The sequence below is a fragment of the Chrysemys picta genome, chromosome 1 (assembly GCF_011386835.1).
Source record: "Chrysemys picta bellii isolate R12L10 chromosome 1, ASM1138683v2, whole genome shotgun sequence".
In the NCBI taxonomy this organism is placed as follows: domain Eukaryota; kingdom Metazoa; phylum Chordata; order Testudines; family Emydidae; genus Chrysemys; species Chrysemys picta.
The window spans coordinates 49,195,415-49,483,772 of record NC_088791.1 but is presented as its reverse complement, the minus strand read 5'-3'; the positions used below and the strand labels follow the sequence as shown (position 1 = coordinate 49,483,772).

General features: G+C 41.1%; 1 protein-coding gene and 2 long non-coding RNA genes across 7 annotated transcripts; all 3 read left to right on the top strand.

Moving 5' to 3' along the window:
* Positions 1–14,888: 14,888 nt before the first annotated feature.
* LOC135973360 (uncharacterized) lies at positions 14,889–49,558 on the top strand. Its single transcript, XR_010590165.1, has 3 exons — positions 14,889–15,805; positions 47,919–48,057; positions 48,193–49,558. It is a non-coding gene; the product is annotated as an uncharacterized LOC135973360 (long non-coding RNA).
* A 45,891-nt stretch (positions 49,559–95,449) lies between these two features.
* On the top strand, positions 95,450–216,002 carry MDFIC (MyoD family inhibitor domain containing). Of its 5 annotated transcripts, XM_065556262.1 has the most exons (6): positions 95,505–95,663; positions 96,057–96,211; positions 106,177–106,308; positions 141,750–142,025; positions 213,849–213,929; positions 215,734–216,002. In XM_065556262.1, exons 2-6 carry the CDS (start codon positions 96,118–96,120, stop codon positions 215,736–215,738), a joined length of 588 nt encoding a protein of 195 aa, XP_065412334.1. In that variant the 5' UTR covers positions 95,505–95,663; positions 96,057–96,117; the 3' UTR covers positions 215,739–216,002. The 5 variants fall into 5 exon arrangements, with proteins under 5 accessions (XP_005312854.1, XP_065412334.1, XP_065412328.1 ...); XM_005312797.5 differs by lacking the exons at positions 213,849–213,929; positions 215,734–216,002 and adding an exon at positions 164,500–168,123 and having other exon boundaries at positions 95,450–95,663; XM_065556256.1 differs by lacking the exon at positions 215,734–216,002 and having other exon boundaries at positions 213,849–213,952.
* Positions 216,003–235,332: 19,330 nt separating this feature from the next.
* LOC135973355 (uncharacterized) lies at positions 235,333–246,726 on the top strand. Its single transcript, XR_010590159.1, has 2 exons — positions 235,333–243,355; positions 243,710–246,726. It is a non-coding gene; the product is annotated as an uncharacterized LOC135973355 (long non-coding RNA).
* Positions 246,727–288,358: the final 41,632 nt, after the last annotated feature.

The window sequence follows — 288,358 nt, the reverse complement described above, 5'->3', positions numbered from 1 at the left end:
ATAAAATGGGGTTTCAACTAGAAAAAAAAATGAGATAAACTAGTCTAGGAAATAAGTAAAAATTATACATGCAGGCAACCCACTGATCAAATATTTCTTAGGGCTATTGTGAGTCTATCAAGGATACTGAGCCAGTGATAAAGAAATTACTGAAGAGTGATTTACTGTGTTGTTTAAGAGTCATGTTAGAAAGATTGTTTTGCTCACAGCAATGTGCTGGGTCTGTTTTATTTTATGATTAGTTAAAAGCTGTGGGAGAACTTTGCATGTGTACTGGAAACTGAAACCTTAGTGGTTTATTTATATTATTGGCTATGCTTACTTTAAAACTGTCAACAGAAAGTATTAATCACACTAAAAGAAGCTTAGCTTTACAAATATTTCTTCTGCCAAGTGTCACAATCAATGCTGGATAACGTTACAGTGTAACCTGGCCAACACTACATTTTTAAAGAGGATGTCAGCACTGTCTCAGGATACGGCCATTTCAGTTGTGGGCTTTTGTCATTCAGGTTGAGTCTTCTGTCCATTGATTCATGGAATTGAGATAGTTATAGTTAATGTACAAAATGACTCTTATTTTCTGACACATAAGCACTGGGGTTTGCTAAACTTTTGGCCACTGTTTGGGATACTCTTGGATTGTTTTACTACATTTGAAAAGAAGAAATTAATAAAGTAGGTCCTTTGTTCCATCAGTGATTCATTGCTCACGACCAGATTTTTGGCCCTAAATAGGGGTTATTCCCGTATAGGGGACTGACACTTTCTCAACTACCAGTGCCCCTGAATCCTCCATGGGAGTGGTCAGGGAGGGACACAATTCAGCTTTGGGAGAACCCAACGCAAGTTAATTAGATTGTAAGAACCAGATCTCAAAGGTACATAGATGCCTAACTCCTATTGATGTTAATGGGAGTTAGGTGCATAAATACTGTTGGGGATCTGAGCTTAGGCTTTTTGGGGCAGGGACCATCTGTACTTTGAGTCTTTTACAGTGCTGAGCACAATATCAGTGCTATCACATAGTAAATAATGATGAGGATGATCATACTATGGACTAATTCAGTATTAACTTATATTGTGATTCTCCATAGGACTGAGGAGAAGATGATGCCACTGCAAGTGATCATGCCTGTTCATTCCCTGACCTACCCCATTCCTACAGATTACCTGCCTAGGGGATTTCACAGATTTGGGGGGTGAGGGTTGAAGAATAGCCTGCCTTAAAGCCAACCTCCCATCTATCTGCATTTCCCCTACACCAATCGATTACCCTTTGCTTCCTTCTGTTTCTAAAAGCAGAGAGGGGTCTTTGGCACTAATTAAGCACTAGATTCTTATAGATTCTAGGACTGGAAGGGACCTCGAGAGGTCATCGAGTCCAGTCCCCTGCCCACATGGCAGGACCAAATACTGTCTAGACCATCCGTGATAGACATTTATCTAACCTACTCTTAAATATCTCCAGAGATGGAGATTCCACAACCTCCCTAGACAATTTATTCCAGTGTTTAACCACCCTGACAGTTAGGAACCTTTTCCTAATGTCCATCCTAGACCTCCCTTGTTGCAGTTTAAGCCCATTGCTTCTTGTTCTATCCTTGGAGGCTAAGGTGAACAAGTTTTCTCCCTCCTCCTTATGACACCCTTTTAGATACCTGAAAACTGCTATCATGTCCCCTCTCAGTCTTCTCTTTTCCAAAGTAAACAAACCCAATTCTTTCAGCCTTCTTTCATAGGTCATGTTCTCAAGACCTTTAATCATTCTTGTTGCTCTTCTCTGGACCCTCTCCAATTTCTCCACATCTTTCATGAAATGCGGTGCCCAGAACTGGACACAATACTCCAGCTGAGGCCTAACCAGAGCAGAGTAGACTACTACTCCAGAAGAATTTAACGGGACTCTTTTCACACTTATACTTTCTTTTACTTGCATCATTCCGGCATGCAAAAGGACAAGTGGGAATTTTCCTGTGTGTCTATTTTTGGTATGGAAATCAGGTGATTTTTTTCCACCTTCTTGATTCAAACCCTTAAAATATTCCTAAATTTTGTAAAATGAATTCCCCACTGACTTCCTGAAATGAAAGGGAGTCTAAAAGTGATTGTCCTTCATCTTTAATGGAAATCATTTTTAATTCCTTCCCTTAGCACTGGTTGAGGACTGTGCTTCACTGAGATTACGTTAAAAAAACGTCAAACAAGCCACACACTTGAAAAAAAGAAAGAAAGAAAGAAAGAAAGAAAGAAAGAAAGAAAGAAAGAAAGAAAGAAAGAAAGTTTGGAGTTGCTCTTCAATAAGTGTAACTTCTAATTAAATAATAAATATTGGTAAGTTTGCTTCCTATAGTGCTTCCATTTAACTAAAAACAGTAAGTTACCAAAGGTTCCTGATGGGTTTCAAAAAAACTTTAATGAGTGGAGTTAGTCTGCGTTTGACATACTTTTTGCAAACTTCATTTTACTCTTCATGGTTTTAGCTTTTGCAGGATTATTGGTGAAGAGTTTAATCATGATACTAGAGCCACTTTTTTTTCTAGACTACTTCATTGTGGCTCAGGCTTTGCGTTTAATCTTTTGCTCTTGTCTACATTTGCAATATCAGTCTGTTAACCTCACTCAAATGAGCATGCGCAATACTGACAAAAACATAGGGAGGGCTCTCAGAGGCTAATTGACACCAGCATGGCAGCAAATCAGCATAAATGGCAAACAGACATAGCTTAAGCTTTGGACTGCTTGCCCTCTAATAACAGACATTTCCAGGCTTTGGAACATGATGGATGTACCCAGCAGGGATAAATTACTTCTCTCCACAGCATGACTGTGCCTAGGAGACACATGATCTGCCTTGTGTACTTTTATCTTTCACTATACCTTGCAGATTCGGAGCAGAACAAACATATAAATGTTCTTGTTTGTCTGCCGCACATAAAAGAACACACACTACCACCCCATTCTTCACAATTCAGGGCTATGCCCAGTGAACTGGATGCTTGTCTTTTCAGGCAAGTGCACAACTTGTTTCACTGATGCTGTCAGGTTTACTCTGCTATGCTTTAGTTATTCCTCTTGGGCCAGTATCTAACATGGGGCTGCCTGACAGCTAATGCATGATGTCAACTCCTGCTATATGAGTTTGACTATGCAGGGTCTCATTCTGCAAACACATACGTACGTGAGTAACTACAGTTTATAAATATTTTAGCTGTTTAAACACCAAGGAGGGATCTGAATAGTTTATGGTGTTGAAAAAAAATAGAGTTGTGATATTTATTTCCCTGAATGTATAATATATAACTTGGGTGTCCATCCTATGCCCTGCTGGCCTGTTCTAGTAGGAGAAATGAGACGAAATTAAGAAAAGAAAAATTTTGGCTAAAGATCACTGACAACCTTCTTACCTATTAGGCTGTGCATAGTCTCCACAGGGAAGTAATCCATGGTTACATTTAAATCTAGTCAGGAGAGAACACTAGAAAATGTACAAAAGGGAATAATCCTGAAGTGTCAGGGAGAAGGACAGGATGATCTAATAGCCTTCTTTATCTCTACGTTCTACGATTCTGAGGTTCTGGTCTGGATGATACTTTGATTTAAGGGCTGGTCTTCACTATGGGGAGATCAACGCTGCTGCAATCGATGCAACGAGTGTCAATTTAGCGGGTCTAATGAAGACCTGCTAAATCAACGGCAGAGTGCTCTCCAGTCAACCTCGGTATGCCACCTTTCCTGGAAGAGTAAGGAAAATGACCGGAGAGCATCTCCCATTGACGGAGTGCTGTGAAGATACCGGGGTAAGTCAATCTAAGCTACGTCGACTCCAACTATGTTATTCACATAGCTGAAGTAGTGTAACTTAAGTCGACTTACCCCAGTAGTGTAGACAAGCCCTTAGGCTAGAGCTACCAATGGCACCTTGAGAAAAAAATATTTTCTCAATACTCTATAGAAAAATGACAAATCAATAGTTTAAGACTCATTTTACACCCATCATTGCATGTACTATTGTAGTATGGTCCATTTATGAATGACGTTTTTATATAAAACCTTATACTTCAGGATTGAAGCCGATCAGTTTAATAGAGGTTTGTATTTCCATATTTTGTCCATTACAGTTGTTCCTGGCACTTGGGTTTTGAAACATTTTGTATTAGCCACTGTTAGTTAACAAAATATCAGACTAGATGGAGAACTGATCTGTTAGGTATGTCGGTTGCTCTGTTCCTATGAAAGTCATTGTCCAAGTACATTCTTGCACTGGCAATAAACAAAGCCAAAATATGAGATGTCTTTATCTAAAACTGAATCTTCTCTCCCAAATGCTATATGTCTCTTCATATCAGACAGAAGTCAACTGCTAAGGGCCAGACTCTATAGAGAAGTATATCAGCTCCTTTTCTGGGGCTGATTTTTCTTATTTTTTACAATAGAGTATTAAGGCTATGCTAGAATATGAAAAGGGAATATTTATGGAAGACAGAGTACTCCCCAAATTGATTTCTGTGGGCATTTATGGGCACATTTTACCAGACTGGAGTGTTCCATTATGACTACTTCAGGTATAAGAACAGCGAGTCAAAATTTGAGCACCGTTCCCATGAACCGAATAATCAAGGGGCTGTTCATTTTTAACATTTGGATCAGTGATTAAAGGTTTGATTAAGTTCTGATTAAACATCTTGGCGAGGCAAAGAAACATATTTTGTAGCCTTTTCTGGGGTTTTGTAGGTGTAAAGTGCTGTGTCTGCCATTTAATGGCCAGGTACTAGAACACTGAGTCCATTCATTTTGTATTACAAACCACTACCATAAGCAACACAGGAACTGGGACCTGACATGTGCTGATACCCGCAGCTCTATTAGGCGAGCCAAAAGAGTGCCGTTTTTGTCTGGCTTAACCAGTTTAAGATGTATGGAACGTCTCTCAATTGGAAAGGTCTCTGTATAACCCACAGAAAGGATACATGAGCTGTTGACAAAATGGCAACATCATTGATAATCTGGTTGGGTGACAGTTTAAAAAAAAGTTAGGCTACCAAAAGTCCAAAATTATGCTGACAAGGCCAGGATATTATTTATGAAAATATTTATTTCAGCATAGTCCAAAGAGTTCAGTAGTACACACAATATAAATGTGTCCCTCTCGGGGGGAAAAAACTCCCTAAAACAAAATACCAAGTGAACTCCTAAATCATAGATAATATATTTTACAGGGAAGAAAATAGCCTTAATTTAGGAGGGAAGTTTTTAGTTCTTTGTCTCCACTGAGCAATCTCAGAAGCTCACTCAGAACTCTGTGGGTTTCAAGCTGTCTGACTCTGTCTCTCATCTAATCCATCTAAATATTTTCTACTGTATTAATCATGTATTTATCTGAGTACTGTGAAACCAATCTTTAGGAGGAATAGAACCCCAGCATAAGACTCCCTGTCCCCAAATCCTCAAACAACAATTACTCATATCCCTCATAGTTTCCTGCCTCATTTCATCATAAAAACCTTTACCAGATGGCTTCTTCCAAGATCTCTTAAACTAAAGAGAGAGAGAGAGAGAGAGAGGGAGAGAGAGACTGCATTTGTCAAGTCTTCAGATAAAATAGTGACCTTGTATATACCCTCCTGTCAGCATAATGGCCTGCATCCATGAGAGGACCTAAGCAGTGTGACGCTAGGAATCATAACATCTAATTTTAGGTGCACAAAAAATCACTAGAGCAACAATGTGATCCACAAAGCCTGAGTTAGGTGCCCAGGCTCCCTATACAATGAATGGGGAAAGATAGGCACCATGGGTAGTGAGTATCATAGGCTGGGGAGGCTGTACCTCCCCAAACAGCCAAGCGTGACCCCGCCCATGCTCCACCTCCAGGTCCCCCTCTGTGGCTCCTCCCGCCCTCCATGCAGTGGCCCCGATTTGGGCTGGGGCCACGCAGCCTGCCTTCCTGGCACTCTGCAGATCAGGAGTCTGGGGCCACGCAGCCTGCCTTCCTGGCACTCCACAGCTTGGAAGTCTGGGTCCGTGCAGCCCACTCTCTCAGTGCTGGGGAGGCTGGGGCCGTGCAGCCTGCCCTCATGGAACTTTGGGGTTAGGGAGGCTGCGGCTGGTGCCGCCTGCCCTCTCAGTGCTCCGGGGTTGGGGGGGGGGGGCTAGCTTGAGGCAGGGGCTGGTGGTCACAGTGGGGGGGCTTTGGGCTTCAGCGGGAGAGTGGAAGAGATCTCTGGCGGAAGGGGCAGAACTTGGGGGCTAGCTTCCCCCAGCCAGCGGTTCACATGCTGCCCATGATAGGCACTTTAGAATGGGATCCACAAAAGCCAGCATGCTGGGCGGGAGCTAGAAAATGGGAGCTGCTGATGAGGGGGCTCTTTTAAATCACTGGTCCCGGTGCAGCTGCTTCTTTTGCCCTCCCCCGTCGGTGGCCTGGGGGGAGGGCAAAAGGGGCAGTGACATTAAAGTGCTGCCGTGGCAGGGCTTTAAGGAGGGTCCTTTGGCGTGCCAGGACTTTAACGTCGGCTGTATATGGGCCGGTACCAGCCCATACAGGCCTACTTTTACCCCTGAGAAAGAGCCTTCTCTTCCCATTTTGTGTGGAGGTAGCCAGCCTCTGAGTACACCTACCAGATTAGGTTCCAGAGGTGAGTTAGGTGGAGAGCACCTATCTTCCCTTGGCTCATGGATTACTCTGGGGCTTAGGTGGGAGCTAGGCGCCTGGATGTCTAGATTGAGGAAGCAGTGTGCATGCCCAGAGGCCAAATCATAAGCACCTAGAGAACTTTTACTGAAAAAACATAGGTGCTGAGTGAGTTTAGGCACCTACAGGGTTAGGGGCAGCCAGGCTGGGGTTTCATGGATTGCAGTGGTGCTTAAATACCTTTGTGGATCTGGGCCAACATATCTGCTACTCAGCTACCATCAATGATGGATCCTCCAAGACACCTGAGGATCTTAGTGTTCCAAAGCCAGTCCTGGACTTCTAGCAATAGGACAGGATAGGAGGACAAATAAACTGCTAGCAAGAGGAGAAAAGCCACATAAAACATACTCTTTCTACTGAAGCAGGCCTCTAATGGTAAAGGACTCACCATCAACTCCTAATAGATTGGCTCCATCATGGTACTAATCATTTGAGGCCACATTTTAAAATTTAGGGATACTTATGCTACCTACAAATCTCATGTTGGTGCAAATGGATAGTTCAGCAATTTCCTGATCAGGGGCAAGGCCACAGTAACCCAGCCCCTCCACAACTCGGGTGGCCACAACCACGATTTTCAAAACTGGGTATCTGAATTTCAAAAGCTTGTAGCACCCATTGACCTTAATGGGAGCTGCTGAGTGCTCAGCACTTGTGAAATTTGGGCTACTGGGTTAGGTGCCTAAATGTGGACTTCGGAGCATAACTGTAGGTATCAAATTTTGAAAAACTTGGCCTGAGTTTAACAGATATAAAATTGACATTTTTTGCCTCTAAACTTATGGATTTTGGTGGGTCTGCTATATCTTTGACCATTAATTTAAGACATGTCAGGACCCCCAAAACATGAGATAAAAAGCACCTCTGTAACTCCATCTGTAAAAAGATCTGTAAAAAATACACAATGTTGGGGGAAAACCCTATCATAAAACATCATCTTTTCAGACCATGTTGTTTGAATGCAATACAGAACTAACTAATGTTGTAAGAAAAGTGTGATCCATTAACCAATTTCATGTTATACTTATTAATGCACCAGTTAGACACAATGTTGCTTATTTTTCAGCAGATTCAATGAAATAAAATTCAATCTCATCATTAGGAAGACATGTTACTTTTTTAAGTAGACCATATGAAAAACAGTAGAGAAATGGTCATCTAGATCAGTATCCAAATTAATCAAGCAGAGTAATAGATTGCAGAAAAATCATGTTTTTGTTTAAATGTATTAACTGGAGAGGCCAATTGAGATTAGTATAGGAATGCCATCCCTGGACACTGTCTCATTTACAGCACTGCCTTGGAGAATAATGTGCTGGTGCATATTTCTGCGATGTTGACTAAGGTTCCACTCACTGTCCAGCTGGGAACATGTGTTCAATTCTTTATGGTAATGGGCATTTGCATGCTCCTGCTTTCTCTGTTTACCTGACTGTTTTCTTCATGTCGATCTAATGTATGGTTTGCAGATTGATTGTGCTCAGAGGAGATTTAAATACTTTTGGTGGAATCAGTAGTGTAATGTGTGAGTCATATTCCTTGGCAAAAAAATCTCTGTGCATTTGTATTTCACTCCTCACAGCGAATCCATTCCCTGCCTCCCCCTGACTGCCTTAAAATACTGGATACATCTTTACTTTTAAAAATCTGTATACTGGGAGCTAGTTTTATGGAATTTAGCTCCCTTCGCCAAAGCTCCAGAAAACCGATCTCCAGTCTTTGAACTACTATGTTCTTCTTTATTCAGGGAAAGAAATCCTTCCTTTATTTAAAAAATTGTATTTGAAGATAAAGGGCAGGGCTTGGTAGAAACCTTTTTAATTCACTTACTTGCTAGAGAATGCATCAGAGCCAGATTATGCTCTGACGGCTGGCGCTTTCTGAATAAATACTTGGCAAACAATTGGGAGGCCGAGATGTGAAACAATTATAGCCCTGGCTATTGCATTAGCCATAGCACATTTTAATGATTTTTTTTTCTTTTGGAGAGAAGCTCAGCAAAATTATAATTTCTTTGATAAATAATTAACAGTGTATTATTTCAATAAATAAATTAGTGTTTATATAGTAAAGAATACAAATGTTTTGTGAATACATTCTGACCTACTTCTCCAGTCCTTCTTGGCTGTTTCCCAAAGAATTATTTTTAAAAATTAATGATGAACATCAAAATATTTCTGTTTATAACATCATATCAATGGTGGTTAAATCTATAAAATAATTCAATCGTTTATCCTTCTTATCTTGGGAATGTTTAATCAAGCTTGATATTTGCTTTAAATTAGCACTGTCAAATGTACATTTGTATAAAATCTCCCAAATCATGAAAGATTTATAATTTGAAATGTATTTGGATTATTCTCTGGTTAATCAGATAGATGAAAATTAGTGGTACTGTAACTAGAACAATTAATTGGTTTTAAAAATTAAAAACTAACCCTCACATGTTACTTCATACATTACTTCACTTTGGAAACATAAATGAAAATCTTAACTACATCAGAAGAGATTTATACACTGTTCATCAAAGCCTGAATCCCTTACTTTGTCCTTACTAAGAAAAGCTACTGTTTATTTCAATGAGAGTTTTGCATTAGGAAGAAATGAATAAATGCTTCAGATTCTGGCCCAATAAAAATACGTATGTCCCGTAGGTGGGCCAAATCGACACACGTATGTATCAATTCACAGATGGCATTCAAAAGTGCACATGATTTCACGTTTAACTCATATTTGGGGGTGATGATTCCTTCATTGCTCATTATAATAGATGCCTCTCACACATATCATATGTATTGAATTCAGACCTGTACTTTACTATATTTTAAAGAAAGAAAATAAAACCATAGCGCAGATACCAATCAAAAGCAGCTTCTTAATGAAGCAATAGGCAATGGTTTAAAATACATAACTGAGATATTTAATACAACATGGCCAATAATTACGCAGGTTATATTCCAATTCTTCAGACTATACCTGCCAGCAGAGGGTGCACAAATTATTAATATACCCTATTTCCACCCTGTACTGGTCCTCTAAGGCTAGTAAGGGAAAGCTCCAGGGCCAGTATTACCCTATTCCAGGGTTTTCTAGATGAGTATCGGGGAACAGGGAACATGGCTGTTGAAGGAGATGGAATAGTTTTGGTAGTTGGGAGGAAAGCCCAGACTGTTGCTTCTGTTCACGGCCTTATGGTGTAAGGTGGACTGGAACTCCCGTCTCACCTTAGCACAGTGGGAGTGCTGGCATTTGTACTTCCCAGGGCTGCTGGGAACTGTGGTCCAGAGCTGTGAAGGGGGTGGAGGTTGAGTGGTCAAATGAAAAGGAATTAACAGAGTTGTATTGCGCTAGTAACCTGAGCCCTATTCGAGAGACTGGCTTCTTTCCTACCACACCCAGCCTGTACTGGTAGCAGACACTGAAAGCAAGTGGGTGGGTGTCTAGTCAGTCTTAATCTGTAAATACTAGAGTGGGGGCAATTAAGGAGCTTCCTTTCCTCACAAGAGGGGGGGATGGCTCTTTGGATGGCATCGGCAGAAATGCTGTTGCATAAAACAAAATAAAATCGAAAGTTTTCATATTAATTTCCGCTCCATTAAAAAAAAAATCTCTGTTTGCCAAATAGAAAAAGACAAAATTGTTAGGTTAAAAAAAATCATCAAGCTATTGTCCCACATTTTCTTGATGTGAAATTCATCCTAGTGCAGAGTCCTGCACAAAGCTCCATGCACCATTGTGCTCCTTGGTGGGCTTGCTTCAGGGAGCCATCAGTAAAGCTGCCATTTGGCTGGAGTGTGGCGGGGGTCTCAGCTCCCTTTGTGCACCTGTTATGTTGTTTCCCTACTGGCCCTCACAAAGGTAGGGGTGGAGTAAGGCATCAGGATATCCCAGGAGAGATACTATGAAACACATGGTTATGCATATCCTATAGTGTCACATGCTGAGAAAGGGGTACAAAGATGCTGTGACCATAATGACTTAACTGCAAATGGGATGGTCATGTGTTTGAAGTTAAGCACATGCCTAAGGCCCAGATCCTTAAAAGTAAGGATCCATTGAAATCAATTGGATTTAGACTACTAAATAGTTTAAAGATCTAGGCCTAAGTGCAGGCCCGCCAACAGGGGGTGACAAAGGGGACAATTGCCCAGGGGCCCGGGTGATTTAAAAGGGCCTGGGGGCCCCTGGCCACCACCGCTGCTGTGGTAGCGGTGGCAGCAGCTGGGAGCACCGTGCCCTTTTAAATTACCCAGGCAGGCCGCTGGGCTCCTAGACTCATGCGACCACTCTGGGCCCCGCAGGCCGGAGTGATTGGCCAGTGTGAGCGGTCCCGGAAGTGACAGATTAGTCACTTCTGCCCTGGGCCCCACATGCCCTAGGGATGGCCCTGGGGCCCGGAATTGCTGTTGGCGGGCCTGCCTAAGTGGTTTCATGTTTGGGGCCTTCCATTTTACCTATATTCTAAGTAAATTAGTGTTAGTTTGTTATATTGCAGATGCAGATGACAATACTTTCTTCTAGTCTGTTTAGGTTGTAACTTGAGGCAGGGCTATCTCGTTCTATGTGTTTATATAGCACCCTAGCACAATAGGGCTTCAATCTCAGTAGGGATGTCAAGGGACTACTATAATTACTGCTACCACATATGTCATGTTTCTGGTGCTCTTCAGCATTGTTACCTCTTGTTGCTGGTATGAGCAAGTAGTAATTTATGATCTGTCTATCTCACTGAACACCCCAGTCTCTTTCCTTGTAGTCCAGAAAGTTAACACTGATAAAATGTAGATCTGCCAATTCACAGTTGGATGTGTTTGCCAATCCTAGCAGGATAGTTATGCTTTGTGCTTTTAAATTATTTAGACCTGCCAGATAAGTCTGAATCTGTTTCATCTTAGCCTTGTCTTTTACCCTATTTTTTCATCTTATAATATTTCCATTAGTCATCACGGGCATGCTTATGGGATAATACAGCTCCCTAATTCACCTTCTGGCACTGGAAATTATGCCTTGGGCCTTCCAAATAATTGAAAACTCTTTAGGGACTCCCCAGCTCCTCTAGACCAGCTCAGATGATTCCCCAGATAGTTGGAAAAACAAGAACACGCCCTTTCAGTTATAATATACATAGAGTTTCCAACAATCAGTGAGTACACTGGGGCAGCTTTTCTGCAGTTAGATCTAAATTTCAGGTAGAAAAATGACAGAGTCTTGTGCTTGGGAAAATATTTGAAATGTTCACACTGTTTAATAAACATGGATTTTCTGAAAACAAAAGTAAATACAAAAGTAATGTATGTAATGTTGAAGATTCACCATTATATGAGGGGAAACTTTGAAATACAGTGCATCTTTCATGTGTCTTCCATCATTTGTATTGTCACTTGTGCTCAGTATGAAAGATATTTACACTGAAGATGAAAGTATCTTTCCCTACCCATTCTGGGAGTTGTGGTGGATCACAACATGAGTCAACAATACGATGCTGTTTCAAAAAAACAAATGCAATTTTGGGTTGCAGTAACAAAGGCATAGAATGCAAGCAGAGCCGCCGAGAGCGGGTTCAGACCCAAGTGAAAAAAATTTGGGGGACCCCCCAGCAAGGGCAGAGGGCTGACAAGGGCGGGGGGGTGGAAGCCGGGCCATGGGCCCCCTTCCGGACCGCCGGGCCCCGGTAATTTGTACCGGCTTCCCCCCTTCTCGTCGGCCCTGAATGCAAGTCATGGGAGGTGATAGCACCATTCTATTTGGTGCTGGTTAGGCCTCAGCTGAAGTCCTGCATCCAATTTTGGTCACCGCTGAATAGCTAGGATATAAAAAAATTGGAAAGGATCTATAGGCAAGCAACAAAGATGATCAAAGGGACAGAATGCAAGCCATATGACCAAAGTCTGAAGGAACTGGGTATGTTTAATTTGGAAAAGTGGAGATTAAGGGGGGACATGATAGTGATCTTCGGATACTTGAAAGGCTGCCATAAAAAAGGCAAGGCAAGAGGCAAGATGGATTCAATCTACAGCATAGCAGATTTAGATTAAATCTCAGGAAAAACTTCATAACTATAAGAACAGCAGGACAATGTAACAAACTGCCTAGGGAAGTCATGGAAGCTCCTTCACTGGAGGTTTTCAAAAAGTGGCTGTATAGTCATCTGTCCTGGGTGGTTTAGACACAACAAATCCTGAATCTAGGCTGGGGGTTAGAGCAGATGATCTTAGCGGTCCCTTCTAACCCTATGATCCTAGGATTCTCCCTCTGAAGCCATTGCTAAATCTGTGACATCATATCAACAGAATTCCATGGCACTATATTGTGAAGTCATAGAAACATGATTCTGACTTCACTGCAGCATCAAGGAGAAGGTGAAGCTAGCTGTATATAGAGATGCCATATTAAACCAACATCTCAAATGAAACCAGGGGAAGGCCAGATCCTAGACTTCATTAAGACCCCTATGTCCCACTCTTGTGGTGTAAGAGAACCATGAAGCTGCTTGAACTAGGTAGCTGGCAATTCCTTTGGCACATAGGGCATGTTGCAGGTGACAAGAGGCATGTCAGCAGAGCTCTGACTAGTGTGTAATGGGCTCTTGAAGCGACTCTGGACTGCACCAAGTGCCATAGTGGCCCATGGCTGATCTAAAGACTGGGGAGCCCAAAAGTGGCATAAAGTCATTTCTGTCTCCCCCCATGACCTACACCTAGAGCAGCTTGGCTTGTCCCATGGGCTGCTGCTGGAAAGAGGAAAGTGGTAATGGAATAAACTCTTTTATCATTAATGCTCTGTCTTAAAAACATTGCCCCATTGTGTTGTGAGAATGCCTGTTTAAGGCACAGGCTTAGAAAAGCAAGGGAAGTCAGAGTCAGGGTATACACTAAGTGTTGTTATAAGCATTCTCTGATCAGCCCAGAAGAGGAAATTAAAATTCCCTGAAAGCGTTTTTTAGATACTACAGGAAGGTGTTTTATGAGTTGTGTGAAGAACTAGCTTATGTTCAGATCTACATGAGGTTTTAGAAACTAGTAACAAATGGGGAAACCTTGCCCTCTCCTTCACAGGCTTTGAAGGCCCCTAACTGCAGGAAAACAGTGGGCAGTCCCTGCCTGGCCTGGAGCCCAGCTTCCTTTGTGCTGTTATTAGGGTGACCAGATGTCCCGATTTTATAGGGACAGTCCCGATTTTTGGGTCTTTTTCTTATATAGGCTTCTATTACCCCCCGCCCCCATCCCGATTTTTCACATTTGCTATCTGGTCACCCTAGCTGTTATTCAGGGGTGGATAGGTGAGTATGTGGTAGGAGGAGAGCAGGGCTGGGTGATGCATACTTCTGCTGATCCCCTAGTTTTCTTGTCCCCTATGATGGAGAACTAGCAACTACAGAGAGGCTTCACTCCTCCTGCCTTGCACCTGGGCACTTCACCAGTGCTCAGCCGAGTAAGTCAGGCTGCATGCTGGGCACAGGATTTGAGCTTAAGGGCTACATTTACATCCCAAGCTGATTTACCCCAATTTATACCCATAGATTTCAGTGGCACTGTGTAGGGTGTAAATCAGGACAGAATCTGATCCCCACTATGTTTTATTAATTACAGCAACGCCTCCATCTCTCATGATACCATATGTTCTAGTCTTGAAAAACAGAACACCCTCAGAAACTAAAGCTCAAAAAGCAAGCTGGATTGAGGGCTTTCTATTTACATGCCACTTGGGCAATCGAGATTTTTCAGCACAGACGCAGTGTTCTGATGTATTGTACTAACTTTAGAATAAAGCGTACTGGAGTTGCTTTATTTTTCCCTTTATATATTTTAGTGTTCTAAAATCCAGCGCATTTTTCAAAAGAAAGAAAAAAATGATGGGGAGGGTTAAATTTAGAAGCAGAGTGTTTCATGTGCCTGGGGTCAGCGTAGCAGTCAAGTGCTGAGTATTTTTCCTGGATGGGATCCACAAAGGGACTTAGGCATTGCAATGCTGAACGCTGCAGTGCCTAACTTTTAAGCACCTAAAAGAATTGCAGGAACACCACCGCAATCCACAAAATGAGGCACCTGGGCCTTTATACAATGAATGGGGTGAGGCGGGTGCCTTAGAACATGTTCCACAAAGCCAGCATGCTAGGTGGGGAGTTGCCTACTCTAGCCACTGGGAGATGCTGACCATACAGGTGTTCTAAGTCCTGCCCCTCTTTCACAGATAGGTGCTTGAGTCTGAGCTACCAAGGACGGGAGGGTCTTTCTCCGCTTGTGATTCACAAACTAGGGGAAGATAGGCCTACAGCATGTGGGGCCTGAAATGAAACAGCCAGAGGAGGAGGAGGATCTCCCTTATAACTTTTAGCTTGGCATACAGGGAACTGCCCCAGGATGTGGGAGACCTGCCCCCCAAGGCAGAAAAGTAGGAGCATAGGGAATTTTTTCTACAAAATTTTACTTAGGTGCCAAATGAGTTTAGGTGTCTACATGGTTAGCAGTAGTTGAGCGGGAGTTTGGGCACTGCAGTGGTGTCTGAAAACAAGGCTTAGGCACCTAAGCCCCTAGATGGATCACAATCCTTGTATTTTTTTCCCCCTGTAGTATTGTAGCCAATCCACCCCAACAACTTCCCGGCCCTGCCTCACCCCAAGTTTGCCAACTTGGATAACTTTACCCACCTGTACTGATGGGGAACAACTGGGGCTTCTGCCCCTTTTAGCTCAGTTTTGTGTTAGACTGTGTGATTGGACCTCTCTAGGACCCTTTGATTGTCCTCAAGGTTGGAATCTTCCCCACTTCTTTTTACAGGCTGGTGCCTGAGAGAATGCTGGAGTGTTTTTGCTTTTCCACCATGAGCAGCAGCAGCATTTCAGCAAGCACTTCCAGGCAGAGAAGCTTGCCAGAGTAAAGTTTTACAAGCACAGTCTCCTTTCCACAGCATTTTTTCAAGTCTTTGGAGAGCAATACGTGGGTCTGCTGGATTTTGGAAAGGTGTATCAGCAAGAAGGGCTGCAAGGAACAATTCAGCTGAGTCACTTATGCTGCTTTCCCCCATTGGGATCAAGGGATTGTGGATGAGGAGCTACAGCTGTCTCCCACCCTTCCTTCCTCTGCCCTAGAATGGTTTCATGGAGTGCTGGTGAGTCATTGGGGACTTGCTAAGGGCATTTGGGGATTAATGAGGGTTGAGAGTAGCAAAGGATACTATTTTTCTTGGGTGGGCCAAGGGCATCAGCTTTCCATAGCCTTGGGGTCTGGTTAAAGGGTAAGGGTGACTGGGTAGAGACATGCTTTGTCAGAAGGAGTATGTATTTCCCCTGTTATTGGTTTTTTCATGTGTTATCTATTATTAAAGCTGTGGCCTTTGTGCCAGAGCATTAATTACTTGTGATATGTTTTCCTAGGTGCTTCCCTGGGCAAGTGATCTCAGCTGTAACTTGAGAGAACTCAGTATAACAGTGCTTATTCTTGTTGTGCACATGGCATGATTGGTGTTTAAGAGTCACCTGTGTTGACCTTTTCTGATTTTTGTTTGCAGCTGCATTCTTGTTTCTTGAGCCCACCAACAGAGCTGTAAAGGGCTCAGCTGTTCCCTATATATTATTATTATTATTATTATTGGTAATTGGGGTAGGTGGCATTGTGATTTACAAATGTCAACACTATGATTACATGACAACTTGTAAATATTAATTTGCAGGAATTAGCCTCTTACTTTTACAAACAGTGCCATTGTTCCTGAAAGGTTGATAGGTAAGACATATTTGGTTCTCCACATTATAGAGTGTGTGCCATAGTCACTGAGTCAAGTTCATTTCTCAGATGATTTCGCTGAAGCAAGCAGAATCACGTGAGAGGTGAATTTGGCCAATATAATTGCACAGAGACAGGTCCAAGCTACAAAATTTGGGTCTGAATCTGGATCCAAATTTCAACCCCCTAAACCTCAGGGTATTTGTATCTAGAAGATTTGTTTGACCCATTGGAGAGAAAGGGAATCGCTTAGATATTCATATCCAGGTTAGGATTCTGGAATGTGTACCTTGTCTTTTCCCCAACTTTGGCAATAGTGAGTTTCAGATCTTGGATTTTATTTTTACCTCCTTCTAGATGTTAATTAATATTATTTACCAAAGCAGCTCTTCCTTTTCATATACTTTAATCTATTGGGTATCTCTGTAGTGTAAAAGAGAATGATTGGTGTCTGAAAGCCCTTATCCTATCTGGACCTATTTTCCACCCACACTTTCCAGATGGGACTTTGCTTGTGGTCAGAAGGACAAGTCATCTGATTAAACAGCCTATCCTTCTACACGGAGAAAGAGAACAAAAAGGTGTGTGACAGCAACAGTCTGTAACCTCAAGATACTTTTGGACAGTTGTGTCATAAGCTCTGAGCATTGATGGGATGTATTTATGGTTTATAATGGCATTTAAAGTGAGGGGCTAGGAGTAGAATTGGAACTCTTGTAGGAGCTGCTGCTGTTCAGGAGTGCTGCGAAAGTGAGCAGTTTGAGGAAAGCTGGCCAGAAAGCTGCAGGGCAGGGATCCCTGACACAATTATACAGCAAGCTCATAAATCAAACTTATCTCATACAGATCACACTAAGCATGCTTAGATCACAATTTTCAAGGTGAATTATTTCAGCTGTTTAATTTTGTTTTTGTTGTATCCAATCATTTTAAGCAGAGATTTTGGTCTGAGGATTATGTATTGCCAAATGAAAACAAAACATCACCTTACAGGCTTTAGATGAGACAGAAACTTTCCATTTTATAAAACTGTGCTGGAAGAAATGTGTGTTGTTGTTGTTTTTTAACACTGTTGCTCATAAGCTAACAGACACAACTACAGTATTTCAAAGTTTATTGCTCTGGAGGGGCTGGGATAAAAGGCCATATGTTTCTAGTGTGGTCTCTTTTGACCAATAAATGTGATATTGCTTTGCTCATTCATATCTGAGAGCTTCAGATATATATAACCATTTCAATTTACTATGGAAACCTTAACACACCTTTATCCATGGAGGTACTTGCTTTGTTTCTATAATGCTAAAGTCTTCTTCCCTTCTTGGAATATTTGAAGAGGATTACTGGAGCTGGATAGCACTTCCTTTGAATGCTAAAGTCTACTAAACCTTCTTAAATATTCTGCATTGGGTATTATTCATTTAGTTTTTAATTATTAGCATTTATCTGTTTTTATATCTTTTTGCATATCACTCAGCCGTTCAAAGGAAGTATTCCCACACTGCTGGTCTGAAGAGCTTCTGTTTGAAGGCACAAGCAGCACGGGGAATCCTTCCATGTGCTGTTTGTAGCCAATCCAAATAGTTGGTGATTGGCTACTGTCAGTGTACATTAAATTGATATTATTTTGGAGCCTTTGTATTTGTGATCTTAAAATAATGAGCTCAAAGAGATTACTTCAGTCTTCCTAACAAATTAAGCTCACTTTGCTCTCTGTCTGTTATTGTACACTGTTTCTTCCTCCTTTCATGATTTTTTTTCTTTACAGATTCACCCTTTGATAACTGATGTTCTGGCCACATCTTATTTCCACATGAGCCTAAGGCTTTTGTGAGTGCAGTGGCAGGGCTTGTCCTGTAGAGGCTGCTAAAGAAATGAAGTGCAAAGCACTTGAACAGCATTGGTTGAACAATAGTCATTGAATAACTTATTTGATGAATTTTTTTGCAATATTTTTCAAATAAATTGCTCAGAATTTTCTCTCCTCCTCTTCCCCCATCTCCATTTCCCCATCTTCTAGAGCAGGGTGAATATACATGAATTTGACCAAAACAAACAAATATTTGGGACTATTTTGTTTATTTAGCCAGTTCTAGGTTTGAGCTTCAGTTGTATTTTAGACATTGATCATATCATTTCTGCACTGTGCCCAGGCATTGTTAAATCACAGAAAACCAAACCTTTGCCCAGACTCTAAATCTCCCCTTTACCAGTTCAGGCCATGCCCCCATTCAGCTTTGTAAGGGGTCTCACTCTTTTAATGTGAACATTTCTTTTGCTCCTGTTTGGTTTCAATTTACTCTAGCACTTATCTTCTACCTAGAGGGCTCAATTGTATAATTTGTGCACAGGGCATTGTGGCATTTTTGTCCTACACAGAGAGCGGGGCTGAGCTGCACCTCTACCAGAGGAGGAGGAGCACTAGAGAGATTGTGACTCAAGCAGGCACAATCACTCCCAGGTTTGCTTCATGAACATGGGAGTATGCAGTCTGCTTCACTTCCACAGGCCTGTGTGGAGAGGGAGGTACGGAGAGCATAGTCCCCACCCCACTCTTTGGGTGAATTGTTCCCCAAGGCAGGGAGCAGAAGTGCGAGGCCCTGCGCTCCCCAGAGCAAAGGGAACATAGGGATGACTTTTGTGGGAGGCCCTTGTACAAACATGCAAAAACGGCAAAGTTTCTTGCATTCCTTTCTTCCCCATCAGCCTGACAGCTGCACGTGGGCCATTGCAGTCCACGGGATAGTAATTTAGCACTTATTGCAAAATGTATGCAAAAGGAAAATAAATGGAAACATGGTATCAGGAATGAAAGAAAAATGTAGAAAGGATATAGTAGCTTGGAAGGTTGTGTTGAAATTTGTACTGTCTCCCCTTTCTTTGATTTACCCTATAAAAGCTTAAATTTAACTATTGATTGTCAAAAAGAGAATTAGATATATTTTATGTACCAGTTGCTAATTTTTCATTGGAGGAAAAATATTATGGCTGAGTCAAAATTATTCCACCTTGAAAGTGTGAAGCTGATGAGCACAATACACCAGAGTCAATGCTCAGTGGTAAAAACTACACCTCTACCCCTATATAATGCTGTCCTCGGGAGCCAAAAAATCTTACCGCATTATAGGTGAAACTGCGTTATATCGAACTTGCTTTGATCCGCCGGAGTGCACAGCCCCACCCCACCCGGAGTGCTGCATTACCGTGTTATATCCGAATTCATGTTGTATCTTGTTGCGTTATATCGGGGTAGAGGTGTATGTGAAAAGAACATACAATTACCTGAAACCTTGAGGACTGTGTTGTAGATTGTCTAAAATCCCTTAAAAGCAATATACTTTATATACTGATGAATGCTATTTAGTAAAGAAATACTAATCTATAGTCTAACCATCCAACCCACACCAAAATAACACAGATTCTATGTGTAGAGAGAAAAATGTGGAAAGCATAAATGAAGTGCTTATCGTCTTGTTTTCAAAGCCTGTTAACATTTTTATTCTAATTTACTTTTGCCAATTGTTTGATATTTGAAGTTGTGCAAAGAGCAATGAGTATAAAATTATTTTAACACCGGTGACTCCCAGTATGGATTTTTTTTTTTAAACTACGGTAATTTGTTTTTAAGTGAAGTGGGTCGCCGTGGAGAACCAAATGGCTCAGGAGATTCATAATGGGATGAACAGGCTTACACTTCTATAGCTAATCTGGCCAAGATAATTAGTGACCAAAAGTTTATTAATGATACCTGTTCTGTGGCCTACTGAAAATAAGTTGTTGATCTCAGCGCAGTTCTTAGTTTAGTTGCCTCCCACCCCCACCCTTGCTTTCTGTCTCATTAGAAAGAACGGGCCAAGAGACTGGACTGTTCACTTAAAACAGGGGTGGCCAACCTGAGCCTGAGAAGGAGCCAGAATTTTCCAATATACATCGCCAAAGAACCACAGTAATATGTCAGCAGCACCCCCTCTCCCCCCGCTCCCAGCACCTCCCGCCCACCGGCAGTCCCCCCTATCAGTGCCTCCCCCTCTGCATAGCAGGCTCAGGGGAGAGGGCGGAGTGGGGGCAGGGTCTGCGGCAGAGCCAAGAGTTGAGCAGTGAGCACCCCCAGCACATTGGAAAGTTGGCCCCTGTAGCTCCAGCCCCAGAGTGGTGCCTATGCAAGGAGCCGCATATTAACTTCTGAAGAGCTGCATGTGGCTCCGGAGCCACAGGTTGGCCACCCCTGACTTAAAGGTATTATTTCAAAGACAGGGCTGAGTCATATTGTTAGTCCAGTGTGGGAAAACCTGTTCTGCTGTGTATAATTAGAGGACTTCTGTCTTCTAGTGCTGTCTGCCCAGCACATTACGGGGGTCCTGTAATTTCCCTTAGGGCGAATGTCACCTTCTCTCTTACACAAAGGCAGATTTTGACCAGTGAACTGATGGAGGATGCCCTCAAGTCATGAAGTGCTACAGCATAATATCTTCACAACTAATAGTCCAACGTATGGGCTGCAGTAGTAGCTACTTCCTTTCTGTAGCCTGTGTGAAGGTCTCAGATAGAGTGATATCAGGCCAACCTCAAAGTCCCTTCTATGCCCATCTATTGTGAATCAGTGTAGTCATGGGGCACACAGGATACATAGGCTGCTCCATCCATGCTTCAGTTCCTCCTCCCTCAGTGTCCGAAGGGAGGTACATTTTTGTATCAGCCCTCCATGGGTGAGTACATTTCACCATTAATCTTAGCTAGTTTTAGAGCTGGTGGAAACTTGGTGTTTCCATTCCAGGGGAAATTCTGACATTTCAAAACTTCCTGCAAAACAAAAATTCTGAAAAAAATGTCTTTGATAAGGTCATTTCGATCTTTCCAAAAGTGCTTCCTTTTGACTTTTGTATTCTAATAGATCTAAGCTGGAATAATAAAACCAAAACTCAACCTTTGACTATATCAACTGAAGAAGTTCAGCATTATTGAAATAAAATGTGCTAATAATTTTTTGTTGAAAATTTAGACAAAATTGATATGAACCTATGATATGTTTCCATTTTGTGGCATCGGCATTTTCAAGTGGAAAACAGTTTCAGAAAATTTTCAACCAGCTCTAGTTTTTTGTTCATTTGTTTAAATGACACTGTCTTGCCTTAATAATGTATGTTCTCTTGCTTTCTCATGGCCAAAGTTATCAAATGGAGCAGTGTTCTGTGTGACAGCACGGCAACCTGTGATTAAACTACTTCACTTTTTATTTTACTGTACTTTAAATGGACCAGTTTTTAAAAACGTAAGCCTGGCTATCCTAAACAGCCACTGTGTAAAATGGTTATGAGGATGCAGCTAATCTGCAAAGAAAACTGAAAAACGAGAAACCCCATTCATATCCACAAACAAGGGCACAACTCTAAAAAGAGGACTCACAAATCTTCATATTAGACTGTTGTCATTACCATTGGCTTTGATTTCACATTGTTTATCAAGTTCATGATTGGGTATTTTTAGTACATGATCTTAACATTTGTTTGAGTGGGATTAAAAGGTGCTGAAGTAAACTATTTGACATATGCCAATAGAAAGGGGTAAAAATGATCTGAAAAATAGTGGGTACTTCTTCTGACTTTTAGGTCAGTGACTTAGTACTTTTTGTTTTTTTTTGTCTTAGTAACATGTAGCTCAGATTCCTTGTTCATACTACTCGTAACCTATTTCCATTATTATTTTGATCTCCCTATGGTATCTCAGCAGCCATTTCAGTTGTTTTATAACTTTCAGATAAGACATCACTTCAGTGGCATTTCTTAAAAGAGAAAATTGAAAATCAAGTGAAACACAAAAATGGCGATATTGGGTCAGACCAATGGTCCATCTAGCTCAGTATCCTGTCTTCCAACAGTGGCCAATGCCAGGTGCTTCAGAGGGAATGAACAGAACAGGACAATCATAAAGTGATCCATCCCCCGTCACCCATTCCCAGCTTCTGGCTAACAATTCAGGAAATATGTTGTTTGTGTTATTTTTGTTAGCTGGGTACACAGAGTGAATATAGCTTTTGAAAAGGCCAGATACTGATACCCTATTTCCATGAAGATTTCCACTGACTTCAATGAGAACATTCCTATCAGATTTAAAATTAAGCACATTATTAAGTGCTTTTCTGGATCAAAGTTACTGTGAGTGAGTTCAGAATCAGGCCCTTTGTATTTGGTGGTGACAGCAAGACATGTCTCTCCCAAAGATGCAGATTTGGTTCAGTATTGGTTAAGTCCCTTATACCTCTGTGAATACTGTATGCAATGACTGAAAGCTACCAGCTTCTGTTAGTAAGGAAGTGGCTTAGCAGTAGATCTTAGGCCTGGTCTACACTGGGGTGGGGGAGAGGGTCGATGTAAGATACGCAACTTCAGCTACGGGAATAGCGTAGCTGAAGTCAACGTAGCTTATTTCGACTTACCTCCCGTCCTCACGGCGCGGGATCAACGGCCGTGGCTCCCCCGTTGACTCCGCTACCGCCGCTCGCCCTGGTGGAGTTCTGGAGTCGACGGGAGTGCGTTCGGGGATCGATATATCACGTCTAGACGAAACGCGATATATCGATCCCTGATGGATCGATCACGACCGGCCGATCCAACGGGTAGTCTGGACGTACCCTTAGTGAATGATGAAAGGGGGTGGGGAGCAGAATTGATTGTAAAACTATAATACAATTCAAAAATGATCATCTGACCAGCCAACCTTAGTGGTGGACCATAAGAATAAAAATATGGATCTCTGCTGAAACTGTCTATTTTCTCTTCACAACATTCAAAAGACTGGAATTTGTTTCTAAGGCATAATCCTTGATGCACTCCATTGCAGTATGGGCTAAAAGTCTGGGGGGAAAGCTGTCTCCATCACAAACTGAAGGAAGAAAGTAAAATCCCAGCAGGAAAAAAATGATAACAGCTCTTACTTTGTGTTTCACTTGGACAGGCTTTGCAGGTCCTTCTGGTTCATCAACCAAACCTGGGTTAAAAGGTGGCAGTACTATCATTGCTGCTGCAACTGCCACTGCTCTGTCCAGGGTAATGTTCTGTGAAATAACACCTTTTGAGGAACAACACAGTGACAGTGCTGGCTGTTAACCTAAGAACGTCAATGATCTTTTGACCAGAACACAAAGCCTAGTTTCCTTCTCTCCTCCACTAAAGTATTTCCAGCATTTTGTCATTAAATTCATGGATGTATCTGACATACCTTACTATGCTCTTTTTCTGTTAGTCTAAATACTCTTCTATACACAGTTGCACGATCTCAAGCAAGTGGAGGTTCCCATTACTTCACATGCATAATGACAGATGTGCATGGTGAAACTGTCAATTGCATGTCAGTTGTAGCATAGTCTAGGGAATCTCTGAGGGCCAGATGCTACACAGAGTGCCAATGACTTCACATGACATTCTAACCATTGAAATCCTGCAGCCTTTTGTCCTCTGGTTAGCAAGTTGTGTCTTGCTCATCCTCAAAGTGAACCTATTCAGGAAAAATGCAACATTTACCTAGCGTAGAAATTGGAGAATCCACAGAGCATTTCTGTCAACTTTCTGTATAAGCTGCACCAACTGTTGACAATATGGTGTTCACTGAGCCTCTGATCTCTTAACTGATTTAAGCAAAGCTGCCAATTCATGCCATTCACCAAAAAAACTGTGTCTATGCATGTATACCCCATGTTTTATCTCCTTTGTACTACTATATGGTTACTAAATACTGATGATCCAACAATCCCAATCCAACTCTGGGCAGGTAATTTTTAGGTAGTGGTTTGGATGCTGAAGGCCAAAGATACAGATTTTTAGATACCAGGTAAGATGGGATACTCAAGCACCCAAGGGCACTGGGAGATTAACTAAGATTTTGAATCCTGCCTACTTTAACCTGAAAAGGGGTTTAGTAACAGATGTGAGTTAAAACTAGTAGAAAGGTGAAAGATATCGACACATAGAAGAAAGAAAAATGGTTTCTAAAGGGAGCTGGTTCAGAAACACTTGATGTGCCTAGATAACAAACTAGTATTTGGAAATTCTGAAACATGTGTGGTGCACACCATCAAATAGGGGATTTCTTAAATACAGTTGTATGCTAATTGCTCATTTTAGGCAGTGATTTGTCTGAAGCAGTAAGTGATCCTAGACCTTTCTGTCTTAGTAAGAAAAAAATAACTTGCTACTAAGATGCTGAGGAGTGTTAGTCACCAATTAGGGATTTTTCTAAACCCTGAATAGAAATGAATTCAATAAAAAAAGACATAATGACGGATTTATAAAAGTAACATTCCTTTATGTAATGGGTTTTCTATTCTAATGTTTCTTTACTATAATCCTTTAAAATTATGCAAAAAGTTATTATTTAAGTAATAGTAAAGAACTCATTAAAAGATTAATAGTTCTAGTTTACCAATTGGCTTACCAGATCACTTAATTATTTAGTTTATTAATTCTGTAAAATTCAGACTTACTTATGAAAATCACTGGAGTTCATGGTAAGGTTATAGTTCTACTAGCAATCACAGTCAAACAACTTCAAATAGGAATTTTGCAGCATTTATACTCTTCAAATGAAATAAAATATTTTTATTGGGTGTGAACCAACAAAGGAAATCCAGCCACAGAGCAATTTTAACAGTTTAATCTAGCTATTCAGCCCCAACCTTGTCCATTTAAAAAGACTGTGGAGGGCAGCTGTAAGGGGGGAGGGGGGAGCTCCAAAGATGAGCAAGAAAATAGCTTCCAGATTAAGCAATATGAAGAACTATTCTTTGGGGATCCTCACTTTCCATTTAAAAAAAATTCCTCTCATTAGGTGAATATCAGGTCTTTTATAGCTGCATATTTTATTTTATTTATTAAAAATTGTTACTGCAATAGCTTTGAGAGAAGCAACATATCATTATCAAAGGGTCCAAGTGCACAGCTGACAGCTCACATAAAATGAATATAATTTACACCATGCTAATGCCCTCACATTACTGACACATTTAATATATATGAATCTATACAATACAACATAGATACGTGATTAGATCTTCCAGTAGAATTAGTCTAAATATCCATCAGCTATTATTTAATCTTCACTAGTACTTGCCAGGGCAAGATGCTGTACAATATGACAATATTAACCTTCTTTTTCATATGTGAAGTTTTCCATTTACTTAGTAAGCCTGAGTGGAGAGCATCAATAGCTGGTCATTATGTACCATGTAAAATAATTTGATGCCTATGATGCATACAGGCTAAGTAAGGTTGTCTTAAATAATTTTTATTGTGGAATGGTTTCTTCCATTACAGACTCTATGCACTGTAAAATGGCAGGGGGGTGTAACAGTCACAAAGCAATGTATCTTGCTGCAGAGAATGCTTCAGTGTGGAGATCAACCTCTTTTAGCAGCTGCTTCTCTTAGCCATCTGTTTGAGTGGCATCTGCTTAGATATATGAGTGAGGCCTTAGTCCTAGTGCATACATACCAAGCAATTATGGGTTTCTAGGTTTCTAAGCTGTTCAGGCCCAAGCAATCCTGAAACCTTTTGTGAATAGATCCATTAAGGACAATTAGCCATGTAAGTACCATAGGATCAGGACCTACCAGTATAATTTTTTTCATGACGTTCCTATACTTTGACTGCACAGAATCAGTCTCAGGATATATTCCCTTACACTTGATCACGGCTATTGATACATACATGGTACAAAGTATACCTAACAGTGGAGTGAAGGTAGAGTGAGAGCGATTTAAGAAGTGGTGTATGAGAAGCAGTTTAACTCAGAGTCCCTGACACGCACTCATTTACATCCTCTTCCTTACACCTCCTCTACCAGCGTGAGACACAAGCAAAGGAGCTGTCTAGAAATTTAAGAAGGTCTGAGTTAAATAAGGGTAGGAATGCCCTTTATGCACTTTAAATTGCTAATTGTTAAGTGGGGGTGGTCTAAGGGGGTATAACTAAGTGTAAAAGGAGTCTAGCTAGTAGGAGGTAGTTTAACTTAAACCACTTTACTACAGTTCTGAACTTGGCCCAGAGTTTATAGGTATTTAGCAACATTTGTTAGGAGTTCATTGAAGAGCCAAGGTCATTTGAGAAGGGGGCAATATGGTATGAATAGGTCCAATTTTACTGGCAGCTAACAGAAAGTTAGTTACTTCTCTAGCTGCCAATGCTCAATATTTTTCCAAACATTTTCAATGACAATAAACTTTTAGAAAAAATTAGAGGGTTTACATGGGAGCAATACAGACCTAACCATCTTGAAAAACATTTAGAAATATTGTAACTCTACTCATTTTTAAAATATTGTAGTCTAATTACTTAAGATTTTACTGCTATCTTTGTCCTATTCATTAGATACTTTTATAAGGTAGTTTTATTGGTTAATTAGACACTGGTTTTCAGAATTCTTGCTATTTTTTATTTTGTCAGTTTAATAAAAACAAACTAACTCACTTGAGACTAGGTGTTTATGCAGTTCTACATGACTGTTGGTCTCAGATCAATTTCTAGTGCTTGAGCTCTTTTCCTGTGTATTGTATCTCTCTGACCTAGAATGTAAGATTTTTGCATCAGGGACTTTGGGCTATATCCACACAGGGGATTTAGGTGTTGTAATGCTGAGTATTGCAATGCCAAACTCCCGGGTGCCCTGTCCTCCTGTGGAATATATAGCCCCAACTTAGTAGCTTACTTTCTCATTTTTAGCATATAATTATAAAATAAATCAATTGGAATATAAACATTGTACTTACATTTCAGTGTACAGTATATAGAGCAGTATAAAGAAGTCATTGTCCGTATAAAATTTTAGTTTGTATTGACTTTGCTAGTGCTTTTTATGTAGCCTGCTGTAAAACTAGGCAAATATCTAGATGACTTGATGTAACCCCTGGAAGACCTTGGCGTATCCCCAGGGGTACACGTATTCCTGGGTGAGAACCACTGGCCTAAGCCAGCCAATAGGAAATGCAGAGGAGAGGGGCAAGGCCAAAGCCCCACCCTCAAAAGTAATTAGGTGCCTAAATCCAGGCTTGAGGAAAGTGTCTCCCTCAGGTTGAGATTCTCAGCAATGAACCCTCTCCTGGAGTTGGGTGCCTAAGCTGGATCAGCCCTTTCTCCTGAAAAGAGATATTCATTCCATTAGATCCGATAACCCAGTGGTTAGGACATCCTCCTGGAATGGGGGATACCTGTTTTCAAATCCCTTCTCTGCCTGATTTGGAACAAGGACTTCAACCCAGTTCTTCCATATTGTGGGAGAGTGTCCTAACCACCAAGGTATTGGGTGTTCTGTCTCTCTTGTTTGATAGAGGTGGTTGGAGAGATTTGGTGGAAAATGCCAATTTGTCAAAGCTGGAATTTTTTGTGAAAATGGTTCAATGTCAATGAATTTTTGTCAAATCACAGGCAAGATTCCATTGGTGCTCACTTACTGGATGATGATCCTGCTAAGGCACTGAGCAATTTGGTGGCATTCAGGAATTAGGCAGTTTTGCACATACATACTGGTAGAAACTTAGGCCCCTCAGGGTCTTTTCTATAAGAAATTTAGGCACCTTCAGGATTAGGCTGAAGCTGAGTGGGGATTTTGATGTCCTCGGTGGTACCTAAATGTTGGATTTAGGCACTGAAAGTGGCAGTTAGACACTGAAGTACTTTTGTGGGTCTTCCCCTTTTACATTTCTTTTCTTTTTTACTGTTTGTAAAACGTCATGCATAGTACACTTATGGTACTAGTAATAATGATAGAGACTTGGTACTGGAATGACATGGGCATTGCAAGCCAGGGTTGGAGTGTGTAGCAGAGTATCAAATCTTGTGCAGTACAGAACTGACTCTCAGACTTGTGCTATTCCCTACCTGTTCTAAGCATTAGTCTCCTGACCCTGCAGTCCTTGCATACCCCAAAGCCCTAAAGACTTCAGTGGCCATAAGGATGCATAAATACTGTACAATCAGACCTTAAATGCTCACAAGTTTTTAAAGACCGTGGGAAGTGCGTGTCACTTTACCTTTCAGATTGGAATATTTCAGATACAGTTTGCAAAGGGACTTTTAAGTTGTTTGCAGTTGCAGCTGGAGTTGTTTGGAGACTGGAACTAGGAAGGAAGTGTGACTCAATGCAGCTTCTAAATATGGGGCCACAGCTAATGTAAACTGGCATAGCTCAGTTGAATTTAATGGAGCTACACCAGCTCAATAAACCTCCCTCTGTGCTAACTTGATTATTTTGTTGTGACTTTATTTTATTTATTTTATTGGTGTGCTGGACCAATTAAAGTAATTGGGGTTACATTAAAAGGACTGACTTGGTCTAATGGATGTAAGGTAGCTTTGTACCAGTGGAGCAATAAACAATTGCCGTAATGCAGGGAGAATCTGACCCTGGAGCTCAGGGTTGCATAGTCTAGTTGGAATAATTAGTGATTTTCTGAAAAGTGTTTGGAACATTCACTGTGTCGTAAAACATTAACATTATGACGATGATGATTATGCATGGCAATACTTTATTAACATAGACCAGCACATCTTCCTGAATATGTTTACGAAGCAGGTCATTAGTGAAACTTGAAAATATAAAGATCTTAAGCCTGCCTACCCTTGAGGTACCCTCATACTCTATTTAACATTTTCACCTCATATTTGTCATCATTAAACAAACCTACTTGTTGTTCACCACTTATTTTCCCATATAACTATTCTATTCTATTTCCATCTAGCTCAATGGAATACAGATATTTGTGGAAACACCACAATGATTATTAATACAGCTAATAAGTAAGTACAACTCATCATCATCTACTAATCAATAGACTGTTATGCTAATACTTTTCTACTGAGAAGTCTGTTTTAGGAACATAGAAACTGCCATTCCAGATCAGCTCAGGGTTTTCTCTTCTCTGCTATCCTGCCTTCAGCTGTAGCTGATAGCAGATGCTTCAGAGAAATGACTGTCCAAAGGGAAAGTTTCTTCCTGACTCAAAGTAGTTTGTAATTAGAAACATGAGGATTTATATCACACATACATTTTATTGGGCTTAAAATCTTCACAGATCCAAATCCAACTGCAGGATTGGTGCCTTTGTATCTTTAAAAATATCTGAATTTTGAACACTTGTGTTCTGGAATGCTTAAAACAAGGGGAAATTGTGATCATCGAAGGAATAATTGGGTTACTCAGAGTATTCTAGGTTGAAGTCATGCTCCACCCCCTCTTACTTCCGGTTTAGTTAGTGTGTGGATTCCCCCTCTCTGTTTGTATACAGGTGAATAAAGCAGCACGTTCCCAGACTGCAGTACTGTAAATACAGTGTGTTTTTGTTCACTGAATGGTTTCTTTACCAAAATAAATCCAGCAATAACTAAAACCTTAAAAAAGAAATAGATGTATTTTCTCAGGCATTTTCCAGGCAAAGCGATTTTGATACAAGGGGATTTAGAGAACATTTCTACTGGAAAAAATAACTCAAGCAAAAATGCCTGCTGTTTTTATCATTTGAAAAATATCTGAAATATTTCCATTAATTTTAAAAATCCAATGATTCAAAATTACAAAATAATTATCTTTTGGGATCAATTTGCAGCCAATCATAATTCAGAATATTGTTCAGATAACCTGACATAAAAGAACTGTGGAGCCCTATGAGAGAGCATGCAGTGTCTTGAAAATATTAAGTATAGTGGACATATTCTGTTGTATCTAGTTTCCATCTTTATGTGATTTAATCAAATACCATGTTACTAACTCTGATACTGTGAGACCTTTTACCAGCTTGCTTTGATGTTTTCCTGTCAAGGGTTGACTAATAGTTTCAGCTCTCCAAAGAACAACATAACAAAGATAAGGCAAATGCCAGGAAATGTATTCATTAAATGGTCAAGAGAATGCCAAGGATAAGCTCCCTGTACGGCATGTTAGGAGAACATCAATATTTGAAAAAAGGAAGATGCTGCTTGGGTATAACATATTTGTGAAATCTGGAATAAGCATGTTTTAAGCAAGGCTTCTCTTTAATTATTGTCTGAGTTTCACATAAAGTCTGCTTCATCAACTGGATAAATATTTGACTGCTGTTCAGTAAATTGTATTAGTTTACTTTAACTGTATGCTCAGCCTTATTCAGGCATCCTACATTAGGCAATGTAGTGTGTAATGCATCTCTGCAGGTGACCAGAGCTATTCTCTGTATGAGGTAAATTAAAACTCATATTTTAAAAATTAAACATTCTTGCACTTCATGATTTCAATATTTAATTATAACCTGTGTCAGGGCCTAATCTCTGACTGAGACAGGCACGAAATTAATCAAAATTGAGGCAAAAGCTTAGCAATCCTTCTGCACTGTGAAAATAATGTGATTTCTTCACTCTCTGATTCTCATAGCCATTTTGTGATGCCAGTGACCAGGTAGTCAGGACTATGGTTGAAAGCTTGGTAAGTCAGCAAAACAATGATATAGTATGATGGTTACTTTGATGGAGAATTTAGAGATTCGGATTGTGGGATTTGAATGCACTCGACACTTTGTATGATCAGGTCCATAAAGTTAGGACATGGAAAATCTTTGCATCTTTAAAGGTTTTGGGAAATCCACTATAGGAAGAGATTGAAAAGAAAGTAGCTAAAGATGCTTTCTATCAACTTCAATGAGAGAAAGATTAGGCTACTAATACAGAAGAAGGTGATCAGTATTATCATTTCATACAAAAGTGAATATGCTGCAAAATTCTTTTCCAGAAGATTGCAACTATATTTTACTTTTCAATCTATGTCCAACCTTCTGAAATTGTGAAAAATAATTTACAATACATAATTTAGTGTTAAAAGTTGTTTTATGAATTGCTGGGATAATGTCTTAAATGCCAAAGGCTTTGTCTACATTAGCACTTTTGTCAGCAAAACTTTTGTCAGTCAGGGGTGTGAAAGAAACACCTCCCTGACCAACAAAAGTTTCATCGACAAAAGCGTTGGTGTGGACAGCTACTGCTGCTCATTGGGGGTGGTTTAATTATGCCAGCTGGAGAGCTCTCTCCCACCGGCATAGAGCGGCTACACTGGAGACCTTACAGCGGCGCAGCTGCAGCGGTACAGCTGTGATGCTGTAAGGTCCATAGTGTAGACATAGCCTGAGTGCAGTGAGGCAGAGTGGCCTCCCTCTGAGTTTGACGGGGAGGGACAGCCAGGGATGACTACGCTGAGGAGTTGGAAAGCCGTGTTATAATGTTTCCATCTCTCTGCTAAACACAATTTCTTTTTATAAAATGTTTTGTTCCCTTGAAATGTTGTTGGGGGCTATAACCATTCTTTTTAGATCAAACATCCAGGCAGTAGATCTTTTTATCGCCCTGGCGCTCTTTATTTGCTTTTCAGAAGCAGGGAGCTGAAAGTGGGTCTTGAAATCTCACAAGAGCCCCAGCTTTCTTGTGGGTTTGCATGGGTTGGAAACCCTGTGAGAATGGTGTTTATGTGAAAAACATATGTGGATTCAGTAAAGTTCATTTTTGCAGCCCTTTGTACTTCCTGAAATGAGTCATCCTTTAAAATGGAAACTGCAATGACAGGCAACTTTGGTAGAACCTCCCCTAAGCCTCCACCTAAAAGTTCCCCTGGACTTTTTTGACATAAACATATTATGGAGATGACATGCTTGAGCGTTGCATGAAAATAATAACTGTCTTTTATTGGTGCCCAAACTGATCAATTCATGAAGGAAGTTAGACATGAGAGAAGAAGCATCAGCTGATAATAGGACTGGCTGCTAGGGACTCCTTTAGTTCTAATTCCTGGTCAGGAACTGACTTCCTGTGATCTTGGGTAAGTCACATAACCCAACTGCTTTTGTTTTGCCTGTGTAAAATGAAGAATTGTGAATGCATGTTGCAGAGGAGTCTTGTGAGGATTTGTTAGTAAATTGCTTTAAAGATGAGAAATGCTAAATATTACTAAAATAGATATTGGGCAGTGAAGAAGTCCTTCACCAACCTACCTACTGGAAGAATGTCCCTTTATTGGTGGCTAATAGGCAAGTCCTGAGAATTGCTGAGCAGCCACTGCCTTCATTGATGGTCAAAGGAATTATTGATGCACAGAACATCCCTCTGTTGGCTCTGATAGAGGAAGAGAGTTAAGGAAATATGAGAGAGAAAGCTATTTTCAGAATGGAATTCCCCAGGGAGGATAAGCAAATCTGGCTTGAGCGAGACATCATGAGGGAGAGCACATGCTTGGATTCACATGGAGAAAAAGACCTAAGTTCCCCATTTATGTGAATCCTGCTACATTCCATCTTTGCTAGTACCTATCTTTGCATTATCTAAGACTATTAACAGTGCACCAGACGCCAGCTGTTTTGAACTTACCCCCATAAAGGATGAGTGAGACTTCAAAAGTGCCAAGTAACTGTACAAAGAGACATGTTATGTAATCATAGAATCATAGCATCATAGGATTGGAAGGGACCTCAAGAGGTCATCTAATCCAGTCCCCTGCAGTCATGGCAGGACTAAATATTATCTAGACCATCCCTGACAGGTGTTTGTCTAACCTGCTCTTAAAAATCTCCAATGATGGAGATTCCACAACCTCCCTAGACAATTTATGACAGTGCTTAACCATCCTGGTAGGAAGTTTTTCCTTATGTCCAACCTAAACCTCCCTTGCTCCAATTTAAGCCCATTGCTTCTTGTTCTATCCTCAGAGGTTAAGGAAAACAATTTTTCTCCCTCCACCTCATGACAACATATTGTATATTTGAAAACTGTTATGTCCCCCCTCAGTCTTCTCTTTTCCAGACTAAACAAATCAATTGTTTTGAATTTTCCCTCATAGGCCATGTTTTCTAGACCTTTAGTCATTTTTGTTGCTCTTCTCTGGACTTCCTCCGATTTGTCCACATCTTTTCTGAAATGTGGTGCCCAGAACTGGACACAATCCTCCAGTTGAGGCCTAATCAGCACAGAGTAGAGTGGAAGAATTACTTCTCATGTCTTGCTTACAACATTCCTGCTAATACATCCCAGAATGTTGTTTTCCTTTTTTTTTTTTTTTTGCAATAGTGTTACACTGTTGACTCATATTTAGCTTGTGATTCACTATGACACCCAGATCCCTTTCTGCAGTACTCCTTCCTAGACAGTCATTTCTCATTTCTCCAGTTTGTCCATATCATTTTGAATTTTAATCCTATCTTCCAAAGCACTTGCAACCTCTCCCAGCTTGGTATCATCCACAAACTTTATAATTGTATTCTCTGTGCCATTATCTAAATAATTGATGAAGGTATTGAAAAGAATCAGACCCAGAAGTGATCCCTGTGGGACCCCATCAATATGCCCTTCCAGCATGTTACCAGATTTGCCCGTTACTTTGGGGTACGCTCATTTATTAGGGCTACTTTTCGGGGGGGGGGGGTGTCGGTAATTCTATCAATGTACTTGCTTGTGTCATGTATGTTTTCATATGGAGCTCTACTTTTCCCTTCTGCAAGTCCCCTCCCAATGGAGCTATCCTGCAGGACCTGGGTTCCCCAGGCCTGGGTTCCTCCAGTCCCAGAACCAGATGAAAACACACACACATTAACAGAGCAAGTCTGAGTGGACCGGGTCAATCAGCACTCTTAAGCTGGCCCCTTATATGTCCCTGGACTCAGTGGACTGGGTCAAGAAGGATTTCCAAGCTGACACCCTTATATGTCCCTGGACTCAGTGGGCTAGGCCAAGCAGCATTTCCAAGCTGCTATCCTTATGTGCCACAGGTACCGCACCGGAATAGAGTAAGCCTGAGCAGGATGGGTCGAACAGCACTTCCAGGCTGCCACCCTCATATGCCCCTGGACTCAGCAGACTGGGTCGAGCAGCACTTCCAAGATGCCACCCTCATATGTCACAGGTTCAGCACGTCCCTATCCGCAATTACAATTGTTCTGGTAGCAACCCACTTGATGCGCTACAGGGATCTTTAGCTTAGGTAAGAGGAGCGTTGCTGCAGAGTAAATAGGGAAGCCAAAAAACACGAAAGAGTAAAGTTCAGAGAGAGAGAGAGAGGGAAGCAACCAGCTTAATCATAAAAGTTATTTATTGAATAATAGTGATAACCACACACGGAGAGCCTAAACAGACATAACAGTTACATTATAAAAGATTACAAAAGTCATATATAGAAAACTATACCTGATCAAATAAGTCAGGGTTAAAAAGTTATACCTGAGGTAGAAAAGAAAACGGAGAGAGAGAGAGAGAAAGATTGAGAGAGAGCTGGGGTCTCACCACTCTACGAAGCTTGAACTGGTTGGGTTCCCAGGTGATGGTGGTAGCTCAGGGTCCTGAGTGCTGGAGACAGGCAGAGCCCCCAGCACGATCAGTCAGGAGAAGGTGCAATCCCAGTGGAACTGATGCAGAGTTTGGATCCAGGCATCAGAACACTTACTTGAGTGTGAGTAGGGTTTTTTTTTGTAGGGAAACAACAATGGTTCAAGGGAGAACACTAGATTTGTTTATGGATAAACTGATGACTCAAGGGTTTTCTTTAGGCTAGACAATAGGAACTGATCATTCCTGGCTATAGGTGGTGTTCCTTCAAGGGAGTTCACAATGCAATTAGGCAGCTTCAGTATTTTGGATATCAATCAAGGATTCATTATTAGAATTGGTCTGATAACTGCTGAGCTGGGTGTGTGCAGGCATAGATTCATTAACATCTGGAGCAGAGATCCCCCCGGATGCAGTGCCTCCCTGCTTTTCTGGTCCCAGAGGTCCATGCGGTTCTTGCCTTGGAATCTCTGTTCTCCATTCTGTATGCTAATAGAAATGCCTCCCTGTCCCATCGTTGTTGCAGATGAGGCTAGGGGAGTTGCCTTAATCCTATCACCCTTGTCAGGAAGGGTTTAGGTGTGTCTCCCACCGCCTTTCTATTGCTTTCTGTAAGTCTTTCCTCTGATTGGTTTTGGTTCAAGCAGAGGCTGGGGGGGTGGCGTGTCCTTCATGAGTCAGACAGGCTGGATATCGTACCCTGGTTCCACAAGAACACAGAGCTGACTGGTATCAGTGAACTACTGATAACTACTCTCTGGGAATGGTTTTCCAACCAGTTATGCACCCATCCTCTAGTAGCACCATCTAGGTTGTATTTCCCTAGTTTGTTTATGAGAAGGTCATGTAAGACAGTATCAAAAGCCTTACTAAAGAAGTCGAGAGACACCACATCTACCGCTTCCCCCTCCCCACATCCACGAGGCTTGTTACCCTGTCCTATACATTGGAAAAGTAAATGTCCATGTATATTTATTTTTAATAATATTGGCCAATTTCCATTATGAAACGAACAATATGTCAGGACAGTCAATTTCTGAGATAAATATTTTAGGAAAGTTTTATCCGATTTTTTTGGTAAGTATCAGTAAACAAGAGCAGATATTCACTTGTACATCATTTGATTATGAAACATTTTGTTTGAACTATTGCACACTTTCCTACTTTGTTCAAATTTAGTTTGGTTTACTTAAGAATTAGCATTTTTTTTTTTTGCACTTCTGGTCTCAGGCTAAAATCAGGATATGACAGTCCCATAATATGTAACAATACAGCTGATTAAAATAAATTTGGAAAGTAAAAAATCCACCAGTTGAATTAATACCACCATGTGTGCCTCCCGGGGTTTTCTTGCAGGTCTGTCAAGTACTGACCTAGCTCAGCACCAACGCTTCTTAATTTATAAGTAGAAATGGGCCAAACCAGAAGACTGGATTTGAATCGTACATTATTCCCACACCCGAACTTTGGGGAGAGTTTAGGTCGGATCCAGTTTTGATCCCAGAAATGCTGTCTTATCTCTCTAATTATGTTCAACAGGAATCCCAATTCAGAACGGACCTGAACTTTGAGTAAGTTTGGATTGTGATGCAAATTTTGTGGCTCAAGATCCTTTCTACTTTCTGAGAACAGGCAACATCAGTCAGAGGTGTTTTAGCTGCAGGATGCCCACTCTCATAGCTGATAAGCATTACATAATCGTATTTGTCAAAATAACTAAAAATAAGTCATCATAAATGATGCAAAATATAACATAATTAGAATGACAAGTTGATTTCCCATATTCATAAAAGCAGGCTTGGTAAATGGCAAGTAGGAATTGTTATAAGGTTGTATAAGTTATTGAAAAATTGAACATTTTTCCTCCTTCTTTTTTGTACATTTCAGTAATCAATACCTTTTTTTACCACCATATATATGGAGAAACTCATGTTCCCAATATTTTCATCTCTAATAATGAAGTAAGGCGATTACAGTTTTAGGACTTCTATAACCCTTATTGCTCTAATGGTTTTCTAAATATTTTCATTATGTGATAGGAAATGGCTTTCTGCTCAGTATACCATACAAATCTGACCATGAAGTTACTTACTAGGGTAAGTGAAAGGTGTTGGTCTATGCTTTTATTGCCCTACTTATGGAGTGATTGCTAAACCTAATACTACCTTATAACCTCATGAATAAATCATGGAATCAGTCACTGTACTTATTAAAATGTGTGATTTTCAGTTTCCAACATTTCAACTTCTTTTGGTGACTGAAATATATAATTAGTAAATGGCAAGCAAACAAAATAATCAGAGCTGGTCTTTTTGACCCACAAAGCCAACAACTAAGGGTTGTTCTGAATTATGGGGGAAAGCTAATCTTATATAAATATAAAAAAGAGGAAGTTTCTAACGCCTCTTCCTAAAGGTTACTCATGTTCCCTTTGGCTTTAGGATGCATGAAACTTCATCCTTCTTAAACCTCATGCTTTAAGAACCTCGGTGTAGGAGATGTCCTGCCCAATTCACAACCATGGTGTGTGTTTTGCTCTTGTTGCTGCTGATGGGCTCTTGAAAGCTCTCTCCCGTGCCTGTAGAGCTTAAATTAATATTGCTGGCTATTCTGTATTCCAGAGTTGAATAATTGGAGAAAATAACCAGAGCAACAAAACTCATCTGAATCTACATAAGAGGTGATATAGACCTAGTGTCCCACAGACCCAAAGCCTATTTGGAAATCCATCCTTAGACTTTTTTTAAAACTTCTGTCGCCTATTCACAAGCCGCAGCACAAACTGGTAGGCTCCACTGTTGTGCACTAGACAATTCTGGTGGTGACTGGAAGATCGCTCCTTCCCATCCTCACCCTGTGAAATATAAAATGAATCAATTGCTGTGGGGGAGCTCCAAAAAAAATCATCTTCCTGATTCTCCCTAAAATTCATCCATTGAGTGCACAGTCCAGGAGTATGAGGCTGGGGGGCACTCTGTTGATCCTGCACTGTTTAGGTGCTTGTCGGTCTCATGGTGTATATTACAGCAGTTGTGTTGTCTCTTTGCCACAAAAGGATCCCCCTACACAAGGGTTATCCTCCCATGGCTGGTTACGCTGGCTTTCGGGCTTCTTTGCACAGCTGGATCAGAATCCTAATGTCCGTTCCGGGCGTAGTGGTATGATTCCTGAGAAGCTGATTACATTTCTTGAAAGCAGGTCAATGGTTTGCTTTGCAAGCCCATCCCCAAAAAGATAAGGCCAGCTCTGCACATTATTTTTGATTGCAAAGCGGAGACAAATTCATATTGGTATGTACTGGGCGCTAGAAACTCTGCTAAGCACTCTAAATAGGGAAATGGCAAATTCCATTTTTAATCAGTTGAAAGTCAATTTATTTGATTTACCTTAAAGGATGTGTAAACATCTTCATGGAAATAGGACCATAATGGGTCTTGTTTTAAAAGAATATGGGAACATTCATTTCTTTGAACTTGGAAGACATGCAACCCAACAAAATCTAGACTCGGTGTTTTTGACAGATGCTACCTGTTCCTCACAGATGATTTCTCCCCATGTCTAACTTGCCAAGTACAATTCCTTATTCATGTCCCACACTTTCTGCATTGTTTCCACATCAAATCCAATTCTGCTTCGGATTGCTTTTTGGATCTTAATATGTTTTATTGGGCATTTGCTTTCAGGCTCTTGACAACACACACACACAGATTAATATCTGAGGAATCCTAATGGTGTATCTTCCTAACTGAAAGTGCTTAAGTCAGATATCACAGGCAAGAAACTCAAAGCTCTGATGCCAGTGTTTGATTTTTTTCCCTCCCCTTTGCTTTTATTTTCGCTAGGAAGAACATCTATATTGATAGAACAGAGATACATGAAATTAAATCTGCACTTTGTTGATTCACCTTTTTGTTTCTGAAACTTCATTGCAAATTATACCTGTGACCAGTTTTTCCCCCCTACTCGGGGTGCTGCCTTGAACTGTGGTACCACTGAGCCCAACTGACCCATCAGCCTGGGCTCCCTTTCAGCCTGTAATGCTGTGACAAGCTGCAGACATGCTCCTGGTCTCAGACTTTCACCAGTACACAGGTAGGGACACACCCAGCTGCAGAAACACACAGACACTGAAATTAGCGCTGCGTGGGAAGGTTCAGCTAAGGAACTGCCCAGTAACTCAAGTGCACACACCCCTCTGGAGTGTAAACCCAAAATCGTACCGTCTTGTGCTGCACAGAGAACTGTACAGTGTAAGCTCATGAAAGTCACCCCCTCCCTCAGTGTGGAGAGGGATATACAACAGCTTTCTGCCCTGAGTTATGACTCCCACACACTGGTATTAGACCACGCTAAAACAAGTTTATTAACTGCAAAAGTTAGACTTTAAGTGATTATAAGGGATAGCAAACAGATCAAAGCAGATAACCTAGCAAATAAAACACAAACACAGTCGAAGCTTAATATACTAATGAAATTGGATATGAGCAGCAAATTCTCACCCTAAATGTTGTTCCAGGCAGTTTGCAGAGTCTTGAGGGCAAGCTGAACTTGCTTACAGCTTAAAACTCCAGATATTCCATTTACAGGCTAGACAACCCTCTAGCCTGGGTTCAGCCCTTCTCTCCTAGTTCAGTCTTTTGTTTCTCCTGGTATTTCCAGCCATCATCTTTCTTGGGTGGGGAGTCAGTGAAGAACAAACCACAATGATGTCACTCCCCTACCTTAAATAGTTTTTGCATATGGTGGGAATCCTTTGTCTCCCAGTTTGATTCCCACACCTAGTCAGTGGAAAAACACTAGTATTATCATGGAGTCCAGTACCAGGTGACTTGGTCACATGCTTCTGTAGGCAGGGCTGCCTGGGGGAGGGGGAGCAAGTGGTGCAATTTGCCCCAAGCCCCGGGTCCCACAGGGGCCCCCATGAGAATATAGTATTCTATCGTATTGCAACTTTTTTTTATGGAAGGGGCCCCCGAAATTGCTTTGCCTCAGGCCCTCTGAATCCTCTGGGCGGCCCTGCCTTAGGGCCACTGCAGCCATGACTCAGAGGCTGTTTGCAGTGTCCCCAGGAAGGCTCCCTGGTGGCAGATTAGCATCTTCTAAGACCTATTGTTCTCCCTAATGGCCCTTCCCAACCAGCCATCTAGATTGATTGCATTCTGTCTAGTGAGCGTTCCCCAAGTGTAAACACATTTGTAATAGATTCATAGACAATATTCCTAACTTCAGATACAAAAACGATACATGCATACAAATTGGATAATCATATTCAATAAATCATAACCTTTTCAATGATACCTCATATGCCTTCTCTTGCATAAAATACATCATAGTTATGCCATAGTCGTATCATAACAATATCTCTCTGAAGAATATGGGGGTGTAGTGTCACAATACCTATAGACAGAGTTTGACTTCTGTTCCCTTTCAGTCATTGTTTCTGCTCTCTAAATGCCTTTAAAACTTGTCACTGAAGGGCTGCTGATACATGGACAGAGAATGTAGTCAAAGCTTACATAGTTTAATACAAATATTTTCAAATGGGGTTGTGCTTATATGTAATATACACTCGCCAGTAGGATTGGGGGCTTATAACTACCCCTTCTTGGGTAACTATAGTATGGTATATAGGGACAAGTATAATTTTCTGTATAAATGGAGAAAACAAACCTGCTGGCAGTCTCTAGCTATATTCAGGTAATTGGAAAACCTTTTTAATTTAGATCATTTCAATTAAATTTTAATATTACATTAATATTTGGAGGGGCAGAGCCAGCATGAGAAGAAGGGAAATACGTGTTTCTGCGGCTTCTTCAATGCTACTGAAATTTGTCTAATGTAAAATATCTGTTGACAAGGGGACTGGATGACTCAGGGACTGGTAATGGTTTGTACAGCATTTCATCTCCAGGTCAGTAACGTCTGAAAGTTATAGGGTGACCTATCTAAAATGAATTGTCAATCTCTGGGATCAGATTCCTAGTATGCACACGTCTACATCACAAACCCACCATGGTTACTACCATTTGTACTGACTGCCGCCCTTATTGGCAGTGTCATTTAATGCACTCAGAAACTGAACTATTCTTTCATTCCTATTGGAGGGCTCTCCAATACAGAGTTAATACACATTGGTGGGGTTGTGCAGAAAAACTTGCATAGTCATTGTCTCTGTTGTACCTGCCATATGGATAAATAAAAGATCTCCATTTTCAAAGAAGTAATTCAGCACCTTTCTTAGACATTATGCGTAAAATCCTTTTGGCCCAAATAAAAGCTTGAGAGATGCTGATAGAATCTATAGGATTCTGCATATAGGCTACATGACGTGTGAGTGAGTGAGGAACAGAGCAGGATGTGCACTGGGGTTGAGATGGAAATAGGAGACAGACTTGTTGAAAGCCTCTGGGTAAGGATAAAAGGGGTAAAAAACAAGGGTATGTCATGGTAAGGGTCTACTACAGAGGTGGATGAGGCTTTTTATGAACAACTAACAAAATTCTCCAAAACACAGGATTTGGTGGTGATGGAGAATTTCAACTACACAGGTTATTCAACAAGTTCTTGGGATGTTTTGGAGACAATTTTTTTTATTTCAGAAGGTGGAGAAAGCTACGAGGGGAGAGACTGTTCTAAATTTTATTTTGACAAATAGGGAAGAAATGGTTGAGAATTTGAAAGGGGAAGGTAGCTTGGGTGAAAGTGATTATAAAATGGTAGATTTCATGATTCTAGGGAATGGTAGGAGGGAAAACAGTACAATAAAGATAATGGATTTCAAGAAGGCAGACTTTAGCAAACTCAGGGAGTTGGTAGGTAAGGTTCCCTGGATAGCAAACCTAAGGGGAAAAACGGTTCAAGAGAGTTGGCAGTTTTTCAAAGAGACATTTTTAAGGGCACCAGAGCAAACTATCTCACTGTGTAGGAAAGATAGGAAGTATCGGCAAGAGATGGCTTAACCAGGTAAGCCAATTATGGCTTAACCAAGAGATCTTCAATGATCTGAAACATTTTTCAGTCCTACAAAAAGTGGAAACTAGGTGAAATTACAAAGGATGAATATAAACAAATAACACAAGTATGTATGGACAAAATTAGAATGGCCAAGGCAAAAAACAAGATTAAATTAGCTAGAGACATAAAGAGTAACAAGAAAACATTCTACAAATACATTAGAAGCAAGACAAAGACCAAGGACAGGGTAGGCCTGTTACTTAATTAGGGGAGAAAAACAATAACAGAAAATATGGAAATGGCAGAAGTGCTAAATGACATTTTTGTTTGTTTTCACCAAAAAGGTTAGTAGCGATTGGATGTCTAACATGGAGAATGCCAGTGAAAATGAGAGAGGATCAGAGGCTAAAATAGGGAAAGAACAAGTTAAAAATTACTTAGATAAGTTAGATGTCTTTAAGTCACCAGGACCTGATGAAATACATCCTAGAATACTTAAGGAGCTGACTGAGGAGATATCTGAGCCATTAGCAATTATCTTCAAAAAGTCATGGAAGATGAGAGAGATTCCAGAGGATTGAAAAAGGGCAAATATAGTGCCAATCTATAAGAAGGGAAATAAGAATACCCGGGGAATTACAGACCAGTACCTGGAACGATAATGGAGCAAATAATTAAACAATCAATTTGCAAACACCTACAAGATTATAAGGTGATAAGTAACAGTCAGCATGGATTTGTCAAGACCAAAACATGTGAAACCAAACTAATAGCTTTCTTTGACAGGGGAACAAGTCTTGTGGATGGGGGGAATTGGTAGATGTGGTATATCTTGACTTTATTAAGGCTTTTGATACTGTCTCGCATGACCTTCTCATAAACAAACTAGGGAAATACAACCTACATGGAGCTACTATAAGTTGGGTGCATAACTGGTTCTAAAACTGTTCCCAGAGAGTAGTTATTAGTGGTTCACAGTCAAGCTAGACGAGCATATTGATTGGGGTCCTGCAGGGATCAGTTCTGATTCTGGTTCTGTTCAATATCTTTATCAATTATTTAGATAATGGCATAGAGAGTACACTTATAGCATTTGCAGATGATACCAAACTGGGAGGATAGGTCCATCAATAGCTATTATCCAGCATGGGCAGGGATGGTGTCCCTAGCCTCTTGTTTGCCAGAAGCTGGGAATGGGCGACAAGGGATGGATTACTTGATGATTACCTGCTCTGTTCATTCCCTCTGAAGCACCTGGCTTGGCCACTGTCACAAGAGAGGAGAGTGGGCTTGATGGATCTTTGTTCTAACCAAGTATGGCCATTCTTATATTCTTAAGTGCTTTGGAGGATAGGATAAACAGTCAAAATGATCTGGACAAACTGGAGAAATGGTCTGAAGTAAAGAGGATGAAATTCAGTAAGGACAAATGCAAAGTACTCTACTTAGCAAGGAACAGTCAGTTGCAAACATACAAATTGGGAAATGACTGAGTAGGAAGGAGTATTGCAGAAAGGGATCTAGGGTCATAGTGGATGCAGGGCCGGCTCCAGGCACCAGCTTAACAAGCAGGTGCTTGGGGCGGCCAAGGGAGAGGTGCGGCACCTGCGGCAATTCGGGGGCGGCAGGTCCCTCACTCCCTCTAGGAGCGAAGGACCTGCCGCCGATCGCGGCTTTTTTTTTTTTGCTTGGGGCGGCAGAAATGCTGGAGCCGGCCCTGAGTGGATCACAAGCTAAATATGAGTGTGCAGTGTAACACTATTGCAAAAAAAGCCAACATCATTCTGGGATGTATTAGCAGGAGTGTTGTAAGCAATACACAAGAAGAAATTCTTACGGTACTTATTAGGCCTCAACTGGAGTATTGTGTCCAGTTCTGGGTGCCACATTTCAGAAAAGATGTGGATGAATTGGAGAGAGTCCAGAGAAGAGCAACAAAAATGACTAAAGGTCTAGGATACATGACCTATGAGGGAAGATTCAAAAAATTGGAGTGAATGGTATTTAATCTGGAGAGGAGAAGACTGAGTGGGGGGACATAACCGTTTTCAAGTACACAAAATGTTGTTACAAGGAGGAGGGAGAAAAATTATTCTCATTAACCTCTGAGGATAGGACAAGAAGCAATGGGCTTAAATTGCAGCAAGGGAGGTTTAGGTTGGACATAAGGAAAACCTTCCTAGCAGGATGGTTAAGCACTGGAATAAATTGCCTAGGGAGGTTGTGGAATCTCCTTCATTGGAGATTTTTATGAGCAGCTTAGATGAACACCTGTCAGGGATGGTCTAGATAATACTTAGTCCTGCCATGAGTGTGGGAATCTGGGCTAGAAGACCTCTCAAAGTTGCTTCAAGTCCTATGATTCTATGATCACGTAAAGAGAGGCTACGAAATATGGCAACCAGAGTTCAGGGAGAACTGTACTTAAAAAAAAAATTCTGATCTAAAAGACTAAAGGCCTGTTTCACCAGTGCATTACTCCCTGAAATCAGTGGAGTTAAATGGTGTAAAACCTGAGTAACATAGTGATGAGTCAGGCCCAAAGGACAGTAGCAGCCACAAGAAAAGCAAAGGCAATACATTACATAAAAACGACACTGCATGCTATCTTTTCCAGACTTCAGCCAATACACACAGGCCAAAAGAAAACCTTTTAATGAAGAAATTATTGAAACAGCCAAGACTTTTCTTAGGAACATTCATGGTCAGATATATAGTATTCACAAGTATAATGTATTCCGGGAGATTGCATCATGCCAAATGACTTTTACCAAGTCACATGCCTGACCGCAGCACAGTTCTTCTTTGCCCTTGGTTCCAAGCTTTATTGTTTAAAAGTCATACCTATCTGTATGAACTTAACCTGTAGTGCCTATATTTTAAATTCCTCTGCCTTTATCATAATGAGAAAAAAACGTGTCATCTCCAAGTTCAACTTTTTCTCATATTCCATGGTCAAAAGGGCCAGAAATACATTTATCACAACACATCTTTATAACTGTTGTTACTCTTCACCTTCTCTTAACACTTCAATTTACACTCATTTTAGATAATAAGTACTAAAAATATGAATAATTGTGACAGAAAAAAGAGTATAAGAAGCTGTGGCCCCCTCAATCTCTAGCTCAGGATAGATTGAAATTTACACGGCAGAGATACTATGGCATGGGACAGAATCAAATTTTTCCTCAAACTTCTTCATTGTGAGAGCCACATTTGTGTCATTTGGGCTATCTCCCTTTGCAACACAGATATTGAATAATATCTCTGCAGCAAGTGCACCAATTACATATATAGAAAAGTGATTTTTTGGGGAAGTATTTAATGTTTAGCTGTTTAAATGCAATACAGCTCCTGGAAAAAAGGAGAAGCCAGTATCATGTGGCCAGTATGATGTGACCAGCCAGCTCTTTATGGAGCCTAGCTTGAGAACCTTTGGCCTAGACACATTGCAGAAGATAGATAACACTTACAGCGCGCATCACTAAAATATCAACATTTGCTAGACTATGGTAATTATATTGTCTGCAATATAACCTATTCTTGGAATGGTAAATACCGTGATAAAGGTCAAGACTGCAACTCAGAGAGTGTTCATTTAGGTGTGACAGTCCCTGTATCTAGCACTTTATTCTAGTCAAGATTTCTCAGTGATAGTACAGGGAAGTGTAAATGAGACCCCCTTGTGCCAGCTTGCCAACCTGTATCCCAGCAGCTATTCACGCCTACCTTAGGATTTTCTGCTGTGGGAGGATGTGTTTACTTTGTTGTGTGGGAATCTGTACATCCTTTGTCAGCATTGTTCTTTTGAGTGTGTGTGTGTGTGTGTGAAATTGATTTCCTTGCCCTTCCACTACCAGTGAAGGGGAGGTTGTGGCTGCTTCCTGATGCTACAACTTCTCCTGGCAGATTTTCTGTTGTTAGGGCCTCCATCTGGGTCAATGTCAGAAAAAGCTGGCTTAGACACTGGCTGAACCTGACCCTACATGTAATAAAGTACTGTGCAAAATCTATTTATTTTATCTAGTGGTTACAGCAGGGACATCTGGGTCCTAATGGTTTCCCTGGATTGCTATGTTATCTTAGGCAAGTGACTTCTTCCCTCTGCGCCTTAATTACCTCATCTGTAAAAGAAGGCTCGCAATGCCTAAGTATAAATTGTTATTACATGATGTCTTCATTTAAATACCCATTTTGTATGTAAGGGATATTTTATAAGGAAAGTTACTTTTTTATTTGTGTTTTGCTACTCTCTGACCTGCAACCTCTCTCTTGAATCTGAATATGGTAGGTTGTCTCCTATCTCTTAAAAGGTTATGTTTCTGACGTAGTCAGGAAGAATTAGTTCAAAAATTGGTTCAGAACCTTCATCTTTCTCAACAGAACCATTGTGAAGGATAGAAAAAGTTGAGTGAGCCCCTCTGACCCAGAACCAACCATCCATCTGCCCCCACTCAATACTAACAAAAGCAGTTTTCTTCATAGTGGCTCATGTACCTTCTACCATCCTCTGGTAGGTTACCTTCAAGGGAAGACTCTGGCATATTTATTAGGGCTGTTGATTAATTGCAGTTAACTCATGTGATTGATTTTTTTAATTAATCGTGATTAAAGAAATTAATCACAATTAATTGCAGTTTTAATCGCACTGTTAAACAATAGAGTACCAATTGAAATTTATTACATATTTTTGGATTTTTTTCCTACATTTTCAAATATATGTATTCTGTGTTGTAACCGAAATCGAAAGTGTACAGTGCTCACTTTGTTATTATTTTTATTACAAATATTTGCACTGTAAAAATGATAAACAAAAGAAATACTATTTTTCAGTTCACTCATATAAGTACTGTAGTGCAATCTCTTTATCCTGAAAGTACAACTTACAAATGTAGATTTTTTTGTTGTTACATAACTGCACTCAAAAACAAAATAATGTAAAACTTTAGAGCCTACAAGTCCACTCAGTTCTACTTGTTTAGCCAATCACTAAGAAAAACAAGTTTGTTTACATTTACAGGAGATATGCTGCCCGCTTCTTATTTACAATGTCACCAGAAAGTGAGAACAGGCATTCACATGGCAGTTTTGTAGCCAGCCAAGGTATTTACATGCCAGATATGCTAAACATTCGTGTGCCCCTTCATCCTTAGGCCACCATTCCAGAGGACATGCTTCCATGCTGATGACACTCGTTAAAAAAATAATGTGTTAAATAATTTGCGACTGAACTCCTTGGGGGAGAATTGTATGTCTCCGGCTCTGTTTTACTCGCATTCTACTATATATTTCATGTTATAGCAATCTCGGATGATGACCCAGCACATGTTGTTCATTTTAAGAACACATTTTCACTGCAGATTTGACAAAATGCAAAGAAGGTACGAATGTCAGATTTCTAAAAATAGCGACAGCACACGACCCAAGGTTTAAGAATCTGAAGTGCCTTCCAAAATCTGAGAGGGACGAGGTGTGGAACATGCTTTCAGAAGTCTTAAAAGAGCAGTATTCCGATGTGGAAACTACAGAACCCAAACCACCAAAAAAGGAAATCAACTTTCTGCTGGTGGCATCTGACTCAGATTATGAAAATGAACATGCATCGGACCATACTGCTTTGAATCGTTATTGAGCAGAACTCGTCATCAGCATGGACGCATGTCCTCTGGAATGGTGGTTGAAGCATGAAGGGATATATGAATCTTTAGCACATCTGGCATGTAAATACCTTGCGACTCTGGCTACAACAGTTCCATGTGAACGCCTGTTCTGACCTTCAGGTGATATTGTAAATAAGAAGTGTGCAGCATTATATCCTGGAAATGTAAACAAACTTGTTTGTCTTAGCCATTGGCTGAACAAGAAGAAGGACTGAGTAGACTTGTAGGCTCTAAAGTTTTACATTGTTTTGTTTTTGAATGCCGTTATTATTTGTATATAATTCTACATTTGTAAGTTCAACTTTCAAGATAGCTTGCACTACAGTACTGGTATTAAGCGAATTGAAAAATATTATTTCTTTTGTTTTTTACAGTATAAATATTTGTAATAAAAATAAATATAAAATGAGTACTGTACACTTTGTATTCTATGTTGTAATTTAAATAAATATTTTTGAAAATGTAGAAAACATCCAAAAATATTTAAATAAATGGTATTCTATTATTATTTAATTTTTTAATCATGTGATTAATCGCTATTAATTTTTTAATTGCTTGACAGCCCTCTATACTCCAGTTTCAGGTCTCTTTCATTGGGTCCTGCTGATGTCTGCAGTCCTCCCTCCATTCCCTAAGAACCACACATTTAACTGGAAAAGATCTCATGGACCCAGGTTTTTACAATTCTGTGTTGCATTTTGAGAGGCAAACAACAGGTGCTCTTTCAATTTTATAAAATTACAAGATTGAGACCCAGCAATGGGGTTTGTACACCAGACTGGTGATGGGGTTTAAGGGAAGGCTTCTGACTGTTCCATTAACATAACGTAACAACATTTTTCGCATGGCAGTGGGTGACCAATTGTGAAGACCTAACCTTGGATGAAGGAAGTAGGCTCTAAGATATCCCCTGAAAGCAAGGAGAACCCACAAGACGGAAGAAGCAGGACTCTAGGTCCCCCCAATAAGACAGTTCTGTGGGTGGAAGACCTCAAAGTTTCACTTTATAACAGTCAAATAATCATCTAAACTTTTGGGTGACTGGATGAAAGATTTTATTTTTTATTTTCCTGTTGCAGTTTGATATGTCTGCTTCTTTGGTAAATAACATCAGAGCTGATAAAATAAGTGATGAAAAATAAGTCTTTTCTGACCACCTGTTATACTGAAAATTACTTTTCTCCCCTCTTGAAACAATGTGTAATGTTATCTTGATGTCACATGGAGGGGCAGCAGTAGGTGGAATATGATAAACATGGCTGAGAACATGGCTAATTTCATTCTTTAATTTAGGCTTAGTTGCGACCCCTTATTGCGGAAACTGGCACACCCAGTGAGTAATCAGGGAAAGATGGTTTACCGTTCAGTTTATATCAGTATGGCTTATGCTGAGTAAATGTTAGATGTGCAGAGTATCGTCTAATTTTCTAGTTTTCCCTACAGGGGACTATATCCCTGTTAGGCGAACTCTGTTCCAGCCTAGCAATGGCTTGAACCTAACCTAGGGAATAAGTACACGTGAAATTGAGTAATTCCACAGAACCCAGAGCTTTTGACAATCAAATGGTTAACCCTTTCACAGATCTGTTTCTGCGAAATTAAATGAATGAGGGTATTGTAATGTAAAGAATATATGTTGGCTGAAGGACACCATGAGAGAGATTAGTTGGGGGCTAATAGTGATGAAATTTTAAAGTCTGAGTTAAAGATATTCCGTTGAATTCAATGATAAATGACAGTGAATGGACGAGAGGGATATTTCCACGATGAACTGTATTTCCCTAAAGAAAAATACGTGAGATCAGATTTTTAAAGAAGGAATATTATTTTATTATTATTATTATTATTGAAAAGGTTAGATTATATCATTTTTGAGAGCTCTGTTCTACTTAATGTAATAAAAATTGACATGAAGTGTTTTAAATTTGTTGATAATTCCATAGTATTCTGACTCACTTTATCTGAATATCTTAACATTCAATTTCACTTGCAGAAGGTACTCAAATATTATCCTGCTATATGGGCTACAAAAGGCTGGTAAATCCATAGATGTTCACGACCACTCATGCAGAAATGAAATATTTAACTACAGGGGTATCTTGTATTTGGGAAGATATTTGCTGACATTTCATTCTTTGATCCTTGTAGTCCATACAAAATGATTTGCACACAGGAAATATAAGTAAATGCTTTACAAATTGACTTTTTGAATATTTTTTTAATACTACTAATAAATTTTATCAACTGCTTTCTTCTCTGAAATGTTTCAAATGTTTTTTTATCAAGTAAAAGCACATTGCATTTATTAATCCTCTTAAAGGATTCCTCAGTCTTCCTCAACAAAAACAATAAGATGATATGGGTGTACATTTTTATAACAAGACATTCAAAAGCTGATGAGTATTAATTATAGCTATTAATTTAACTTTTGTTAAAAGAAAGATTAATTATAATGCTGTTATTATGAAACACCCCCTCCATAACTTTTAACTAAGTATAAACATTCAGAGACTAGTCACTGATTTTTATTTAGTTTGAGTGGTTATTAATATAGAAATCTTACTAATCTTCCTGCTTTAACATTTAGAACAAACTATGTGGTACACATTTCATAGAGTAAAAATGCAGCCTCATGGCATGCTAAATCACATTAAGAATCCATTGAAGTTGGGGGGTGGATGTCGAACTGTCAGGTTTTAGAAAGAGTTGAAAAATTGATATCAGATTTTCAGCCTATAAATTCAGATGGAAGAATTTAATCAGCCACTTTCCGTGTGCTTCGTTGACTATCAGAAGTTCTGTCTGTCATACAGATGTGGATGTGGATGTTTGATGTGTGTTTCCCAGCTCTACCTAATTGGATAACTATGGAACCAGTATTACAATAGACAGTAGTCAGAACTGTACACTGGGCAACAACCAAATTTGTGACTGGAAGATGTATATTTTTTCAGCATATTTTCTATGTCAACATAAAGGTAAGTATAGTACTCAAATGGCCTTATGACTAGATTGCATTTTAATGGTAGGGTTTGTATCAATATGATTATCATGTGAGAGAGATGATCTGTGGTACAAACAATGCTTTTTTTGAAAGCCTATAATAATTATTCCATTTATCAAAGTAGCCATTGCTTTGATTACGTGAGCCCTGAAAGAATGACAAATAGAATGGCTCTCAGAAAACTTGTAAGAAGTTAGTCTGACAATCTGGAAAAAAAATGTTTATACTGAAGTGAGGACTACATTTTGTTTTCAGTTACACCCTGGTAATCCACAAAGGAGTATATTTAGTCACTTTCACAGATTGGGAATGAGATCATTGCAAATATTATCACCATAAAGCACCTTCTGAGCCTGCCCCATGTACAGTATATGGGCTATGACATCATCCAATTTGGCATCATACTGTCCTTTACTATACTTGCAATAGTATTAGCATCACGTGTTCATTTTCTTGCCATTCTCACTGAACAAGATGGTTCACGATTGGAGCAGACACTGCTCAGCAAGAGCCATAAGTTGACAGAGCAAGTTGAATTGTAACATGCATGTAGCACACACTATATTGGTAAAATGTCTGTAACATCCATGGTCAGTGATATTGCTAATATCTATAGTCTCATTCCACTGTGCACACCATTTTGCCTCAGTTGAGTTGTTCACATGAGAATAAAGCTCATGCAGAGTGGCTCTTAGTGGAAGAGCAATGAAATTTTGAATAATTTGCTGGAGGGCTTAAAATATCGTGGTAAACTAAAATGACTGGTTTTAAAGTCTCCTGATCATGTTCTCAGTGCTGTAGTTTCATGACTAATTTAAAGTGGAATAATTTTGGACACAGTAGGGAGTCATATGACTGGTATTGACCTAATGCACCCCCTCCTTATACAACTGTGACAGTGAGTTGAAAGGACTCCAGGAAGGGGCCTGGTCCTTAGTAATAAAAAGTGCTATGACAATTGTCCATAGGTTGGGATGATGCAGCTAAATTCATGTCAAGTCTCCAGAGAGGTCACTTGGCCTTGTTTCTTTCAGATGCTGAGTGTACTATCACAATCCATACCTCTGTTACCTCGTGTGCAGACTACTGCAATGTGCTCAATATGGTATTTACTTTAAGTCAACCTGGAAAATAAAGCAGGTGTAGAATGCAACAACTCACATAGGAAGTGGAGTATATCAATGCCCTATGGTCCGCACTGGGTGCTTATTGATTTCTGGGTGGAATTTAAGGGTTTTGGTTTTGATCTATAAAATCCTGCCTGTTTGTAAGGGTGTTTCTCTCCTCATGGCATAATGCCAAAGCTGCAATCAATAGAGGTGCTTAAGCTGGAGCTCCTTGGTATAAAAGTGGGAACTGGTTTGTAGGTGTTCTCCAGGAGGGCCTGAATTGGTTAACCATGAGGGCACACTGCAAGACTTATCTCTTTACTTGGGCTTGGGAGAATGTGAGATGCAATGTGGGATGATGCTTGTTAGTGTGGTGGAGTAGTGTCAAAGTATTGTTTGGATTTTTTATCATTGGTTGATTATTTTCTGGTGTGGGGGAAGCAGCTAAGGGGTTCTGTTTTGTTTTCTATGTTGTCCTGTAGATTTAAATATATGTCAAAGGCAGATAGAGACTCATGATAGACATTCCCCTTTCCCCTCTTTTAGTTGTAAATATAAAGGAATTCACTGGAAATCTATAACATTCTAGACTCTTAACTGTATTGTCAATTGATAAAAATTGGGTGTGCCACATCTAAGATCAGTGTCAATGGTACTGTGCAATATGTTTTCTCATAAGATGTTGGTATGCAGCCCTCCCAAAACACAGATATATTTAGGCTGCCTAATAACTGAAATATATTTCCCCCTCAATAGCTTTAAAATGCTTCTCTCTTTAGCAAACATATCCTCAACCTCCAACAGATTATAACAGTTTTAAGGTTTCTCACATCTGGGTGCCAAAGTTGGTTGAATGTATTTATTTAATATCTTACCCACCATGAGAATACAGCATGGCAGAGGTTTGGGTTGTATACCCAACATTTTTTAAAAAATTAAAAGAAGTGCTTAATGCCACTTTAATCATGCATGACAGTAGAGAAAGGTATGGAAGGGCCATATATAGTAATAATCTAGAAACACATCTACTTTATTAGGACAGAAATGTTTAAGCTTAGCTTGACAAGGGGAGTGAAGAAATCAAGTTGAAGCATAGTTAGAAAAGGAGATATTGTTGCACTGAAATTCTTCACCTAGAAAACATCTTTAGAAGTTTTTATTAAGAAATTAGCACAATATTAGAGTACTTGAGTCACTTTAGGTTTGCAGATGACATTGTCATTTCTGCTGAAAGCCTTAAAGATCTTGAAACCCTAAAAGGAGAACTGAGCATGAAAAAACAAAAATAGTAGATTCGAGATAAATATGCAGGAGGCAAAAGTTGGTTTAGTAGATAATGTAAATAAAAAAGGGAACAAAATAGAAATAATGTACAGTTACATATACATACGATATGCATCTAATTATTGGCAGGGTTAGTAGCATAGCTTATTATTAAAGTGGCTTGACATTTCCCACTAAAAGAAAAAATTTTCATTTGCTTATAACTTTGCCAAATTTTAAACATCTAGTCTTGAAATTTTCTGTGCTGGTTGTCAGCCTTGGGCTGAATTTTTGGGAAAATTTCAAAATGGTTCAACCATTTCTGAGAATGAGGCTAGAGAAAAATAGATTTTATTTGTCTATGTTAAAAAATTCTGGTGTCTTTTTTTTTTTTTAAAGCTCTAGCACCTCCATGTTTTAAAGGAGGGACTGGAAATTTGGTATAACCTTTGTGTCAAGGATGTGTCTTTCACTGTTCCTGTGAAGATGCATTCAAATGTGGCCAAATTATAAACCTTTGAAAAATAAGTGTGCTTATGCTCAGTAGAGAGATACTTGGTAGATCTATGTAGCAAAATTCCCTGAAGGTTCCATGCACACTGGGCGTGCTCCAGCTGGAGCTGAACAGGGCTTTCCCAGTTATTGCACCTCTGGGCTTCTTCAGGTGAGGCCAGTGCACTTGAACTCTGAATAGGGAGTCTGTCACTCCTGTGTTCTCATGCCCCCCCATTCTGGGCTTATGCTACCTGGAGGAAGAAGTTGCCTGGGGGGAGAAGCAGACTGGGAGCTGAAGTCAGGGGAGACCTGTGCAACCTTAATTTGACCCCTTTGTGCAATATATTATGACACAGTCTCTAATTTCATGCACAGGCAACCTTAATTCTGGCGGTTCCTAATTTATGAGTGTTTGACTTTGCAATCTTAATAATGTTATTTTAATGGCGGGTTTTTGTGTGTGCAATTTTGTAGGTTTTAAAAAATGCAACTCAAACAAGAAAAGCTCCAGCATGTGGCATCATATTGACATCCTCATGGGTCAGCGGGCTTTGATGCTTTAGATCCACTGCACGGACCTTTGACACTTGAGCCAACACAGTAACTGATAATAATAGCAGGTTGCCATTTCTATGTAGACCAGCATTACAAAGGGTTGTGACACATGCTTTGCCGTTGCTTGTCACAGAGAGTTGCTGACAGCAGAGGAATGGTGAGACACAGGAATGTTGGGTTCCATTTCAGACTGTGACAGGGAGCATGTTCTAGTGATCAGAGACCCTTCTGCCTCATTCCCTATAATCTGCCCCTGTTCCAGTCCCCATCCCTAGCTCCTCATCCTAATCCCATTCTTCTCACATAGCCAGTGTAGCGTCGGTAGCATGTGGGGTTCCCCGTAGGGTGACCAAATCACCCAAGTCAAATATCGGGACGCGGGGGGGGGCGTGGCGGGGGGGGGCAAAAAACAAAAAAAACACCCTTCCTCCACAAGCGCTGGAGGGAGGTCCGGGAGACGCAGGGGAAGCGCGGGGCCAGGGTGAGTGAGAGTCCAGCCTGGCCCCAGTGCAGGCAGGACTCAGTCGGGCGGTAGGGAGAGTAGAGGTGCGGCCCGCGGCTGTTCTCCCGCCCTGGGCAGTGGGACTCGGAAGCAGCCGCTGCTGCAGCTCCCACTGTCGTGGGGGGAGGAAGCGGCCGATGGCCAAGCTCAGTGGCTGAGGCTACAGCTCTGGCGCCCGGGCCTGAACCCCCCCAGCCCAGGCCTGCTGCGGGGACCCAGCAGCGCACGCTGCGCCCAGCCCCTGGCCAGTTGCGTCTGGGCTGCTGCTCAGCTGGTGCTATCCTGCGGCGGCCCCGGAGTGGGGGCAGCAGGCTCCAGCCCCCCCCCGCCCCCCCGTCCCTCTCAGGTCCCGCAGGGGAATGAAGGGGCCTGGGCTGCCGATGCCTCCGCCCCGGGGCCGCTGTGGGATTGCACCAGCTGGGCAGCAGCCCAGACACGACTGGCCAGGGGCTGGGCGCAGCGTGCACGCTGCTGGGTCTTCGGGGGGGATCCGGATCCTCGGGGGGGATCCGGCCCGGGCGCCAGAGCCTCCGCCGCCGAGCTTGGCCCCTGCGGCAGTGGGAGCTGCAGCAGTGGCTGCTCCCGAGTCCCGCTGCCCAGGGGGGGAGAACAGCCGCCGCCTGGCCCCGTGGGCCGCCCCCCTCCTCTCCCTACCACCCAACTGAGTCCTGCCTGCACTGGGGCCAGGCTGGACTCTCACTCACCCTGGCCCTGCGCTTCCCCTGCTTCTCCGGGGCCTCCCTCCAGCGCTTGTGGAGGGAGGAGGAATGGTGAGCCTGGGGAAGAGGCGGGGATTCGGGGAGGGAGCCAATGGGGGGAGGAGGGGGCGGAGTCGGGGCGGGCACTTCCGGGCTCTGGAGCATTTCCTTGTTTGTCCAGTGTCCCGACCACACATCGGTCGGGATGCGGGACAAACAAGGAAATATCGGGACAGTCCCAATAAAATCGGGACGTCTGGTCACCCTAGTTCCCTGGGCTAGCTGTCTGAGTACTTACCTGCCCAGAGCCCTTGGGTACTCACCTGGAGGACTAGCCTGAGCTGCTGCCCGTGCTACCCTGGCTACACTGCTATTTTTAGATGTTTCTAATTTCTCCTCTGTAACCTTTGGATTCCTCACCCGTTATTTTTAGGTACATCTATGTGAGCTGGGAATCATATCTCTCAGATCAAATGTAGACATACCCTTTTGCCTCCTAGGAGAGTGCCTAACCACTTGGATAGCTTGTCTCTTTCAGTCTCTCCTTCTGAAGCTGTTTAGTTTGTATAACTAATTAAATATTGATTGGGCCAGAGACCGAGTGAATAATTCTGTAGCCTAGTGGTTAGGGCACTCTCCTGGGAGGTGGGAGAGCTAAATTCACATCCCTGCTCTACAGAGAAGGATTTAAACCTGGCTGAGTGCTCTAACCATTGGGCTAACGGTTATATAGGGGCACCTACTTTGGATCCTGTTGGGGCTTAGGCATGACTTAGGTGCCAAGCTGCAGGGTAGTGTCAAGATTTAAGCGAGTGTGTGTACCCCCAACCAGTGAAATTGTAGGTGCTCTGGGGACTTTACCAGCAGAAGTGTAGATGCCTAGGATTTTTATGCACTACTGGATTAGGTGACATCTGAGAAGAGGTTTTGTGAATGTCGTCGATGCCTAAATAATGGATTTATGTGCTTAAAGTGGCAGTTAGGCACCTAAATCCCTCTTATGAATCACACCCATTGTAGAAGAGCCAGGAATTGAACCTTACACCTGGATCTTCCAAATTCTAATGTAGTGCCTTAATCACAAAGCCATCTATCCTTTTGTAAAGCAATGTGAGCGTGGATGCTGTAATTAAATGTGGTGCACTAAAAGGGTGGAAAACTCCATTATTCAAACTCCTAATAACTTCATATTCAGATACTGTGACAGACCCAGACCAGTGGGGTACAGGAGTCTGGTAGAGGGCAAATATACTGGTCACTGGATGAGTAGTTTTCTATTCCCTGAGTGACCAGAGCAGGGGCTGCACTAGAGTAATCAGGAACCTGCTAGAACCAGTTAAAGCAGGCAGGCTAATTAGGACACCTGGAGCCAATTAAGAAGAATCTGCTACAATCAATTAAGGCAGGCTAATCAGGGCACTTGGGTTTTAAAAGGAGTTCACTTCAGTTTGTGGTGTGAGTGTGAGGAGCTGGGAGCAAGAGGCACAAGGAGCTGAGAGTGAGAGGGTGTACTGCTGGAGGACTGAGGAGCACAAGAGTTATCAGACACCAGGAGGAAGGTCCTGTGGTGAGAATAAGGAAGGTGTTTGGAGGAGGCCATGGGGAAGTAGCCCAGGGAGCTGTAGCTGTCATGCAGCTGTTACAGCTGCAGTCCACAGGGCCCTGGGCTGGAACCCGGAATAGAGGACGGGCCTGGGTTCCCCCCAAACCTCCCAATTGACCTGGACTGTGGGTTCTTCCAGAGGGGAAGGTCTCTGGGCTATTCCCCAACCCACATGGTGAATCTCTGAGGCAAGAAAATCCGTCAATAAGCTCAGGAGCCACCAAGATAGAGGAGGAACTTTGTCACAATACCAATATACTTTTACCACTTTTTAGCATCCTGCTACTCAAATAAAGATAGAGGAGGGTAATAAACAGAAAATGTTAGTTGTAGTGGGTTACAAGTCATCAAGACTTGGTCATTTGTATCCTGTTAAGTAATGTAGGAGAGTTTGTATAATTTATTTCTTTGCACATATTTCATTATTATAACTAATCATAAATAAGTTGCATTTTAATGATACAGGGTTGGAGAAAAAGAGGCTGTTAGTGTATAACAGAGCTGTATAATCATCAGGCTCTTATTTTTGTGAAGAATAAGTTACAGTAAGAGACTGTAGTTCATTTATCAAGATCCATTTAGATTTTATTCTGCATAAAATTGGAGATAGGCCTGAGGTTAGAAAATAGGATCTGAACCTCCACAGCTTGGAGGAAATCGGTATCCTGAGCCCAACTTCACACTTTGGGCCCATCTCTGAATGCAGTTGTACATACACTGTTTAAGATGCTTGTAATTCAAACAGCTTTCTTTAGAGGATCTTTAGTGCATTCATCCTTGCACAACAAAGTTCTTCATAAAAGCTGTTTCTTTCAAGCTTGATAGTTAAAGCACAACATGAATAGCTTTCACCATAGGAACGCACTGAAGCAGCTAAATCTCAGCTTAGTATCTTAGAAATAGCAGTCTCTTGGAACAGGGTTCCCTTAGCTCCCTTCAGAAGCAATTAACTGGTTGCAATACACCTGGAGCTTATTAATTCTGGAGAGGCCTTAAAGCTACAGTTCACATTTCACTGCAGTCTGGTAAGAAATCAAATAAAAGAGTGATTTTAAAAGTCAGGTAATGCTTATTCCATATTTCTGGCAAGCAAAATATTCTATAGAAGTTGCTTGCTTCCTTTGGCTAGAAAAACCCAATTTCCAGGCTGAGAACCTTCGTATCATATGAATATTTCATTTCCTTCCATTTAACTGTGTAAAACTGAACAACATATGCAGTATGTGATATTTTTAAAGGTTCTTTCATTTTTGCATTATATGATCTATGCAGCCATGTAAAGATCCATGGTCTCTACTCACAGAAATGTCCTGGGTGTAGATCAGGTCACTCAGCTTAATAAGGATTCTGTGGTGGGTGAATTCTAGCACCACAGTATGATGATAGGTGATAATTATATCTGATGATTCACATTCATTAAAACTGAAAGACACTTATATCCTTCTGTAAATATTGTCTTTTGGCTGCCACATTTCAGTCTGTTCTCAGTCCAAGGATGATTTGGGGAAAAGAGTAATAAAATTCTGTTTAATAACTGGTATGTGAAAAATGGTGGTGCTGGTATGATATAAAATCTCATCTGCTTTTTTGGACCTGATTATACCCCTCATAAAAATATCAGAACGGACATACTGGGTCAGACCAAAGGTCTATCTAGCCCAGTATCCTGTCTTCTGATAGTGGCCAATGCCGGATGCCCCAGAGGGGATGAACAGAGCATGTAATCATCAAGTGGTCCAAGCCTTGTCACCCATTCCCAGCTTCTGGCAAACCGAGGCTAGGCACATCACCCCTGCCCATCCTGGCTAATAGCCATCGATGGACCTATACTCCATGAATTTATCTAGTTCTTTTTTGAACCCTGTTACACTCTTGGCCTTCACATCCTCTGGGAAAGAGTTTCACAAGTTGACTGTGCGTTGTGTGAAGAAATACTTCCTTTTGTTTGTTTTAAACCTGCTGCCTATTAATTTCATTTGGTGGCCCGTAGTTCTTGTGCTATGAGAAGGAGTAAATAACACTGTCTTATTTACTTTCTCCACACCAGTAATGATTTTATAGACCTCTATCATATCTCCCCCCCCTTAGTTGTCTCTTTTCCAAGCTGAAAAGTCCCAGTTTTATTAATCTCTCCTCATACAGCAGCCGTTCCATACCCCTAATCATTTTTGTTGCCCTTTTATGAAACCTTCCCAAGTCCAATATATCTTTTTTTTGAGATGGGGCGACCACATCTGCACACAGCATACCATAGATTTATATAGAGGCAATATGATATTTTCTGTCCTATTATCTATCCCTTCCTTAATGATTCCCAACATTCTGTTCGCTTTTTTGACTGCCGCTGCACATTGAATGGATGTTTGCAGAGAACTATCTACAGTGACTCCAAGGTCTTTCTTGAGTGGTCCACAAGTTGGGGGTTCTCTACATGTGGATCTCCCGTCCTTCATATTGAAAGGTGGCTCAGGTCCATCTGGGGCCCTCTTTCTCTTTGCAACCACCCTGAATGATAGGGGGAGATTTCTGAGGAGTCCAGGTCCGTGTGCACAAAGAGCAAGTAAGGGGAGGACTGCGTGCAGACATGCCAAGAGACAGAAAATCTCACATGACTCTCATATGCTTGGCAGCCCTGTCACTCCTGCTCACATCACAGGTTTAAAAAAAAATCTCAAAAAATATGAATATGAAAATATGTGAGAGACTCCAAATAACATTTGGCCTAGGATAAGGAACTGTGGAATGGGAGCCAGGAAACCAAGGGTTCTGGTTTCATCTCTTTTACTGGCTGCTGTTAATTTTTCTGTGCAGTTCATAACCTTATTATCCTTACTCAACCAGGCAGTGTCATTGACCCATTTCACAAATGAGGTGACTAAGAACTAGCAAAAACTCACTTCAGACAGAGCTGGAAATAGAACCCAGGTTTCTAATATGATAGAGCCAAGTCTCAGAAACTTAGCTAGTCTGCCTTTCAAAGTGAATGTGCCAGATCTATATACTTGGCTGCGCTGTCTGTAACCACTAGACACACTCCCTTCTCAGAGCATGTAACTGAACTTAGAATTCCTGATCCCCAACATTTCACTGCTGTCCCATAAATATTATTATTATTTGTATTAACCTAGAAGCCCTACCCAGGAAATTATCGTTCCGGGTGCTGTACAAATAGAATAAAAAGATGGTCCCTGTTTCAAGGAGCGTATAAGAGACGACAGAAGCATAAAGATGAATGAGGGAGTTACAAACAACGAGACAATATTGGATAGTCAGTGCTATCAGCAGCCTAGCTGTTGTCAAGTTTTTTGTAGGCATCATGGCAAACAAGAGTTTTGACAAAGGATTTGAAGGAGAACAATGGAGTGGCTTTATGGATATTTACAGGGAGTTCCTCCCTGGCATGGGGGCAGTCTGGCACAAAGCACAAAGGTGCTTGTTTGAAACTTTAAGAAGTGGACAACGGAAGCTGGCCTCACTGGTTGATTGGAGGTGGGTGTTGACAGTGAATGAGAGAGGATAGATAGGGTGGGGATTGACTGTGAAGGGCCTTGAAAGTGAATACAAGCAGCTTATTTTTGTAACCCAATGGCAAAGTATGTGACATGGCTCCTTCTAGGGATTGCTCTACAGTTTTCTTCTGCTAACATTTACCCCTTCAGCTCAAGTTGAAGACATTTGCTGCTATGTGTCTGAAAGGCCCTGTATTAAAACCCTGTTGATGACCATGGAGTGAAAAATTAGTATGTGATCTAGTAATTAAGGACTACACAGGCATACACACCAGGGCAAAAAGTTAAGGCTAGACAGATAGTCTTAATTCTGGCAGGTCCTAATTTTTGAGGACTTGACTTGGCAATGTTAATATTCTTTGAATGTATTTCTTTGAAAGCCATTATGTATGGGCCCCTCTTAAATTGGCACTAATTGGGAGACTGGATTGCTTCACTACATTGCTAAAGACTCACAGCAGCCCCCAGTTGCTGAAAAGAGAGGGAAGTGGGAACCAGGTACCAGAAAGTTGACCCTGGCCTCTTGCAGCAGTACTGCCAACCTCAAGACATCAAAAATCATGAGTTGGACTCCACAAAAATCATGAGATTGGCCAAAAAAAATTGTGTGGTTTTTGATTTTTGAACTTCCCATGTCCAGTGTGTGGGTGTGGGTGTGAGAGAGAGAGAGAATTAGTGTTGCCCACTCTTCCAAATATAGTGGATAAAGTGATTTTTGGTCACTGCTGCAGGAGCTCTCACCCCCACATCTATCCATCCCCTGCCCTGTCCCCCTAGCACCCCAGCGGTTCAATCCCTACTCCCGTCAGATCTGCCCTCCCCCAACTCCCATTAGCCTCACCTCTGTTCCTCCTGGGGTTCTTCCCTCCCCTCTCTTCAGGGCTGGGGGGCTGCAGTGGATCCCTTCTCCTTCCCATGCTTGAGGAGGGGCAGCTTCATGGACTCTTCACCCCCTGTGTCCCTTCTCAGGACAGGTGCTGCAGTGGGGTGGGGAGGAGGAACACAGGCACTATCCTATATTTTTCTCACAGGAGCTGCCCACCCTGCTTCCCCCCTTTAGAATGGCAAATGGAAGGGAGAGAGACTGCTGGCTTCTGGTGGGGTTGAACTTTGTCATGGGGCTGGAGCTTCTTACATTCATTTGTTTAGGTGTTTTGGACAAGGTGCAGCTTTAATAATGAGCAAGAGCTTGCACCCAGGGCCGGTACAACCATTTAGGCAAACTAGGCTGCTGCCTAGGGTGCCTAGTGGTTGGGGGCGCCTAAAAGCCCTCTCAGGTGAGGAGGTGGAGTGAAGGTGAGCTGGGGCGGGGGGAAGGGGTACGGGGAGGGCCACCCACAGTAATTGGGGGGGGGGGGGTGCACAGGGGAACCGCTCCCAGGGTTAGCTGCCACAGAGGGGGGGGTCTCCCCAGGCGGGGTGGGGGGCTGGGTTAGCTGCCGCGGGGGGACGGGGCTAGCTGGGGGCAGGGCGCAAGGTGGAAGTTTCGCCTAGGGCGCAAAACTTCCTTGCACCGGCCCTGCTTGCACCATTGGCATGTGGCTATATTTAGAGTATTGTGCAATGCAGCACCTACTGTAGTTAAAAGAAATATAAATACATCAGGTTTAATTAGATAATTTTAGGGCATTTTTTGTCTGAGGTCATACTTTGGCCTAGGTAGAAAAATTCTGAGGTGGAAGTAGGCCAGGATACAGTTATTATCAAGTCAAAAGGAAACACCCACCATTCATTACAGTACTGCAGTGTCTAATGATTTTAGACACAGTGCAGTTAAAAGGCGTGTTAGTATTTTTATATTTCTTTAGAATTTGACCCGAAGCACACTGAAATCAATGGGAGTCTTTCTGCTACATTCAGTGGGTCTGGATCAGGTCCTTATTGATTTTTTTTTTTTTTCAAAATGTAGAGATAGAAGGTACCGTGATATGAGAAGTTCCCAATCTGGACTGTAAAATGCAATCCATATGTCTATATCTATATATCATCTAATACACAGCTATATAAAGGCTTCAGTCTTGCAATCGGATCTGTGTGAGCAGACCCTGGTGCTGCTTGGAGGAGTCCTATTGACTAGAGGCCAAAGTTCTGAAAAGTTAGTGTACAAAACATATCAGATCAGGCGTTGTAGGGAAAAAATACTATTTTTTTTTTCAATTGTTTGGGGAAGCAGAGATGACCATTACAAGAGAAAACTGAATATATTTTAACTACTTTGAGTCTGCAAGCACCTTAACAATTATGTGGAAACTGTAACTTTCTACAAGGTTAAAAGGGAGATTTCCTCACATTATCTGTCAATGACAAATAAATAAGAAATAAAATAAGAGCTGCTATATTTCAGTTAATGTTATAAACAGTGTGTATGTGCATTTACAGCTTTGAAGTGTGCTTTATTTTTAAGAAATAATCAATTTCCATTCTTATAAATGCATTTTGAAAAAATGTAAGTTCAAGACTAGATCCTATTACAGATCTGTAACTAACTCCATATTTACTACTGTAGCATTTTATTTGCTTTGTTTATGAACTATTCTGGAGAGCATCTGTCTCCCTCCACCTCCCCCACCCCTTCCAAAAAAAGTATTTTCTCTATCCTTGTGTCTTATAAAGCCTTTGGCAGGATATAAGAGCAGCTCTGGCTCCAGTCTCTATGAAAGCTGTTTTATGCAGTAAGAAGTTCTCTTTTTGCTTGCATTTTAGGGCTCATATCAGGTGAGAAAAGGGTGTGGTGGTAGGCTTTGAAGATTACTGCTTTCATTTTGTGTTCTGAATCACTGCATGCAATGTTTTGTGGTGATCTTAGTATTTGATCAAGTAAAATTGTTTTAGCACTTTTTCCAGAAAGGTCATTATGGCCCTGATGCTGCAATCTGATCCACATGGGAGTAATCATGCAGAGCCCAATTCACTTCAACTGAACTAAACTACAACTGTATGAAAACATACATCCCATGAATCTGAATGACACAGTAGAGGAAACAGCCAGCTCCCAAGTTATTTACAGCTTCTCATTAAGGTCAGGAGATTTCTTGAAAATCGGAGAAAAGTGAATATGGCAATATTTATCAAAAGGCTGAAAAGAACAATCCCAAGAAACACTAATCAATATTTACTTCAGTATCAGGTAAAACGGAAGGACATATACTAAGGGAATTGATCTATAAACATGTAAGTGACAATAAATTGAGAAACACTGGGCAGTACATAATTTAATTTTGAAAGATAAGACCATCACATTAGGCTCACCACATACATGCAAATTATTCAAAAAACAACAAAGTAAGCCCTCCAAATCCTAAATGTATTGTTTGACAGGGGTCACTTCTGGGGATATACTCCAAGCTTTCTTTGATAATATTTTACCTCCTTTTTCCTGAAAATAAGACAAAACTAAGTTTCCAAGGTTTCTTCTCATTGACTATGTAGCCCATAGTCATCATTCTAAATCTCTACCAGCAGTTCCCAGAGCTTTTCTGTCATAAACACTGGAGTGGCAGGAATACCTGTACCGAGGTTCTCTTTTCACCTAGCAGTTCCAATTACTTTAGCCTTAGACTGCTGCTTTGACAGCATCAGTTCTGAGCAATCCAGTAATACGATAGAGATTCTTAGATTAAAAAAAAAAACAGTTTATTAATTTTGATTTGGTGATTTCCTCAAAAACATTTGCAATGCTCATTGGTCATAATCATGGATGGATTTCATGATTTATGTTTCTTTCATCTCTTGTCAAGGGTTTCTTCTTAGAGGCCTGTCATAATAATTGATGCAATTTCTCTGGGTCTTCATTGTGAGATGAAGTTCTGTTTTTGTACCTATTTTGGGATTGTAACCATCTATTTTATAACAAAGGTACTTGGATTTTTAAAGGAATAAATAACTGTTGTCTGATATGTCTTTTTGCAGTTGTGATAGACAGTGCTTACATTTTACATATCTAGGTAATATTGTCAAGTACCTTCGGCAAAATCTCTGACATTTAGAGTGTGTCTAAGACAAATCCAGCAGGAACAATAATTGCTGACACAAACATTACAATTTACCAGTGCTTTTATCAGCAATTAATACTATTTATTTCTGATGTATTCCACATACTAAGAATAGAAAACACCAACTAATTCCATGGTAACATTTATTTATTGCAAAGGCTTTCGCCCTGTAAACATTTTCATGACCACTATACTTGTATAGATAAATTCCTGGGGTGAAATCCTAACCCACTGAAGTCACTGGCAAAACTCGTATTCACATCAGTGGGGTCAGGATTTCACCTTTAGACTGTTCACTCCTTTCTTTAAGATATCAGAAAAGTACTGATTCAATAAACAAATAAATATTAGAGGTTACAGTTTCACCTTTTGACTTAATCAAACATGCTCTGTAATAGCAATTTTTTGTACACTTTCACTTTGAACTTTATTTAAATTCCAATGCCAACAGCAGTGGAAATGCCAAAGGATGTGACTGTCTTTTAAGCATTTAAATGTGACTCCACAGTTCTCCTTGACTTAACAAGTTCATGATATTGTCCATTTTTAAGCATATATTTGTATGTTTAAAGAAGTCTGTATCCGTAACAAATTGTATTCATTTCTCATGAGCTAGTATATTGTTGATTAACACTCTTACATTCTATAATATTTTGATTACCATGTATATACATGGCAAAGATTATGGGTTGGAACATGGTGTCACCTATGTAAAATTTTTAATGGACACTACTCCCTTCTTTTAGGCATTCATCATTACTATAGATAAGGGCTAAATTTTCTATTCTAGTCCCTAGTTACAATAAATATATTTCTTCCAGAGATTTTTTTATCTATGTCAGATTATAGATACAAAAATTCTTCAAGCAGTAAATACTCTTTCAGGTGATCAAGATTATTATTATTATTATTATTACTATTTTTGCATGTAAATAAACAGACAGAAAACTGGAGCTTCCACTTGCTATCTATTCTAGCTATGCTATGGAACATGGTGTTTTATCTACATTTGAAATCAGTACTATTTTTCCTATCATTCACCTTAGATCTTATTCAGGATTCCAGGAATGTGAAAGAATGTTAATGTTGATCAGTAGAATACATTCTGTTAGCCATACTTCCTCTTGTGTTTATTATGTAAATAATAAATAATTTACACTTCCATAGCACCATCCATCAGGGGATCTGGGTACTTTACAAAATATTTATTTAAAATAAAATCCTAGCATATCTGTATGACAGTAATAATGCCTCTCTATCTTATGTACAAGGAACCTGAGACATAACGTTCCCAGACACTCCGTGGACACAACTGAGTGTTAAGAAAAGTGTAAAGTCTTCACGCACAATGTTAAGGTGAAATTTAAAAATTGCAGGCCATTTCAGCCTGCCTGGGGGTGGGTGGGTTGTGGGGAGGATGGTGACACTTGTCGTGGTTTACAGCCTATGGCTTCTCAATCCTCTCAGGCATTCAACAGTCTGGAGGACTTAATGATTCTGAAGATTCCTAAATGGCAAAGGGACTTCTTATTCCAAGCTATCGGAGCAAGCAATCCGTGTATGCTAAAGGGCCCAGAAAGTACATCTTTACCTGAAATGTGACTACCTCTCTGGAGTTCCTACTCAGGGAAAAGTTTGCAGCTATCAGCACCCAGAATTGGATCAAAATTCATGGAGGAATCAACATGTTCCACTAGCTTCCATGTGGATTACTGCCTACTTGTAAGCTACTGAAAGCTCTCTGCATTTGTGCAATTACCCCGGTGCAACTACGGCTTATGATAAAGCCTGTTTGGACTACATCTATCCATGGACTACATGCAAACACACCCAACATTGCACACACTTAATCATGTAAACATGGACTATATACTTTCCACAGGGACTGCCAGGATCCATCATAGGGAATGCATTGCCAACACCCCATCCCACCCCCAGCATATGTTGGTAACAAAGAACTGCAAAGCCCTGCTCATCCCTGGCATGTTTGTGGACTGCATACAACCCAGGGAGTATTTTGGAGAGTTAATCTGTCACCTGTGCACTACATTCCCCCCACCTCCCAGCACAGTTTACAGGAGGCTTAGTAGGCTCTGGTGTGGCTGATTTGTACAGTGTGGTGCAGTGCAAGGGAAGGGAATATAAAGCTCTTGCTTTCAACACCCAGGCATATCTTTGTACCTATGTGCAAGTATCTGGTAAAAATTATAACTACTTGTTTAACTGTGTTTTGCACTTCCCTGTATTCATTTTGAATTCCATGTCATGGTAATGGTGGTGGTAGGTTAGAGAGGCCAAGGTGCTGGCGTGCATTCCACCATTAGCTGATACATGCTGCTGCCTGGGACTTGTAATAATAATCGCATTGGGTGATAACCCAGAAATCCCTCCCATTCATATATTAATAACAAAAAATAGGGAGACAGAAACTTACCAGGCTCCGGGACTACATCTGGCTTCTTTGTTTCTGCTGCCAGTTCTGCGGCTGGCTGCTGCTCTGTGGGGTCATCAAACAGCTCTTCTGACTATGGATCCAGGATGTCCTGTAGCTGCTCTGGTGACAAAGTCTCTTTAGGGACTAGCAAGAGCACCAGAGTCATTTCACTAGTCTGATCCTGCTGCTGCCAGCTCCCCTCTGGTGCTGTATTAGATTCGGGGCTCAGAAAGTCGCCATCCCAGTTGATCAGGTTATTGTGAACAGTTGGGCGCTCAGTACTCTGCACAATTCCCAGCACACTGTCAAAGTCCTTGTAAAAGAGCCAAGATGATGGGGAGTTCCCAGAGGTGTGGTTCTCATCCCTGGCTTTCTGATAGTTGCTCTTGAGCTGATTAAGCTGCTATCTGCATTGGTTGCCAGTCTGTTGAATCCCCAACACTGACAGCTTCTCTGCTATTTCTCAATACATGGTGTCATTTCTGATACTCTCACCAAAGTCGAACATCTTGCTCGCTTTGCGCCAGAGATTTACCAGAACCTGACTGTGGCCCTGTGACCAGGTAGCAGTGTGCTTGGCAAAGGATGACTTCTTGTTGCTGGCCATAGCTAATGCAGCAGACGTCTCACTCTGTTTGCAGTTCAGGGGTCAGAATAAAATGCAAGGGTTAAATGCCAAGCGGCTGTACATGACAAAGGGTTGCTTGTGTTTCCTGGGAGTTGACTGGCTAGACTTAGGACAGAAAGGCCAAGGAACACAGGGATTGTGGGATAGTGTTGGCAGACTCTCAGGACACAGGTCTGGGGACCCAGGCCTCAGCTGTTTCCACACTGAAAAATGATGGAATTTGGACCCAAGTCCCAGTGGCACTCAGCTTCAGACATATACCCTTGGCCAGATCCTGGGAGCCCGGTCCTGAGGGCTTAAAGGCCTGAGTCTGACAGATTTGTGTTTGGACAGAAGGGAGATTTGGGCTCGAATCTAAGTTTGAACCCAGGCTTACATTCCAATGTAGACGTATGCAAAGAAGCTAAATGTTTTGCCCAAGATCACAACAAACAAAGAATATAACCCAGATCTCCTGACTCCCCGTCCTGTTTTATAACTCCCAGGACTAGTCATCTCCTACAAAAGTACATATACTTTTATTCAACATAGAGATTTACAGGTCTGTTTGGGCCAGTCTTGCATCTTTAGGAACTAAATGAAAAATGCACCATCCAGGATTCAGTATTTGTATGCTTACAATCAGTGGGTCTTCAATGACTTGTTTATTAGTAAAATTACTATTTTTGCTTCTTTTAAAGCGAATAGTATGTTGTTTTGGTGTGTCTGTCTTCTATTTGTTGTTTATTTTGTTTCACTAGCTCATAGATTGAAGACTGCTGTGCTAGGCGCTGTATAAGCACATAGTAACTGGAGAGCTGGCAGTCTAAATAGACAAGACAGAGATTAGGTGAGAGGAAAAGAAGTAGAATATCCCAGTTCACAGATGTGGATCTGAGGCACAGAGAGGATAAAAAACTTCCCCAAGATCACACAGTAAGCCTATAACAGAGCTGAGACTTGAACCCAGATCTCTCCAAGCCCAGTCCAACACATTAACTACAAGAGACTCCTTTCCCCTATACTCTAGCTATTACTGATGTCCTATGAGAACTCTCAAAGGCTTTTTTCTTTTTCTGTGAAATCATGGCGAGGAAACACCACATCTATATGCATTGCTACCGACCTCTGACTGTTTGAATACCAGTGACTGTCTTTGATGGGAGATGAGAGCTATTAAATAAATAAGGAATAATAAAATAACATTAATCAGAGGATCCTAATTGTTTGATGCATTCTAGTGTTCAAAGACGATCATCTGCTGTCTACAAAGGGGGCTGGGAACTTACATCAGCACAGCTACATCAGCAGCGCTGCAGCTGTGCCTCTGTAGGGGTTTGTGTAGACATACCCAGGGACACTGAAAAGCATTTGAAATGGCAGTGAGGTTTAAGTGACATTTGTGCCTCATAGCCTGTGCTAGTTACAATTCTTTTGGAATCCTACCAGAGAAGCACAAGTAGCTGACTGAGACTACAAATGCTGCAGGTTACAGGAGCATGGATCAGCCACTGAGAATATCCTATTGCACGTCTGGCTAGGATCCTTCAGATTCTAAGCCAAATGTTAAACACACTCTAAATGACTGACTTAACACTAAATTGCTCTCTGGCAGTTCTCCTAATATGGAGAGCCATTACTCCTGAGAGTGCTTAAAGCCATCGTATTATCCAAACTTCCGTTTTCAGACTTTGTGTTACCCAATTAAATATATAACTGTGTGTCTCTACCTCTACACATGTTTCAGAGTAGCAGCCGTGTTCGACAGCTCCCACCTTTTCATGCTCTCTATATGTGTATATATATCTCCTCAATATACGTTCCATTCTATGCATCCGAAGAAGTGGGCTGTAGCTCACGAAAGCTTATGCTCAAATAAATTTGTTAGTCTCTAAGGTGCCACAAGTACTCCTGTTCTTTTTACCTCCACACAGTGTTACTACTATATTTGGATATGACCGTATTCCCAGCTATTGAACATACTGTAGTGTTGTAATTCCCCTCTTTTATCATTATACTTAACAGCTTTCTGAATATCTGCTATCCTATTTAACATAATGTTGTCCCATAGTGTTGTTCCAACTCTCTCTTTAATGTCCCATCCTACTTCATTGCCTGTGATGTTCTGTATCTTGTTCTGTGTGCGTTCCATACCTTATTTCTCTCTGGTAATGTGAAGCAAGAGATGTGAGGTTCAGAGAGCTTTTCATTCCTATTTAAGTCAATAGAGTTGAGAGTGCTCTAGCAACTAAAAGGCTCAGACCTCTACTCTGTTACTTTTCCTTCTTAACATTCCCCATTTTTCACTGTCTAATATACGGTAAGATCCTAACTGCTTCATTGTTTGTTGTGCTTCCGGGGTGAAGATCGGGTTCCTAGCAGTCACCTAGTCATGTATCCAAAGTCTTTTAGCTTTGCAAGCTAGTTACTTTTCACAACTCTCCTGTGACGTAGATAAGTATTATCTCCATTTTTTAAAAACAGTTCAGAGACAGAAGTGAGTGAATGATTTATTTGAGGTGGTGTCACAGGAGGAAGTAGAACTCAGTCATTCCTGGGTCCCAGTCTTTTTTGTGTAGGTCACCCCCCTCTCTGATTCAGTGTATGAAATGAGCTATTAACACCTACACAAACTTCCCCACTAGATTACAAACATCTAAGGCGAGTCCAGTGCTAAGCATAAAATCTTTGACAAGGTACCTTAAGTGTGGTAAAAGTCATAGGTTGGTCAGTAGGTTTGTTTCTAGTTCATTCTGGAGTTTTGTAATCTCTTGCCTGTCCTTTTCTGTTTAGCTTTCAGTTTACTTAGTTACATAATTATTGCATCTACTTAAAGATCAGTCAAAAATTAAAATTATATTTTGCTGGAGATGAGATGTAAACAAATGTTTGATCTTGCCCGGCCATTTTTCTTATATCTTTTGCCAAGATTCATAAAAGGAGATTATGTTTTAAAATCTGCATTGTATAATTCATAAATATTTCAAGGTGTCTGCAGACCTGGGTTAATGGCTATCATATCTGAGGAAACTAAAAAGGTGGCTGTCTACCCACTGGAATGTACAATCTAATCATGTTCAATGCATATGTAAGTTTTTAACTTATACTAGCCCTTTCCTTTCCCATTTTTTACTTATCTTGAAAATAAACTAAAATAAATAATAGAAGAAAGAAGAAAAAGAAAAATGGCATAGTCCTACCAGATGCTAAAATCTAAGCCAAATGCAAAATATAGATTTTGTTTTAATACCTCTTAACACATGCTCATTAAATTATTATTTTATGAAAGTATTGTAGATACAAATGTAGTCCTTATATATTTTTATAGGATCTGGTAATTGGGATTACTATGTGAGTAGATGTTAGTTGCCCATTAGAAGGTGAATCAGATAGTGTATTTTATGCTGAAGCAGTCTGATACATGTTTAGAAAAGCTGATACTTTTGATGTGAAGAAAATCAACCACATAATACACTTGCAGCATTCTTCTCAAGAGTCTCAATGCAAACGAACACGTACTGCCTCAAAGAAGCAATGTATGTCAAGAGGAATAAACACTCAGTAAACCAGACATGCATTTTATCAATACTCTAAATACTGAAAACACATTCAACAAAATACTGGTAAAAGGTATGACAGCAAACTTTGTAACAGTTACATTTTAGATAAGAGACTCTTCTATGAAGTTGTATCCACTGACTCTAGCATAAATATTAATAGCACCAACTACATCGTGCTATTGCTGAGACAAATACCATTCTTGGAAAAAGATGATCATTTTATAAAAACATGCCTGACTGTACCCACTCATTATAGCAATATTTTTAATTAAAATGTTTATCTCTTCATGCATATGCAAGAACATTGTTGTCCTGCATGTCTTATAATTGTGGATTTCTTACAGGTGTTTTATTATAGACTACAATAAAGCTGTTGCTATATAAATGCAAAGGGTTGTTATATTATTGCTGAGCTTAAAATATTGAGGCCATTAAGTGACCTTATTTTATAATAATATATTTGAGTTACCTAAAAATGTGTTTTCTCTTTTGCATTTGACAGGAACTCTGGCTAAATATTTTATTCATTTGTCCCCTTTCCCTCTTGGGAGGAACTGACCAATCTTCTGATTCTCCTCTATATATGCTGGAGGTCAGACATTTTAGCACTTCTACTTCATATTTCAATGCTCTTGCATTTCCTCCACATGGGGCAGTGAGCTGCTTTTGACCACACAAACTGACATGTACAGTATGAAAAGTGAACTGGCCATGGTCAAATGTGGGCAGCAGGTTTAGAAAATAATTCCTGGCTAGACGATACAATAGATACAATATCAGACACAATATTTTTAAGCATGCTGGAATTGTTCCACAGATGATCTGCCATAAATGAATAGATCTTTTGTTATGGGCCTTGATCTCTATCTCTTCTCCCTCCCCTTGTCAGGATGAGTCCATAGCTTTCTAATTGAGTGTTATTTTTTTAACTTCTTTTCAGGTTTTAGACTATAAGTAAGTTCAATTATTTAAATACATAGCCTTGGAGCTCTGAAACCAAATTTCCTTTAACCAGTTTATTGCTTCAACAGTTATTTGTTTCAGAAGGTGCAACAGCACTGCTATGTATTTTTATGTGGCACACAGAAAACATACAACACAGTTCCTTTTATATCTGTGAAATGGCATTACTTTCCAAAGAAGGGACAAACTGGTTTCCCATGTCCTTAACAGGAAGCCAGTTGATTTCTAAATAATATTGTAGAAGTGTTCTTTCTTTAAATATGGTTCAGTATACTTTCAGAGATAATTATCCTGCCCTCTCAGTGGTACAAGAACCTGCATTGTATGGAACCTTGCGCCATAGGGGTTCTGGGATGCTGACACCTCTACATCACCCACTTCAAGCTTAGGAAAGTCTCCTACAGGAGGGCCGTTGGAGCTGGCTCAGCAGAAGGTATTGCCCAACAGGACCTGAGAGGCAGCCCCTCATAGCCCAATGATTGCTTGGTACTAGAACTTAAACCAGAAAGCTAGGAAGGGGGGTTGTCAGAGCAACAACACAGACTGCCTGCCTGTCTCTGCACCAGACCCTGCTTGTGGTAGACTTTAGACTCTGGTTTCCAATGCTGGTTTGTCCTTTACTTTGCTCTTTGATAGTTATCTGTAACCTGGTTCCCAACTCTGATCTCCTAGTAACCTGACCCTGCCTGACCTCCTGATGCTTGACACTCAGTTTGACTTCAGACCTGTCTCAGACTCTGACCTCCTGGTACCTGATTTGGCCTGACTGATGACTCCTGCTCCAGTCACTAGGTCTGACTGCCCTCATCTCAGTCATGACAAGTGGTAGCTCTTATTTAGTTAACACATCTTCCCTTACTCTTTGTGACAGGTGAGTGTCTAAAGTCTGACCTCAGGTGAGTTAGACTAGACCTTAAATTGTTTTCATTTTCTTTTTTGACTGCCCATTCTAGTGACAGAGTCTTCTAACTTCTTCCCATTGGAGATGGCTGAGAGTTGCATTTGCAAATTTCCTGAATTCTCATCTTTGGATTTTTAACAAATAATTATACATTGCAGCTCAGTAGTGCCTGCTGTCCAGAGATCTCAGAGCATGTTGTAAATAGCAGTGCACACGACATTCCTGAGGGGTAGATATTATCGTTCTTTTATATATTAGATAAAGGAGGCACATAAAGATTAAGTGAATTACTTAGTTATTCAGGAAGCTTGTGATACAGTCAAGAATAGAACAGAGGCTTCCTGAATAAAAAACAAAACAAAACTCAATGGAGATGCATAGAAGAATTGCCTTAAAAAGAAAAGCATACTTGGAAATCAATCCTCAACTGTGCTGAATTTACACTTGGGTTGAGGATTGAGGGTGTGAGAGAGATTTTTATATGAGATACAGTGACTGAGCTGTGTAAGCCGTTTGTGCACTGGGGAGCCTAAAGTCATGGTGTGCGAGGCAAAGAAAGAGACACTCACTATTTCAGATTAGGGTGTGACCAAATGCGAGGGGCAGATTATCCCACATCTGCCTACTGTGAGGTTCTCAGACTTTCCCCTGGTGTTGGATGCTGTCTAAAACAGGATATTGAACTAGATAAACCTTTGGGCCTGATCTAGTCTGGCAATTCCTATGTTCCACCCACTCTGCAAGCTGGAACAGCAGAGCAACTACATTTAATGAGAAATGTCTGTAAATCAGCTCCATGTATACTAAACAGCACTACTTACTATTCCTTCCCCTTTCCCTCACCCATCTTGGGAGTAGGAATAACTACAGTCCTAGAGCTTTAGAAACCAAAAATAAAAATATTCAGGTTGTAGGGTGGGTTGCAGTCTCTGGTTCACATCTCTGGTAAGGAGCTGCTGAGACAGCTATTACCCATGATCAGCAGTTTTTGAAGTGGTGACAGCTCCCATTCCAAATCACTGTGGTAAAAAGGCAAAGCTAAATGTTGTCTCTTCTCTTCCCTTCACTCTCCTGTGATCACCATTTGTGGGTACAAAGAATGAAAAATATTGGGGCAAATGAGGACTGAGGCCTTTTTTCCCCTCTTCTCCTAAGCTGCCAGGAAAACACAGCTGTCATCTGGGAGGGGATCTTTTTAAATCTTTGTTCCAGATGGCTGACAGGTATTTGGGGAAGAACTAGCCTGTCACTAGGACGTTGCTGAGTGCTTTCCATAATGTCACTGTGTGGATGGAGTCACAGTTGCTTTTCTCCTGGCTTGCACTTGTGTTTTTGTTTACACCAAATCAGAATGGAAGCATTTACACCCATTTTGCACTGGTGTAAATGAGTGCACAAGATAGAAGGCCATGGAGAATCAGTCCCAATGACTCCACTACTTTGCGACTGGCATATAAATTGGTTACCTTGTGTGAGTTTTGATTTGCGCTTCTGAGCTGAAACATGCCCTCAAATTACAGAGCAGTCTACTTGGCTTTGGAAGCTAGAATGACTGTAAAAGCAGCAAAGAGTCCTGTGGCACCATATAGACTAACAGACATGTAGAATGATTGTGAGGCTGATGGGGATGAAATTTGGGTCTCGACAGAACCTTATTTAAAGTGCTTCTATGCTAATTCCTTACATTGTAGACTGAATGATGAGAGTTTTTCGCCAGTGGAAGTAATATAGAATGACTTGAACAACAGTGTGATAACTGTGTATCATCATGGAGGATGGCACATTAAACAGCTGGGCATAACTGTGCTGGTGTTACAGAGCCTGTACCACAGTACTGTCTTGCACAAAGGAACACCAATGTACCAGTGCTAAGCGGTGCTATCATGGGGGAGAGAGGAGTCTTCCACACAAGTGCAAGATGTCAACCAGGATTGCTCACACAGTTGTACCAAGATCTTGTATTTTATGCAATAAATATGAATATTCTCTATATCCTAAGTTACGGTGTATGCTCAGTGAGTGGGATGAGTTCTTTTCTGGTAGTCACAGAGCTGGTAGGGGCCTGAGTAGCGTCCCTGGCATTTGGCTATATTGGTATCTCAAAAATAATAACAGAGTATAAATCTTAGCCTAAGCTTCCTCTTTGGGCTTTTACTGGGGTTTCCCACCAGGACCTCCCTTCTAACTCCTTAATTTTCTCTTCCTAGAAGGCAGCTCCCTACCTCCTTTATATTCCTGAAGAAATTAAAGAGCTACATTTGCCACGAGACAGCAGAATTTCAACAACTTTATACAGGCTTCTAACACCTAACAGGATGGGCTGACAAAAGATCCCTACTACCCAATTACAGTGGCAATAGGAATATAAACCATACATTATATGCTGAAGTATGTGTGTTCACTCTTCAGTCTCATCACTCCAATTCTACACAGGTAATCCCCGCACGATTATTTGTTTTTTAGCCTAAGCCTTGGAGAGAATGACATTCACTTTTTGAATTACTACATGTACTTCACTTAAACCTTGCTCTCCATGTCATATCTTAGGTAGCAACTGCATTGCAGAACTTCAGATGTTCACATATCTGGAAAAATAATTTTTCCTCCTGTTATGTTGTTTGTTAAATCTACTTCTGCCTTATTGGTTCATAGGAATAATGTTTATGGGGTTGGAATATTCTAGCAATAAATAGCTCTTGCACTTACCAATGCCTCAGCTCTACTTCAGTATTTAATCACCCTCAAATTCCATAAATTGCCTCATATACACCACCACCATGAATGTTATCCCTTAATTAAACTGCATTAATAAGTTTTAGAGACATTACACATTTACATATGAACTTTGGTGGGTCATGAGAGAGATGAGCCAGATGTAGTGGTGATGTAAATTGTGGCATAAGTTAGAGATCAGTTAAGTTGCTGTAACTCTTATGAATGCTGAGAGGAAAGACAGACATGTCTGTAGCAGGAAAAACTATTAACAGGATTGTTCAAGCTATGTTTATCTTATACCACCATTTAAATTTGGCCCAATATATTTATTCTGATTCAAGAGTTGAGGTTATTTCTTTCCCCAAATAATAGCTATGGAAAAATTGAGTGTTTTAAAATTTGGACTTTATACTGTATCATAGTTATCTATACTTTACATTAAGTTGTGATGTCTATCAAAAATAGTATTTAGACTGACCAAAAGTTATAGCTTTAATGTAGGAATTAGCGGTGAAATGCTATGATCTGCGTTATGCAGTTGTTCAACTACATGATCATGTGGTCCCTTCTGGCCTTCACATTTATGAATCTATTAATTTAGTCAGTGTATTTTATTTATTCATGTAAATAAACTAAGACAAAAAGATGCCTATTATGGGCTGTAGGTGCCCTTGCTATTAATTAAAACAAATTACATTAAAAAATCATTACAACTCAAACAGAAGCACAAGCCTCTCCCCACTTCCCTGCTATACAACATAGCACCAGTCCTAAAATGTATTACAAATCAAAATTACCAACCCTCACCTTCCCCAAAGTACACCACCCTAAATGTCTGAGCCATCCCCAAATGCCTGCTGAGCAGATGAATTCTAAAGTGTGCCTGGAAGCTCACAGACTTTGGCAATTTAGAAACAACATGGGTGGGGAGCGGGGTTTGAATTCCAAAGCTGATGAGCCCATACAGAAGATGTCCTATGAGACTATCTCTCTCATACAGTCTGTCGCATCTTATGCGAATTTAACATGCGCGATTTCAGCTTTACACAGTCGGCAAAAAGAAAAAAAAGAGAAAAATAACAATTTTAATACTGCACCTGTAGTGCGGGCAATTCCGCCCGCCATTCAACTCAATGTAATTTTGACTATACGCGGTTTTCGCTTTACACGCTAACTCCGAAACGGAACCCCCGCGAAAGATGAGACTCGCCTGTATATGCACCCAGGTATATCAAGGGCTTCTGCTGATCACAGCTGTGTCAGTATGGCTCATGCCATACTAATTTACACTGATGACTGGTGCAACACTGCTCATAAACAGAAAACTAAAAGCTTTTTTCTGTAAGTGTGTTCAGTGTTTGTGAAAGGTGCTGGAGAGACAGTGCTGGGAACTGAAGTCTTCTCTTTTTGCACGGAATATAACAGAAGCAGCAGCAGTGTAACCATTACTACATGACCAAAGTTCCTTTACCTGAATCTGCCCGGTTATCAATCCCCTAAGTCACACATGCCCCACAAAAAAAAGCAATGGTTAAAAACATTAGTAATTTTATATCAGTTTATATTTGAATGTATAAATAATATGCAAATTTTTAAAATGTAACCAAAAACCAAAGAAGGGATAAGTCAACTTTTTTTTTTCATTGGTAGAGTGAAAAAAATCTGGTAGTAAATTATTTAATTTCATTATTTTCTACCTCATCAATAAAATTTTTTTGCAGCACTGAATAACAATCCACAATTCTTAGTGTACAGTGCCACCATGTTATTTTCATTCTGTCAACCTTAACTTGCCATTTTCACATGTTTACAGTGGTTCTAGATCCTGTCATCAGAACTGTCATCTGTCACATTGGTTAACTTAGATGACAATTATAGTTCTTTGATACTTCGATGCTACATTGGGGTTGAAATAAGTATCCTCTCACAGAACTCTCTTTAACTATTGCATAATAAGAACTTCTGCTCTTCAGCTACTTTCTTCCTTTCAAAGGCCTTTTCCTTTTTTAGTACTATAGGTTTGCCTTACTGTTACCCTGTCTCCCCTCATATTGATGAGGATAAAATACTGTACATTATCCTTTGCCACTTATGAGTTCTAGGCATTCACCTTCAAAAATGAAGATAAATGTAGAATCTTGTGGTCTACTGTAACATATCCTTCACACATGCAGAGTATGAGTATATCTAAAAATGGGTTCTAGACAGATACTTAGATAAACATTTATGTATATGTATGGTAGTCTATGGACTATTTCTAAAACCTTTGCTTTAATGTACCAGATTCCAAGAAATTACTCTGTGTGTGTGTGTGTGTGTGTGTGTGTGTGTGTGTGTGTGTGTGCGCACATAAAATTTTGCAAAACTGCAGTACAAAGGAATACAACATTTCAAATATTGCTATGCACATGGTTCAAGATTCTGATCTCATTTATACCACTGTAAAGCCAAATAACTCTGACTTCAGGACTGGTATAAATTAGATTAGAATTTGTTCTACTATAATTTAAAAAAAAAATCTACCTTCTGCAGATGACCATTGTTCAGATACGAATCAGCGGATGTCACAGGAAAGAGGAATTTAAGCCATTGCTTTCCTGGGGGAAGTCATATTTCTGGAATTTTTATGGGGAGGAGAGAGAGAGTGATGCAGGACAGAATCTGGGCCATCACCTTACTCCATTGTAAAATAAAAATACTTTACAATATATATTGTCTTATTATATTATAAGAATATTATAACTACCAGAAAATGCTAAAGAACTTAACTTGTGTAAGGTTTTTTCTTTAGTCTGTAAAAATATTGGGTCAGAAGTTTGAATGGTCCTTATGTGCTCTCAAGTGTTTTAGAACAACTTTTAAATCACTGACTCAGACCACTTCAGTTAACTCTCTCCAACTTTGTAGGACTCTTCTTATTTCCTTTGGTTGTGTGATTGATAAGAAAATATAATAAAGGTAACCTGGAGTCATAAAAGAGACTTTAGATATTTTGATACAGAAATTCACATTTTTCATGCTTACAAAATCTGTACAGAAAGAAACTTTTGACAGATGTACAATCAAAATGTTTTTCAGTTAATGTTGACAAATAATATGCTCATTCTTTTTCTTTTTAACAACAGAGGTACAAAAAGAAAATCTGATTAATGATAATTTAGATATTTCTGAAGATTAGATTTTTGTACTAATTCTTCCTAAATTTCATTGACTTTTTTTTTATAACCTATATGGGATAATTTTGCATGCCTTAAGCCAATATTTAAATTGGTTTTATTTTATCATTGTCTGATTTTTGTGTGGATGTTTTGTATCAATTACTCTTTTTATTTTAAATTGATGTACATTTCTGAAAATATAAATAAAATGAAAAAAAATATATAGCTTTTAGAGGCTGTCTTGATGGATTTATGTTTCTTTATCCCCTTTCCCCAGTTTCTTAGGGCAGTTTTTTCTTTGCTGTTCATTAAGGACATACACTATGAATATTTGTGTTGAAGAACAGGATGTTGATTAATTAGTCCATGTTTGTACAGTGCATTAAAAATTTAAACACTGTTTAAATACTTGGTATGATTTTTATTTCTGAAGTAGAAAATACATGATAAATCACAGATTGGGGAATGAGCCATCATAATGGTTGCTACCTACCACTCACTGTGACCAACATTTTGTGACCAATGTGCTCTACCTTTCCTCCCAGTAGTTCCTGATAGTTTCCCAAATTCTTTAGGACCAGAAGGATGAAAACAGAAGCTATTTTATGTGAGTGTGTTTTTTCTCTGTGAATTGATTAATAGTGGTTACTGCTGGTTAAGCACAGTAGTTACCGCATTCTTGCGTCAAAGTGTATCTCTTCTTTCCTACATAATTAGAGCCCAGTTTTGCTCCCATTTAAGTCAATGGTTAAACTCCCATTGGCTTCAATGGGAAGAAGATCATGCATTTATTTCTGGCCTGAACTCCGATTGTATCCTGGAACACCAGACTTTTGAATAGCTATGGAAACACTACTGCTGGAAGACACAATTCATAGATTTCTTATTGGTACACCTGCTTCACCAGGAGTGAAGTTTCTAGATACAAATGGGCTCTTTTGTTGCAGAACATACGATCCCAGCATGCTCTGCTTTTTGAGAGGACCTCCATCATCCTTTCCTAACTTTTAATCCAAAGGCTGATCTCCCTGATTCCAATGGGAGTAGGATTGAGCCACAAATGGTTTTAACAAAATGTAGGCTATATAATCCTGTAGCTCTTATACAGAAAAATCTCCAATTGATTTCCTTTCTATTATGTAAACTAATTAAATGTACCAAAATCTATTCTAATCTGACTCCATAACTGCTATCTGAGCACCTGCCAAGGTTAGGAAGTTAAACCAAAAGATTGTCTGTCTATAGGAATCCTGCTGTTACCCAAATTTCTGAATTGCCTGAGGCATGAGTGAGGGGATTTTCAGCTATCTGCTTTTTGGGCCAAGTGATCTTTTAAAACTCTTTGCCCCCACAGCTGTACAGTTGGGTAGGCTGTGCACAAAGTCAGGGCCTTTTTGAGTAGGGAAGACCAGGCCATAAACAATATATGACAGCATTTTTGGGGTCAGGCCATTTCCACTGGCATAATTAGGATGCACTGTAGTTGTCTGCTCTGTGCTTGGCTGTAGCCTGTGTTTATTTTTATTAACATCAAATAATCAATAATAATTCAAAATCAAAATAATCTTGCATGAATTTTGCATGTATTTTTAAAGACCAACCCTGCTAGGATCAATCCTGGAAGGCCACAGAGGAGTGTTTTATTTTGTTGGTTGCTGATAATTAAGGTAATTTGAAAACTATTGGAATTCTAAGCATATATGTTCTTCAAGAAAATGAGACACAACAGCTGTGGTTCTGGATTGTTACTAAGTAATCAAATACTATCTTTTTTTATTTGTAGTGTATTGCCTGTTTAAAAAAAGGCAACCTCAAACCGCCAAATAGCTGCTTGTATAAGTTTACATAAAGCTGTTTATAAGGCTTGATAACATAAAGTTAAATAAAATGATACTTTAACATTACAACTTTTACAGCATTTTCATTAATGCTTCAAAAATGGTAAGAATAAAATATATTAGAAATAGAGGAAGAGAGAAATGAATGAATTTGTACAATGTAATAACCTTATCCACTAAACTATAATGGTAACCATTTACTTTATAAAGGAGAAAACACTAAAATTTCAGTGGGGTTTTTTTCTCCGCTGTAACTTTGATAAATAATGATGTCATGACATTTACTTGATCATTGTACTATGCAGGATTACCCTCCCCCACAATAACTTAATTTCACTGTTCCTGCTGTATTTGGGGGCTTTCTTGGTTCTAGTTTCTATGTTATGACCTCTTAGTTTTCCAGCTGAGGCATTATTACATTTATGTTTGGTTTTATAAACATCTTGGGTTGTTGATATTTGATACTTGCAATCAATTACCTGAGAGAATATTAAAACATATTGGAGATACTGTCTCCAAAGTAATATTAAGATGATAAAATAGCTTATAGACTATGTATGAAATACTTGTTAATAATAATGCTTATTAAAGTAATACATCTGAACATACTTTGAAACTTCTGGCTGTCAGTGAGGTCACACTCATGTTAACATGCCCAGTAAATGTACAATTCTAATTGATTGATGTTATTGTTTGTTACCTTATTATTAAATTGCATTGCCTAATAATAATACTAATAAGGCAATCATCTCCTTTTTCCAACACTAGGTTTGGGCTGGACCAAGGTTATGAGCAGATTCCATTCACATCTGTTTTGATTCATCTGTTGAAATTGTTGGGGGGGTTGCCCAGATGGTTTTGTATACTGTATTATACCACTATCTTCTTGGACATCCATGGCCTCTCTCACCATGCACTCTTCCATAGAGAACAGTTTTTTTAGGCAGTTGGTGTGGGGACAGTCTGGCTACGTGGTTGAACCATTGTAGTTAGCGCCTTTTGATGACTGCAGGCATTCACTACACTTTCAGTCTTCCATGGATGTCATCATTCCTTAGTTTGTCTAGCCTTATGAAATCTAGGATATGATGCAAGCACTTCATTTCAAATGCTCCTTTTCTCCACACACTTTGTCAGAATGCATGTTTTGCATTGTATATAATCTGGTTTAAGGTTCCAAATGTTTTTATTCGGGCACAGGAATGTTCTGCTGGCAGCAAGTATCTGCTTGCCAATATCACCTTCATAGCAGTTGCTATGTGTTTATGATGGAGCAGAAGCTGTCTGCTTGTTCAAAATCTATACTGTTCATGACTACTTTAGCCTCTTTCTTGACATTTGATGTTACTATTAGTTTGGTGGTTTCTTTCATTCAATTTTAATCCCATTCTCTGGCTGTAGTGTACAGGTTAATTGCGGCTTCTTGGTTGTAGTGCTCCATAGGAATTATCATTAGGATATGATCTGCAAAGTCAAGGTGACTGATAAATTGCTCTGATATCATGCAGCCTCCATCAATATTCCTAACGAAGGTGGACAATATGCTGATTTCTAAATATAGAGCAAAAAGTACTGGACTGAGTATGTATCCCTGTTTGACTTCAGTTTTCACTTCAAATCACTCTGTCATCTGTCCATTGATTCTTACTGCATGCCACACTGTGCTACACAGACCACAGTATTTGAATCAGTTTGCTGCTAAAACCATACCACTTGAGGACTTGCCACAGATTTTCTCTGTTAATGGAGTCAAATGCTTTCCTCAAGTGAATGAATCTACAAAATAGGGGTTTGTTGAACTCTGTGTCACTATAAGATTTGACGAAAAGCATATTTCTGATCTACGCTGGAACATCCAGGTCTAAAACCAGTTTGTGATTCAGAAAGGATTTCCTCTGTTCTTAATACTTCAAAATTTGCTAAAAAACAATAAAAACACAAGAGAGTTTATAGTTTGAAGTTTCGAAAAATACAAACACTGTGGTGATATTTTTAGAATACAATTGGTGGACACTTTGCTCCTCTTTAGACCTAGAGGGCACAATAGTAGAACAATACTGGGCAAAGGTGAGAGGCATCATGCAGATCATGAGTAAGGAGGTTTTAGTGATAGGGTCGAATCCAAAAATAAAATACTGGGTGACACCAGAGATCGAAAATCTGTTAAGAAGGAAAAAGGAAGTGTATCAAGAACATGTGAAAGTTGAAGACTGTCCTGAGGTGAAAAACAAATAAATACAGCTCAAGAACTAAAAAGAAGAGTCAGACTAAGAAAGACAATTTCCAAAAAGCAATGCAGAAGGCTTTTTCAGAAAGCTTCATTACTATCAAATAAATTAACACCTGTATCAAGTCAGCTATGCGACACTCAGGAGAATAATATAACAGAAAAAGGATCAGAAGCTCAAAAGATGGAAAGAATATTTTCCTCGGCTATTGAACATGCATAGTCAATTTAACTCAGCTGTCCTTGAGACCATCAACTGCAAAGGCAACAATGAAGAACAACAACACATACTAGAAGTAGAAATTGAAACTGCAATCAAGTCCCTGAAAAACAACAATGCACTTGGTCCAGGTGGTACTGCCTGAAGTGTTAAAACATGGTGGAAGAGGAATGGTTATGCTCCTTTGGAAACTATTTAATCTCATTTAGATGAAGGATGAAGTACATGGAGAATGGCAATGCTACCACTCTTTTAGAAAGGTGATTCGACAGATTCCTATAACTACAAATGAATACATCTTATAAGCATTCCTAGCAAGGTATTCTGTAAAGTGATTCTCAGCTGAATGGAAATAGGATAATCCAGTCCACATATTTCTGATGATTACTGCACATATCATCTGCCCAGAGTCACTCAAGACTAGATACTGTCACACTTAGTTATCTTGAGGAGTATTTTCCTTGATCCCTCTGAAATCAAACAGTTGGAGTAAAAGCATCCAGTTCCCCAGCCTTGATATGAACCCTCCTGCAGTGCAAACCAGCATAAACCTAATAGAACAGCTGAGGATTCTTCTTGCATGGGGAAATTCCTGGGAAGCCAACTCATGCCATCACATCACAATCCTTGGTGTACTCAATGGGACTGCTTAAGGAGTACAGTAGTATTCAACATGAGTAAGAGTGGAAGAATAAAGCTATATCTTCTATGTCTTATTGCTTTAAAAGCAGGTCTGGTACCCTTTACTCCCATGACTAGTTACTCACATGAGCACTTGTGACCCTGGAATCCCTCAATGCCAGCTGGCAGAGGGCACAGCATACTACAACTCACATCAGGCCTGACAAACTCATTGCCCTAATTCACTGTTGTCACAGTCTGTATTGCAAGGGTGTTGTGTAAAGTATTATATACAAACAGCACTTTGTTACATTGTGTGATGTACGTAGAGTGTATAAAAAGAGATAAAAATGTGTGCTGAAAATATGTTCTAAAAATGTATTTGGCAGTCAGCACCTAAAGCTGCCTTAGACAAAGGAATGTGTATTTACCTCTCTGAACAGCTTGATTGCAGTGCACAGTGAAAAGGACATTTACATATAAGGTAAATAAAGTCATCAAGTTAGCAATTGGGGGAGATGACCACTAATGATCACAATGGGATGATAGAGTCTGCATCCCCAGGAAGTTTTCCTAGCTCTTGAAACAGACACAATTAACTCTGGGGAAATGTAAAGGGGGCAAAGAGACATTTTGCATCATCTATCACCTAGGGACAATGAGGAGCAGCACTCTCTGAGTTCATGGAGTCAGTAGCTGGAAACTGACTACAAGCAAGAAATCTGCTTAGACAAAGATTGTAACTTGCTGAAATTAAGTTTTAGTCGCTAGAAAGCATTTTGTTTTGTTTTACTTGTAACTATACCTGTTTCTTCAATTCTTATTTATTATCACTTAAATCTCTGTTCTTTGTGAATAAACTTATTCTTGTTTTATTATAAACTTATTTATCTCAGTGCTGTGTATTAAAGTGGAGAGTGAGTTCTCAGCTAAATGTACATACTGTCTCTCTGGAGGCAGTGAACTTAATCACTTCTGTGAGTGTGCAGTGAGAATTACAGGACACTGCAGAGACATATTTGCAATTGGGTTTCACTGGTTATTACCTGCAAGGCAAGGTTTGGACTGGCAGTAGTTTGCTGGCAAGGCAGACAAGCTGGTGTGTCAGAGAGTTGACACATAGTCTAGCAGCAGCAAAGCTCTCACTGGCTGAGGCTGAGAGAGGAAACAGTGACTCACAATTCTGAGTACCCCAAGAGAAGTGTCACTCACAGCACTCCAACTGGTTTCAGTGGCTCTTCTTGTGAAAGTAAATGCTCAACAATGGGAAAAGGAGTTCACATTCTGGCATTAAATGTACATACATTGCTCTGCCAGCTGAAAACCCTTGTATCTCTACAAGAAGCTAAAGATTTTGTGAGTTTTCTCTATAATTACATAGACACATTTATGGGAGTTAGGTTGAGCTTTTAGGCTCAACCCTGAGTAAGGGTGTGGTGCATAGCCATGCTGGGAAGGAACTGAGGCTCAGCAAGTGACAATTCCTCACCTGCTTCTCTTTTGTTTCTGGGGATTGGAGGGGCAGTGACTGACTGCTGTCTTTGAAAGGGTGCAGCTTACTTCCCCAGTCATCTCTGGCTTGTTACTCTGGCCAGTCATTGGCAGGAAGAACCAAGGCTCCCTGCCCTATCCACTTGCAAAATTGGGGGGAGTATCCAGAGAGCATGGGCTGTGCTTTGCACCAGATCTGGACCCAAGATCCAGGTAGGTCTTACTTAGCTGAGCAAGTGAATTAGGCAGAGCATAATTCTCCTTTATTCCTCTGCTTGGGCAAGTAAGACAAGGCACAATCTAATACCAATTTTTTTTTATGGAGACAGTGATGCAAATACTATGCATTATTTACACAAGTTCATCAGGCTCTTTATCTATCAGTATAGTAATATTGTCACCTTTATTGATCAAAATATTGTATTAGTGTCATACAATTTTGTGCTGTAAGAGATGAATTTCACCCTAATGGCAGAGCTGGGGTCGGAATGCCAGAAGAGAGAGAGAGAGAGAGAGTGTGTATATGTGTGTGTATAGAGAGAGAGGGTGGGAAAATGTTAACTATGTTTTGCAAATAATTTTGAAATAAACAATCATTACATTCAAAATTTTCCACAGAATTTTTTTATTCTGTTGAAAATCTGGTTGGTTGTGTTGGTTGGCTGTTTTTTTTTGTTTTATTTTTGACAAAAACATTTTGATTAGGTGTGTGTATATATATATATATATATATATATATATAAATATATATAAATATATATATAAATCATTAATGTGAGCTTCTGGCGGCTCTGCACTTTTGAGAATCAGAACACTTAGGTGCCGAAATGCAAATTCAGGAACACAATTGAGGCATCCATTTTTAAAATCTTGGTGATAGTTATCCCAGGGTGAGAGAGAGAGAGAGAGAGAGAAATGACTTTCTGAAATATATTGCAGTAAGAAAATAGTTCATTGAATTGTTACAATTCAGAACTGGTTTTCCTCAACAGTTGCACAGACATAAGTGAGAAACAACTCTACAAAATGGCAGAGGTGTTTGAGTGAGAAGCATGAGTGAACAGCTTCTGTGTGTATGTATAGTAACTACTTTTTATAAAAGATTTTACTATGCATTCAATATTATGGACTCATAATATGCAAATACATTCTACTGTTAATACGTATTCACAGCATAGCCATTAATGGTTCCAAAGGAGCTGTTACAAGATATGCTCTGAATATGTATTAGGAATAATACACAATATGTAACTAAGAGTATTCTATATTATGAATCCATAATACTGAATGCATAGTATTGTTAATATCCATTCATACCATACACTATAACAGCTCAGAAGGAGACATTATGGTGTATGTTATGAATGCATATTAAGAATTACATACAAAAAACTTGGCTAAATCTTTATGGGTCCCTTGATGTGATATCCTGATGTAACATAGTAATAAAACGTACAATATTCTGTTCCAATGCATTATTCATTCTATTTGTATAATAGGCATATTTTTGATATTTTTCATTTTAATATTTTGAAAGGGTTGTAGAGCCTTTTTTACATGGAAATCTTTTTGTGTGTGTGTAGGTGTGTGTGTAATTCTGTGTATTGTATTTTCACTAGCTTTACTTGATGGTGACAAATTATTAGTATGATACTGTTGTGAAACTGTAATGTAAGTACTTATTAAAATTACAATTGTATGTGTGTAAAATATAAATAGTGAGTGACACTGCATCCAAATATTTATTGAGTTACAAAAGAGAAAGGAGTACAGTCAACTTGAGAATCACATTATCTCAACTTTCTTTTACCTGTTATAGATACAAGTTACACCAAAGATTACTATAACTGGAAGATGTAGGTGAGGAAAAAATTGTTTATTCAGTTTGTTTACTTGGTGCATGTGACAGTGCTTTGTGTACAGTCAGCTGCACTGTTCTGAACTTCCTGTCCCATTCACTAGCAATTTTGTGTTGTTGCCCATTTGCTCTTCTTTCTGAGAAGATCCTTATAAACATCAGGGGAGCAGAAAAACCTTTAAAAATGTTCTGAAGGGATTTAATAAAAAATCATTATACAGTATTGGAAAGGGCTCTTTCAAAAACCTGAATGTTTATTGAAATTAAAGATTCTTATTGATAGGCTCTCTTTAAGGTTGTATTGTAGTGTGAAAAGTTGAATGCTGAGTATATGCTGCAAATAAATTAATTGTTGCAACCCAACGCCCTTACTTTTGCTTGATTCTTGAATAATTCTTCTTGACTTATTTGTGGGAATATAATGAATTGCTAGTTGACAATTTGTTGTGATGAAATGTCAGTTTGCATGCTTCAGTATGATTTATTCCTTTTTTACATGAGATCTATTACCTCCTTGAGTGAACTACCTGCTTGAGCTTGCTCAGAAATATCTGAAACTACCATAAACAATGCCATATGATCTACTTTGTTAGAAGTGGGATAAAGTTTCTTGAGCCAAATTCATCTCTGGTGTAAATTATTTGACTTCATTTGAATTACATCTGGAATGAATTTGTCTCATAATATTTTATTTTGCTTTACAGTGTATAATGTTGCTGACCATGTTAAAAGTATTTCTAACCTTCGCTGAAGACACAAAGATAATTTTATTAAATGCAGGAAAATTCCTTTTCAATACTCACTTCTTTTACCTTGCTTTTTCACTGTTGATCTCCACTTATGTGCTGTATACTCCCTATCTCATAGTAAATGTAAAAGAATACAACATCAGAAATTGTAAACTTCACTTGCAACGTCATATTCTTTTACAGAATAACATTCTTTGCTTTAACTTTCATCTGTCTCTCTCTCTCTCTCTCTCTCTCTCTTCCTTACCTCCCCTTTTTTATCTGTAATATTCTTTTGCTACATTTGGCTGTTGGTACATTATAAAGTTCCCAAGGTGGAGACTACATCTTTATTCTGTTTACATTTTGTTTTCTTATATACCTCTACCCCGATATAACGCGACCCGATATAACACAAATTCGGATATAATGCGGTAAAGCAGTGCTCCGGGGCGGGGCTGCACACTCCGGCAGATCAAAGTAAGTTCGATATAACACGGTTTCACCTATAACGCGGTAAGATTTTTTGGCTCCCGAGGACAGCGTTATATCGGGGTAGAGGTATATTTGAAATAGGGCTGTCGATTAATCACAGTTAATTTTTTGAGTTAATCGAGTGAGTTAAGTGTGATTAATCACAGTTTCAATCGCACTGTTAAACAATAGAATACTGATTTAAATGTATTAAATATTTTTGGATGTTTTTCTACATTTTCAAATATATTGATTTCAATTACAATACAGAATACAAAGTGTACACTGCTCATTTTATATTATTTTTATTACTAATATCTGCACTGCAAAAATGATAAAAGAAATAGTATTTTTCAATTCACCACATACAAGTACTGTAATGTAATCTCTTTATCCTGAAAATGCAATTTACAACTGTAGATTTTTTTGTTACATAACTGCACTCAGAAACAAAACAACGTAAAACTTTAGAGCCTATATGTCATATATTTTACGCTATAGTAGTCTTAGATGGTGGCTCAGCACATGTTCATTTTAAGAAAACCTTTGCTGCAGATTTGACAAAACACGAAGAAGGTATCAATATGAGATTTCTAAAGATAGCTACAGCACTCGACCCAAGGTTTAAGAATCTGAAGTGCCTTCCAAAATCTGAGTGGGATAAGGCATGGAGCATGCTTTCAGAAGTCTTAAAAGAGCAACACTCCGATGCAGAAACTACAGAACCTGAATCACCAAAAAAGAAAATCAACCTTCTGGTGGCATCTGAGTCAGATTATAAAAATGAACATGCGTCGGTCCGCACTGCTTTGAATTGTTATCAAGCAGAACCTGTCATCAGCATGGATGCATGTCCTCTTGAATGGTGGATGAAGCATGAAGGGACATATGAATCAGCGCATCTGGCATGTAAATATCTTGCGATGCTGGCTGCAACAGTGTCATGCGAACGCCTGTTCTCACTTTCAGGTGACATTGTGAACAAGAGGCAGGCAGCATTAGTTCCTGCAAATGCAAACAAACTTGTTTGTCTGAGTGATTGGCTGAACAAGAAATAGGACTGAGTGGACTTGTAGACTCTAAAGTTTTACATTGTTTTATTTTTGAATGCAGTTATTGTTTGTACATAATTCTACATTTGTAAGTTCTACTTGCGTGATAAAGAGATTGCACTACACTTGTATTAAGTGAATTGAAAAATACAATTTATTTTGTTTTTTACCATGCAAATATTTATAATAAAAAATAAATATAAAGTGATCAGTGTAGACTTTGTATTTTGTGTTGTAATTGAAATAATATAGATTTTAAAATGTAAAAAACATCCACAAATATTTATATAAATGGTATTCTATTATTGTTTAACAGTGCGATTAATCACGATTAATCTTTTTATCGTGCAATTATTTTTTTTCATCCCTTGAAAGCCCTAATTTGAAACCAACTAGGGTACGGTTATGCATAAACATCTTATGAGCACTGCAGTAAATGGTTTCACTGCTACCTAAATCTACCTTTCAAAAAACAAACAAACCAATATCCAGTAAGGTTCAGTGGCTAGAAGCTGAAGCTTGACAAAGTCAAACTAGGAATAAAGCATAATTTTTAACAGTGTGAACAATCAACTATTAGAACAACGGCTGTTCTCAGTGGTGGCTCGGCTGTTTTCAGTGGTGGCAGATGACAGAACAAGGAACAATGGTCTCAAGTTGCAGTGCGGGAGGTCTAGGTTGGATATTAGGAAACACTATTTCACTAGGAGGGTGGTGAAGCACTGGAATGCGTTACCTAGGGAGGTGGTGGAATCTCCTTCCTTAGAGGTTTTTAAGGCCCGGCTTGACAAAGCCCTGGCTGGGATGATTTAGTTGGGAATTGGTCCTGCTTTGAGCAGGGGGTTGGACTAGATGACCTCCTGAGGTCCCTTCCAACCCTGATATTCTATGATTCTATAATATGAGATATGGTGGATTTACTTGAAATCTTTAAATCAACACAGGATGTCTTTCTAAAAGATATGCTCTAGTTCAACCACACGTTTTTGGGCTTGATTCAATGGTGATTCTATAGCCTGTCTTCCATAGGAAGTCAGACTTGATTATCATAGTAGTCTACTCTAGCCTTAAAGTCATTGAATAACAAAAAGGAATTATATATTTTTTACAGTTTTCACAGAAAAAGGAAACTCATATAATGCCTCAAAAAATTGCCTCATTTCCCAAATTCATCATCTTGATATCAGTGGTAGACTACATCTTTTACACCAGCTCTGTATGAAACACAGGCCACTATCCTTGTAATAGTGTCTCCCCATTCCCACCCTCCAGCAGCTGTCTAGATCTGAACAATGATCATGCCCACCTTCCATCTAATCTCTTGAAAACATTTTAAACTCCCCTTCCTACCCATGTCATAGACTGTCATTATGGGCTGCAAGAGTATGCAGGGATTTTATTATCACATAATGAAAGAACATATTAAAATATATATGTGCAACAGCCCAGAGCTAAGGTTGCTGTGGTAACAGGAGTGGGATGGAGGACTTTGTCATATCTCTGTGTCCCATACCATATGTGAAGCGTGGTATGCACATTCTAGTAAATACCTCACTGAGCTGAACAGGAACTTTTTGTACCCTTGAATTTAAGTTATCTTTCTCACCAGGCAAATTTCTTAAAGCTATATCACAGGTCAATTAATTACAATATGCCAATCTCAACTGAGAATGTTTTTTGCTTTTATTCATTTGTTTCAAACTGTTGTAATGGATTCAATCTAAAATATGTAGATTCCCTGCACCTTGAAACTTGGCAGAATAAACTCATACTTTATCCATCAAGTTTATTGTAAGAGATTGATATGTCTGCTCCACATTGACATTTATGATCCAATGGCATGTTTTGAAGAAGTAGGAGTTTGCCACAGTGTACTTGGCTAAAATTTTGCAGTGTGTCTACTGGAAGAATTAGCATAAACTAGGAGTCAAGAAACTTTGAGTTCTAATCCCTGCTTTGCCACTGATTTGCTTTGTAGCCTTAGCGAAGTCATTTTACTTTTCTGTCTCAATTTCCTTGTCTGTGAAATGGGGATAACAATACTTTCACATCTACTTCACAGGAGTGTTCTGAGTAATATTTCTACATGATGCTGCACAGTATATAAAACTTCATATCTATACACCAGTTGGCTGGTATCCACTTTCTAGCAGCTGGAAGAAAGTATAAAAGAGGGGAAGTGACATCATCACTTGGACTTCTCCCTCCCCTCCCCATCTCACCTGGAAAAACATCTGTAAGAAAAAGGGTTTGAACTGGGGAAGTTTGGTCCCAGGCTGGAAAGTGGTCCAGTCTGTGTACTGAGGAACTGGAACCTGCTTGTACCATCTGTTAGGGTGAGACATTGCTTGATTCAAATCTTGCTTAGTCTGTTTAAGTAAGAATTTAGGCTGCATTTCTATTTTCGTTTCTTGGGTAACCAACTTTGATCTATGCCTGTTCCTTATAATCACTTAAAATCTATCTTTCTGTAGTTAATAAATCTGTTTTATATTTTACCTGAAACTGTGTGTTTTGGTGAAAGATCTTGGGAAATCTCAGCTCAGATTACAAAGGCTGATGAATATCCACTTTCCTATGAACAAGTGGCAAACTAGGTAATGAGTTTACATGGGCCACACCTCTGACCATTGCAAGACGCTACAGTTCTCGGGTGCAAGATTGGGAAGCTAGGGGGAATTGTCTGGATCATCTATATTGATGGTTCATGAGTGGCCAGGAGATCAACTCAATTGGGTGTGTCCCTGCCTGTGGATGGCTGTGTAAGTGCGGTGCCAGTCAGAGGCTTGTAGCTTGACATCAGCATCACAGTGTGAGAGGCAGCCCAGGTTGGTACGTTTAGAGGGCTCAGCGGTCCAACAGTCAAGGTTGCACCCTGGGAACCCCATCACACCCACCATTCCAAAGGTGACTTTATACATATAGTTTCTGGAGTGCTTTGGGATGCTTCAGGATAAAACATTCTTCCAAATAAATGTAAAACATTATCTGGATTGCTTTAATAAAGTTATACAAATAATTCCATAAAACGTTATGTAAGCAAATGATTATAGAATAGAACAAACTATAAATATCTTCGTAGGGGGGAAAAAAACATGTTAAGAACATCAAGTTCTTCAGAGAACTATCCACGATCACTCCAAGCTCTTTTTCCTGACTTGTTGTAGCTAAATTAGCCCCCATCATATTGTATGTATAGTTAGGGTTATTTTTATTCTTAACTATTGTTTCGACTAATTTGCCCGGTACCAACGTTAGACTTGCGTCTAATGTCAATAAATGTAAAGTAATGCACATTGGAAAAAATAACCATCACTATACATACAATATGATGGGGGGCTAATTTAGCTACAACAAGTCAGGAGAAAGATCTTGGAGTCATCATGGATAGTTCTCTGAAGACGTCCGTGCAATGTGCAGAGGCGGTCAAAAAAGCAAACAGGATATTAGGGATCATTAAAAAAGGGGATAGAGAATAAGACTGAGAATATATTATTGCCCTTATATAAATCGATGGTACGCCCATATCTCGAATACTGCGTACAGATGTGGTCTCCTCATCTAAAAAAGATATACTGGCACTAGAAAAGGTTCAGAAAAGGGCAACTAAAATGATTAGGGGTTTGGAACGGGTCCCATATGAGGAGAGATTAAAGAGGCTAGGACTCTTCAGCTTGGAAAAGAGGAGACTAAGGGGGGATATGATAGAGGTATATAAAATCATGAGTGATGTGGAGAAAGTGGATAAGGAAAAGTTATTTACTTATTCCCATAATACAAGAACTAGGGGTCACCAAATGAAATTAATAGGCAGCAGGTTTAAAACAAATACAAGGAAGTTCTTCTTCATGCAGCGCACAACTTGTGAAACTCCTTACCTGAGGAGGTTGTGAAGGCTAGGACTATAACAGCGTTTAAAAGAGAACTGGATAAATTAATGGTGGTTAAGTCCATTAATGGATATTAGCCAGGATGGGTAAGGAATGGTGTCCCTACCCTCTGTTTGTCAGAGGATGGAGATGGATGGCAGGAGAGAGATCACTTGATCATGGCCTGTTGGTACACTCCCTCTGCGGCACCTGGCATTGGCCACTGTCGGTAGACAGGATACTGGGCTAGATGGAACTTTGGTCTGAGCCGGTATGGCCGTTCTTATGTTATGTAAAAATGGCCATACTGGGTCAGACCAAAGATACATTTAGCCCAGTATACTGTCTTCTGACAGTGGCCACTGCCAGGTGCCCCAAAGGGAACGAACAGGTAATCATCAAGTGATCCGTTCCCTGTCGCTCATTCCGAGCTTCTGGCAACATACTTAACTTCTTACACATACATCTTTTAAGTTCAGTCATTTTGTTATGAAAAGCTTTAAACATATATTGTTGGGTTGTTAAACTTACTTTAAATTATTCAAATTGAAAAAATTGTATAACATCGAATTTAAATTTCACTAGCTGTATTTTTTTCCTTTTTATTTCTCATCCTGTCAATAAACAATAATGATCAATTTCTCTTTAGTAAGTTGCACTTTGAAGTTCTCATGCACCAGCACTATTAATTACTACTTATAGTGGTTGTCATTACATCTGTATTTTCCAGGAGATACTACAATTAAGTTAATTCCTATTCAAAGAGAGAGAGAGAGAAATTGTGTCTTGGATACCAGTGTGAGGCAACTGATTGCATGTGCTATCTTTTCAGTGATGACAATGATTATACAATAGCATCATACGAATGCAATCTTGTTCTAACTGAAATCAAATGCAAAACTTCCATGGGAATAAGGTTGGGCCCCAAAGCTGCATGGTGTTTTGCAGGCATATAAGGATGGCTTCTAACCCCAGGAATTTACAATCTACAATGGCTGGTTTGCAAACACTGCAGAGAAATGTTGCTTTAAAATGAAACTTCTGTCTAGAACACTTGAGCCATGTCTTTTAGTGCTTACAATATCAAAACTAGCATCCACCTCTCACCTGCTCTCAAAATTTTATTAATTAGGCTATTTTGTCCTTAGTCACATATTTCCTACTTAGTTGTGTTTTTTCAATTTCTCAGAGAGAGAGGTGAAAATATGCTTTGATGAAAGATAAGGTTCAAATATGGGGACTGAACCATGGTGTATGATCTGCTAGTGAGTTTAAAGGAAATTACAATTAAATCATACAAATTGCTTTTGTTTTAGAAGTTCGAATTGCTTTATAGGAGCATATTAAGGCCGCCAATCCTGCAAACACTTAATACGTGTGCTTTGTTTTACTATCAAGTATGGTCCTAATGCAGTCAATGGAATGCTCATGGTAATAAAGCTAAGCACATGCAGAATCAGGGCTAAGGGCTAGTCTACACTAGAAATGCTACAGCAGGGCAGCTGTACCGATGTAGCTGCGCCACTTTAGCGCTGCTAGTGCAGATACTCTATGCCAACAGGAGAGAGCTCTCCTATCAGCATAATTACTCCACCTGCCCAAGCAGCGGTAGCTACGTTGGTGGGACTGCTTCTCCTGCCGACATAGTGCTGTCCACACCAGGGGTTGTGGCTTTTCCACTTTTCCCTGAACGACTTATACCATAGTATCAAGTATCAAAGGGGTAGCCGTGTTAGTCTGGATCTGTAAAAAGCGACAGAGAGTTCTGTGGCACCTTTAAGACTAACAGATGTATTGGAGCATAAGCTTTCGTGGGTGAATACCCACTTCGTCAGATGCATTCCTTATACCATAGTAAGTGCTGGTGGGTACAAGCTCTAAGACTGACAAGAATTTCTTTTCTATATGGATAAAAACAGACCTGCAAGTGAGAGGTGCATACTGAAGAGGTGCTGGTGGAAGGAAGGAAGTGGTTTAGCTTTCTAGGTATCTGCTCTGTAAAATCTTTGCTCGTTCCTTCTTTATTGTGTGCAGACCTTTTAAATAGTTTTGTGTAAGTGTTTAAAATCATTAAAGATAATACATATCTTACCTGTGCATTAATATGTAAATGTTGCATTGATTTTTTTAAAGTAAATCTCTACTGTTGATGGAAGGCTTTGGGCTTTAGGGCCTACTGTGTCTCTGACTTTCGCAGAACAGTCACCTCAACCACGTTGCTACTTGCAAACTGGTTGAACCTGAAAAGTAGCCTAAGTTTTTCAAACCAAAGTGACTAATGTCCGAGTCCGAGGTTAGTCCTGTAAAGTGCTACTCTCCCCAGCCTTATGCTGCAGCTGCAAACACAGCTCAGGCATGAAAGCCTCCTTTTGGAAGTGGTGTCTCTCCCTCCCCCTCTGCTGCCACCCGGTTTGCTCAGGGCACTTGCAGGGTTACAAGCCCAGCATGGCCCATACCCAACCCCAGCCACATGGGTAGAAGGATGCTCCCAGTTTGGGCCTGGGGCCCATGCCCTCCTTCTGGTCCAGCGTCCCTGCCGCAGCCTCTGGAGAACCGGTCGGGCAGCGGGACCTGGGGAGCCGCCGCCCCCAAGCCTCGATCGCTGCCAGCCAGAGCTGGATGTGTTCAGTCTCCGGAAATGATGAAAAAGAAGAAGCGTTGGGGGGCGGGAGAAGGACGAAAAAAGTCCCCGTTTGGTGTGTGCAGCGCGGTGGCTGGAGAGGGCGAGAGCCCGCGCGGGAGCGGGGCGGGGTGCCAGGGGCTGCAGCGGTAGGAGCCCGGGGGCTGCACAGGAGGCAGCAGCCGCAGCTGGAGAGGGGAGGTGAAGAGGCGGCCGCACCGGCAGGGGAGATGCTGCTGCTGCTTTGGGAGCCTCGGTAAGTTTCCCCTGCCGGGGGGAGGAAAGGGACATCCCGCCACAGGAGGTGGCGGAGGGGAGTGTGCAGGGGCCGAGCAGAAGGCAATGCCAAGGCATGGCGGGTGGCTTCTGCTGGCTATAGGGCGTTGAGCACTCCCCATCCCTCGGGCGCCCCCGAGCCCCCCATAGCTCAGGAACCCCGGGGGCTCCGCTCCAAGCACTTTGCGCCTGTGCACCCAAAGGCACCCTCCGCATGCAGCGGGGAGGGCAGGGGCGGAGGGACGCGTCTGCCGCGGAGTTGCAAAGTTGTTGCTTCTTTGGGGCCGGCCCCTCCCCAAGCCCTCGCCCCGGAGCCGTGAGTGTGCGGCGGAGCAATGCACTCAAAAGGCCTCTCGTGTGTTTGTCCCTTCAGGGTGGCGTGTTAGGCTGGTTCGGGGGTGCAAGCTCCTAGGACGCGGGGAGAGAGCTGGCAGATGTCCCAAGCGAGGGAACCTCTTCCTCCGGGGCCTGACGGGCCGGCGCCTGCAGCTTCGACTGAACGCAGCCTTCTGGTCTTGCTGCCTCGCGGTGAGTTGCTTTAAAGTTTCTCTCCAATTGTTGCGCCTCTGATTGGAATGGTACATTCGCTGGTTCCTTCGGTGTGTGTAAGGAGGGGGGTGTTCAGCCCTGGTCTCTGCTGTTCCTCTGGACTCCGCTTGTTATTTAGAATGTGTCTCTGTGCAGCCAACAGAAAAAAAGTAGGTGGGTCTCACCCCCCACCACCCAAGTTGCTAAACGGTCACTTTCTTTCGCTTCTCAGTCTTGTGGTTTTGTTTGTAAGCACTTCTCTATAATGCCTCTCAAATTCCCAACGTGTCCTCCGAGCAGATTGAGGTAGGCAGCAGGTTTGTGACCATGACTTGTTCAGATTGGAGGTCACTTTGTTTTCCCTTTGAGGCTACCCTGAGATACTGCTGATAAACCCAGTTTGTGCTTTATTAATTTATTTTTAATCCACTATTCAAAGGGATGCATATCATTTGTTTTCATCTTAGTACCACACTCTCAGAATTAAATCTGATTTTATTTTTAGTTTGGCATCCAAATGAGTTGATTTCTGGAAAACCTTCATGTAAATTAGTTTGACGACTTATCTTCTGAAGATAACATACAGGAGGATGTGGTCATTTACTGTACATACTTATGGTCTGTGGCAATCAGGCTTTATCTTTTTCTTTTACAGCTGGCAGTTTTGATTTCAAGAATTCTGATAGCGATATAAAATAAGTCTCTGAAGAATAGAAAGGAAGAATCTAATTTAAAATTGCTTCACTTACCAGCTATGTATAAAGTTACACAGCATGATAACACAGTTGTACAACTGTATAATAAAGCCACCCTCTCTTCTTTGGCAACATCTTTAAATGAATAGCTACATGGAATCAAAGTTGAAGTCTCATTTGAGAAACCAGAAAGTATCCGAAGCTAAATAAAAATGTTCTGGCATGTAGAAATATTAAATTGGCTTATACTGATCTTATTGTTTTCTTGTCCTAGAGAGTGACTCATAACTGCTAAACAGCAAAAGTTTTTTTTTTTTAAATTAGATACAGAAGATCAACCATGCAGAACTGAACGGTTAGAACCATGTTTTTGCCAGAAGGACCAATGTCTGTAATACATATTTATTGTCAACATACTTTTTTGAGTATTAAGTGTCACCTTTATTGTGTCATATAATCAAATGTCCATACTGGTTAAACTTTACATGCAGGCCATACGCAGAAATTATTGAAGTTTGGTCAGTGAAATAATTGATTTAGGAACATGACTTTATTTTTAAGATTTGAGGCTTTGAATTGGGTTTTTGTATTTTATTAATATGAAATAAAATCATTTAGCTTCCAAATATTTTTTCCCAGGTCATTAAATAAAAAGCCTAATATGACACTGATTTGGCCATGGGCAAATTATGTGTAAGAAGAAATTTGAATGACATCTATTACATGTGTAACTATCATTTTAAAGGAGTATATGATCATATTCTGAAGAGCCAATGAATCACAAGCATTGTAAGTACTTTGATTTAGATTTGTTCACTGGTTGGGGTCTGTCACATACTTTGGAGCGTTCATGACTGTAAATGCCAGCCTCAGGGCATACACCTGTAACCGGTTGTATGTTCTATAATTAGATTTCACCAACCCAGTCCTGAAGCATTATACCAGTCTTACCAGGAAGTCACAGACAGTCCCCTTGGGCACTCCAGTCTATCGTGCCACCTAGGTGAGCTGGATTTAGTGATAAATGGTCACTTATACCAAAGATCACAAAATATTCAGGTTGTTCTCAGTCCCAAGAGATCAGTCACTCACCCCAAATCAGTTTGTACCTTAGATCTAACACCAAAGACAATGCCGGTAACCAATCCTACAGTGAACTAACTCAGGCTATATTAACTAAGAAAAGAAATGAGAGAGTTATTTACAGGTTAAAGCAAGCAGAAATATACACCAAAATGAGTCTATGGTTCCTAAAAAGTGACAGAGCTATAGTAATCTGTCAATTCAAAATGTCTTTCAGGGTGGACCCAGGGGTAACCCTGGGGATCTCTGCTTCAGTTTAGTTTCTATCACCTCGAGAGAGTCCAGACTCCAAAGATGAAAAATTTTGATGTTAGCTATCTTTATTTCCTTCTTTCAGATTTCAAAGTGATGGGACAAGGCCTTCTGCATGTAGCCTGTGTTGGCGTAATTAGCAAAAAGTCTTTGTATCGTGATGTCTTACAATGGTCCATTTAGTCTCATAGTCGTCCTTGGTGGGTGGGGGAACCACTCCTCCTGTCGGAGCTATCAAGTTCAGAGCAGGCATTTTTACAGTTATAAAGCAAAAGATAACCTTATAGCATGGGATACAGAGATTACAATAAGATTAATGCACGCAGCAATTTACAACCAATTTATAGAGTAGGGGTGGGCAAACTTTTTGGCCTGAGGGTCACATCGGGTTTCCAAAATTGTAGGGCTGGTTAGGGGAGGCTGTGTCTCCCCAAACAGCCAGGCATGGCCCGGTCCCTGCCTCCTATCCGAACCCCCCCCGCTTCTTGCCCCCTGACGGCTCCCCCGGGACTCCTGCCCCATCCAACCTCCCTGTACCCTGATGGCCCCCCTGGGATTCCAACCCCACCTGATCCCTGACCCCCCCCCCCCCGCCGGGACTCCTACCCCATCAATCCCCCCCCTTCCCTGTTGCCCCCCATCCACCACCCCCTGGTCCCTGTCCCCTGACCACCCCTGACTGCCCCCCGCTGCCCCATCCAAACCCCCCTCTCATTCCTGACTGCCCCCCGGGACCCCTGCCCCATCCAACCCCCCTGTTCCCTGCCCTCTGACCGCCCTGACCCCTATCCACAACCCCACCCCCATGAACTCCCCTGCCCTCTATCCAACCCCCCCTTCTCGCTGCCCCCTTACCGTGCAGCACAGAGCACCGGTGGCTGGTGCTCTGTGCTGGCACAGGGTCTACCAGTGTCACAGGCCCTGCAAACTCTTAAGGACATGCTCAACTTTAAGCATGTAAGAAGTTCCATTGATGGATTGGGGTCTTATTTGCTACAACTTTAAAATGTGATGTATTTTGATGATGAACCTAAACTTGAGTAGTATTTGTGGATATTTATTACTTTCTTTTAGCCTAAATCTGTTTTGGAGGGGAGGGGAGGGGAGAAGGAAAGAGGTGAGTTTATATCATTATCAATCATTATTCCGGCGCTTCAATCAGTTTAGCAGTATATGGTTACAAAGCCAGGGTAATTCAGGAATTACAGAATTGAAGGTTTAGGAAAAATATTTAGGACTTTCACCCTTATACATATTAATCTCCTGTTGCTTAGTAAGTTATTACTCAGTGTTAGGGTGAAAGAACTGAGTTCATAGTTTTAGATCAATGGTTTTCAACCTGTGGTCTGCAAACCCCTGGTGGTCCACAGACTATGTCTAAGGTTTCCAAAAGGGCCTGTACCTCCATTTAAAATTTTTTACTGGTCCGCAAATGAAAAAAAGGTTGAAAACTGCTGTTTTAGATGAATAAAATTGTTTTGGGGAAGCATAAATAAACTAATGTTATGCCTTTTATAAATGTGATCCCAGTACAGTATGTGCTCTAGTAAATATTTAAAAACTGAAGAAAAATGAAGTCTACAGACTAGCAGTGGAAGTATATCTTGTAGATTCAATTAAAGAGATTAGTTCTCTCATGTCTAAAGGTATGTTGTATATAATGTAAGGAAAACAGTATCCACCTCACCCTCAAAGTAAGACCCTTGTGAAATATTTACAGCATTTGTTTTAAATAGAGGAAGTTGCTGCTCTTTAAATCAGTTTTTAAGAAGAAATACCTCTAAAATACTCTTTTCTTTGTTAGGAAACAGATACAGGAATGCATGGAAGTGGATTGCCAGTTTTCCCAATAACTCTGAATATTAGCAAATCAATTTGTATGAATTTTATTTTGAGCAACAGGACTTGCAGGGAAATAGCAATGAACATGTGCAATATTCTGTAGAGCGATTTCCTTGTGGCCTGACCCTGTTAGGTGCTGCTGAACACCTATGAGTCCACTGACTTCGCTGGAAGTTGTAGGTTTCTTGAAAAGCTTTTGTTTAGTGTACTGAAAGACCAGAATGTTTTTTGGGGTAGGTCGGGGGGTTCATGGCAATAATCTGAGTAATTAATTACACAATTCTTGCTATCATATTGTTGAAAACGTCTTCATTTTAAAATTAGGACCCATACATTTGCAATAAAGAGTATTAACTGAATCTCTGTTTGCCTGGGAAAACTGACCAAGTTTCATCAATTAGATATAGCTGGCTTCTTGTGTAGAATAGAAAATATTAAGTACACTTCAGTCAGAAAATCTATAATACAATCTTCTAAAATGTTTTCCAACTATTTGCAAAGACTCACTTCTTGAGGACATCCATTTCTTCTTCTCTTCCATAATTCTGCACTGCGTTGCAAGGAAAACAGACTCTCCAATGGTGTTCTCCTCACTCAACTATTTATACTTTCAGTTGCACTGTCAGATAGAGAGCTGAAGCCTAAATGTGCTCTTCCTCTTAAAACAAGACTTTTTATAAGGAAGAACTATTTAAGGTTTAAATGTCTGAAAAATGCCACAGTTATGTGACTAAGAAAAAAGAAGTGGAAGAAAATAGCTTCAGCAGCTAGCTGGGTACACCCATGCAAGTTGTGGGGAAAGAAAGATGATGATGGCAGCAAAAGTTATCAAGTGTGTACTGGGCCACATCTAATTTTTTTTTACACCAGGCTCACCAACATGGCATCGGAGCATCTCTCCAATCACCTTTCTTATTAGACCATTTTAAAATTAATTGGTAAATATTTGTGTGATTAAGGTAATTGGAATTTGGCTCTTCATATTGCTGGGATTACCATCAGGAACAAATGAATTAGTAGTGTCGTCCCTTTTGAAATGGAGTCATTTTAATGCTTAGTTTTGAATCCTGAGAGCCTCATCGGCATAAGTGAGGTACCTCATTGGTACCAATGAGGTATACATGGCACTGAGGAGAGCCCTAAGAATGCACCTTTGATATACCTTTGAAGGTACTTGTGCATTTCCTCCCCCAATAAAGATTAGGTCAGCTTGGGTGGGGCCATGATCCTGTCTGGACAGGCCCCTTGTAGTTGTTGAACTAGCAGTACTAGCACCTCTCACCTCCTGTGCTCCCCAGCTGCCTGACTGCCCCCTGTATGAGTGTTCTGTGGGATGTAGATTGGACTGTGAAGGAGACCTAATGCACCTAAATAAGAAGTCTGACTCTCAGCATTTCTGAGCACCAGTAGCTCCCATTGGAGTAAAATATCTAAAATGTTAGCACTGACCTGGTGCTGTTTATTACTTGTACCCCTGGATAGACTTTTTATATTAAATCCTGTGCATTTAAATAAACTGCACACTATTAAAAGGTTGATCTTGCACAGAACTCCAGCTGAATAATCAGTCCATATCTTCAACTGTTTTGGAGTATCATCTAAGAGTACTGAGCAAGCTTTCACCTTGGCCGGTTCTTAACTAAAAATAATCTAGAATAACAATTAGTGAACATTGCCTAAGTGTTTGCAAAATAGAGAAACAAACAGTGTTAGTATGAAAGGAAGAATAATAACTGCACTTTAGAAAGTAACAGATATCTAAAGAAGATTTAGAGAGTTGAAACTGATTCAAACACTTCTGTTGAAAAAATAGAAGAAATAAAGAGACAAATTCTGAAAATGACATCCAGCAGCCTCCTCTTTCCCTGCAAAATATACTTCCATCCAAATTCAAAATATGAAATTAATTTAGTGTTTGAAAAAAGAAGAATTAATGTTCAGTGCCTCGGGAAAGCACTCAAGCACATTCTCAACTTCAAGCATGTGCTCAAAGTCCCATTGACTTTGCATGTTTTAGTTCTTATGTGAATAGGGATGCTATCCTGGGGCCATAAAAGAACACTATACCCAGATTGGACTGGACTGTAGTAATCCTGCTTCACTGGGACTCCTAGAATTTCTTAAGGTTACAGCTAGCTACTCCAGTTGCCGTAATAGTCACACTTTACCAGCAGTTTCTGAGTGTTATGAGTAATGGGGATTTTTTTTTTTCAACTGTTGGGCAATTATAGTTATTTTTTCCCAAACTAGTTAAGTACTTACTTTGTGTGTTTCCAGATATAACATTATCTGGCTTATTATTTTTGTGAAATTGGTTTACTTCATAGTTGTCAGTGTTGGTTCTAAAGTAGCACCAAATGAAAAGCAGAAACTCATAAATGAATAACTGTAGCTTTTCCTGTAAACCTACTTCAGCTTTCAGTTTCATATGCATAGTACCAGTGAAATGATTCATGTCCACAGGGCTGGGATACATCTGTAAAGGTTTGCGGACGATACCAATCTGGGCGGGGTTGCAAGTGCTTAGGAGGGACAGGATTAAAATTCAAAATGTTCTGGACAAACTGGAAAAATGGTCTGAAGTAAATAGGATGAAATTCAATAAGGACAAATGCAAAGTACTCCACTTAAGAAGGAACAATCAGGAAAGATATGGACAAATTGGGAAAAAGTCGAGAGAAGAGCAACAAAAATGATTAAAGGTCTAGCAAACATGAGCTATTAGGAAAGATTGAAAAAAATGGGTTTGTTTAGTCTGGAGAAGAGAAGACTGAGGGGGGACATGATAACAGTTTTCAAGTACATAAAAGGTTGTTACAAGGAGGAGGGAGAAAAAATTGTTCTCCTTAACTTCTGAGGATAGAACAAGAAGCGATGGGCTTAAATTGCAGCAAGGGTGGTTTGGGTGGGACATTAGAAGAAAATTCCTAACTGTCAGGGTGGTTAAACACTGGAATAACTTGCCTATGGAGGTTGTGGAATCTCCATCATTGGAGATTTTTAAGAGCAGGTTAGACAAACACCTGTCAGGGATGGTCTAGATCAGTGTTTCCCAAACTTGGGACGCCGCTTGTGTAGGGAAAGCCCCTGGCCGCCGCTTCCAGCAGCTCCCATTGGCTTGGAGCAGCGAACCGCGGCCACTGGAGGCCGCGATAAACAAACTGGCCTGGCCCACCAGGGTCTTTCCCTACACAAGTGGTGTCCCAAGTTTGGCAAACACTGGTGTAGATAATACTTAGTCCTGTCATGAGTGCAGGGGTCTGGACTAGATGACATCTCGAGGTCCCTTCTAGTCCTACGTTTCTATGATTCTGTCAGGGCCTTAGACTGTAGTTAGATCAACAAAGGGATTTAGGCACCTAATTGCCAGTTTTGCTGCCTAAATCCAAGGATTCTACTGAGAAGCAGGTCAGCTAAAAGTTGTAATGGATAAATACTTTTGTGGGTCTAGTTCTGAGCTCTTGGGGACTGTTTTATTTTTTAAAGCAGCAGTTCCTAGTACAAGAAGGACTTGATCTTGAGTCAGTAGTGTAATACAATTGAATAACAGTAATAACCATGGAAAGGGTATGATGCTTTTATTGTATCATTTGAAAAAACTTACAGAAGTTTTGAAGAGAGATTGTTTTTTTGGATGAACGCATTCTAATGAATATCAAACAAAATATCTAGGATGTTAGAGTTTGGAAATAAGCTGAATTGAAGAGCATCTCTTTTTCCTACTGGCTGTCAATTTTGGGGGTTAATTTCATATAGGCTGAAGGATGTAATGGAGAAGAGAAGGCTAGTATACAGAGAGAGAAATCTCAAGACCAAACTTTTTTCTGGTTCAAACGTGTTATAAGTTCCTACAGAAAACCCATGAAAAAGGAGTGCACCTGTTTACCGCCTGAGCATGCCATTGCTCTCATATCAGCTTTAGGCTCTGTTGGGAAAACTTTCTGAGTAGGTATGACACATCAACCAAGGTTTAAGCATTTGCTTGGATTGTTGGTAATAGTCATTGTAATGCTTTAATTTATTGACCTTGCTTTCAGGTATATTTCATAACAAAACACACTCATGGTAGGACTTATCTAGACCATTCCTGACAGGTGTTAGTCTAATATAGAATCCAAGATTTTTCTCCATTATTTGAAGCCTAATAATGCAATCCAAGAAGCCTAAGATCTCAATTATGGGGAAAATTCCCATTAAATAAATAAATTTAGATATTCTGCTGGTGTGGGGGGGTAGGAAGGAGAGGGAAACGAGAAGGTAAGCCAATGGTTATTACTTTCACTGTGAAATTTGAAAAAATGTTGGGATAGACTTTGTCTATGGACATTTGGGGGCAGACCCTCACTTGGTGAAGTTAATGGTGTTATGCTGCATCTGTCCTTTGATATCCCTTCAGCAATTTAAGATATTCATTTTTGGATAATCCTCAGATCAAGAGTTATTTTACTGATTAATTGCCACACTCCTTTCTTAAATGTTGTACCTTTGTTCTCCTGATGTTAACAATTTATTCACAATTTCAGGATTGGTTCACAGACTAGCCAATTAAGTAGTGCTGGCTAGCAGTGGTATACCGTATATACCATCATAGTTTTTCAAACAGAGGAAACAAAAATGAGAGAATTCAAGTATGGTTTAATCCTCAGCAATGAAAAGAAGTTGGGAAATGAGTATAAAACTAATAGAAAAGTAAAAGTAAAGGTAATGAATTATGAACTATTCCACTGACCATAGCAGACTTTTGATATTGGGAAGATGTCTACTTAAGACTGAATGAAAACTGCTGTAAGTGTGGTGACATCTAAGGAAATTTCACTCTTATGGTTGGTTCTACACTCAGAATTCCCGTTCACTTGACTAAAATTTAATTTGGAATTTTGACTGCCCCAAAATACAGTTATTCTTTCAGTAGGACTGTTGTTTAATATCATCTACTACATCAAGATTTTAAATAGGGTTGTGCACCATCACATCTTATACAAAACAGTTACCGCTGCACAGTGAATTGTTTTCCAGCAATTCATGATTGGTGTCATAATCTTCTTAATTTTGCTACTCTGGTTAGTTTAAGAGCAAAATCTTTTAAAATGATTTATATTGTTATCTGTGTGCTAGAGATACAGTAAATTAATAAAGGTAACAACATTAAGAATTTCATGCCATTTCCCCCCACTTATTTAACAAGTGGTAGTTCACTTTATTTTAAAATAGCTTTAAATAGCACACATTATAAAACACATTTAAAAAATGTTATGCAGTTTGAAATATTACTTCAACTTGAAATCTAAGTGCAGTATTTTATGAACCATTTTAACATGGAATATAGATTTTTAGACTGGTGATCTATCAGTGACTGATGTGTTGTGAATAAAATAATTGCCTATGGAAGATACCTATGAAAGCTTTCATTTATTTTGGTGAGTGAAAATATGGGTCAGTGCTTGTCAGCGGGAAGAAACTTCATATGGGAAGCTACATGTGAACATATTACTGTTGAATTCCATAGTACTTGTAAAGAAGGCTTAAAAGTCTCTTGGCCAACACCGTGAAGTAAGCTTCCTTACGGTTGGAGCATGTTTATTACAGAAAGAACAGCATTTTGTAAATTTGATTAGAAATTCATTTTAATTCAACAATGGCTTTTCATATCTTTAAAAAAACAACAACTGAAAGTTCTGTTACCATGGGATTTTTGTCTCCTTCAGTTTTGGCTATTAGTCAATAAAAGTCCTTAGTCATATGTTGAATCTCAGACCTTTGACACAGTTCCTGTAGCTTTTATGAAATTCAGACATAGCAAGTAGTTTGTACACCAGGTTTTATCTGAAAATGTTGTTTTGGAAGGTAAATAAACTTTGTTAAACTTGAAACACAGTTTGCCATTCAACTGTCTTCTTAAGGTATATTTGCATGTGAACATGTAAAATGCAAGCCCACTGAAAGACTTTCATTAAAGAACTAATCTGATGAGCAAAAATGATGGGAAAACTGGTTGAAAACTAACATTATTGTGAATTATTTAAAAGGGAGAATAACAATACTTACTACTGTTATCAATGATTTGAAATTAAAATATGTTTTTCTTTGATTTAGAAAAATGTGACAAAGTGAATACAGCTGCAGGAGAGAGAGACATAACACCACCTTCCAATAACCAAAGCATACAACCAGAGATACAAGACCAGTCTGTCTGGGGAAATCGCACTGATGGTGACCTCATCAGAAGTAAGTATTTCCAGAACAAATTGCTGTCGTTTAGGCTTGCTTTACTAGTCTAATGGGGTACTGACTGTTGACTCAGTTAAATGTGTCAAATCAATTATGTTGCAACCATAATGTATGTCAACAGAATTTCTTCCCTGAAATGATTCCTGTCAGCATTATCAGCAAGAGGTTGAAACCAAGACATAAACAAGATGTTTTGGTGATTTGAGTGTCTCTGCATAACAGTATAATAAGGAACTCCTGTACAGTTTACCTTTTTAAGACATAATATTATGTGATATGATGTACTTTGCCTATAAGTTCATGACAAGATGAGTTTATGTAGCAGACAAACTAGTTGCAGTGTGCAACTTTACTAGGTACTATCACCGTAGGTTTAAGTTACATGTTTAAGTGGCAGAGTAAACTAGGCTCAGAGCAGCTTTCTCTAAAGCTAGAGCTTCCATTCAGATATATTGAGCAACAGCATTCTACAAGTTTATAAGGAATTTCAAGTCCTAAAGTAGCACGCTTGCAGAAAGGTCTTGCATAACAAAATGTAGCCTTGGCAGACACAGAACTAAAAGAATGTTGTAAAACATATCTTAAAGCATGATTGGTAAGGGATTAACACTAGATAGCTTTTACAAGCTGCACCCCGGTCTATAATTTATTTTAAATAAAGAACGTAAGGCTATTTCCATTTTCTCTTTTCAGTCAATGTTTATGCACTGCCCAGTGTATCCTGAAAGTTGCACATGTTTAAAGATAAAATGTTTTGCTAATAATTGTTAGTGCTAATACCGTGTTTACTTTAACATTCTGTGAATAGTTGAACTTTTGAAAGTTAAGGGAGTGGTAGCATGGGGAAATGTCTCTAATTATAAGTTATATTCATAAATTGAATAAGCTTGAAGCAGCATTTCGCATCTACTTTCAACCTGAGCAATGTGGACTGACCATCCGCTTAAAGGTCATAGTTGCGTCACAGTCTGCATGTATTGTCCTTCTTCAGCGGAGTTTCAGTAGGATAAATTTGTGCTACTCTAGTCCTCAGAACTCGCCATAATTAAGCATTTCTTTTCCCTTGTGTGGTCCCATCTGCTCCCCTCTCTGAGCAGCTGAATAAAAGTCTCTCTTGAAATATCAACTTCTCCCTTTTTTAGATAACTCCATAAATATTTTGCTGTATCTTGGATGTATTCTATTACTAGTTAGGTGTTTCTTAGGAAAGCTTAAATTTACCTAAAGGTAAATCTGTACATTTTTCATAGTTTGGGGTAATAGTTGTTATATATCAGGGGTTCTCAAACTGGAGGTTGGGACCCCTCAGGGGGTCGCGAGGTTATTACATGGGGGGTCGTGAGCTGTCAGCGTCCACCCCAAACCCCGCTTTGTCTCCAGCATTTATAATGGTGTTAAATATATAAACAAATGTTTTTAATTTATAAGGGGGGTCGCGCTCAGAGGCTTGCTCTGTGAAAGGGGTCACCAGTACAATAGTTTGAGAACCACTGTTATATATGGTGACATAAGTGTATGTAAAGCAGTATGGTGGGAGAGCTGTGCCACAATTAACAGGTTCCTTATCCCAAAGGACTATCAGTATAAGGGTATAAGCTAGGGCAGTTCAAAATACTCTACCGAGTATTAAGGTGTGTCTGCACTACAAGCTCTACAGATGCAAACCTTCAGCTGTACCCCTGTAGTGCAGACATTTGCTACAGCAGTGGGAGAGATTTTTCCATTGCTGTAGGAAATTCCTCCCCCTTCCCCTGAGAGGTGGAATCTAGATCAATGGAAGAATTCTCCTGTGGATCTAGTGGTGTCTATATTGGGGCTGAGGTTGTCATAACGCCGTCTTTCAGGGTGTGAATTTTTCACACCCTTGAGTGATGTAGCTAGGTGGACCTGTTTTAGGCCTTAGAAAAGCAGAGTAGCTGGTAGCCATAACTGGAAAAAAGCTCTTTGGAAAAAGTGGATGTTAAAAGGTTTTGGAAAGGAAGAGAGTGATGTTCTAAATGTAATGGTGACAGGCAAGAAGATGCAGAGTTGAGAGTGAGCAAAGAGGGAGATGGGTGTAGTGGAGGAGATGAGGGTAGAATTGTTCGCAGAAGGAGGAGTATGGGGATCCTTGTAGGTTAAGAGAAGAAGTTTGAATTTTTTGTGGGATTAGAAAAGAGGTTGGGGAGGAAGGCCTAGAGTTCTGGGAAAGTAAAATCACTTGGTAGCAATATTTTAGATGGACTGAACTGCAGTTGAGAGAGAATGGTATAGCAGAAGGTTGCAGTAGTCAAGATATAAAAACTAGTGTGTGGATTCTATTCTTGGCAATTGGATTGGAGACAGAAGGATGATTTTTTTTCTAGATATGGTATAGTAAGAAGCAGGAATTATCAAGTGCATGGAAGTAAGGAGAGTCTAAAATGACACCATGATTGAAAGCCTGGGTAATGGGAGGGATCATCTCATCCTTGATAAGAATGGAGTAGGATAAACATCCACCAAAATATTTATTAGGATTTTCAAAAGGGTTTGGCATTGGCCTAATTGCTTGCATTGAAGTCAATATCAGTTTTACCATTGACTTCAGTGACAGCAGAATTAGGTCAGTGCTGAATACCTCTAAAACTCCCATCCTTTCTATTTGAGTTTCATATAGCAGTAAAGTGCTGTCTTATGATGAAGCATGTGTGAATAACTGTTGTGAGATAATGAATACTCATTTTTTATTTCACCATTGTTTTTTTCCTTAATTTTCTTAATGCAGAGCAAAGTGATCCTCCAAGAAAAAGTAGTAAAAATCATAATACTAAAGCAGATTTTCTTACTGTTCATCAGTTGTGGGCATGAGGAGAGACGTAGTTTTTACATCGCATGAACAGTATTTGACTCAATTACATACCGCAAGTGCTATTTGTAAAAGTTTTATACATTGGTCTTCTTGATAATTGAAGCTTGAATAACAGAACAAGTACAATAAAGAGAACCTTGTGTGTCTAAAACGCTGTTTATCATCTTAATAATAAGTGCTTCAGCTAAGCATGACAATGATTCAGCCAAGTATATTGTATTATTCAAGTAAATTCAAGAAATATTGTATATAAAAATAAGTCTGGGACTAGAAGTAAACAGTGTTTTAGCATATGGTTATATTTTAAATAAGAAAATTTACATTACACTGCCTAGTCAAATAATTAGCTTTTTGTGTTTTTAAATTAATTTTAAACAAAGGACACATTGTAATTTTTGTTCAAGAGTCTTGCCATCTATTTACCACTGTCCTAATGATTCAGTTTCTCTTTTTCCATATGGATTGTTTTGTCCACCCACACAGTTGATACATGTCTCCTTTTGTAATAAGAACCTTTTAGTTTTCATATTCTAAATGTTTCCATCTGTTAATTTTCCAAGTTTTTCTTTTTTACAGATGTTTGTTATCCTGCTGTGTATGTAACTAAATTCATCCGTCAGTTTTACTGATCCACATATAGTACAATAGATTAGAATTTTAGGGACTCTGTGTAACGAGTTCACTATTTTTATCATTGCTCATTTGCATTTGTAAATTCACGTTACCTGGCAGAATTAATAAACTGAACATAAGAATGGCAATACTGGGTCAGACCAAAGGTCCATCCAGCCCAGTATAACCCTTATGCATGAAGTTAGCTATCTAACACTGAAATGTTATAAAATGCATGCTGTGACATACTTTTTTTCTTGCATTTTTTCTTTAGTTTCTTCAGTTTCATCCTCATTGGAAGAGAATAATACAAATCAATCTAACTGGTAATCATTAGCGCCAGTGACAGATTAGTGTGAATTCTTTAATTGCCTGGAGGAAGGAAGGAGCCCAACCTTGTTTGTTTGTTTGTTTTGCATTTCATACTGCCAACAGTGTGCTAGGCACTGCCCATGTGTGCAGGAGGGCAAAAGGTCCGGTTCAAAGAGCTTGCAGTCTATGAAGAGAAACATACAAACAGTAGTGGGAAGGAAAGCATCCAAGCATGAGTGGTCTGGAAGAGAGTTTCAGCCCACCATTTCTGTTGTAAGTGGATTTTTTTGCACTTACATGTTGTGTGTTCTCACAAGTGAATTCTGTGTGTATGATGCTTATCAAGTGGTTAGTCACCCAATAGTTAGTATTTGCATCTGCAACACTTTGCCCAGTAGATCAAAACATAGCTATAGCTCTTCTAGTATAATTAGCTACGCAGGTAGCAGAATGTTTGAATCTAGCCTCACAACCTGGAAGAACCATTGTCTTCTTCTGAGGCAGGCCAAGAACTCTGTATTACCACATTGCAACCCTCTCACACCAAGTTCTTGGTTTTGAGGCCCTCCTCTGGACTTCATCTTTCAGATGGTAATCTCTTGTAATCAGTCTACTCCAGCCTTGAATTTGGTAGCTCTATATTGCTCCTGTTGTAAGAGAGTTCCTCTCTGCACTAGCAGCTCCTAAAGTTTTTGATCAGCCAGGATTTTATAGCCTTGAAAAATCCCAGAAACGATTATAAACCTTTTTCCTTCCACAGAGAATTACCCTCGGCCTTCTTATTTCAGGATTTTGCAAGCATTCAGGATACTGTTCCTCTAATGAAGCTGTTCTAAAGCCAGCCTCATATCAGGTTTGCCTTCTTCCTTAGTTGTGTGTTTAAATACCAGCTAGTAGCTCTTTCCCCCCCTCATCGGAGTAGTCAGACATCCTTTATGGAGACTCTACTTCTGCTGCAACCCTTCTTTGATACTTGGGGGAGGGATGCCTGATGGAACATCAGTGCTCTGGGAACAGAAATTCCGCTATCCAGATATGCAGAAAATAGGCTGGGCCAGCCAGGAAAAAACATTCACAATCACTCATACACCCTTTCACATACACCCCATAGCTATATATGCTGAGCCCATTAATCCTATCTTGTCCTTGCCCATTGCTGTGCACCCACACCTTTCAAAGGCTCTGTATGTTTTTCCCCCTGTTAAGCTGAAATTAAAGAAGGTGCTTAAGTTTAACCGCATTTGTCTGTGGAAAAGGCTATGATGCAACAGCACTGCTTGTGGCAGTGCTTCTCTTCCCCAGTCAGAGATGGAGTGTACATTCTTTCACCGATCCCAAACTACAGTGGCTTCTGCAGTTTAATACTCAAACTATACCGGCACAGAAAACATCTTTTTTATAGTCAAAACAACATTCAAAAGGATTAAGTAGGTAGATTTTAGACAAGTCTTACAGAAAATGAAAAGTCATCATTAATGTACGTTTTATGTAGGAAAAAGAATGTGTGTGAGATGGGGGGAGAGTTTCAGTGACTTGATCGTTATTTACTTGTGAGGATTTAATATCCGTTCTCATTCTCAAGAAGGACCTTAGCTTTGTGATATTTAAGAAAACAAAAATCATCTCCCATAGATTCAAATTGTCATGAATAATTGATTAATAATAATCCAATTCTGAAAATTAAATAGCCTAAAATATGCCCATGTTTTACAGATAGAAAGGTCATTGCTATCCATCATTTCTCTCTGCTTCAATTGCCTCTTTCTCCTCTACTAAACAGCATCCTGCATAAGGGTTCTTCTCTTGGGAAAGGGATACTTCATCCATCTCTGGGGGGATAAACTACTATGTACATTGTGGTGCCCACTATCTTAATTAAAGAAAAGGAGGTAAGGAAGGTGGTGTGATTATATTATTCTAGGAGATTTATTATCTTCTCTATTACTCAAATTTACACAGATTTTATTTTCTACAGTTAATTAATGAAAACAACTGCTAAAGGAAAAGGTCTATTTCGGTATTTGCAATGCAGTATTTTTTGTTTTTTGGTACGTTATATTATACAATTTAAAAACAGGACATTTTTATAACTCACATTATAGTATCTGATTTTAGAATGATCCCTTGAAGATGAATTTTTCTTAGAAATCTTATAGTGTATTAAACTGTTTTAAAGTTATGAGAATGAAAAATCTTTTTCTGTTTAAAAAAATGTCTTAGTGTTTGGAGTAACTCAAATGGCTGTTTTCAAACTTCAGAGTTGGCAAATCCTCTATGATGGCTAGTTACTTTGTAAGTCTAAAATGCTTTAAAAATTAGATTAATAGAAAAATGAATGAAAATAGCATACTGATCCTAAGTAGTCCATCCGCATCCTTAAAGACGTAATTGCCGAATGTTCCAAATGGGATAGATGCAGTGCATGAGCAAGCATGTGACCAGAAGTGTGCCTAAATAAACCAGGGGTCAGCCACCTCTGGCACGCGGCTCGCCAGGGTAAGCACCCTGGCGGGCTGGGCCAGTTTGTTTACCTGCCGCATCGGCAGGTTCGACCGACCGCGGCTCCAACTGGCCTTTGGCCCGCGCCGCTTCCCGCAGCCCCCATTGGCCTGGGATGGCGAACCGCGGCCAGTGGGAGCCGCGATCGGCCGAACCTGCTGACGCGGCAGGTAAACAAACTGGCCTGGCCCGCCAGAGTGCTTACCCTGGCGAGCCGTGTGTCAGAGGTGGCCGACCCCTGAAATAAACAGTCCAGCTTTGTTTATTTCAGTGCCCAGACATTCAAATAAAGGCATCTAGGATATGATCTTGAATGTTTGATCCTCTTTGAGACGTTTAACACATTTTCAGAGGAAGTGTGTCCAGACAATAGATATAGTAGTTTTGTCTAGGAGCACCTTTATGTGTAGCCACTTCTTGGGATACCTAAGCGATTTCTCCTTCAACCAGATCACCCTAACCTCTCACCCATCTACCATACACCTCCTTTACTAACTTCTGCTTTTCCCTCTAATGTGCTTCCTCTCTCTCAACTCTCAGATCTCCTCCAGTATGTACTGACTGGCCTAATGCCATGTGTATTTTAATTTGTTCTTCCCAGCCGGTTGTTTAATTCCTTATCTGAAACTAAATCTATTATATTGTTTATTCAAGTGAACTATTACAGTGAAGTGGAGAAAAGAGTTTGGCACCCAAAAGGCTGATGACCTACCAAATACTAAGATTGCTCACAAAGTGCATACTTTTGAAATCACTGTATTTCAAAATGTTGAGCATAAGCTAATCCTTTCAGCACTACATAAGGATGAATAATGTGACTTATTGTGACACTTTTCAACCAGTAAGTACCAAAACATAAATTTTGATTGATTAACTTATATTAAAAAGACAACACAGGACAAGTTATACGTCTTGTATTATATTGGTTATACATCTTGTACTATATACAGTTCTTCTGATAAGCTTGATCTTAGATTGTACACCAGTTGTTGGAATTCTGATCTTGAATGAGAAGTTTAAGGGCTTAGTCAGCTCGGGGCAGGTTACTGCATTATGTGCTTCTTGTATTCTAGAGTGGGCTCTTAATTGGTCTTTTCTATGGCACTTGAGTTTAGTCCTGATACAGGTGCATCAAGTTTAAAGGAGGAGAATTTAGAAGATTTGGATACAAGTGCAGTTGCTGTAAACTGGTAAATGCAAGTGAGAAATCGTAAGCCATTAACAGCAGTACACACCAGACAGAATAAAAATCTTGAATATTCCTAATATGCTCATCACAGTTCTGAGGTAGCACAACCAATGGAGTCACATTATATTTCTCCATAATGGATTCTATTCATCACTACTCTGATGATTGAGCTCTGATTGTTTAGATTCTCTCCCCGCCCCCCCCCCCCTTTTTCTTCTAATGAGAAATGTGGATGAGTTGTTCTTTCCTATTGTGAGGAAGGCTTTTGCAAAAAGGTAGGCTTTAGTTTGTACCTGGAAAGGGTTCATTTTGGGATCATTCTTACTTTTTGCTGTAAGATATTCCAAGGTCCTTCAGCTGAGCATGCTCTGCCCCTTACTCTGGAGAATTTCACCCTGGACTCTATCAGCTGTAGTTTTACCTTGAGTACATTTGACTTGGATGGTAAGACAGTATCTGAGATAATCAGGTTCTTATCAGTTAAGGTCCTTGAAGGTTAGAACCAGGACTTTGAACTGAACCAGATATTGGAAGCCAGTAGAATTAGCAAAGTGCCAGTGATGTGCACTTTGTAGCCTTTTTCGCTTAAAAAGGGGGGGCTGCTGCATTCTGTATAAATTGAAAATTTCTTGGTTTTTAATCCACAACCCCAGATAGAATGAGTTGCGGTGGTTTAACCACCATGGCTAGTTTTCATAGTGTGTAACCTTCCAGGTGACTGAATGTGGAAGAAGGTGTTTTGGTTTTTTGTTTTTTGTTTTTTTTTGCTATGGCCACTACTTGTGTATATAGTAGCAGTCATGATTCCAGCAGGAACTTTAGGGTACGTCTATACTTACCTCCGGGTCCGGCGGTAAGCAATCCATCTTCTGGGTTCGATTTATCACGTCTTGTCTAGACGTGATAAATCGATCCCGGATCCATCCCGGAAGTGCTCGCCGTCGACGCCGGTATTCCTGCTCCGCAAGAGGAGTACGCTGAGTCGACGGGGGAGCCTGCCTGCCGCGTCTGGACCCGCGGTAAGTTCGAACTAAGGTACTTCGACTTCAGCTACGTTATTCACGTATCTTAGTTCAAAGTGGAGGGTTAGTGTGGACATGCACTTCGATGCTGCGCTGGGTGATCACAGTGTTGACGCACATATGCTACGTATACTAATGGCCAAGATTATTTGAGGCCTTTTGTTTCTGTATAACTGCATGCCCGCCTCAACAGCGCTTTGCCTGGTTGCTAGGATGACAATCATAAATTCTGCATATAGTTTGGGATTTCCAGATAAATTTGCCATGTTTTGAATATAAAGTAAATTCTAGATACATTTCAAAATAGTGTCTGTTGTTGGTACGATGTAAGATAAATTTAATCCAAAACTATTATATGCTGAATTGGTTTTAAAAATAGTTCACTGTAATTGTAATTACTTCTCCTAATTGGAAAATATCATGTATATTTGTCTTGTGCCTTTAAAGTGAAAGAGGAATAAAAAGTGTGACCAAATTCAATGTGAAATATTATGGATTCCCTGAGTAAGTGTGGCTTCAGTCTGCTATTTTCAGTAATACTGGTTTCAATTAGCAATATTTAGCATTGCAGACAACAAATTACATACTGTACAAAAACATGATCATACATGATTTGTACTTTTAGAATACATTTTTGCCCCCCCCCCAAAGTCATAAACGTGAACTATTGCAGTAATGGTTAGCCTTTATCATTTTAATTTATATGTATTTTTTGTGTGTTTTATAGCATAACTTGATGTAGGTTGCATAGCTGAAGACTGTTAATGCGTCTTCCATATAATATATGTGTGTGCATGCATATATAGGTTACCTACCACAGTGAATTCTGTCTATCAGTTAAATCAGCCTCTGTACAGATGACTGGAAGATAGCTAAATGTAATGCCAATTTTTTTAAAAAAGGCTCCAAAAGTGATCCTAGCAATTACAGGCTGGCAAGCCAACTTCACTACCAGGCAAAGTGGTTGAAACTGTAGTAAAGAACAGAATTATAAGCCATGTAGATGAACATGATATGTTGGACAAGAGTCAACACGGTCTTTGTAAAAGGAAATAATGCCTCACCAATCTATTAGAATTATGTGGGGGGTCTCAACAAGCACATGGACAATGGTGATCCAGTTTTATAGTGTACACCTCTACCTCAATATAACGTGACCCGATATAACACCAATACGGATATAACGCAGTAAAGCAGTGCTCCAGGGGGGAGGGGGGCGCTCCGCACTCCGGTGGATCAAAGCAAGTTCAATATAATGCGGTTTCACCTATAGCATGGTAAGATTTTTTGGCTCCCGAGGACAGCGTTATATCGAGGTAGAGGTGTACTTGGACTTTCAGAAAGCGTCTGACAAAGTCTCTTAAACAGAGTAAGCAGTCATGGGATAAGCGGGATCATGGATTAGTAACTGGCTAAAACATAGGAAACAAAGGCTAGGAATAAATGGTCATTTTTTAGAATGGAGAGAGAGAAATTGTGGGGTTTCCCCAGTAACTGTATTGGGACCAGTGCTGTTCAGCATATTCATAAATGATCTGGAAAAGGGGGTAAATAGTGAAGTGGCAGAGATTGCAGCCGATACAAAATTACTCAGGAAATCCAAAGCTGATTGCGAAGAGTAACAAAAGGAGCTCAGAAAATTGGGTGACTGGGCAACAAAATGGCAGATGAAAGTAAATATCGATAAATGCAGAGTAATGCACACTGGAAAACATAATTCCAATTATACATACAAAATGATGGGATCTAAACTAGCTGTTACGATTCAAGAAAGAGACCTTGGAGTCATTGTGGACAGTTCTCTGAAAATATCAGCTTTTTAGACTCATGCTACACATTGAGCAAACAGTGCTAGGAACCATTAGGAAAGAGATTGATATTTTCTGTTTTATTATATGCCACTATGTAAATCCGAGGTATACCCATACGTTGAATACTGCATGCAGTTCTGGTTGCCCCATCTCAAGAAAGATATATTTGAATTGGAAAAGGTACAGTGAAAGGCAACAAATGTTATTAGTGGTATGGAACAGCTTCCATGTGACGAGAGATTAAAATGAGTGCGACTGTTCAGCTCAGAAAAGAGTCAACTAAAGGGTGATATGATAGAGGTCTATACAATTGATGGCATGGAGAAAGTGGATAGGAAAGTGTTATTTACCCCTTCATATAACACAAGACCCAGGGGGTCACCCAATGAAATTAGTAGGCAGTAGGCTTAAAACATATATAAGGAAGTACTACTTCATACAATGCACAGTCAACCTGTGGAACTCATTGCCAGGGGATTTTGCAAAGGCCAAAAAAAAAAATTAAATTAGTTCCTGGAGAGTAGGTTCCCCCAAAGGCTATTAGCAAACCCCATGCTCTGTGTGTCCCTAAACCTCTGACTGCCAAAAGGTAGGACTGGATGACAGGAGATGGATCACTCGATAATTGCCCTATTCTATTCATTCCTATGAAGCATATCACACCATCTGCTAGACAGCATAGTGGGCTAAATGGACCATTGGTCTGACCTACTATGCCCATTCTTATGTTCTTAATTCTTAAAATGAGAGAGCCAGATTAGTAGTTTACTTCCTAGTCTTTTATAAACACTTCTGTGTTTGTGACCTGTCCTGAGTGACAAACTTGCAATCGTCTAAAGGGACTTAGATCCCCAATTCCCACTGCAAGTTAATGAGTGATTATGTGAATCTGAATTCTGACTGTCCAGAGGATAGAAGGATCTCTGAACATTATTAATTTATTTTGCATTCTGGTAGTCCCCGCAGTGTGTGAGGCACTGCCTACTAATAATACTGGTCACCCCAATTTCGAGGGTGACATCAACAATCACAGTTTGTACTAATGGGGCTTTGCATGGCTCAGTAAACCAATTTGGGAAGAACAAAATTTGCCGGACTGTCCACAGAGCCATTTGCTTGCCAGTGTTATTGGGTTGCATGTTGTTTCCATGCCTGGCCCTGTGCTTCTAGCTGCACAATGTGGTTCTCCTCAAAGTTGTGGACATTCACACTTATTATGTGCCGCCATCTGATGTGGTCAGATGCCAGTTTATCAAAGATCGAATCAGAAATATTCATCTTGTGCAGATTTTGTTTGAGTATCTTTGAAGTGTTTTATCTGCTCTTCAGAGTTACGGTTGCTGGAGCGTAATTCAGAATATAGAATTTGTTTTGCTAGATGATTCTCAGGCATACAAATTAAATGACCAGTTCATCTCAGTTGGGTGCAAATCAAATGAGCCTCAATACCAACCAAACTATCTTTTGCCAAGACTTCCCTGTTGGACAGCTGGTCCTACCATTTGATGCCCAGCAGTCATCATAAGTGTTGCAATTGGAAACTGTCAAGGTTTTTAATGTGCCATTAATAACAGATCCATGTTTCACCCTGTAGAGCAATGTCATTAGGACAACAGCATTATACACTTAGATTTTTGTCTGTTTTACAGAGATTCCATGTTGCTTTCTGATTCAGTGATAAAGGAAACCATATTGCGGCACTGGATTTCTTTATTTGCATATCCACTTTGTGATTGATTGTCATATGATAGTTTAACATATTGCTGATATTACTAAACTGTCTGACGACTTGGAGCATGGTATCTTCCAGACTTGTATGTGGATCTTGATAAGGTCATTGAGGAGCTGGCTAGTACATAGTTTTTATTTGAGTGATGGTAAGGCCAAAGTTCTGAGCTGCCACAGCAAAGCAGTTTGTAAGGTCGTGTAGTGCTGCTTCAGAATGTGCTACGAAGTCACAATCATTGGGGTAGAGTAGTTCCTGGATCAATGTTTCGATCACCTTGGTATTCACATGTAGATGATAGAGATTAAAGAGCTTACCAGTGTGAAAGCGGATAAAGACTCCATTTGAAGAGTCTTGGAGGGTTCCTCAAGTATTACAGTGAAGAATAAACCAAAAAAGCTAGGAGCAAGGACATATCCTTGCTTCGCCCCATTTGTGATTGGAAATGGGTTTGTTAGATCACCATCAACATTAACTCTTCTAAATGTGGTTTGTGGCATTGCCAAATGATCATGAAATTTTATCCGGACATCCAAATTTAGAGAGCAGTTGCCAGAGGGCAGTGCATTTGACCATGTTGAAAGCTTTGGTTAGATCAAGAAACTCAATGTGCAAAGGTTGATGCTGTTTGCAACATTTTTCCTATCTGAGGCACTGCTTACACATACAGGAAGACAAGGTGCCTACCCTGAAGAGCTTGCAATCTATGAAGATTGGATGTCCTCTGGTCTTCTAGGAAAGTCTATGGGTGCCCAGGCCCCCTCTGTGTCTTTGACTACTCTATTATTAATGCTCATGTTCATTAAGGCTGTACTGGTGTGGTGTGTTTTTTTGTGATTTCCAATTAAGTTCCAGGTTTTATTATGTGTGTTTGAGATTATATAAAACTATAGAAACAGCCCGCTTAGAGTAGCAAAATATGAGGTGTAGCACAATGTTGATCACTATTTGTGTGGGTATATGTAGGCAAGTGAGAGCAGGCTGTTGTTGTATCTTCAGATATCAACAGGACTTGAAATATCTATTTGTCTGAGACCATAGACAACTAATCTATTTGCTTGTAAAATTTGTGATGGTGTCTGTAGTCATCTGCAGAGCAAGTAATACGTTTAAAATAAAATCTGACTGTTATTAGAAGTACACTGTAGGATCAAATTTAGCTCAAACTTTAGCCTATGTAAAAATAAACTTTTTAAAAGGCCAAGTCTCATAAAAATGCTTGCATAAAATAATAAAATCTAATGAATTAAAAAAAGAAAAACCCCAACAAATTATCATTCCTCTCCAGTGTTTGCAACCCAGACATTTCAGCAGTGTGCTAATACATGAGAAGTCAAATGTAAAATTGATGGGAAACAGCCTATACACAAAAGGGAAGCTGACTATTCCATTTTAATTTTCTAAGGCAACTGAATTGCAAAAAGTATACAACATAAATTGTGAAAAGTGAATTAGATATTAAAGGCTCTTTCAGGTTTAATAAGTGAATTTGCTTCAGAAAAATATTATTAGAGTATTTAGTTTTAAAGAATAATTCTTAACCTGATAATGTATCTCTCTAAAATTAGTATCAATATAATTACTAAAAAAATGAGAAGTTATTTTCACGTTCAGGAAAATATAGCCTTAATAGGTGTTAAGACTATAATGGGATTTAAAAAAATTAAAAAGCTATAATATTGGAATAGGGCTTTAACTCCAGCCTGCCTGTTGACCAACACTGGGACTACTTTTAACTCAGAATGTGCATTGCTATAACAGAAAAATTTGAACTTTTCCCCTTGACTGGTACATGTTGCTCAACTTGCAAATATGTTATATGTGGCATTCTACATAAGCTACTAAATTACTCTCTGGGAGGACTGTATGTGGCAATCTTCCATTGTTTGCTTGATAATGGGCACTATAGGTCAGGTTGCAAAACATTCTAAACCAGGGGTCTCAAAAGTCCAGGCGTGCGGGCCATCTGCGGCTCGAGAACCTCTCCACTGTGGCCTGTGGAGGAGAGACGAATGCATACACGCTGCCACCCCCCACAGCTCCCGTTGGCTGGGGGGAGAGGGACAGAGATACCATCACTAGTCACCGGGCAGAGTCAACCATGGAGGCAGCATCACTTTTTTTTACAATGAATATAAACAAGTCAAAATACCGAACACAACTATCTGATGCACAACTTGCTGCAATCCTGAAGGTTTCAACTGCTCAGTCGCTGAGGCCAAACATCAACAAACAAGAACTGAAGCGTTGCCAGATATCTGGCAAGCGAAGAATTGTATAAAGTTGTATGACAGTTTTATTATTTCTAAGAAATTGAAAATAAAAAATACAATATAAACGTTTTCTTTTCTGAACACCATTTTCAGTGACATTATTGGCCCGCTGGGAGGATTTGAGGACTTGCACTGGCCCTAAGGTAAATTGAGTTTAAGAGCCCGGTCTAAACTATACTTTCTTGTTATCCCGTAATATTCTCCATTTGATCTTAAAAATGTCCATGCTTGATCCCTGTGTATGTGGGGGTGTCTCTTGAGTGGGTGGGTGTGTTAATTTTTTGGGAAGTTAGAGTAAAATCTGTTGAGTAATTGCTAAATTATTTAAGGCTGACAAAATACTTCCAATATTTGAAATAAATTATCACTTTTTCACAAAAATTACTCAAATTGGCTGACCTTTGAAATTTTCATTCATATGTTTCTGACTAAGTTTGGTAGGAGATAGGAATTGTCTGGATAACAGTTTTGATAAGTGACTGTAAAATCATTTCTCAGTCTTGGTTAACATCATAATGGACTTTAATATTGAAGATATATCTAAAAAAAATTCTGGAACCTAATGATCCTTACCCAATTTGTAGCATACAATGTATATTTTCCCTGCCCGGATTTTGCTGGGATAAGTTTCATAATGTAGTTTTATATATGTCTCTGAAAAATCCTTGACATAACCCACTAAAAATCCCTCTTCCCCCACTTTATTGGGAACAAGAGAAAATAATGTGGGTGGAAAAAATTACAGATCCTACCAAAATTTTTACTGCATTCTGTCATCTGTAAGTTCTAATCAACTGGTAAAACATGGATTTTATTGAACTATATAAAATAGCCTTAGTCAAGCATGACTCATCATTAAATACATTTTAAACCCAGAATGTGATGTGTGAAATATTGTAAATATATAATTCAGACTACAATACATTAATGGACCATGTTCATTTTGCTTGAATTTCCAAAGAATGTGTATCAAAGGGGTAGCCGTGTTAGTCGGGATCTGTAAAAGCAGCAAAGAGTCTTGTGGCACCTTATAGACTAACAGACGTATTGGAGCATGAGCTTTCGTGGGTGAATACCCACTTCTTCGGATGCAAAGAATGTGGTTAGTGATAGTAGAGGATTTGGGGCCAGTCTGTCATGGATTGAGGGTCTGAACACTGAGTCTCCCGTAGAAGTTTCATTATGTATTAGGTATACTGGATGGTGATGGTGATGACAGGGGTGCAGATTTAAGGCTTTATGAATGATTCTAAAGCAGACTTCCATATTTCCAGTTTTATATAGTTTCACTAGTTAGCATTTCCTGGCTTTTTGGTGCGTAATTACAGTGTTCTTATAAAATATCATTTGCCCCTCCCTCAAAAGTTCTTAATATAATTGGTAAAGTCTTCCATGTTATCACTGTGCATCTTTATATCCCTGAGTCTGTCTTAAGAAAGATTTTTGTCTGGGAAAAGTCTTTGCAATCGATCTTTACACTAACTCCTTCACAATGCCTCAAGCAACATCCACCCATAATCTGAAAAAGTTATCAGGTCCTCTTACATATACAGTGGTAGTCTTAATTGTAGCCAGATTTAGTAAGGTGTGTCGTACTGGAGCAAGACTTGGAAGTGTGAAACTAATGTGAATTTTCACCTTAAAAAGATTACAACTATTGGAACCTAAGGAGATGTGAAAAAGATAAAATAAAATAATTTTTAATATCCTTTATTTATTTAAAGGATTATTTTTGTTTGAATAATTAAAATAGAAATAATAAAATTATCCTGTCTCTACTTTGCTTTGTCTTGCCTTTCAGTCCCTCTTAATCTGCCTACAATTTCCTCCTTCCCTGCTCATCTTTTGGTTCTTCTCTGCCAGGCAGGAATGCTGCTATTGCGGCTTCCGCAGACTTGTGTCCAGCATTGCAGTTTGTTTATCTACAGCCCTTATTATTGGTGCTCTGGTCCCTGATCCTCTGATAGATGGTCATAGAACAGATCAGACATATTGAAAAGGTGGATCAGTTGCTTGGGCAGCCCTTCCCATAACATGGGCAAAGGTCAAATACAGTAGTCTGCTCTGCCTCATAAAATGCTGACCAGGAGTCAGAAACTAAATTTTTGGTAATATAAAAACAACATTTGAATGTTTTGATGATACAGATAATATTCTTTAAAAGGCATTTTATGCAAATTTTGGAAGAAATAAGGGATAGGATATTGAGCATAAACAAGGTAGATGCAGAATAATGGTTACCATAGTTGCATGGGGGTGGAGGGGAGAGAGAGTTCTCACCATAACCACAATCCTTCCATTTGCTATATGCCCAATCCCAGCCTTCCTCTACTTCCCACAGCTCACTTTATTTGGGTCTTCCAGCATTTTGAAACAGAAATAATACTTTAAACTGGTTATTAAGCTTGCTTATTTATTTATTTATTTTTGATAATATTCTGCCATTTAAAAATTAATCACATACATTTGTCATATGAAGAAATGGTATCAAAGCTATGCTACCAAATAGCTGACGATTCGTAAATGCACAATAATTTATTTTATAAAAATACTTTAACTTGCTGCTTGTGTTTAATCCTTTTCTATGAGTGCATTCTTCTTGCTCCCCTTTTATCTCACTCTCAACTCAGCCTTGTGTGTGTGTGTGCGCATGTGGAGATATATATATAAAATCACACATACATACATAGACACACACACTGTACATACAATCATCTTTCCCATCTTTCTTAGTAGTTTCTGTTTCCTTTGTAAGTCATGGTTCCAGCACTGTTACAATTACTGCATCCAGTCTGTCTTCTTTCCCCTCATTTGCTAGCTTTTTTTTTTTTCTTCACTTTTTCTGGACACTTCTTTTTGCTTCCTCCCTACTAGCTCCCGCTGCTTTCTCTTCCTTGATCACTGGAAAGTTTTTGTGCCTCCCTCTGCCTCTCTTCCGCATCCCCTTCTCTACTGTTGAGAGTTTGAAAGTCTTTTTAGTTTCACTTTTTCACTGCTTGCGTGCAAAGGTATGCCGTGATGGGCAGGGAGTAGAGAAAGAGTGACTGGCATTTTTTTAAAACAAATGCTACAATGTAAAGGCTGTACGGGTCGACTTTGGCCTTCATGGTATTTTATATCAAAATCTAGCTTGGAAATCTTGTGCTGCTCAAAGTTTTTATTATAACTGTTTAGACTACCAAGGATTAGAGAACAGTGCATTAACAGTTTTATGAAAAAGGTTACTATGCATTCATAGAGCCTTGTGACAGTTTGTTTTTCTGGATGTCTCAGCTCCAGAAAAGTTAGCATTGCCAACTTTCTAATTGCAGAAAACTGAATACCCTTGCCCCGCCCCCTGCACTGTCCCTTCTCTGAGGCCCCGTCCCCCGCTCACTCCATCCCCCCTTCCTCCATCGCTCGCTGTCCCCATCCTCACTCGCTCATTTTCACCAGGCTGGGTTGGGGTGTAGGAGGGGTGTGGACTCCAGCTGGGGGTATGGGCTGAGGGGTTCAGAGTATGGGAGGGGGCTCTGGGACTGGAACAGGGGGTTGGGGTGCGGGCTCCTGGCGGCGCTGACCTCCGGCAGCTCCCAAGAAGTGGCAACATGTTCCTCTGGCTTCTAGGTGGAGGGGGAGCCAGGGGGCTCCGTGTGCTGCCCCTGCCTGCAGGTGTTGCCCCTGCAGCTCGCATTGGCCACGCTTCCTGGAGCTGGCGCTTGGGGTGGCGCCTGTGGGCAGGGGCAGCATGCGGAGTCCCCCGACCGCCCTTCTACCTAGGAGCCGGAGGGACATGCCAGCTACTTCCCGGGAGCCCTGTGAAGCTGGGCATGGAGCCTGCCTGACCAGTTGCGGCTAACTGGACTTTTAGTGGTCCGGTCAGCTGTGCTGACGAGCTGTCAGGGTCCCTTTTCGACTGGGCATTCTGGTCAAAAACCGGATGCCTGGCAACTGTACCTAGAGTCAGGTGATCGATTACATGAGAATTTCAACTTTCATTTAAAAAAAAAAAAAGAGTTTCTAGTCCTCCGTGGTTGCTGAGAAAACTTGAAAATATGAACCCTAAAGGTTCAAAACCCAGACAATAAAGGAAATAAAACTATTTTTTAAATCCAGTGTTTTTTAAGCCAGTCTCGTAATTTTGTGGGGGATAGGACTGACTAATATTTTTTTATGCTTGGGGTTTTTAATGCTGCAGGGTATAGCAAATGACAACAGTTTTTGGTCCACAGAAAAGTCATAGTTGAAATTAAACTGTATAACACTGACTAAATACTGGGTGGAGACCTGGAATCCAGAAAAGTGTTGGAAAATTTAAGACAGCAGGAGCAGAATGCAAGCCTTGAGGAACTTGGAAGCAAAAGATTTTGGTAATTATTTCTAGGGAGATGTTCTAGTACTAAGATAATTCATTCTGTTTATAATCAGGGTCCTGTGTGCTCCACAGCGTAGTGGGACCAAATATTGTGGCAATAGCTCTGAAATTCTGTAGCAGCATTACTTTATTCTCTTGCTATAAAATATCCTTCATTCCCATCTCCTCAATCCCCAAGAAAATATGCCCAGTGGTGGCTTATAATTTAAAATATTCATTGATGTAAATTCTGTTTATGATGATTTTCAAGAATGGGTGATTCATTATGGTCTCCAGGCAGTTGGCTCCACTTCCCAGGGGTTGGCTCCCATTATGTTGTCTAGGCAGCCCAGTTTAGAACTTCCTTGTCCTCATGTGTGCCAGCGTAGGAGGGAAATGGTAGCAGACTTCAACTGCTTAATTCCCCAGCTCTCAGGCCTCAACTGCTGCACTGTTCTCCTAAGTTGCCAGCCACCATTTGTGTCTCCCTCTCCCTGGCTGGTAGCTGGACTCCAGTTGTTGCTTCCCAAGCCTCTTCTGCCTGCTTCTGTGGTTCAGTGCAGGAGTGTGCATTATAATCCTATTAACTTCTTCTATGGGGAAATCTGCAGAGCAAGAGGCAGTTTAGGTAGGTCATGGCATAAGAGAGAGGCAGAAAACAAAACGTGAAGTGTCTGGCTTCAGCAAAATTAACTCTGTGTCATCTTGGAAAAATACCAAATTATGCAGCTGCAGAATTGTGAAGCGCAGGAGGCTCTGAGTGAGGTGAATGGGGCAAGTCACACCTTTGATAGCTATAGATCCAGGCTCTCTGCAGATTTAGGTAGTGACACTACATCTGTTTACACTTGATTCATATTTTTGAGGTTTTCTCCGCAAACATAAGGACTAGAAACTCAATCCTTTTGTTACAAAGACAAAGGCTGAAATTAGGCAGCACAATGCTCTGGCAAAATCCATGGCCACAGAACACATGGATCCCTGGTTCTAAGAATCTAGATAGAAAGGAGAGGAGGGCGGGTTTAGGAGAGGAGAAACTGGAGAGCATATTTGAAGGTTTAGTGAATGGGGCTAAAGAAGAGAGAGATTGGTGGGGGAAGCACCAATAATAGTGAGATGGAAGGAGAAGAGGTTGAAGGATGAGATGTGCTGCTGGACCTGAAATGGAATAGATGTTGGGATGCAGGGAGGTAGAGTGAATAGAGGAGCAAATAAATGAGAAATAGGAGTTCATACATCCCACTAACTCCCAGTCTACCCTGCATGGAGTGGTGGGAGAAGGCATTAAATGGTGAAATTGAAGATGGAGATCATGGGATAGACAGAAGAGAGGACAGTGAACAATGATGAAAGAATGAAGAGGAGCAGGGGCAGGTGCATGGATATGGAAAAGCAAATGGAAGTGAAAATTCAAGAGAGACCTGCAGGAGGCAGTAGGGAAAGTGAAGGTAAAAGGTGCTTGTTAGCAAAGACATGGTAGAAAACAAAGGTTGGTAAAATGGCAGGATTCCAGTGGCAAAGGGAGATGACATGGGGCAGTACGGTAGAATTAGAGGACTGGCTACTATGAAATAGCTTAATGCAAAATAAAGGAGGGTGGAATTAATTAAAACTGGCTTGACAAGGCAGCAGTGTAAACGAAATGGAAGAGTATATGAGCCTTGAGTGCTGCAGATGAGAAAGTGTCAAGAAGCTGGATCTCTGTCCCTCTGGCAGTAGTTGCAGTACGGGGCTGGGGGCTTTTATAATTGGGGCCAAGAAGTGCAAGGAGGAGGGCTGAGATGTCTGGTGCAGCTGCTTAGCCTTTGGAGACAATGGGAAGGAGGCAACAGATTTGGCTTGTTAAGTAGGAGCCTGATTGAGCAACTATTATTGGTGATTATCACAGTGTTTTTGTGGAGATTGTGGGGGCTTTTATAACCTCTGTAGGGAGGAAGGCTGACTGCATGGGATGCAGCTGCTTTCTCTGCTGTGGGTAAAAGGTCTGCACTGGAGCTTGGTCCTGGTGGGTAGGTCAGAGGCAGTGTTTTTAACTGTCTTTTTAGTTCCTGAACCGGACAGGTACAGAAAAAGGAGTTTGACTAGAAAGTTCAGCACTTCAACTTAAAACAGTGTTCCTTGGCTGTGAAATCTTACAGCTGAATTATAAAATCCTGTAAGCAAGGGTTTTGTAATGGAAATTCTGACACGCTTACCATAGTATCACAAATAATGCTACTATAATAAAGGTTTCACTAATGTGTCTGCATTTGTGTTAAGAGAATAATCACTGTTGAAGAGAAGAAAACCAGATGTTTTTTGAAAATGGGAAAGGGTTCATACAAGTCTGACAGCATCTGCCTTCTAAACACACTCCAGCCGAGGTATTTTTCAGAAAAGGATCCATGTTACAAGAAGCCCTTGAGTGAGAATCATTCAAAAGCTGAACATTAGCAGATTTCAAACATTAGCTAGGAATATTTTTAAACATGAGGTCCACTAAATAAGCTGCAGCAGGGCCAAATTAGTTTTACAAATTAAAGGAAAAATCTTCAATTTATAATGACAATAAACTCTCATTTTTATTGCTGAATGCTTTTTATAATGTTATAATAAGACTACTGTAGTCTGTTAGTATGTTAAAGATAAAAAACAGTATTCTGCTGCCACTCAGTTAATTCCACAAGATAAGGACTTGTGAGTGCCACTGGCCTCAGCTGTATTGAAATTGTGAGCATAATGATTTCATAGAGATTTATATCTTGTTCCATGAACTGCGAGGAGGATCAGAATTTTAACTCGCTGAAAAAAAAAAGTTGTATTGGTAATTTCATCCCATTATGGCAGTCTGCCCTACCTTCTCGGTGAATGTTCTATTACTCATCTTGCCCTGTGAATTTGTATTTTTGTTTCTCCCCTGTTTTTGTGCCTTGCTGCCCCTGCTCGTCACTGATGTGACATCTTAACCGGTACTGGATCCTTGCCGCCAGTTATTTGATTCATATACCAGTGCTGCTCCCAAATTGTTTGGCATTGGTTTCTAGCATCTTGTGCTTTACTTCCTCTCAGGAAATTGAGTGCGTCACTTTTACAGGAAGTTCACAGGACCTGATCAGTCATCCCACGTTCTACAGTCTTATATAGGGGAGTTTACAATTGATAGACAAAAGCTGTTTTACTAATAGATTAACGTTAGTTTGTGTATCATTTCCATGCAATGAATCTCATGTATGAAAGGATTGCCAGGATGGATGCGCACTGTAATAGTGCAGTCAAATAAGAATTCTTTCTAGATCATTATATTTTTCTCTGGTAGAGTAGAGTAAATCAGAAGTAAGAAAACCTGCTTTCAGATGTGCTGAATATCAGATTGATCAAATCAAAGTTGTATCTGCAGTTAAATGTCCAGTAAATGAATACTCAGAGACATGGCAGATAATTTATTTTTCATGTTTGTTTTCAGTGCTGAAAAATAACATTTTTAAGCATTTGAAACGTATCATGAAACTACATGCATTTTTTGCACTAATTTAATTATATCAGTTTAGAAACAGCTGTATAAGTCAATATAAAAACTGTGTTAACACCAGCTCAAAGATTCTATCTTTTTTTTCTTCTTTCCCCACACACTTGTGCTTTTTGCACACAAAGTAAATACGTTTGGCGAGTTTCAGTGCTGCAACTCCAGAACATACCTCACAAATAGCTGCAGCCCAAGGGCAGCAGGGACAGCCACCTTTTTACCATTCTGATGCTGAGCTGGTGCAGCCCCTAACATAACACAGCCAAGGGAGCTGCTCTGCATTATGATATCCCTACCTGGACTTGCTGTGCATAGTTCCAAAACCCAAAGCTGCCCTGGAGTCCCCATAGTGCTTTTTGCTATGGAGATCCCCCTCCTACGCCTGCTCTGGCCCCAGGCATATCTGCTGGAATGGCGCTTGAGGGGGCCAATCCAGGTCCCTTATACAGTAACTGCGCTGGGGAATGTCCCTGGTGAAGGGACTCTAGTAGTGTACAGGGGCTGTCGTGGAGGAGAATACCTTCCAATATGGCAGCATAATAAGTTCAAGAACATTCTGCTTCTCTACCTCTCCACCTCTTGATTCTTCACCTTAGGAAATCCTCTAGGTGTGAGTCTCAAGGACACCTCCCCCTTCCAGTGCTCTCCTCCTCCTTCCTCCCCTGTCACCCGCCCTCCCAACTCTCAAAATTGCAACTAGTCCTCTAGAAGAGGAAGACTGGATGTTAAAGCATCATGAATTGCAACTTGTATCCCCCTCTCCTTTTCCTATCTATGCCCCAGGTTTCCATTTTATGTCTCCCCACTGGAACACAGTGTGGCTGACTTCCAGCCTGATGATCTGTATCAGAGTCAAACTCTGGCCCTGCATAAGAGGGAAGCGTTGTGCTGCTAATAGATCACTGTGCTGTTCCAAGTAACGCCTATTTATTATCATCTGTGTCTCTCACAGTGTTAAGCTGACTGCTGACTTATCTTTGGTATTTCCATTGCATTTAAAAATTCTAGGAAATCATTTAGCTATCTCCATATAGCTTTTTACATCTTTTGGATTTTTGTTTTGCTTTTGAGGGGCTTCTTACAATTGTTGTGCTTCTTTTTACCCCAGAAAAACCCAATGGTTCTGTCTGCTTCCTCTTCTGACACTGTCTTCTCCTGAATTGTCAGGTGGCTGCCACTATTTTCTCACATTATCTTGTCTCCTCCACACCTCAGGTATCTTGTTTGAATAATGAAAAAATCAAGTCTCTTTCTGCTGCTTGTGGTTCCTGACCCCTTTGCTTTCCTCTTGTTTCATTTTCATTTCTACTGCACTTTAGCTGCATCTTTCTCTGTCCTCTGATACATAAGAGACGAAAAAGAAAAGCAGGGAGAAAATTGGTGCAGCAAAGGTGTCGGAAACACAGATCAGAGGATCTACTCCCCGCCCTCCCGTTTTTAAAATTTGCACTGATGTTCTGTTTCCATTTCCCCTGCTCTCGAGGATATTTCCTTTTCTCTGCCTTTACTCTTTCTATTTTTGCACTACTTAGCTCTTTCTGAATCTTATTGCTAAGTCTGAGACATTAAGTGTTGGCTAATACATAGCATTATAGAACTGAGGAAAACTAAAATTGGAAACTGGGTCAAATTCACCCCCAAAGTGTAACTCTGTTGAAGTCCGCTACTGACATGAGAAACAACTTTAGGGGTCTAAGTCTAGTATGAGTAGCAATGGCAATGCAATCTTAGAAATCAAGGGATGTACAAATTTTAAAGGAGCTCCTGAATTTTTGCTTTGTTGGCAGTTTTTTGAAAGTGTGTGTGCATGTGTGTGTTTGTGAAGCCCCAGTCGTATGAAAGTTAAATATACAAGTCACACTGTGAATAAGTCTGATGATCATTTCTGCGGGGTGGGAGGCATGAATGGCAGGAGTGGGGAGAATACTGACAACCCTGTGGAATGGCATTAGCCTGCCTTTATTATCTCCGCAGTCAGTCCTGGCAGAGGATGGAAATGGCTATTTTCCAACTAATTTTTGAACTGTGGTATTTTTTGTTTTATTTTTTTGTTTGATTGGCTTGTGTGTAGGGTGGCTTTCACACAGGGTCTAGCTGATGGAATTACTGACGAGAATGAGAAACTCTGCACTCTCTTTGGGTGAGGTCATTTAGTCCTGTTTTGTATATCCTGTAGTGCAGCTTAGTAGGTGACAACCAGCAGCCAGTATCCTGTCTTTGGTGTCCTCTGTTTAAACACTGTTTTGAGAGCCTCCAGGTAGACTAGTGGGGAGCATCAAAATTGTTCTAACTATGTGGTTTAGTATGTCTAAGTCTCATTGGACACCAGTGTGTGTTTATGTAGTGGTATGACCATGTGTTGTAATTGTCATTCCAATTGCGCAGTTTACTTTTTGGCACCTAGAGGTACACTTGCCTTCTTTATAAAGTATAAATCTAGAAGCATAGCTCTGTTTCTCAGTGAAACAGTTGATCATATTGGTGTGTTAGGATCTTACATTAAGCATAAATTCTAGAATTTTCCTGTATACTTTTTGGGGTAAGTCTCTTTTAATCTATTACAAATATATTCTCAATATTTGACTTAGAGCAGTGGTTCTCAATCAGGGGTCCGGGGCCCCCTGGGGGGGCCGCAACCAGGTTGCAGGAGGTCTGCCAAGCGGGGCAGCATTAGACTCGCTGGGGCCCTGGGCAGAAAGCCGAAGCCCCACCACATTGGGCTGAAGTCCAGGTCCCTGAGCCTTGCCACCCGGGGCTGGGGCTGAAGCTGAAGCCTGAGCAACTTAGCTTCAAGGGAAGCTCTGTGGCGTGGGGCCCCGGGCAGTTGCCCTGCTTGCTACCCCTTAATGCCAGCCCTGGGTTTTATATGCAGAAAACCTGTTGTTGTGGCACAGGTGGGCCATGGAGTTTTTATAGCATGTTGGGGAGGGCCTCAGAAAGAAAATGGTTGACAACCCCTGACTTACAGAATTTTCAGTAGTGCAAAAACTCACAGAAGAGCTTAATTTCTGTGATTGGTGCATTATTTTGATCTATCATATGTGTACCCTCAAGCTCAGGGATGGGCAAACTTTTTGGCCTGAGGGCCACATCTGGGTACAGAAATTGTATGGCGGGCCATGAATGCTCACAAAATTGGGGGTACTGGTGGGAAGGGGTGAGGGCTCTGGCTGGGGATGAGGGCTCTGGGGTGGGCCCAGAAATGAAGAGTTCAGGGTGCTGGAGGGAGCTCTGGGTTGGGATGCAGGGGGTGAGGGCTCTGGGGTTGGGCTGGGGATGAAGGGTTTGGGGTGCAGAAGGGAGCTCCAGGCTGGGACCGAGGGGTTTGGAGGGCGGGAGGGGGATCAGGGCTGGGGCAGGGGGTTGGGGCATGGGGGTGGTGAGGGCTCTGGCTGGGGGTGCGGGCTCTGGGGTGGGATCGAGGGGTTCAGAGGGTGGGAGGGGGATCAGTGCAAATTCCAGAAGTGAGCACATTTCTTCCTAGACTGTTCTGGCTTTGTCTGGTTTTCCTGACAAACTATCGTATTGTGGCTCAGAGAGGGAAAGCTAGTTTCTTACTGTAAATAACTTGAGGCCTGGCCATTTAGGGCCTTGTAGCAACCGTGTGTGTGTGTGTCTATAAATGGATTGACAGTTGCTGTGTGCAAACCAGAGATGCACTATGTCTTCAAAGGTCTTCGCTGCGCTGGAGGTTGCTAGCTACTTTATGCTCTGTTGAGAGCTTCCAAGTTGCCTTTAAAGTTAATCCCAGGTAGCAGCATAGTGTGGTTTAGCCTAAACATCACACAAATGTGGATGATGGTGGCATGATTAGCATTTGAGAAGGAACGAGAAACCTCTTGGCCAGTTGAAGGTAATGAAAGGGCAGGAAAATATCCTAATGTTAGAATATTAAGACATGTTCAATTTTTTAAAAAATTGAATAGAATAATTCAGCAAAAGTTAATAACTTCTAATTTTTAATGAAAAAATTGAATAGGCATTTCTTAGATGGTGACTCCTTCAACATTTGAAACTCCATTTGAAGAAAGAGGATTAATAAATGGAATATTTAACATTATTTCAGTGGGAATGCTGGTCAACTGTATGAATTTGTAGTTCTCAACCTTTTCCATGGAATTTATAACGGCTTTCTTTTGGATATACCAAAGAATCATTTGAACAAGTTCCTGCTGCCCTTCAAAAGAGGTGCAGGATCCTGCTGTACTTCCAGAGGAAGTGCTATAGGCATGCATACACATATTTGAGAATACCTCTGGCATCTGAAGAACTGGTTGCAAGTGATTGAGGAAATGAAGTTCCACAAAAGGTTGGAAATGGGATGGGAACCAGGGCAGATCGATTTCAAAATGATTTAAATAATTGATTTTAATCATGATTTAAATCAGCAACCAGGAAACCTGGATTTAAATTGTCAATTTTAGTCTTGTTTTACATTTGCACTTTTTAGTTATAGCTCTTAAGAAAGATAATGATTGGAATAACTTGGTATTACCCTGTATCAATACACATTTATTTAATCAATTGGATATTTTAACACACATTTATTCAGATTCTTAATTTTTATGGTTTTTATTATGTTAGAAAATGGTGACTAGCACATTTCTTATTTACTAGATTTTTTTGTTTTTTTTACTCATGATTTGGGTCAGACTGCATTTGGATGGAAATTTGAATTCAATTAAAATGCACAAAACAGTTTTTTAAATTTGTTTTCATTAGCTAAATGAAACTACCTTAAATGCGCTAGATATATAAGGGAAAAATCAAGTTTTTATTAAGACATGTTTTGCATATAAAACAAACTGATTTATTAAACAAAGGAAGCATTATCTATAGTTAGTAAATTGAATGGTCACCATGTCCATTAAGACTTCAGAACTAGTAGATCTCATCCTCTCACACCTAGTTTTGATTCATAGATTGGAAGAGGAAAACAAGCCCAACTCTGTTGGTTTCTCAACTTTGAATGAGCTAGTCATTGAACTGAACTAGCTGAATGAACTGAACTGCAGTTAATGTTCTCCCTGCACCTACAGAAGAGAATACTTCTGTCAAAAGCTAGTTTAGCACTTCAACAGACTCTGATTCTGGATGGTTAGCAAGTGACTTCTACCAATTCAGTGGTTTGACTTTCTTTAAAATGTCAAGTACCCAGCGAGTACTTGTACTGCTTGATATTGTTTTTTATATTTAATTTAAATTATTGTCATAGATTCTAATAAGCTTAGGTCTTAACATAGGTTGTCAATTTCAGATTTAATTGTAAGTGGGTTTATTTTTAAAAAGAAAAATGTATTTAATGTAAATAAAATTTGATTTTTAAATTATTTTTTTAAATATTTTATCCAGCTTGATGGGAACAGCTTTTTGACACCTTTTCACCTCTCAAATTTGCACACAATTGCCAAAGGCTGGTCTCCCTCTCCCTAGGTTGAAAACTGATGTTATAAAATTTATTTTTCCACTCCTATTATGTTTGGTGTTCTGTGGATGTGTTTTCTGACACATTCTAACAAACTGTTCTCAGTGTGGGTCTTGTAAAACTTCTACCAGCAATTTCACTGAAGTATTTTCTTTACAAAGAAATCCTGTTTCATAGTAATATATTGTATTCATTTTGAAGATGCTTCTTGTAAAACATGAAGACATTTCTAAAAAAAATGGTTGATGCTGTTAGTTGGTACTTTGTTTTCCTTCTAAAGTCAGTATGGTATAAAAAATTCAGTGTGAAAAATTGATTTTAAAAGATAGATTGTACCTTGATGGTACCTTATTATTTAGTTAATGTATGCTTTCTTTGATACAGAAGGTGCAGTATATGCTATTTATTTCCTAGAAAATATTCAAAAATAATTGCTGACAAAAGCCACTTCACAGGTTGACTCAAAGGGTTCATCTTGTAATCTGAATGTTAATATTCTAGATAGCTATGCAGAGCTACCTATTGATGTAGTTTGAAGATTCATGTAGAGGCTAGTCAGGATTTTAGTTTGAAAGGGAGGGGGGAAGAAGGAGGGGAAACTACTGAGGTCTTTGAGTCCTACAAGCTTTACTAAAATGATATGTTCATGGAAGGTATGAACACACTCAATTTGTAATTTTTAAAATATAAGCTTTTGTGCAACAATCATTTTGAAATGTTGCCTTTTACATCAGGATTTTCTTAGAAGCAGTTGTATAGTCATCTTAGTTTTACTTTAAATTAGGGTGACCAGATAGCAAGTGTGAAAAATCGGGACAGAGTGGGGGGTAATAGGCACCCATGTAAGAAAACCCCCCAAATATCGGGACTGTCCCTATAAAATCGGGACATCTGGTCACCCTACTTTAAATAGAGACAATTACAGTTGTGGGCTTTTTTTTTTTTTTTTTTTTTTTAATAACCCATGGTTAGTTGCAATGTGTTTTTTCTCAAGACAAGATTTGTGTCATGAAGATGAGCAGGCTAGAAACTAGGGGTCTGACTTTTCACTGCTTTGCTGTTTGTCTCATCATTTCAGCCTGTGCACAGTGGGTGTAAACAGTTACCATACAAAGCAGTGGAGAGCCAGTCCTTTGCTGTTACTGGACCAAAGCAGGACCTTCCTATCTCCTAAAAGATGATTACTCCACTTGCTGTATTTAAAATAGGGAGAAAAAACAAAAACAAGTGACAAGTACATTTTTAAATTGCAATAGTCCTTCATATTTTCTCAGTGTATCCAAGTTACATTTTTTTACATTATTTCAAAAATGTTGCTCTAATGAGTATTGTGATGCCATGTCCTGAATCACCACATAGTGTTGGATCTTCTTTCTGGATAATAATCCGATGATTCAGGTAATAAACTGGAGGACACTTTTCCTTAGATGGGCTGCTTGGTAAACTCCACATTGTGTTGTCAGCCTTAGAGTTGTTTTGAAATGTAAGTAGGCTGCTAATGAGCGGTCTCAGGTTTTCTTCCTCCTGATGTTGTTGTCATTTGACTCCCTTCAGCTCTGAGGAATTTTGTGTACTCTACATTTATATTAGTTAAAGAGTTTGTGTAAAATCCCAAATGTCTTTACACATATCTTTTTATGCTAAAAAAGGGAATTTCCCCATGTTTGCATATATTTTTCTCTTTAGATGAGTAAAGGTTTAGTCACAGGTACAGTAAATGCATATTTATAGTTTTCTAAATCTATCCAAATCATTAAAAAAGTCATATTCTTTATGTGTATAGGGGTATGTGTTTATATGTATATTCAAGTAAGCCTTTTTTGTGACCTTGACAACTGGCTTGCATTCAGAATCGGAATAAGAATGCAAATAATCACTTCACAATTATCAAAAGCATAGTAAATGTTCAAATACTGGAATACTTTACCATTTACTCACCTTACAATTAAATTATTATATAAAGTTGGTTAAATAACAGCAGTTACTGTATTAAGGCCCACTTTGTAAAGAGACTCATGACAGGGCAGCAGTGAAACAGGCTAATAGATTATATGTTATAGCAATATATTGCCTTTTTATTGCTTTTCCACAGGCAGCAGATTCATGTATAGTTATTGCTAGCTACATTATCGGCTAGCTTTCTATCAAGAGATTCACTCTATTGAATCATTAATCCAGTATTTATCATTCTTATTGAAAATTCACTAGCGTTAGCACTGTATAAAATATTGATCTAAATTTACTGGTTTTGCTATACATTGAAAACATTTTAACCTAAAAAGCATAGTATTTCTTAGGACATTTGAAACTATTCATTGAGGATATTTAAAATTACAATATTTCTGTGTTGTGCAAGGAGAGTTTTTCTCCTCCCCCCCCACCCCCAAATGTCTTTAACATATAGTAGGTGACCAGTGCCATTCTGGTTTTAAGATACTGAATGTTCATACACCTGGTATTTGAAATTTTGATGTGTATTGCATTAGTTACTGAATATCAAGAATAAAATTTTTGCTCATACATAGAGTGTAAAATGAGGTCTTTTGTAGCAGCACGCGGCCTGTTTAGAATGATATAACAGACGCTGAATGTTCACATATCAAACAAAATGCCATCTTTCTGTAGAAAAGAGGTGTCAAAAAGTTTCTTTGTACCTTTAACGCATGTGATTATGTAGTACAAAATGCAGAGTTTGTAAAATTTCTTGAATATACAGGCAAAAAATGAATAATTCAAAACAACTCATAAGTTCTACATTCTATTGTATCTTTTATAACGCAGGCAGAAGATAGCATTGTGTTCCCAGTAGAGCTGAATTTGCACAAGTTACACCTCTGAAAATGCCAGATGGTCTATGGTCTACTTTTGAGAGCTGTCACATATGTAAAGATTTGAAAAAAGAAAGACAGCTGAATGAGAGCAGTGGATCATTAAAGGGAGAGTGAGGGTCCCTGGGTATCACTATGTTTTAAGAAGCATTGTGTCATTTCCCATATTACCCTTTTTTTTTTTTAAGATGTACACAACCTTTTAAAAAAAATAAGGTAAAAATATTTCTGTTTTAAACCAAATGATTGTGCTTAATCTTAGAACTGTCAAGTGCTTTTGTTCTTTATGCTAGAATGCAGTCCTATGGTTCCTAATTGGTTTCAAGTGTATTTTAACCATAAGATTCAAGTCTCCCTGGTGAAAAATTATCAATAAAGTTAAAATAAATTTAAATTGAGATAACTAATACATTTGGGGGTTTTATTCAGATTTGACCTACATATCATATGTGAATACTGTAAAGCCAGTCAGCTAAAAAACTGTATGTTAATGCTAAAAGGCTGAAGTAAGAGTACTTTGGGAACAGAATTATTATAAAAAAAAATCCTTAGTAAAAATAATAATAAAATAAAGCTAAAACAAATAACTGAGTATAGTTTAGTTACCTCAAGACTTCCCATTCACCCACAAATTGACAGAAACTGACATAATTTTGAAGATTGAAGATTGGATAATTTGTCAAGTTATTGTATTGTAATAAAGCTCCAAACATGCACAAACAGTTGTAAGCCACCACCACCAATTTAGCTGGCTTGGAAAAGGTCATAACTGTCAATTTTAGTAATTTTGTGTCTAGACACACAGAATTCTTACTATCTTCTCTTGTTTTCATCTATTGAGGAAGGTTACCCACTCCCTCAGCAACCTTAGGCTATTGGTGTGCTGCTGTAACACTTGGTACCAGTAAAAAGCAACAGAGAGTCCTGTGGCACCTTTAAGACTAACAGATGTATTGGAGCATAAGCTTTCGTGGATGAATGCATCCGACGAAGTGGGCATTCACTCACGAAAGCTTATGCTCCAATACATCTGTTAGTTTTAAAGGTGCCACAGGACACTCTGTTGCTTTTTACAGATCCAGACTAACATGGCTACCCCTCTGATACTTGGTACCAGTGCATCCTAAGCAAAATACTTACCAGCAGAAATTTGAGTGGGCAAAGCAAGTTTAGTTTCCTCTGAGATCTGGAAAGGATCACTTCAATTTTCCTAATTATATACATTAGAGATGGGAAAGAACTATTGGGACATAATGGTTAGAGCAACTAGAAATTGAGAAGTAAGAATTCTATTTCTTACTTTGCTAATAGTTTGCTGTGGGACCATGGGCATGTGTCTCCGTTTCCCCATTTTCAAAATGGAGCTAATATCATTGGATAGTGGTTTGAGACCATTGGATTAACTTAGCCATATATGTGTACAGTTTTACTATTATGCAGGTGAAATTTATGTAGATTGTTCCCTAAAGTATACTTGTAATTCCCTGTCTAATCCTGTTTCAAATGGGTTCTTTCCAAGTTTTCCTTTCCCCAAAAATTGTTTCTAGACCTTTTATGGTTATGAAGACAAGTTTTCAATGTTAACAAAATGTATAACAAGACTCTCCAGAGTCTGTAGAGAAGACAGCCTAAGTGCTTGTGCTGTTGTTCCTAGATCTGCCAAGCTTCAAAACACGAGTCAATTTCAGTATTTCTATTCCAAACCTACAGGCAACAGTGAAATGGTCAGGAATCAGGCCCGTTTCAAGCTGCTGCACTTGGCAAAGCTATTAGAGGAAGAAGTAACCAATAAACAAAGGCAGGATGATTGGAAGAATAATAGAGCCTCCACCCCACCTCCTCTCCGTTGCCACACCAACCAGGAATCAGGCAACATGTAGAGTAATGAAGGCCTGCCAACTCCACCATCAGGCAGATTCTGGAGGTTAGGGGGGGGAAAGAGAGAAGCTCCTTGTCTCTTATCTGAAGAAGAGCTCTGTGTAAGCTCAAAAGCTTGTCTCTCACCAGCAGAAGTTGGTCCAGAAAAAGATACTACCTCATCTTGTCTTTCTAATATCTTTGGACCAACATGGCTACAACACTGCATATCTTTTCCCTTACAGCAGTGTGGGTGATTGGGCTTCAGATGTATTAGATATACTGAAGGAAGGCTGATACAAAATGGAGACTCCAAGTTGGGGACAAAACTTTGTTATCCCTCTCCTGAGTGAAAAGAGGACATGGAGCTGGTCTTCTCACCGGGCAGTGTCCCTGGAACTCTCCACTGTGTGCATGTGAACCTTTCACCCTCTGCATTTTTGGTCTGCTCAGTCTTGGTAGGGTTAGACCTCCAGGTAGTACCAACGCCATCCAGAACCGCCTGGTGAAAGCCATCACACCACGCCTGGGGGAGATCTCCGTGAACTGCGCCATCCCCGGTACCGACAGCCAGCTATGACCTGATGTCATTGTCACCAACAAGGCCCAGAAAAAGATCATCCTCGTCGACGTCACGGTCTCCTTTGAGAACAGGACCCTGGCATTTTGCAAAGCCCGAGCTTGTAAGCTGGAAAAGTACGCCCTTCCCCCCCCCCCCCCCGGCCGACACCCTGAGAGCGAAGGGCTACGAGGTGCAGATGGATGCCCTGATCGTCGGAGCCCTGTGCACCTGGGACCCCTGCAATGAGCGTGTGCTGCGGACCTGCGGGATCGCTCAACGCTACGCATGGCTCATGCGGCGCCTCATGGTCTCAGACACCATCCGATGGTCCAGGGACATCTACATCGAGCACATCACCGGCCACTGACAATACCAGGAGGCATGACCCAGAGTGACATGGTTCTTCAACTACGAGAAAGGGATCAAGAGACTTGCTCCTTTGGATCATATGAATTGGAACCATAAACTCCCTGAACATTAAATCTCACCAAATGAGGGTCAGTCCATCCTCCTCATCATATCCACTCATTATACTCCACACCCAAACATAGCCACTTTATGAACTTCATACCCTCATATCTCAATGTCTGTACTTTGACCCATCAACCTTTTACCCCCAATTGGGGATATTGCAGATTATGTATTCCTTATGCCACCCACTCTTAAACCAAATTTTGCACCCTCGATAATCTGTATGTTATTCCCTGATAACCAGAAATGTCTATGCTTAAACTCTGTACCGTTCATTTTTTTTTTTAACATCATCTTAATAAAATTTTTAGTTTCTGGTAAATTTTTTAAGTCATGATCTAAAGGACCAAGAAAGGGGAGGTAGTTAAGTAATAGGAACAATTCCATTGTTTTCTATCATTGAAGCTTTGGTCTTGAGTCAGCATAGTGAGGCAGGCATGTGTTTGAGATAGGCAGAAACATTTTGAAAAATGGGAAATGTATTTGTAAAGAGAGGGGAGAAAATAAACCACTACCCCTCATTTTTTCTTTTTTTTTTTTATCCCCCCAGCAATGTTCACTTAGCTATAGTAGCTTCATTTGGGATTACTGTAGAGGAAAACAACATCTGGTTCAGGGGCACATTAAAATTATTCCCTGATTTCAATCTGTATGTTTTACTATAATCTAATTGCAATTAGATGAAATGTTAATAAGAAATCTGATAAACTGCTTTCAGTATTATAAATCTGTTGTTATGATTCATTAAATGCAAAATGGCTGATTTGGTGCCTGAGTGAGATTTAATCTGGAAAAGACTGAGTCAGTGTTAGTAGTTTAGGGGAAGCACCTAGAAGACCTATACTGGATAAAAGGAATGTGTCCACTCTTTGTTACTCAAGATTGGAATTTAGGGGTATTTTTAGATTCTGCAGTGCTCATGTATGTGCATTTGTGGCCTCAAGCTGGTGCTTTGTACATGATCAAACCTCATTATGTCACTATAATGTGATTTCACCCATTTGAAAACTCCATAGGTATCAATTTTTAAGGTAACGTGACTAGTCCATACTAGGGACTAATATTTCTATTTAAAAACACAAATGTTTTTAAAATTAAGAGCATAAAAAGCATATTTAAAAACCCTAACTACTCTTTTCCTTACATATAAACTTAAAAATCCTTGGAATAGATATTGTCCACAAATATTTTCTGCTGCTTTGAGATATTGTATGTCAAGTTTTAGACCAGAGAGAATTTCAAATCGGTGATAGACGTCCTATTAATAGGACTTTATAACAGAAGTATTTGAATAATCTTAACCAGAGCATTGTGTTAGTATGTCCTGGACACAGTTTAGGCAACTGTTCTTTTGGCGGTTTAAATTTGTAGCAGTTAAAATTTGAATTGATCCATTATAAACATTTTTAAATTGTGACTTTGAATTGGGAGGATCTGATTTTTGCATGGGTTGTTGGTTGCCATACAAATCAGTTGGCATAATGCTTTCGAAAATGCTGCACCTGTCAGTTGAACCAACTGCCCCACTCTCGGTGCTTTAGTCCTTCCCAAGAAACATTGGCCTTCACGGGTTTCAGCTCAGAATTTTGCTGTCTGTCTGTCCTCCTTTTCCTTGTCATCTGGGATATTTCTACCAGCCTAGCTGCGTTGCCTTCCTCCTATTTCATTTCTGTACTGTCATGCTTGTATACTCTCATTCTTTCACCTGCTCTCCTTCCTTACCTCTTCTGTCTCATTTGCCTCATTATCTTCCCATATCCTTTTTACTGTTACCACATTCTAGCTCCTTTTCTCTCCATTCCTGTATCTTCCTTCCCTTTCTTCAGCTTCCTGTTCTCCCTCTCTCTTCCCATTTCTTTCCATCTGCACAAGTTTTCTCTCCTTTCTTCTCTGTTATTCCTGCTGTCTCCCTCTAACTCATGCTGAATCGTAAACTGTTCAGGGTAAGGACCATGTCTTATTCTTGACTTTGTAAGTGTCATATATTTATGGCATTATATGAATGTTTAAATTGCACTAATCTCCATAATTTTTAGTCCAGAGACTTTTTTTCCCATTAACATATACTCTTCCTCTTTCTCTCTGGTCACTGAATAAAGGCAATAAATAGTTAAGTTCCCAGTCAGGTCTCAATCTTTTCAGATACCAGTTGACAATTGTATTAACTCTCTCTTTTTCGTTTTAAGCACAACCTCAACGCTTGCCTCAGCCAAATACTTCAGCATTGGAAAAGAGCGAGGAAGAAACTGGCAAGATACAGAATGGTCATGCAGGTCTGAGTAATGGAAATGGAATTCACAACGGGGTCACACATGTAGCTACAGATAATAGAAAATGTTCAGTTCCTGTTTCACAAAAAATGCACAGAAAAATTCAGTCCAGCTTGTCCGTCAACAGTGATAGCAGCAAGAAGAGTAAAATAAGCTCTGCATATTCTCAAAAGCCAGGTTCTTCTCCTGAAGGTAAGATGAAATTCTTATTATAAAAACAAACAAACAAAAACAAAAAAACCTCACACCAAATCAAACACAGACTAACAAAAACCCATTTTCTTTCATAATTACACAATCAACTAAAAATAATTGAAGAGCATGGCTCATACTCCAGAAGCAAATAGAAAAAATTATGATAAATCACAAGTTACTTCCCCAAAGGAAAATATTAAGTATTTGAAGGAAATTGAAGCAATACTTGATTTCCTGCTTTCAAACATTTCTCTTCCATAGTTGGATAATATTTTCAGACTGAATAGTTGCAATTCTAAATTGGCAACGTCCTCACAAATACACCACAAATGGTGTACAAGCATTGGTTTGGGAGATTAGTAAACATTTAATTCCTGTAATGGCAGATTCTCCCAGGGCAAGATTTGTTGCTGAAAATGTGCTGTTAGCAGATTTCCTGAGTTCCTGTGCGATCTGAACATCAGAAGTTAAAATTGGACCAGTGTTTATTATTATTATTTATTTCTTATTTTATTATCATGCATCATACTATATTTAGTCTGTAAATATTTTGCATGGAACAACTGCTTCTTACCCTCTCTTCCCTATGCATAGCTTAAATGAATAAAAGTAAAATTTTACCTTATGTTTAGCTGTGTTTATTTTTCACTGCCCACAATTACTCTAATGGCCTCAGAGTTACTGAACCCATTTTCAATTCACTGCCTTTCCATTAGTATTAATATACTCAGAAAGCTTTTCTTCTGCCTGTTACAACAGGAGCTACGCTAGAAGCTCTCTTAGTTTTATTGATGTTGAAGCAGGCTTTCATGCACTGTTGTGGGGAGGAAGGTGGAACAGGCTTAAGCAGTCTGGGAACACAGAATCTTAGGGGACAGGGTCTGGGAGGTAATTTTGTTCAGAGACATGGGGTAGACTCTCAATCTGGATGGGAGGAGAGGAAGCATAAGGAGAATTAAGGAGAAGAGGATCAGAAGATATGTACATATCAGGCCTAAACCAAAGCTTGTTACAGCAGTGGAATGATTCCCTTTGACTTCAGTAGCCTTTCCTTTTGAGTGAAAATGTGTAATTACTTCAGGGGTCGAGTCACTCATACTGGTACTGTGGGGCTCTTTCTGGTTACTGTGAATTTATTTTCATATGATATTTTCAACTACCTGCTATTATTCTCTGGTTACCCTCTCATTCTTTTCAAATTTACTGCCAAATGCACCATCTTGTGCTTTGCTTGACCCCTCTACTGTTTTATTTCCATTTTAAATCCACTTCACCTCGCTACCCAATATTTTCCTCATACTCACTCATTTTTCATATTGTCTTTTTATGTGGCTCATGTGGACTGAACACATGGCTATTTTTGTGGCTCATGTGGACTGAACATTGCTGAGTTTAGAAAATCCAGACTCTTAAAAGGGTATTTTAGTATTCCTAAAAACTGGTGCTCCTGTTGCTGGATAGGGAAAAATGTATAATGTGAATTTGTAAGACTGTAGCTGCTACTTAAGAAAGTCACATTATTGGCAAAAAAATAATCATGACTGGTTTTCAGGGGGAAACTGACTGCTAAGAGAGGCAGGTATAGCTATAAATTCCAATTCAAGATTTAATGTCAATTGTGGGACTAAAAGCCGGAGTCATATTGGCACGATAACCAGTACCCTTATTGACAACCTCAGCAAAGATGGAATGAGGTTAGCTATTAAATTATTCGCTTATCCCTGGCAATGGTAACCCTGAGTCAAGGTTGAGGCACATTCACAGTGCACTATGAGGAAGTTTGCTCTGCTTCTGCCTGTGCTGTATAATTCCAGAATTACTACTATTTGAAAGTCAACACAATGATGCAAGTGAAGAAACTGACTTACCACTTATAAACATAGAGAGTGTCAATTTTTTGTTGTTCAGTGTGACACCTCCAGGTTGGTTTTCAGAGATGCTAAACCCCTGAGACTCCACTTACCTAATTAAGATTGTGAATGCACTTATCCCCTCTGAAAACCAAGTTCACTGTGTCTCAAATTGGGCATTCAAATTAGTGAATATTTACCATGCAAAAGAATAAAAACTTGCATCCAATTGTTCTTTTAACTGCCCATGTTTGCAGCAAGTCAGTGGCATAGTTGAGAACATAACCGGGAAATCAGTTCTCTCAATTCTGTCTTCAACAGCTAATTGTAAACCTTCAAAATAAAATGGGCAGAAGTATTACTTTTTTTAAATTTAACACTGAACAACAGCAATTCAGGCCCTGAAATCTCTTATGAAGCATTGTCTTGGAACAAGGGTCCTATATGCAGACACAACTTCTCAGTAACTTAATTCCCTTTTCAAAATCAATTACAAAGCAAAATAAACCCTTCAGATGTGTGTTTAAATTGAGTCCTGTTTTCCTTCCAGTCATTATGCTCTCATTTCTTGGCCCAAATGAAACTTCAGGGGATTCCCTGTGGATTTGCTGCTTTGTAGTTCAACATAGACCCTCAATACATTGTAAACACATGGAGCATGGAAAGTTTCAATAATGACACATACTACGCTGTGTATGCTTAGAAATGACACTTTATAGTCAGGACTGGATTGGGCAGTTTGCACAAAGGCCTGTGCAGGGGTGGCACAGAGCAACACTGCCTGCGGGGCAGCATCAGGGAGATCCTGCCTCAGCTATGCACAGTCTGTCCTGGGGAAATCAGGAGTAAAGTAAGTCCTGTCAGCCTTTTTTTTCCCCTAAACACTCCAAGTCCACTGAACAGATCAAATAGAAGGGTCCTCCCGCTTGCCCCTTGCTTCCTCTATTGTTTACTCCCCAGAGGGAGCAAGGCGGAAGTAGGAGGATCCTTCTGTATGATCCATTCAGTGGACTTTGGGTGTTCTTTTATATAAAAAAAAAAAAAAAAAAAAAAAGGGCAGAGAGGGCTTATTTTACTCTTCTTAATTGCAGGGATCTCCCAAGTTACTTTGGGCTTAAACAAATGAGCTAAGCCCTACCTGGCGGGGCTTAAAATATAAAGTAATTGTTCATATGTGAAAACATGTATCTATATAATATATAAAAATTACTATGGAACTGTTAGCACGTACTTACTGTTTTCACAGTTTGAGTAATTCTGCTTGATACAGTTGTTGCTTCACTTCATGTCACCATTCATAAATTGAGGTAATTTCATACTCGAGTCCCATAAATTAAAAATACAGTACACTCCCTGTATAGTCACGTATAGTACTGTCACGTATAATCTCTAGATACAGAATTATCCAACAGCTAAAATTAGACTTGTTTAATATGGTGCTTAATACTATGGTTTTTGGAGGTGGGAATATTTGTATTGGCTCTGAATAGTATGATCTAAGACAGCTGCTGAAATTGTTGCTCAGGTTCAACTGTTTTCAGTTTGAGTGAGCATAGCTTTATTGTGTTGTAATTAAACTGTATGGAGGTATCAGGTGGTGAATACACATCTGTGGAAAAATGTTATTTTTCTCTTCCATAACTTGGTTTATTCTGCATTGTGGTCCTATGGTAGACACTTCTGCATCTGTGTCAAAAAATAGGATAAACCTGCTGGCAACTTTTTCAGCACTTGAGTAGTTTTTTCTGCTGGAAGTGGAGGTGTAGTTCTGAAGACTGTTGGTGATGTTTGTACTAAGTCCTTATTATGCAGGAAATATTCATCTTGCTCTCTCATCACTCATTTTGTTGATTAAACCCGCAAGTGAACACACTGGTACTGGTCATTTGACCTAAATGCACAGGGAATAAATCACCACTTCAGAAAAGAACATTTATCTAGAGCAGTGGTTCTCAACTTTATTTGATCATGCTCCCCTTCTGTGTGAAGGCAGAGCTGAGAGTGGTGGCTGCTGGCCAGGCACCCAACTCTGAAAGCAGCGCCGCCTCCAGTAGCAGTGGAGAAGCAAGGGTGGCAAGGGAAGCAATTTCAGCACTGCGGTTGGCAGTGGCACTGCCTTCAGAGCTGAGCGCCAGGGCAACAGCCTTTGCTGTGCCTTCAGAGCTGGGTGCCCTTCCAGCAGCCGCCGCTTTCCAGCTGCCCAGCTCTGAAGGCAGTTATGAAAATGTTACTGTTTCGTAACTTCTTATAGAAGGCTAATTTGCTTATGATTAATTAAATGCATATTCAATCTACTATATTCAAAGTAACAAATATAGTTAAACGTACAAATATATAGGTTCACACGCCTCAGTGCTGTAACTAACATTGTACATTTATACACCTAGCAGTCGTGTGCACAAATTTTGAGTATAGTTTCTAAAACCTTTTCATATTGTGAACCGTATCTTTCCTAACAAAGAGATTTTCTTGTGAACAGCCCCCTCTCTTTTGTGCTTAATTGACAATCACATCACAACGATAGCAATTGTTTACGTAGAAAAGTAATCTTAGGAAATGATTGTCAGGTCAGGCATATAAGGCCAGGATACTGGTATCACATATCCAGTACAACCTGCCATGTGTTTGAGTGCTTGGCGATGGGTGAGGGTATGCCAGCTATCTACTGGATTGAAAAACAACGTCCACAAACAATGTCCACAAATGTCCATCTGGTGCTGCTGTCTTGCAGCTAGTTCTTGGTTGAACAAAGCCTGAACCAAATTCCCTATGGAGAAAACATCAAGAGGCTGGTACTGCAACTCAGCCATGCTCTCTGGCATCTCCTGCAACTGTGCTGCCTTCCAAACGTCTTGGGCCTAGTCAGTACTGTTGAGAGGAGGGCTCTGGTTCCAAGGCAAGTCTTAGTCTTATTTTTTTATTTCTGCCTAGGCAGAAGGTTCAATGGATGCCTTCTTCAAACTTGCTTGTTGGAATGTGAGGACAATGTGCACGGGCATGTCAGACAATCTACAGGAGGTCATTGACCCTTGAAAATTATGCTGTCGTTGACAGAGAGCTGGAGAAGCTTGGAATCAACATAGCTGCTTTCTCTGAAATCAGACTAGCTGACACAGGCTCTCTCTGCAAGATGCATGACACCTTTTTCTGGCATGGAAAAAGCAAACAAGATCACTGTGAACATGGAGTGGGTGTTGCAGTCAAACTCATTAGAACCCACGGTCAAATGTGCCCTTGCAGCATCAGAATGTATCATATCACTATGGTCTGGTCTACACTACCCGCCTGAATCGGCGGGTAGAAATCGACCTCTCGGGGATCGATTTATCGCGTCCCGTCGGGACGCGACAATTGATCCCCGAATCGGCGCTCTAACTCCACCAGCGGAGGTGGTAGTAAGTGCCGCCGACAAAAAGCGGCAGAAGTCGATTTTGCCGCCGTCCTCACAACGGAGTAAGTCGGCTGCAATACGTCGAATTCAGCTACGCTATTCACGTAGCTGAATTTGCGTATCTTAAATCGACTCCCCGCTGTAGTGTAGATGTACCCTAAAAGTATCTACCAGAGGTGGCTTTGCCAACACCACTAGTACAGAAAATGTTAGTTTAATCAATTGTAGTTACTCAGCCTGCAGAAGGAGTGTGTGCATGAGTGACAGGGATGGCACAGGAGTGGTATAATGTGCAGGAGTGGAAATAGCAGGGGGAAGAGGACAGATATGGCTTATTAAGAAGGAGAAGGGCTGGTGTGTGTGTGTGTGTGGGGGGGGGAATATCACATTAGCAAGGATAGAGGAAGCTCAAAAAGGGATCAGGGTTGGAGTTCGTTGAAAGGGAGTAAAAACAAGTCAGAGAGACGAGCCCAGGGAACCCAAGAGTAGAGGAAGAGGCTCCGGTGAGCTTTAGGAAGATAAAAATCCAAATGAACCATGGACTGGAAGAATGCACAGATAATTTAAATAATAATAATGACAGAAAATGAGTTTTTAATGAAAGTACAGTAATAGTTTTCACAAGGTGTACAACTTCCAAAGAGGAAGGGAAATGGAGACAGGGTTTCTCTTGTAGGAGTTAAGTGGAGATTTTAAATCATAAGGTATTGGGGTGGGCCATGGGGAAGGGGAAAGTATCGTTTTACAGAAATCACTAGGCAATAGATTGAGCCTTGTAAAATTCCATACTGCCATGCCAACAGGATGAAAGAAATTGGGTGGTGCGATAAACTCTCCCCTCACTGTGTTATTTAAGAATTATTTTTATATAAAGGCAAGACCCCATTTATAGCTGGGCTACCGGGTCTGTGATGTGCTGAATATGTATTTCAGAGTACATTAATCTGTTCATGCCAGGTGGTCCATCAGTTCACTACCAAATCTAATATCTATGGACAAAACCCTACACTTACATGATGGTGCTTTGGAGCAGCACGGGAGGGTGAAGACCCATATTGACCAGAACAAGGTCCATCAGTCAGGGAAGAAGGGGATGGAGGTGTACACTACAGGGAATGCTTCACTGATCACTGGAAAAGAAGCAGCATGCAGCACCTGCTAGCATGTGCTCCAGACCTCAGTATCTGCAGTAGAAAGCTAAAGCCAACACCTTCCCACACCTTACTCCACCCAGCAGACCACATCTTCTCATACAGAAGTTTGACACTGCTGCTGGCGCTCTCTGAAGCGCTAAATTGAGATCCTGCCCTGCTACCAGCAAAGGGGAAAACATCTCTGTACAAGAGTTTGCCGGGGCTCGACCATCTCCGGGGCGGCGGGGAGCCACACTGGCTCACTACACACCGGTGCGCTGGAGAAACTTGTCCGGCCGTGGGTCTCCCTCGGCAGCTCTTGCTGTAGCTAGAAGAACACGGTAAGCCTCACCCTGCTCAGGGCAGGGCAACAAACGCTGAGTCAGAAGCTCAGACCCTCAGTCAGGGCTAAGCAACAGTAAAACAAAGTATTTAAGCCCAGGCCCTAGGTCAGGGCGGGACAACAAACACTGAGTCAGGAGCTCAGACCCTCAGTCAGGGTTGAGCAACAATAGTAGGCTCAAGCCTCAAAAGGCCTGGGAGAGGGGGGGACTGCCACCCACAGGTTGGGTGGCAGGGGGGACGCAGGCCCTCCCACTCCACTGCGTCCCAGCCCGGGGCCCTAGCAGCGGCAGAAGGCCCGCTGCTGTCAGTGGGGATCCTGGCCGCAACACACTGACATTGGCTCTGGCAGTGCTGCAGCCAGACTGGGGTCGGCTGCCCCCGGGCTACTTCCACACTCTCCCTCGGGGCCTATCTGGGGGCTTGTGTTGGCTGGGTTCGTCAGGCCAGGGATCGTTCGGCGAGTCTGGCAGCTCCTCCGGGTAGCGGGCGCAGGGCAGGCCCGGCGGCTCCTGGCGGCTGCCCCAGGCAGCGGAGGTTTCCCAGCCCCGAGCTAGGCTGGAGACGTCTGGTCTCTCTGGCGGCTGGGGCCTGACTGAGTTCTGAGGGCGAGCCTTTGTACTTCCGGGTCACTGCCTGACCCCCTGAGGGGCGGGCTCAGAACTCTCTAGCTCCGCCCACTCTGGCCTCCGGATGGGCTCTTCCCCCTCTGGGGCGGCAGGGAGCCACACCGACTCACTACAATCTCATATCCCTTTTCACTAACTATTTCAGCTCTGAATGCACTGATACTGCAACAGGCCAGAATCTGGTCTGGTGATTTTAGGAGTTGCTGTTCAGCCTGTTCAACACAATGTGACCATGCAGTTCAGTAGCAGTAGCAGAAACCTTTAAATTCTGCTATTTTAAAGAATTAGATAATGTATCTTTGGGACAGATTAGTAGAATACGCAATTTAGAAATACTTTCACATCCAGATAAGGGTATAAATGTACTCGCTATTCCTGTACTTACTTTGCATCCATTATTAATCCATGCTGTCCCTGAAGAAACCTTGCTCTACTCCATACCATCCACTGCAAACACAACAGAAACTCTCAAAGGGTAAGACAATATCTCGTCTCTCTTGAAAAAGTAATTTTTGAGCTACAGCTCAGAACTCAAGCTTTTTTGTTGGAAATATAGTAACTTACCTAGCTGAAGAAGGTGATGATTAGGTGGTATGTTACAGTGGTGACCATTGCATGCTGGGTTGACTCATTTTTTTTTCAAATACATGAATACACACTTGCTTTTACTAATATATAAATAAATAGCCACATTGGAACTAAAAATGTTAACTTCTCTGTTAAATTTTCTTATGTTGATTCAAAGAAATAGTCTTTTATGCAGATTGGTGGCAGCATTGTATTTCTTCTTCTTAAGTAGCATCTCCATTACTGGAGGTTTGCAACCATGGTAGCCCATTCTGTATGGTCCTCTGCTAATCTTTTTGTGGATGAATAGTACTGTATTTAACATTGTATTTCCTTATGCCGGTATTCCCAGATTGAGCTGTGCAGAACTCTGGCTTGGGAGTGCTGACTCTCTTAATTGTTTTCAGCTACACCTCTACCCCGATATAACGCAATCCGATATAACACTAATTCAGATATAACGTGGTAAAGCAGCGCTCCGGGGGGGCTGTGCGCTCCGGCGGATCAAAGCAAGTTCAATATAACATGGTTTCACCTATAACGGTAAGATTTTTTGGCTCCTGAGGACAGCATTATATTGGGGTAGGGGTGTACTATTACATGTGGATAGGCTCCTCTTTGCAAACACACACCTTGAGGCCTGTATAAACAACTGGAAATGAGTAACTATAGCCAGTGCCTCTAGAGGCCTTTTGCTACATAGGTAAAGGAGACATCAGTATTCACTGAGTAGACTTGGAAGGAACAGTGTCCAGGAGAGATTGGAATTACCGCCCAGCTGCATCATTGCCAGGGAATAGGTGGTGAAGAAGAACAGAGAGCTGAGCAGCATGTACAGGGGAGCAAGGGAGAAGAGAACCAAGTAGCAAGAAAGGATATGTAGGGGGATGTCAGGAGACCAGGCAGCAGAGAACTATGTGCAGAGGAGTGAAGGGAAAGAAATTGAATAGATAGGAGGGCAAGGCATTTATTATACTGACAATAACTAAAAATATTTTCTATTACTTTTCAATGGAAGCAATTGTCATAGTTACAGTAGTGATGTTATAGGAGAGTTGCAGCCAGAGAAATTTTTGGGTGGAGCTTGACCCACGGTGGTAGCCCAGACTTTAAAGGAACACTGCTGGTAGTGGCTCTGGTCTGATGAAAGAATGGGAGTACAGGTGGCTGAGAAGATCATGTTAGAACAGTTCCTCTCGGTTTTCCTGCCCAGAGTATAGGAATGGGTATCCAGACACTGATCGGAGACTGTGAGAAGCAGTGACACTGACCAAGAGCTATATGCTGACCACTGGGCCTGTCCAAGAAACACTGCAGGGTGGGGTACTCAGCCAGCCACAAGCAACTCAGGTGACTGGAGGAAGGGCAAGGAGGGGTGGTGTGTGAGAAACCTCCCTATCCAAGGGGAGGAAGGCCAGCTGAGCAGAGCACCTTCAGGAGTTAATGCTCATGGAGAGATAAGTCAGGAAGGAGATTCCAGCCTGGTAAGAGGCTCCTTCACAGGAACACTGTTGAATCTGAGAGCACAAGCAGCCAAGACCCTTCCACTCTCAGGTAACTGCTTTGTGTGTGGGCAGCTAGGCAGTTTCTGACAGGTTTTCCCAAATATGGATTGCAAATATGGGTGGGTCTGTGTGGCAGAATCCAGCGCCCGTAAGAAGAGAACAGAAAAATTGGTGGTCCCAGTGCAAGTTAATGGGATCAGGTCCAAGGCTTAATAGACTCAGAGTGTAATCAGATGATGATCAAGAGGATACCAGGCTGGCATCAAGGGAGAGCAATTAGGTGCCACGTTTCCACTGTGCATCCCGGGGGATATATGCCTCATACCCCACAAGGTGGGTGCAGTTAACAATTCAGAACCACACAGACATGGCCCGTGTGGGGGTGACCACGAACCTAGCCTACCCTGTTATAATTAGGCAGGACTGGCAGTTTTGGGGAATTGATAGAAGCGGGGCCCAGGAAGGCCCTGGCGGAAGAAAGTGGAGAGTCTGTGGACACAATGGGAAGAGACCCATTTATAGCAAGACCTGGAATGATCACAGGAAGCACCTCACAATTATCTTACAGGCATTCCAGGAAGCCAGACTGACAGCCAACTCTACTAAATGTCAATTGGCCAACCATAAAGTAAGCTTCCTGGGATATATTGTGGGCAGAGAGTGATTTACTCCCATTGGTGGTGAAGGTGGGAGGTGGTTACCCCCATTGGGAAAGGTGAAGGCCTTATCAGAATGACCAATCCCTTCTAGAAAGAAACAGGTATGTTGCTTTCTGAGGCTAGTGGAATACCATAGGTAGTTCATCTCCCACTTTGCCACAGTTTATGCCCTCTTAACAATCTCCAAGGAAGATTACCCCACCAAGAAAAATCTGCTGGACTGAAGCAAGTGGCAGAGCCTTCCAGGTATTAAAATGACTGACCCAGGAACTAGTTTGGTTTCACCCCAAGTTCTCAAAACCTTGCATTTTGCAAATACATCTGACGTTGCCCTTGGAGCCATCCTGTCACAAGAAGTGGGGGAAAAGGTGGAACATCCTATCCTTTATCTTAGCAGGAAGTTGCCTATTCAGTGATGGAGAAGGAGGCCCTCGCGCTAAAGTGGATTGTAGGTGTGCCTGTGGGGTCACCCATTCCGGCTGGTGACTGATCATACACCCCTACAATGGCAACAGTCTATGAATAACCACAACTCAGAAAACCTACGGTGGTATACATCTCTGCAAACATACTGCTTTGAAGTGCTACGTGGAGTTGGCAGAGAGAATAAAAATGCAGACTTCTTTTCACAGGATGTGGTGGCCTGTCAACACAAGTCCACCTGGCGAATCCAGAACCGAGTGGAAGAGTGTATGAAGGGGTATACAGACATTATGCTAAATCAGAGCAAGGCATGGGGAGCAGTACTAGGTCAGGGAGGCTTGCCCCTCAGCAGGTGGAGGAACGATTTTTAAAAGGACATTGGTAGCCGAGGGACAGGGGGATGGTGTTAAAGACTTCACCAGGCAGTGAGGCTAATGCCTAGAGCTGTGGGAATAGTGACTACAGCATTGGCATGGCCACTCTGGAAACTGTGATCCATATTCTCTCTCACTCCCACATACTAGGGTTACCACCTGGCTGGTATTTGACCAGACTGGCTTTTTTTATATGGATTTGCCAGTTGCCAGAAAAATAATTTAATCTGCCAGGTTTTTATTTTTACCTGGGTCTAAAGATTTGCATTATCAACACAATACACTGGGATATCTAATGTTAAAAGTTAGTATCCAGCTACAGATGCTGCAGTGTTCCCACTTCCTCAGTTTAAGTGATGACAAATCAAAACTTAAAAATACAGCAGCTGTCTGCCCACTACCAAACCTTTGGACTGATGAGCGGAATCACCTCAGTGTTGAAGTGGTTAAAAGTGAGCTTTGCATTAGACGCAACCTCTGCTATTCCTGTCTGGAATTCTACGATGCTGCCGTTAAAAATAAGAAATTGCTGGAAATGGCAAAATGAAATGGTAAATACAAATTCAAGAAATAGATTCAATGGATTTTTTTTATGTATAAAGTTCCAGAACGTTCACATTCAAGTGTATAGTTAAAATATAGACTCAATGCAGTTTGGGAAAAATAATCTCAATGACGATGCACACAAACAAAGCAGCTTGGATAAATAGAATCACAGTGTAAAAATAAAAAATGGAATTATCAGTCTTATCTAGATGTGTTCTCTCTGTAGATACTATAACTGGCTGTTGAGGGCGGGGGTTGCGGAGTTGTCTTGTGGTTAGGTTGCGGCAGGCTTGCCTTGTGGGGGATGAGGGGAGGATGGTTTTTTGCATTTCAAAGGTGGTAACTCTAACACATACCTTTTGACCTGGGGACCCAAGAGAGGCCCTGAAGCAGGGGACATTGTTTACACTGATACTGCTGAGCCTGTGACTGGACCCAAACAGAAGAACCACAGTCCATTAGGAAGTGATCTATAGGGGCGTGCAATGTGGGGTGGACCAACAAGTGGTGTGGACACTGGAACTCCCCTTCAGGACCCTGGGTTGGGACCCAGGTCCCCCTCCTCTCATGACAGAATGCCAAAGGGAGGAGAAAAGATACACAGGAGGGAGAGGCATGCTGTATACAACCCGGCAGGACTCTCTCTAGATTCTAGAACAATGTAGGGGGGGCGGGTATAGCTCATTGGCCTGCTAAACCCAAGGTTGTGAGTTCAATCCTTGAGGGGGCCATTTAGGGATCTGGGGCAAAAATCTGTCTGGGATTGGTCCTGCTTTGAGAGGGGGGTCGACTAAATGACCTCCTGAGGTCCCTTCCAACCCTGATATTCTATGACAGAGGAAAATTCTGGAGCCATTGCTAGGGCAGCTGGCTGTCAGACTAACCTATTACAGATCAGGGCCTACGGATTGCAGTAGCTTTGGTAGCTCTAATTATTGGTAGTATTCATAGTGTTTGGTATGATAAACAGAGGGAGGGAATACTGCAGATTCTGAGGTATCCTTATCTAATTTAAACTGGCAATATTTAAAAATTGGATCATCTTCCTTATCAGATTGTGTTTCAAGAGCTCATATTATGGGCCCTCATGAAAGCTTTCTTTTGTTGTGCAAGGTTATATGCCTGATTGTTTCAGGTAGCTTTTTAATTTTCCCGAAGAAGAGAAATGACTTTTGTCAGTTTTTAAAAGGCTGATACTATCATGTCTTCTCATGTTTTGCATTTTTATGTTTTTTTCTCCAAACTAGGGAAAACTGCTGTGTATGTGGCCCGTTCGTATTTTTAAAATTTGTAGTTCAGTATTTTGCTTAGGAATATTGAATATTTTCAAGGTGGTGTGGAGAGCAGCTGCAGAGGGGGTTGTTCACATAGATAACAGGGTTTATGCTGTCAGCTCTTGCACACTGCTCTGTAAATGTATACCATATCTCTATTTAATTTAATTATTATTATCATCGTTATTTTACTTTTGCTCAGCTGGCTTCTCTTCAGCTTGTCTCTTGTTTGTCTCAGACTGCTGTGCTGCTTTGGTTGTGGCCTGTCTCTTCTGACAGTGCTCAGTGTTCATCCTTGGCTTTCCCCAGGTCTGCTCCTCCTATCTGCATGAGACCTGTAACACCTGCTGAGACTTCTGTTCATCTCTCTGTATGGGCCTTGAACAAACCCCTGCTGAGGACCTCAACTGCCACTTTGATTGCGGTTTTGCCCTTTTTGATTCTTGCTGCGAGACAGCAGAGTGCTTGGGAGATTTGTTTTGAGTTGTCTGAACTCTGTGAATATAGTTAGCTAAAAAGCTGACCAAGGTCAGCATTCTGTAAGTGAGCTTATTTACCATTACAGACATGAAAACCTTTTATCATATATGACCTGCCTGCCTGATATGAAAGCTTATTGGGTCAGTCTGTGACAGGTTAGTGTCAAGTATTACAAAAGAAAAAAAGATCAGCCTGCATGTGTGTGTTTTCTTTACATGTTGCAATTTAACTTTGGCTGATCTTGTGCCGTTTAGATGGTCATGTAATGGATCTCTTAAAATCTATTTGTTATACAGATCTACCCAGTTTAAATAAAAGAAGTGGGTGGAGATAGCAGAAGGGAAGCTAACCTGAAAAAATGCTTGTGTCAAACTTTAATATTTAACTTGGATACTGAGTAATTGTTAATGTGTATAAGGAAGATGAAAAATGTTGTGCTAATACTACTATTTATAATAATTATTGTGACCTTTAAAAACAAAATGACGACATTAAAATATATAACTAAAAATGAGGAACGATTTGGCAAACTTTGGTTATGGAAAGTTAAGTTTAGGCTGCAAGGCTTTACCCTAATTTAGATCCTTGCTGTTTGTATGTAGCTAAAGTGACTTTTTTTTTTTTTTTAAGGAGTTATCATCCAATTGCAGCAATGTGCTGCATGTATGCAACTGCTAAGATACTGAACACTTTCTTAAAAGAAATATTGATAAAGAAAGGGACCATTTGTTTTCAGAAAATATATTTCAAATTGAGAGAGTTGTTTTTAAACCGAAGTTTGCTGTTAAATATAATTTTTTGCGGGAGCCCTGGGAGAGTTTTGTTCATTTTTGGGTCTTTTGCTCCCTAAATTGTGAGGGGTGAACCTCTCATTTAGCAAAAATAAACAGTAAGAAATTAAGACTGCCAGGTCCAAACCTAGCTTGGATCTTTGCCATTTAGCAGTACACACTTTCAATCAAGTTATGAAGTGTTGATGAGCTTTGAAGAAAGTCTTCTACATCCTCATTTGAAAGAATGATAGAAGTTCGTGAATAATTTCCCATGAATAATGTTTTCCACAAATTAGGACTTTCTTTTGATTACACAGGTTCCATAAGGGGATCATGATTTCCTCAAATCCATTAGTTTTTCAAAAGTTTTCAGCAACATTTTACAATTTTTTTTTAACACCATGGCTTGCTTTAGAATAGTTTGCTGTGAAAATTTTACTCTAGAAAATTCAAGTGATTAGTTGTTGTTTCTGTTCCCAGACTACATGAGCATAAATATTATAATTGGGAGGGAGCGAGGAAGAAGCCATTTGGGCCTTAAATCTCTCAAGGAAACAGCTGTTAAACAGATTATGGCGCTTAAAACCTGTATGGGTTTTGCCTGAAGTATCATTTATAAGCAAATTAAGCTACTACAAAATATGTATTGGTTGGGTACAACATTTAAATGTTAATCTTCTCTTGCCAAATCTACCGAAAGTAACTTTGTGCATATGCAGTGTCTGAGCTGCAGAACCTTGACTAGCTTGTGGTATTTATTGCCTATTTGCTCTGACACTGACCAGGAGTTTTTAGAACCCTGTCCAAGAAATCTTAAAATACAGGGGGATGTTCCAGAAGACTGAGGGAAAAAAGGTTACTAGTGTGCTAATAGTTAACAAAAGCTCAATGGAATGATCTGGGTAACTTCAGGCTGGTTAGCCTAACGTTGATCCCAGGCGAAATCATGGAAAGGTTGATTCAGGATGCAATTAGTAAAGAATTAAAGAATGGTATAATAATTAATGCCAATTGACATGGCTTTAAGGAAAATAGGTCTGGTTGAACTTGATATTGTGTTTTGATAAGATTACAAGTTTGGTTCATAAAAGGAACTACATCATTCTTAGTCTTCTGTAAGACTTTGTACTACACAATAATCTGATTACGAAAACAGCACTATTCAAAATCAATGTAGCTATATCAACTGATATGTCTCAAAAAGTAACTGTAAATGAGGAATTGTTGTCCAGCAGCAGTGTTTGTTGTGGCATCCCACTGGATGGCCCAATGTTCTTCAATATTCTTTTCAATGATATGGAGGAAAACACAAAATCATTGCTAGTTTGCAAGAAACAGTAACATTGATGAAGTAGTAAATAATGGTAAGGACAGGTCACTTCCATAGAGCAATCTGGATCACGTTGTGAACTGGGCTGATTTGAGTAATGTAAGTTTTAATACAGCCAGAAGCAAGTTCATACATATAGGAACAATGAATGTAGGTCACACTTACAGGATGGGGACAGTATCTTGGCAAATGGTGATTCTGAAAAGGGCTTAAGGGTTGTAGTGCGTAACCAACAGAACATGAGCCCCCAGTCCAGTGTAGAGGCAAAGAGAGTAAATGCAAGTCTAGGATGTATGATCAGGGTATTATTGAGTAAGAGGAAGGAGGTGGTGTTTCTTCTGTATATCACATTAATGAGATCATTACTGAAATACTTTGTCCAGTTCTGGTGTCCACACTTTTAAAAAAGGATGTTGAGAAATTAGAAATTGTTTTCGATTTGTGGGGTGGAGAGAGAAAGAGAAAAGGTCTATGTAACAGGGCTCTTTCTTCGCTCTTGTCTTCCTCTGTGCACTTAGAGACTCTCCGCTAGTAAACAGCATATGTAGTATTTATGATTCTTCCCCCGCAACTTTACAATGTTGTGCAGCACGTTATATAGAATAGTATATAATTTCTCAGCCCTTTAGCCCGAGGAGAAGAGAGGAGAGGGAAATCTCTCCCTCTGAGATCTGTCTTGGAACCTGGCTCTCAAAGCTTGCCTGCCCCTCCCTCCCTCTTTCTACTTCTTTTCTGTTTCTTCTTCTACTCCCTGGGCTAATGGGATAATTTAAGCACTTTAACTCTCTCCAGACCATTCCAATCTATCTTTGCCTGCCCAGCTTACTATAGGCGATTTAATTGGTGATACAGTGATCAAAGTGCTGTATAGTTGCTGTTGCCCAGCACTTTGACACAGTCTGTTATAGAGCAAGTTCTACCCTGATCAAAAATAGAGGAAAACTGTTTACCAAAAGTGCTTCACCATTAACTTTAAGGCAAATATATCTTGGTTTATGGGGAAGTGGCACTGGTATGTGGGATGGGAAACTGGGAGATGAAGAACTAAATAATGCTATTGTGACAGTGCGGGCCCCAATTTCTCCAGCCTACACTAGGAAACGTCCGATTTTTAAAAATTGATGAATGAAGGGAGAGTTTTTCTGCACAAAGAAATAGATTTTTGAAGTTAGCATGTCACTGAGGTGAATAGTGGCTTTAGTTCAAACCTTCAGCTTCTGTGGATTATCAGGAGACAGTTTTAGGTCCAGCAGCCCTACTTTGTATTACAGTATAAAGAAGAAGACTGTCTCTGCAACAGAAAAGAATAGGTGTTTAAAAAGTTGCAGAAAGATACCCTCCACCTCCAGGTTGCTGACTTTATTCTTTTTCCATAATCTTTGCTCATCTTTGGGAATGTAAAATGAAACTCATGTTCCAGATAGTTGGCTTAATGTGTTCCACTTCTGACTCATCTGTTGCACCTGCTATGTTTTTTAATGTAAGTGGAAATAAACTCCATTGGAAACAATCTTTCATACAAGCACTATCATCACAAATATTTGTGCTTATCCAAGATGTTCTAGTTAAGTAATCTATAAGGACTTGGTTTTGGAGCCTGGGAAAAAGTGTTTCAGAATCTTATGAAAGGAGTAGGAACATAACTGTCTGCAAAGGGGTATTGAAAAACTTGAAATTACCTTTTTGACTGAATCCTGTGTAATATACTAGTGGTATGTGTCCTGTTGCCTTTAAGTGACTGGCTTACAAAAAAGATAAGGGACCCTTTACCATCCGCTAAAAGAGAATTCATTTAGGCCAAGTGACAGAGAGATACTTATAGTTTTGGAGATGAAAAACTAGGATACGTCTGCTAGTACCACAGCCGGGCATGTGTGTGGTTTCTGCAGCATGTTGATCTGTTGCACATGCTCATAAACCCAAGGTTTCTTATTGCCATTAGAAAATACAAGATGAAATGTCTCCTCTACTTCTCTGACAGTCTCCATTTTAAAGAAGCTAAGAAATACTGTCTTTATGACATGCTTAGATGGGATGTTGCAATAATTGTGCCTACAAATGTAGCCTAATTATGAGCTCAGCTGTAAGAAGTGAATGTAAGTTCATAAGATGTCACAATAACCTATAACAACAAACGTTGATGGGAAAAGTACAAAAACGAGACAGACTGAATTAGTCCCAACAAAAAGTCCTACTGATATAACTGAAGGACTGTGTTAAGATCATGCCTGGTAAACAAGAACAGTGTGGGAGTCACATCAGTGAATCAAAATTGTGGGTCCTTAAAGAAAGAGATTTGGTGGAAAAATGTGGCTATTGGAATGAGCTTCACCATCATGGCTGCTACTCCACTGTCTCTGGGGCGCCAAACCTTTGTCCTCCTGATCCTGAAAATTGTCCTGACCAGACTGGGCCAGAGAGTGGGGAGCCAGGCGACATCACTGCCTCCAATGGCTTTGACTAAATCCCAGATATCACTTTGGATGTGACACTTGTCTTTCCGATCCTTCTCTTTTTTCCAACTGTGAGGTTGCACAACACCGAAGACAGAAGCTGCATTTCTATCTTTACGTTTTTTTCTCTCTCCTTTTGCAAGCGTTTGTCTTCTTTTGTCTTCTACAAAACAGATCAAACTTTAACAACAGCTCACTACAAACTATCCCTACAAACTTCTCTTTTCCCCAAAAGGACAGTTATCTTTAATGCCATCTAAGAGACTGACAAATAAGAGGATTTTCCCTTCTAAAAATGCTCCCCAGCTGAAGGGAAAGGGAGCAAAGGAAGTTGCTAAAATGAAAACCTTATTCAATGCTTTACATTTCAAATGCTTTAACTGCTTTTCCTTGTATCTTTCATAAAAGGTTGAAAGGATTTCTAATAGTGTGCTTGCCATGGCACTAAGCAGGTTGAGGTCTCTGTATACCAAATCCTGAACCTTGTTTAAAGTTGTTTAACGTTGGACAGTGACTTGGTTATGTTAATACCTTTGGTCGATATATTCCATCTAAATTCATACAACTGGAACCCCGCTCTTACTATTGTGTTCTGTTCAACATAACCTCCAGGTCTGTAGTACCTTTGGCACCAATCAAAGTATAGAGATTTTGGAGAAACTACTGAGAGTCACCAAAAATCTGAGGTTAGGTGGATGTGGTGGTGATAACTTGCCCATCACAACATATTGTATAATCTTCTAGTCCAACAGCTGTTCAGAGTCCAGATTTAAAATCAGTAGCACAGGGGAAAAAAAGTTTCATTAATGTTTCAACTTTGCCCTTGAAACATGGCCCAAAATTTTTGTTCATCATACAGATGAGTCACTGTTCACTGAAAGGATAAAATAAGTAACACAGATGTTACGCCTTTTTTCTTTTCATTCTCTGAAGTCTATGTAGGCTAAATAAACCTCATAGGAAACAAAATATCTTCTGAGTGGAGAATGTGTGAGTTTGCTATCAAGGCAGCTTAAATCAGAATAAACAATATGTGCATAGGTTTCTGCTTCACTCCTGTGAAGAAGAGATGAAAGAAAAAACATCCATAGTGACACCCATAATAGAACCATCAGCCAAAATTAATAGTGCATCATTTCTTTGTGTAATTGAGCATACATGGATAGCTTTGGCCTTTGATAATTAGCCAAGAGTGAAGTAGCTTTATTTAGACCAACGCAATTGGTCTGCTTCAGTAAATATCTACATAATGGAAAGCTTTGCAGGTTCCACGGAATGTCTTTCACTACACTGAGAATTGAAAAGTAGACTCTGGTGAGTTTTGCCTCTTGCTTTAAAAGCCAGTATATCAAAGTAGTGCTATATCCTGAATGTGTCCATCTGCTTCTGTCTCTGATTTAAAACATCGCTGGAAAAGGAGGCAGTGATGAAGATTAGTGTATGTGTGTCTTTATTTTGGCCTTTATCTCTCTGTGTCACAGTTGTGAAATGTCCTGCAGTCTACTCAAAATCATTAGATTTTGATTTTGTTGATGCTTTGTTAACAAATTCTGTGTTCTACACACCAATTTTCTTTCATTATTAACCTCTGTCTATCTGCCTGTCTTGAGGGTAGAGAATAGTAAAAATAACTCCAGTTCCTCAAATGTGGACACTCTTTAGACTCCTGTGACTGTTGTCTTCTACCTCTAGTTCCTTTACATCAAAAATCAGAGAGGAAATTGTACCTGAACAAATCTAACATCATCTCCATGACAACAAGCTAATTAATCACCATCAGTGTGGCTTTAGTCATCTTCACTCAGCTAATATTTCCCAACTTCATTTCATATATCTGCTGAGTTTTGGATGAAGGTCACATAAATAGGTATAGGGTTTTTTTTCATCTAAAGAAGCCACTTTAACAGACATAAGCACTGTTTAAAAAAAACAAAAAACAAAAAAACCGTTGAAGCGTATCAGCATTTGCTTCTTCCAGTTCCCCTTCCCACACAATGATAAGGAATTTCTGAGAAAGTTGTTTTCTTTTTCTCGCTCGCTCTCTGGCTTTATTGCATCTTGAGGGTTTATTCTGGGCCACCTCTATTCATTATTTATATAAATTCATTTGTTGGCTTAAGTACTGCACCTAACCTAAGATATTTATGTCCGCAGATGACAATGTTCTTCCCTACTGCAACTGATAATCCTCTTGTCAACACTTTCCTGTGTCAACTGGCTCAATAAAAATCACCTCAATTCATTTATTTTTTAAACATGAGAACTGCAGCTTTGCTGTTTCCTACCAAAATTTCTAATTGGCCTTTAATTTCAAAAATACACGTTTATAATTTTAATTTCTCCGCTATTAAATGTATGTAAAGACCCATAAGTCTTGCTTGATCACAATCACTCAGGGTATATCTATGCTGCAAATGAAGATGTGATTGCAATATGCGCTTTGGCATGGGTTAGCTGTGCCAGTACAAGCCCACCAGGAACTCTGGGTATGCACTCAGGTTGCTGAGTTGTGCTAAATTAAAGATAGCGTGGATGTGCTTACAATCACACCTTTACTTACAGTGTAGATCTTTAGTACGGACACTAACTTAAGATTTCTTCCAAATTTAGTACATCAGTTTGGACGCTGCTTACTATAAAGAAGTTAGTAAGCTCATTTATTATACCACATTTTGACTTCACAGATATAGTCTGGTCAAGTTTTTCCACAAAGCCTTTCAAAATGTGACATGGCCTATAAGTTTGGCATCAAATGTTTTTGAAAGGACAAACTAACTTACAAGTGTACCAATAGAAAAAACACTAGGGCTATATTTTATCCATTGAGTTATAAATATTGTTAATCTAATTTAGATTTTAATCTGTCTAATTTTCAAAACTGATTACCCACTCTGATCAGATTTGTTTTATGTCCAAGTGAACCATTCATTTCTTACAACAACTATTCCACTGCTTTAAAGATGTTACCCTATAGTGACCTTTTGCTTTAAAAGTCTTGCAACTTTAAAATTTTCATTTGTGTTTTAAGTATTCCTGTCTCTCACAAATTAAATATGCTCCTCCCCAAATAGGATCTGTTGCTGAACACAAAATTAAACTTGTGTGCATGATATATGCAGCTATATCTGGGGAGGGGGTTCTGCTGAGCATTTCAGAACATACTGTATGTAACTGGGTTTCCTTTGAATTGATTTTGATGAAAATCTGATAAATGTATTCCTCAATACTATAATTTTCTTCTCATTGCTCAATGTTTTGCTATTCTTCCAATCTTTGTGTGTTTCCCCATCCTTTATCATAGAATTAGAACAAAATATCAATGACAATTATTTGAGGTGATTACATGTATTCATAGTTTGGGTGCCATCTCTCCAACTGATAATCTGTGGGGTACTACTCGAGTGAACTTTCTCATTTACCATGTGTGACTTACCAGTGCCCATGACAGCAGGATATTTCAGTTCAGGTTTAGTTCTAATTTCCAGTTAGCTTTAAAAAATAATTAAATCTAAGACTAATAAGAGAATTGTGCAGAGGAATAATTTAAAATGTGAGATCAGAACAGATTTTTTTTCTTCATTGTTGAAAATGTAGATGTATGTATGGCATGTTGATATGGCTGTTTTTGAGATTAGCCTGATATCACAAAGAAAGCAAAATCCTCATGCTGTGGTGGCATCTCCTTTGCTATAACTACTTTTTTCCATAAATATCAACAAAACAATCAAGCACATAATTTATGCATAAATTATAGGTAGCTGTGACCAACTGTCAATTCATAGGTTTCAGAGTAGCAGCCGTGTTAGTCTGTATCCGCAAAAAGAACATCCGAAGAAGTGGGCTGTAGTCCACGAAAGTTTATGCTCTAATAAATTTGTTAGTCTCTAAGGTGCCACAAGTACTCCTGTTCTTTTCTCAATTCATAAAGTCTCAGTGTTCTGTTTTTGTCTTTGTCTCTTGAGATTTTGTTTCTCTTATGAATTATGTCTCATGAAGGTGACTCTCAAAATTGTTGGGTTTGATTTGACTTGAAATGTGGGTTGAGGTATGGTTCTTAATTCCATTCCTCCCTTCAGCACCAGTTCTCCTGTCCTTTAGTCACACAACTATAAATTACAAGTAAAAAAGTTTCCTAATATAGTATGAACAATAAAAGTAAACAGTACAGAAATTGTATTGTACCTTTGCCGCACAAACTGATCCTGCAACAAGAAACTAATATGTTCATATAACAGCTCTGTGGTTGGTACCATATAGGGCACAGATATAAAATATGGTGAGTGTACACTCTAGAAGACAGATGCAAAGGTAGACCAAAAGGAAGCAGTCACTTTAGATAACTTGATATTTCTTTCATAATCTGGTAATTTATGGGTGTCATGGAAGAAGTGAGTTTGAAGACAAATTTGAATGAGGAGATGATAGAGATATGCAGAGGGTAATGTGAAATCAAGAGTAGAGAAAGGACATGAAGTCTGGCATCGAGGCTAGCATAATTGACTAATGGAGGGGGACATACAAGATGAGATCCAAGATTTAAGCTGGCTGTGTTGTGACCCTGAAGAGGAGGACACAAAATTTGAACTTCATGTTGCAGGGGAAAGGAAGCTTTGCCGATTGTAAAGCAGTGCCAGTAATTATTATGTGACATATTTGCACATAAAATGTAATACTGATTTGTCCTTTTTTTTCCCCCTTTTTTTCTTTAAATGCGGCACATTACAAAACTGGTACTTACGAAGATTGCTGTGTTCACTGTATCCTGGCTTGCTTGTTTTGTGAGTTTCTCACCCTCTGTAATATTGTTCTGGGACAAGCTTCCTGTGGCATCTGTACATCGGAGGCCTGCTGTTGTTGCTGTGGGGACGAAATGGGGGATGATTGTAACTGCCCATGTGACATGGATTGTGGCATAATGGACACTTGTTGCGAATCATCAGACTGCTTGGAAATCTGTATGGAATGCTGTGGGATTTGTTTCCCAACATGAAATATTTGTCTCTCTTTTTTTATTACTCTGTTTAAAAACTGGAGAGCTTTTTAAAATACTTTTGAAGAAAAATAAGGTAAGAGTCTCACACAGCAACCTAGTATTTGCACTGTTAACTTGCTATGTTTAAAGAATCTTTAGAGAAAACAAAAAATCTGTACTCTAACAAATGTTTTATGGTTTAGTATGTGAAATTCTAGTTACTTTCCAACCCTCTTTTGGCTTTGCAAATGGGACAGTTGACTGCAATCAACTTAAAGGCCTGATACAATAGGCCTTTCTTGGTTAAAATAGCAATTTGAGTAAAGGTTTTGGCCAGAGAAAAGACTGCAAAGTAGCCTAAATATTTCCCCCCTCACCTACTTTAATGCTTAAATGCTTGAATAGCTTTCCATACCTAACACACTTTTGCAGGAGTTCTTGAAAGCAAAATGTCTTTATTTCAACCTTTTATGGTTTGAAGTAACCTTGGCCTGTTATATTTTAAAGTGAATTTAAAATATGCAGTGGGAATCTACAATTGGTCTTGATGCAGTGGTCACATTGAAATGTTTCTTCTCTTTTGGAGTATTCCATTGGTTTGAGAGAGATTCCCTGTGCTTATAATGGTGAATACTCGTAATAGGTGAAATCCAGGCATATTAAGTCAATGAGAGTTTTGTCATTGACTTAAAAAGGGCCAGGATTTCACGAACTGTCTTCCAAACCAGAAGAAACTTTTTATATGGAACCTGTATTTTCCTTCAGTGTTAGTTACTTGAAGTGATCAGTTTTAGAACAAGGTTTTGAAAGCCTAGGTAAACATGAAACATACCATTTCTCAGTTGGACTAGATAGTCAAAATCACTCTAGTTATTTAAAGGAATATCATCAAAAATAACTTCAGATTCTAAACCTACCAGTTTTTATGGATTTACAACTACATTTCCTAATTTAATTTTCTCCCCCTTTCCCCCCCCCCCCTTTCCTCTGCTGTAGGAAAGACCCACACAAATAGAGGGAATGGACAGTCAGAGGAAATAGTGAAACCAACTAGACAGGAAGTACTATCAAGTGCAGAAAGTAAACTTATGAAATATCTTATGCTCAAATATTGGTTCTTTTAAGTGTTACTTATAAACAGTATGTAAAGAATTTTCAAATAGTTACTTTTAAGCTGATTGTGTCTCTTTAAAACTGAAGGAACTATAGTAATGTCTTTTAAAAACACATAGGATTCAATGGGCCAATTTTTTCTCTTAATTACACCATATAAAACTAGATTTTCTCAGTATAATTGAGAACAGACTCTGGCCCAATTTAGCTAGTGATTACACAATTTCCAGATGTTGGGAAATAATGGTGCCCATTTACCTTAGCATCTGCTAGTTTCTCCCCTCAATACCTCTGCCTCATTTGTTCTGTTCTGTAAACTACCTGTACGCCTTGATCTCACATGTTTAACTTTGCTCCATATTTCCTGTTTGTAGTTTGTTGGTCCTAGTTGATTTAGGTCTCACTACAACAGTCCTTGATGGGTAATATCACATTTCCTTAAAGTGAATTGACCCTAAAACAGTTCTTTCCACTGTAAAGAATTCAATGTATGTAAATGTGACAAACTGAAAGAGCATGGAAATGTGAAATTCACTGTCAACACATTGTTCTTACCTAGGGCCTGGTTCTGCAAACACTGACTAGTAGTGCTTACTACTGTGAGTTCTCACTGAAAATGATAACCTTAAAATAGCTGTATCCATCACAATTCTGTTGAACTAGGGAGGCGTTTCCTTCTGCCTTGACCTCTCCAGGATTGTGGTATATTCCAGTTCAATGCAGATTTATTCAGCAGGTATCTTTATCCATTTTTGACAGTTACTACAGTAGCTATTCCCATCTGTTTCTGCTACATAGATAGATCCAGATTCTGATCTCACATTAAGGTGAACCAGGTGTTTCTCCACTGTCAGCATTTTCCAATGGTGTAACTTCATTAAGGAAGTGCTCAGATATTATGGTAATGGACACTGTAGTAAAAAAACTACATAGTTAAATTGATAAAATCACAGAGCTCAGAATCAGGCCCATGGGGCTCATTTATAACTCCTTAGAGTCTGAACTACACTGGGACGGGGGAAGAGGCATGCTGGCTAAGGGGCAGTGCCTGGAGGCATTTTGCCTTTATAAGATATAATGCCTCTGGGGAAACTGGGGGCATCACAGTGAGCAGTGGGACTTGCTGCACCTTGGGAAAGTGTAGATAGTGCTTCCCCCAGCACAACGCTGGTGGATGTCACCACAGAGGAGTTGGGGAAATATTCTCCGGGACCACGTACCACTGAAGACTGTGCTAGCTGTCCCAGCCCCTGTGTTGCTAAGCAGAGGCAAATAAGCTATGGCTGTCCCTTGTTTTGAATGCGCTTGTGAATCGTGGAAAAGGGCTTCCTGTGTCTTCTCCTTGTGCCAGAGCAGTCACATTTTGGTTTATAGGTTTCTGGAAAACTGAACATCTGCATTATTAAGCTTTTGGTAAATATTGAATTTTAAGAATTGTTTAGTATTGCTCTTGAAAATAAATTACTATACCACAGGCTGCTATAGATGGGCAAACAATTATGTTCTATACAAACTACTTGTTTAGATTGTTATACACACAAATGTTACTGCTTGTAGGATACTTAACAAATGGAAATGTTTTGGGTTCAAAGTAGAAAAAGGTGGGAAATGCACGTATTTCATTCTTTTTTCTAAAGAGTATAGTTCCAATATTGTTAAACCAAAACCAATTTATATATAATCAGAATCTGGATATTTATATATACCTAATTTTAATATTTCTCTTTTGCCCACCTGATTTGTGAAATATTAGGAAGTGGAAATACTGGCAGGTTATAGGACATATAAAGCCTGCCAATGACTTGGAACTATCATCAGATTATTGCAGATTTAATTCTGAAAATTTTAACTGTGTGATTTGTTTAACATTTAAATCTATTCTGCTACTCTTTGTCATAGAAATATTAGCACTTTTGTAATATTTATCTCTGCAGCAGAGAATATTAGTGAGTAGTTTAAAGAACTTCTTTTTTATATTTATATTCTTAAAATTCTCTTATGTTATGTCCGCTCTGTAGGCAATCTTATGAGCATCTTGTGTAATAAAAACAAGCAGAACTAAAAGTAGACAATGTGAAAATGTAGTTTAAATAAAAAATCAGTACTTGTCAAGTTTGTAAAATTTCTGGTGGACATTCACAGTGTTTCAGTTTTATAGTTTAGAGTTCTTCAAACTGGCCCTGTTTTTTACAAATTGGTAAGTTACTATTTGTATTTTATATTAACTGGATCTGTGTAATTGTAAAACACTATTTTGAAATAAAATAACTTTATTTTAAAACTTTGGACTACTTTGTTATTATGTTACTGTCTTGTTACTGTTTTGCATTTTAACATCATGTGGAAGTCTCTGCATACAGTCATTGCTTTATGCGAGAGTTCCTGCTACAGCTTGTAGTCTTTGGGTGACCCACAGTGTGAGTGAACCAATATAACTATGTACAGCTTCGCACAACATAGCAGATTTAGACTTTAAAATTTCTGAAGAAATAACTTGGAACTTTGTAATATGGAATACACAAAACGTATTTTAAATGTAAGTTAAACACTAGTGGGACAAATTTATCCCTGGTGTAACTCCATTGACTACACTAAGGATGAATTATTGTATTTTTAATATATTCACTGACATATCCCTTTCAAATTACGAAAAAGCTACACTAAACATGGAGTAGTTGGTTCACAATATTATTTAAGTGGGAGTAAGATTAATGGACTCATGAGACTGCAAAAACTTAGGGTCCATCCACACAAGAAAGTAGCATTACTTTAATTTAAGGTGTGATTTTTTTTTTTAAACCAATTTAACTAAAGCAGTGCAAAAGGCTGTGTGGCACCTACTGTGGTTTAAACTAAGGTTATTTCAGTTTGGCTCAAATTGAATGGGAACAGGGTTAAGCTAAATAAGCCTCTCAAACTGAGGCCTGGTCTACATTGGGGCGGGGAAATCCATCTAAGATACGCAACTTCAGCTACGAGAATAGCGTAGCTGAAGTCGACGCATCTTAGATCGACTTGGATTGACTTACTTCGCGTCCTCGCGGCGCAGGATCGACGGCCGTCGATTCCGCTTCCGCCTCTCGCCCTGGTGGAGTTCCAGAGTCGATGGGGAGCGCGTTTGGGGATCGATGTATCACGTCTAGACGAGAGGCGATACATTGATCCCCAGTAGATCGATCACTACCCGCCGATCCTGCGGGTAGTGTAGACATACCCTGAAAGAGGAGTGTCCACAAGGCCTTTTACAATGGTTTTACTAAGTCATTTTTTTAAAAAGTGATGCAACCTCCTGTATACACGAGGCCTTAGAAAATCAAAAATAATTCTAAAGAATCTCCAACAAATGTTACTAATATTTTAGTTGCACTGAATGAAATTTTGCTTTTGGGACAATAGCTAAATTTCTAGTAGAAAATAATTGTTCATATAAAAACACTAATAAAAATCTTTACAAATAGCAGCTGTTTGAGGTTTACTCCAGCTATTCATATATAATAGTAGATGGCTATAAACAATAACATTTCTAGAGAACAATTTCTTCAGTCAAGAGGAGATCCACATTTAGGAACTTTAGTGTGCATAATAACTGTATTTTAACACTAGTAATTTATAGTAAGAACGGTTAAACTCAAAGGGAATAGCCATCTTTAAGAAAAGAATACATTTCTAAAGAGAAAAGTTTTTTCATTGAAGGTCTAACTATTTTATTATGTGATGCCCAAATAATATTCACAACAATAGAGAGAGAGAGACTGTGTGTGTGTGTGTTTGGGGATGAACACTATGGTTACACTGAGGCAAATCCATTACAAGCTCTTATCAGATACCTTACAACTTTCTGCAAAACTTCTGTTAATCTGAAATTTCTCACTCCTCTCAGTCCCAAAGATGGCAAAGAGCTCTCTGCCTGTTCTTAGAACTTTTTTAGACATTTGGAAAACCCTGTCAAAATTGTCATCATGTGTTCTCGTTAGGAGTGAGAGAATGCAAATCAGAGAATTCTATCTCTGAACCAACAGTGATGCAGGTATTTGGAATACTCTTCAGAGCAGCTGAGTTCAGCTTGGCTCAATAAAATAGTGACCTGAGGGGCCCTACAAAAAAATGAGGATTCATTAGTTAGAGACTAACCTTTCTCCCCTCCTAACTAAGCCTTCTGGTATTTGTATGCTGCAAATACTTTCCAATTCCAAAGGTAGCAGGATGATTTTGGCCCAATCTAGACATTAGGAAATTGAAAAGTTTCCTTAAAGTAGCCATAAAAGTTCTCCTGTATCGAGCACTCAGCTTTCTAGAAGATGAAGTTGACTACCTGTACAGAGATCTACCCATTCATCTAGGAGCTTTGTCATGAGCATTCACCAAATCTTTGACAGTGATTTTGGCACTGACTAGCTGAGAGAATGGTCTTTCCTCCCTTATCAGCCTTTGCCAGGGTGAACTATTTCCACCACAGTTTGAGAGAAGTACCATCTTCACTCTGCAAGATAGGGGCAGATGTAGGATTTGATTACAGGATCAGAGCCTGTATATGGGTTAACTTTTTAGTATGAGGATTACCTTTGTTTTTAAATTATCTGCAAGCAAACTAATTTTGCCCCCTTGTGCCTATGCATTACAGTACAGTCTAAAATTAATTAGCGCTTTACTGAAATACAAAATAGTACACAATATTTTTCTATAACCTTTAATACACATGTAGCATCTTATTTATTTTTATTCTGGAATGCATTCACTGATTTCATTATGATAATAGTCCAGGATAATTGGGCATCTTTTTTATATGACCTTCTGAAGTGTGTAGTCAGCAGCCAAATACTATTACAATTTTTTTTCAACCAGCGATGCAGCCTTCCTCAGCTACTTCATCCTTGAGTTGCACCTAACTAAAAAGCTACTTTATGTGCACTAAACAGACAGTATACCTAAGTTACATACCTAATGTAGGTACATTGCAGAAGATAGGATCGTTATTATTAAGTAAACTTAGGTCATCATCCTGCATAGACTTCTGGGAACAGCTGGAGTAAATTGTTATAGCACTGGAACTATGACAGTTTATACAGTTGAGGCTCTGCCCCTTGATATCAATGGTGTTGCATACATGCTTAAATGTTTGAAAAGTCTAGACCTAAGATGGCCTATATATGCTAGCAAATATCACTATTCTTCGAGTGCTTGCTCATGTCGATTCCATTCTAGGTGTGTGCATGCCCACGTTCACAGTCGTCCGAGATTTTTGCCTTAGCAGTATCCATAGAGTCAGCTGTGGCATCCCCTTGAGTCCATGCGCTAGTATAGTAGGCACCGCTGGCCCTATGCCCTCTCAGTTCCTTATTACTGCCTGTGATGGTTGGTCAGAGCGCCTCGTCTTGCATTGTGAGCGTGTTACCAGTTCTTTACAGCCCATTGTCTATCTTCTTTGTATATAGTTTGTAGGTACTTAGTTAGCCATTAAGTTAAGTGTCAGGTTAGTTTGGTAGTTAGAATCCCTGCTGGGACTTCGCCCCTGAGCGGCGCATGCCCTGTTCCCCCAGCTTCAAACCATGCTCGTCATGTAACAGGCCGATGCCTATTAGTGACCCCCACGACAGCTGTTTGAAGTGCTTGGGGGAGTCCCATAGAAAGGACAAGTGCTGAATCTGCAAAAAATTTGCCCTAGACCCCAAAAGGAGCAGGATATCCTCTTAAGGGCACTCCGCATGGAGGCTGCACTTCGTCCTGTGTTGGAGACCTCCCACTAGGGTGACCAGATGTCCCGATTTTATAGGAACAGTCCCGATTTTTGGATCTTTTTCCTTATATAGGCTCTTATTACCCCCCACCTCCTGTCCCAATTTTTCAAACTTGCTGTCTGGTCACCCTACCTCCCACTCGGACCCCATGCTGAATACCTCAGCAGCTTTGTGGCGCGCGCTGCTGGCACCGGGCTCTGCCCGGCACCGTTCCTCCTTACTGGTGCCTAAGAAGCAGCACAAGAAGAAGAGCCCTCCCAGCACCAGAGGGGAAAGGGGCTTTAGGCAAAGGACCTATGTTCGGCTATGTGGCCTGCCTCGGGGATTCCTGGGGGTACTGATGCGGTTGGACCCCCCAGCCTGGCCAGGGATTCGACTCCAACTCCTGGGAGTGGCAGGGGATCCCGGCTTCTCCTAGGGCACTTGTTGCCTGAAGTGGACCCAGCAGCTAAGGAACAAGCAAGCTCCCCACCCACCCGCCTGGAGGAGTCCTCCAGGTCCAGCTGCAACTGCACCTCTCCTCCACTCCTAACCCCTCCATAGACCCCAAGCCGCCCAGAGAAAAGCATGTGTTTCTCTTCTCCAGAACAAGCTTTTGCTATGCCCCATGCAGGTTCCGGGGGCGGCTGAGGAGGCAATAGCACATACCGCCTCCTCAGCCACCCCAGAACCTGCATGGGGCATAATAAATCAGAAACTTCCCCCCAAAACCCCACAATTGGGGGTCTGGCGGCCACAGCAGCAACAGGGGAGGCTGAGCCTCCCCTGGCCTATTATACCCACTGCCCATGCGGTACCCATGGTACCGGAAGCTTCATGCCAAAGATTGCTGCGGCGCAGGTCACGTTCGCCTAGACAGTCTCCCAGACATCAGTCCCACACCGGGGCAGGATCGCTCTCCATCTTGACACCAGTCTCCCCCTCCCTGGTACCGCTCATCTGGCAGGCACCGATCCTCACCCTTGTCTCACTGATCGCCAACCAGGGTCAGTCGTCAAACTGAGGCCTTGATAGGTGATTAACAGCCGATCTGCAAGACCGGTGCAGCAGCTGCAGCATAGCAGCAGGGACAGTGGTCCGCTCAATGGCCATGCTGGAACCCGCGGGGTGTACCCATAATGCCTGTCCCATATTCTCACCATTCCTCCTTGGCTGCCTCGAACAAACCGCCTCTGGCACCGCTGGCACCGGAGTCAGAACACGGCACCGAATACAATGCGGGGATAGCACAGCAGGCTCCAACACTCAAGGAGTCATCCCCAGAGAGGGAAGGTGAACCCTGCTCCTCCCTCATCTTCAGACGAAGCGGTGGCAGGTCCCTCCCAAACAGGTAGTCCCCACTGACGACTTCCAGGAGCACCAGGCCTTCCTTAAAAGGGTGGCTTCCAATTTGAACTTAAAAATTGAAGAGTTTGTGGAGGAATCCAACAACCTCTATAATGTTATATCCTCCTCCAGTGCCTGTCCACCCAGGGTCCTTAAGATTGGCAAATCGCTACGGCAGACCCCCTCTTCTATTCTGCCTATTTCTAAGATGGTGGAAAAGAAGTATTACGTCCCTGCAAGAGGGTTCGAATATCTGTACACACACCCTCCAGCGGCGTCACTGGTCATGTCCGCTGTTAATGAAAGGGACAGGCAGGGCCAAGAGACTGGATTTGTTTGGTGGAAATATTTATTCGACATCCAGCCTGCAATTTCATGTGTCTAACCACCACACCCTGTTAGGAAGGTACAATTTTAATCTGTGGAACTCCCTTAACAAATTCAAGAGGACCCTCCCACAGGAGCGAGCCCAGGAGTTTGCCCTTTGGTGGACTTAAGGCACAGCGGTGGTGAGAGGAGTCCTCCAGATGGCCTGGGACGCTACAGACTCAGTGGCCAGGGTGGTTGCCTTGGTGGTGGACATGAGGCATAGCTCCTGGCTGCAGTCTTCCAGGTTATCCCAGAAGATGCAAGTCACCCTTAAGGCACTCCTGTCTGAGGGGGCTGGGCTCTTCTCCGTGCTCACGGACTCAAGGCTTTTCGGTCTTAAAGACTCCCATGTCACCCTCCACTCCTTGGGCCTTCATACTCCTCAGCAGGACAGTAAGCTGTTCCATCCTCCACCTCCCCAGTCTAGGTCCTGGGGGACTCCCCCGCTGAGCACCTACAAAGGGAAAGGATAGAAACAAGGGGTCAAAGCGACGACACCTGTCGTCTTCTGGTACATCTGCTCAGTCTGACCCTTCCAGGAGCAAGGGAAGCCAGAAGAAAGCATTCGGAGGATGTGCTCGAGGACATCGCCCCAGTCACTTCCCAGGATCCACCCTCCCACTTTTTCCTCGACCGACTATGCTCCTTCTGGTCATCCTGGTCTTGGCTGACCTCAGGCCATTGGGTGCTCGAAGTAATGTCTTCAGGTCACATCTTGCATGTGGGGGTGGTGGAGGAGGTCCCTCGGGTCATGAAAAGAAAAGGGTTCTACTCCCCCTACTTCCTAATCCCGAAAGCAAAAGGGGGCCTCAGACCCATTTTGGACCTGTGTCGCCTCAACAAGTCTCTCAAGAAGTTGAAGTTTCGCATGGTCTCCCTGGCCATCATCATCTCCTCCCTGGATCCAGGAGACTAGTACGCTGCCCTCAACTTGAAGGACGCATACTTCCATATTTCAATTTTCCCAGGGCATAGGGGCTGCCTCCGTTTTGTGGTGGGCCAGCACCACTTCCAATTCACAGCACTGCCATTTTGTCTCTTGTCAGCCCCAAGAGTTTGCTCCACCTGTTGTGACTTGGGGCTATTAACAAATGAGAAAAAGTCGACCTTACGTCCAATGCAACACAGAATTCATTGGAGCGATCCTTGACTCTACTCAGGCCAGAGCCTTCCTCCTGGAGGCTCGATTCCAAGCCATGACGGACCTCATCTCATGCATGCAAGGCCACTCTCTCATCACCGCTCACACGTGCCTGTGATTATTGGGCCACATGGCAGCCTGCAATTATGTGGTCCGACACACACACCTCTGTTTCAAGCCCCTGCAGGCATGGCTGGCATCGGTCTACATCCCCAACAGACACAGCATGGACCAGGTGGTCAGGGTCCCGGACCACGTACTGTCATCACTCACCTGGTGGCATAATCCTGAATTGGTATCGGAGGGAGTTCCCTTCGCGGCTCCGTCCCCGGAGGTGACCCTGGTCGCCAATGCTGCGGACCTGGAGTGGGGAGCCCACCTGGACTATCTCAGCATGCAAGGACGTCGGTTATGTCACAATCGCTTCCTATACATCAACGTCAGGGAGCTCAGAGCAGTTCGCCTGGCCCGCCAAGCCTTCTTACCTCACATAGAAAGCAGGGTGGTCCAGGTCCTGATGGACAATACAGCGGCTATCTTCTATATCAACAAGCAAGACAGAGCCAGATTGTCTGCCCTTTGCCAAAAAGCCCTCAGGCTCTGGGACTTCTGTGTAAAACACAACATTCATCTCGTAGCCGCCCACCGGGGTCAGGAATGCTTTGGCAGATCGCCTTAGCAGGACCTTCTCATCTCTCCACAAGTGGTCCCTCCATCTGGAAGTGGTCAGCGTCATCTTCCAGAGGTGGGGGACTCCCCACGTGGACCCGTTCACGCCCAGGCAGAACAGGAAATGCCACGTTTTCTGCTTGATTTGGGGGATTGACAGAGGCTCCCTGTCGGATGCTTTTCTACTCGTGTGGTTGGGGGCTCTGTTGTACGCCTTCCCCCCAGTGCCGTTACTTCACAGGGTCCTCACGAAGATCAAGTAGGGCAGGGTGAAGGTGATCCTCATAGTGCCGGTTTGACTGCGCCAGCACTGGTTCAGCATGCTGCTGTACCTCTTGGTATCTGCTGCATTACAGCTACCGCTCAGGCCGGGCCTGCTGCCCCAAAGCCAGTCTTCTGCATCCAAATCTGCTTAGCTGCTGCATAGTTAAATGTGGAGAAGTAGGAGTGCTCAGTTGGTGTCCAACAGGTCCTGTTGGGAGGCTTTCTGCTGCCCACCAGAGCGACCTACCTGGCCAAATGGAAATGGTTTGCTTGTTGGACCTCGGATAAAGGCATTCGGCCCAAGTGGCCCTCGCTGCAGTTAATCCTGGACTACCTTCTGCATTGCAAGTTCTAAGGCCTGTCCCTTTCATCTATCAAGGCCTACTTGGCTGCGATCTCGGCCTTCCATCTGCCGCTCAAGGGTAGGTCGGTTTTCACCCAGGACATGACTGCCAGGTTCCTCAAGGGCCTCAAGCACCTCTACCCGCACATCAGGGAACTCGTCCCTCCATAGGAGTCTTGTGCTGCCATGGCTCACAGGGCCCCCCTTCAAGCCTCTGGTTTCCTGCTCTCTCCTTCTCCTTTCCTGGAAGGTCACATTCTTGGTTGCAATAACATCTTCTCGCCGGATCTCTGAGATTAGGGCGCTTACTGCGGAACTACCCTATATGGTCTTTTACAAAGGCAAGGTCCAGCTGCGGCCTCACCCGGCTTTCCTACCCAAGATAGTCTCACAGTTTCATATGGGCCAGGATGTGTACTTACCTGTCTTTTTTCCAAAGCCGCATAAGTCAGAGGAGGAGTGTAGGTTGCTTTTCGTAGACGTCAGGAGGGTGCTAGCCTTCTACATTGAAAGGACCAAGTCATTTCGCAAGTTGACACAATTGTTTGTTGCAGTGGCTGATAGGATGAAAGGTCATCCAGTGTCCATTCAAAGAATTTCTTCTTGGATCACTGCCTGCATTTGCTGTTGCTATGATCAGGCGAAGGTGCCACCTCCAGCGATTGTCACCATTGCTCATGTCCATTCCATTACCTGCCCTCCTACCCCTCTGTCCAAGTTGCTGGCAAGAAGGAACTGAGAGGGTGTAGGGTCAGCTGCGTCTAACATACCAGTGCATGGGCACGACACTCAAGGGGGCGCCTCAGCCGACCCTACAGATACTGCTAAGGCAAAAATCTCTGACTGTGCATGTGGGTCACACACCTAGAATGGAATGGACCTGAGCAATACATCTCGAACAACAACAGTTACGTAAGGTAGGTAACCGGTTTTTTTCCTGTATGTGATTATTTAGTCTGTAGTATGCTGAGTGAAAACACAATTTAATGGACTGTTTGTCCAGTATAGGCAGAATAAAAGTTGTTCAGAATGGAACTTAAATTATTGGGGGGGGGGGGAAATGTATATTAGTTGAGAAATAGCATGTGATCATGTAATGAGATTATGTTTATATGTAGAAAGAAGCAGAGTAAAGTTTTATTGTGCAGCCAGACTTTGGCATTTTCTGACTTTTGAGTGCTTAACCATGCAACTTTACCATTCTCATTCCCTCCTTTTTTTTTCAAAAGAAAATATAGAAAATAGATGCTCGGGCATCTTAATAGGTCTTCAGGAGCATCCTATTAACCTTAGCAAATCTTTTTAGAGCCCCTCTCCTGCACTCCTTTGGAGTATATGGCATTTCTGTGAAGTCTTTGCCTCCCTCGTTATGCACCTCCATTAAAGTTTTCATTGGGTAGCTAAGTTAGCCACGCTCTGTCAGCCATTCATTCATATACACTATGGTCTTTTCAGTTGCACCGTTAGTGAATTTATGGCCTGATCCAAAGATTTTTCTTGACTTCATGGAGTTTTAGATCAGGCCCCAAATGAGAGACTGGGCAAAATGTATTGAGGTTGCAGAGAGTGTAATTTTCAACACCTACTAACTTGGACACATTCATTAAGGAGTTTCCATTAATGAGAAAACTCATTAATGAAGGCCACATTTCAACTTTGTACCCTTGTATGTTTTGGTGTTAGAATTGGATTTTTTTAAAAAATAAGGAACTTGTGTGTACTCCAAAATGTCTGAACTTTCCAAAGAAAGATTAAACTTTCCAAAGAAACTTACCTTTGGGCAGAGACCAAGCCTGTAAAATTGTAGTCCAAATGATCAAATTTCCAGAGTTAAATGATTAAAAACAGTGGATGAAAATGCAAATGTATATACAACTTTAGTTAAAACAAACCAATGCAACTTTAAATATAACAAAACAAAAGCAAGCTTAAATACATGGAATAAAATGTGTGCTAAACATTCCAACTCATCTTCCTGGGTTTTGATATTTCCCATTCTTCATCTGTATGTATTCTATTTAAATGATACATTCAGCACACAGTTCCTTCTTTGGGTCTTTTTCAAGTGTTTAGCAAACTTTTGACACTATATAATTATAAAATGTTTCACTGCATATTAAAACTGTATTTAAAAATGCTGGAATCAACCATACACAAAACAAAACAAAAATAGCATTTCACATATCAAACATTTCCCAGTGCCTGCCTTTGTTTGTTTAACCTGATCTCCATCTATTTTAAATATTTGTACTCCAAAGAAGAGAACAGGTAAGGACACGTTCTTCCTTTGTAGATGTCTTGGACCCTTTTGACATGTCAAGGTATGTGTCCTATGGTAGACTGCATTCTTATATTGTCCATATTTGTACTATATCCAACTCCAAGAAAATAGACTTCTGAAGGTAATATATTTGGAGATCTCCAGTTATTATTAAGTAACCTACTATCGGTTTCCTACAGCAACTGTAACTCAGCTATGTTTTACACGTAGAACATGTAAAGGAGAAAATGTATCACCCATATATGGTAATAGATAATGCTACCAATGCATAGGACTCTGAAAATATGTTCACTTGAATAACTACACTCACTTGAGTAGAATTGCAGCATTGGATCCGTAATGTATTTCTTCTTTCTATGACTGCATTTGGCCTCCCTTACTCCTGCTGAGTAGTATCCCACTGCATGAGTGGTTTCTTTGAAATCAGTGGGATTAACCATGGAATAATGGACTACTGCTTCCTGAATCTGGGCCATAGTGAAGTTGTCACATGGAGGGAAAAAATTACTTCATTTAAGAGGATTCCACTGTAATAGTGTATTTGAATTCAAAATATGCTAATCCATCATTATCATTGATATTTTTCATATAAATTATTTCAAATAAGTGCCAAATAATAAATAGTACTTTATAAAAATCCTGGTTAATCTCTGTTTGATCAATATGTCTCCAATTAAAGAACCAACAGATCTCATAATTTGAACCAAGCGCGATATAATTTTTATATAATTTATAATATAAAGTTGACAATCTTGAAACAGTTGTTTCTACTGTATGGCCTGCACATTTTTCTAAACTTGGTAGATAATACAGTGGAATGATGTAGTCTAGCTGCTGAATTCTGTAACGATTACAGCTGTTTAAGACTGGTAAGTGGAAGACCTGCAAGCAGAACTGTAAGAGGTGAGATATGATTAAACGACAAGGTTTTGCTAGCCTGCCTAGAAAACATAACTCTCCATTTGTCTGTTTCTTGATGTGGTGGTAAGACACCTTGATTACATAATTAATGAAGGCTTCAAGTGATGGCTTAGAATCCACAATAACTTCAAGGTCATCATGAGCACTGTCTGAAGGATAAAGAGAACCACCATGCGAAGAAACCGCCATAAATGACAACTAATATCTTTGCATCAGAGATCACTTTTTGGCAACTATGCTTTGGTGAAGTTAAGTTTGAGAAAAGGGACGTCATCTATGACTGAAATTTATATTCAATCTTGTTACATCAGAAAGAATAATTAGACATATTTACGCAATTACATTTTAGTAAACTATTATGCCAGCTTAACTGTAACACATATTCCGGTAAAAGTACATTAAACAGCAATCCAAAAGCAATTTAGCTGCTGAAGGCATTATTTTGTATCTAATTATTCACAAATTAATGAAGAAAATTAAATTCCAATCACTGAAAAAATGAAGCAATTGTGAGAATCAGAACTACAGATTAGTTAAAGCAAAGCTATGCAATGCATAACAGAATTAAAGCATTCTTGTATTCAAATTCAATGCTTAAAAAAGAACAAATCCATCATCTTGAAATTTGACTTGTAGCTTGACATTAAAAATAATATGAGTAGAATTTTCAGTGGGGTAAGCACAAAACTAGTTCAAGTAGTGTCACTCTCAATTAATGTACTCAGGTGGTGTGCCCATTAAAATTCCCACTTGTGGGTTCAGCTCTCTATGCAAATGGGGTCATTACCTGGAGAATTTAATTGGGTATGACACTGGGAGTAGGAATTTTCCTTTCAAAATAAACCCACTTGCACACATTTTCACTAGAAATTTGATTGTTACATATACTTCATATTGTTTGGCTCTATAAATATTTACCAAAATCCAGAATGTCTTCACTTTATTTATTTATTTATTTATTTATTTATTTATTTATTTACAAGTGATTTATAATGCATCAAAATGATTTTTAAATTGCAAGACCTGTTAGAAGAGGCCTTGGTAAATATGTATTTTTTTATTGTTTGTTGAAATAATGTTTTTATTTTACTATCCTTTAAGAGTTGTATCAATTGTTTTTAATACAGTATGTAAAACCAGAACTACTCTGTTTCTAAAATACGAACATAAAACTAAGGACAAATTGCACTATCGGGTATGTATCAAAACATTACACAGATTGTTTGGTACGTGCTTAAAACATGCTACATTTCTAAGTAGCATTATTTATTACTTTTATTACTATATGGAGCAGAAGAGTAAGCTTAAATGAGGTTAGAATAGAAAAGATTAAATCCCCAAATACTGTAAAAATAATATACAATGGTATGAAAATAAACACATACCGTAGATGTAATGTACCGTGAGTCGTAAATGTTCCTAAGTGTCAAAACTTGGTCTATTGGAACCAAGCTGAAGTAAATAGGCCTCGTGGAGAGGACATGCTTGGTGTTGGGATTTGGAATTGTTGCATTTTGAATAGAGGAGAGAGCTGGGCAGAGTATACAGGCACAGGAACACTCATTTGGAAAGCTGAATAGGCCTTTGTTGCAATGAAACTAAAACAGTGATTCTGTTGCACTCTTACTTTTGGAAGGGCTGGAAGTAGTCCTAAGACTCCACATTATTACTGATTTATGTATACAGCTCTCAAACACAAATTACATTGCAGGCTTTCTGGGGGTGGAGACCTATATTATCTAGTGGGAGGGGGGGAGAGAAAGTGTATGTACACAATCCCCAATTGTCACTATTCTATTCCTGCCCAGCCCTTAAGCTTCTCACTGTTTTTACCTCTTCTATATTTTCTTCCTTAAAAACCAACCTTCACCTATTCTCCAAATGTCTTTGCCCTTTTTTTATTGCATTGCTTTCTACTGCCTTATACCCATTTGTTCATAAATATAATTGCTAAGTAAGTGTGTCAGTGTAAATTTCAGCCTTATGATGTGGTTGCAAAGTTCGGCCAATTTGATCATTAAATTTACAATTGTGAGGTATGTTTCTATTGTACAACTTAATGTTCCAAAAAGATTAGAGTGCCAGTATTGTGCCAATATTCAAAAAGAGCAAGTGGAATGCCTCAGGTGAGCCTGACATCAATTTCGGGCAAAATAATGGAAAAACTGATATGAGATTAATGAAGAATTAAAGGATAGGAATGTAATTAATGTAAAAAATCAATATGGTTTTATAAAAAATAGGTCTTGTCAAACTTGATTCCATTCTTTGGTAAGACTACAAATTTGGTTGATAAAGGTAACTGTAGATGATATATACTTAGACTTTTGTGAGGCATTTGACTTAGTGCATGACTTTCTGCATGACTTTCAGATTACTACGTTAGCACTAAACAGTATCAATTAAGCACACATTAAATGGATTAAGATACTGGATAATTGACAGATCTCAAAAAGGAGCTGTCAATGGAGAATCATCATGGAATGGTGTGTTTCTATTGGGGTTCTGCAGGCATCATTTCAGGCAGTATGCTATTCAACATATATATTCGTGACAGATCTGGAAGCAAATATAAAATCACTGCTGATCATAGAATCATAGAAGATTAGGGTTGGAAGAGACCTCAGGAGGTCATCTAGTCCAACCCCCTGCTCAAAGCAGGACCAACACCAACTAAATCATCCCAGCCACGGCTTTGTCAAGCCGGGCCTTAAAAACCTCTAACGATGACGATTCCACCACCTCCTTAGGTAACCCATTCCAGTGTTTCACCACTCTCCTAGTGAAATAGTGTTTCCTAATATCCAACTTAGACTTCCCCCACTGCAACTTGAGACCATTGCTCCTTGTTCTGTCATCTGCCACCACCGAGAACAGCCTAGCTCCATCCACCTTGGAACCCCCCTTCAAGTAGTTGAAGGCTGCTATCAAATCTGCTCTCACTCTTCTCTTCTGCAGACTAAACAAGCCCAGTTCCCTCAGCCTCTCCTCGTAAGTCATGTGCCCCAGACCCCTGATAATTTTCATTGCCCTCCACTGAACTCTCTCCAATTTGTCCACATCCTTTCTGTAGTGGGGGGCCCAAAACTGGACGCAATACTCCTGATGTGGCCTCACCAGTGCCGAATAGAGGGGAATAATCACTTCCCTCGATCTGCTGGCAATGCGCCTACTAATGCAGCCCAATATGCAGTTAGCCTTCTTGGCAACAAGGGCATACTGCTGACTCATATCCAATTTCTCATCCACTGTAATCCCCAGGTCCTTTTCTGCGGAACTGCTGCTTAGCCCGTCGGTCCCCAACCTGTAGCGGTGCAGGGGATACTTCTGTTCTAAGAGCAGGACTCTGCACTTGTCCTTATTGAACCTCATCAGATTTCTTTTGGCCCAATCCTCCAGTTTGTCTAGGTCACTCTGGACCCTATCCATACCCTCCAGCATATCTACTTCTCCCCCCCAGCTTAGTGTCATCCAGCAAGTGAACTTGCTGAGGGTGCAATCCATCCCATCATCTAGATCATTAATAAAGATGTGATAAAATCTGTGGATGACAAAAAGATTGGAGCACTGATAATTTATTATGAGGGAGGTCAGTTAACCTGGGCTCATTCAAAGAAAGTATGTTTCTCGTATGTTTTCGCCATACACACGTTATGCTTTAGTGAAACACAGGTTATTGGGCTGAATCCAAAGGTGCTACAATATCAAGGTCTAGAGATAGACTATGTCTGAAATGTGAATTGTTTCTTACCTGATTTACTCTAATGGTTTCTACAATGTCTTTATACTTTCCTGTTTCCCTTCTAACAGTAAATGATATGGGCACAGGGAATATGAGTTCTTCTTCAAGTGCTTGCTCATGTCAATTCCATTCTAGGTGTGCGCGTGCTCATGTGCGTGGCTGTTGGAGATTTTTTCCTTACCAGTATCCGTAGAGTTGGCTGCCCTCTTGAGTGCCGTGCTCATGCATCGGTATATTAGGCACCTCCAGCCCTATGCCCTCTAAGTTCCTTCTGACCACCCAGGACGGTTAGTCTTACCACCCCTAGTACCTCAGCCTCGGTGTTTAGTGCACCCCCGGCACTGGGCTCTGCCTGGCACCGCTCTTCATCACTGGTGCCCAAAAAGAAGGCCAAGAAGCATGGCTCCCCGGCACCAGAGAAGAAAGGCCATAGGGTTTCAGGCAAAGGACCCAGTTTGGGCCGCCCGCCCACACCAGAGCCACATGGACCTGCCTCCAGAATTGGGGCCTCTAACCTCCAAGGGATCCGCCACCCACTCCCGGAAGCGCTAGGGGACTCAGACTTGTGGCAGGGCCTCTACCAGTGCCGCCAGCACCACATATGCCGCAGGAAGCAGCAAAGGCTCCCTATGAGGGCAAGCCAGCCATCAGGACCCCTCAGAGGCAGTTGAGCACTGCCGATCCCCAGAGCTGAGGCAGCACTCTCTGACTCTGTGCTGCAGATCTCTGGCTCTGCAGCCCAGGTTCTCCGTGGCTCACCCAAGATCACCCGCACCGTGATCGCAGTCTCCACCCTCTTGATGCAGGTCAGCTAGGGGGAGGCGCTGGTCACCATATCACCGGCACCATTCACCCTTCTGTCAGTCAACTTCTCTGTGCAGATCCCTGTCCCCCGCGCTGTGGGAATGATCTCCATTGCAGTACCAGTTCCCTCGGCCCTGGTCTGCCTGTTCGAAGCACTGGTCACCAGTGGCAATGGTTAGCCATCAGATAGAGACATCAACAGCCCTACTGCGGTCACCAGAAGGGGATTCCTCTGGAAAGGAGAGGAGTTCAGCCCCTCACCAAGGTATTACTGCGTGATTGGGCACCTGAGGCTGCGTCAACTTCTGCGATGCCACCTTGGCAACGCAGCCAGTAGCAGCACAGTGGCCCTATTGGAGTGCGTTGGGCATGCCTGTGATGCCGATGCCCCCTGTGCACCATTCGTCAGCTGCTGCCTTGGAGCAACGGTTGACAGCACTAGCAGCACTGGGATTGGTGTGCAAAGCACACTTGGAGGTCGGGGTAGAGGAACGAGTGCCCACCCCGAAACCCCATTCCCTCACAGAGGATGATGCCCGGGGCCTCCCCCGGTGGCATAGTTATCGTCCTCATGCCCGGACAAGTTGGTGGCGGACCCTTGAGTGCCAGCTCGCTGGACGATTTTAAAGATCACTAGGTTCTGCTTTGATGGGTGGCCAAGGACTTGGGCCTAGAGATAGAGGAGATGGCCGAGCAGGCAGACACCCCCTGTTCAATGTGCTCTTGGTGTCTACCCGTGTTGCACTATCAGAGCAAGATGGGGTCTTGAAAACTGCCAAGGCCCTCTGGCAAACCCTGTCGTCCATCCCGCCTACCTCCAAGAGGGTTGGAAAAAGTACTTCATCCCAGCCAAGGGGTTCGAGTACTTGTATACCCACCTGCCTCCACACTCGCTGGCCATCTCTGCAGTCAATGAAAAGGACAAGCAGGGGCATACCAGTTCAAGCCCCAAAAATAAAGAGGCTAAGAGGCTGGACCTTTTTGGAAGGAAAATTTATTCAACAGCCAGCCTTCAGTTCCAGGTGGCGAACCACCGGCCTCTCTTGGGCAGATATAATTTTAACTTATGGGACTCCCTCATAAGTTAAAGGAATCCCTGCCCCAGGATTTGGCCCAGGAGTTTGGCACCCTGGTGGAAGAGGGTACGGCGGTAGCAAGGTGCTCCCTTCAAATCCCCTGGCCTTTCTTCCCTGGTGCTGGGGATCTGTGTTTCTTGGCCTTCTTTTGGGGCACCAGTGACTGAGAGCGGTGCCAGGCAGAGCCCAGTGCCAGGGGTGCTCTACGCACCGAGACTGAGGTACTAGGGGTGGAATCCGGCCGGGAAGGCTCAGAAGCTGGGCGGAGAGCAGCCTCCATGAGGAGGGCCCTCAGATGGATGTCACGCTCTTTCTAGGTCCTTTCTAGGTCCAAATGCGACATTTATTCTTCAGTGGTTAGGGTGGTTGCATCGGCGGTGGTCATGAGGTGCAGCTCCTGGCTTCAGACTGATAGCCTGTCCCAAGAAATGCAGGCCTCAATTCAAGATCTCCCATTTGTTGGGAATGTTCTCTTCGTGGAGCAGACTGATGCATGCTTGCATTGCCTAAAGGACACTCGGGCCATCCTTTGCTCCCTGAGTCTGCATACATGGCATTTGGAGAGGAAGCAGTTCCGGCCGCCACCACCAAGGCCTTGGCAGTCTTGACAAGGGTCTGTGAGGAGAAGGGATACGAGCTCTAGGCATTGCCGCCCTTCCCCTCCCACTCACCTGTGCAGCCCGGCCAGGCAAAGCATCCTGGAGGCCAGAAGTGCTCAATTTGAAGGTGCGCTCGAGAACAATGCCCCAGTCAACTCCCCAGATCCACCTTGTTCTTTCTTCAACCGTCTTTGTCTCTACCGTTCGGGCTGGTCACGGGTCACCTTGGACCGCTGGGTGCTAGAGAAAGTATCTCGAGGCTATACCCTGCAATTCTGAGCTGCCGCCCCTCCCTCCCAAGCCTCCCTCTTTCCCATCCCTCTTCAGGGACCCATCTCATGAGCAACTCCTTGCTCAAGAGGTTGAGAACCTCCTGCACCTGGCAGCGGTAGAGGAGGTTCCACGGGACATGAAAGGAAAATGGTTCTACTCCCACTACTTCCTAATCCTGAAAGTAAGAGGGGGCCTCAGACCCATTCTGGACCTGCGACGCCTCAACAAGTCTCTCAAGAAGTTGAAGTTTTGCGTGATCTGTCTGTTCTCCATCATCCCCTCCTCGATCTGGGAGACTAGTATGCCACTCTCGACTTGAAGGACGCTTATTGTTGTTGGGCCACATGGCTGCATGAACATACGTGGCCAGTCATGCCCGGCTCCATCTCAGGCTTCTGCAAGCATGGCTAGCGTCGGTCTACATCCCCAACAGGCATAACCTAGACCAGGTAGTCAGGGTGCCGGATTACATCCAGTCATCCCTGGATTGTGGTTGGATCCCAGGTTGGTGTTGGAGGGAGTTCCCTTCGCAGCCCCATCCCCATCGCTGACCCTGGTCTCTGATGCTTCAGATCTGGGCTGGGGAGCCCGCCTGGGTGAGCTCAGTATGCAAGGCCGCTGGCTGCGGGACGATCTGGCCCTCCATATCAATGTCAGGGAGCTCAAAGCGGTTTACCTGGCCTGCCAGGCTTTCTTGCCCCACCTGAGGGGCAAGGTAGTGCAGGTCCTGACAGACAATACTGCTGTTATATATTACATCAACAGGCAGGGTGGAGCCAGGTGTGACAAAGTTCTTCCTCTATCTTGGTGGGTCCTATGCTTAATGGTGGATTTTCTTGCCTCAGAGATTCACCATGTGGGTTGGGGAACAGCCCAGAGACCTTCCCCTCTGGAAGAACCCACAGTCCAGGTCAATTGGGAGGTTTGGGGGGAATCCGGGCCCGCCCTCTATTCCGGGTTCCAGCCCAGGGGCCGGTGGACTGCAGCTGTCTATAGTGCCTCTTGTAATAGCTGCATGACAGCTACAACTCCCTAGGCTACTTCCCGATGGTCTCCTCCAAATACCTTCCTTATTCTCACCACAGGACCTTCCTCCTGGTATCTGATAATGTTTGTGCTCCTCAGTCCTCCAGCCGCACACCTCTCCCTCTCCCTCTCAGCTCCTTGCACCTCTTGCTCCCAGCTCCTCACACTCGCACCACAAACTGAAGTGAGCTCCATTTAAAACCCAGGTGCCCTGATTGGCCTGCCTTAATTGATTCTAGCAGCTTCTTCTTAATTGGCTCCAGATGTCCTAATTAGCCTGCCTGCCTTAACTGGTTCTAGCAGGTTCCTGATTACTCTAGTGCAGCCCCTGCTCTGGTCACTCAGGGAACAGAAAACTACTCATCCAGTGACCAGTATATTTGCCCTCTACCAGACTCCTGTAACCCACTGGTCTGGGTCTGTCACACAGGTCATTGGGCCTTTGCCAAGAAGCTCTCTGCCTTTGGGACATCTGTGTGTGGCATACCATTCTTCTGGTAGACGCGCATCTGCCCAGGACCAGGAACGGGTTAGCAGATCACTTCAGCAGGACCTTCTCATATTGCCACGAGATGGTGGTCAGTATGATCTTCTGGAGGTGGGGGACTCCCCAGGTGGACTTGTTCGCATCCCGTCAGAAAAGGAAATGCCACGTGTTCTGTTCGAGTGGGGGGATGGACAAGGGCTCCCTATCAGATGTTTTTCTGCTCCCATGGTCAGGGGCCTTGATGTATGCTTTCCCGCCTGTGCCTTTGATCCACAGAGTCCTCATAAAGATCAAACAGGACAGGGTGAAGGTTATCCTGATAGCCCCTGCATGGCCTCGACAGTACTGGTTTGGCATGCTGCTGGACCTTTCGGTAGCCGCCCTGCTGCAGCTACCTCTCTGGCCGGACCTGCTGTCTCAGAACCCTGGCAGTCTTCTGCACCCAAACCTGATGGTGTTGCACTTGACAGCGTTGCTACTGCATGGCTGAATGAGGAGGAATGGAAATGCCTATGTCCAACAGGTCTTGTTGTGTAGCAGAAAGTCTTCCCCCAGAGCAACCTACCTGGCCAAGTGAGAAGAGGTTGATGTGCTGGTCCTCAGACCGCGGCATCCGGGCTGAGCAGGCTTTGCTGCAGGCGATCCTGGACTATCTTCTGTACCTCAAGTTCTGAGGATAGTCCTTGTCGTTGATCAAAGTCTATTTAGCCACTATTTCGGCCTTCCACCCTCTGCTCCAGGGCAGGTCAGTCTTTGCTCATGACATGACGGTCCAATTTTTGAAAGGTCTGGAGCATCTCTACCCACACGTCAGGAATCCCATCCCTTCCTGGGACCCAAACCTCATGCTGTCACGGCTCATGGGTCCTCCTTTTGAGCCTTTAGCTTCCTGTTCTCTTCTCCTCCTTTCCTGGAAAGTTTCTTTCTTGGTCACAATAACATCTGAGATCAGGGTGCTTACTTCAGAGCCGCCCTATACGATGTTCTACAAGGACAAGGTCCAGCTGCAGCCGCACTCAGTGTTCTTGTCCAAGGTAGTTTCACAATTTCATACCGGCCAAGACATATATTTACCAGTCTTCTTTCTGAAGTCTCATAAATTGGAAGAGAAGCACAAATTGTGTGCCCTGGACATCAGGAGGGCACTTTCCTTCTATATCGACAGGACTAAGCCATTTCGCAGGTCAACGCAGGTGTTCGTTGCAGTGGAGGACAGGATGAAAGGTCGCCCAGTGTCTGCACAGAGGATTTCATCCTGGATCATAGCCTGCATCCATTACTGCTATGACCTGGCGAAGGTGCCTCCACTGGCGACCGTGACTGCCCACTCAACTAGGGCACAGGCTTCATCGACATCCTTTCTGGCCCAAGTGCTGATTCAGGATATCTGCAGGGCCACTACCTGGTTGTCTATCCTCATGTTTACGTCGCATTACATACTTACGCAGCAGGCCCGAGAAGATGCTGGCTTTGGTAGAGCAGTGTTGTAAGTCGCACGACCGTGAACTCTGAGCCCGCCTCCCGGTATACTGCTTATGAGTTACCTAGAATGGAATCGACATGAGCAAGCACTCGAAGAAGAAAAAACTGATACCTACCTTTTGTTACTGTTGTTCTTTGACATGTGTTACTCAGGTCCATTCCCTTACCCTCCCTCCTGCCCCTCTGTCAGAGTTGCCGACAAAAAGGAACTGAGAGGTGCCTAATATACCGACACATGAGCGTGGCACTCAAGAGGGCGCCACAGCCAACCCTAGGGATACCGCTAAGGCACAAATCTCCTGACGGCCGCGTGCGTGGGTGTGTGAACACCTAGAATGAAATGGACATGAGCAACTCATTTTGAAGAACCTACAAAAGCTAGGTAACTTTTTTTTGCAAATTTTTAATCCATTTAAATTACACCTGGAATGATATATAATTGAAGGTAAGGGTAAGTCCACCAAATCACAGACATGTGTCTTTAAGGCGGCTCCCTGGGATAACAGGACAGAGGCAGATGTTTTCAATACCAATATCAAATAATTCAATATCAAATAGGATGGGAGTAGGATATGGCTCTCGACTAATAATGCAAATAAAGATTAATTTCTATTGCAAAAATGTAAAACACATAAAAAGATAATTTCAAGGGCAATGCTAAATTGAAGTCCCTGAGAAAATACTCTAAATTAGATGAACTACCTGTAAAACAAACATCATAGATAAAAAGTGAATTTACTTAATATACAAAAGTTAATAAAATGGGAGTGAGGGGGAGAAGAGGAATGGCTAAATAGTCCACTCTCAGTGAAATAAAACGTGAAAGTTCATCCATGCTATAGGGGTTTATTGAAAGTTCACAAGACAAAATGCAGCCTGATGTATTAAAGAGAGGGTCACTGGGATTTCAGTCTCAGGAGCTGTCAGCATGGCTTCAGTCACAACCTTTACAAATATACTCAAAAATTGTAAAAGAACAAAACTAGGGACTAGCTGGTCACTAATCCTGTGTGCCTATGCAAAAGAGCAAAGGGATATAAGACACTCCCTTGATCTCTTGTGAGCTACTCATACATCAGGGTGCAGCACAGGATGGGAAGAAGCAGGGAATATGGTGGTCGAAGGGTGGTGGGACAGTCTTTGGGGCTAGATGGCTACCCTTGAATGATGGAGTCAAGAAGCTATTTGGAAAATTTAAAAAGCATTACATTTTTTTGTCAATTTTCTTATTGACAAAATCCACAGACTTCTCTAAATATTTCAAATTTAAGATATCTCAGTGTAGATATTCATTTAGGGCTAGATTGTTTGATTTATGATTTGATCCTCTCAAGGGGCAGCACAGAGTTTTACTGTCTCAGGAGCAGCCAGGGAAACAGATTGTGACTTGGCACAGTGTATGTTACCCATCGACTGGTGCTCCTGCTGCTGGTTCAGCACAGTGTACTTCCTCCCTGAAGCATCAGGAGCCCAATACTCAGAACCTCTGAGTCACAGTCTGTTTCCAAAGCAGCTTCTGGATTCCGTCATTCAAGAGTAACAGTCACAAATGAGCGGTGAGAGGTAGCGAAGTAGAGAGTTTCATAAGGATTGGGGAGAAAAAAATCTATTTCAAATTTCTCAGGGGTGTAAATTGAGTGAGAAAAATAATTTTGGTAAGTATAAAAAATTCTTCTTTAGTGTCTTTGTAATCGTAATTTTTTCCTCAATATTTATTTTTAAAACCAAATCTCTTTTGCATATATATAAATAAAGTACAGAAATTTTTTTGCAAAAAAAGTTGCCTAATTAAAAAATGCATATCATAATTACATTGAGACTTAGCATTAATAAAGTATTATACTTGTAATTTTACAGCTAGAAGTAGCACTGTGGTTGTCACATATTATAGTACACACAGTCTGATTGTTGCAGAGTAGACATCTGCCAGAAACATTTCAGTTTAGCATGATGAATTTACCCTAGCCCTGTCAAGAAACACATTACAATGCCAAAGTATTGCTTTGAATATAGGTTGAAAAACAGAAATAAATTTGTTGAGGTAGGGTTTCAGATTCCCTCAGAATCATGTCATTACTGGTATTGTGGCTAGGTGCATATGAGCTCCTATTGTTCCATGGGGGATTCCCCAATAGCAAATGTCACTCATTTAATCAGTATGGTGAAAGGAAAGATATTGTTGACTGTGGGTGATACAACTAGGCTATCAGCACCGCGTCAAGGATTCTAGCACACAAAGGGCATTCCATTACATGAAAGCATAAGGACTTTTTATAGTGCAATCCATTGTTGAGCCTTTTATAGAAATTAGCATATGAAGTGCATATCCTCTGTTTCTCCGTGGTCCTCCATGGTGAGTGTAATACATAGATGCTTGATATAGTACTAATTATGTATGAGGTGCTACCAGGCTGCACTGTTTGGGTTACTATGCTAGTTGGGCCCAGTTCTAAGCTCAGATACACATGAGGCATAATATGAGTGTCTGAGCGGCACTTTGCTGTCTACACATGTAACTGTAATTCTCTGGGACCTTAACGTTTTGAAAATGGCATATGAGAAAAAGAAAGTGTGTTTTCTGCATCTGTTTTCTGCATCTGTGTTTGAAGAGTCATCAAAATGGGATGTGATTTGAACAAATGTAGGATGTCTTACTCTTTGCTCAGGTGAGCTTATTTTTCTTCTTTTCAGTAGGAGTCAGTGGTGTGCTAGGCATTTTCCAAATAGACAAGAAGCGTGATGGGCAGGATCCCCTGGGAGAATAACATGAAGGGCAAAGGGGTCCAGGAGAGCTGGCTGTATTTTAAAGAATCCTTATTGAGGTTGCAGGAACAAACCATCCCGATGTGTAGAAAGAATAGTAAATATGGCAGGCGACCAGCTTGGCTAAACAGTGAAATCCTTGCTGATCTTAAACGCAAAAAAGAGGCTTATAAGAAGTGGAAGATTGGACAAATGACCAGGGAGGAGTATAAAAATATTGCTCAGGCGTGCAGGAGTGAAATCAGGAAGGCCAAATCACACTTGGAGTTGCAGTTAGCAAGAGATGTTAAGAGTAACAAGAAGGGTTTCTTCAGGTATGTTAGCAACAAGAAGAAAATCAAGGAAGTGTGGGCCCCTTACTGAATGAGGGAGGCAACCTAGTGACCGAGGATATGGAAAAAGCTAATGTACTCAATGATTTTTTTGCCTCTGTCTTCACGCACAAGGTCAGCTCCCAGATTGCTGCACTGGGCAGTACAGCATGGGGAGAAGGTGACCAGCCCTCTGTGGAGAAAGAAGTGGTTCGGGACTATTTAGAAAAACTGGACGTGCACAAGTCCATGGGGCTGGATGCGCTGCATCCGAGGGTGCTAAAGGAGTTGGCGGGTGAGATTGCAGAGCCATTAGCCATTATTTTTGAAAACTCATGGCGATCGGGGGAGGTCCCAGATGACTGGAAAAAGGCTAATGTAGTGCCCCTCTTTAAAAAAGGGAAGAAGGAGGATCCGGGGAACTACAGGCCAGTCAGCCTCACCTCAGTCCCTGGAAAAATTATGGAGCAGGTCCTCAAGGAATCAATTATGAAACATTTAGAGGAAAGGAAAGTGATCAGGAACAGTCAGCATGGATTCACGAAGGGGAAGTCGTGCCTGACTAACCTAATTGCCTTCTATGATGAGATAACTGGCTCTGTGGATGAGGGGAAAGCAGTGGATGTGTTATTTCTTGACTTTAGCAAAGCTTTTGATACTGTCTCCCACAGTATTCTTGCCACCAAGTTAAAGAAGTATGGGCTGGATGAATGGACTGTAAGGTGGATAGAAAGCTGGCTAGATCGTCGGGCTCAACGGGTAGTGATCAATGGCTCCATGTCTAGTTGGCAGCCGGTTTCAAGTGGAGTGCCCCAAGGGTCGGTCCTGGGGCTGGTTTTGTTTAATATCTTTATTAATGATCTGGAGGATGGTGTGGACTGCACTCTCAGCAAGTTTGCAGATGACACTAAACTAGGAGGCGTGGTAGATACACTAGAGGGTAGGGATCGGATACAGAGGGACCTAGACAAATTAGAGGATTGGGCAGAAAAAAACCTGATGAGGTTCAACAAGGACAAGTGCAGAGTCCTGCACTTAGGACGGAAGAATCCCATGCACTGCTACAGACTAGGGACCGAATGGCTAGGTAGCAGTTCTGCTGAAAAGGACCTAGGGGTCACAGTGGACGAGAAGCTGGATATGAGTCAACAATGTGCTCTTGTTGCCAAGAAGGCTAACGGCATTTTGGGCTGTATAAGTAGGGGCATTGCCAGCAGATCGAGGAACGTGATCGTTCCCCTTTATTCGACATTGGTGAGGCCTCATCTGGAATACTGTGTCCAGTTTTGGGCCCCACACTACAAGAAGGATGTGGAAAAATTGGAAAGAGTCCAGCGGAGGGCAACAAAAATGATTAGGGGTCTGGAGCACATGACTTATGAGGAGAGGCTGAGAGAACTGGGATTGTTTAGTCTCCAGAAGAGAAGAATGAGGGGGGATTTGATAGCAGCCTTCAACTACCTGAAGGGGGGTTCCAAAGAGGATGGAGCTCGGCTGTTCTCAGTGGTGGCAGATGACAGAACAAGGAGCAATGGTCTCAAGTTGCGGTGGAGGAGGTCCAGGTTGGATATCAGGAAAAACTATTTCACTAGGAGGGTGGTGAAACACTGGAATGCGTTACCTAGGGAGGTGGTGGAGTCTCCTTCCTTGGAGGTTTTTAAGGCCCGGCTTGACAAAGCCCTGGCTGGGATGATTTAGCTGGGAATTGGTCCTGCTTTGAGCAGGGGGTTGGACTAGATGACCTCTTGAGGTCCCTTCCAACTCTGATATTCTATGATTCTATGATTCTATGTGATCTGTGCATGTATCACATTCATATTAATGTATGCGTTAATATAACTTGTATAAAACATTAGTTATATAATTTTTTTTAAAGTATGTGGATGTATTTAGCTGTATAGTTAGGCCAACTATCTGCCTACCCACCTGAATGGCTACACATCTTTCAGCTAAATCCTGAATGCCAGGGCATCATCCAGATATTTGATTCTCTTTAGATTTCTCATCTGTTTTTGTGTGTGTTGTGGCTAATAATAATAATATATTTAGTTATCCAAGTATAATTAAAGGAAGGTGTTTGCTCTGTTATAGATATTCCTCTTTTGTTGAACTGGTTCTGAACATCACATGTGGAAGCCTACAACGGGGTGGCAATTGCTTATTATGCACCATAGGATAGGAGGTTTCTGCATTTGGTGGGATGCAAATTGTATTGCTAGTGTCTTTCCTCTGCGTGGTCCTCCAGCTGCTACCTCCTGCCTCCTACCTTCCTCCCACAAGTCACATCAGCAAGAAGAATCAATTCTAAAGCCGTTTAGATCTTGCTAACCACAGCATGATGACTATCCAAGACTCTCAGCCATCTGAGGCCCGGTCATTGACTCTCAGGATGTGATGGAGTTTCTTTAGCATCTGGAGATGGTTGAAATCATTATTCCTAGGTGTTCAATGTTAGGGAGGAATCCTGGACCACTCCTGAGTTATGAATTATCCTTACAGAAGTCCATAGCCCCTTAAGTCATTTGCATAAAGAACATTGTTTCTTGATTGGAAGTTTTAATATTTGTACCAGGGTTCACATGGGCCCTTTTTAATACATCAGAATAAATATCCTTGTCTAGAGTATTCACAGTTGACATCTTTTTCTGCAGTGCTCTTGTGAATAGCCCAATATACAGAGTGACTGACAAGAGAGACACCCTATTCTTCCACAGCTGAGTTAGGACTGATACACATGTTACACAGTGTGCTGTCTGACAAGTTGAATCAGCTACTCCAAATGCATGCTGCCCTATTCCAGAGCACTGGAAAACTCAAAGGACATCAAATTGAATTACACAGATAACAGAGTTCACCCTGTGGTTTTGTCACACAGAGGAAATCCCGTTCCACATTAGGAAATTAATGGAAGAAGAACTAATGCACCCAGGGAAACTCAGAAGTGAGCATGTGGAAGGCCCACATATCTCTCCTACTGTGATAGCTCAGAAGCCAAAGCATTGGGGAAAGAGTCAAATCTATGCTGGCGTGCAGCTCCCAAACAATGCAACAAATGTAAACCATATCATCTGTCCCAGGGACAATGTAATTCCAGTCCTAAATGTAGCCCAGTTTCCTTTTCCCAAGCTAAATCTCACAGTGGAATACCACCAGCTAGGCTTCCACCTGGGGTCCAGACATATAACAATGAAAATACATGTAGGCCTGCATCTTTACACATTATTAGATCTCGGAATATTGTCAGTCACAGAGATAATTGAAAACATAATCTAGAAGGTTTTACTACAGCTATCTGAACTTTGAATGCTAGAGTGATCCATTGGTATTTGCCACATAACACTCGCTTTCACATTTTCAAGATTTTCCCTTCAACCAAGGGGGCTAGAACTTACTTAAAAAAACAAAAAAAGGGAAAGAAAAAGCTGAGATTCTCCTGAAAACTCTTGATTTCAGCAGCTGGGTCTTTAAGAAAAGCACCAAACTTTGAAACTCTTCATTTTACTTCAGAACAAATGTTAGGACCTGATCCCATCCCCACTGAAGTCAGTGGAACAAATTCTGCACCTGGCTACACAAAGCCTAGAGCATCAGCCCACCAACTTTGATTTACACTGGTGTAATTGAGCTCAGAATTTTGCTCAATGACTGCTATGCAGCAGGAACAGGACCTCGTTGGGTGTCTATGGCGCTCGTACTTTTAGAATGATTTTCAAACTCATTAAGCCTGGTCCTTGATGTCTTCTAGTTTCTGTCCATTTTCAGGTATATTTGTTTTGTGATGTTGCTATTTTCTGCTACGTATTGTGAGCATAAGATTCATTTTTCTCAGATTAAGTTTTCAGTTCTCTTGGCTCTCACATATTAGATATTCTATCAATTCTTATATTTCCTTTATGTTGTCAATTGGCAAGATATGCAGCACTGAAATAGTTCAAGTTCAGTATTTATTGTCTATATAGATGCTGAATACTTTCAAAAGAGATGGCTCTGCCTTGTCTCTCATTCTTTGTTTTGGCAATTATTCCCTTTACTTGTCTAAGTGTATGCGGAAGTCTCATTTTCATGTTTATTTCTCAAAGGCTGGATAGAACTCTTTTTTTTTTTTTTTGTATGTGCCTTGGCGCTGAACCGCTCATAACAAATCTATTTTTATTTAAATCAAAAGCTCTCTTACAGTCAATGAGTTCCATACACAGTGGATAGATTACATGTGCATATTTAGCAGCTTTGTTCATCATATATAGAGATGGTCTATTATAGAGAATTTAGATTCAGGGACCGATTATTCTCTTGATTGGACTTGAAATCTATTATTTCTGTTGTTTGATGTCAAAATGTCATGATAAAATCTTTCCATACTACTTACAATCTGTACTTTCTCAGGTCCCTTTTGTCACCTTTTTTAGCTTTCTTGGTTTGAAAATGACAATAGTGGTATTTGAGTTTTCTGGGAATTTCTACATAGTGGTGCACACTGTGAACAGATTTTTCTAGTTCCGCTTCTGGGCTCCCTCTGATCTTTATAATGTTCTGTGCAGTGCTTTCTTCCCCAGGCACTCCTCTTACCATTTTCGTAACTTGTTCTATTCCTAGTGCAGGGGGAATCTTACAGAGCTGTGCAAAAAACATTCACACCACCAGCCAACCAGGTGAAAAAAAAAACACATTTTTGAGCAGTACGCAAAGAACGAGACATTCAATCAATTTTTGGTTTTGTTGTTTTGCACTTTTGAGCAACTGCCTCCAAACAAACAAACAAAGTCAAGTTTTGGAGGTCAAAAGGGTATTATTTCTCTCTGGGAATGGCTATGTTTAAAACTGGTGACATTCATGAACATTCTTGATTTATTCAATGACAGGTTTTTCAGACAAACGAAAACCAAAACAAACAAAAATAAAATAAAAATACTCGTTCACTGGCAGAAAGAGTAAAATTTCACTCTTGACCAAATTTGTAAATTCCCTTGTTTTCCTTCTCTCCATTTGCCATATCCTCGGAAGTGCTGAAATTTCCCCTCCACCCCCAACCCCCATTTAGATATGTTAGGGTGTTTGTTTTTTTCTTTCAATAAATGTGTTTGCCTTTTATCTTCCTTTTGTCTCTTGACATACTTACATATATAGGGCCTGAGTCAATGCCCATTGAAGTCAATGGAGGTTAAGTCCCAAGAGATGAGCTATCAAAGTGTTTGTTTTAAAAAGAGGCTTTTGCAAAAAAATCTCCTCACTAACCTGTTCTAACTCTCATGTACTGGGAGAGAAGGTGCTTGTCAACATGATGGACCAGGGAACTGTGCAATCCTTCAGCAAAGTTTTTAAGTATACCTGCCCTTTGATGTCATTTGTCAGTTCCTACCAGGGCCGGCTCCAGGCACCAGCTTACCAAGCAGGTGCTTGGGGCGGCCACTCCGGAGAGGGGTGGCACGTCCAGCTGTTTGGCGGTAATTCGGCGGACGGTCCCTCACTCCTGCTTGGAGCGAAGGACCTTCCGCCGAATTGCCGCCGCAGATCGCGATCGCGGCTTTTTTTGTTTGTTTGTTTGTTTTTGTTTGGCTGCTTGCGGCGGCCAAATTCCTAGAGCCAGCCCAGGTTCCTACGGTAAAGATTTGCTCTTCAGAGATATTGTTAGAACCCTATGAATATTTTCACCTCTGGCAGGAGTGACATAGCTGTATCCAAGCAGGGTGAACACTATCAGAAACAGGAGATCATCCCAAACCTTCTTTGATTTTACTGACAATTTTAGCCAGGGCCTTAGGGAGCCCCTTCTTGCACATAGTTTAGATACATTATATATAGAATTATCTGTGTATTGAACCTCTAAAGCACCAATGATCCACGCCAAACAAGAAGCAGTGAGCATGCCAACAAAGGGTTTATAAATCTCACTCTTCCTGTCGTTTCCCAGTGGATGTTTGGTTGTCTGATTATCTTATTTGTATTGTTAATCTTTTTTGCTCTCTCACCCCATTTTCCAAATGTTTTGGCTGCTGCACATGATTGTCCAGTGTCTTCTTTGCAGAGTTGCTGCCTTCCTTCTTTTTCCAGCTGCAGTAGGCTAAAGCAGTTCCTCACATGACCAATGTCTGGCAAAGAATAAATGACTTCTCACAGCCAGCTTTAAAACAAATAAAAATATAGGGCTTCCTGCAGCTGAAATCTTAATGTTACAAGAGGTTTCCTGCAGCCAGTCTTCCAATGTGTATTTAGTGCTGCAGCCTGTGTTTCTGAAAGCGCTCTTGCCTTTGGGATAGTGATGCTCCATTTCCAGTTAAACTGAGTAATGACTCCTCAGCACAGACCTGCCAAAAGCCCCTACTTTTTTTTTGCAGCTTCCTTCTTTCTGGAGGGCTGGTGGGGAAATCAGCAGAGCCTGGTCCTATTATTTCACAGCAGGGTTTCTCTGCAATTCATGCAGTGAGGGCAGACACTCACTCTGACTCTTCCTTTAACTGCATTGCTCTCTCTAGCTTTGTATTTAATTAGATGTTACATCACTGAGTTCTGTGATACCTTCCTTTCTGGCACTGGCTGAATTTTACAATATTGGAATAATATAGTTTGTCAAAAGTATACTAATCTCATTTTAAAAGCTGGGCATTTCATGTTCACTTCCTAGGCTGCTCTTGTGGAAAGCACGACAATCTTAAATCCTTATCTGAAAATTCTATGAGCCTGTCATTTTTTCACTCTTGACTTGCATATCAAAGAGATCTGTTTCTTTATATCATCCTGTCTACCTTCCCATTATATTTTTAAATTATGATATTGAAGACGGCTTTGATCATTTTGTAGTTTTCTTAGGTCCTTGTGTAATATGTTCACTTGCTTGTCTGGTAGCATGTTCGCTTTGCTTGTCTAGAACGCTGCATGTCAGGGAGACAATCTGCACAAGCCTAATCTTGTCTGTCTTGAGTTTTGATTAGTTGGCATATTTTGTCTGATGCACTACATAAGTTGTCTTAGCGTTTTGGCTGAGCCTTTGTTGATAATTAATATATTTTCTCAAGGGACGTTAATGAATATATTTCCTCCAGTGTTTTATTCTTTCTTTCCTTGATAGTACAAAATAAAAACCACTATAATTTTTGAAGTGCCTTAGGGTTTCCCCCTCCCCCACCTACACCTTACAAAAGTGGTTCTACTACATCAGTAATTCATTTAGGGTCTATTATATCACGGATAATGAGAAAATTAGTTTACTGATATCAGTAATATTCACTCTTCCTTAGCACTTGTATTATATTTCCGAGTTAGCATGCAGTGACTGTTAGTTGTTCTTATAGATCTTTGAGATTCAGAAGGCTCCTTTTATATTGGCAAAGGTCCATTTCTCAAAGGCAGCCTGTTCAAACTGAAGACTAGATTCTGCCACCGTTACTCACAATGCGTAGTACCTATACTTCTTAACTAGCCCCATTCATTTCAGTGAAACTACTCAAGGAATAAGGTACAACAAAGTAAGGGTGGCAGAAACCAATTCTAAGTGATTATTTTCAAATTATGTTCCACTTGTTTTTCTCATGTTAGATTGCTATTCTGGAGCAAAATGTAGCTTTTGGTCTGGAGGCAGGTAAAGTTCACTTTTGACTATTCAGACTGGTGTATCTTTCATTTTTTCCATGTATAAGATACATATCCCAGCCTCTAGTTGCATTTACAATGGTCATAATAGAAAACACAGCATAACTTATATTGCAAACTCCTTGGGGAAGGGGCTGCTTTTTTCTTCTGAGTTTGTACAGCACCTAGCGCAATGGGCTCCTGGTCGATCATCAGGATCCCTAGGTGCTATTGCAATACAAATAATACAGTAATATGAATAACAAGGTGTCAGGTAAACAAACCTTTATAAATTAGCAAACGCAACAAAACTGCTTCTCCAAACAAATGAAAGAGTATGAATAAAACCAGAGGCCAGTTGGTCACCACACACACTCTGTTGGACAAAGAGGGTGGGGGAAATAAATTTGAAAGTTAAGGGTTGTTTTCTGCTAGCCCCTGAGAGATACCAGCTGGAGGACTGTCAGGACAAGACAGTCTTTCTTTGTACTGTACACCATTATCCAGGGCACTCTGAAGTAATCCAGCCTGGAGGGTGATAAAAGCATGGCTAACTGTGAGGAGACCCACATCTGGTATCTTTTAAAAAGAGATTACAATCTCCTGACCAGCTGCAGGTTAAAGAAAATGTGGCCCACAATACTATCAGGCAATCCGTGTAATGCCTCAGTATTTCATCCTCAGTTTATTTGGAGTAGCCTAATGTAGTGTGGGACAACCCAAAGCGTTTTCCTCATTCTGCCACTTAGGAAGAAGGCCACTGTGCTGAAACATCACTTGGATCAGCTATCATGCCAATATTCAATGAAGCCGCCCGTACATCTAGGAAAAAAGGTTTGTGGATTCCACCAGCTTCCTGTGGATGGAGCTGGTTTTCAATATGTACTTCCCTCTCTGCCTCCCCACCATTTAATTATAAGCTAATAAAAGTTACATTGAAACTCCTTCATTCAGAAGACTGAGAAGTACCAACATCTTGTTTTGTTGCACAGTGTTCTGGAGTATATATAATAACAATGTGCATCACAGTAGGAGGAAACTGCTGAAAAATAATTACAATGAGATATTTCACTGACGGCTTATGCAGAGCCTGCTGGGAATTCCTCATGTGCTGTTATTTTTAATAAGAATATTTACTGTAATAAACACTGTAGATCTCTATTTTTAGTTTAATATGAAGGTTTAAATAAAAAATTATGAATTATATTACTCAATTGTATCTCTTGAATTATCTTAACCATATGGGGCTGCTTTTAAAATTAAGCAATTTATTATTTTCTAAAGAGCAGCTTGGGGACCATTTAATACATATAACTGAAAGTGATGTAATTACAAACAGAGGGGCAGAAGTCATGTTATGCAGTCACAGTTTAGAAATTGAACCTTGAATATCTTAATATATGTCTCCATAAATGATTAGTATTGGTTTGGTTCTGTACTTGTCTCAATCCAATGCTTTTGTGATTACGTGTGTGTTCCACCTGTTAGTAAGCCTGTAATCCACTGTTAACTCTGCCAGCAGCTATTTATATTCTTTCCTGCATTTGATTGGGGTTTTTTTGCAACTTGTTTGCAGTACAGAATGCTTATTTCCACAATCAAATAAGAATGGGCCAAATCTCCAGAGATAGTGAGTACTTTTGGAAAGGATCTTGAGAAAAGTATTCATTCTGGGAAAAAAATCTGTTACCAGTATACTATTACTTTTAATTTTTTAAATTGTGTATGTACATGTATTTAAAACTTTGAAGCTGTACTGGCAGCCACACGGGTGAATTTAGTACTGAAACTTTGGCCTGGTCTACATTGGGGAGGTCGATCTAAGTTACGTAACTTCAGCTACGTGAATAACATAGCTGAAGTCGACGTACTTAGATCTGCTTACCGCGGTGTCTTCACTACGGTGAGTCGACTGCTGCCACTCCCCCGTCGACTCTGCCTGCACCTCTCGTCGAGCTGGAGTACAGGAGTCGACAGGAGAGCGCTCGGAGATTGATTTATCACGTTTAGACTAGACGCGATAAATCGATCCCCGCTGGATCGATCGCTGCCCGCCAATCTGGCCGGTAGTGAAGACATACCCTAGGTATGTGTATTTCTGTTCAGTTGAAAGGTTTTGCACTTATTTCAATAAGAGATTAACTTAACCTTTTTGCTCCTACCTACTAATCTAAGTAGCTCAAACAGATTTTGACTATAGATCATGGCTTGTGAATTTTCAAGGTTCTAGCTCAGCTTTTTTTTTTTTTCTGTTACAAGCATATTTTGCAGTTAGTAACTTCTACTGAGGTATAATTGAGATTTAGTGGACTAAGAAGTAAATATGAACCAAGGTAAAATTTAGATACATGGGCTCAATGTCCTGAGTGGAACCATGTCTGATTAGCATGCCTTAATGTTCTTACATGTTCTGAGATGACTATGTATTTTCTGTACTTTTCCCTCATGGTTAAGAAGAAAGTAGACCTAAAAAAAAAAAAAAAAGAGAGAGAGAGAGAGAGAGAAGGAGTAAATCTAATTTCATTTAATTGGCCCTGATATGCCAAACTTGTGGCTAGGTCACGTAACTTCTCACTTTCATTATGCCATTTGTTTTCAGGGACTGGTCACAAGTGTCCCCAGATTACACATAATGTAGACTATGGTTCTGACATAGGGATGGATAAGACACAATAATTACTGTCCTTCACTGTTTCTTCAAATGCTCTATGTAGGAGGTATTGCTATCAAGTTTGCAGAAATATGTATACAATCTAGTTTGGAGAGTTTTCCAACACTGGTGTGAAAACAAGGACTATTGGCTATTTTGTCTCCTTGCTGGATGGTTAAGAGGAGGAGAACTTAGTGCTATTTTCTTAAAGGCCTTAAGCAACATGTTATATAAGAGTTCCATGTTATTAGATGCAACCATATATTGTTATTCCCCTGGTGTCTGAAAGGGTTAAAATTATAGCGAAGGATGCCTTTTTACGGTAGACGACCATGGTTTTAAAAGCAAGGGTCATAGCTGTAGAGCTCAAGGATTTACTCACATTTCTTAGCAGAGATAATTCTGTACCAGTCTCATAAATGTTGCTCTTGCATTATTCAGGGTAGCTCTGAATAGGGTGCTTTGAACTGATTTCCCCCCCACACTTTATTAAAAAATACTGAATTCCTGTTTTCCTTATTTTTTGAATGTTGTACATTTTATAGTGCTTTTTTATTAATGCCTTTGTTTTAAAAATGGGGCATAGAGACTCCTGATCTCAGCAAATATCTTAGCGAGTATACTTTTGCTTTGGGGCAAGCACGACTTAATATTCATAAATCTTGGAATGCAGAGGCAGAACGTGAAGAGAATCAATGTGGATTCTCAAGCATTAGGTATTGGGGCTAAATATCTGATGTGAACAACTTATCAGAGGATTGGCAACATTATTAAAGTATCATGTAAGAACCAAGATATCTCTAAGTTTCAAAAATCCATGGAAAGAAGAACTCCAGTACTAGTTGACATTTCAATAAAATATGGCTAAGAAGAAAATACCATGTATAAAGAGATCTCAATAGACTAGCGTTGAATGAAACAATAAAGTCGAAGCCAAAGCAATAAAATAAAAATAGATCCTTTTGGATGAAGCTTGAAATATGAAAATCAATTAAAGCCAGTTTTTAAAATGAAATGCAATTAGATGATTTCATAAGAGGCACAACAAATTGCATCTCTTTGTATGGGTGGGTGCGTGGGTGTGTGTCTTTTTAGAAATTAATATTTCATTTATTTTTGATTGCTAGAAGTCTCAATAGGTGCCCACCTCAATAGGTGCTCTGGGTGCTTTTTAGACAAAGTAGCAGTAATGATATCAATCATGCAAACTAATACCATGAATCGCTTCTTCCACTTCGAAGAACAGATAAACATCCATGAGCAAATATAGTATAAATAAAACAAACCAGCCCGTAGAAAACATAACAGATCCCTCCAGCCCAAGCCCAATCCCTTCCCAAAAAACCTGGGGAAAACGATGGGCTTTGCAACATAACCAGAAGGTTAACACATCCAGGCTGTGGCAGACAAAGGGGCAAGTTCCAAAGTGGAGGGTCTCTTATGGAAAATGCCCACCAGCAACTACCTCTTTTTTGTATTGGGGGACCTCCGTATCAAGCATTTTGACTGAACTGAACTGTGACAGCATCAAATGGGGAGCGAAGCAATCTCCCAGGCAGCCAGACCCAAACTATTTAAGAATTTATAGGCTAAGGCCTAAGGAATCTTCAGTTCCACCTGGAAATCTTACAGTGTAGATTCCTAGTGAGGCAGCATTAGGGGACAGCTTTAGTTTGGGCTGTTTGAGGTAGGGGGGGAGCCTGAGGATTGTGGCTGACCTGGCAGTCAGCATTAGCAGAGAAACAAGACTATGCCGAACTTCTACAGGTTAACCAGATTTACTCTAGAACATATTCCCAAAGGAGATCCTGAGCCTGCTCTACTTTACCATAAGGACTGTCCTGGTGTGACTTCATGGTGAAGCCTGAGTCCAAGCCCTGTTCCAGGGTTGCAAATAAACTGATGGGCTGGAGTCATTCTGGCCACTTGGCACCACTCAGGATTCTGGCTGGAAATAGCCAATGAGAATTCCTAGTGAAATCCCATTGCAATCGATTAGTTTGCATATATAACTGCTGTTCAATGTGTGTTACGTGTTCCCTTCTGTGCCTGATCCACGAAAGATATGGGTTTACTACAAACAGTACAAGCAGGGGATAATGCCACAATCCTCCAAACATATATCCGTGATTGCAGTCTTAGCCCATTAGCTTAAGTTCATGCTATGGAACTTCTGGGTTCAATCTTCCCTGACTACCAAGATGATGGTTGTTATACGCAAGCATAGGTGATTGGAATTTTAAAGAATTCCGTTGAAGATGAACAAGGAAGAATAGAATCTATCTTTCTCTCGTAGCTGTGTTCATTCTGCAGGTCCACTGCATAAAAAGCAGTAAAAGCTTTTTGTCACTAAAGTCAGTAGGTACAACTCAGAAAAGGAACAGCTCCATGAAATAAAACTGCTATTTTTACAGAGTCATGGCCACTTTTCATAGTAGAAACAAAGTTTAAGAAGCACAAGACTTGCCTGTTTTTTCAGGCCTTTTAATTGTGGCAGTGTTTTATCGGTGTTAACTGGGGCAAGGTGTTGAAGGTGTCTGCTCTTTTGGCCTGCGCTATCTGTTTTTTGATATCTGATTTTAGTTGCTTGTATTTGTGCATAGATTTGGTTTCGATATGTGCTTTATAAAGGAACTTTTACATAAATATACATCAAATAATTGATTTTTCATGCCACCTGCTTCACAGATGTTGGTATTATTAAGGTGATAAACTGTAATTACTCTGTGAAGGCAATATCTGGACGTAAGTAGGTGAAACATGACTCGTAAACGTGTGCACAGAGCCATTTTACAGTTCTAGTAAAGATCATATTATATTTGATTCAAAATAAGGTGGGCAAAATCTACCTCACCTTCATCTTTTAAATCAGTGGCACTTAGCTATAGAATGGTGTCGCAGAGGCGCAAAAAAAAATGAATCTGTGGATCTCTTATCTGCCTTTCTTAACTGTGATACTCAGTTTTTATTTTAAATTCTTATTTTTCTTTAGGGCACTACCACATCATTGTGAAAGTTTGGAAGAAAGCCCCATACTATGTAAGAGACCGTGGTTGACTATTGCGGCTTCAAATTACCGTATTTTCCGGCGTATAAGACGACCTTGTAACCCAGGAAAATCTTCTCAAAAGTCGGGGGTCGTCTTATACGCCGGGTGTCGTCTTATAGGGCGGGTGCTGAAACTTCCGAGCCGGACTGGAGAATCTGCGGTCACCGCAAATGGTGGGGGGAGCTCAAAAACGGCCGCAGCCGGATGAAAGCAGCAAGGGCGGAGCAAGCTGCAGGCGTCCGGGACGCCCGGGGTATGGCAAAAAGAGAGAGAGCGGCGCTGTGCCCAGAAAAACACGCCTCTTTCACCCGTCTGGCCCGTCCTTGTATCCTATTACCGTACCTCCTTCTCTGCCTCTCAGATCTCGCTCCTGAGGACTGCAGTGAAGCGGCGCAGGAGCGCATGTGCGAGATCTGAGAGGCAGAGAAGGAGGTAATAGGATACAAGGGCGGGCCAGACGGGTGAAAGAGGCGTGTTTGCGCTACCGCTCTGATAGTCTTGGAGACAGGGAGGGCTGGGCAGGCAGGGAGAGTTGACCAATCCAAGCAGGCTTTGTATACAACAACCAGCCAATCGCCGGTAAGGTACATCGCTTGCCGTGATTGGCTGGTTGTTGTATACTGGGTACCACATACAGTACAGCACCAGTATCTGTACCTGTTCATAAAGTATAGCACCAGTACATACAGTACAGTATACAAATGTCCAACAGTCAAAACCCCATCATGGCTCCACCAGCAAGAAGAAAGAAATATGAAGCCAGTTTCAAACTTAAAGTTGTAAACTTTGCCATGGAACATAATAACTGCGCTGCTGCAAGACAATATGGAGTAACAGAAAAGATGGTTCGGGACTGGAAAGCAAATGAAAAAGCATTAAAGAGTATGCCAAGGGGTAAGTGTGCATTAAGAAGAGGCACCCCACATTGGCCAGAACTCGAAAAACATGTAGCAGACATGGTGAATGAGCATCGCCAAAACGGTTATGTAGTGACACGAAATAAAATACGTTTGTTTGCACTTCAGTGGGCCAAATCTAACCCAGATCACAGCAACAGATTTAAGGCCACTGTATCCTGGTGTACTAGATTCATGGAAAGGCATAATATGGTACTGAGGCAAAAGACGAAAATTGCCCAAAAATTACCTGCAGATCTTGATAGCAAAGTAAATAGTTTCCATCGATACGTAATACAACAGCGCACTAAACATGGCTATGCGTTAAGTAGTATTGGAAATATGGATGAAACTCCAATGAATTTTGATATGGTTGGAAATAAAACTGTCCATCAAAAAGGTGAAAAAACAATTTTAATTAAAACAACAGGACATGAGAAGTCCAGTTTTACAGTGGTAAACACAGATGCACAGCTGATGGCGCCAAACTGAGACCAATGATTATTTTTAAAAGAAAAACAATGCCAAAACTCAAGTTTCCTGTTGGTTGTTTTGTACATGTGAATGAAAAAGGCTGGATGGATGAAGAAGGGGTAAAGCTATGGCTTGATAATGTATGGAGCAGGTGACCAGGTGGACTTATTCAAAAATGTAGTCTACTGGTGTGGGATATGTTCAGGGCTCATTTAACTCCCAGCACCAAGCAAAGGCTTGCAAGACTAAACATAGATGCGGCAGTTATTCCTGCAGGATTGACATCGTTGGTACAGCCACTGGATGTGTGCCTAAACAAGCCATTTAAAGATCGCATTCGAGAACAGTGGAATGAATGGATGGTTAGCGGCGAAAAGTCATTCACAAAAGGAGGAAACATGCGTGCTCCACAGTTGGATGTTTTGTGCAAGTTTGTCATAAAAGCCTGGAATGATATTGATGCAGAAACAGTAATCAAGTCTTTCAAGAAGTGTGGCATATCAAATTCATTAGATGGTATGGAGGACGACTACTTGTGGCAAGATGAAGAGGAAGCCGAAGCTGAGACCACACCATCTGTTACGGAATTCGATCCATACGATGACTGCCTTACAAATGTATCAGAAGATGTCATTGATGTACTTATGATATCAGTTGACGAACAGGAGGATTTTGAAGGCTTTTAAAGGGAAACTGTCACGCCAGCAAAACCTGTAAAAATACCGTAGCTTGCAGTAATGATGGGCATTGCTAACTCGCCAGGGACTTGCCCGGCACTTGCTCTCTCTCTATTGTTTGTTATCTTCCTCCTATCATCATCAGTTCCAGTTTGGTTGACAGCTTAGAAAACAAACAGCATGGCAGCTCCCATGGGTTTATTGTCTTATCCTTCCTTTCAGCTTTAGAGTGAATTAGGAAAAGTTTAATCCACTTGCACTGTTTTATGTTTACATGTTTGATGACAAACAGCCTTATGTTTATAAGTGACAGTTTTCCTGCTAAGTACCTGCATGTCATAAGCATTTGAATTAAAATTACCATATTGAAATCAAATCTGATGTTTTTTTAATTTTTATTTGGTGTGCATTGGAAGAGGGGTAGTCTTATACGGCGAGTATATCCCAAACTCTATATTTTAACTGGAAAAGTTGGGGGTCGTCTTATACGCCCAGTCGTCTTATACGCCGGAAAATACGGTATTTATGAGTAGACATTTTGGATGAGATTTTGTGAGGTATGTCTAGAAGCACAAAACTGTCAACCCAGCATGAGGGGAAGCTCAGCTAATCTCCTGATTCTAATCTAAGCCACCGTCAGAGCTGATGTGACCCTCAAAATAACTTTGACTGCCAGCAACCGGTCGCCAGCTGCCTATGGAATCCCTGCTGTGCTGCAGCTTTCCCCTTTCCTGATGCATCCCTCCCATCCCCAGACCAGCCTCTTGTGCCAGAATTTGTGGTACAGGCACAGAGAGCCATGAAAGTTGCCTTGGATAAAGCCCGTACCCGAGAAAGTTCTCCCCTGGACAAATCCAGGGTGCTACTGGCTCTTTTATGGTCTCACAGCAGCATAAAAAGGCCATAGTGGTGGGGATAATCTTACCCTTTGCGCATATATTCTGTGTGCCAGGGACAACTGTTGTTTTTTTTCAAAGAAATCAAAATATCATTGTGGGCAAAATTCTGATCTCAGTTACTTGTGCAAAGCCTCCAATAGTGTCAGCAAGGAGTTGTGCGCATGTTTCAAAAGGAACAATTTGCTCCTTTGTGAGACAGACAGATTTGCTGAATTTACAATATTATACACCTCTACCCCGATACAACGCGACCCGATATAACACGAATTCGGATATAACGCGGTAAAGCAGTGCTCCGGGGGGGCGGGGCTGCGCACTCCGGCAGATCAAAGCAAGTTCGATATAACACGGTTTCATCTATAACGCGGTAAGATATTTTTGGCTCCCGAGGACAGCGTTATATCGGGGTTATATCAGCATAGAGGTGTATATTATTTTAAAATAAATATAGTAGACTAGAACCTATAAAAATTATGATTTCAGATCTTTCAAAATGATAGTTGTGTGTTGAGGAACAAAAAACTACTGTAGGAGGGAAACAACTTATCAAAAGCTTTGTATGCATAACATATACTAATGAATTAATAAATATCATATATTTGTGAGATAAGATTGGTAAATTTCTAACTGATTACTCTGCTTTCTGTGTTGCATTACGTCTCACCCATCATGTTTTAAGCTTCTTCTATATTAAAAATAAAAAGTGCAGCAATTTGTCCCTTTGAGGATCCAACATTATGTTGTCGTGAGGATCAAAGTTGTAAAACATGTAAATAGGATTGCTCACCAAAAAGTTACATCAACTTAGTAGTTCTTAAAGACATCATGTCATTTGCCCAGCATTATTTGTCTTTGACATCATATTGGTAATTATTCATTAAATTTATCTCAGTATTTTGTCTTAGGGTAGTGTTCAGTAGTCCCCCTAAGTGACTTAGGAGCCTATATCTCATTTTCAAAGCTGACTTTAGTCTATTGTTTTAAACCCCCAGTTATTGTTCAGAACCCATGGTCTTAAGCTCCTAAGTGCCTAGGTCACCTTTGAAAATGAGACTTAAGTGACATAGGCCCAGTCTACACTATAAACTTACATCTGTATATCTACATTGTTTAAGAGTGTTAAAAATCCACACCCTTGGCAATGCAGTTGTACTGACCTAACCCCCAGGACTATGTTGATGGGAGGGCTTCTCACATAGCTACTGCCTCTTGTGGAGGTGGATTAACTATGCCGATGCTTTACAGAAGCGCCAAAACGGCGCAGCTGCACTAGTGCAGCATTTTAAGTGTAGACCTGCCCTTAGCAGCCTGAACTTTTGAAACTGTTACTCTATATCTACAAATAACGAATAAGTAGTTTTTACTGTTGTGAGAATTGTCCACAGAAACAATGCAGTGTTCTGTAATTATTTATGCATTTCCACCAGACATTAGAGCTTGTGTTTTATTATGGCACTTTTTAACAAAAATGGAGAAAAAGTGTCAAGATTATGGGCATAAGTTTCCTGTTTTAGTGCAACTAACTGAAAAATTTGCTTGAGCTGTGTATTGGTGGACAGATTTGAATGTACCAGTTGCTGACTAACCTCTGCAAACCCAAGATAATTCTCAATATTCTCAATATAGTTGACTAAAAATATTTTGAATTTTGAAAATTTTTGATCACAAGGGAACATTTTTTTCAGAAAAATGTTCCCATTTTTACCAGCTCTCATTCTCTGTGAAATCTGTGCAGTTCTTATCTTGTCTACCAACCCACATGCAAAATTCATGTATAACTTTTTAAAAAGCAATGTAAGTCACAGAATCCATGAAAACAATGAAGCTTTATGAATCTCATAAACAGACTGAGTCTCTTTTGGAGAAAATACGACAAATTGCCTTGATGGCAATGCAAAGGTGAGTAAAATTTACACAGTGCAATCCAGATATAATGGGCAGATTCTTGGCTAGTATGAATAAGCATAGTTCCACTGAAATCAATGGAGCAATGTTAATTTGCCCCCACGGAGAATTTGGCCAACCAGTTAGTAATTGGAATCAGGTAAATAAGTGAAAATCAATATTGTAGATTGTTATGATGGATCCTTTTTAGGAACTTGAAACTAAGTAACGTAGGTGCTGGAACTAGAGGTGCTGGGCGTGCTGCCACACCCCCTGGCTTGAGTGGATTCCACTAAGTACAGGGTTTACAGTTTGGTTCAATGGCTCTCAGCACGCCCACTATCCAAATTATTCCAGCACCCCTGCTAAGTAAGTGTAGGGCATGATCCTGAACATTCAAGAAATTATTCAAGAACAGTTTCTTAATTTGAAAACATTCTTCTTGTAATGTTAACAAGGCCAGAATAGGGCCATTATCTGCCATGCAAATGCCAGTCACAGATATGATAAAGGTGAATAACTTTTGAAACATAACCCAAAATGTTAAAACTACTACATAACTTTAAAATAATCCTGTTTTAAGAAAAGATGTCAGACTCCCAGGTCCATAGAAATTCATAGTGTTGGATCCCATAGTCCTAGAGTTGTAAAACATTAAATGGGCCAAATCACTTGTTTTCCTTTAGTCAACTCTAGATGGCAACATAGAAATAACACAATTGGGAGCAGTTTCTGAAGAGAACATTGGATGGCCTTCTATAGCTGATTCATAGGTTCATAGGTTGTTCCCTGTTGCCTCCCAGTCCTCACCCCTTGATCTGCTTCTAGACCCTTCTTTGCTAGTGTTATGTTTGCGCAAATATCTGGACTAATCCATATTCAGTCCAATTTTCAAAATCATCTTGAATATATTTCTACCTATAAATTTTATGCAGTATTTACAATAGAGATTCTCTGCACACTGGGTTCATCCAGCGTAACATCTCAGAAACATGTTCTATACCATTCCACTGACTCTACACTACCTGGGAATTCTTCTTACATAAGGGGTGCCAGTTAAGCCCACTCTCTGATGCCAGAACAGACCGGAAAACCAGGTCTAGGGAGTTTAAGTGACTTACAAAACTGTACATAGGCCAGCCTCTTATATACTAGGTCACAGCATGTCATACAAATTGATTCAAATTTCTGTAGTTAATTAGGTCAGTGGTGAATTTAAGATAAGGAAATCTACACACTTTTGAGATCTACAGATGGAAAACACTAGAAAAAGGCAAAGCATGAGTAACAACATTTTTCAGAAGGAGTAACAGAGAGGGCCAGTAACTTAGCTAGGAAACACTATAGCCTGGAGGGTCATGCTTTGATTATGAGAGAGACATACACTAGCTTCTAATCTGAAAATTTGCATTTGCTTTGTAGTTCTTCTTACCAACCTTTGGGGTGAAGATAGGTTGCACTGTGGCTGTATGTACGGCATACCAAGGGCACATGTGTGTCTTGTCAGACATGCATCAAATGAGGTCAGGGTCAATGGGTGTCATTATTAGTTTACTTAGTCCTTCACTGTAATAGTCTGGTAACCTATCCATTCTAGTTACTGATGGCATCAACAAAATCTAAACAATTGAAAGCAAGGAAAGGAATAATTAAGGACATAAAAAGTCTTACACTGCCCACATAATGAGCAAATACACTAACAAGTATTAAAAAATGCAAATTTTATCAGAACTCACAGAGGTTTCAATTAAAATGTCTGGGCTTATTCCTGCAACCCTTAATCATACAAACAGCCCTTATTCATAGGTGTAGTTCTATTGACGTCAACTACTCATATCTTTAACTGTTGCAGGATTATGCTCTATATTTATCTATAATTTCAAGTTCCTAGAAAGGATCAATAATCATTTGCTACAGTGATTTTTAAATATTTTCTTAGTTGCCTGATTCCAATCACAGGCAAGTTTTCACTCAACATTTACAGATTTCTTCTTCTTCAACTTACTTTTTCTCCTACAGAACCAAAGCTAATAGAATGAAAATATAAAACGTCATATATGTTTGAGATGCTCTATTTTCTTATTTCATAATTTCAGGGATCTAATGGATAATACCTAACCTTTTTCCACACAGACTGTTTCTTATTTGGAGGATTCTACTTCAAGACATAAGGGGCATGTCAGCAATCGGCATTGATTCCATCAAAATGCTGTTGTGGCCTGAACCTGCATTAGCTTTTCCATAAAGGTCCTTCCATGCTAGGAAATACCCTTTAACAAGGCTTCCAGGGCAGTGAGAGTCCTGGCAATACAGCATAGAGCTGCTGCCTAGGGGCCTAAACCAGGGGCTAGGGTCCCCAGTGCCAGTATTAAGGCACAGAGACCTCATATGGATGGCCTTGTGTCCTTATCAGACCCTTTAAAATTAGCACATGTCTCAAGGGATCTGAGATATCATTTAGTGATATTCTCAGGGTAGAAGTGCAGCCAACTCTGCATAGAACAGGCTTGTGGATGGGATAGCAGGAAACCCCATCTCCCCAAATGGAAAACTCCGTGAAGATAATGTTAATAATTTCCTCCCCTAAATCCACCTCCTTCAATCTGGTCCAGGGTCTTAAAAAATTACTGGAAACATAATTTCTTAATTGCTTAGGGTTTTTTCAACAAAATACATTATATGTTCAAAAGCCGCTACCCTAATATTCTATAGCCATCATTTCTTTTGATCTGGACATCCACAGTAATTTATCCCCAAACACAGTTCATAATTGTTCTTTCTTGAAAGAAAGGTTCAGTGACTACAAGACTTGCAGGATGGCTGGTTCTGCCACTCTCTCCTGCCAAAATGTGACAGGCACAGCAGGGTTGGATGGAGGTTTGGCCTTTGAGTAATTTTCTAGCTCTGCTCCTGTTCCCTATTTTCCAACAGCAGCCAATAATTATGATAATATTTTACATATATATAGAACTTTTCATCCCAGAAGATCACAAAGTGCTTTACAAACTCAGGCTTGACTGTGGCATATAGCCAGAGGTCTGCCTCCAGGGTAGTGGGGAGCTCACTACTCCAAGAACTCCTAAGAGTCCTGTAAATCAGACATTCCTTCTTGGAGCTTTGGAGAATGCAGCATGAACCTGCTTGCTGCATCACCCATGGACTGGGTGTGGTATTTGTTCCTTATCTGCCTGGCTAGTGCCAAGGGCTGGATTGGAAAGGACCCTGACTCAGCATCCTCTCCCTCCCCTTTACAGAGACTGAAGCTGACAGTGGAGTTAGCCCGGTGGAATCCTTGGGCTCCCTGAGTACTGGCACTCCCATTGTGACCAGTCTCAGTGTGAGGGTTACAGATATTGGAGGGGCATGTAGAAGAGCTACAGTATGGCTCTAAATGCACCCAGACCCACTGAAATACAGCCACCTCTGGGCCAGAGAGCTGTAGCCAACTGGTGCACAAGAAGTGCTTGATGGGCTAGGTCTTCCAGACCTTAGGTTGTAAGTACTTTGAATCAATGACTCTGTCTTCCTCTGTTTGTACAGTGCCTGGCACAATATGGCCCTGATCAGCATCATGGTATCTGGGTACAATAGCAGTATAAATAATAATAAATACATGAAATCCATATTCAACTTTAAATTGATTAAATTCTGTCCAGATGCAGGTATAACATTTTATTATCTGTAGCCAACACACCTGTTTAAACATGTAGAGAAATTTCTGTCCTTAATAGTATTGATTGATCGATTTTAAAAGTATTTTGGATTGTGTGTTTTCTGGTCAGATAGCACTAGCACCTAAAATAATCAAGGTATTATGCGGCATACCTCTATTTTAAAATTAATGTGGGGTTTAGGCTGCCCAATCTGCAAATAATACATAGTTGATGTAATAAATCTTCTGTTGTTCTTGTAGCTAGGCCAATCACTTAGTTTTAATGGAAATAGTAGAATAAGTATCACTGTTGTATTTTATTGGAAGTAATTTTCAACATGACGTATTTAAATCAAGTATCTGATGATGACATTTTGGAGAATAATTTAGTTACATGGTATGATTTAAGACAGGCATGTTGAAGACAGCATAATCAATTAACATTTACATGTTTTAATGGTACTTTCAAATAAATAAATACAAAAGTTTTCCCTTTATTGATCTTTGAAATCCTGAAAATTATTCATCTAAATTCTTGATTCCCTTTTGACCGCTTCTGTAATTTTAAAGATAACTTTAGTCAGCTGGAAAGTGTCTGTTAAAAGAGAATAGCTCAACTGAAACAAATTCCTCTTGCTTTTGTCTCCAAGTGAACTGCACTGTGAAAGGACATGAAATGTGCATGCCCTGCCTGAGAGGTTTGCAGCAGAAGATAAGGTGCAATCTGACGGGTAACTAACCACTTCTTCATAGTACAGCAAATATTCCGAATGGGAAAAGGCTGTTGGTTGAGAAACAACAAGTAAAACAAGTCTTCAGGTTAAAAAAAAAAAAGTATATTAATTTTTCATGTGAATTGTCCTCATAACCTCCTTAAGAGCTGCTATTAGAAGGTGAATTTTGCTGCATGAAGAAACTAATGGTTACTCAGGTGTATGAAATGATATTCAGTGGCAGTATGTATGAGAAAAGAAAAAAACACCTCTCACTTTAATCGGTGATGATATTAATTAAATTTCTGGTATTAAGAGTAATATTTCAATATAGTAAGGGAAATTTTCTTATAATTTACAATCTAATGTTTATGCTGATTTGTGCTTGAAAACAAAGTTTATGTACGTATTTATTTTGTGCATTGAGTTTGAAAGCTTTGAACATATGCTGCATATTAAAAATCAAATTAGGGATATGTCCCTGTTTTCTGTTGTATTAAGTGTTGCCAGGCATCTTATATTTATAACTAAATATTGGTAGATAATGCCAGCTTTCAGGAAAGTTCCCAAATTGCAATCAGGTTCTGAAGAAAATAGGCTAAAAAAATCTTTCTGTATTCAGTCTTTGTTTTCACTTTGCTTTCTTATGGACCACATTTTCAAAGACACGAATTAATTTATGAAAAATCGCATGTTTACATGTGTCCATATAATTACAACAGACACTTTTGGGTATAGGCCTGATCCCAGGCCCACTGAAGTCAACAGAGAGCCTCCCATTCATTTCAGTGGGCTTTGGATCAGGCCCTATCTACATACACAAAATACTGCAAATTATTATTATTTATTATTTGTATTACCATGGAGCCTACATTAATACTTGCAAGTACAAATGGACATTTAAGCATCTAATTTCTCACTTGCATGCACACATTTGTAGGCACAGTGGCTAGGCAAATTAGGCCTGTAGTTTTGTGCAAGGACCAGGGGTCCTGGGGATTTGCTAACTGGACCTTTTCAATACTTTGGTTATATTTGTAAAAAAGTTGTATTTAAATTCTCCAGTTGGTCCTCATAAATTAAAACTGTTGGTGTTGCATGGGCAGGAGAATAACTTGAGACCATGCTGAGTTTTACAATTTGATTAAATCAAAAAAAGTCTATTTTAAATGAGCAAAATTTACATTTAAGAAATAATGCTCCTGATCTGTTTTCTTTTCATCCCATTTTGACACCAAGGATCTCTCCTCCCCTCCTCCCCCCAACAGACTGTACAGATTGAACTATAGGAAAAAAATTAGTACTACTGCTGCCACCTGCTTACTATACAGATTTAGGTTTGGTGCACCCTGAACGGGCCCCTGAAAACTTGAGTGTTCTGTGGTCCACTATGCAAATTTGTTTTTGTGGCAAATTTTAATGCCTGATTGTAATGTGCCATAAAGTACAACTGGAAATGGTCATAGGATCAGACCCTGATTTAATTTACATTGATGTAAAGCCACTGATTTCAGTGGTCACTCCAAATTAACAATACTGTAACTGAGATGAGAATCTGCACTATATGCTATTTTCTTCTTGATACACACACATCATTTCAGGTTTAATTAATTAGTGTGGCATAATTTATGAAAAGGAACATATGCCACGTCAGTGTTGACCCAAACAAGGGGTGCTGAAACAAGACTCATTCAGAACAAGACTTCTTTATGCAATCTTATTCAAAATATGACTTTGGGTTTTTTAGTTTTCAAGATGGGGAGGAGGGGAGAGGGAGGTGAAGAAGAAAAAGTGACCAAAAGTCATTTTTATTTTGCCTCAGTTTAGCTATCTGTGCATATAGTTCCTAATGGACACCTGACGACACCTCCATGAAATATCATCATCGTCTAAGCAGAGCAGCAGGCCAATCAATCAATGCCCAAGGTGATTTACCTACACTCTCGTCCCTACAGGTGTTTCTCCAGAGTAGGAATGAGGTATGTTGGCCAGCCAAACCTATTGCTTATGTTGTACATGTTCTATGGATAAATAGAGGATTTCAGTTTGCTGTGCTGTTAATTCTTTCATCCATTCAAGAATACTATTTTTTTAAACAGCCCTTTGATTTAGATGTTGACTTAATCTAAGCATTTAGTCAAGTTCCAGACACAAAAATAAATTACAAAAGAACAAGTTGGCTTATAAATCACCCTCTAGTTAGTTTAGATTAGAAAATCTCCAGTAACTGAATTAGAGAGCATACGAAAATTTCTGCTGCTGTTTCTGTTCTGTCCGGAGTCACCAGAGAACTGCCAGTGAAACACCTCCTGAAGAATAGTATGTGATCAGTGCAGAATGCTAACAGGAGAATACCAATGATATTAAACACCACCACGGGCCAACAGTCCATCCCTCATCCTCTACTTAATGAATGAACTGTGAAAAGCTATTGTACAGCTTACAAGAACTGAAAAGAGGAGCTGCTTTCATTCAATTTTTCCTTCTTCTTTTCTAATGCACTGTAAATCTGACTACTGAACAATCGAATCAGTAGAACATACCAGAGGAACCAGCATGACATTCATTTATTGCACTGATGCGAACAAAAGCATTAGTTTGTTTTTCTCAGCAGATTGTTTATTTTTAGAGAACAATTCATTTTAATTATGGGTGCACTATGGTAGTGACTAAAGGAATGGAGAAAGTATAATGAAGTACTATAAACAAAGTCATGAGTAGGGCTGGTTGAAAATTTTCCATCAAACTGTTTTCACTAGAAAATTGGGTTTTCAACCAAATGCATTTTTTCACTAAACATGGAAAATTTCAAGATGTTGTCGAAAAACAAGATGCTTGAAAATTGAAATATTTGAATTCAGCTACCTTGGCATGGCGCCTAATGAAAATTGTAGGTCAGTTTCATCATGTCCCCATTTTCCTTGATGAGCAGGACTTCCCAACCAGTCTGCATCTCCCACAATGCACTATAGCAAGGGACTCCTGTGATGCAACTTCCTACTCTCACTATGAGGGGAGACCGTGGTTAATCACTGAAGATGTATTCCAACGTGGAAACTGGCCTATAGAGGAAATAGGAACATGAAGAATCCAAACTACAACACTCATCAGGCATTTTCTAACTGAAATATTTTGTTATTTTGCCAAAATATTTCAGTTTCTGATATTTTGTCAAAAACTTACAATTTTCCATAGGGATAAAAGGCCATTTTCTGACCAGCTCCAATATTAAATTTATTTTTGTCGGACACCTCTAAATAGTACTCCTCCTTGCCTTCCTAGCCATCAAGAAAGTAAATAATAAAACATAGATTTGTTATAATCCAATCTCACATGTCCACCAAGAATGACATTTCTGTCCTTACCGGCACTTAGTAAATACTGAATGCAGGTCAAGATAAATTATCTTATTGTAATTATTATTGTTTTGTGACAAAAAGTCAGAATTTTCTCCAGAGGAAAAAACATTTTCCAAACAGCTCTAAATATAAACTCTTGTAAATAAAAATGAACAGCCATTTTACAGCTTACGAGAACAGAGGAATCCTTTCTTTCTGTCTTTCTGTCTTTCTTTGTAACCCACTGCAAGTTGCACTACCGGAAACTTAATTAGTTTATTAGATTAACTTTAACTTAGATTAATCGGACTATTTTACATTTAAAGCAGTAGAACATGTCTCATACCTTAATTAATTCCAGTGCTAGAACAGAATTGCCACAGAGCTACAATCTTTCATATCATACAGAAATGCTCTCCCTCACCGAGAAAGTCTTTGTGTCTGCTGATGAACTTGGAAAAATATAAAGATATGCATATAAAATACCTAAGTAACTTCAGGGTCTTACTTCTGTAACATATTTTATTCCTGCTCCCTCCATATTGTTCAGTATTCTCACTTGTGTTGTCTCTGCAATTTAGACCCTGATCCTGCAATAAGCTCAGTACTGGTAGGTCCATGTATGCCTATACAGAGTCATTAACATTAAAGTCAAGAAATCTCTTTGGAGGACTGAAGACTATGGAAAGCCTCCCATTGACTTCGGGTCAGGCTGGGGCCAATCAGATTAGGCAAGCAGTATGTATGTATGCATTCATGATAAGCACATATTTTAATACCTGGAGTATGAGTATAAACATCCACATAACCATTTGGTGTGCAAGTTACATCTGCCCTTTTGCTTTGTTGTCTAGTGCTTTGTGTTGGGCTGATTATGTCTCTCATTTATGAGTCTTTATTTTAGTCTTACTGTGTTTTGAAGTTGAGAATTGCTCAGTGCTATTTACACACAGAAGTAAAAGCCCATGTAGTGCCCTGACCGTGTGAGTAAGGGTTGCAGGATTAGTCCTATACTTTCCACAACAAAAGAAACATACAAGCAAACCCAATTATACAGAAAGACTTTGAATAACAATACTAGGGATAGTGCTTTCAATTTTTAAATAGTCTGGGATTTTTTCTGTGATATATCTATTCTTTTTGATGTTAGCGATAACCTACATATATCGATTTGCGTCCCCGGTGACCTGGTAAAGTTTGAGTATATGTTGGTTGTATCTCTATTGAAATGCTGCTTATAGTTCATCCAAGATGTTTTTGCTACACTAATTTATCCCTCCACAAATTATCCCTTGTTAGGGGGAAGAGAAAAAAAAAAACAGTGAGTGAGGAATATTTTCCACTGGTCTTGCCAAACCTGTTAGGGAAAGTTCCATTTATTCTTCCAAAGCTAATGTTTACCTTTTCTAATACTCCTGACTCTTTTCCTTTGAAGCCCTAATATTTTAAAAGTTTTACTTATTGCTTTAAAAGTATTACGATGCCTGTGTGTATTATGTATTCATCACTTGCTCTGAATTCTAGGTTAAATATGAAAACACGAGAAATCATTTGAAAACATAATGATAAGAATGAAATTCTTGCCAATCTCTTTTAGCATGTGCCTGCCCTATGCACTCTACCTTATTATAGGATATCTATGGAAAAAATACATACTCATGGAAGTATATTGCTATTTTTTAATTGTGACCTTTGCTTCATGAACAAAGTTTTTACTCTATTCAGTAACTATATTCTCCTAATCCTAGTTTTAAAATTATTAAAGGAAAATGAAGTGCAGTGTTTGGGATTTTTGCATAGTCAGTGTTACTTTTGCAGGTCATTAGCACATACTGGAAACTATTTTGGGTAGAAAAAATAAACAAAACCCAGGTTATTTAATTTCAAAGTGGTTATTGTGCACACACAATCTCTCATTCTCAATATAATATTCATATGCATTTTTGATACATGATTGACTTTCCATGCACAGGCATTCAGCAGGAAAGCATATCTCTCCCTCTGCAAAAGAAAGATCCTATTGCAAAGTAATCTACATGGGAAATATTTTTAAAATTGCATGAAAACCGAATTGACCTCTAAAGACCTACTATGGTCTAATGAATAAAAAGTTTCCATTTAAAAATAAAATCCTATTTTTATACCTGTATATACCTCAAACTGCTTTGTGCAATCTCGCTGTACAACTATACTGTTTGATAGACAAAATAAGTAAACAATTTATTTAAAAATCCATAAATGTAGATATATATGATAGCCTGTTATACTTCCAATACATCTTATAAACTATGATAAAAATATACATTGAAAAGAAAAAATTAAACATGAAATTTATATATGAGAATCCTTTAGTATTATAAACTTTGTAACAAGTAAAAGTTGGAAATTCAGAGTTAAGTCTCAGACTGTTCCATAACTCATCCTATTCAGATACAATAGAGTACAATGAAATTTCTACAGTGCCCTTTGTGCTAATACCTCAGAGCACTTTACAGTGGATAAAGTTAAAATTAGCAACATAGCACTCAATTTCCTAAAGACATTATTTTAGAAAAACTAAGTAAAATCAATGCCTTAAATGTTTGAATTTAAAATCCTAATGACTGGAACTCTCTTTATTTCAACTGGCAATGTGTTCTAAATCTAGTGAACAAAATGGCTGAAGGCTTTATGGATTTATATCATCAGAAAAATGATAGTTTTATCATCTACCAAATTCAGGGTGCATACTGATACTAACAGCAGATGTGTTAAGTAGGGAAAGCTATGCAATGGCCTGTATGTCAAATAATAAAGTAAGACTGTTTTCATTTCTACAACACGTTCCATATGGATCTCAAAGTTCTCATTGTATTAGTTCTGAGGGAACAAAATGAAGTATTTACTAATTTGCAGTAATGTGCTTAGAGAGAAATTTTGTGTACATACTCAGAGCAGCTTTTTGCTAAACCATCTGCCAATTAGACATGGTAAGGAATGGCTTGTATAGCAAGGATGTGCGCTAGCGAGGCTTGTTATAAGTGCTTATAATGCCCTCCTTCCCCTGCCTATCTCACCTGTGGGGCTCAGTCTGGTAGTCTTTCTCAGAGGCTGCCTTAGAGCATGTCTACTGGATCAGACACCACACAGAACACAGCCAGAGAAGGAAGAGGTGGTGCCCCCCTTTGTAACTTTTAGCACAGCAGGTAGAGCCGTCGTCAGCTGTCCCTCGATACGAGGATGATGTCTGCCAGGAGGAAAAAAGTCGTTGATGAGACTTAAGATGGCTGAGGAGTCCAATCCGTGCTCTAGGTTTTTCCACATATATAATAGGTGGATGCTTGGAAAGAACACAACTGATGTACAGGATGCGGTACAGCAGTGGTTCTCAAACTAGGGCCACTGTTTGTTCAGGGAAAGCCCCTGGCGGGCCAGGCCAGTTTGTTTACCTGCCGTGTCCGCAGGTTCGGCAGATCGTGGCTCCCACTGGCTACGGATCGCCGCTCCAGATTTCATTTTGGTTCTCCTAAACCAGATTTTCTGGAAATACTGTCTCACAAAAGAGTTTGCTTTTCTGCTTTTCAGCAATTGGATTGATTTTCTTTTTTTTTTTTAAGTGAAATTTTTCATGCTAAAGGATTTCTATTTTCTGGTCAGCTTTATTAAGGACTATTGAGGCATTTTACAAGTGGATACTGAAGGAAATATCTGTCTTCTGATAGCCAAGCTTCCATTTCCAAGATATTTTAAATATTTTTATATTGAGTTAGATAAAACAAAAGTTAGCGTATAAGTTTCTGCTACATCTAGCAGAAGCAAACATATCAATTTAACAAGGAAATAAACATGGACATTCAAAAATATTGAATTCAACCAGGGATTCCAAGGCTCGTTTTAAGTTTTTGGGCTTTTTCTTATTCTGTACACCAGTACTATGTTGACTTTACATTGCAAGCCCTATGTAACCCATTCTGCATGATGAGTGTTTTAGATGATTGTCAGTGTCAGGTTATGCAGTTTGGGGCACGTGAGGAGAGGATATTTAGAACTTTCTGCATGATGCTGACTACTCATAGAAACACAGAACTCAGAAATGAAAACTAATAGGACACCCAGTTCAGGAACCTTGCTAAATGAAGAATTGTTCCTTGTAGTTCTGATCCGATGTCCATTGAAGTGAATGGGAGTCAAATCAGACCCTATATTCTAATATTTTGTACAGTCTAGTTTTAAATGTGTCCCAGGCAATGGCTTATAGCTTTATATTTTGCTGTTCAGGAGATTTTTCTGATAGGTAAGCTATTCTACCTTTCTTTCTTAGACCTAAGGCCCCCTCTAAATAATTCCCTCTAATTTTTGGTGTTTATTTGTAGATTGTTATCCTGTCCCTCTTTAGTTGTCCCTTATGGAAATTGCTCATACAACAGTCATCATGGGGAACATTTGTAGCTTGCCCCTACACTTAGAATAGGCAATAGTATGCTATTCCCAGCTGTTGTGCTGACTGATAATGGGCTTGCACAAATAATGATCTTGATTCAGGAGAGCACTTAAATATGTGCATAATTACCATTAACTTCAATGGGACTTAAGCACATGCCCTGAATCAGGGCCAAAGAGGAAAACAAAGGAAAATCTCTAAAGTTAGAAATGTAATAAAAATTAAACAGTGTTGCAAATATATCTATATCTATCTGTCTATACTGGGAGAAAAAAATTATTTTCAAGCTTTTTAAGAGCATTGTAAATAGTCATCATCAACCATGCATAGTCTACTGGGGACCATTGTGTCTGCCATAATGATCACAGTTGATGGCATGGCACCAGGCATTGTGTATTCAAGGTTTCCCAAATCTGGCTCAATCCTATGAATTCCCAAATCTCTGAGGTGACCCTGCAGGCAGTCCCAGATAAGGTCAGTGTGTGCCCCCATTTGAGTGTCGATGGAGAGTTTGAGAGCACGGTGTGCTGGGGTGGTTTTGTCCCTTCTGGCGATATGGCCAAAGAGTATGCAGTGCCACTTTTGAATATAATATATTGCAAGAAATGGAGAGTTTTACAAAATATACCCAGAAACCTATGATGTACTTTGCAGTTTCCTTTTAAGTGATGATAAAATGTACTGGAAGAATAAAATAGTATATTGCTTGTAGACGACGTTTACTGAACTATTCATTTGGCTATAGGCAAATACAGATCAATGCCAACTGACTGAAGTGTAGTGGGGTAATTTTTTTCCAGCTAGTTCTTCTATAATAAATCTCTTTAAATTTTTGACATAGTCAGTCATGTGCATCATATTATGTCAGGTTACATCACATGATTTTATGTAGCCTGCTGGTAACATCACTTTGCATTATAGATTTAAAGAAATATCACTTCTTTTCACATATGAGTAGAAGATGGTAATCATCTGACAGGATTTCTTCTGCTACCCATGAGAAGAAGCAGAGTATCAGATCTAATACTTTCCACCCCCAACAAATAACTTTCTGCAAATGCTTGTGCATGACAGAATTCTAGCAGATAGTGGATATTTCACAGCTGGTGAATCTCTTATTGCTTAACTTTGATGTCTGCATCTTATCACTGTGCAAATTATTTAGCAACTGCCATATTATTTATAGGTATGAATTGCACAAATTAATCTAATAAATAATTCATTTTTTGCTGTGAATTAAAAGGCTGCCACAGTTAAAAATCTATTTGTGAAGCCGGTATCAATTGTTATGATGTCTTGTACTTAATTTCCTCAAGCCAATTCATTTTGAAAACTGTAAGTTACAATGAAAAGAGTGTGAGTTTTTCTTTTTTCAACTTTACACACATAGTCTACAGGAACCTTTTAGGTTGCAAAAAATATCATCATGCTCTTTAGTGAGAATTCTGTCATGTACAGGCATTTACAGGAAGTAATTTGAGGGGGGGGAAACATTGGCTCTCTTCCTAACAGTATGGCAGTTTGTCACTACTATGCCACAGGTTTGTAAACAAAAAACGATCTTAGGTGAATACTGATCCATTTTAATAACTTGAACCAAAAAAAATGGCTTTTTCCCCCCACCCATAGTAAGACATAAGAATGTCACTGCGGACCTAACAGAAAGACAGTCGCAAGTTTGTTTGCTAGTAGACTCCTAGGGAGCTGAACACAAAAATCCAATAAATAATTAGCTCTCCTGTGACAGGCTTCTGAATTACTGTGATACATTAATTGGACAAAATTAGCATGAATTAAGGCAAATAAGTATAACATGTAATTTATTACTTACTAAGCATGGTGCTGCAGTGGAAGCCTCAGATTTCCCTTAAGATTGCTTTAACAGCTATAATGCATTCCTTAATTTACTCTGTGGAAAATCAATTTTTTCAGAGTTCATTAAGCACCAATATGTTACAATGCAACTCCCTAGAGCATAGAGCCACAATACATTATGCAAATTCATGGCAGCATGGTACCAATATGTAAATAGCAATAATACTATTGTCAGTTGCCTATTGATAACCATACATGAAGCATAATAACGGAGACTTCTTAAAATCTGTTGGTTTGTTTCTGATATTAATCTGTACTCCTATCAAATGTCATTTCTTAGGAGACTTGTGGTTCCAGAGAGAGAAAGCTTTTCTTAATGGACCATTAATGTGAATGTTCTGAAGTTTCTGTTTGCAAAGAAATGGCATTTAGGACTTTCCTGCACATCTATGAGCATCAACCTTTTCAGAATGAAAATAGTTCTGTGTACATGCATAGTTGGACATGGCTGTCTATGGATTATGGAGATGCAGGTTAATACATGGACATGAAAAGCATTCATAGTTTATAAGGCCTTATGCAGAAATCGAATAAGCATTATTTTGCACACAAAAAGGTAAAATACTAAGATAAATGGCATGACTTCCAACCAATCAAATGTGAGTCACAAGAAACTGGCATTAAGAGAACAAAGTCTTCCAGACTATTTGATATTCACCTAATCATATGATGGACTCCAAAGCTATGCCTCTGGGGCTCTTCAGGAGATTGATGTCACCAGTGGAAGGGTAATTTCAACATAATTTTATGTCATAGAAATTAGGAGGAAGATGGTGGTGGTGAAACAAGATACTTGTGGAAAGGTGAATGGCCACAAGTCACCCTTCTACTTTTCTTTCTTGTATCAATTTGTTTTGAACAGTTTTCATTTTGATTAAAAATGAAGATCAAAATTAGTCAGTTTAAAGACCGTATGGTATCATTCCATGGATCTGCAATATAGCCCTTAGAAAGCAGAGAACTATATTGAATTGAAAATATAAATGTCTGAATAGTTGGTTTAAGTCCATAATTAGACCCTGGTCCTGTGAGTTACTGTGCTTAGGAAAACCCTTGTGCCTACACAGATCCCCATTATAGTTAATGGGTCAGAGATCCAGCAGCATGCAGTGACCTGCAGAATTGGGGCCTGTGGGATTTTTTTTTTTTTTAAATCATGGATGCTGTAGTGCTTAATTTATTATAGTCAGGGCTATAGACTAGCAGGGCCAAGCAACTTGGGCAATCTCTTTTCAGCTGCAGAGGAAACAGCTGATTGCAGCAACTGGTCCACCAAAGGATATTCTGTTACCTATTGGCTTAGTATGGGCATGATCAGAGTTACATATAGAGTTATGCAGAATTCTTCTGTCAACCTAGCTCCGTCTACTCTGGGAGTTAGGTCATCTTACCTATTCCACTCAGGGCATAACCCTGAGCTACGTAGCTGGGTCTACCTAACTCTTTAGTGTAGACCAGGCCTTGGAGTGTCTGAGCTAAGTACAAGTGGGGATTGACAGTTAAGCATAAGGGATAACATATTGCAGGAGGTCATTTGAAATGAACTCACACAGAAAAATGATAAAAGACAAAAACACCATACCACCCGTGGACAAACACTTTTCACAAAGTGAGCACTCCATATCTGATCTTTCATTACTCATCCTCAAAGGAAACCTGCACACCTTCAAAAGGTGAGCCTGGGAACTTAAATTTATAACTCGGCTAGCCACTAAAATCCATGGACTTACCAGGGACACTGGTTTCATGGCTCATTAGAACAAACTGTAACAAACACCTGCTTGCTGGCCCCTTAATCCTGATGCGAATCCTGCTTACTCTTTTGCACAATCTCACCCTTATTGCCCACTCTATTTCAAATAATCTCCTACAACATGTGATATCTCTTATGCTTAATTATCTGTCCCAACTTGTATTTAGCTCAGACACTCTTATTTCTTTCCCCAGACCTGAAGAAGAACTTTGTGTAGTTTGAAAGCTTGTACTTTCCATCAAAAGAAGTTGGTCCAAAGATATTACCTGGCCTACCTTATCTCTCTCAAGTTCTAGGATTAACATAGCTATAACAACACTACCAAGGGGGAAAAAAGTTTGTTAGTTCTGGTCAGGCTTCTCAACATCAAATGGTGAAAAATCTTGAAAGTATTGGGGGGAGGGGGGAAGGGGTGCAAAAAACCTGCAGTAAAATCTTTAGTTAAAAAATACAGTGGGTAGTGGTTGGATTTTCACTTGTTAAAAAACAAAACTGGTAAATAAAAAGGAATGAATTTTTTAAAATGAAAAATCTCTCATGGCAAAGACAGCGTTTGTTTGAGATTAGTATGAAATACAGCATCGGCTTTCATGTTTCTGGAGCTCTGAGCGAGATCAGATTATAGTGCCCTATATGGGTCAGAGATGGAAGAGTTTAAATCTCAGAGTGCATCTTTCACTTATGTGCCTCATACAACCACTTCCTTAAAGTCTCCCTGAGGCCTGCCCTGATTCAATACAGTATATTGTGGAGTATAGCAGTAACATTTGTGACATTTTATGATTGGCTCTGGAAGTTCATGGACTTAACACATTGCAGAGATGCAGCAGTAGTTCAGAAAATAATGTATGTCAAAGATTTTTACTGCTGCATTTAGTATGTGTAAAGCTTCCATGTTTTACCTGTGGCAATATTACTGGTTTTAGAATTTACTCTTTAGGCAAAGTAATATGTGTTTCTCATTTTATTCTACTATTTACCTGTGCACTCTAGTACAGTAGTTAGTTAAGAAATTTTTATAGCATTCCTCTTGATTTTTATCTTTAAAAATAATAATATGAAGGAATTCATAGGTAACATACTACAGTTTACTGTGGTATAAAGAGTGAGGAAAATGTTATGGACTTAATTTGTAATCATAGATTTCTAATCATTTATAATGGAATAGAAGATTATTTATTAGCAGGACTTGTCCAAAATACCATGTTTAACTACAGCATTTAAATGTAAAAATGGAGAACCAATGTTAATAACTTGTAGCTTTATTCTAATTACATAATGGTAAAACAATGTTTAACTCACACTAAACTACAATGAACTAATTAAGCTGTCTTTTTATTTATTATTTCACAATGTTTAAAATAATTATTGTATTTTAAAACTATATTTTAATGTTAATTTCCACAATTCTTAAAAAAATCCAAAATAACAGTGAAATTTATTTCGCTCATTAAAATGTTAGTGCTCATGACTACATAAACCAGAAATACATTGAAATATGTTGTTCTGGATAAATTTAGAATAATATACAACACTTTCTGTAATTGTACATAATGTTGACGGCCTCAAGATCCCACAGTAGAGCAGTTGCATTAACTAGCAATGTAATGGTCAATAAGCATCTCTAATCATTTATAATGAAACAAAACAATGCTGTCAATTCAAAATATTATTTCAAGGTATTAAACACCAGAAGGATTTCTGACACTATAGACCATATATAAAATATATATTCCCTTCCATAAAACAACTACATAGACAACCATGTATTTCATTGCTTGGGGGGGGGAGGGAAGTCTAACTTTTACTTTGATGGTAGAGTATACTCAGGCATGCAGACACTTTCAAAGCTAACCCACAAGCTGCTATATAAATGCTTCTGGTGCTGAATTCTTCCCTCAGTTACACCCATAATTGGTTTGCAGTGATGTAACAGAAAGCAGAATTGGCCCACTCTGTCAGTGTCCTAGTTGAGTTGGCTGTTATAGCTGTGTTCTACTACAGAGGAAATACAAGTTCATAAAAATACTCTTAATGCCAGATTTGGTCAAGCACTTCAATGTGTGTTTAAGTTCTATTGAAGTCAATGGGAGCATGTACTTAAGTGCTTTGCTGAACTGGAGCTCAAGACTCAGCTGAAAGTCAATGGAGATTTGAATAAATATAGCACTAACACACTGTCTGTCAACTGGGCATAACCCTCACATCACATCGTGAATGACTGTGGTATCACTCCTCATGGAAAAATGATGCTAAGAACATGGGGGCTAGAAAGGAAAAGATAATAAAGAGTCCAAAAACCCTGGGTAAATGATACATACATGAATGCATATAAATTAGCTTAATATTGCCTAAGCTATTGCCATAAGAGTGAACCCAATGCCCATGGATTTCAGTGAGGAGTTGTATTAAGACTCTAGAAAAACATGAGACCTTCTAGTTAATATCAAAATACTTACTTTCATGTACTACACATTTGCCAGGAGTCCTTTTTCTACTTGAGTGTAGGTATTTAATAAATGGCTACAGTTATAGGAATTTCAACAGAAGCATGCCAGAATTTTATTAAGTGAGCAACTTCATGTGGAAATCAAATGGAAAGCATGGGCTGAAACAACCCTTTTGTCTATAGAAGGTCTGATTCTCTGCTTTGAGTTGGAATTTATACAAATCATTATTTTACTGCTTTCTTTTAGCATTGAGAAAATGGTGACAAATAAATTAACCTATTTTCTAAGCACACACAGCTCTTTTTGCCTTCCCTCATATTCTCTCCAAATGTAGATATTTCTTCTTGGTCTCCATTGCCACTAAAAGTGCTGTAAGTTTTTGGCCTGCGCATCCCTAAAGCAGTCCCACTCCTTGATCCAGTTTTTTTAAATGATGTATTAATACCGTGTTTATATTAAAAGAGAAATGTTGTTGTGACACTGCACCCTATATTCTTCATAGAGATTTTATTATGATATGGTTGACATAATTATGATATATTTTATGCAAGATAGGTCATGTAAGATATCACTGAAAAAGTTATGATTTGTTGAATATGATTATCCTATTTGTATGCATGTATCATTTTTGTATCTGAAGTTAGGAATGTTGACTATGTATCTGTATTTCAAATGTGTTTACACCTGGGGGACGCCCAGTAGGCGAAAGGCTCTCAGTCTAGATCAGGGGTTGGCAACCTATCAGAAGTGGTGTTCTGAGTCTTCATTTGTTCACTCTAATTTAAGATTTTGCGTGCCAGTAATACATTTTAACATTTTTAGAAGGTCTCTCTCTATAAGTCTATATCATATAAATAAACTATTGTTGTATTTAAAGTAAATAAAGCTTTTAAAATATTTAAGAAGCTTCATTTAAAATAAAATTAAAATGCAGATCTTGTCAGTTTAGTGTGATCCTTGCCCTTGCTTTTCCTTGCTGAATTTTCCAATGTCGGCCACAGCAGGGAGTGGCTGAAGAGCGCTGAGCCAAGGCCAGGAGCAGAGCCCTGGGCTTGCTGCCAGTACCCCAGGCCGGCAGTGGGCTGAGCGGGGCCGGAGGTCTGGACCCCGGTGGCAGCCAGAACCCCAGACCGGCAGGGGTTCAGCCCGCCGCTGGCCCCGCTGGTCTGGGGTTCCGGCAGGGGTAAAAGTAACTTAAATTTCTTACAGGTACTGTCGTATTACCAGGGCCGGCTCTGGCTTTTTTGCCGCCCCAGGCAAAAAAGCCTCCCGCCGCCCCCCCACCCGCCCCCCCAGCGCGGCAGGGGAGGGCACCGAGCCCGGCCGCAGGCCGCTCTCCCCAACCGGCCAGAGTGCCGGGGGGAGGGTGGCGAGCCTGCCGCGGCTCCTCTGGCGGCCAGAGCCCCGGGAGGAGGATGGAGAGCCTGGCCGGGGCTCCGCTCTCCCCGGCGGCCAGAGCGCCGGGAAGAGGGCGGCGAGCCCAGCGGCCAGAGCGCCGGGGGGAGGGCAGCGAGCTGGCCGGGGCTCCGCTCTCCCCGGCGGCCAGAGTGCCGGAGGGAGGGCGGCGAGCCCGCCGCGGCTCCGCTCTCCCCGGCGGCCAGACTGCCGGAGGGAGGGCGGCGAGCCCATCGTGGTTCCGCTCTCCCCAGCGGCCAGACTGCCGGAGGGAGGGCGGCGAGCCTGCCGTGGCTCCACTCTCCACGGCGGCCAGAGTGCCGGGGGGAGGCCGGAGAGCCCAGCCGGGGCTCTGCTCTCCCCGGCGGCCGGAGCACCGCGCCGCCCCCCTCCAGGTGCCGCCCCAAGCACAAGCTTGGTGGGCTGGTGCCTGTAGCCGGCCCTGCGTATTACAACCCCCCTCAGGGGGGAGGAGCTCAGGGGCTGGGATGTGTGTGGGGGAGCACTCAGAGCAGGGGATTAGGGTGGGGGGGGATCAGGGCGGGGGGGTATGTGGATGATGCAGGAATTAGGGCTGGAAGCATGGGGATGCGGACGTGGATGGTGCAGGAGTCAGGGCTGGGAGCATGGGGGGATGTAGGAGTCAGGGTTGGGTGGCATGAGGGGCTCAGGGCAGGAGGTTGGGGAGGTGTAGGTGAAAGTCCCAGGAGGGACGGGGACTTGGGGCTGGCCTGGGACAGTCCCGGTTGTGGCCGGGTTACCTGGATGGTGGATGGGTCCCTGCCCCACACTGTTCCTGTTCCTGCGGAGCTGTGGGCCAGCTGTGTGGGGGCACTGCAACTGCAGGCAAATGGCCGGCGGCAGCAGAAGACCAGAGCCGGCTCCAGGCACCAGCCCAGCAAGCAGGTGCTTGGGGCAGCCAATGGAGAGGGAGGACACATCTGGCTCTTTGGCGGTGGGTCCCTCACTCCCTCTCAGAGCGAAGGACCAGCCGCCGAATTGCCGCCGAAGACTGACGCGGTGGCAGTAGAGTTTTTTTTGCTGCTTAGGTAGCAAAAACCCTGGAGCCGGCCCTGCAGAAGACCCTCTGGCCTGCCACTCCCTTCCCCCCAGGGACCGCAGGGGTTCCGTTCACCCAGGCTGGCGGCGGGCTGAGTGGGGCCGGCAGCCGGGACCTCAGCATGCCATTAAAAATCGGCTCGCATGCCACCTTTGGCACACGTGCTGTAGGTTGCCGACCCCTGATCTAGATGGCTGGCTGGGAAAGGCCCATTTAAGTTAAAGGTCCATTAGGAAAACAATAGGCCTTAGGAGAAGCTTATCTCCCACCTGGGGAGCCGTCCTGAGAATGCTACAAACAGCCTCCGAGTAATGGCTGCTGTGACACTACAGGGACATGTGACCAGGTCACCTGGGTGCTGGACTCCATCTTGGGATATCAGTATTTTTCCACTGACTGGTGTGGAAACCAAGCTTTGAAACAAAGGGTTTCTGCCCTATACAGAAGCTATATAAGTCAGGGGAGTGACATCATCATGGTTCTTCACTGACTCCCCACCCAAGGAGACTCCTGAAAACACCTAAGGAACAAAGACTGAACTGGGGAAGTGCTGGACCCAGGCTAAAGGGATTTTTAGCCTGTGAATGGAATACCTGGGGATTACAAGCTGTAAGCAATGCCCCTTAAGAATCTGCAGCCTGCTTGTATCATCACTTTGGGTGAGTATCTGCTATTCATATCCAATCTCTTTAATATATTAAGTTTAGTTTGTGTTTTTGTTTATTTGCTAGGTAATCTGCTTTGATCTGTTTGCTATCCCTTATAATCATTTAAAATCTATCTTTTGTAGTTAATAAATTTGTTTTTACTTTGTCTAAAACCAGTGTGGGGGAGTTAGAACTCGGGGCAGAAAGTTGTTGTGTGTTCCTTTCCACATTGAGGGAAGGGGCGAATTTCATGAGCTTACGCTGTACAGTTCCCTGTGCAGCGCAAGACAGTATAATTTTGGGTTTGCACTCCAGAGGGGGTGCATACCTGAGTAGCTAGGAAGTTCCCTAGCTGGAGCTTTCCCATGCATATAACTGCAGCCGAGTGTGTCCCTATCTGTATGTGTGCTGGTGAAAGTGCAGGCTGGAGCCTGGAGAGGGCTTGGTTGCCTGTCACAGCAGTACAGTGTAAAGAGAGCCCAGGCTGGTGGGTCAGGGAGCTCAGTCGTACCCCAGTTCCAGCTGACACTCCTGGGGGAACCCATCACAGTTGTCTTTTCCTCCTCCTCTCCCTTTTCTGACAAACACAGAACCAACTAGAGGTGAGCTGAATAATCCAGATGCTGCTAAACAGTGGGGGAAGTTGATTACCCAAATATGTGGCTGAGGTAATTATCTGTCTGTCCACAGTTAAAAACTGTGAGTTTTATTTACTTTTCCAAAGAAAAATGGAGTCCATAAGAACACAAGAGTCACAGAAGATTCTCCAAGTAATCAAAGTTACTACCTTTATTACTTGGTGTACTGTGCTGTATTGCTTTTATGATATAGCAGTCATTTAAATGTGACTGAGAGAGACAACATCATGTCTAATCACACTGATCATAAAGTTCTCCTTCATCTTTGTGTGTAGAAATCGTTTTTTTCTTTTCTTTAAGAACTGCATCTAAACATATTCCCATAGAGCTGGTTAGTTGAGATGAAAAAATTCTGAAGTTTTTTTGTGTGGAAGAGTTCCCATTTATGTACGGTGCTTTTAGAATGATAATCTTCTTACTCTTCATGTTTTGTTTCAGAAAAGCTATAATATCATTGCCTTTTGGAAGTACATGACCAATCACATGAGCAAAATGAAAGGACCTTCTACCTAGTTTCTCTTGTATCACACTGGTCATGTCATGCTGCCCTGTTGAGCTGTCCACTGGTTTTCCCCATCTCCAATTCATCAAATTCTTTACTCGTCTACCCTTTTCTCTTAATGTGGGACACCCTGTCTCCTCTGCTCCAGCAGTGATGTCAGCCTTGATACCACATTTGTTCAATGCCACCTATGCATGGAATGCCATTCCTGTGCTGACCCGCAAAGCCACTACCTTCTCTGCATTCAGAGTGAGATGCCTACAAGAAATAGCTATGGGGCCTGGATCTCCAGCACCTTGCACTTTGTGCATTTAGAAGTATTGGGAGCATAAGCTTTCGTGGGTAAGAACCTCACTTCTTCAGATGCAAGTAGAAGAAGTGAGGTTCTTACCCACGAAAGCTTATGCTCCCAATACTTCTGTTAGTCTATAAGGTGCCACAGGACCCTCTGTTGCTTTTTACAGATTCAGACTAACATGGCTACCCCTCTGATACTTTGTGCATTTAGACACCCACTACTAGAAGGGCCTCTAAACTTAACTGGGAGTGTTCCAGTTGGGAAGATCTTGATTGCTGCAATCTAGCCTTGGAGACTACAACTCCCATGATGCCTCAGGAGAGAGAGAGAGAGACATGCCATGCCGTGAAAGAAACGCAGAAATTGGGCTTGTTTTTGGCTTAATTGGCTTGTGAGTTGCTTGTTGGCTAGTTTTTGCCTTGTAGCTTGTTGTAGCCTTTTGCTGCTTCTTTTTTTTTTTTTTTTTTTTTTTTTTTTTGATCAGTTCCCGGCAATCAGGGGCAAGGAGAAAGCAGCAGGAAGGGGAGAAGAGATTCAGGGGTGCACAACAGGCCCACCACAGTCACAGACTTCACACCGGGGTGGGGGTGGGGGAATCTAGTCACATAGAGTGTTGGGGTTCTTAGGGACTGGCTTGTTTTGGCCTTGTTTTGAAATGGGATTAGCTTGATTTTGGGCTTATTGTGAAAGTCGGGGTGTTTATTTACTGCATGAAGTTGGCAACTGTATCCAGGGGTTGCAGAGAGAGCATGCGGTGAGCTCCATCTTGGAGGAGAGCGGAGATTTGAGGGGCTCTGTCCAAGCCAGGAGCTGCTGCTGAGAGTCTACTGGGGCTTTGACCAAGCAGTGAGTCTCAGAGGAAGCTGTTGGGCTTCACTGGGAGCCAGGGCAGAAACTGTTGCTATGCCAGAACGCACTCAGGTGAGCCTGCAGTGAAGGCCATGTAAGTTATTGTTTGGGAAAGTCCTTGCAGGGGAAAGGGGACATCAAAGAGACCTTAAGGGGTTGCCTCAGTCTGAGAAGAGACCAAGGGGTCTTATCGTCTAACCAGAATCCAGGGTTACTGTCTTCTTGTTAAATCAACTTCCACCTTCAGAGGGCTTGTGGAGCTTGGAATGATCCAAAGTTAGAATTGCTCTGCCTCTTGTTGCCTAAGCTGGACTGTTTTACTGGGCCAACAGACTGCTGTCCCCAGCTTCAAGATCTTCAAGCGCACCCACTCAAGCAAGTGTTTAGAACTCTGTAATTCAGTAAAGTGTAAACTCAGGGGTGGGGTAATGGTGCCAGTGTAAATGCAAACTGGTTAAGTTTCATTTACTACTGTAAACTGCATTTGTTAATTGATTTAGTGATGTGTCCCCTACTGATTTATATTGGTTATGACATTTTTCAATTAAGCTCCATCTATTATATCATGTTTTTTTTTAAACTTGTTAAGTGAATATGTGTTAACTCTAAGTGTCTTGTGGTTGTATATTGAATTAGACCCATTGCATAAATTAGCTCAGGTTTATTCCTGGGGGCCCCCTAGGCCTCCAGTGGAGTGTGCACAGGGCCAGCCAGGTGGAGGCACTGCCAAGATTAATTTCTTTTATATAGAAAAGGACTGCAGCAGAGGGGTGGGTAGAGGATTCCCACCTATCCAACCTCACATCTAGGATACTCAGGATCTCCTTTACTGTCGACATCATCAGGCACCGAGCACCTAGGGGAGTGTTGCCTGCTCCTGAGTGACCCAAGAAGGAAAGTGTGTGTGGGTGTGGGATTACTTGTACTTCTTCACACCTGTGCATAAAATGCTAGCATTCTGATTTGCTGGTAATTTCCACTCACTTTGTACATGTGTAAATAACTACACAAGGTGTGAGGCAGTGAACAATCCGATCCAAAATATATTGTAAAACAACCATCCATGTTTTCTTTTGTTGAAAAATCAAGACATGAACCTATCACTACCTTAACTGCTTGTTTGTATATTATTTCCCTTTCACTTATCCAATGTCTGCTTTTAGATAGTAAACACTGTGGGACAAGAACTGTCTCTTCAAATATTATGTGCAGCACCTGGCACTTTTTGAACACTACTGTTGTATAAATAATAGTTTAAATCCCACCTAACAAGGTCGGCAAGTTGTGAACCTTAGCTGTTGGCATCCATTCTGTTTAAGAAAAATCTTTCTGAACTAAACAGGACTGTCATCGCACAATCCATTTCAGAGCTCTGCAAAGCCTGAATCCTTTTCTTTGCATCCATTGCTTGGTCTCCAGGATCAAACTTCTCCTTTCTTTACTTGCACTTTGGCACCAAAGGAGTCTTTATGTTGCTTCCTTGTGAATTCATTTTCCCAAGGCCCTAGAGTGATTGGTAATCTTATCAAATCTGTCTTCATGGGTGTTTGCTCTCACATGAATTATAATCAACAGGGAACCTGAGTTTTATTCAGGCTATCCAGCACCTGCTTGTCACTGCATTGGTTTTCTTTCCCAGGAAGTAGCATACCCAAACAGCTACAGACCAGATATACTTTCCTCTTCCTTTTTACTGTTAGCGTGTTACAGTTTTCTTTCAACAACTGACTGAGAATGCCCACAAAAAATCTGGAAGTAATTGCTAAATAACAGTTATTGAACCAAGCAGCAGTACAGTACCTACCACATGTAGCACCACTTAAAGTGAATAACCATATGACTTCACACTCCCGCAAAGAATGGTGCACTGATTCAGAAAAGAAATGGAACCTTCTGCCCACTCAACCATATCTAGAACTGAACTAAAAACAAATGTTTTGCAGATTTGGTTGGTAATTCTTAGCAGAAAAAACTTGAAGGGAGGATCCTTGAGAGGTATTTTTTTCCTTTCCTTTTATGCATGCTCCTTTACATGGTCCTGTTTTTCCTTCTTTAAATGGTAGCTGTGATACTGAATGCTTCCAGTCCCAGTCAGTCACCACAGGATGCAAACATTCAATGCAAAAAGAACAGGAGTACTTGTGGCACCTTAGAGACTAAGGTGCCACAAGTACTCCTGTTCTTTTTGCGGATACAGACTAACACGGCTGCTATTCAATGCAAACTTTTTCAGTTAATTTTCAGGCTGGGTAATCAGCCAGAAGTGGGTAATATTAGGTGCAAATGGCTAGTGGGTATTAGGATGGCAATTAGTGTCTTCTAGCATCCCGAGTCAGGGACTCAACCATTCCACTTGTGTAGTAGAGGTCATGGCTTTTTCATCCGTTCTTTTCCTTTCCTTTTAATTCCCTAAATCCCATAATCCAGCAATGCATTATGCAGCACAGACCAGGAAGGTGGGCTGTAGTAAATGCTGCTTTATGGATCAAGCAGTAGGAAGTGCTATACTCTTCCCCCTGAGACTGACGGCTTTACATCAATCAGCATACTGACAATGACAGCCTTGAGTTTGCTTCTGAAGTTACCGGTAGCATAACTGTGTGGCAAATCATTATCCAGCATTCATTTTTTTTAAAGAACATACGTAATTTGAACACTGAAGCACAATATGGCCATTTTGTCTGACTTTGAGAACCTTTCTCCTTGATCACCTCTTTATGTGTAACAGGGAAGAGACAGAATGTATTTTGTACTTTTTGAGTCAAGTGAATAATCTCACCTGCTATAAATAGTGCATGTGATTTTTTGTGACACAAGACCAAGATTTGCACATAAATATAAATGGAATATAAGAAATATCAGTCTAACTTTATCTGCAAAACAAAGTTACATCAATTGCACTCAGTATCATGTAAAACCAAAATCAGCGGACAAACATATTTAGGGATATGGTATGAATTACGCTGCAACAATTTTGTAAGCCTTCAGTCTGCTTTTAACATGTTTTGGGCATTGTGCAAGGAGATCGAGAAATACTATGTTCTCTATTCTATCTGGAGTTTTCATACAATTCATTTAGCAGCTAATCCTGCAATGAGCTCTGCATGCGCAAACCCCTGTTCTTGCATGCATCTCATTGCAGAATCATATCTTATAGAGGTAAGGAGGACCAACAGCACAAGGGGCTGTGTTTACCTTCGGTATACCAATCTGGGATAAAATCCTGTTTCCAGTTACATCAATGGTAAAGTTCCTATTGATTGCAGTGGGGCTAGGATTTCATCCCTGCTTTTGGGGTTCTGTTTCTCCGTGACTATATTATGGTAATTAGTCACGGCCCTTAGTAGGGACAAATCTGCTCCAATCTCCCTGGTATGCAAGGGGAGTTTGCAAGCTGCATCATCTTTTAGGGTTGTGTTCAGCTAGCTCCACGGTTTAGGGTATATTGGTACCCTATTGGTAGTCAGTTAGCTCTATACATGAATAGGGCCCTGGGGATGATCTCTCCTGGTCCTTGTTTGTGGTTCACAGACAAGAAAGGTTCCTGGGCTCTCTCCCCCAACCATCTATGCCAGGACCAGAAACAGCCTGGCCTTTTCTATTTTAATCATTTTGATTTTAAAACATCTGTGTCTCTTCTAACCCTATTTCCCCATATTTTTCTATTTTTCTCTTCAGATTACACTGCTGTGCTCCTGAACATCTCTAGTTATGTGTGATTCTTTAGGTATCATCCTCTTTTCATAAGCAGAGATGCATGCTTAGATGTGAACAAAGAGAATTATCCAAAGAACATCCACACATGAAAAATGTTAAGTGTAACTTTTTTCATTCTTTCATTCAATTCGTTTTTCAAATGTAATTAGCATGTCTGTGACTGATGGCCCATCTCAAAATCTACACGTCCATAGGACAGCATGATGTTCCCAATAATGTTACAAATTATTTCAGTTGGATGTTTTCCTTCAACTTTTTCAAGGCATTATTTCAGTATCATCATTTCCAGTTGACAGTATCCTTTTAAAAAATAATGACCCAGATTAATCCCTCTGCTGGCACAGGTGCTGGTGCGAGGTGAGAGGGAGAGGTAGTTTGCTTCTCCTCTATTCAGAGGCTGTGGGTTGCTGGCCAATAAAAGTGCAACTTTTATTCATGTTTTTTTTCATTCAATTCATTCTTCAAGTGTAAAGTGATTATGGCGCAATTGTTTAGAGCAGCGGTTCTCAAACTGTGGGTTGTGACCCCATTTTAATGGGGTCGCCAGGGCTGGCGTTAGATTTGCTGGGGTCTGGGGCAGAAGCCAAAGCCCGAGCCCCACCCCCCCGGGGCTGAAGTTGAAGCCCAAGCCTCACTGCCCAGGGTCTAAGCCAAATCCCAAGGGCTTCAGCCTTGGGCAGCGGGGCTCAGATTACAGGCTCTTTGCCTGGGGCTGAAGCCTTGGTCTTTGGTCCCTCCATCTGGGATGGCAGGGCTCGGGTGGGCTGAGTATCGTGTAGTAATTTTTGTGGTCAGAAGGAGGAACCCCTGGTTTAGACCACCCAGATGTCAATCTTCTTGGGATTTGTTTGCAGTAGATTAGTGGGCTAAAATCTGATTATCATAAAGATAACCTATCTCTCCATGAGCTGCCAAGCACTCCACAAGGATGGTGCAGCTACCTGCACCTGGGGTTGAATGGAATCTCAGGAGTAGAAGGCAGAGTGTTTGTAGTGATGAAACTCCAGCTGGTAACTGTTCAGATCAAAGTGCAAGACCTACTTAGTTGCTAAAGCCTTCACCCAAAAATGGCTTCTTTCTCAGGCCCAGATCATGACTGAAGGGTTCAGGGGAAAAACAAAGGAATAAGAAGAGAAGAAAAAAGTGATGTATTGAGAGGTGGAGCATTATGGTTGGTTTGTACATCAGAAGGTACTACCTTTATATTTCTGTTCTGCCATGCCATGGTGATAAGTAGTTTAGAAATACAATGATGGAGAGAGATTCTTCCTAACCTCCCTCTTCCCAAGCATAAGACTCCCTCTTCCCAAGCATAAGGGAAGGTGCCTCCAGGAAACAGTTCCCTATACGCCTGAAAACACCCTTGAAGAGCTATGTCTCAGTGATCCTAACTCTGACTTAGGCCTTGTCTACGCTACGCGTGAAAGTCGAGCTAAACTACGCAATTTGAGTTACGTTAATAGCATAACTCAAGTCGACATAGCTTAAATCTACTTACCGTGAGGCACACACTACACAAGGTTGACAGGAGACATTCTCCCATCAACTCCCCTTACTCCTCTTATTGTGGTGGAGTACAGGAGTTGATGGGAGAGTGATCTGTGGTTGATTTAGTGGGTCCTCACTAGACCTGCTAAATTGACCGCTGATGCATCGATCACCACCCCCGGTAGACAAGCCCTAAAGAGGCCTGGAAATGTCTCTCTTTGCAGTTGTCTGTCAACATTGCTCCATGCCTCAGCCAGAAGGGATCACTTCTTTTGAAATAAATGGTAGCTCTGCCTGCCTACAGATTGCACGGTTTTGCATTCCAAGGACTCTGAGCATTTGTTGTTTTAACTGTCTTTATGACAAAAAAACAAAGATCTGATTTAAAGGTAAAGTATCAGAAAGTTTCAGGTATATATTCTAATGTTTGTAAGACTGTTGGTTGACAGAGAAAAGTTAGGCCTTACCTCTTTGTTTTCTCACATTAATGCCTTTTATACATAGGAAAAATTAATATGTATCTGTCCCTTTCTTTATACATTAGCGCAAAGCCAATAGATTTGTTCAGAGTTTTTCATTTTATATATAGTGATACTGAATGAATAGAAAGATAGCAATTTGTTAAGGAATGCTTTCCTTGACCTTCTGAAAAGTAATATAAATGACTTCCCTGCCTTATTTTACAGAATAGAAATAATAGCACATTGTTTTGTTATATATATTGATAAGTGTTATTTATGGCTTATTTCCATTTACCTCCATGTGAGTATGAGAACAAGAAAATAAGGAAAGGCTACTGTGCGTTCAAGTTTTGACCCTTTTAATACACCCTGGAGAACATCTGATTGTTTCTTGATGAATCCCAAGGCTCATTTGTGGAAAAAGCTTGTTGTTTTGTAAAGGAGACCATCCACATTTTATTCAAACTCCTTGTAACTGAATTATAGGATGGATATAATAAACTGGAGACAATCACTAATTCTTAATCAAACAGGGTGCATTTACCTCACATGCAAGCTATGATGAGTCCTTGAGAAATAGATGGCACACGTTCATTTGTTGTAATGTACCCAGAGCAATTATTTCACCTGCTCTCTGTACTTGTAAATTGCCAGCTGCAACGGGGGATGAGAGAGAGAATGAACAACACATGATATATGTGAGTTATGTGGCTTAATGCAATATTGGAAGGCACGCAGATCCTATAGGAGTGAGAGTAGTATTAGAACCTATATAGGAGAGACTAGAATTAAAGTCCATTTTATGCTTGCCATTTATCTTGCTGCTTCTTGCCATGACTGAGTGAAACACCTTTTCAAGATGCTTTTGGTCTAAAATGAACAAAATGTACTGTACAGTACTTCCCTGATGCCTCAATGCTATATTTCTGTTTTGGTGAAATGTTTGGGACATCTAATTGCCTTTGCTACTGTTGCATTTCTTGTGTGTGTGTTTTGTCAAGGTGTCCAACTCATTATCCTTAAGGGGCTTTGCATCTTCTGTAGTTATGTAAGGCCTAATCCTGCTCCACTGAAGTCAATGGAAGCTTTACTATTAACTTCAATGGGAGCAAACTTTGCATAAGTGTAAATGTACTGCACAAGATGCAAAGTAGTGTAGACTGTCAGGCCCAAGGTGTTCTTACATGCCACTGAAGGTATCTTTACGTCACCTAAAGCTGAGCCTCTGCTTTTTAGTTTTTGCTGATTTTTTTTGAGGTTACGTAAGAGTTGTAATTGGTTGACATTTTGTTTAGTCTGCAAAAAGTATTACATTCAAGCATCTCTTTAGTGCTTCTTGTAATGCATCTTGATTACTTTTGGTAACTCAAAGTAATATTTAATAACTGTTAGTTTTCTTTTAGAGAGTTCTTATCAACGAAACAAGACTTCTTACAGCTACATGGATAATTAACTTGAAGCTTCTCTGTCTCTTGGGGGACATCAGCTATGTAAATAAGGAACTGAAATCTTAACAAGACATGCTAGGGAATCGCAACAAGTTTCATTACACTAAAATACTCAGATTAAAATCCTAAATGTTTTAATATATTGTTATAAATGAACGCATTTTTACAGAGCAAAAATGTGTTTTCTGTTTTGCTATGTAAGAGCTAAGAAATATGTACATTTTAATTTTTGGAAAGATGGAGGTGAAATTCCGAACTAGTATCTAAAAAGTAAGCTACCCTTTGGGAAACATTATAGATTACAGTGAGTTCTGTTTTCTTCTGTAAGAATTCTTAAGATATAAGCTTATACTAAAGCTAAATGAATTATTTGCATTGGTCTTCATGGCAGAGGATGTGAGGGAGATTCCCAAACCTGAGCCATTCTTTTTAGGTGACAAATCTGAGGAGCTGTCCAAGATTTAGGTGTGATTAGAGGAGGTTTTGGAACAAATTGATAAACTAAACAGTAAAAGTCACCAGGACCAGATGGTATTCATCCAAGAGTTCTGAAGGTCAAATGTGAAATTGCAAAACTACTAACTGTGATATGTAATCTATCATTTAAATCTGCTTCTGTACCAGATGATTGGAGGATAGCTAATGTGATGCCAATTTTTTAAAAAGGCTCCAGAGGTGATCCCGGAAACTACAGGCCAGTAAACCTAACTTCAGTACCAGGCAAACTAGTTGAAACTATAGTAAAGAACAGAATTATCAGATACATAGATGAATGTGATTTGTTGGGGAAGAGTCAACATGGTTTTTGTAAAGGGAAATCATGCCTCACCAATCTACTAGAATTCTTTGAGGGGGGTCAACCAGCATGTGGACATGGGTGATCCAGTGGATGTAGTGTACTTAGATTTTCAGAAAGCTTTTGACAAGTTCCCTCACCACAGGCTCTTAAGCAAAGTAAGCTGTCATGGGATAAAAGGGAAGGTCCTCTCATGGGTGTACCTATTGGGTTCTGGGAAGCGGGCGGGCAAAAGCCTGCCCACTGCTGAAGGACACCCCCGCCCCCAGCCTAAGGGGAGGATCTACAGGACCTGAAACCCAACTGATTTCGGGGGACAACTAATGAAATAACAGGGACAGGAGTGTGGTCAGAGAGTCAATAGAAGGGAAACTGATGGGGACACCGAGCAGAGAACCCTGGACAGTGCCCACTGATCCTCAAAGGCATCAAGGGAGCCAGTGGACGCCACCCAGAGGAACTCTGCCCGGATACGTGAACGGACAGATGATCGGAAACAGGCCCCAGTCTCCATCAGCCAACCTCCTCTCCCTGGTTTTATAGATGGCCGTTTTAGCCAGGGCCAGGAGGAGGTTGACCAAGAGGTCCCGTGACTTTGTGGGGCCATGGATAGGGAGTGCATAGAGAAGGAAGTGAGGGGAAAAGTGCAGCCAGAAACGTAACAGAATATTCATGAGGAGCCGGTATAGGGGCTGCAACCTGGCGCACTCCAAGTAAACGTGCGCCAGGGTCTCCCTCATGCCACAGAAGGGCAGGGGTCTGGAACAGGGTAAACCGTGCCAAATACAAGCCCGTGCTCACGGCCCCGTGAAGGAGCCGCCAGCTGATATCCCCGGCAGGCCTCGGGACCAGGGTGGAGTATAGGCTGACCCACCGGGGCTTCTCACCCTCTAGAGGTGGCAGAAGGTCCCGCCACTTTGTGTCAGGGCGGGACATGAGGGTGAGGAAGTGAAGGGTGTGGAGCACGAGCATGTATAGGTGTTTCCTTGGCGTGGTTTGGAAGTGGACTGGCTGCAGATCATGCAGCCGGCTCACAGAGAAGGGGCGGGGGGGTCGGTTGGGTCCATGGGGCAGGGGCCCGATGAAAAGGTCCGGAGGGCCTGGGGTGGAGGGTGGGCAGGGCATGCCCTCTCGCAGGACCCAGTCGAGATAGGCCCGAGCAGTGGGCGGCAAAGCGGCCCTCACCTCCTGAAGTATGCACCGGGGAGTACAAAGCCTGGAGAGCCCCGTATGCCGAGCAAGCATCAGGGGATCCAGCCAGTCTCCCCGGTCGTAATCCAGGAGGTCTCCGACCCTGGTGACTTCTGCCAGGACCAACCACTGGCGCACCAAAGGGGACTCTGTCACCTGCATACGGAGCTGGGGATTGTGTAACAGGGGCTCCGCGAGGAGTTCTGTCCCCCGGTGGCCACCACGGACCTGGTCGCTGAGAACAGTTTCCAGGTCTGGAGGAGGTCCTGGTAGAAGACCGGCAGCCTGGAGAGGTCTCGCGGAAGACCTCTCGGATCAAGATAAAGGAACTGCCGGTCGTATCGGAGCCCTCGGAAGCGGCGCAGGAAGGCGTGCATCAGTACTCTCCACGCTGGACTACCTGCACCATAAAGGAGCCTCTGCAGGGCCTGGAGGCGGAAGACATGGACCTGAGTGCGTAGGCATGGGTGTAGCGGGATAGTTACTCCGCTCCTGGGGAAAAGTGGTAGGCTGATTGGGGTGGTGGCCATAGCTGTGGCCACACCCAATCAGGCCATAGCTGGCCCTGATATAAGGGCTAAGGGAGGAGCTGGGTCAGTCTCACTCCAGCCTTGGAGTGGGAAGGATCTAGCTGCCTGGGAGCACAGGTACCTCAAGCAGAGCAGTGCTGGGGAAGGGCAGGCAGAGCTGGGGAGCTCAGGTCAGGCGAGTCCCCAGGCTGAAGGCATTGCTGAAGGCCAAAGGGGCTGCAGAGAGACAGCGGGGCCTAGAAAGGCAACAGGTCCAACCCCCTTGCCAGTGATGAGTGGCCATTATAGACTGCAGTCTCCCCAGTGAGTGGGGGTTAGATGATGACTGGCAGTATCCACTGAGGCAAGGTGGGCATAGAGGGTTGGGGGGGTTTTCTCTGGGAGGGGAGACCCAGAGTATGGAGGTACTGCTGGGAGAAGAACCGCAAGGTAAAGGGCACTGGGATCCTGGAGGAACACGGGACCTGAGGCAAGCAAGACACCGGCCAGCAGGGGGCGCTCCAAGGCTGAAATTGAGCTAATTCCCAGATGACCAGCAGGAGGTGCCATGGCAGTGAGTGCTCAACTTGCTACAATAGGAAACAAAAGGTAGGAATAAATGGTCAGTTTTCAGAAAGAAGAACGGTACAAGCGGCTCTTCAGAAGTTAATATGCAGCTCCTTGTACAGGCACCGACTCCAGGGCTGGAGCTACAGGCGCCAACTTTCCAATGTGCCGGGGGGTGCTTACTGCTTAACTCCTGGCTCTGCCTCAGGCCCTGCCCACTCCCCTGAGCCTGAAGTGCCCTCGCTCCTCCCTCTTCCCACCCAGAGCCTCCTGATCAGCAGGGCTACCGGTGGGTGGGAGGCGCTGGGGGTGAGGTGGGGGAGCTCCTGGGGGGCTGCTGATGTATTACTGTGGCTCTTTGGCAATGTACATTGGTAAATTCTGACTCCTTCTCAGGCTCAGGTTGGCCATCCCTGCTATACTGAGAGTTTGCATTGGAGACCTCTGTAATTGTGTAACTCACCAAACAGGAAAGAAGCATTAGTTAATGTAAAGTGCTGGTCCTGCACACAAGAAGGCACATCGAAACCAAAGGAGCCACTGTGAAACATCAAAGGACAAAGACTTACTTGATTGCTCCTCGCTACACCCATGAAGAGGAGACAGGCGCTGACACTTGTACCATCAGTTTGAACTCTGGGGGAAGGGAATAAATATCTCTGATTGGAAGGAACTACATTGCTATGCTGCTTGGAATTTGGAGAGACAATATTTCTAAGAATAAGCAAGGGATCCCTGAGCTGCTTAGCTAGGATAAGCCCTAAAGGATATCTAGAGCTTGCATATTACAGCAGCTTCTATAGCCTTTTGAAACCTAAGACAGTAACTCTTTTGAATGTGTATGTTTCCTTGCTTTAACCTTGTAAATAACTCTCATTTCTTTTTCTTAATAAAACTTTAGTTAGTTTATTATAAGATTGGCTACAAGCATTGCCTATGGTAAGAGATCTAAGGTACAATTGACCTGGGGTAAGTGACTGGTCCTTTGAGACTGTGAGTATCCTAAATATTGTTGTGATTTTTGGTGTAAAGTAACCACCTATCAGAAAGAAAAGCTTGCCTGGGTGGCAATATAGACCAGAGCACTCCAGGGGACTATCTGTGACTCCATGTTAAGGATGTTATAGTGCAGGGGTTGGCAACCTTTCAGAAGTGGTGTGCTGAGTCTTCATTTATTCACTCTAATTTAAGGTTCCACGTGCCAGTAATACATTTTAACGTTTTTAGACGGTCTCTTTCTATAAGTCTATAATATATAACTAAACTAGTGTTGTATGTAAAGTATATAGTTTTAAAAATGTTTAAGAAGCTTTATTTAAAATTAAATTAAAATGCAGAGCCCCTCCAGACTGGTGGCCAGGACCCAGGCAGTGTGAGTGCCGCTGAAAATCAGCTCGCGTGCCACCTTCAGCACACATGCCATCGGTTGCCTACCCCTGTTATAGTGCTTGAGGAGTTCACTTTGTTGGTGACCTCTAAGTATAGAAGTCACAACCAGTTTGGGTTTTGTGCCGAGATTGGCAATCAAGGTCATGAGCCACTCTAGACAGCTTGATGCAAGTATGTAATTTAAGCACATGAATAACACTCTTCACTTCAGTGGGGCTACTCATGTACTTAAACTTATCCATTTCCTCAAGTGCTTTGCTGGATCAGGGCCTAAAGAAGGAAGGATATAATGTCCTCTAGTAGCTAGCTTTGCTCTCCCATGCGCCAAATCTGCTGATTCATCATCACTATTTAAGTCACCAGGGGAGTGCACAATGCAGCGGCAGTTAAAATTCACAGGGGTTTGCATGAAGCTATTGTTTTGTTTTGCTTCACCTGAATTTGCACCTTGGGTTCAAAACAACACAAAAATTCAAAGTGAAATTCAGTCAGTTTTCACTGGGTTTCGCACTGAAACCTTGGGTATCACAATACTACAATTCAGTCTAGGTTCACTCCAACCACATATCCCTGGAAAGGATGCGAATCATTTGACAAACATGGACTATATTTAAAGACTTAACAAAGCCCTTTACCAGTTTTGCCTTGCTTCTGGTTTTATTCCAAATACCTCACATAGCTCTTCTTAGAACCCTGAATGGATTGAGGAGAGTATAAGTTGTCCTTAGATACTTTTATATTAAAGTAGCACGATTCTCCCATCTGTTGTGTGAGCAACTCCCACTAAAGTCAATGGGAAGAAGGAACGCTCAGCTGATGAGGTCTTGGGGCCCTTCTGTTTGGAGGAACATATTGAAGATTGTTGCCTTGTTTGTTAATAAATGGATATTGTCATCCTGAAAATGAAATGCCTATTTATGGCTGACTCCCCATAAGTTTTCATCTATGCACTTTTTAGAAGCATAAAGTGAGGTTAAGGTAATTGCTTGCAGTAGGGTTGGGAATTCATGAACTGGAAAAACGTGACTGTGGCTCATAAATTGCTTTCTGTGTTACTAATTTCAAGACATTCTCCCAGTAAAAGGTGAATAAATTCATTTACATGATTTGCGAATTGTGCCATTGGAGCTCAAGAGTAAAGAATTGTATATTGTGTATTAACGCCAATGCTAAAAATAGATTGAAATATAATTGAAATGCAAGAAGGAACATTTATGTTCTGCACCATTCAGTTAAAGCTGTACTCACTAAATTAACAAAACAAAAAACAAAAAAAAAACCACCCACCTTAACAAATAGATTAGGTAAATTGTGAGAAGCCCAAACATTTATGGTTTGTTCTCCAATGCATTTTGCTTGTAAAAGTGGAAGAAAAAAAAGCTAGCTCTCCCTTATTTTTTCTATCTTCTGTATTTTGGTGACTTGCTTATGTTTTGTAAAATACATTCCCAATATTCATTGTTCAATCAAACAGACTGTTCTAACACAATATGACTTTTAACCGTGGATATTTTCTGTAAGTCTGGTTTCAGAGCTTGTTTTTTTGTGAGAACACACTATCTTTGATTTAATTTTTTCCGACACTGTGCCCACTGCACGGTAGAAAAAAAAGTGTAATTGTAGTTTTGTCCTTTACAGCACAGGACAAATAAATGTCAAAATCAAATGGTGGTGTCCCCCAAGGGAAAATATACTTCAGTTATGAAATATTCTTACTCAGTTCCCATTGCTATTCCTATGAACACCTAGGTGAAGCTGCCTCAGGACCTAATCAGATGCTACTCATTTGCATATAATAAAAATTGTGCAATGAGGTTTTAGAGCAACTATGAGGACTAGTGCATAATGTCTCTTTAAAATCGTCTGGTGTAAAACTAGTGCTGCTTTGGCTCTCGATAAATGGTTGCCAGCTCTTGAACAGAATAGTTTGACAAGACCTGGTATGAAATGAGCATCTGTTTTTATTGTTGGCATTTTAATTGTCAGTTTAACTCTGTGTTTAATAAACATGTTTTAAAGTGGCACAGTGCTGTTTCCTGTTCTGTTTCTTGGAAATGCTGTGATATTGATAAAGTGTCAGACTCTTACTTGGGAATGACGATAACAATCAACTTTACAAAGGAATCATTAAGGAAGCTTTAAGAGGAGACTGATGGAGGGAAAAGGCCATTCTTGGGCTTTATTAGCCATCTTAATTGCATTGTTACTCAGAGCAAGGGAAAACTAATCACCCTTGGTTCATAAATGTGTTTTGCACCTTTGTGGAAACAGTGGATTTAAAGTTTGGGATTTTCCCCCCTTTTAAACCAAGAGATCTATTGAAGAAGCTGCTAAGGATTCAGAATGAGAGCAAACTCATTGCCCTTCATTAGGACGATTAATTTGCTGTCCTCAGCAAGTTATATCTGCTTCCGAAACATTTTAGCTTTAGCTTTTTGGTGCATGCATGGACGGATGCCACATATGGTCTCCAACCATATCACTCCAAACCTCAAATCCTTTCACTGGATTCCTATCTATTGCCACATCAAATTCCATCTCCCCACCCTCCTTTTCAGGCTGATGCAGAATCTTGTCCTGGTCTACATGTGCTGCTCAGGTATCAATATTGCACTCAGATGATGCTATGGTGGCAGGTACACAGTATCCAGCCATGTCCTGACTGCTCTCATTTCTTTCTCTTCCAGATCATGTGTGGTATACTCTTCTTCTCTTGTGGATGTTAACCTTTTCCCAGGCTTAGCCTCATGACCCTATACTAGGTACAGCCTCACACTTCTTGTCTGCCAGGCAGCTCTCTTTTCTTTTCACATCCCTCCTAACAAATTATTTCCCCATGAAAACTTCCTACCCTACTGTGCACTTTCCCCAGTCCAAGCTATTGCCCTATATTTACTTTTTAACTAAGTTGGACTGCAAGAACTTTGGAGCAGATCTAAATGTGTGAGCGTACTGCATTAAGATGTAGGATTGAGGCGATAACCCATCAGCCCTTTCAGAAATCTAATTGCACTCTTTGCATTTCCTGTTTGATCGCTATATATGCAGCACCTCCTGTCTTGGCCTGAACTTGGTTACTATTGCCTCAGACGGGATGTTGCTGAGGAAGTCTTCTGTGTGGCAGCTGTATCTAATTATCAAATTCCTACAGAGCATTCAAGTATCTTGCATGACATACACATATTTACCCCCTATTCCCTTAGCCCCACCCCTGTTCGTATCTATCTGCAGTATTGATTCAAAAATACATGAGGACTTGGACCACACTCTCTCTTACCTACTGCAGTGCTGTTGTGTCTTTGTCCCTTACTGCTTACCATACTGGTACACTGCCAGCCTGGGGCATTCTGCAGCAAATGATGGAGGAGGGAGGGGAAGAGAGAGAGTTATAAGGAGAGAAGAGGCTGGAGTGGGCCTGGAGCTGCCTATAGTTATTTCCCAATGGGCAACTGACCCTTGGGAAAATGGGTAGAATGGAGTGGAAGCTGTGATGGTTCTTGGGGCATCCAGAACAGTGAGTAATTTTGTTACTCCCTGTCTCCAGCATGAAGGAGTCTTGCCTGTGACTGACTGGGTGTCAGCTCCCTGACACCACCAGCCTTTCAGCCACTTAAGCACTCGCCTCTGGGCTATGCCAGCCCTGTCTTCACCTTGCACCCCAGTCCACAAGTCCTTTGAATCGGTCCCCTGGGCTATCCAGCCCCTGACACTGGGTATTCACAGAAGTCCCTGATCCTTGCCCCTGAAGAACCAATATACCTCCGTTTATCTGATTTTCCTTAAACCATCACTCTTGTATGGCATACAGCACTTATAATTAAACAAAAGTAGGTCTATTTAAGAAATAAGAACCATTTCACTAGAAACAAGAAAGAGAGTGGGGAAAACAAATGATTACAATATAAAACAAAATCATAAAACGCCCACCCCCAAAGATCAGCCTGTCTGTTGAGAGCTGACTGGCTTCATCAGAACCAGGATCCAGTTTTTTATGAGAACAACTTGTGCCTCAAGATATCTCCTCTGTGAAACGATTCAGAAGACCTCTTCCTCTTCTGTTTTACTGAAATATTCTTTTGTTTCTATCCATAGACAGGGGGTTTGTAAAGTTCCTCTTCTTTTACCTTTAAGTGGTTTTGATTGTTTGCATTGCCTCTGATGGCTTTCTATTGAAAATCTTGGAATTGAGCAAGGCTGAACGACTGAGCCTTGCATTGCATCACCAGCTAAACGGGTGGGGAGACAACTCCCTCCTTCCTGAATGGGCCATTACTGAGACATATTATCCCCTGGTGACTAATTTTTACTACAATTCCATAAAGGATACTTTCAATATAAGTGCGTTATTCCTTAAATGTTAGCCATACATACATCTCGCAATGATTATGACTCTTGACAAGTTATGAGCTTTTCAAGCTTACGTTATTCTTTAGGGATAAATATCCTGTAAGACGTGTTTAGTGTAGTGAGTTTGTGAGGTCTGAGGTGAGAGTTGTTTGCAAAGAACAACGTTGCCTAGGAGCCTTTGTGTCACAGAAGCAGACGTAGATTTATGCAGAAACAATGGCAGGAGGAAGATGGAGTGTGGGTGATGATGAATATGGGAAGGAAGCAGGCATGTGAAGAGCCAATAGCCCAGGGGTTAGGTCACTCACCTATGATGTGAGAGTCTCTGCCTAACTGGGAGCATGGATTTAAACCTACATCTCCCAGGTGAGCCAGTTAACTAGTAGGCTATTGGCTATTTTGGCATAGATCGCTCTTCCTCTTTCTGAAATTCCATCCTGGGCCTATGAAATCTTTTCTGATGAAAGTTTTGTGTAAGCAGATATTTGCCCGCAAAAGGTTTCAGTTTTTGATTAATTAGCATTTTGCAGTGAAAGACAGTATTGTTGAAAAATTCCCAACCAACTCTAATTATAATGCATACGCTCAAAGAGGCCTTTTGAGCTGTAAATTATGCTTTAAGGCAGTGGTGTCAAAAACCCAGCCTATGGGCTAAATTGGCCCACTTCTTTTATATATAAAAGTATGCTATAAATCTGAAAATGCACATATGCTTGTGTTCATTTCAATATTTCCATGCCAGAGCAGCTGCAAAGTATGCTAATATGTGGAGAGCTACATCTATGGGACTTTGGAAGGTTATTATTTCCTTATTCATTGGAGAATGTATATCATATGGAGGTGAAAAATCTTTCTCTTTGGAAAGGTGTATGTTCTGACAATACCCCATCGGACAATCCATGGAATGTTTGGAAATCATTTAAGGGCCTTCTCTTAAAACCATGGAAACATTAGTAGGCCATTGGTGGTAGCAGCAGGCTCAAGCTGGATTCGTCTTTTAGCTCTGTCAGTTATCCCCCTAGGTTGACAGCAGATCAAATATGTCTTGGCTGCGGACATCTACAGTGTGATGAAATCAAAGCCTGAGCGTTGAAGGAGACAACATTTATTTCCTGAGGTTCATCAATATATATTGTTCGTGAGCTTGACGTCTAACTGTGGTACTTAACTGCCCCCCAATTATCACAGTAGCTGAGCACCTCACAGTCTTTAATGTGCTTATCCTCACAACACCCCTGTGAGATAGGGAAGTGCTATTTTCAGATAGTAAACAGGTACCGAAAGACTAAGAGAGCCACCCAAAGTCTCACAGAAAGCCTGTGTCAGATCTGGGAATTGAGCCCAGATCTTCTAAGATCCAGTTTAGTGCTCTCATCCTTCCTCTATAAAATGCTCCATATCTTCTAAACAAGTATTTTCTTTCATTTTATTTTTTTTAAAGGAACTGGACATAAACTGGCAGAATCCTGACAAGGATATTGGTCCTTTACTAGATGGAAATGGTAGAATTATCAATAATAATACAGAAAAAGGCAGAAGTGTTCAATAAATATTTCTGTTCTGTATTTGGGGAAAAAACAGATCATATATCAAAATGATGATGACAATACTCTTTCCATTTCACTAGTATCTCAGGAGGATGTTAAACAGTGTATACTAAAGTTAGACATTTTTAAATCAGCAGGTCCAGATAACTACATCCATGAGTTTTAAAAGAACTGACTGAGGTGCTTGGTGGACCTGAATGTTGATTTTCAATAAGTCTTGGAACACTGGGGAAGTTCCAGAAGACTAGAAGAAAGCTACTGTTGTGTACATATTTAAAAAGGGTGAATAGGACGACCCAGGTAATTATAAGCCTGTCAGTCTAAAGTTGGTCCCATGGAAGATAATGGAGCAACCTCAGCTGGTGTAAACTGTCACAATTCCGTTGACTTCAACAGCGATGACAATGTACAGTAGCTGAGGATCTGCCCCTAAGCATTTAGACCAGTGGTGTCAACCTGCAGCCCATGGGCTGCATGTGGCCCATCAGGATAATCTGCTGGCAGGCCACGAGACAGTTTATTACATTGACCGTCTGCGGGCATGGCCGCCCGCACCTCCCAGTGGCCGCGGTTCGCCGTTCCCAGCAAATGGGAGCTGCAGGAAGGTTGCCCACCACTGATTTAGACTCTGACCTAGAACAAAAACCATCTCTCTACAATCCACATTTTTTCTGATTAAATTATACTGCTTTCTATTATGTAGTATGTGAGACTTTTAAATAGTTAAAAAAGTAGATATAAAATAATAATGCTAATTTAAAGTCTTGAATGAGCTGGAAAAATCATTAGGATACAAATTTTTTGTATCGTTACAAACTCTTTGCACCATTGCATACATATTAATTTATATGGCAATGCAGTTTGTCACTGATTGCAAAAATTGCACTTTAAAATGCAACTAGCTTCTTATTCAAGTTTTTTGTTTGGTCACAACTTTAAGTGAGGCTCTTATTCACAATTGATGCTAACTGGTACCCCTTGTCAGCAGTCTCAGCAAACAGGCCAGTGAATGGGTATGAAAAGTGAACTATCCTTTCACCCTTAAAGGATCTCATCTGGCCTGTTATTGGTGAGGCCATATGGAAGATTTCCCAGTTTTGGGAACAGAGAACTGAAAGTCTGCCACTTTTCAGAAGCTAATAATTGCAAGAGAAGTTTTTTTAAATTGCTTAAAACAGTATGAATAAAATATATCTGCTACTCTGGCAGTCTATGAAATTCAAACTCAGTCTCATATTACAGACTCAGTTCCTTGCTCACAGGCCATTAGAGACTGGGAACACTCATGCTACTCTCTAGTGACCCTCTCTGGCCATCACTGATGGGTTCTAGAGGGATCTATGTCCAGCTCTCCTCACCAGAGACATGGTCAGCCTCACTTGGTGTGCTTGACGACTTGGGATTGCAAAAGAAGAGAGACTGAAGGGATTGAGGACAGTCCAGCACTCAGCTACCATGGTGATGGGACATGGTATAAAACCTACATAGATCAATTCCACTTCTGGAAAAATATTTTTTTAAAAAATATTAATATTGGATCATTCTAGAAGATATTGATTATAAATAAGCACCTGCAGGTATACTAATATCCAATTCCGTGGATGGAATGTGACATCATCTGAGGCAAGTGCAGGTAACAGCAAATAGCCCAAGCAACCAGAGTGTAGCAGACCTCACATTCCTTTCATTAGTCCGCAGAGTTGCCCTAGCCTTAGGGTTACAATAGCCTCTCCAGTCCTGCATTCCTATTCCATTGGGATGGGGGTGGAATTTGCTAGCGGATCCCCACAGTTGTGGATCCACCAGTCCTGTTTATTCTTTGTCTCCATGGCAGCACTGTAGAGTAATTTCAGAGCTGGCCTTTGTACCTGTGTGGGCTTTTAGCATCATATCCACATTAGTTCCACTGCAGGCAGGCCTGTCCACAACTGTGGAGGCAGGGACCGGACTTTCCCCTGTAAGCTTAGTGCTGTGTTCTCCCAATGAGTCACAACAAAGTACTCTAGTCATGTCCATTATTTTTTTGGCAACAATTATCTTTGTTACTATCACCTCATATTTAAGAGGCAAAAAGAATCATGTGTCTGTGTTGATTCATAATGTTTTGCAAACGTTTCCATAAACAAAAAAAGAGTTTATAGGGAAAAAAGGCACATGGTTTTCTTTATTTTCTCCTCTTCTCTGTGATGAGTCCCATTTCTCAAAGGTATCAGTAGAGTGGTAAGGACCTGACAAAGTCAGATTTATTGAAAATTATATAGGTAAATTATAGGTCAGTTCTTTTCATGAGTTGAGACTGTGTGGTCCTTTTCTACCTGGGGAATCCATTTTTTCCTGAAAGCCTCTATTGTACTCAATACAGCAGAGATTAGAAGCATCAGCCACCTTTTATTCAAAACATATTTACATTAAATTACAACAGGTTACTTTACAACCAGACATATGAAAGCCATATGTATGTTGTGTAGAGAAGAGTGTTAAAATTCCCCTGAAGTGGTAGAAATATGAGAGGCAGAGAGAAAATATAATTTTGGCAATTGTGGTCAATACAGTGAGGCTAAACTGAGCTTTGTCTCTGTGGTACTTTTAGCAAAGAAGACATATGTCTTGAAAGTGGTTCAACTATATTCCAAACATAAGGTGTTTAAGGAGGTCACTGGTAATTCTAAACCATGCTGCATAACCAGATATATTTTCCAGCTAGTAAGTGAGCTGAAGAATACTTTCTGTGTACACTATACTTTGGCACATTTTATAATATTGTAATTGCTGAGGATTAGTGTTTTTCCTGACAGTATCAGAGATATGTACTAAAAATAACATGCAAAGGGAAGAGTTTCTATTTGGTGAATTATGTTAAACCATTTTGTCAAAGCTAAATGTACTTTGCACCAACTCTATTGCTGCGGTAGCAGCTTACATTACAGATGAATTTAGCCCATCAAGTTCAAGCACTAGTACTTTGTTAATTTGTTAATTACTGAATATTTATATTAATTAACTTAATATGCCTGGTGTTTGCAACCATGTTACTTGGCTAGGAAATAGAGAGCTCCACCATCAGCCAGGGGAAAAATCATTTTATCACATACAAAAATACTATAAGGTGGTGCACATTCTTAGATGACATTGTCACTTCTGTACACAGTGCTCTAATTTCTATAGAGAGTTCCGGTTTGCGAGCACTTTACTTGAACAAGAAGATTTAATTTATTTGTTATTTTATGAAGCATTTTTATGCGTAGAAAAAGTGCTACTTGTTTGCACATGCTGGTTATGTGGCATTCTTACATGATTTCATGCTTTGCTGATGGAAAATTAGACCCTTGTGTATTATAAAAGAATAAAAGATAGCTATAGAATCAGGATGCGATTGCCTCAGGACATTCTGTTGACAGCTAGAAATATATACAGACAAAGCAATGTCACTGGATGCTAATGTGAACTATAGAAGTTGATGAGTACGGTAAATCCCTGTAAAAAGAAAAGTCTAACCCCTTTTATTTTACAGGTTTTGCCTTTAAAATTTCTAGCAGGTAAACCTTCCAATAGTTGTGTTAAATAAAAACTATTATTAATGTTTTATAATTATATGTCTGTTAATGTACATAACATTTGTTTATATGTTTGTGTCAATATCTCTGTATTCAGAAAATAAAATGGTCCTCTTAGAGGGCCAAACCCTTACTCACCACTCAGGTGAAATGCTCAATGACTTAAGTAGGAGTTGTGAGTGTGTAAGGAATGCTGGATTGGACTGGTACTGAGTTGGAATAAGAAGACTCAGATGATGAGTTTATCTGAAACTACAGCAAGACATCAAATTAGCCTTAGCAGTTACAGTAGCTTTCCTGGCTTCTTTGTGCTTTCAATAATCATCCTAGATGCTCCACAGAGCAGATCTCAGTGCAGAGGTATGAATTTGCTTTTACTGAACCTAATGCTAGCAGGATAGTATTATTTCATTCCCAGGATGTAACGATTTACCATACTATGTCTATTCTCTAACAACTAAAATGAAACTGTTTTGATGTTGGCTGTCCAGTCCAGCTTTCTTATTTATTTAAACTTTAACGATATAGCAGGAATATATGAAGTTTGAAACAACTGATACAAAGTTAAGTGAAAATATCTTCTTTAGTGATGGTAAGGGGATAGTGATTTGTATATCAGACAGTTTTTTCACTATTACAATTCTACTCCAATTTTAGAACATTTTGAATATGTCAGCAACATTGTGTTTTGAGATAAAAAGAACATAATTACTTTTATTATTCAAACTAGAAAACTCTAAATTGCACTCAAAGGCCCAGTTCTACTTTGATACATTGGTGTCAATCCAGAATAATTTTGAATTATGCCAGTTGTAACTGAGAGCAAATCTGAGCTCTGAGCATGTAGAGAAATTGAGACTGTCAGAACTACTATATGCATTTTGCTCCTAATTCGGGGCCAGGTCATCTCCCTACACAGGGGATGGGAAATCCTGTGCATGCCTTGCTGGAATGAGGGATCCCTCTGCCCGAGATGGTGCAGTAGAAGGTGTCAGGCCTGAAGGGAGACATTAAAAGGCTGCACCAGCTCAATTAGAAGCTGACCTGATTGCTGGCTCTCAATTGGTGAGAGAAAATGAAGTAGTTGAGGGGTGGGAGGCAAAATGTTGTCATGGCTAAGATGCAAGAAACAGAGTAGGAATAAATGGTTAATTTTTATCATGGGGGGGAAGCTAACAGTGGGGTGCTTCATGGTTTTATATTAGGTCCGACATTGTTTTATACATTTAATAACAATCTGGAAAGGGATCTGTTTGCTGAGGTAGCAAAAGTTGCAGATGACAGAATATTATTTAGGTTAGTCAAGTCCAGAGAAGACTGTGAGAGGGACCTACCTAATCTAGGTGATTGGGCAACATAATGGCAGTTCATTGCTGATAAATGCATGTTGGAGTGAAGAACTTTAATTGTTCATACACTTTGCAGGGTTCTAAAATAACTATATGAACTCATGAAAGGGACTTGGGCATCATTGTTGACAGCTCAATGAAGACCTTTGCTCAGCTGCTACCAACAAAGCAAACAAGATGTTAGCATTGATAAAAAATGAAATTGAGAATAAAATGGAAAAATAATATAATATTATTATGTAAATTAGTGGTGTGGCCTCATCTAGAATCACGTGTACAGTGCTAGTCACCCCCTTTCAAAAAAGATATTGCAGAATTCGAGGCGGTTCAGACAAAGGTGGTGAGAAAGATTAGCAGCATAATAAAACTCTCATAAAGTGAGAGACTGGGATTCTGTCCCTTAGAAAGGAGAAGAATAAGAAGGCACACGATAAAAAGACATAAAATAGTGAATGGTCTACAGAACTTCGATTGGGAGGTTCTGTTCTCATAACACAAGAACAAGAGGACATTCAATTAAACAGAAAAGTGGAAAATTAAAAAGAGTTAGAAAAGGAAATACTTTTTCACACATATTGATTGGACCATGGAACTCATTGCCACCTCATACCGTTGAGACCATGAATTTAGCGAGGTTCCAGAAAGGGCTGGAAACTTATATGGATAACAAGTATACTAGTTAATCCTAAAAATAAATAAACATTGAAATTTACCCCTAACTCTTTGGAATTAGCATAAGACTAAGATGGGGACAGATTATCCCATATCTGCCTACCATGGGGTTTCTTGCACTTTTCTCTGAAGCATTTGGTGCTGGCTACTGTCAGAGACAGGATACTGGACTAGACAGATGACAGGCCTGATCCAGTATGGCAATTTCTATGTTCCTATGGATCTCCACAATGCTTCCTGGCGCTTCAGCCTTCCATGGACTCCAGTGGAACATGGAACCTATGACAGTTGGTCATTGTTTTTAAAGGCTAGTTACGCTTAGGTTGCTGGGGTCTGCACTGCAGAAGAGAACAAATTCTGACAACTGCAGCCATAGGAATCAATGCAGGGAACCCAGTAGGTTCTGAAATCTATAATCCCTACTGCCCTTCCTGTTCATAAAGTACCAGCCATGCTGTACAAACCCATCCCAAAGCCCATCATTTTGAGCTAGCAATTGTCATCTGTCCTTGGGGAATCAGGAAAAGGCTAGCTACTCATGTTCACCCTCATTGTACCACATCATGCCTGTATTTTGAGCCCTGAAAGGGAGGTCCATGGGAGTCAGTTACCTGAATTTTGAAACAATAAACACATTGGAAAATTAGAGGTCCATAAATAAATATTGTGCAGTAGTTCAGCCTTTAATTTTTCATGCCACTTCACAAGAGAGATTCTTATGGACAATCTGCTCTCTCAGCCTCCCAATTCCTTACCGTTTCTTCCACACCATTCCACCTGCCTTATAGGCCAGCAGAAAGGGGTCCAGAGGCAGTTATGAATAATTTAGCATAGCGTAAAATCCACTGTATATCCTATTATATAAAAAACACATTAAAAATGTTAAGGTGGCAAAGTGAAATACTGTTAAGTGAGAAAGTGCCAGGATTAAGTTTGCCCATGCAATCTTAATTTGGCCCCGTTATACATTATCATATTAATGGGTGGCGTATGAACCACTGCCTGAGGGGTGCTAGCTCCCAGTCCCTTCTGCCCGAGGCCCCACTCCTTCCGTGCCACCCTTGCTGGAGCTCAGATTCCTTCCCCACCGGCCCCCACCCCAGGCTAGTCTCCCCACTGCCAGAATGCCGAGAAAGTGGGTGGCACATGGCCGCAATCCCCCAGCACTGGGAGGGCGGGTGGCATGTGGCCCCAGCCTGCAGTACTGGTGGTGCATGGTCCTAGCCCTGGAATGCCGGGAGGGCGGGGGGTGCGCAGCCCCACCCTGAACCGGGACCACCGCAGGGTGGGACTGGAGCCCCATGCAGAGTGGGAAGCAGGGGAGGGGAGGACCTATGAAAGGAGCATGGCCGGAGCCATGCCTGGGTGTTTGAGGAGGCACAGCCTCACCTGGTCTATGTTATCCGCCGTCCATGACAATATAGTGACTAATTACATGATCACTAAGTCGCTGTCTGCACAGCCCTGCAGTTCGGACTATAAGGGTGCGAACTGCAGCGTGCACTAGTGTGCTGCACTATAACTCCCCCGTGTGGAGGTTGCTGTGGATAGCAGGTTGGTGGCATTCTTCTTTCATCCAGCATAGTGACAGTGTTCCTGTCCCTGCCTCTTAATCTGGAATTACAGCGTGACAAGGGCCTATTTAAATTCAACACTTTAATTTGTGTCTTGCTCATGTTAGGCAAAAAGTGGTACCCATATATATAAACAGTGCAGAGCCAAATTTTACCCTAACATGGGCATCCTCTCTCCCCTACTGAATGTATCTACAATCAGAATGTGACCTTCATAATGAATAAATGATGCCTGGATGCAAACCCCTAAAATACTGTATGCTGTTATGCCCGCTTAAAGCACTAGATGAACAGAATACTGGACAGAGCATACACCCCTGGAGCCACTAAGAACATATGGCATAATCCAAGACAGGTGTTTGTAAATCCAAATGATCACATTAGACCCCCTTAGGCTACAACCTGAATGACAGCAGTGGGATTTTGTAGTTTATGTAGGACCCTAAATTAAATTGTCACCCTGAATTTGTGGAAGGCACCTAACTGGGGTGAAGGGGAGTTATGATTTCTTCTTGCACTGTAGAATAGAATTTCTTCTAATTACTTTAGGCTACATTTTGCTTGAAGTATAACTTTTTAAAACATTTTTTTAACTGTTACTTCAGTAGCTTCGATTTTTTAAAGAAATGTGTCCAGCAGTGTGTCACTGAACATTGGAGTCTCTGGAATATACATACATTCTTTCAAGGATGAATCATTTGAACGCATGCTGAATAATGGAAACCTGCTTGGATTGATGAATTCTGATTGGCATTGGCAGCTGTCCATTCTAAGGGAATAGATTAATACACATAAACCATCAAGTTTAGCTGAAACTACTGTTCAATATTGTAAACTGCCAACTTTATAATCCTTAAGCAAAAAAAATAGTTTTTCTCCCCAACAAAGACTTTTTATAAAAGCAATAAGGTAACTGTATGAAGCGTGCTTATCATGATATAATCACACCCCAGGGGGAATGAGAGGTGCTCGACTGCACCTCATGCTTTGTAATGACCCAGGGGTGTGATTATCTTATGATAACCACACTCCCTGTCATGCCTTATTGCATATAGATTCCACATGTCATAATGAATCCTGAAGCACTTTCTAGGTCTCGTAGCAAAGGCAATGACTTTGAAGTATAGGAAGTAGCCAGATTTTCTAGGTACATACAGATTAATATTGTATACATTAGGAGAAATTATGAATGACTACTTATCTGTACTAGCCAGGACATAGTTTTTAACTGTTTCTGGGAACTTTAGGTTTCACATTATGTTTTATTGGTGCATGCTAAATTGTTCTATCAAAATGCAGTAAGAGCTAAGCAAAATATACCATCATATTCTAGTACCCATCAAGGCAATGACATCTGTGACACAACTAGCATGTACTTTCCTAGTAGGACTGTTCTATAGGAAAGGATGTGAGTATGATTATTTGGCTTTACTCTAGAAATCATTGTACTTTTAGTTACCCTTTTATCAAGAATTATAGCCACTCTGGCTATAGTGTTCTGAATTTTGAGGTTTAGGTTTTGGCAACGGTGGAAGAGGAGAGAAGGGTTGAAAGAATTGTCAGGAGGCCTTTTCAATGGTGGTTGAATATCATATGGGCCTCTTTGCTACTGGAGTTATATCAGGAAGTTGTATGTCATCTGGAGACATCTATTTAGTTTTAAAATTCTACACTTTAATAGTAAAAATAGTAATAAATTCTAATTAAAATGAATAGGGTTAATGGGAGGTCCATAAGGGAACTGGAAGATCAAGGGACTTCTGAATTCACAATTATGGACTGACATAAAAGACAACAGGATAATAAACCAAGCAATTATCTTTGATATACCTTATGATATAATCGCACCACAGGGTGAATCTACACCTCAGGGAATGGGTTTCTCAGCAACTTTGCAACCTTGTTAATCTGATGTATGTCGCAGTCAACATTTAAATACTAGTGTGCTGTGCAGGAAAATCTACAGTACAGTTTCATGCCTGTCAACATAAATTGGTAGATAAAGATGATGGCCTATCATTATGACCACTGATGGGTTGATTCATTGTCTGCATCAGCTCTGAGATCAGTCAAGTTAACTGTAGGTCATCATAAGGAAATCTGTGTCTAAACTAAAGCTTATTTAGCTGTATAGTGCACAAGTGGAATACTACTGATTATCATAAAGGTCAGACATGCACATTTTAACTGGTGGTAATGAGTAGTTTTAAAGATGTTTGAGCCTTTTCTTAATCTTGCCATGTCACAAGGCTTCTATTGTTATGCACCATAGAATATGCCTTTAATTGTACCATTTGCCCTATTGTGTCTTGATCACAGAGTGGGTAGTATGATGTTACTTGTGATAACCGCCTACCACATGTCCTAATAATTACTAGTCTTCAGTAAATTGCACAGTGAAGTAACACAGAAGTCTGGTAAAACAAAAGGCTCCAAAAAGTTGAAAGCAATATTTAAATAGTTTCATGTAGTGTACCATATTGTGCTGAATGTGTGATGCCTCAAAGTAGGGTATAAAAAATAAATAACTCTCAAACTTGAGTTATAGAAACTGTAAAGACACTAGAAAGCATTTTAAAAAGTCTTATAACAATTAAGAATTATTTTAGTTTCTGTGGATGTTCAGACTGATTTAATGAGGAAATATAGAAAAGATACTGGAGACCCTGGGATTCATCAACAAAATTAACGCCTGTGGCAAATTATCTTATGAACTAAGGACATTCATTGCATGTAGAAAGTGGTTTTCAGAAAGAGATGTGCAAACAGTACTTATGGTTTCCAAGGGATGTGCTATCTCAATTTCACTTGTAACAGCTCTGAGCAATTAGTTCCCCTAGTATTTCAGAAAAAGAAGCTAGGTTGAAAAATGACAAGTTCAGATAATTCGGAATGGTAGTGTCCATGAAAACCTCAACAGACATGTAAAATAATCTGAGAAGAATTCTAATTGCTGTCAGTGGCTTGGGTAGTGGTCTGACTGAACCAACCCCATTTTGAACATTTTCTTAAAATGTCTATTTAAATTTAACTTTAAATATAGTGCTCTTTTTTCGATGTTCTTTATTTTGATTACCTAGCCATGTATGGAAACTGTTCCTTTAAAAGTGAGTATACTTGATAAAAGGAGTTTGGAAGAAGCATTTGATGTCATGGGTTGAAGAACTGACTAGAACATTCCTTATATTGATTGCTGACAGTAAAGGCTGGTAAATAAATTAGGGTTTAAATTCTGGCCTCACCGACGTTAATGGCAAAACTCCCATTGACTTTAAAGGGGCCAGGATTTAACTCCACAGTTTCTTGAAATTAACAGACTAAGGACCTGATGTGTGAAATTGCTGAATGCCTCCTATGAGGTGCTGAAACTCCTTAACTACTACTGTCTTCACAGGATGTGTTCAGCACCTTGTAGGATTGAGCACCCATCTAGGCCCTGATCCTGCAAAGACTGATGTGTAGTCCTTAGCTTTAATCAGGTGAGTGTCATTTCATTCCTTTTGAAGTCAGGAAGCTCAAGTGACCTTAACAGGATGTTGTAAAGATTGTACAATAAAAAGGTATACAATGTAGTTTTTAAAAGATGTAAAGTGGTCTATAAGTGCTAAGTATTTTTATTAGTAGTAGTATTTGTTATTCATTCAGTGCTGTATAATAGACCAAATTCAGCCTGGGCATAAGAAAGTTCACCACCACTATCTGTATTGTAGTTGTTCCAGTTTATATCATAAATGAATGTGATGGTTTTTGTGTCTTTCTCTGATCTTTGCTATATTTTTCATGTGAGTTGGAAACATTCATGTTAGGTTAGTCACTCTGGGGTCCTCTGGTGTAACCACTGCAGTGTGTTATGGCTCCATAAGGCACTAGCACTGGAAGTAGGCCTGGCCAGGGACTGTGCTGATTCTCCACTTCACTTTCAGCAGTTCACTTCAGAAACGCTGGTGCAGTGGGGAGCATATTCTACATCCCCGCTGCCTCCCTCCCTCTGGATTTAACCTGAGGATTTAATCAGCAGGAATGTTAATGTGCACCCACTTCTCTTGGCTAGCTTTTCTGAATCTGATCCCTTTAATTAATAATATAGTTTTGACTCAAAAATATAGATGTTTGCATTTTAAAAAACATTTATCTAGCAGCATGTGATTTAGTGTTAACATTGAAGCATCCAGTGGATCTCAAAGTGAATGAGTCCTTCACTTTTAGCCAGGGGTGAAAGTAATTTAAAGGATTTACCGGTAGGCCGGAGTCCTGAGTGGGGGTGTGGCCTCAACCGGAAGAGGCGGGGCCTTTACATCAAGATTTAAAGGCCCCGCTCTGGCTGCAGATGGGAGCCCCAGTGCCTTTAAATCACCGCCGGAGCTACCAGCTGCAGAGGTGACTCGGAGCCCCGGGGCTAAGGGGTGATTTAAAGGGCCTGGGGCTCTGGCCGCTGCTACTGCAGCAGAGCTCTGGGCCCTTTAAATCACTGATGGAGCCCTGCCACTGCTACCCCGGGGCTCCGGCAGCCCAGCGGAGTAGCAGCAGCAGGGCTCCATCAGTGATTTTAAGGGCCCGGAGCTCTGCTGCAGCCCAGTGGCCGGAGCCCTGGATTCTTTAAAGCACCACCCGAGCTCTGCTGTCTGAACCCAGGGTAGGTGGTAGGGCTCGGTTGGTGTTTTAAAGAGCTCTCAACAGCAGGAAGAGCCCCGGACTCTTTAAAGCGCTGCCCGAGCCCCACTGCCTGAGCCCCAGGGTAGGCAGCAGGGCTGGGGTGGTGCTTTAAAGGGCTCCCCGCAGCGGCAGGAGCCGCAGGCCCTTTAAATCGCCACCCAAGCCCGGCTGCCAGAGCCCCGGGGCTCGGAAGGCGATTTAAAGGGCCCGGGGCTCTAGCCGCTGCAGGGAGCCCCAGGCCGCTTAAAGCGCCAGCCTGGGGAAGCCGGTCTGGTCCAGCATGGTGTACCGGCTCTTGCTGGTGCGCCGTACCAGACTGTACCGGCTTATTTTCACCTCTGCTTTTAGCATGCCTTTTGGAAAATCCAGGCCCACCGACAGCAATTCCGAGCCCCAGGGAGAACAGTCAGTGGGCCCCCTGGAAAGGGATGGGCTATTTTTAACCAACAGTTTAGGTGTTTTTTTAGCAGTTGCAATGTGAATTGTGCTATTCTGGGCTTGGGCTATTTTGCTGACCATCACTTCAAAATATATCGTCTGCCTAAGAAGTGCTGCCCTTCCGCCTTTCACTCATCAGATGATGTGGTGGCATGGCACCAAATACAGCAGTGGGTGGTGTGTGTGGTGGACATGTGCACAGCATGGGGTGGGGAGCCACTGACCCTGCACATCATGCAGGGCAGGCTGGAGCCAGGCCCAATGCTATTGTTGGCCTGGCATGGCGTCGCCACATGGGCACGGAATTGGACAATGTGTGGCGGCTGGTGCATGCACGCAGTCTGCCTGACATTTGGGCGGTGCTGTGCCTGTGCTGGCAGGTGCCCAGCGAACTGCTGCCGGCTGTGCTGCTGGCACCAAGTGACCTGCCGGCTGTGCTGCTGGGTGTGCTCTTCCGGTATGGCCAGGGCTTCCACATGCCCGCATGGCTGCCTTTGCCGCTGCCAGTACTGCATCGAGTGTGCCTAGCAGCAGCGGCGGATGGGAGGCCCCAGATCCTTTTAAATCATCCGGGCCCCTGGGTAATTGCCCCCTTTGCCTCCCACCCTGCTCCATCGGCGGGCTTGGGGAAATACATGTGAGAAATTACTTTGTAACAAACAAACACACAAACTGTAATTAGTAAAAACTTTGTATAATTTAATTCACCATCAAGCTTATTTTAGTGAATTTTATAGCAAGAAAAATAGTAATCCAGTTTTAATTTACTTTATTTCCCCCTTTAATATTCTGAAAAAGGCACAGGTTACTAATATTTCTGTACGTGAAGCGAAGGACCTGATTCTGCACATGCAGAACACACACTGCCTGGTGAACCTTCCATTGCTTGGGAACTCTGCAAGGGCTACACCTGCATAGGCCATGGATGGAATTTGGCCTAGACTCCATATTTTAAACCAGGACATATATTGCTATTAAGGTTCAATGTAGGTTCAATCCTACATTCTCTGCTTGCCCCCAAAGTTTCACTGATGTCAGTGGGAGTTAGAGAGTACACAAGGAATGCAGAATTGGGTATCTTAATAAATATGCTTTCTCAAGGCAGGCTTAATGTATCTCTTATCCAGTAAGAATACTCTAGGGTGGCATTGAAGGATGATTTTATGTTTCAGGCATGGTAGTTATGCAAAAGGACAAACGGTTTTCCCCAGCAATTTACAGAATCAAAAATGGTTTTGTTTTTGTTTGTTTATTTTTTTTGCTGTTGTTTTTTTCAAATTGGATAGTTGAAAGGAAACGTAATTGGTTATAGAGACTTTCCATTTCTGGGTCATTTGTTTGAAAACATCCCAGTCTAATATTTACCAGTTGACTGAATATCTTTAAAATTTGATGGCTATTTGGTAATCCGTGTGAAATAAATTGGTGGTCCTATTGGATGGTATCCATGTCTCAAAAAAATTATCACTTTTGGCATTAATTGGAACCTTTGGCAGAGAACTCAAAGACTGAACTGGCAGAAGTATGAAGTCTCACCCCTAGAAATGATCCATCCACATCAAGATTCAGTCTCACTGTGAAGAAGCTTTGATTGCAACTGTTTATGCTTTGGAAAAACATATGACTTCACACTCCAGCAGGGAACTGTGAACTGATTCAAAAAAGAAATGGAACTTTCTGCCAACCTCAGACACATCGAGAACTGAACTCAAACCAAATATTTTGCAAGTTTACGTTTCAATAATTTTTAAAAATTATTTACATTGTTCTGCACCTCTTCACTTCAGGGTTGTGGCTACAACTAAAGCAGAAATAACATGGTATTGCAAAAGGAGCTACTCTTTAAAATGTTTCTGATTGGAGGATTTTTGGGTGGTTCTGGAAAACAATTTTTTTGTTCCCTCATTGAATCCCTCCAGCATAATTAGCTCCTGTCCATCATGATCACACTAATATGGACAATAACAAGGGGGACCTCTGGAAATAATTTCAGTGGACTTTAAAAGCTAGTCCTAGGCAACTGTAGGAAAAAACATAAATAAACTGTGATCTTTAGGAGAAATCAGTAACAAATATTAATCCCTAAAAATTGGTTTGCCTGGGTCAGTGTTTTCTAGGCTACCTTCTCAAGCAAAAAGAACAGGAGTACTTGTGGCACCTTAGAGATTAACAAATTTATTTGAGCATAAGCTTTCGTGGGCTACATCCCACTTCTTCAGATGTAGCCCACGAAAGCTTATGCTCAAATACATTTGTTAGTCTCTAAGGGTATGTCTACACTACGGGATTAATCCGAATTTATATAATTTGAATTTGGGAAACAGATTGTATAAAGTCGAATGTATGCGGCCACACTAAGCACATTAATTCGGCGGTGTGCGTCCATGTACCGGGGCTAGCGTCGATTTCTGGAGCGTTGCACTGTGGGTAACTATCCCATAGCTATCCCATAGTTCCCGCAGTCTCCCCCGCCCATTGGAATTCTGGGTTGAAATCCCAGTGCCTGATGGGACAAAAAACATTGTCGCAGGTGGTTCTGGGTACAGCCTCACCCCTCCCTCCCTCCTTGCATGAAAGCAACGGACGGCAGACAACCATTTCGCGCCTTTTTTCCTGGGTGAATACTGCGGACTCCATACCACGGCAAGCATGGAGCCCGCTCAGCTCAAGACAGCAGTCATGAACATTGTAAACACCTCGCGCGTTCTCGTGGAGTTTATGCTGAGCCAGGACCAGAAAAACGAGGTGAGGAGGCAGCGGCAGCGCAGCGACAAGCGTGATGAGGACATGGACATGGACACGGACACAGAATTCTGTCAAACCGCGGGCCCCGGTGCTTTGGAGATCATGTTGTTAATGGGGCAGGTTCTATCCATGGAACACCGATTCTGGGCAAGGGAAACAAGCACAGACTGGTGGGACCGCATAGTGTTGCAGGTGTGAGATGATTCCCAGTGGCTGCGGAAATTTCGCATGCGTAAGGGCACTTTCATGGAACTTTGTGACTTGCTGTCCCCTGCCCTGAAGCGCCAGAATACCAAGATGAGAGCAGCCCTCACAGTTGAGAAGCGAGTGGCGATAGCCCTGTGGAAGCTTGCAACGCCAGACAGCTACCAGTCAGTCGGGAATCAATTTGGAGTGGGCAAATCTACTGTGGGGGCTGCTGTGATGCAAGTAGCCAAAGCAATCACTGAGCTGCTGCTACGAAAGGTAGTGACTCTGGGAAATGTGCAGGTCATAGTGGATGGCTTTGCTGCAATGGGATTCCCTAACTGTGGTGGGGCGATAGATGGAACCCATATCCCTATCTTGGCACCGGAGCACCAGGGTACCCAGTACATAAACCGCAAGGGGTACTTTTCAATGGTGCTGCAAGCACTTGTGGATCACAAGGGACATTTCACCAACATCAACGTGGGCTGGCCGGGAAGGGTTCATGACGCTCGCGTCTTCAGGAACACTACTCTGTTTAAAGGGCTGCAGCAAGGGACTTACTTTCCGGACCAGAAAATAACCGTTGGGGATGTTGAAATGCCAATAGTTATTCTTGGGGACCCAGCCTACCCTTATTGCCATGGCTCATGAAGCCATACACAGGCAGCCTGGACAGGAGTCAGGAGATGTTCAACTACAGGCTGAGCAAGTGCAGAATGGTGGTAGAATGTGCATTTGGCTGTTTAAAAGGTCGCTGGCGATCGTTACTGACTCGCTCAGACCTCAGCCAAACCAATCTCCCCATTGTTATTTCTGCTTGCTGTGTGCTCCACAATCTCTGTGAAAGTAAGGGCAAGATCTCTATGGCGGGGTGGGAGGCTGAGGCAAATCGCCTGGCTGCTGATTACGCGCAGCCAGACACCAGGGTGATTAGAAGAGCACACCAGGAAGCGCTGTGCATCAGAGAAGCTTTGAAAACCAGTTTCATGACTGGCCAGGCTACAGTGTGAAATATCTGTTTGTTTCTCCTTCATGAAAACCCGCCACCCTTTATAGACTCATTCTCTGTAAGGAACCCACCCTCCCCCTTCCCCCAGCTTGCTTTCAAACCAAATAAAGTCACTATCGTTTAAAAATCATTTATTCTTTATTAATACATTATAAAAAGAGGGAGGGAACCCGGGTGGGGTTTGGGAGGAGGATCGGCGGGAAGGAAAAGGCCACTAAAAAAAGGTTAAAAAAATGACAGCCTTTTGCTTGGGCTGTCCACTGGGGTGGAATGGGAAGGTGTACGGAGCCTCCCCCCCCCCCCCCCGCGTTCTTACACGTCTGGGTGAGGAGGCTATGGAACATGGTGACGGGGGAGGGGGGTTATACAGGGGCTGTAGTGGCACTCTGTTATCCTGCTGCCATTCCTGAAGCTCCACCAGACGCCGGAGCATGTCTGTTTGCTCACGCAGCAGCCCCAGCGTTGCATCCTGCCTCCTCTGATCTTCCTGCCGCCACCTCTCATCTCGAGAGTCTCTCCTCTCCTCACGTTGGTCCCTCCTGTCCTCACGTTGGTCCCTCCTGTCCTCACGTTCACTGTCTTCTTTCCTATACTTTGAAACCGTGTCCTTCCACTCATTCAGATGAGCTCTGTCACTGCGGGTGGATTCCATGATTTCTGCGAACATCTCGTCTCGCGTCTTCTTTTTCCGACGCCTTATCTGTGATAGCCTTTGGGACGGAGGAGGGAGGCTTGAAGAATTTGCAGCTGCTGGAGGGAGGGAAAAAAGGAGAGAATTTTTTAAAAAGATACATTTTGCAGAACAATGCTTATACTCTTTCACGGTGACCAACACTATTCACATTACATAGCACATGTGATTTCTGTGCAAGGTCGCATTTTGCCTCTTAATATTGAGTGCCTGTGGCTTTGGTGTTAGAGATCACAGACGCAGGTCCGGGCAACAGAATTCGGCTTGCATGCGGCCATGGTAAGCCATTGTCTTTCGGCTTCTGCGCCCTCCTTTCCCACATACCAAGCAAAGCCCGTTGAGTGCTGTGGTTTTCCTGTTAACATTCAGCAGCAGCAGAAAACAAACTAACCACCCCCCCATCCAATTCTCTGGATGATCGCTTTATCCCTCCCCCCACCGCGTGGCTGGTATCAGGGAAGATCCCTGCAGGAACCAAACTAACACCCCCCATCCCGCCATGAATTCTCTGAGATGATCGCTTTACCCCTCCCCTCACCGCGTGGCTGGTATCAGGGAAGATCCCTGCTAGCCAAATGCGAAAAGCTCTGGGCCAATTCCCCCCCACCCTGCGCTTGGCTAACTGCAGGGAAGGATTTCTTTTCAGCCACAGGCAAACAGCCCAGTAGGAACTGCCACCTCTGTCCCCTTAATTAAATTCCTGTATTTCAACCAGGTTACCATGAGCGATATCACTCTCCTGAGGATTACACAGCGAGATAAAGAACAGATGTTGCTTGAATGCCAGCAAACACCGGGACCATAGGCTGCCAGGCTTTGTCATGCAATGATACCAGATTACTTGCTGCAAGCATGGCGCGGTCAAGTGTCCTACCATGGAGGACGGAATAAGGCTGCACTGCCCAGAAACCTTATGGCAAGGCTTTTGGAGTACCTCCAGGAGAGCTTCATGGAGATGTCCCTGGAGGATTTCCGCTCCATCCCCAGACACGTTAACAGACTTTTCCAGTAGCTGTACTGGCTGCGAATGCATCCCAAGTCCTCAGAGCAAAGTAATCATTAAAAACCCTTGCTTTTAAAACAAGTTTTATATTTTAAAAGATAAACTCACCTGAGGTCCCTTCCATGGGGTAATGGTCTTGGATACTGGGTTGGGAGGGTAGTTCAGTCAGGCTGAGAAAAAGATCCTGGCTGTTGGGGAGAACGGAGTGCTGGGTGCTCTCTGCAAGCTCGTCCTCCTCCTCCTCCTCTTCCCCGTCCGCAGAATCCTCAGGTGTAGTTGATGAGATTATCCCCGCCTCGGAATCCACGGTCAGAGGTGGGGTAGTGGTGGCGGCCCTCCCTAGAACTGCATGCAGCTCGTCGTAGAAGCGGCATGTCCGCGGCTCTGACCCGGAGCGACCGTTTGCCTCCTTTGTTTTTTGATAGGCTTGTCTGAGCTCCTTGACTTTCACGTGGCACTGATCTGAGTCCCTATTGTGGCCTCTCTCCATCATGCCCTTGGAGATTTTTTCAAAAGTTTTGGCATTTCGTCTTTTTGAACGAAGTTCTGCTAGCACTGAATCCTCTCCCCATATAGCGATCAGATCCAGTACCTCCCATACGGTCCATGCTGGTGCTCTTTTTCGATTATCAGCCTCCATGGTTACCTGTGCTGATGAGCTATCTGTGGTCACCTGTGCTCTCCACGCTGGGCAAACAGGAAATGAAATTCAAATGTTGGCGGGGCTTTTCCTGTCTACCTGGCCAGTGCATCCGAGTTCAGATTGCTGTCCAGAGCGGTCACAATGGTGCACTGTGGGATAGCTCCCGGAGGCCAATACCATCGAATTGCGGCCACACTAACCCTAATCCGAAATGATAAAATCGATTTTGGCGCTACTCCGCTCGTCGGGGTGGAGTACAGAAATCGATTTAAAGAGCCCTTTATTTCAAATTAAATGGCTTCGTTGTGTGGATGGGTGCAGGGTTAATTCGATTTAACGCTGCTAAATCCGATTTAAAGTCGTAGTGTAGACCAGGCTTAAGGTGCCACAAGTACTCCTGTTCTTTTTGCGGATACAGACTAACACGGCTGCTACTCTGAAACTTCTCAAGCAAAGAAATTAGTAAATTCCTTTTTTAAATGAAAGTTGAGATTCTCCTTCCCATTTCTAGGACCACCAAATCAGGGTATCTTGTAAGTACAGGCCAATAGTTTAACCCAGTGTGGTCCCACATTAATCTCTGGAGCTTCTTCTCCGCAGCTTCCAATTCCTGAAACACTCTCCCTGATCAGGTCCACCATGCCTTATCTCCCACCTCTTTCAAGTCCCTCAGAAACGCATGTTTCTTTCAAAAGGCATATACATGATCATGCTGTACCCCTCTCTTGGCCCCGAGAAGTGTTTACATATTAGTTTAATTTTTTTTTTAATTTCCAGCTAACATATGCTTGCAAAACTTTATTGTTCAAACACGTTACTTCTAATTTTTCCTACCTCTATCTTTCATGTATGGACTGTAAACAGATTAGGGCAAAAACCTCATCTCAATATCTCACTAACACTATATAATAATATAATAATGCCAGAAATAACTTGATAAAACCACTTCTCATGAGATTACAGTCCACTTTACAAACAAATCATTCAGGGTTTTTTGGAGAAAGTTTTGGGCAAGCATTCAAATTTTGGTTATCAAAGATCCAGAATGAATCATAAAATATATGGCTCAAAGGGACCTCGAGAGGGCAACTAGTCCAGTCCCCTGCACTGAGGCAGGACCACATATTCCTAGACCATCCCTGACAGGTGTTTCTCTAACCTTTCTTAAAAACCTCCAAAGATTCCACAACATCTCTGAAAAGCCTATTCCAGTGCTTAATTATCTTTATAGTTAGAAAGTTTTTCCTAATATTTAACCTGAATTGCCCTTGCTGCAGATTAAGCTGATTATTTCTTGTCCTGTCTTCAGTGGACATGGAGAACAATTGATCATTATCCTCTTTATAACAGACCTTAACATGCTTGAAGTCTATCAGGTCCCCCCTCCGTCATTTTTTCTCAAGATTAAACATTCCCAATTTTTTTAACCTTTCCTCATAGGTAGGGCCCTACCAAATTCACAGTCCATTTTGGTCAATTCCACAGTCATAGGATTTTTAAAATTTAAAATGTCATGATTTCAGCTATTTAAATCTGAAATGTCACAGTGTTGTAATTGTAGGGGTCCTGACCCAAAAAGGAGTTGTGGGTGGGGGGGTCGCAACTTAAGGTTATTGTAGGGGGGGTTTACGGTACTGCTACCCTTACTTCTGTGCTGCAGTGGGCGGTGGCAATGTCTTCATAGCTGGGCAGCTGGAGAGCGGCGGCTACCGCCTGGGAGTCCAGCTTTGAAGGCAGAGCTGCCACCAGCAGCAGTGCAGAAGTAAGAATGGCATATTATGGTATTGTCACCCATACTTCTACGCTGCTGCTGGCGGGGTATTGTCTTCAGAGCTGGGCACCCAGCCAACAGCCGCCGCTCTCTGGCTGCCCAGCTCTGAAGGCAGCACAGAAATAAGGGTGGCAATATCATGATCCCCCTAAAATAACCTTGTTACCCCGCCTGCAACTCCCTTTTGGGTCAGGATCCCCAATTTGGGAAATGCTAGTCTCCCCTCTGAAATATGTATAGGGTAAAAGCACACAAAAGATCAGATTTCATGGGGGAGACCAGATATCTTGGTCCATGACGTGTTTTTCATGGCCGTGAATTTGGTAGGGCCCTATTTATAGGTCAGGGTTTTCAAAACCTTTTTTTGGTGTTCTCCTCTGGACTCTCTAATTTGTCCACATCTTTTTTAAATTGTGGTGCCCAGAACTGGACACAGTACTCCAGCTGAAGCCTCACAAGTGCTGGTTAGAGTGGGACAATTATCTGGCATGTCTTACATCCAACATTCCTATTAATACACCCCAGAACGTTATTAGCCTTTTCCACAACTGAATCACACTGTTGACTCTTACTCAATTTGTGATCCACTATAACCCCCAGATCCTTTTCAGCAGTACTACTGCGAGGACTGGTTTTTGCTGCCCCAAGCGGCGGGGGAAAAAAAAAAAAGACACGATCGCAATTGTGATCGGCGGCACTCCGGCAGCAGCTCCACCACACCACTTTCTTCTTCGGCGGTAATTCGGTGGCAGGTGCTTCCCTCCGAGAGGGACCCGCCTCCGAATTGCCGCCGAACAGCGCGACATGCCGCCCCTTGGCCGACCCAAGCACCTGCTTGCTGGGCTGGTGCCTGGAGCCAGCCCTGACTACCATGTAGCCAGTTATTCCTCATTTTGTAGCTGTACATTTGATTTTTCTTTCCTAAGAGTGGTATTTTGCACTTGTTCTTACTGCATTTCATCATGTTGATTTCAGACCAACTCTCTAATTTGTCAAGATTGTTTTAAATTGTAGTCCTGAAGGCTCCTCCATGGTAGGTCAGATTGGTCAGTGACTTCTGTTTTCTGAGGCTAGGCACCTGAGTTGCCAGCTGGGTTCTGCTCGGTCTGGAAGAGTTCTCCAAATCTGTGGCATTAAATATCAGCAACAAAGAAGACCACTGTGCCAATACATTAGTTCAAATGGTTCTTGTACAACAAATCATTGTATTTCAAAAGAAACTTGAGAGCATTTTATGACATTAGAACCTCTGTCCATGGACAAATAACAAGTTGTGTTTATTCTAACTTTTAAATACTTAACCCACACAATATGAAAAGTTAAATCCTTAAAAAAAAGCTTTCATGGGCATAGGCCTTTGATGTAGAGTTATTTATAATCTCATAGACTAATCTCATAGACTAATGCATTCCCAATTCTTCTTTGCTCCCTATCAGATAAAAACCAAACAATGATGTCAGTGGTTCCACAGAGGTGAGAAATTTGACAAGTTAGTGTGTTTGATCAGGGAGTGTGTGCTTCAATAACATTTTTTAGAGTTGTTCATTTTCAAATACCTGTGAAGAGCTTACAAAGTAGAGAGCTCCCTGTTCTTTGCATTTTTTTCCTCTTTAAAGAGTTCCAAAACATTGATGTTGCCACCACAGGGGGTTATCTAAATTTCTCATTATTCTCAGCATTTTATTTTCTTTCCAGAAAGGAGTCTTTGGTTTTGACTTGTATTTGCCACAATTAACTTTTCTTTAACTTCTTGTAATTCTTTTGCAGCATTCCATTCAAGTAAGGGACAAAAATGCAAACCTAAGTGGAACAAATGAAACTTTTCAGAGTTCTTTCACAAGCAAAAATTCTCTTAGATGAAACTGTCTGGGGTCACACACCTCCACCTGAAATATAAATGTCCTGAAACCAAATAAGTAAAAAGGGAAAATCAGTTGACTTGTTTTGTGTTGGATTGCGGGTTTTATGCATATCAAAGTCAAATGAATAGCAAATTGAGAAGAATTCCACTTATGGTTAGAAAGTCAGTGATAGTCATAACTACATAATTGTGTAAATCTGTCCTTATTTATGTGAACTTCTTGTGAGATTTACTTCAGGGTATAACCTGTGAAGTGCTAATGATCTTACACTGCAGTCCTGACTGTCAAATCAAATTATAATGCCATTGCATTTATTTTTCAAGCAGTTGCAACATAGATTAAAGTTCTATTAGATGTAGGACTAAGCACCTCATTAAATGGGTTAGAATCAATGTTGATTTCTCTATTAAAATGAATAGCCTGTTATTGATCAGTCATTGCTAAACTATGTGAAGTTGCTGTTGATCAGGAATTAGATGCCACTTTAAAGAGTAAATTTATTTTTATTATTACTGCTATTCAATACATCTTAACTTTATTCTGTTGCAACCCCTTTAATTTAACAAAAACCTGTATCATTTATATTGAAATCTATGATAGGTTTAACAACCTGGTAGCTATTTGTCTGCCTGGGGAGAGTGAGCCATTGTGTTAATCTTTCAGGTCATTTTGCTTCTAGGACAATTCAGACTTTCACATACTCTAAATAGAGATTTACAATGCAAATGCTGACAGATCCTTAATCAAGGTTATTAAAGTTACTGGAACTGTTCTCTTTCTTAGAGTAGATTTACACTAGTGTAAGTCCATTGACTGTAATGGAGCAGCTCCTGATTTATACTGATGTAAGTGAATGGAGAATCAGATCCATTTTCTTATGAAGTACTTATTAGTGGAATTGGAAGGTAATGTTACATGTGACTGGTGACTTATAAAGTAATAGATTACTGATTATTTTTGCATTTTGTAGGTGAATTGTACTCTGAGAAGGGCTGTATCAATTTAACTGCATTTTTCACAAGGTCACATCAACAACCGCAAATCTGAGAAGACTTCTATATGATAGGCAGATTCCCCATGTAGCAGGATAGCATGTATATACCAATAATAGCACCCACAGAGAACAAGAAAGTCTATCATAAAAAAAATCTCTTGAAATACAATGACATGTTGTACAAGAACCATTTGAACTGATGTATTGGCAATGGCTCTCTTGCCCAGCCATGACACTTATATCTCTGTGTTTTCAGTGATTAGCTCAGGACAGGAATAACAGAATTGCCAAGAAAAGTAACTGAAAGCAATCTGTGCTATTTTTGAACCTTTCCAAGTGTCCAGGTGTCTTTTGAATTTTATAACATAGTCTTTTATTGTGATCAGTTATTTACAGAAAAAATCTGGCACCTTGACATCTTGGTGATGGGGGTCACCGCAAACACTTAGATAATTTATTTATCTGCTGTTCTATCTGCTGAATGCCTGGAGAACGTCATCCTCAGGAAGGATCTGGGGTCCCACAGAGTTGTGCTTTGCTTATCACTTTAATCTTTGGGATGTGCAGAGTTTGCAGGTCTCAACCTCTTCCTTTATTGAAAGGCCGTACATCTCCCTGTCTAGAAGAAAATGCAGTTCCAATTCAAATTAGGTAATTTCAAGAAGATATAACTCATTGCTAGGCAAGAGATCCATTGCAAGTACATTAGTTCAAATGGACCTTGTACAGAAAATCATTGTATTTCAAGAGGGTTTTTTTGTGATAGACTTTCTTGTTATCTGCAGGTGCTGTTATTGGTATATAAGTGCTATCTGTAATTCCTGCTACATGGAGAATCTGCCTATCATACAGAAGTCTTCTCAGATTTGCTGTTGTTGATGTGACCTTGGGAGAAACACAGTTAAATTATCAGTAGGAGAGTGTTTCCTGGACACACAAATCTGGAGGCATGACCTGAATGACCGTGTACTCCAGTGATCCCCAACTGACCGATGGGCTTCTTGGGACTGTTGCAGTAGGCACAATTTAGAGCTGTACTAGTTTGCTCCTGGGGACTAGACTATGGCCTGGAAGGCTTAGGAGCTGGCAGCAGCAAAGGTTGCTTTTAGTTGATGATCCATGGTCTGAGATTTGAGTTTGTGATGAAACATGAAACCAGAAGCAATTTGGATTTTGTAATAAAGGTTTCTCTAGGGTTACCATATTTCCACAAACAAAAAAGAGGACACTGGGGGGGGGGGGGGAGAGAAGCCCCGCCCTAGCCCCGCCCCATCCACTCCCTCCCACTTCCCACCCCCTGACTGCTCCCCTCAGAACCCCAACCCCCCCTGCTTCTTGTCCTCTGACTGCCCCCTGCTGAGAACCCCCTACCCTAACTGCCCCCCCCCCCAGGACCCTACCTGTCCCCTGACTGCCCTGACCCTTATCCACTCGCATGGGTGGCAGGGTTGTAGAAATTTTGGTGGTGCCCAGAACCCCCCACCCCACCTGCCTAAGGCTCTGGGAGGGGGTTTGGGTGGGGGGAGGAGGTCTGGGGTGCAGGTCCTGGGCTGGGGATTAGGGTGCAGGAGGGGTGCAGGTTCTGGGATAGAGTTTGGGTGCTGGGTGCAGGCTCCGGGCTGGGGCAGGGGGTGGGTGTGCAGGAGGGGGTGAGGGGTGCAGGCTCTGGGATGGAGTTTGGGGGTGAGAGGCGGTGCAAAGGGAGGGGGTGCAGGCTTTGGGAGGAAGTTTGAGGGCAGGAGGGGGTGTGTGGGAAGGGGGGAGGGGGATTGGGAGGGAGTTTGGGGATAGGAGGGGATGCAGGGGTGAGGGCTGTGGGTCTGGGGATGAGGGGTTCATGATGCAGGAGGGGGCTCAGGGATGGAGCAGAGGATTAGGGTGTGTGGGGATGAGGGCTGGGGCTGGGGGGTTTGGGGTGTTGGAGAAGCTCAGGGCTAGGGTGGAAGGGCAGGGTAAGGGCAGCCTGTCTTCCCATTAGTGGATGGGGGACGCTAGGACCCGGGGGCAGCAGACAGCAGTTGCTGCTGGCTCTGGCAGTACACCCAGACAAGGGAGAGGCAGACAGGGATGGGGGGGACCCATGGAGGGGGGGGGATGTGCGGAGGGGGGGTGGCAGGTGGAGGCTGGGGACCCATCCAACACTCCCCCGCTCCCTCACTGCCCACCCCCACTCCTCTTACCATTCTGGCTCCACGTGGGTCGGTTTGTGTGTTACACAGGGCTGCAGACAGAGGGAGGGGGGAGCAGGGGAGGGCTCTGGCTGCTGGAGGCCAATGGGAGTGGGTCAATCGGCCTAGCCGCCCAATCAGCAGCCACACTCTGCATGGAAGGGAGGGAGGGAGAAAACCTCCCCGGACATTTTAACCATGTTACCAATTCCTCCCGGACGGCTATTTACAGACGCAAAATCCGGACATGTCCGGGGAAATACGGACGGATGGTAACCCTAGGTTTCTCACAGATTTCACCCTTGACTTCTAACTGTCATTAGGTATTGCAGTGCAAAGTACTAGCTCAGTGTGCATGGGTCATGTCACCACCTACTGGACAGCTGGGTAAGAGTCCAGTCTGTGCTCTTCTAAATAACCGTTCTGGATTCTATTCACACTCAGGACCCATATATGTGTGTATAAAGATTGGCACCTAACCTTTGGATAGGAACATCTGTGAACCTCAGATGCTAAGGAGGAAACTCTCTTGAAGGGAGTTACTGGCTCAGTGTGTGCAATCATATTGCCACAAGTGACTAGCTCACAGAAAGAACACGAGATTACAGCTGAGTAAGGGAAATTCTCCTTTGGCTCAAATTGTATTCATTTATTTATTTTGGAATTTATACTAAAATAGATACAAATGATAGGAGGCTGTGTTTTTACCCTGCTATTGCATGTCTGTGATTTAGCTGATGACCAAAGTGTCTGTATGCTTGTAGTCCATTACATATGGAGGGGGAGGGATAGCTCAGTGGTTTGAGCATTGGCCTGCTAAACCGAGGGTTATGAGTTCAATCCTTGAGGGGGCCACTTAGGGATCTGGGGCAAAATCAGTACTTGGTCCTGCTAGTGAAGGCAGGGGGCTGGACTTGATGACCTTTCAAGGTCCCTTCCAGTTCTAGGAGATAGGATATCTCCATTTATTTATTTATATGTCAGTATACTGTAAGAACATGCACTCTCTCACAGAAGTGTTGTGAGGCTTAATTGAATAATATTTTTAAAATATCTTGAAGTCCTTTGATGGAAGGCTTTATGTTGTTGTTATTTGTTTGATGCAAATGTGTTCTCCAAAGTACACCTGTAACCATATTATAAATCATTATTTTAATATATTTTGTTAAGTGTGGTAAGATTTACATCTAGAATGTCTTTTTTTGTTATTTTTCTACTCTTTGTGCTTGAGGCATTTCTAGCAAACGAAAAGATCTTCACATGCATAGACAAGTCGCACTCTGGCTGTCTGTAGAGGAATGATTTAGAATAAAGAGAACATCATTTTTAATGCACTACAATAAGTAAAGATTTTACTGTGAATTAATAGAATTAATATTTAATAAAATCCCAGTCTTATTTTGTTTGTGTAACATCTGTCTCTTATTATCATTTTTGTCCATCCTTCAATTCTGTTGCCATTCAAAATGAGTAAAAGTAATTTTTTTCTTACAAATCCTGCAATTGGGCAAAGTGCTTCTCTTTTACAAACCTCTCAAAATTCAGGATATACAGAGAGAGAGAGAGAGAGAGAGAGAGAGAGAGAGTTCTTGAAACATTAAAATGACAATTGGCTTATCTGGTCTTTTGTGGCACTATACAAAATGATACAGGATTTCGGATATCAAAATCAGCAATACAGATTGCCTTTAAAAATACAGAATGTGTTGCTTATGTCAGGAAACAATGTCTCACAAATAACAGAAAGCACCTTTTGTTCTTTAGTTAATTAGCTCATTATACTGTAGGTACATAATTCTTTCTAAAAAAGCAAACACATCTGAACAGGAATCACGAAAAAGTTATGGATGATAAATTCAGGCAGTGTAAAAATGTTAAAGATGTCGACTTTTCATGAAAGATGTATGTGGTAGCATGAAAGAATTTAAGCTTGTGGAACCAATGCTGGTGTAATGTTTTAATTCCTATCAGTTAAAAAGACGTTCTATTGTTTGTAAATAAAAAGGAAATATTTCACTGAGGCACTTCCATCTGTTACCTGAACAATGAATGAAGTCATGCAGTTAATCACAGCATTTTCTAAAAAAGGATTTAAACTTGAAGCTCGGCTCTTATATCCCCATGCAGTTATAAAACACTTACCCACCAAGAACAACTATTTCTGACTGTCAGTGTTGTGCTTTAATTCCAGTATGGGCTAGTTCAGAACTCAAAGACATGGATTTCCTACTGAGTGCTGAGATCTGCTGCCAGGAATGGCTGCTTTCCAAGGAAATGTGCTACCTTTTCAAGATAAGTGTTTTCGGGTGAAAGAATGTCTTCACTGCTGAATATGTTTGCTTGCGACATTTTTAGCAATATGTAATCTTCCAAATATTTAATTTAAGCAAGCTATCCAACATAAAAATAATGGGGAAAGAAAAACCTTAAAGCTAGCTTGATGGCTCAGAACTCTAATCCTTTCTAGTGCTAGTGGTGTGCTCTGCTGAGGACTGTGATTCCAATCAGTGCTCTCAAAGCTGGGAAACAGACTAGCAGGACTAGCACTGCAAGGCAAGTTTCAAGTTAGGTCGCTCAATAAAAAGGCTTTCTTTTTTTTAATTACAGATATTGCTTTTCCCTAGGGAAGGAATTCTGGAACAATACTGGTGCATACTGGGAAATGTTAGGTCATATATTTATCTACATAGCCCATCATGGACTAGTGAATAGGCTATTTTGAAGCATAATGGATAGTGACTTTTTTTTTTGTGCTGTTGTGTTTACTCATCTGATCTAAGCAACCCTGATGGTGATGTAAAGTCAGGAAAAATGTTACATTCATTGTGGAGAATTCCTGAGGAAAACTGAAAAAATGTTCAAAGGCAAATAGCAGTTTCAAGGATGTCTTTGACACGCCATACCGCTTCACAGAGTGCAGGGCTGCTGCAGTGAAAAGATTGCCTATGTGATGTGTACCTGAAATTAGTAAGTGGAGGAAATTGCTTCCTTTAAGTAAGAAAAAAATGTTTGTATGGAAACTTTAAACCACAAACCACTGACATAGATGCTAGTATAGGATTATCTTTTAAAACATGCATACAATTTAAAATGATATAATTACATTGTGTTTGAAACACCGACATTTCATATATTAATGCCATGCATATATAAGAGGGGCATGGGCACTATTCAATATACAAAAAATATACAAAGTTCTTTTTACTGTTGGAAGCGAATCTCAATTCCAACCCTAAAAAGGAAGCACCCTCTGCTGGCTCCTTCAAGATATTACTTTATTTCTTTGAAACATGGCAGCTATAAACTGTAAGCTAAATTGCTCTGAATTAGGTTCCTGAGGTTCATTTCTGATCAATAGAGATCAGTTTGTTAATCTGAGTGGTACTTCTTGCGGCTAATTGAGCAAAAATTATTCTTAACTCATTCAATTTAAGGTAATGATGGTGATACTAAGACAGGATCAAAAAGGTGTCACATATTACCTTTAAATTAATATTGAGGTTCTGTGCAAGCAGATAATGCAATCTACGCTTAAATTTTTTTGCTGAAAATTTAAACCAAATACTGGCTATTTTTGAATTGATATGTAAAACATGTAATCCTGGGACAGAGAGACAGGAAAGTTTTAGAACTAATCTAACTATATGTATTTGAGATAGGGAAAATGTACTGGGACAAAAGTAGGTCCATCAAAATAGGGGGATGGGGATGGTGGAGGTGCTCCCTGATTTCTAGAAAGTGAGAATTGATACATTAAATGTCCTTTTTACTGTTAAAATATTGAAAGTACAACATGCCCACCCCATAAATTTCTGCCAGCTTATGTTACTCAATAAAATATTATTTTTGATGTTTCTTTCCTTTTTTTTATAAGTTAAAAAAATAAAAATCAAGTAGTTTTTTTTTTCAAAATATCCATATGATCTGCTCTAGCAGATTGTGCTAGTCAGTGTCTTGATCAAAAAAGGGGCAACTGAAAGTGATATATCTTTAGTACAATGTATGTATTCCTCTCAAAGGCCTGGTCTACACTGAATTTAATTCGGATTTAGCAGCATTACATTGAATTAACCCTGCACCCGTCCACCCAACAAAGCCATTTATTTTGAAATAAAGGGCTCTTAAAATCGATTTCTGTACTCCACCCCAACAAGCGGAGTAGCACCAAAATCGATATTGTCATTTCGAATTAGGGTTAGTGTGGCTGCAATTTGATGGTATTGGCCTCCGGGAGCTATCCCACAGTGCACCATTGTGACCGCTCTGGACAGCAATCTGAACTCGGATGCACTGGCCAGGTAGACAGGAAAAGCCCCGCGAATATTTGAATTTCATTTCCTGTTTGCCTAGCACAGGAGAGCACAGGTGACCACAGAGAGCTCATCAGCACAGGTAACCATGCAGGCCGATAATCGAAAAAGAGCACCAGCATGGACCGTACGGGAGGTACTGGATCTGATCTGATCGATATATGGAGAGAGGATTCAGTGCTAGCAGAACTTTGTTCAAAAAGACGAAATGCCAAAACTTTTGAAAAAATCTCCAAGGGCATGATGGAGAGAGGCCACAATAGGGACTCAGATCAGTGCCGCGTGAAAGTCAAGGAGCTCAGACAAGCCTATCAAAAAACAAAGGAGGCAAACGGTCACTCCGAGTCAGAGCCACGGACATGCCGCTTATACGCTGAGCTGCATGCATTTCTAGGGGGGGCCGCCACCACTACCCCACCTCTGACTGTGGATTCCGAGGTGGGGGTAATCTCATCAGCTACACCTGAGGATTCTGCGGAAGGGGAGGAGGAGGAGGACGAGCTTGCAGAGAGCACACAACACTCCGTTCTCCCCAACAGTCAGGATCTTTTTCTCAGCCTGACTGAAGTACCCTCCCAAGCCAGTATCCAACACCATAACCCAACGGAAGGGACCTCAGGTGAGTTTACCTTTTAAAATATAAAACTTGTTTTAAAAGCAAGCATTTTTTAATGATTACTTTGCCCTGAGGACTTGGGATGCATTCACGGCCAGTACAGCTACTGGAAAAGTCTGTTAACGTGTCTGGGGATGGAGCAGAAATCCTCCAGGGACAGCTCCATGAAGCTCTCCTGGAGGTACTCCAAAAGCCTTGCCACAAGGTTTCTGGGCAGTGCAGCCTTATTCCGTCCTCCATGGTAGGACACTTGACCACACCATGCTAGTAGCAAGTAAACTGGTATCATTGCATGACAAAGCCTGGCAGCCTATGGTCCCGGTGTTTGCTGGCATTCAAGCAACATCTGTTCTTTATCTCGCTGTGTAATCCTCAGGAGAGTGATATCGCTCATGGTAACCTGGTTGAAATACGGGAATTTAAGTAAGGGGACAGAGGTGGCCGTTCCTACTGGGCTGTTTGCCTGTGGCTGAAAAGAAATCCTTCCCTGCAGTTAGCCAAGCGCGGGGGGGGGTGGGTGGGAATTGGCCCTGAGCTTTTCACGTTTGGCTAGCAGGGATCTTCCCTGATACCAGCCACGCGGTGGGGGGAGGGGTACAGCGATCATCCCAGATAATTCATGGCGGGAGAGGGGTGTGGGGGGTTAGTTTGGTTTCTGCAGGGATCTTCCCTGATACCAGCCACGCGGTGCGGGGAGGGATAAAGCGATCATCCTAGAGAACTGGATGGGGGGGCGGTTAGTTTGTTTTCTGCTGCTGAAGGTTAACAGGAAAACCACAGCAGTCAACGGGCTTTGCTTGGTATGTGGGAAAGGAAGGCGCAGAAGCCGAAAGACAATGGCTTACTTACCATGGCCGCATGCAAGCTGAATTCTCTTGCCCAGACCTGCGTCTGTGATCTCTAACACCAAAGCCACAGGCACTCAATATTAAGATGGAAAATGCGACCTTGTACTGAAATCACATGTGCTATGTAATGTGAATCGTGTTGTTCACCATGAAAGAGTATAAGCATTGTTCTGTAAAATGTATCATTTGAAAAACTTCTCTCCTTTTTTTCAACCCTCCCTCCAGCAGCTGCAAATTTTTCAAGCCTCCCTCCTCCGTCCCGAAGGCTATCTCAGATAAGGCGATGGAGAAAGAGGACGCGAGACGAGATATTCTTGGAAATAATGGAATGCACCCGCAATGAAAGAGCTCATTTGAATGATTGGAAGGACGCGGTATCTAAATACAGGAAAGATGCCAGTGAACGTGAGGTCATGAGGGACGCTCGAGATGAGAGGTGGCAGGCTGCAACACTGGGGCTGCTGCGTGATCAAACGGACATGCTCCAGCATCTGGTGGAGCTTCAGGAACGGCAGCAGGATAACAGACTGCCGCTATAGCCGCTGTATTTTCAGTGGCCTTTTACTTCCCTCCTATCCTCCTCCCAAACCTCACCCAGGTTACCTTGTCAGTTCTCTCCCTATGTTTATAATCAATTAATAAAGAATACATAATTTTTAAATGATAGTGACTTTATTTCCTTTAAAAGCAAGCTGTGATTTAAGGGGGGAGGGTGGTTTGCTTACAGGGAATGAGTCAATCAAGGGGGCGGGTTTTCAACAAACAGAACTTTCACACCATAGCCTGGCCAGTCATGAAACTGGTTTTCAAAGCTTCTCTGATGCGCAGCGCTTCCTGGTGTGATCTTCTAATTGCCCTGGTGTCTGGCTGCGCATAATCAGCAGCCAGGCGATTTGCCTCAGCCTCCCACCCCGCCATAAAGGTCTCCCCCTTACTCTCACAGAGATTGTGGAGCACACAGCAAGCAGCAATAACAATGAGGATATTGGTTTGGCTGAGGACTGAGCGAGTCAGTAACGAGCGTCAGCGACCTTTTAAACGGCCAAATGCACATTCTACCACCATTCTGCACTTGCTCAGCCTGTAGTTGAACATCTCCTGACTCCTGTCCAGGCTGCCTGTGTATGGCTTCATAAGCCATGGTATTAAGGGGTAGGCTGGGTCCCCAAGGATAACTATAGGCATTTCAACATCCCCAACAGTTATTTTCTGGTTCGGGAAGTAAGTCCCTTGCTGCAGCCGTTTAAACAGATTAGTGTTCCTGAAGACGCGAGCGTCAAGAACCCTTCCCGGCCAGCCCACGTTGATGTTGGTGAAACGTCCCTTGTGATCCACACGTGCTTGCAGCACCATTGAAAAGTACCCCTTGCGGTTTATGTACTGGATACCCTGGTGCTCCGGTGCCAAGATAGGGATATGGGTTCCATCTATCGCCCCACCACAGTTAGGGAATCCCATTGCAGCAAAGCCATCCACTATGACCTGCACATTTCCCAGAGTCACTACCTTTCGTAGCAGCAGCTCAGTGATTGCTTTGGCTACTTGCATCACAGCAGCCCCCACAGTTGATTTGCCCACTCCAAATTGATTCCCGACTGACTGGTAGCTGTCTGGCGTTGCAATCTTCCACAGGGCTATCGCCACTCGCTTCTCAACTGTGAGGGCTGCTCTCATCTTGGAATTCTGGCGCTTCAGGGCAGGGGAAAGCAAGTCACAAAGTTCCATGAAAGTGCCCTTACGCATGCGAAAGTTTTGCAGCCACTGGGAATCGTCCCACACCTGCAACACTATGCGGTCCCACCAGTCTGTGCTTGTTTCCCGGGCCCAGAATCGGCGTTCCACGGCTATAACCTGCCCCATTAACAGCATGATCTCCAAAGCACCGGGGCCCACGGTTTGACAGAATTCCATGTCCATGTCCTCATCACTCTCGTTGCCGCCGCGCTGCCGTAGCCTACTCCTCGCCACCTGGTTTTGCAGGTTCTGGTTCAGCATAAACTGCACGATAACACGCAAGGTGTTTACAATGTTCATGACTGCTGTCTTGAGCTGAGCGGGCTCCATGCTTTCCGTGGTATGGCGTCTGCACTGTTCACCCAGGAAAAAGGGGCGAAATGGTTGTCTGCCGTTGCTTCCCTCGAGAGGGGGGAGGATGTACCCAGAACCACCCGCGACAATGTTTTTGGCCCCATCAGGCATTGGGATCTCAACCCAGAATTCCAATGGGCAGAGGAGACTGTGGGAACTATGGGATAGCTATGGGATAACTACCCACAGTGCAACGCTTTGGAAATCGACGCTAACCCCGGTACATGGACGCACACCGCCGAATTAACGTGCTTAGTGTGTCCGCATACATTCAACTTTATACAATCTGTTTCCAAAATTCGAATTATATAAATTCGGATTAATCCCGTAGTGTAGACATACGCTAAGAGCTGAAATGTGCAAAGGCTGTCCCATGCCTTCGTAGTTCAACGTTTGCCAACTCTGACCTTCTCATTTGGTTTAAACTTCCTCAAATAGTGATTAATTACACAGTACTACATGGTAATATATATTTTTCACTTGTGCCCAAAATGAGGATTTTAGGGCCTTGATGTAGCAAAGCATGTGCTTAATTTTAAGAACATGAGCTGAATTTGGGGCCTTAAGTAGTAGAATATACTCAACCCATTTTCCAAAGTGATTCCACCTGTTCAGCATGGCTTTGAGGAATATAGTATTTTAAAGTTTTGTCAACATCCCCACTGAGCTGCTCTCATAATTGAGGGAGTCCACCAGTTGGTCACACAGCGATACATTAAGATTCTGAATTTGATGGACTAGATGGTAGTTTGGTTGGTTGTACTTTTTTGGGGGGTGGAGAGGTGGGTTTGCTAGTGTAAAGCCAAGTGAGGGATTTCTTTTAGGAATTGGCAGCCGTTTCCCCCATTTTCATGCAATGTTTTAATACATATACCTATGTGCAATGGCACTGAACACAGCTTTCAGCATTGCAGGATGCTGTACTGTGGCAGAACTAAGTGAAGAGAGGGATTTAATAGTTAAGGCAATTTTAATAATTATTTTTAAAAATGGAAAACAACCTAATATTTTAGAAAACTAATCTGAATATAACTTGTTAGCATGTCAGTCCTGGACAACAAACCCAGATTGATCTAGCTGCCATAACTATAATCTCTAGCCGCCACTCGATGTTGCATGAGTATTGTGCAACATCGAGTGGCAGTTAGAGATTATAGATTATGAAGTTAACTTCATACACCTTGGAGTTCAAAATTACAGTTAATGTATGCATGACTGATTTGAAAAGAAGGAATGTGTATGTTAATAAAAGTGTTGCAAATAGCTTAATGAGTAGAACTGGGCCAACTGGCAATGCAATTCAGAAATAGAATTTTTTTATTTTCTACACACACTGAAAGATAATCTCTGAGGATTTTTAGGCTCAAATTCTGCCAGTCTCCTGTAGAGAAATAACTACTTTTGTAGCATATTTTCTGTGGCGAAATTCCAGGCCATTCCAGACCATTTCACTTTCAGTTTTATGATAGGCCTTTATTTAACATGTTTTTTCTTTCCTTTCATTGTGTGTTAGGTTTTTCTAAAACATTGCACCTTTGCAGCGTTTATATCCCCAAAGCTTTACAGAGTAATTCTAATAGAGTTGTTGGATAGCACAAGGAGAGAACTTAATAGAAGGCAAGGGAAGAAAAAACTGTTTTCAGATGAATTTGGGAATGAGATGGAGAATTGATAAAGTGGAAGGTACTGGAAGGCAGTTCCAGATGACAGGAACTGCAGAAGAAAAGACTCTCATGTCAACAGTGGGAGTTTCTTTGGAGGGCAGGCAGATTAGAAGTGGTGAGTGGAGACTCTTTGAAATGTAAGATCTGAAAAAAAGTAGTACCCCAGTATTATAAATGCATGTGTTTTGGAAGTCACGTAAACTCCCATTCTGTTACCTTGGAACCACTTCACCCATGAAGAGACTCCATGTGAGTTCAAGGGTCCACATTAGTATCTCTGTTTAAAGACTCTGGGCTAACAGCTCTTTCTAAGTCATTTTGGGCTGATGCATAAATACATCACAATGTCCATTTCTCCTTGCAGTGGTTCAAAAGATGCTATTGTGTGGCTAGATCTTTGGGTAAATTTAAGGATATAAACTATAGAGACATTTTGGTTCTTATACTGCACCCATCACCTTGGTGTCTGACCATAGGTGCTGACACCCTGAAGTACCCATAGAAAAAAATTAGCTGGTCTTAGCACCCCCTGGCAGCCAAGCTCCCCTCCTCTCCCCCCACTCTTGCCCGTCTGTGGCCCCCGCCAATCAACTCCTTCCTATCCCTCCTAGCGCTTCCTGCAAGCCATGGAACAGCTGTTCTGCAGTGTGCAGCAGGCGCACTCAGGGGAGGGGGCGGAAAGAGATGGAGCAGGGGCAGAGTGGGGGTGGGAAGAGGTGGGGCTGTGTTGGGCTTGGGGGAAGGGGTGCAGTTGGTGTGGTGCCTGGGGCTGAGCAGGGATTGAGCAGCTCTGGGGAAAATTGGAAGCTGGCACAGGTGTCTCTGACTACATAGAATGCATGTTTTCCTAAGAAACAATAGTAGAACTTTTGAAGCACATGGAGGTCTGCTGTGTAAAATTATTTCTTTGTCTTTGATTAAAAACAGTGGTGCCTAGGCTTCCTTCCACTTAGTGGTGGGGAGAGGATAAAATCAAATAGAAAGTCATGGTGGATCCATGTAGAGGGGGATGGTGGCTAAGTGGGGCTCTCCCTTGTGCCCTGTTTAGTCATCTTTTCCCTCTGCAAAATAAGTGGGCAGGCCCAGGGGTCGGAGCAAGATCACACTAAGCACTATGCTCCCTGCAGCAAATGCAGCTGAGCCATGAGAAAAGTCTGTGGAGAATTAATGTAGCCTGAGGCGGGATTAATTCAAGATGTGCACACTATGACTCTCTTCTGCAAAGTCACAGTGCAGCGAAGGGCCTGTAGCCAACAGCTGTGGGTTCTCATATCACACTGTGGATATCCAGGATATCTGAGCACTTCCAATAGTAACTATTATCACCCCACTGCAGATTGCAAAACTGAGGCAGAGAGGTAAGTGACTTGAGCAAGATCACACAATAAATCAGTGTAAGAGCTTGGATTAAAACTCAAGAATTCCAGGCTCCCAGTCCTAAACTCAACCCACTAGACAATGCTTCCCTTGCAGAATCACACCAGCTGAAGAAAAGGAAAATAAAAAAATGCTAAACCACTCACTTGTAATTCCCCCCCCCCTCTTGCTATGCTATTACTTTAAAATAGCTAAGAGGATTTTTCTACACATTTAATTTAAAAAAAGTGATGCCAGACTATGATCAAGTAGGACTTTAAAAAACTCATTTGTATTCTGGGGGGGGGGGGGGGAAGGAGTTTATAATAGAAATGCTGAACATGTGGCAACAGTGTATTATGGTATTATTGAGGATGGCCTATGAGTCTAATCATATCACCTTCATTTTGCAATTAAACATGCTCGCATTAAGACTTCTTTATGCTTGTCCAATGGGACAATGGGAGCTGTGGAGCCAGTGCTCAGGGCAGGGCAGGGGCAGTGCACAGAGCTGCCTAGCTGTGCCTCCTCCTAGGAGCAGCAGGGACATGTCGCCACTTGCAGGGAGCCACCTGAGGTGAACCCTGCACAGATCCGGCACCCCGCACCTCCTCCCGCACCCAAACTCCCTGTCAGAGCCCGGGCCCCGCACCCCCTCCCATGCCCCAACCCCCAGCCTTGAGCCCCCTCCCAAACCCAAACTCCCTCCCTCTTAGTTAATTGGATTTTTTTACTTACTGGCACCCCTCCATTCTCCCAACATTCCAGATAACGTATTACTGTATTATGCATGTACGGAGGATACAGTTTATAGAATTCAGCAAGGAAAAGAATGAGTTCTAGACCAATTTCTTTCCGATGTTCAAGTATTAAGATTTCAAGGGGACCCAGCTGATTGTTCTTGTTTGAATCAGCTATCATATTAGCCCTGTGGAATCCTCATGAACTTTATATGATCTAATGTCATAGTGACATGTTTCCGTATTTGCTTTGAACATTCTCCCCGTATAAAATACTTGTGTCTCCTACAGATATCTTATGATTTGATAAAAAGGCACCAGCTTTTAGAGTTGGGGGCATTTTCCTTCCCCAAGCAACCAAGATTTCTATTGAACAGTATGGACTACTGGACATTATCTGTTCCCCTGCTTCCACCGTCCAACGCCAAACAAATGTTCTAATGTTGTCCTTGAAATCCCGACAAGTGGAAGCCATCAGAAAGAATGAGGTAGAGCTCCAAGGATGGTAAAAATCTTCACAAGAGGACCTTATTAACATTGCTCCTACACCTTAAGGTCGGAAATTATACCTTCTGATGCAGTACAGATTTCTGCAGATCATTTCCAGAGATATAAGTAAGGAACCCCCGTTAAAAAGAGGAGTACTACTTGGCAAAATCTCTCAAGAGAACCAGAGCCTTTTCAGAGTAATGAAGAAATGTCAGTGGAAGTTGATGGTGCGTGTGTGTATGTGCATGCATGTTGTGGGGAGGGGGAGAAAGGATGTAGGCAGACTCTAGAATTTTTACATTTCAAATGTCTTTTGGAAATCACTTGTGTACTCTA

Bases quoted from the DNA above. Each gene is read 5' to 3' on its own strand.
- MDFIC (XM_005312797.5), top strand. From the start codon at position 96,118: ATGTCCCAAGCGAGGGAACCTCTTCCTCCGGGGCCTGACGGGCCGGCG. The intron at 96,212-106,176 runs GTGAGTTGCTTT...TCTTTGATTTAG, and splicing joins TCTGGTCTTGCTGCCTCGCG to AAAAATGTGACAAAGTGAAT. The intron at 142,026-164,499 runs GTAAGATGAAAT...GTACTTACGAAG, and splicing joins GCCAGGTTCTTCTCCTGAAG to ATTGCTGTGTTCACTGTATC.